The sequence below is a fragment of the Schistocerca serialis genome, chromosome 5 (genome assembly GCF_023864345.2).
Source record: "Schistocerca serialis cubense isolate TAMUIC-IGC-003099 chromosome 5, iqSchSeri2.2, whole genome shotgun sequence".
Lineage (NCBI taxonomy): Eukaryota > Metazoa > Arthropoda > Insecta > Orthoptera > Acrididae > Schistocerca > Schistocerca serialis.
The window spans coordinates 617,969,933-618,258,290 of record NC_064642.1 but is presented as its reverse complement, the minus strand read 5'-3'; the positions used below and the strand labels follow the sequence as shown (position 1 = coordinate 618,258,290).

Below are 288,358 nucleotides of genomic sequence, written 5' to 3'. Positions count from 1 at the left end.
AGAGACAACAATCAAGAAATGTGTTTGGTAGTGTTACATGAAATAAGATGCTGGAGATGTTGGGACGCATAATATGAAGTAAAGAGATATATTGGCGAACTACGATGTTTCCATTAAGCCACATACAAATTAATCCTATCTGGATATCAAGAATGAAAGTGTGCAAAAATTTTGAGACAGAATTTCAGCTTGTCAAAATTGCTGCTTAATGTAGCAGACATCTGTATGGGATCAACATTGGTATGAATTTTGGCAATGGCAGTTACAGGCGCTGGTCAAATGCTCTTTCTGATCCCACCGCTTTCTCCGTGACGGAATTTGTGTACCCTATCTGTCTGCGCCTGGGGAAAATCTCATGTTATAGGGTGCCAACGTTGACTACATGTTTTCGTAGCTTGTGTATGAGGAAGGATGCGGACGCGAGCTCGATATTTTACCTGGATGTGACAAACCACCTGAAAACCACATCCAGGCTGACCGGTTCGCCAGGCCTCATCATTAACCTGCGAGGTGGATTCGAACCAAGGCACTCTCGCCTCTCTTAACTGCTTGAAGCAACACGTTAAACTGCTCGGCTGTCCGGTCGGATCAAATATTAAAATGAGTATGAAATAGGGAGATAAATTCTTGGAATCGACCATCGTTGGTGAAGAGTGGAAGAAACAATAAAAGCTGTATATCTGATTTATAGAACTGTAGGTAAGTAAAGACCATGGTAGCTGAGATCATATTCGATGAAAACATACTATGTTTCATAATTTGTCATATAAAAATAGACTATATGTAAAATACGCAAAGTAATGTAATAGCTCTTTGTTGTCACTGTTTTGAGTCCCGAGTTCGTATCAGCTGTAGTACTTTAGCTGTATAACAACTGCTGGGTAATTTCAACTGACGCTTGATATCCAGTTTCTTCATTACAGTCATAGTTGAAAGAAGAAATTTTATACGTTGTTAGGGTTCCTTGACTCACCCGGCAAAAACGGCACCTTTATAGAATCGCTCTGTTATCTGTCTGTCTATCTGTCCAACTGTTAAAACTATTTTTCTCATGAACTGGTTGACGTATCATGTACCAACTACGGGAATTTTAAGGTCTCGTTCTCTTGGAAGTGTGAAAATTTTCACAGTAATAGTGAAAGAAAAAATCTGAAAATTGTATACTAGTAATTACAGCACACGAAATTTTCTTTTTTTTTTGCCGTTTCTTACCTAACAGTTCATCTCCTAAGACCCTTATTTCTCTGGAGGTTCTTTGCATATCAAGTTCAAATTTGTGTCACATATTGGAGTCAGTGATCCCCTACCACAGTAAAAAAATTTAAGTCTCTAAGTCAATGGAATCAAAAGATTCGGTCATCTATATTACGTATTTGACACTCGCAAACTCACACATCAAAATCTACTGGATACTTCCTGAAATTTGGTCAGAAGCAAGGTTTCATAGTGCAACTAAAGAAAAAAATCTTAAACTTGCTACACTGTTCAAAATGGCTCTGAGCACTACCGGACTTAACATCTTAGGTCATCAGTCCCCTAGAACTTAGAACTACTTAAACCTAACTAACCTAAGGACATCACAGACATCCATGCCCGAGGCAGGATTCGAACCTGCGACCGTAGCGGTCACACGGTTCCAAACTGAAGCGCCTAAAACCGCACTGCCACATGGCCGGCGGTGCCAAGGGATTACCACGTAGCTTTCCAAATTCATTTGAACTGTGTGCATTCGATAATTATTTGTTTTGCCTGTTTAGTGACTGGAATAAAATTAATGCACATTTATACTGACCTTTGATTTCATTTCGCAGCACGATACAACCCGTTTCTCATCATATGCACGTGAGGCATCGTACCAGTATATCACATGTAATTGGACCTGCCCTTTTTAAATTCAGACGTTTATTAGTTTACGTTGCGCTACTTAGTTGAACCATTTCATGTGTTCTTAAGCGACCTGTTCTGTGTGCTGAATAGGTCACTGACCCACGTCTCGTCAGCATGTTGGTGTGGCCGGGCACAAATACCAATCTTGAATTAATCTTTCATCTCAGAGAGGCTCGTATAAATAGCGTTCTCATGTAGTTGTTCTACATAGACTATCTCCATCTCCCTCTACAATTTTCACCCTTGTGGCTCTCCTTAGTACCAGAGTAGTGTCATAGTACATGTTCATCGTCGCATCCCTTGTTTTCGTAGTGTTTTCCACATAATCTTCTACCACCGATTCTATAGAGAACCACCTCGTTCGTTTCGTAATGAATCACTCTGCTTTTCAGCATCTTACTGTTACTTCAAGCCTGAAATATTTCACTTCCTTATTTACTGTTTTCTTACGGTCAATGATTTACTTTTACACGGTGCTGTACTGCAGCTGTATACTCCGAGAAATTCATTCGCATTGCTCCTAATGTTCTATCACGAGGTCCCCAATTCTTATACACTGATAGCTACTTACACTTCAACTTCTCCCAATGACTATCAATTTTCTGTTTCTGGACTAGCTACGTAAAAGAGTAGCTACGGATAAGGCTCTCAGCTCTGCATGTTCACAAATCCCGCTAAAACGAAAAACAAATCGCTAGTGGAAGCAGAATTCTCATCTCTGCCTGTACATCTACAAGGCTGTTCTGCAGTTCACATTTAATCGTCAGACAGAACTTTGACACTTTCTCTAGCGTTTCAGTGTTTAAATGTTCAAATGTGTGTGAAATCTTATGGGATTTAACTGCTAAGGTCATCAGTCCCTAAGCTTACACACTACTTAACCTAAATTATCCTAAGGACAAACACACACACACCCATGCCCGAGGGAGGACTCGAACCTCCGCCGGGATCAGCCGCTCAGTCCATAACTGCAGCGCTTAGACCGCTCGGCTAATCTACATCTACATCTACATTGATACTCCGCAAGCCACCCAACGGTGTGTGACGGAGGGCACTTTACGTGCCACTGTCATTACCTCCCTTTCCTGTTCCAGTCGCGTATGGTTCGCGGGAAGAACGACTGTCTGAAAGCCTCCGTGCGCGCTCTAATCTCTCTAATTTTACATTCGTGATCTCCTCGGGAGGTATAAGTAGGGGGAAGCAATATATTCGATACCTCATCCAGAAACGCACCCTCTCGAAACCTGGCGAGCAAGCTACACCGCGATGCAGAGCGCCTCTCTTGCAGAGTCTGCCACTTGAGTTTATTAAACATCTCCGTAACGCTATCACGGTTACCAAATAACCCGGTGACAAAACGCGCCGCTCTTCTTTGGATCTTCTCTATCTCCTCCGTCAACCCGACCTGGTACGGATCCCACACTGATGAGCAATACTCAAGTATAGGTCGAACGAGTGTTTTGTAAGCCACCTCCTTTGTTGATGGACTACATTTTCTAAGCACTCTCCCAATGAATCTCAACCTGGTACCCGCCTTACCAACAATTAATTTTATATGATCATTCCACTTCAAATCGTTCCGTACGCACACTCCCAGATATTTTACAGAAGTAACTGCTACCAGTGTTTGTCCCGCTATCATATAATCATACAATAAAGGATCCTTCTTTCTATGTATTCGCAATACATTACATTTGCCTATGTTAAGGGTCAGTTGCCACTCCCTGCACCAAGTGCCTATCCGCTGCAGATCTTCCTGCATTTCGCTACAATTTTCTAATGCAGCAACTTCTCTGTATACTACAGCATCATCCGCGAAAAGCCGCATGGAACTTCCGACACTATCTACTAGGTCATTTATATATATTGTGAAAAGCAATGGTCCCATAACACTCCCCTGTGGCACGCCAGAGGTTACTTTAACGTCTGTAGACGTCTCTCCATTGATAACAACATGCTGTGTTCTGTTTGCTAAAAACTCTTCAATCCAGCCACACAGCTGGTCTGATATTCCGTAGGCTCTTACTTTGTTTATCAGGCGACAGTGCGGAACTGTATCGAACGCCTTCCGGAATTCAAGAAAAGTAGCATCTACTTGGGAGCCTGTATCTAATATTTTCTGGGTCTCATGAACAAATAAGGCCAGTTGGGTCTCAGACGATCGCTGTTTCCGGAATCCATGTTGATTCCTACACAGTAGATTCTGGGTTTCCAGAAATGACATGATACGCGAGCAAAAAACATGTTCTAAAATTCTACAAGAGATCGACGTAAGAGATATAGGTCTATAGTTTTGTGCATCTGCTCGACGACCCTTCTTGAAGACTGGGACTATCTGTGCTCTTTTCCAATCATTTGGAACCCTCCGTTCCTCTAGAGACTTGCGATACACGGCTGTTAGAAGGGGGGCAAGTTCTTTCGCGTACTCTGTGTAGAATCGAATTGGTATCCCGTCAGGTCCAGTGGACTTTCCTCTATTGAGTGATTCCAGTTGCTTTTCTATTCCTTGGACACTAATCCCACGCGGCGCGTTCCAGTGTCCAACAGCGCTTACAAAAAATGAACACTTAAACCTTTTTGTACGATCTCTGATTTTTGTTTATTTATTATGATGAATATATCTCTCTAAATAGGTTGGAGACAGAAAATATTTTTACATTTAGTGGAGAAAGCTCGTGATTGAAAATTCGTGAAAACATTTCGCTGCAACGAAAAATGCTTTTTTTTAAAAAAAAAAAAAAAAGATTGCCACGCCAACTCGTTTATCACATACGTGCCACTCTCTCCCCCTTTTCACGGAAATACAAACGTAGCAGGTCGTCTTTGGACTTTTTCAATGTGCTCAATCAATCATATCTGAATCGGATTCCACAATGCACAGCAGAATTCCAGAATAGAACGAACAACCTTATTGTAGGCACAGCCTTTAGCAGATGTGTTGCATATTCCACGTGCTCTGTCAATAAAACTCAGTCTCTGGTTTGCGTTCCCCGTAACATTATCTATGTGACTGTTCCAATTTCATTTGTACGTAAGTGCTAGACATTTAGTTGATGTGACTGTATTTATATTTATGTGATTCGGTACTCTTGTTGATGACCTCACACCTTTCATTATTTAGGGCCATTTAGCATTTTTCGCGTCACACAGGTATCTTGTCGAAATAGTGTTGTAATTGATTTTTATCTTATGACTACTTCACTAACGGTATCAGCTCCATCTCCAAACAATCTAAGAACGCCGCTGAGACGTCTCATAAATCGTTCGTATATGAGCTTAGTTCGGAAAGTAAGTTCCATGTCGAGTTTCCCCCACAGCACTGCTACGATCGCAGTTCTGCACATGCGCATTAGTATCTCTGGTTCGTGCAGAAAGAAATGACGCCATTTACAGCTCGCTCTGTGTTGGGTTTCGTGTACCGTTCGTAGTGATTGTTTGTAATGGCATCACTTATCGAAAATCCCACCACGTGTGAACTGAGATATGTGACTCGTTTTCTGATTGCTAAGGACGTTAAATCAATGACAGTCAGCAACAAATCTGCAAAGTGTATGGAGAAAATGCAATGAGTGAGTGGTTCAGTGGTGAGAAGATGGGTCTGACTATTCCAGGAAGGGCGTGATCAAGTGTATGACGAAGAACAAAACGGACGTCCATCTGGTGTTTCTGATGAACTGGTTGATTCCGTCGAAGAAATTATTCAGCAAAACCGTCGGTTTACGATTGGTGCTATTGCTCTTCTACTTCCATAAATTTCACGAAGAGTAATTTACGAGACTGTTACTGAAAAACTGGGTTTTCATAATCTTTGCACGCGTTGGATGCCTAAACTCCGTAGGGCAACATTCTGTGACGAAGGAATACATGAACTTGTGTCACGGTATGAGAAAGGCCTGGATAATTAAGGGGGTTACGTTGAAAAGTAGTATAAATGTTATAGATTTTTGCAAAATAAGTCGCGGTCTTTATCTGTATTCTATTCCTTTCTTATTATCAAACAGACCTTACTTTCCGAACTACTCTCGTAGATTAGTTACAGCTGAGGGCCTCTGAACTTCCTTGGGGAAAGTCAGATATCATTCTGTGTTACTTGACTGTTTTCCGTAGATTAATACGTACTGAGGCCTTTCTGGCGGTAAATTACGAATCTCATCCTATAATTGAAGCCATACTCCATAGGCACGGAATTTGGTGTCGATTAGAGCTGGAAAGAAGGCCCTGTTGTTCAGCAGCACAAGAGGTTCTAACTGCTACATATATATGAAATGTCCCTTTTGAAACAATACGCCAGCGCAATCTAAATTTCAGCGCGCGCTACCGTCGCGGCGCGGAAAATGACCTAGTGCAGAGGTAACGGTGTTATGGCAGGGACTGAATTAATTGCAGGGGACGAATGTTAAACACTGCGAGACGGCGCTGCCGAGCGACATGAATATTCACCGCCCGGACAGGGGTGCGACTCGAGCCGCTCCGTTCGTTAGCGCAGCGCCCCGGCACGGCAGCGACTACAATACTCGTAGTGTGCCAGCCGCCGGCGCTCCCACGCGCCAGTCTCCGCACGGTCGACGTCATCAGCGGTTCTGACCCAGCCGGGGTCTCTTATTTGGTTTTAAACTCTTGTTTCTGCTGGTTTGGCGTACCCGTGTTTCCCTATCTGCGCTAATCTTCTTAGCTCTACGCGACTACTGAGTCCAAACATCCTCTATAATCCATTTTGCATACTCTGCTCTTTGTTTTTATCCATACTGTTTCTCCCCTGTACTGCTCCAAAACTCACAGTGCATATATTTTGTTTAAACTAAAATGTTAAAGTAAGTGAAAAGTTTACAGGGAAGATCTAAACTATCGGGAATTCTTCATTCAAAATCTGAGATGTCCTAGCGAAGGGAACGCACTACCTTTCTAAATATCCTAGATAATGATGCAACTGTATAAGTTGCCAAGCCTGGCAGATTTTTGCCAAATAAATTTATGGAAACGAGAGAATATGGAACTTACGAAAGACAAATTCTATCTTCGGGAACATCTTTTAATTGAAGCCACTCATATGGTGGAGATTGTGGAGTTTTACATTATATTAAGGAAAGTGGGAAGAAAACTCTACTCGAAATAGTGGAAAAAGAAACATGTTACAAAGAGCACACACTTTGTCATGTCCATTGATCGTGACCAGGCGAAATATCTCACGAAATAAGGGTCAAACGAAAAAACTTCAAAGAACGAAACTCGTCTAGCGTGAAGGGGGAAACCAGATGGAGCTATGGTTGGCCCGCTAGATGGCGCTGCCATAGGTCAAACGGATGTCAACTGCATTTTTTTAAAATAGGAACTCCTATTTTTATTATGTATTCGTGTAGTCCGTGAAGAAATATAAATGTTTTAGTTGGTCCACTTTTATCGCTTTGTGATAGGTGGCGTTGTAATAGTCACAAACGTATATGTACGTGGTATCACGTACCATTCCGCCAGTGCGGACGGTATTTACTTCGTGATACATTACCTGTGTTAAAATGGACCGTTTACCAATTGTGGAATGGGCCGATATCGCGTTGATTTATGGCTATTGTGATCCAAATGCCCGACGGGCGTGTGCAATGAATCCTGCTCGGTATCCTGGACGACATCATCCAAGTGTCCGGACCGTTAGCCCGATAGTTACGTTATTTAAGGAATCAGGAAGTGTTCAGCCATATGTGAAACGTCAGCCATGACCTCCAACAAATAATGATGCCCAAGTAGGTGTTTTAGCTGCTGTCGCGGCTAATCCACACATCAGTAGCAGACAAATTGCGCGAGAATCGGGAATCTCAAAAACGTCGGTGTTGAGACTGCTACTTCAACATCGATTGCACCCGCACCATATTTCTGTGCACCAGGAATTGCATGGCGACGACTTTGAACGCCGTGTACACTTCTGCCACTGGGCACAGGAGAAATTACGGGACGATGACAGATGTTTTGCACGCGCTCTATTTAGCGACGAAGCGTCATTCACCAACAGCAGTAACGTAAACCGGCATAAATGCACTATTGGACAACGAAAAATCCACGATGGCTGCGACAAGTGGAACATCGGCGCCCTTGGCTGGTTAATGTATGGTGCGGCATTACGGGAGGAAGGATAATGGGCCCCCATTTTATCGATAGCAATCTAAATGGTGTAATGAGTGCTGATTTCCTACGTAATGTTCTACCGATGTTACCACATCATGTTTCACTGCATGACAGAATGGCGACGTACTTCCAACATGATGGATGTCCGGCACATTGCTCGCGTGCGGTTGAAGCGGTATTGAATAGCATATTTCATGACAGGTGGATTGGTCGTCCAGGCACTATACCATGGCCCAGACGTTCACCGGATCTGACGTCCCCAGATTTCTTTCTGTGGGGAAAGTTGAAGGATATTTGCTACCGTGATCCACCGACAATGCCTGACAACATGCGTCAGCGCATTGTCAATGCATGTGCGAATATCACGGAAGGCGAACTACTCGCTGTTGAGAGGAATGTCGTTACACGTATTGCCAAATGCATAGAGTTTGACGGACATCATTTTGAGCATTTATTGCATTAATATGGTATTTATAGGTAATCACGCCGTAACAGCATGCGTTCTCAGAAATGATAAGTTCTCAAAGGTGCATGTATCACACTGGAAAAACCGAATAAAATGTTCAAACGTATGTAGGTTCTGTATTGTGGAACATCAGCGACCTTGGCGGGTTAATGTATGGTGCGGCATTATTTCTCTCCTGCGCCAATCTCTCTATCATACAGTAGCACTTGCAACCTCCGTCCACAATTATCTTCTGGATGTATTCCAATGTCTGTCTTCCACTACAGTTTTTACCATCCACGCCTCTTTCTGGTACTATGGAAGTCATTCCCCGATGTATTAACAGACGTCCTAACATCATGCCTCTTTCTATTGTTGATATTTTCAATGTTTTTCTTCCCACACCGATTCTACAGAGAATCTCATCATTCCTTACCTTCTGAGTTGACCCAATTTTCAACATTCTTCGGTAACACCATACAATGACTCTCTTCTGTTCCTGTTTTCCCACAGTCCATGTTCCACTACCACACAATGTATTCTCCAAACTTACATTCTCCGAATTTCTTTCTCTAATTAATGCTTATATTTGATGATAAAGGACGCCTCTTGTCCACGAATATCATTTTTGCCAGTGTTAGTCTGCTGTTCATGTCGTCCCCGCTCCTCCCGCCATGGGTTATTTCGCTGCCTTACTTTCATCTACGTAATCACCAATCCTGGGGTTAAGTTTCTCGCTGTTGTCACTTCCGATACTTTATTCTTTTCCACTAAATTCATATTGTATACTCAATAGTAAGATCATTAACGAATCGTATCACTGATATCCTTTCACCTTGATCTTTAATTCCACTATTGAACCTTTGTTTTAATCTAGTCACTGCCTCTTCCATTTACAGACAGAGCAGAAGGGGCGAAAGACCACATCCCTGTCTTGTAAGCTTTTTAAGCCGTGCACTTCATTCTTGGTCTTCCGCTCTTATTATTCCCTCGTTATTTTAGAACATTGTGAATAATACCAGTGTTTTCCTATCGAAGCGTTCAGTTTCAGTAAAATCTATGTTTTCTTGCATCTCAATGTTTGTCATGTATGTTTTGAACTGTGTACTTATGTCGCAGTGACACACTAAGACAACGATAGCCATGGGAAAGCGAAATGCATACATACAGATGAGTTAGATCATTTACCCGAAGTATAAAACAGCAGTGCATTTGCAGAGCAATCATTTATTCACAAGCGTTTCATGTAAAAAGGTTCCCCATTAGACTATGGCCGCACGACGGGCATTAACAGACATTGACGTGGAATGGTAGTTCGAACTAGATCCATGGAACATCTCGTTTTGGAAATCATCGGTGTATTCAATATTTCGACATTCATAGTGTTAAGAGTGTGCAAAGAACATAAAATTTCAAGTATTACCTCTCCCCATTAGACTATGGCCGCACGACGGGCATTAACAGACATTGACGTGGAATGGTAGTTCGAACTAGATCCATGGAACATCTCGTTTTGGAAATCATCGGTGTATTCAATATTTCGACATTCATAGTGTTAAGAGTGTGCAAAGAACATAAAATTTCAAGTATTACCTCTCACCTCCGACAATGCGGTAACTGACGGCCTTCACTTAACGGCCAAGATCAGCAGCCTTTTAGTGGAGTTGTCAGTGCTAATAGACAAGCAAGAAATAACTACAGAGGTCAATGTGAGAAGTAAGACGAACGTATCCGATAGAACAATGTGGATTAATTCGGTGCTAAGGTGTTGTGGCAGCAGACGACCAAGGCAAGTGCCTTTGCTGACAGCAGGACATCGCTTGCAGCGCTTATCCTGGGCTCGTGACCATTTCGATTGAACCCCAGACGACTGTAGAAGCGTGGCCTGGTCAGATGAGTCCCGATTTCAGTTCGTAAAAGCTGAAGGTAGGGTTCGAGTGCCGGCCGAAGTGGCCGTGCGGTTAAAGGCGCTGCAGTCTGGCACCGCAAGACCGCTACGGTCGCAGGTTCGAATCCTGCCTCGGGCATGGATGTTTGTGTTGTCCTTAGGTTAGTTAGGTTTAACTAGTTCTAAGTTCTAGGGGACTAATGACCTCAGCAGTTGAGTCCCATAGTGCTCAGAGCCATTTGAACCATTTAGGGTTCGAGTGTGGCGCAGACCCAGCGATGCCATGGACCCTAATTGTCAACAACATACTGTGAAAGCTGGTAGCACCTCCAAAATGGTGTGGGCTATGTTTACACGGAATGGCCTGGGTCCTCCGGTCCAACTGAACCGATCATTAACTACGAAGGGTTATGTTCGGCTATTAGGAGACCATCTGCAGCCATTCGGGATTTCATGTTCCCAAACAATCATGGATGTTTTACGGATGACAATGAGCCATATCGCTGGACCGCAATTGTTCGCAACTGGTTTGAATAAAATTCCCAAAAGATGCAAATTATTACATTTAAATTCGACACAGTGGGTTTCTGAATGTAGCACTTACCACAAAGAAGATGTGCCAGGATAAATAAACACTGTGGATTTCAGTAAATAATGTTCGCCCTCACTATTGTTGTTGTTGTTTTAAGTCCGAAGACTCCGTCTTACTTGGTCAAGTTGTCATAATTGTTTAAAATTAACCTTAATGTTTTAACGTGTAATTGCCTTCCTCATTTGTAATTAAGGCCTTCACCCATTAATTGTTTGTAACATTGCTTGTGGCCTTCAGCCGACAAATAGTTTTCAATTCTGTCTTAATAAGGCCTTCAGCCGTCACTATAGCCTGTTACAGTTCGTTTAGACTGTTTAAAGAAGGTTTTAGTTCTTTTCATGTGTAAATGCCTACCTTATTTGTAATTCAGATCTTTAGCCGTTGAGTATTTCTGAAATTGCGTGTGGCATTCAGCAGGAAAATAATTTTGAACTCTTTCTTAGTAAGGCCTTTAGCCGTCAGTGCAGTAAATTCCTTTAAAATAATTGTTGAAAATAATTTCCTCAAATAAAGTGTATGTGTTTACTGTAACCAACGGTAGCTGATTACGGCCCCGTCCACAATCGTTGCCTTATCCTGCCTCTCCTTGACTACCAGGTGACAACAAGGTGGGAACATTATTACTCGACTAACGAGAACGAAGGGTTCACATTAATAAAAAGAGGCTATGACAGGAATGCAACCTTTCGGCCCCACTGTTTGGTCTATACATTGAAGAGGCAATGACGGAAACCTAATAAAGATTCAAGTGTAGCATTAAAATTCAGTTCAGTGATAAGATTCGCTGGTGATATTGCTATCCTCAGTGAAATTTGAAAAGGATTACAGGTTACGTTAATTGGAATGGACATTGCAATGAGTGAAGAGTACTGACAACACGTCGAAGGTATGCGAAAGTAACGAGAAATAACAGAAATGACGACAGCGAGAAGTTTAGTATCATACTTGGTCGTTAGGAAGTAGACGAACTTAACGAATTCTGTTACCTTGGTGTCAAAATAACCAACGATGAACGAACCAAGGCGGGCATAAAAATTGGACTACCACAGTCAAAGAGAGAATTCCTGCCCAAAACAAATCTACTAATATCAAACATGACCCTCAACTCAAGGAAGAAATTTCTGAGAAGGTGCATTTTGAGTGTAGCATTATAAGACAGTCTATCATGGATTGCGCAAGAACGTACAAGAAGAGACCCATAGCCTTTGACGTGTTCTGTTACACAAGAATGTTGAAAATTAGATAAAGGTAAGGAAACAGAGGGCTCTCAGCAAAAACCACGCAGAAAGGAACATACGGGAAGCACTGACAAGAGAAAGGGACAGGATGTCAGAAAATGTCTTATCACGTCAGGGAATGCCTTCCTTGCATTAGAGGGTATGGTAGAGGGTACAGACTGTAGAGGGAGACAGAGAATGTAATACGTCCAACAAATAACTGAGGGCGTAGGAGGAAACGCCACTCTAAGAAGAAGAGCGTGGCACAGGTGTGGAATTTATGGAGGGTCGCATCAAATCAGTCAGAGAAAATTCAATAGAATGCATATGGAACTAAATTTCTCCACTTTTTCCTTTTTTTTTTTTTTTGTTGAGTCGTCAGCAGTCTTATGACTTGTTGGATGATGCCAGCCACGAATTCCTCTCCAGTGCCAACCTCTTCATCACAGAATAGCTCTTGCAACCCACGTCCTCAATTACTTTCTGGTCTACAGTTTTTACCCTCTACTGCTTCCTGGAGGTCATTCCCTGATGTCATAACACAAGTCCTATCGTTCTGTCTTTTATCTTTATGAGTGTTTTTCCAGGTATTCCTTTCCTCTCCGAGTCTGCGCTGAATCTCCTCATTCTTTCCCTTACCAGCGCATCTAATTTTCGACATTCTTCTGTAGCACGTTATCTCAAATGCGTCGAATTTCTTCTGTTCCCGTTTTCCCACGATCGGTGTTTCACCACGACACAATGCTGTGCTCCAAACGTTAATTCTCAGAAATTCCTTCCTCAAATTAAGACTGACACTTGATATTAGCAGACTTCTCTTGGCCAGGAATACCATTTTTGACATTGCTAGTCTGCTGTCGATGTCCTCCTTGCTCCGTCTTCATTGGTTATTTTACTGCCTAGGTAGCAGAATTCCTTAACTTTATCTACTTCGTGACCATCAATCCTGATGTTAAGTTTCTCGCTGTTCTCATTTCAGCTGATTCTCACTACTTTTGCCTTTCTTCGATTTACTCTCAGTCCACATTCTGTACTCATTCCGTTTAGCAGATCATGTAATTCTTCTTCACTTTCACTCACAACAATGTCATCAGCAAATCGTATCGTTGATATTCTTTCACTTTGAATTTCAGTTCCGCTGCTGACCCTTTGCTTTATTTCCATCATTGCTTCTTCGATGTAGAGATTAAACAGTAGGGGAAAGACTGTATCTTTGTCTTACACCCTTATTAAACCTAGCACTTCGTTCTTCGTCGTTCACTCTTATTTTTACCTGTTGGCTCGTACATATAGCATACTATCCGCGTCTGCGTATAGCTTACCCCTATTCGGACATCTTGCACCATTTTAGATAGCCGAACGCTTTTTCCAGGTCAACAAATGATATGAACGTGTCTTGATTTTTCTTTAGTCCTACTTCCATTATCAACCGCAACGTCACAATTGCCTCTCTGGTGCCTTTACCTTTCCTAAAGCCAAAATGATCATCATCTAACACTTCCTCAATTTTGTTTTCCATTCCTTGGTATATTATTCTTGTCCGCAACTTGGATGCATGAGCTGTTAAGTTGATTGTGCGCTAATCCTCGCATTTGTCAGCTCTTGCAGTCCCCAGAATTGTGTGGATGACATTTCCTCGGAAGTCAGACTGTATGTCACCTGACTCACATATTGTACACTCTAACGTGAACAGTCGTTTTGTTGCCACTTCCCCCCAATGATTTTAGAAATTCTGATGGAATGTTATCTATCCCCTCCATCCCTTCTGCCTTATTTACTGAATCGGTACAAAAATTAAGTTTCACCGCAATTTCTGTTTCACAATGTAGGAGCTATCATTCCTCGGTATTACTCTACCACTCTGCGTTAGGAGAGCTGTGTACTGCATTGGAATACGATAGTCAATTTTTACTTCTGAATAAAACGGTTATTCAATGTTGAAGAAGATCAATTGTTTCTCCTTTGCTTAATCTTCGCTACTTCAGAATTTTTTATCAAGGTATTTTTTTTCGGTTGCCTTCCCTCGAACATTGTCAGAGTCGAACAAAATTTCTAAAACATCAACTTATCGACCATCAGCTGTCTTTACCGTTCATTTGTCACTTTTATTCATTTTAGCTTATTATATCATCACAAGAGGTAAACTGTGTGATCAAAGATACACGGAAAATCATTAGTTGACTTTAATATGAGTAGTCTCCGTCTTTCGGCTTTTTAAATTTGGAACCCTTTTCAGTGAGGTCTCTGAATGTCTGTGGGGGAATAGCAGCTCAGTTGTCGTCAAGAGCCAAAACTAGAGGTTTTAAACCCCGGGATGTGGAGCGAATTGTGTTAGTTTCAAGTCGGGAGCTTTGGCAGGGATATTATTCTTCATTACCATTGAGACACAAATGCTACTTTGTGGCAAGATGCAGTGTCATGCTACAGTCGTAGTCTCTTGTATGCAGTACACAGTGCTGTAAAGGTGTTCATATCCTTCCGTATTTGCGTTTCCATAATCACAATACGGGGACCACACCGTAATCACGAATAACACTACCATACCACCACTCGGTAATTCACTAATGGCACAACGCTTTATCCAGACAGTTTCAAAACCCAAATCGTTCCTTCAAATTGTCACTGGGTGTAGCGTAATTAATCACACCAAATCACTTGTTTCCAGTCATCCACTATCCAGTAACGTCGCTCTTTGCGGCATCTCAAGATTGACTACAGAGATTTGTGGCTATGAGCAGCCGCTCGGCCATTGCCACCCATTTTCTTGAAATCTCTGCGTGAAGTCATTGTGCTATGGAACTGAAGAGTTCGCGAGTTGTTTAATACTCTCTCTCTCTCCCTCTCTCTCTCTCTCTCTCTCTCTCTCTCTCTCTCTCTCTCTCTCTCTGATTTTTTTTTTTACGTAATCCATAATGGTACTCGTCCGTCACTAAATGAGGTGTGTCTTGTCTGGGTTTATGTGGTTCCTTCTCATTTCTGCTTTAGAATAACATCCCCAACAGTGGCAGCGTCAGAAGGGTTGAAACGTCCGTGATATGTTTGTTACTCAAGCGACATCCATTGGCTGTACCACTTCGAAGTCACTTAACTATGCCTCCCCACCTACTCTGCTGTTACCGGTTCTCTACTGAGAATATGATACTCAACACCTCGTTTTAAATTGGCGGGTACGCCTGTCGTGTCATCTAGTAGTCTGTTACACACTAAGCAAGGATATTCGGATATTTTTGATTAGACAGTGTGTCTGCGGAAAAAGTTGTTTGCAGCTAGCGCTTGGAACTGGCCGAAGTTTGCCAATAGTGGAAGATAAATAAATAAAGCCGTTGTCACTACGTCATTCCCTACGGAATATTGATAGAGAGCATGTTAGTTTACAAATATCTCACAGATGAGTTGGTAGTAGTGTACCTGTTTCCCATGATTTCGATGAGAATTATTTAAGACAGCTAACGAGTAACATGTATAGACATTCTAATACACTCTGCTGCATTTACAGTGTTCGACAGCATGAAATACCGATTTGAAAATAATGCTTACTAAATGATAATGAACAACGGCTTACAGCTTAACTCTGCCTTGATGATTAGTCACCATCCACTTCAATCAAAGTCGAAAACTGCATTTCGGGAACTGTTTAACACTGTCTGGCTTACATGCTACGCCTTCATGCTTTTGCTAGTAGGATTAAATTTCGGTTTCCGAGCTTTGCGCGAATAGTGGCTGTAAACAAGCTGTTTCGTTCAAAAAAAAAAAAAAAAAAGTTCAAAAGTGTGTGAAATCTTATGGGACTTAACTGCTAAGGTCATCAGTCGCCACGCTTACACACTACTTAACCTAAATTATCCTAAGGACAAACACACACACACATGCCCGAGGGAGGACTCGAACCGGGACCAGCCACACAGTCCATGACTGCAGCGCCCTAGACCACTCGGATAATCCCCCGCGGCAGCTGTTTCGTAAGCGCCGTTTACTGCCGTGATCAGCAGTGTTGAAATATTTTTAATTAGGGACGTATACGATTTCCCTATGGAGTAGGGGAAGGAAGTCGTACAAGAATAGGAATTCAAAAAAATGGTTCAAATGGCTCTGAGCACTATGGGACTCAACTGCTGAGGTCATTAGTCCCCTAGAACTTAGAACTAGTTAAACCTAACTAACCTAAGGACATCACAAACATCCATGCCCGACGCAGGATTCGAACCTGCGACCGTAGCGGTCTTGCGGTTCCAGACTGCAGCGCCTTTAACCGCACGGCCACTTCGGCCGGCTAGGAATTTAAAAGTCTTACCTAATTAATGCATTACAAGCTCTTTTATTACAGCTACCACATAGATCAAGCACAGTTGGAGGAATATGCGAAGTGGTTAGGGATGAAATATTATGATTCGTCTTCACATTGGAGACTTGTAATTTTTGGGGCCCTTTTTAAGGAATAATGACCCGTCCCTATTCCTGAAAAACAAAACAAGCTAATGTGTCGACATTAGCCACTCATTGTGTACTCAAATCCTTGCATTGGAAAGTCAGCAAATTAGCCAGGTATGCAAAATACAGAATTGCGGTCAATCAGTTTGATAATTGTAATTTGTAACTGATCATCTAAACAAATGAAACTTTCTTTTCATCAGTTAAAAGGAAGAAATGAATAACTTCATGTTCAGTCGAATACTTAATCTTCTGTGTATACAGGGTGCGACATTTATTTTTACCACCCTAAAAAACTTTTATCCAGATCAATGCAGAAAATGTATCAAGTAAATGATGATTAGGTACCAAAGGTACATTAACCAGTGCTATTGCCTTTCTTGTACCTTTGTTCGTTAGGAAGATATGAACAGTAATACACAGCTTTTCAAATAAAATCTTTCATCCACTTCTTCTACTTAAGACCAATGTACCTTTCATGTAAATATAACTGTATTAAAAACGTGTCAGAAGAATCACTTTGCCTCTCCTGTACTATCAGACAGGTAACGTAACTCGTCCATTTGCTGGAGTTGACAGGAAACCAATGGGAACAAAACGCTCACCGGTAATCGCTCAAAAGTATTAACTTTAAAGTGTCTAAGTGCAACGTAGTCAATCGAAGAGAAGGTGGAGATACTTGTCATCTATGAGTACTGCACTACCATTCTCGAAAATAGAAAAACAATGCAGTCACTGTTCTGCTGACTTATGTTCTACATAGAAGAGCAGTATTTGCACTAACATATATGCACCTCTAGGCTGCAAACTACCGTAGGGTGTGTGTGGTGGTACCACATTATTGTTCCCTTCCGTGTTCTAGTATCGACACGCACCAGGAGTCATTGTTATTCTCATGTAAGAAGACCAAGTAATAATTATACCTTCGAGACAGGAGATCGCTGACATATTAAGAGAAGGTTAACTTCTTCTGGGTGGGCACCAAAGCCACGATAAATTTAATAAATACTTTTTCCACCAAGCGGCAATTACAATACTATTTAATTTACCACTACTAGTTACTTTTGTGCATTGTCATTTTCAAGTCATTATATTGTGGAAACCATGGTTCCAAGGAAGATAAGTTTGTTAACATCGGATACGAATTTTAAAAATATAGGAAATTTGTGGTAAGGTTCTATGGAACCAAACTGCTAAGGTCATCGGTCCCTAGGCTTACACACTACTTAACCTAACTTAAACTAACTTACGCTATGAACAACACACACACACACACACACACACACACACACACACACACACACATGCCCGAGGGAGGACTCGATCCTTCGATGGGAGGAGCTGTACGAACCGTGAACGAATTTAAATGTTGGGAAGACTTTTTTGAACGTATTTGGAGAGTTACATTGTACAGAAGTGATATGGGGACGATACATTGATCAGACAAGAATAGATTGGAACGTTTTGAAATGTGGCTCTACAGAAGAATGCTGAAAATCAGATAGGACAACTGATGAGCAGGTAAAAATCGAAATGGAAACAGAAGAAATTTATGGCACTACTTAGCTGAAACAACGGATCGGTTGGCACGACACATCTGGAGACATTAAGAAATCGCCAGTTTGGGAATATATTCGGATACGGGAGCAGGAGATTTAAAAATTTTAATAGGGGATCAGGAATGACTACAACAAGCAGGTTCAGTCGAAGGTAGGGTGCTGTATTCGCACGGAGATGAAGAGGCTTGCTCACGATAGACTGCCGTGTAGAGCTGCATAGAACCAATCTTCGTACTACAGACCACGACAACAATAACAACATCATCCACTGCAACTACTGCTAATACTACCACCAAAAAATGAGATGTCCATAAATCAACCAAAAAGTGGTATAAAAGAATGATGTCTTTTGATTTCTCATTACTTACTCGTCCCCATCCCGCCTCCCCCCCCCCCCCCCCCTCCCAAATCCACGGTAGGTGACCATCACATTTGCCAGTGATGGTCATCCAGGAAAGAGCAGAACTGCATTTCATCGCTGAACACAATGGGATGCCATTCATCAGCAATTCATATTACCTGTTAACGGCACCAACCCATACGCAGCCTTTGGAATTGTGGTGTTAACGGTAGCCTGAGTTTGGTATGGTAATTCTATAGGTCGGCTGCTGCTAGTTCCAACCAGAGGTATGGGATAACGTATAACGCAGCGAGTCCAAAATTTGTTCTCGCATGGAAGGCACAGCTATGTTTTGTGCACATTAAGACGATTCTCGCGAGCGGCGGTCAGACGTGGTCAACCACAAGCCTGACGACCAGTATGCCTGCCGTCACATTTCCAAGCAGGCCAACAATGAGCCATAGTCGCCTTTCAGTGCCCCACAAATCTGGATATTGCACGATTCGACTAAGAAGCCACATAGGGACACACAATACGATTGTCCATAGCCTAATTTTTGAAAACGTGTTTTCTTGTATATGGGTAATTCAACTGACTTATTCTTACTAAGGCATTATTTTTGTCATGAATGAAAGCGTATATCTTGGCACAGAATGGTTACTTCTTGGGTTTGGTGAGATGGGTGCCGTAGTTATTTTTATTTGACTGTAGTGGAGGGGGAATGGGGCAATTAAATGAGCTCCTTCAGATTTTTTAAAGAATGTGAGGTAGAGATAGGAAGATAGAGGAACAGAGGCTGTAAACTGGCACCTTTCAGGCTGAATTACGTAGGCCTAAGAATGATAAGGCCTTATTAAGAGGGAGCAGGGCGTAGGGGCATATAACGAGCTTTGTAAGTAATCTGACATGTTTTTGGTCAATGATAAAAGGTATGTTTGACCTGTTGGTTCACTTGTAAACTGATGAGACTCAAGCACATGTAGGTGCAGACAGTACACAACAAACTTTCAGCAGACAACTGTAAAGAGAGAAATCAGAGAAGTCAGTAAAGAAGAAGTGAGTAATTCTCATGCTAGAGGTTTTGGACAATTTTTACAGGATGAACTGGGATCACAATACCAGGTCAGTAGTTTTTTTAAACCTAGTGTTTATCTTGAGCGGATGAATGATTATTTAGAATTACTTTGCAAAGACTTCATGAAGGAAGTCGTCATAGCTATAGTGGGTGGGCCAGGTTATAGCACCGACAGAAATTCTGGATACCATGTAGAGCCTTACATCGAGACATACCAATGTAGAGTTTGTATCTGTTGTGAGAGGGCATGACCACCTTCATTCTCTCTCTTCTGTCAGGAGAAGTAGTTTGTAGGAGCCACGCGGGATAACCGTTCCATCTTAGACGTCTCGTCACGGTTCTCGCGGCTCCCCCCGTCAGAGTTTCGAGTCCTCCCTCGGACATGGGTGTGTGTGTTGTTCTTAGGGTAAGTTAGTTTCAGTTAGATTAAGTAGTGCGTAAGCCTACGGACCGATGACCTCAGCAGCTTGGTCCCATAGTGCTTACCACAAATTTCCATTTTAGTTTGTAGTTGGAATGGTTGGCTATGTAGGATCACAGGATCATATATGGACATGACTCTTGTTGATTCTGTCGGTAGATGGGTTATACTGGCCTTCACCACAGCACGAAAGGGAAGGGTAAACAGGCTGGGCAAGTAGCAAGGAATTTAGGTGGGAGAGGCTCTCTCGTAAGCGGGAAAATACCAGTGACTACAGGGCCCGGAATAGCTATTTTTAGGCTAGGGAGAAGAGAAAAACAATAAGTTTTAAAACTAGTTAAGTTTGAAACAGTCCTTCAGTTTGAGAAAGGAACCAAACAATTGCGGCATACTGAAGCAACACGAACAGCTGTTGGTTAAAATTTTTCAGCTGTTATCTAAATTTTATTTCCATACAATTTTGTCTTAGTAAGTGTGATGTCCAGCTATCTTTGTTGCGTCAAAGTATTCAAGATCTAAGAAGTAAAATTAATAAACTACTCATGTGCATTGATGAATTACAGTAAAAAAAAAATCCAGTCTATATAATCGGCCTCCCAGTGCAACTTGTGATGACCGGTTTAGAAGTCTGAAGTTTTACGGAATCAAGGTTAGCATCTCACTTTAGTAACGCAGAAATGGAGGAAGGAGCAGCTGCTACATTCATCAGGAATTGTCGTTAATTTAAGAGCATAAACATGCATAAATTTTGCCTACAGCTGCATATGGAAGCATGTGCGACAGAAGTAATATTTCATAATAAATCCTTCGTAACAACAAATGTATACTGTTCGCCTGTAGGTAACGTCAGTCTATTCCTAAATTACGTTTAAGGTCTACTGGCGCAAGGAACAGCAAGAAACGGTGGAATAGTGGGTGCTGGTGATTCTAGCGCAGCTTTTCTTGACAACTGTAATATCCGTTCCACCCGTCACAGAGAATTGCAGCCACAGTTATTTACATTACCGCCTATAGTGTGCAATTGTACGAAGCTACACTGACATGCAGCGACGTTTTCTGTGAGCTTCATTTTCTTTGTCAGGGAGTGTAACTCACTAGTGGAACGTCTCTTGTTTAAACTATCTGGATAATGATAACGTCTCTTGTTTGCCCTGTTTCCTTAACTACTGTGTTCCTGGGAATTGTATATTACGAATGACACACCTGAGCCTTAGTGTGGTTCTCGCACCTCAGAGTGGAGATGCCTCGCCTCTCCATACGGAACTTGCAGGAGGTGCAAAAAATCGTTCCCGTCTAAGAGTCGCCCCCGCAGAGAAGGTAGGCGGTGTGTGCCACGGCGCCAGGGCGTGTTTGAACTGCTTCCGGCAATGCGACTGCGACTGGCGAGACTCTGCGCTGGCGGTGTTGAATTAGTCGATTAACTGCGTCGCCGCGCCTGTCGGCTCGCAACACGCGCAGCGCGACGCAGCTAATCTCTCTCCCCCTACGGGCGTTTCCTTTGCTCGGCGTGGAAAGCCTTATTTGCTCTCCGGATAAGCAAATAGGCCACGTAATTACCTCCTACAAGATTTTGGTTGGAGAAGCCGGATTCTAAATTACTAGGAAGACCACACTGTGAAATATTATTTACAACAGTGGAAAGCTTACGCGTGTAATTTTAGTACTCTGAACGCTAGTCTACGCTGATTCCGTTGTTAAATATATTGGAGAGAGTGGATGCATGGAAAGCTGGAAAGAATACAGTGGAGCCATTTACGCGGGGGACGAACTGTCTTATGACGTGATGAAAGGTGGGTTGGAAGTCGATTTTAGAGACGTAGAGGATCGAGTATGACAGAGATTGACAGACCGTGACATAACGTGCTATCAAATAATGCACAAGGATTAGATGGCATTTCTAAAATAGCTGGAGGAAATGCCAACCAAATTTCTGTCAAGCTGGTGTACAGAGATCGGAAACATGTCACCCGACTTTCGGAAAACTGTCATCTGTGCAAGTGGAAAGACAACAACGGGTACTATCGCATAATCAAGTTAGCAGCTCATGCAGTCAAGTTATTGAGATGATTAACACACAGAAGAATGGAAAAGAAAACCGATGGTCCCTACTGATTTCGTCTTAGAATAGCAAATGTGCCATAGAGACATTTCTGACATTGCGTTTGGTAATCTAAACGAGACATATGAAAAAGCGAGACACCTCTGTAGCATTTGTCGACCTAGAAAAGCGTCGAACAATCTAAAATGGTGTAAGATGATCGAAAATCTCACAAACCTGTTTTAGGCTGTGGGTCCAGACGGGTAATATAATACTTATAAGAATCAGAAAGGAATAATAAAAACTAAAGAAAATGAACAAAGTGTACCTATTTTTTAGGAAAAGCTGGGTTGCATTCATTCTCTCCTATTAACAATTTGTACATCGAAAAAGCGATCTATACTAATAATAAAACTAAAAAACCGTTGTATCTATCTGTTTGTCTCAACATGCTACTGTCGAAATGTAAAACACGAATTTTCAAGGGGTTTTCATAGTTAACTCGAGCATAGCTTTGGACTCTATTTCGTAAAAATCTTATCACAAAAAATTATCTCGGTTTAAAGTTTTATCTAAAACAGTCTTGTCTCTCTATTTGTCTGAACACGCTAATTTCCAAAATTACTAGACGAATTTTTGTGAGGTTTCCACAGGTAACCTGAGCGTTGGTTGGGCAACAAATAGACTTTACTCCATCCAAATGACAACACAAAAAACAGATGTCATAATTCAAAGTGTTATTTCAAATCGATGTGCCCAGATCAGTAGTTCAGATCATCACGACGTACTATACCAAAGAGCCAACTGATGGCACATTAGTTTTTCTAGTATACCTCAGAAGCAACAGATAACGTTGTCAGTTTTTTAATTTGGTGACAGATTATTTTCTTAAGTTTACATCAACGACAGACTCAAGTGCTGCAGGCTGATCTTCCAGAATAAAAATTGAATTTGATTGGTATTTCGTTTTGTGTATTGAAAATTAAGTCATTTCTTTGCTTTTTCGATAGGCATTACTCGTATACGGTTCTAGGAAAAACGAATTTTTTTAAAGTTTTCTGCGGCGACCCACTCATTACACTTCGATTTTGCTTTGTTTATGAACAAAAACGCCAAGAAAAAGATCTAGCCCTTCTGTATACACCAGACGACAGAGGGCTCTACGGTCTGAAGAATCCGATGAAGGTCGTGAAACGAGACTTGCTGCAACTAGAGAACATCAAGCTTTAATTCGCTCTTTGGGAACGCCTTTCGGAAGTGACGCGTGTTGTAAGTCTGATCAAGAGCGTCATGTATTATCTCGCTCCTCAGACCGCTTCATTCAGATACTTGAAGTTATCCCTCTCCAACGTAACCTCATAGAAGCGGAAATGTTGATGGGAAGTGGTGCACGTGAACTAGATTTAAACCCCAAATTCTGCTTATTTCCCTTTAAACCTCTACAGTTCGTGGTGAGCTCATGTTATGCGCCGATCAAAAATAAGGCACAAGTGCAGGCACTGAATGTGCTGGTGTGGACTTAGGTGTCAGTTGCTTTTCACGTGGCCATCTCTAAATGACTCTCCCAAGTTAGTGAAACAAACAAGCTCTTTGTTCCTGTCCTCAGTCACATTACAGGGCGTCAAATTAAACACCCTACAGCCGTCCAGTTTCCAAACTAATTTTATTTGGTTACCAGTTTCGGTGATTTAATAAACTATCTTGAGGCCCCTGACCGATGTGTATGAATGCTCCACCTCGGTTGTGGAGTAATAAATCACCGAAACTGGTAGCCAAATAAAATAAGTCTGGAAACTGGACTGCTGTAAGGTGTTCAATTTGACATGCTGTATCGAACAGCTGAGTCCCACAACCTCGACTACAAAGTATTGGGTGCAGCTATAAATAAATACCAGAGCATTGCTAGTTTTCTCAGCTAGTGCCTGAAATTAAATTCAGCTCATGAGTGTTTTAAAATGGTGGGTGAAATAAAGTGAGTGATAAGATTTCCTGCTATTCTCTGTGCGGGTAGCGCAGGGTTACAGGATAGACCGAATGGATGCAAAAATCTACTGAGCCAAGAACATAATATGAGAGTAAACTTAAGAGACACGCAAGAAATGAGGAAGAAAAATGCAATTAGAGGGAATCTTAATATCAAAATTGGGGACTGCTAAGTAGAGGAAGAGAAGCAGTTTTGCTACGTTGGAAGCAGAGTAACGTATGGCGAATAACGCATCGAGGACACAAAAAGCGGACTAGCGCCAGCAGAGAACACATTTACAGCCAGACGAAGTCAAGTAGTAGTCTAATGGTTTAAAACATTGGCCCTTATTTCATAAATAAGTAACTGAGAATTTCCGTCTTGACGCTGTGGTACTATAGAGGTATAACGAATATTAGGTGGTGCGATAAGGTCCTCTGCAGAACATGCCAAGAAAGGAAAATCTGTAAATCTCTGATAAGAAGAGACAGGATAATAGGACATATTTTAGACATTAGGCAATTTCTTGCCTGGTGCTAGCAGGTGCCTTAGAGGGTAAAAACTGTAGAAAAAAACAGAGATTGGCATTTATCCAATAAATGATTGAGAACATTTAGTACTACTCTGAAATGAAGGGGTTGGCACAGGAAAGTCGGGGCGAGCCGCATCAAACAAGTCAGAGTCTGGCAACTCAAAATTATGTACTGTGAGTAGATTAAGTGTACGTTGAGACGTAAATACAGCCATTAAGCGACAAAACGTCTCCGAAATATGGTTAAGAAGGCATTACTCTTCCCATCAACAAAGTTGATGCTGGAGGGATGTGGGGATGAAGGGGAAAACTTCCTCAGTTTGAAGTGGAAAAGAAATAATCGAAAAGAAAAAAAAAACACGAATCAATATTTTTCCATATTGAATTAGACTAATAACAAAAACATTCTGAAATATACGATGGATTGTAGGACATTTATTTAATTACGTAACATTTTAGCAACTGGCAGCAGTTTTTCTATGGCAAACAAACAGAAAACACGTAAAAACCACATGTTACTTACAGAGCAGGGTGACTGACGTATTAGTCGCCTCTTCTTATTATAGTTACGAATATAACTTATGTATTTCATAAGTACTAACGACATGTTGTGAAACATATCAAGAAAACTTTGTTCGCCAAATACCGACTATATCACACAAAATACGAAAATGGTAAGCTTATGGGCGAAACCACTTATGATGAGCGTAAACAGATACATGTTATTATGAAGTAAAATATAAAACTATTTGACTGTCATGCTGTAAGAACAGCATCATCATCATAATAGGCTTCGGGGCACAACGTTGAAATAACGTAAGTACAGATACGCCACAGATTTGTCACAAGAGAGTGCTTAGTATACGATGGAGTAAAGCACGTTTCAGTAAGAGGTCGTGATGCATATTGGGGACTCTCTTCACGTCATCAACTACATAGAGGAAGCTACACCAGCTAACAGGAGAACGAAGAACCTATGTTATTCAAACCTTTGCTCAGACGGAATGTCATAAATGACGAACTATCGTATATAATAGCTCTTAAATGAATCATATTTATTTACTTAAACTGAGGGGGAAGGGGGAGAAAGGTAAGGAAACGAAGGGATTATTAATATCAACTGCATCAATCATGACTTTATGCGGAATCAGCAGCGACGAGGAAAAATGTGTGTCACACCGGGATTCGAATTTGGGATCTCCTGCTTACTAGATAGTTGCCTTAGTCACTACGCCACCCGGACACAATGTTTATCCCAATTGCCCAGACTATCACGATACGCCTCTTGACCAACTCAAATTCCCATATAGCGCCACCTACCCTCAGTCCCTGGCCATGTCCTCCATGCTCACTGTTCAGATTGCTACACGAGGCCAGACCTAATGGTTGTGATGGGTTGATTGCTCATCGTGAATCCGCACTAAATGTGGTGCATTCATTGCCTGAAAGAACAGACAACACACATTCATATAATTAATTCGCGTTGATGTGCAATGGATTCACCACATTCAATGCCGATGGACAATTACGTCCGACATCCTGCGGGGAATCTCTAAGTGGCTAGCATGGAGGACATGGAGAGGGACTGTAGGCAGATGGAGCTAGGTGGGAATGCGGGTCAACTGAGAGGCATGCTGTTGTAGTCCGTGCAGTTGCGTTAAACACTGTCTGTGTGGTGCAGTGGTAAGCAGGAGATCCCGGGTTCGAACCTCGCTTCGGCTCATATTTTCACTTGTCGCCGCTGATCACGCATGAAGTCATGAAGCAGCTGATATCGGTAATCCCTTCCTTTCCTTTCTCACCCCTCCTCCTTCAGATTATATATTATGGTTCAAATGGCTCTGAGCACTATGGGACTCAACTGCTGAGGTCATTAGTCCCCTAGAACTTAGAACTAGTTAAACCTAACTAACCTAAGGACATCACAAAGATCCATGCCCGAGGTAGGATTCGAACCTGCGACCGTAGCGGTCTTGCGGTTCCAGACTGCAGCGCCTTTAACCGCACGGCCACTTCGACCGGCTATATATTATGTTTCACAGCTCCGAATTCCGCGTGGTCTCTCTTCTTTCGGACACGCCCGGAACAACAAACACCACTCATTCATACAGGTATATTTATATTTCTTCAGTGAGAGTAAATAAAGCAAAAGAAGCGGTATTTAATAACAGAAAATGATTGTGTAAACAATCCCTTTGGATTAATGTTTCCTGTGGTTTTCTTAAATCGGGAGAAAACATGAACGATTTCCTTCTCCATTCTGCCCCCTCGGAGCTTATGCTCCATCAGTAATGAACCGGTAGTCGATGTGATTTTGCATGCCTACAGCATTTAAATGTGTGTGGTAGGTGCATTGTGATGGAGTACTGTCTAATCTAAGCTCAGGGTAACTAAGGTATCCTGGCACGTTATAGAACTCTTCCTGATGATGTTCACAGAGGTACATTGGGTGACGAGTGGCGCTGCGTGTGGACAGCATCACAGTTGATGCGGGAGGGATGTGGGGATGAAGGGGAAAACTTCCTCAATGAAAAGAAAAAAACACGAATCAATATTTTTTCGTATTCACTTAGACTGATAACAAAAACATTATAAAATACACAATGGATTTAGGATATTAACGTTTTTAGTTATTGCTGTGGCAGTAATTTCTACAAATACTGCCAACAGGTTTAACAAATCAGACAATGTGGATCATTAACTGAAAGGTCGACCTTAGTCGTTTTTCGTGGTTAGTGGTGTCCTGTCTGCTAAGTCGATATCACAAAACGACCATATTGCAGTCCGGAAAGTTTCTTATGAGCGAATGGTCAATTAATATCACCTTGTATGTTGCGTATAGTACTTAGTTTCTGTTTCCTTCATGGTTCTAAATTCTATTCTTTAGAGAAGAGTACCAACCTGCATGATCCACGGCTTTCCATTTAAATAACACTTTTATGAATAAAGTGAAGGAATTCTGCCACAAATCCTTGATGACCACGCAATGCCTATCGCTAGTTCTTTGTCTAACACTTCCCTGAATGTCAGCCTGTTAAAACAAATGGAGAGAAGGGGAGAGAGCGAGGGGGGAGACAGAGAGAGACTTGACGAATACGCTTACCACACAGCTACTACTTTTTTTTGTTTTTGTTTTTGTAAGGCAGGCGGCTAATATCTGATCAATAATCTACTACAAAAAGCTAAACCTATTTTATTGTAAAGACGTCAGTTGTTATCTGCTGTTTAGTCTCTTGAATTAAAAGCAATTATTTCCCTAGGCAGTTTACCTAACGTGTATTATTAGTCACGTTACTACTGCAAAGCTTACTACCTCAACACGCATTTTAATTACTGCGACTGACGTTTTATGCAGGTTCCTTGCTGCAATAAATAATCTAAATAAGCAGCGGAAACGCAGACTGCCCTTACGTAAGAAACCATGGGGACATTAACATAATTAGGATATTTCCTTTGAAGTGGGCTGCTAGCCATAGTGCTGGACTGAAGTTAAAAAATGGCTCTGAGCACTATGGGACTCAACATCTATGGTCATCAGTCCCCTAGAACATAGAACTACTTAAACCTAACTAACCTAAGGACATCACAACTCTAGGTAAAAAAGGAGGAATAATTGCTGAGAGGAATAAGTGCCAGGACTGGAATTAAACCGTGGACGTATGTCATGCCTCGTACTAGATCAGAATAAAAGCGTAAAAGAAAAATAAACCTTCAAAATGGAGCCATAAAAATGGTTGTGAGACCATTTTCCTATTGGGATTGGGGATCTGCATGCGTTTCTTACGAGGGCTAGTGTAACTGCCGTTAACGATTAAGCCGCCAACTACAACACCATTCAGACTAAAAGAAGAAGTTAGAACCAAAATAGGTGTATAAGCGTAGTAGAATACCCCACGTCAAGCATCTAAACCGAACAACGGCGCTAAATTAACAATGCTGATTCCTGCGCTAAATGGAGATATGTGTCGTACACTTAACAGTTTTGACAAACTGCCAGTCTTAAACTTAATGCACAGCACGAAACTTTACAGCACACATTTTTGCATTCATATTACGCGCGAAATTGTATTCACCCCGTATCTGTCCCGAGAAAATCATAACTGTATTTATATTTGTGGAAAGTCTACATTATTACTTTCAGTTATTACATCTTAACAATTTGACACTGAATATGGCTCTCTAATATTTGCTCAGCGATTACAGTTTTGTCTGCTGTGGATTTGCACTGAGTCGAACAGATCAGTGCAGCTTAAGCATCGAGTAGTGTGGTATCCTCAAGCGAGTTGCTTCGGAGCTATCACCTCCTGGTAGCGCTATCTGATACTTGAATTTGAACTGCTTTGTCAGGGTATATGTTCGAGGATGGTAGTAAAACGTTGTTGCAGCCGTCCATTCGTTTCCTCGGGGTTCTGTACAGGGACGCATAAGCTGTAACCATCTACACAACGGACACGAGTGTGAGATGTAGTTACTGTATTAAACGAGTTTATCTTCCTTGTGCGCAGTATATGCGAATTTCATAAACGGAGGTATATGAGCCCATTCCGTTCCCCGTAGCTCTAATGCATTTGGTGTAATCTCTCTCTCTCTCTCTCTCTCTCTCTCTCTCTCTCGCTCTCCCTCTCTCTCTCTCTCCACTTCTTGCTTTCTTTTCCACCTACATTTCCTCGTTTCCTCCTTCTAGAGGTAAGCTTTTTGTGACCCATCAGTTTAATCTCTCCCTCAAGCGAATTGCCATCAATCTTTCACAAAAAGGATAAGATATACATAGACACAAATTTCTGTAATATTATCGTACTATAGTTGACAACTAGTAACATAAATTTCGTCAGATTTTGCAGCTCCTCAGAAGCTACTCAACGCGTCTGCTGGAAAAGGATAATTTTTTTATATGGAGATAAACTGCTAGTCTTTTGTATGTTTGTACCAGAGGCCGCCACACGAACATCTGCTCATTTTAAAACGATGATCTGTCATTGGCGTATTTCTGTCGAGAAAAAGCCACTCTCTGGCGCGCAGACATGAAAAAAAAATTGTAGATCTGCAGGCTTTCCTAGTAGCTGTGGGGACTGGGTGTTTGTATTGTCATCATTTCATCATCATTTATGACTGTGGCTGGATTTGTCTGTGGAAAAAAAAACTGGACTATGTACAAATTGTGACTTTGTACGGATGTTGATGGCCGTGCAGTTCATCGCCCCACAATCCAAACATCATCATCATCATATTCCTAGTAGCTGTGATAGATCATAAAATCTGAGTAGTTAGGCTGCGTCATATTCCTCTTCAAACTGCTCACTGTTCGACGTTTCGAACTGTGATCTTCTTCAGCAATGTTCAGCCACCTAGGCACATTAGTGGAGTCCTGAAGTGTTCAGCCACCTAGGCACATTAGTGGAGTCCTGAAGTAGATCGCAGCACAGAGACAGAGGCACTGCCGGAAAATATATCGCAAACCAAACAATAACTGATGTAGAGTAAATAAATTTCTGGAATACATTTGTCTAGGTAACATATTTAAGTGATTAATATTGCAAGATCTCAAGATAACGTAAGTGCGAGATAAGCGATTGCAAATGAGAAATGCTGGTACATTAATAACCCGTGTAACCTACAGAATGTTGAGCGCAAGAATGGAAAAATGCATGCACTGTCTTGTACCGGTGCTGAATGTCATTTTCTGGGATGTAGTTCCATGTCTGTTAATCGGACCCTTAATGCTCTTTGCAGATGACGCTGGAGGTGTCCTCCAATGATGTCCCTTATTTGATAGATTGGAGGGACATCTGGTGATCAAGCAGGCCAAGGCAACATGTCGATTACAACAAAGGAGTGTGGGCGAGCGTTATCCTGTTGGAACACAGCCCATGGAATGAAGTTATTGAATGGCAATACTACAGCACGAAGCATCACATATGCATACAAATATGCAGTCAGGGTGTGTCTGATAATCACGAGAGTGTCCTGCTGCCACACGAAATCGCACCCCAGACCGTAACTCCAATGTGTCTATCACGCCGACAGATTGGTTGCAGATCCTGCCTGAACGGCCGTCACTGGCACAGACGCAAACCATATTCCATCAAAAAACATTATAGACCTCAAACGTGCCCTCCAGTGAGCCCTCACTAAACATAAATGGGTTAGTGGAAGGCACGCTATAGGGCGCTGCCTCTGAAGTAGCCGATTTGTAACGGTTCGTTGTGTCACGGTGGCATCAACTGCTACTCAGATTTCTGTTGCAGATGCATGACGACGCGCCATAGCCATACGCCGAACAGAATGGTCTTCCCTCTCGGTAGTGCCACGCGGTCGTTCGAAGACAGATATCTTCGCGAGTGTACTTTCTCGTGACCATCGCAGTCAGCAGTCATGTACAGCGGCTACATTCCTGCCAAGTCTTTCTGCAATATCGCAGAAGGAACACCCAGCTTCTCCTAGTCCTAGCACACGACCTTGCTCAAACTCAGTGATGTATTGATAACGGCGTCTTTGATGCCTTGAAGGCAATCGTGACCAACATCAACCCACACATCGGATCTCTAAGATAACTAACGCTCACGACCGTTACGGCATGTATTTAAAGCAAACCTGATTTGGATCCTCATAGTGGCGCTACTAGCGCCAATCGTACGCTATTGGAATGAAACTGGAAACTTTTGCTGGTGTTTCGATATTTCTTTCGTCAGTGCATGATGCAGCCTAATGAATCTGAAGATATTATCGTCAGTGAAAAAACTGATATGAGGCTTAGAGCACACTCCAATATTCCCCAAACTTGTTTCCGTATCCCACGGGGTGCTTTCCCTGCCATTTAGCCGCGTCACTACAGACAAAAGCGGCAGTGTGATGCATGCGAAAGTCATTAGAATCAAATATGCGTATCAGGTCTCGAAAAATAAAAATGGTCGCTGGAATTGGACACGACACATCCAGCCTGTTACAACTCAATGTGTCAAACGCACGATTGAAATTCCCAACCTCGGTGAAATAAAAATTGGAAATCTGAGATTGGCAGTTCGTCTCTTGGGCTCTGATCCCAACGACACAGACTGTAAATTGTAAAAACGGTTTACGATCCGAAGCATTGTTTCTACAAGTGTTTCGTATACAGCATACAAAAACTTAATCAGGTAATCTCTCCGACGCATAATTACACACAAGAAAAGGAAATAAAGTAGAAAGGTATTGTTTATGGAATCAGTTAATTTGATTGAATAATAAAACATTAGAACTCGTGACAGTAATTTGTAAGTTGACTACATGCTTATTAACAGGGCTAACTTACAACTTAGAATTTGTGATCCCACAGCAACTCATCACAGGGAATGTTTACGAATGTATTTTCAGAGATCCAAAATTTTTCTCCAACTTGTAACACTTTCCTTTTAGTTCTCAAAGAAGTATCAGCGACTGGAATACATACACAAGTGTTCAAACGCTATAAACCGTTTTTGGCATGTTCAATGGTATGAAATAACTCATTCAACATGCCAAAGAGCAATGCTTGGTGGGTTCAGATATACCATAGTAAGAGCCACACCACATTGTGGCGTGGGATTAGCCGAGTTTTGAATCTGTTCTCGGTAAGTGCTTTTCCAGTACGATTTCTTTATTGGCATTACATATTTGACCTACTGAACCAACATAAGGAGTAATGAAAGTCATCTAGAGAGCTTACAATTATTTGTGCTTGTCCTTCCTATCCACAATGGTCAGCGAGTTGAAAACCCCAACATACATGAGGCTGCAAGAGCACTGTAGAAAGTTGGAAGTACGACGGAGAACAAAGACAGCAGTACGAAGAACAGCCTACATATTGTGACATAGTGTGGTGTCACCGCCAGACACCACACTTGCTAGGTGGTAGCCTTCAAATCGGCCGCGGTCCGCTAGTATACGTCGGATCCGCGTGTCGCCACTATCAGTGATTGCAGACCGAGCGCCGCCACACGGCAGGTCTAGAGAGACTTCCTAGCACTCGCCCCAGTTGTACAGCCGACTTTGCTAGCGATGGTTCACTGACAAATTACGCTCTCATTTGCCGAGACGATAGTTAGCATAGCCTTCAGCTACGTCATTTGCTACGACCTAGCAAGGCGCCATTATCAATTGCTATTTATTTTGTGATGCATGTACTGTCAGACCGATGTTCACCAATTATGGATTAAAGTTAAGTATTCCAGCAGCTACGTACTTTATTTGCTAGTCTCAATTACTTTACCTGTTCCACACCTCACGCCAGCCTGCGTGAGCTTAAACCCCTGCCTTCGGCTTCCTCTCATAGTGGCTTGGCTGTCTTGCCAAGTCACAACACATAGTTGTAGAGCCCCATGTTGAATTGTTGGAAGCAAGTTGTTACTGTAGTTTTCAGGCTGTGTCATGTACAGATGGTTCAAATGGCTCTGAGCACTATGGGACTTAACATCTGAGGTCATCAGTCCCCTACACTAAGAACTACTTACACCTAACTACCCTAAGGACATCGCAAACATCCATGACCGAGGCAGGATTCGAACCTGCGACCGTTGCAGCAGCGCGGTTCCGGACTGAAACGCCTAGAACCGCTCCGCCACAACGGCCGGCTGATGTACAGGTGGCCCGCTGGTTATTGTTTCAAGGCGTTCAAGAAGACTGATGGGCAGAATTCTAATGATGCTTTAGCACTTGCGTAGAGTTGCCGATTGTGCACCAAAGTGGAAGTCGCAAGGAACAGATACACCTGGCACGATATCCAACCATCAAAATAGAAAACGTCTGAGCGAAAATAACACTTCTACCGGTATCTTCTTCTCTATACCCACAAGGGTCTGACTTTCAAAGCCCACATGGGCTAGTGCACCACAGAAATTATGCTTAAGATGCCACTGTCATTAAAGATCAGTAGATGACGCCACCTGACACAGGGGGACAGTGTTGTGAGGCCAAATTTTCCATTCGAAGCCAACGTCGGGCAATCAGAAATATATCCCAGAGGCCATTTACTATCAAAGAAAAGGAAATGTAATGTGCGAGCGAGCATTAACTGAAGATACACTAGATAGCAGACGTGCAGTACGAATATGAGTGGACGTGGAATGACTAATATGTGGACCAATAAATTTACTGGAAATAGCGCTCTTTCACTATTGCCAAATGTTAAAGATCGTAGTCATTGGTTCTCACAAGAGCTATCGTTCGCTTCCTCTCTGGCATGTAGAAAGTCCTGCGTATCTCTACAAGCAGCAAAGTGGACAACAACTGTGTGATTGGTGACACTGGCATACCGAAACATGTCATCTTCATCGCAAAAGCCCAGACCCACATTTTGAACCGTATAGATCTGAAGTCTAAGACAAATCCACGTAGGAAATGTGGCTATCCAAAGGGGCATATGAACCCTTGCGATATTTTGCAGATATTCACTGGAAAAAAGAACTGAAGCCCTACACCACTGCAAGGAGTGCACCGTGACGGTGTGTAGACAACGATGTGTGAAAGCCGCACAAAATTTGCCTGCTTGCCACAGCAGAAAAGCTACATAGCTAGCACGGAGAGCGATGACGAGACTGTCGTACAAATGGGACCATGGGAGCCGAAGCAAGATGAACTCCTTTCTGACCGCCTCAGACCCCTCCTCAAACCGGTCGTACAATACTTTCGGGGATTCTCTCGCTGAAGTTTAAGGTCTTGGACAACACAGCCGCACCTGGGGAGAACTGGCTATGAGGCGGAGCGCAGTGAGAAGAACTGTCGTCGGAGATTGCTGAATCTGTGCCACATCTACATCTACGTGATAACTCTGCTATTCACAACAAAGTGCCTGGTGGAGGGTTCAATGAACCTCCTTAAAGCTGTCTTTCTACCGTTCCACTCTCGAAAGAGCACTCGGGATAAACGAGCACTTGAATTTATCTGTGGGAGCCCTGATTTCTCTTATTTCATCGTGATGATCATTTCTCCCTATGTAGGTGGGTGCCAAAAGAATGTTTCCACAATCTGAGGAGAAACCTGGTGACTGAAATTTCATTAGAAGATCCCGTCTCAACGAAAACGGCTTTGTTTTAATGATTGCCAATGCAATTCAAGTATCATGTCTGTGACACTATCTCCCCTATTTCGCGATAATACAAAACTAGCACTCTTCTTTGTACTTTTTCGATGTCATCCGTCAGTCCCACCTGATGCGGATCCCACACCGCTCAACAATACTCCAGAATAGGTCGGACAAGCGTGTTGTAAGCAGCCTCTTTAATAGACCTGTTGCACCTTGTAAGTGTTCTGCCAATGAATCGCAGTGTTTGGTTTGCTCTACCCACAATATTATCTATGTGATGGTTCCAATTTAGATTATTTGCAATTGTAATCCCTAAGTATTTAGTTGAATTTACAGCCTTCAGATTTGTGTGACTTATCGCATATTCGAAATTTAGCTGATTTCTTTCAGTACTCATGTAAATAACTTCACACTTTTCCTTATTCAGGGTCAATTGCCACTTTTCGCACAATACAGATATCTTATCATTTTTCAAGTCGTTTTGATGATGTGATGACTTTACAAGACGGTATATGACAGCATAATCTGCAAGCAATGTAAGACGGCTGCTCAGATTGTCACCTATGTCGTTAATATATATCAGGAAAAATAGAGATCCTATAACACTTCCTTGGGGAACGCCGGATATTACTTCTGCTTTACTTGTTGACTTTCCGTCTATTACTATGAATTGCGACCTTTACGACAGGAAATCACGAATCCAATTGCACAACTGAGATGATAGTCAGTAGGCACGCAGTTCGGTTAGAAGACGCTTGTGAGGGACGGAGTCGAAAGCCTTCTAGAAATATAAAAACACGGATCAATTTGAAATCCCCTGTCGATAGCACTTATGAATATAAAGAGCTAGTTGTGTTTCACAAGAACGATATTTTTTTTCTGAAACCGTGCTGACTATGTGTCAATAAATAGTTTTCTTCGAGGTACTTCATAATGTTCGAATACAGTATATGTTCCAAAACCCTACTGCAAATCGACGTTAGTGATATAGGCCCGTAATTCAGCGAATTACACCTACTTCCCTTTTTGGGTATTGGTGTGACTTGAGCAATTTTCCAGTCTTTAGATACAAATCCTTCTGTGAACGAGTGGTTGTATACAATTGCTAAATGTGGAGATATTTTATCAGCATACTCTGAGAGGAACCTGACTGGTATACAGACTGGACCGGAGGCCTTGCCATTATTATGTGATTTTAGCTGTTTCGTTACTTCGAGGATATCTACTTCTATGTTTCTCATCTCGGCAATTCTCTTGATTGGAATTCAGGAATATTTAATCCGTCTTCTTTGGTGAAGGAGTTTCGGAAAACCGTGTTTAATAACTCTGCTTTAGTGGCACTGTCATAAGTGACTTCACCGTTGTTATCGCGCAGTGAAGGTATTGATTGCATCTTGCCACTGGTGTACTTTATGTTTGTCCAGAATCTCTTTGGGTTTTCTGCCAGATTTAGAGACAGAATTTCATTGTGGAAATTATTAAAAGCATCTCGCATTGAAGTACACGACATATTCTGTAAGACTTTGCCAATTTTGGGGATTTTGCGTTCTTTTAAATTTGGCATGCTTTTCGTTGCTTCTGAAACAACGATCTGACCAGTTTTGTGTACCATGGGGGATCAGTACCATCACTTATTACTTTATGTGGTATATATCTCTCAATTGCTGTCGATGCTATCTCTTTGAAAACATTCCACAACTTTTCTACACTTACATAATCAGATCGGAAGGAGTGAAGACTGTCTCTTAAAAAGATGTTAAGAGCATTTCTATTAACATTTATAAATAGATATGCTTTGCGTTTCCTTTTGCTGGTTGTAAGTGTTATGGTATTCAGCCTAGCAGCAACTGCCTTGTGGTCGCTAATCCTAGTTTTCTACTCCCTATTTGTACAGCATTATTTGTTGCCAACAGGCCAAGTATACTTTCGCAGCCATTTATGCTTCGAGTTGGCTCATGAGCTGATTGTTGAAAATAATTTTCTGAGAAAGCATTCAGTACAATTTCGGATAACGTTTTATGCCTGCCGCCCGCTTTAAACGAATAATTTTTCTACTATATCGAGGGTAGATTGAAATCACCACCGACTATAATTGTATGAGCGGGGTGCTTAATTGATATGAGACTCAAGTTTTCTTTGGACAGTTCAGCAACTATATCATCCAAGTCGGGGGGTCGGTAAGACGATCCAACTAATAATTTAGTCCGATTGTCGGGTATAACCTTTACTCATTCTATTTCACACGAACAATCTACTTCAATTTCACTGCAAGGTAAACTACCTCTGACAGCAATAAGTACTCCACCACGAACTGTATTTAATCTATCCTTTCTGAACACCGTTAGATTTCAGCTGAACTTATTTTCGGCTTTAGCCAGCTCTCTGTACCTACAGCTAAACTACTGGCCATTAAAATTGCTACACCACGAAGAAGACGTGTTACAGACGTGAAATTTAACCGACAGGAACAAGATGCTGTGATATGCAAATGATTAGCTTTTCAGAGCATTCACACAAGGTTGGCTTCGGTGGCGCCACCTACAACGTAATGACATGAGGAAAGTTTCCAACCGATTTCTCAAACACAAAGAGCAGTTGCCCGGCGTTGCCTGGTGAAACGTTGTTGTGATGCATCGCGTAAGGAGGAGAAATGCGCACCATCACTTCTCCGACTATGCCTGCCGGTGTGGGCGAGCAGTTTAGGCGCTTCAGTCTGGAACCGCACGACCACTACGGTCGCAGGTTGGAATCCTGCCTCGGGCATGGATGTGTGTGATGTCATTAGGTTAGTTAGGTTTAAGTAGTTCTAAGTTCTAGGGGACTGATGACCTCAGATGTTAAGCCCATTGTGCTCAGAGCCATTTCAACCATTTCAACTTCTCCGACTTTGATAAAGGTCGGATTGTAGCTTATCGCGATTGCGGTTTATCGTATCACGACAGTACTGCTAGCGTTGGTCGAGATCCAATGACTGTTAGCAGAATATGGAATCGGTGGGTTCAGGAGGGTAATACGGAACGCCGTGCTGGATCCCAACGGCCTCGTACCACTAGCAGTCGAGATGACAGGCATCTTATCCGCATGGCTGTAACGTATCGTGCAGCCACGTCTCGATCCCTGAGTCAACAGATGGAGACGTTTGCAATGCAACAACCATCTGCACGAACAGTTCGACGACGTTTGCAGCAGCACGGACTATCAGCTCGGAGACCATGGCTGCGCTTACCCTTGACGCTGCATCACAGACAGGAGCGCCTGCAATGGTGTACTCAACGACGAACCTGGGTGCACGAATGGCAAAACGTCATTTTTTCGGTTGAATCCAGGTTCTGTTTACAGCATCATGATGCTCGCATCCGTGTTTGGCGACATCGCGGTGAACGCACATTGGAAGCGTGTATTCGTCATCGACATACTGGCGTATCACCCGGCGTGATGGTGTGAGTTGCCATTGGTTACACGTCTCGGTCACCTCTTGTTCACATTGACGGCACTTTGAACAGTGGACGTTACACGTCAGATGTGTTACGACCCGTGGCTCTATCCCTCATTTGATCCCTGCGAAACCCTACATTTCAGCAGGATAATGCACGACCGCATGTTGCAGGTCCTGTACGTGCCTTTCTGGATACAGAAAATGTTCGAATGCTGCCCTGGCCAGCACATTGACCAGATCTCTTACCAATTGAAAACGTCTGGTCAGTGGTGGCCGAGCAACTGGCTCGTCACAATACGCCAGTCACTACTCTTGATGAACTGTGGTATTGTGTTGAAGGTGCATGGGCAGCTGTAGCTGTACACGTCACCCATGCTCTGTTTGACTCAATGCCTAGGCGTACCAAAGCCGTTATTACGGACAGAGGTGGTTGTTCTGGGTACTGATTTCTTCGGATCTATGCATCCAAATTGCGTGAAAATGCAATCACATGTCAGTTCAAGCATAATATATTTGTCCAATGAATACCCGTTTATCATCTACATTTCTTCTCGGTGTAGCAATTTTAATGTCCAGTAGAGTATTCGAGTTTGAGTGCTTTCTATTAGGTCTTGGAGCTCTGGTTCTTTCCCAACACAGCAACTACAATTTACAACTACAATTCCAATCGTTCTACAACTACCTTACTGTATTTTACCTGTCAACTTTCAGATGGACGTCCCTTCTGTGGTTCTCTGAGACCCTCTAACCGAAGAATACCGCCCATTCCCTCTCACACAGCCCCCGCTATCCGCCAGATGTACATATCGTAAGATGGTCTCGCAGTTTCGTGCGACAGGAACACAACACGCACTGACACCACGGGCTGGAGACTAGGTACGTGTGAACTGGGTAGTGCCGGAGGCAGAAATGGTTTCGTAGTACTTGACGACTATCGAGTGCTAGGGGTATGGACACATAAACGTTGCAGTTGCGAGATTAGTAGATAAGAGTTGCAGTCTTATTATGATACCAGAAACAGATAAAACATATCATAGACCGTTTAGTTACATTAACATTTATATCATAAATCTGCATTATAGTATACAGCACACACAAATTAACTTAAGTGGTATGAGTGGTTTACTAACAGGTAAACTTAACGTAGCTGGATAGTATTCACAGTTTTTTGAGCACTTTTTCCAGCTGATAACACCTGAAGTCATATTTCCTTCCAACGATGTCATCGTATATTTTTATGCTTAATCCAAGTCAACAAATATAAATTTAGGGATCATTGACTCCGAATTCCTTTCCTTTCCTTGTTTACTGTAGAACTGGATCAATTACGCGTCGAAGATACCAATGAAATATGGTGCATGCATTACGAAGTGCACTTCCTTTGAACAATACCGGATGCTCCAACAGACAATAATATAACATGAAATATTCCACACAGACTGCAGAAGCGTCGGTGACACTGTGTTCCTGGTGTTGGTATATATTTTTGCATATACGAGTTGTAAAATGCATGCTGTGCTACAGCCGCTGCATAATTAGAACACTGACACACGTATCTGTAAGAATCTTGTGCATGTTTAATTTGCACTCATCGTATGTTTCATTAATTGCACCAGTTTTTAATGTTTGTTCGCTCGTGTAAGAACTGTCTTAATAATGTTTATGACTCTGTAAATGTTGTGCAACGGCTTCAATTTTTGTGTCATATTACCTGATTGCAAAAAGAGATGTTAATAAAAGAGTCAACGCTATACAATGTTTATAGCTGAACACAGACTCCATGATCTTTATACACCTGAATAGATGGTTTTCAGAGAATCTGCATCAACGTCTACATTATTACTGTGTAATTTACTAGTAAGGACCTGTCAAACAGTTCATCGAACCACCTTTAAGCTAATTTTCTACTGTTCCACTCTCGAACAGCGTGAGAGAAAAACGAACACTTACCAACATCCAGTAACGTGTTGTTTTACAGCTAATATGGCAGCGAGCCCTGATGTTGCTGCTTGTGTGGTGATATTTTATGGGAAAAAGGTTAAATTAGAAGAAATCCACAATTATTTGTTAACAGCTGTTAGATATTACTTCTGTTAATATGTAAATCTCACACCAATAGCAGAACTCTGGTTAACCAGCTTCGACACACTGTCAAAAATGTATTGCTCCAAAAAAGAATTGGTACACCAGGTTAGACTTCAATTGAATCGCTGATTGCAGAATCAACACTTCTCCACTTTTTGGTTAAATCGAGTTAAGAGCTGATTTCCATGTTAGGACGCTCCCTCTATCGGATGAATGCCGAATCAACATTTGTCCATCATTCTTAATGGGACAAACAAGATCCCGACGTTATGAGTGAGAGAAGAAAGAACACTTGTCCAGGACTAGTGCTATTTCTGCAGCCAACGTTGGCTAGCCTGTTGCGTAATATCATCTCTGTGTTCGCACGGTTTTTCTTTGTGAAGCACAGCAATGTTGAACAGGGGAGATATGGATGTACTTGATGGTGGTGAAAGTAGATAGAGGAAAAAAAGGTGTAAAAATGTTGAGTATCAGCGTGAAATCATAAAAAGTCGTGAATTAAAGGTTTAGGGTACAAAAACTACAGTGGAAAGTTTGTTTCAAAGAAAAGCATTAGTGTGGACTGCAAGTAAGTAATGTTCTAATACGGGAGGTTATACGTCAGTAAAATAGTAAACTAATGATTTATTGCGTGACTGAAATATCTGTGTAATTTTGCAGATGTCGTATAAACAGCTTTGGAAGAATTCATGAAGAGAAAAGAAATTAAGTATTTTCACTTTTCTACAACATGATATCAAAGGACGTACCAGATTCTTAACTCCAAGGGCTGATTACTGTAGGTAATATTTACAGAAGACGAAGAAGAGTACCAGAATGAGGCCACTGGAAACCAAGATACAACAATTTTCATTATTTTATTAATTCCAGCACTGGATGGTCAGAGGTAAGCAACAAAGCTTTCTTAAGTATCCATGGTGTCACAAACCGAAGGGTAAAGAGGATAAGCAATCTGCTTGCTTGTGGAAAGTCGCCTAGTGAAATCAAATCGGTGGTGCAGAAATAAGTTTGATAATTGATCACATAAATTCCTATGCCCAAAAAATTACTCACTATGGCACAAGAGAACAGCGTTATTTAAATAGCCAACTTAACGTCAAAATCATGCATGAGCAGTTCAGATTACGACATCCTCAAGCAAGTAATATTAAGTACGAATTTTATTTAAAAATATTCAAAGAACGTTTTTCACGTACATTTTGTCGACCACAAATTGACAGATGTGGTACTTGTGAAGCGCTTCAAAATAAATTACGAAACAAAATACTGAATGAAAAGGCTAAGAGGGTTGCCGCTGCAGAAACGATGGTTCATAAACGCAGGGCTGTTAAGTTTTTTGCTCGTATTCGTGAAGTACAAGTATTGTGTTAAAAAGACGAGGATGATGCAGGTATTAACATAGATTTTAAGCAAAATCTGTCCCTTTCTACCATACCAGTTCAGGAAGTTTTCTACCTTCGGCAACTCAATGTTAACGTATTCAACATCCACAACCAGAAGACAGGATATGCAACATTCTACATTTATCACGAAGGAGTAGCAAAGAAGTGTCGCGATGAAGTCTGCACGTTTCTGCTGGATTACATATGAAACGAGTTGCCACCAAACATAAAATACCTGCATATGTTTTCAGATGGCTGCCCAGATCAGAATAAGAATAATACTATGGTCAGGTTCATCATGGCAGTTGCAGCATCTCAGCGTTTACTCAGAATTTATCATTTTTCCCGGTCAGAGGCCATTCATTCTTACCCTCTGACAGGGACTTAGCAGTGATTAAGAGGAAAATTCAAGCTGTCGATAGGATTTATAGCATCATGCAGTTTGTAGAACTTATTGTTGCTGCAAGTACCTTTAACAAATACCAGCTTAAAGTTGTTTCAACAGAGTTTGTACTGGCTTTCAAACAATGGTGGCATAAATTTTACAAACGTATTGCGTTGTCTTTGGAAACAATGAACAACAAAGCGCTCACAATGAATGAGAAACAATCCTTCACCGTTTCAGACTTAATGGAATTTGAATACAACAGTGAGTGTAGTTGGAAAGTCACTGCAACACCATACATTGGAAGCCAGGTGACGCACATATTTCGTTTACTTCTTGATTTAAAAACAACAGTAACTCTACCGACGGCTGCAGCATACGAAAAATGTGTATCACTAAGTGAGAAGAAAGTAGCTGACCTCAAGAAATTGGAGCTGTATATCCCTGAAGAGCACCTATCCTTTTACAGAGCTCTCTACAACTGGCCTTCAGTAGACAGCAGAGGGCCTGACAGTGAAGAATAGACATGGGTACAAGCAGTATTTCACTAAGCTTGCTATTTACCTGATTGTAATTTGTAGTTAAAAGTAGTTCTTCAGAATCTGTTATTTGGTAATGACAAATAATTTAGCTGATCTTCAGAAACTGTTATGTAGCCTAATAATAACAATTTTTGTATTGGACATAATAAATTTACAAATAAACTGCTGAATGACACAGACTTACATTTCTGGCAACCAATTGATTTCAGAAACAGCACATTTCCACGAACTTTGCGTATTTAAATCATTACATCATTGAAAATAGTGTCTGGACAGCACCAGAAACTGTGCAATTCAAAGTAAAATAGTAACTGTGGTACTACGGTAACGAGTAGCTGTAGACCGTATTCCCCTAGCACCACAGCATCAAAGTGCACGGCCCGAATGGTGCCGTCAGAGGATCTTCTGGAAGTTGGACTGGGGCGCCGTGGACTTGAGCAATGAAAGCAGATTCTTCCTACAATCAAGTGGTGGTAGTTTGTGTGTACGATGTAAAACTGATGAGCACTGTCTCGTAGAGTGTACTCTTCTAAGACACGCTAGCTCCATCCCAGGCCTTAAGGTCTGGAGTGGGGTAAGCTACAAATCACGTTAACCTTTGGTGTTTATGGAGAGAACGTTAAGCAGCACTTGGTAAGTGCAGAATGTTGTTAGACCCGTTCTTTCGCCTTTGCAGCAATAGAAAAGTGATGAGTTGTTCCAACAGGTTAATGCTCGCCGACACACTACTAGTATAACTCAACGTCCGGATTTGTCTCCAATAGAGCAAGTGAGGGATATGCTGGGACGAGAAGTGACTCGTGCGACATGTCAACCAAAAACTCTTACGGAACTACGTGAACTAGTCGAGCAGAAGTGGCATACGATATCCCAGAACAGTGTTCGCTATTTGTACAATGGCCCGGATGCCAGAGTCAGCACCTACATAGCCACCGTGGAGGGTACACCATATACTAATAGAGTTGTTTGAGAGTAAGTCGATACCTGGTACCTTAGGACCGCTTTTACTACTGATCTGTGAATGTAATCATTGCATGTACTCCATATTCACTGTTGAGTGAATTGTAAACCCCTAAAATGGCGTACTATTTTTTCCGCGGTAGTGTACATATTTCTTTTATTTATTTATTTAACTTATTTATTTTACCTGTCAGACTGGCGTCTTTTTTATACCTTAGATATTCGATAACGGCATCCATCCGTTTGTCACTGAGTCAGTGTCGCTTCTCTCGGATGCCTCTATCTCTGTCGCTCGCCATAATTGTCAGACCGAGTTTTGACAGCAACAAAGTAACAAAATGTGCACCTTCTACGTGATCGTCAGAAGGGCGTGATACTCTTCTGGACAATTAATTTTCTTTAAGGCACTTTTATAATCATACAGCTGCGCCAAAGGGGCAATGAAATCAGGGGCAAATTTATTCGTTTACTTATGAAGAAGTTTACTTCGCAGAATGTGAGCTGACCTCTGAGACCTCCAACGTTATGGTCACCTTACATCGCACGTGTTAGTGTGTTGTAAAATGACACCTTCAAGTTGAAGACTATCTAAAATCCTCTCAAATCTGAAAAAGAAGTAGAATACACACCGAACAAAAGGTTTTTTTTGCTATGTACCATGCTAAATTGCAGTTATCATCAAAGGCTGACAGCGTGACAATACATAAATGATAATTATTCTTCAGTTCATATCACTTGGTCTGAAAGCATTCGTTATGACAGGAAGGAGAGAATTACACACAGGAATAACGGAGATCTATCCTGCTGTGCGACAGGAGATGTCAATGCTACGCCAAAGTCAGGCAATGAGGAGTCACCAAATATTCGGAAGATAAAAAAAAAAGTGATGCCTATATGTCAGAGAGTACGAACAGGCTACATCAATCAGCAAAAACAAGTAATCACAATAATTCAGTTGTTGCATCGTAGTTTGTTAGGACAGTCATGGGTCGTAGCAGCCAGTGGGTGAATGAAAATCGTTGACTGTGATGAGAGTGGACATGGAGACGTATAGTCTAACCACAGGATGCCCGCCGTGTTGCCATACGGTTGCAACGTACCGTTTAGATTCGTCCTCCCTGTCAGCTCACAATGGAGCCATGAAGAGTGTGTGGACACATTTTCGTATTTGGCATAGCAAGCTACTTTTTACACTGCTTTACCACCACACGGTCAAAGGTGTCATTTACTCTGCGTTTTTGCTTCAGTGTAGATGTTTAAATTCTTTTCCAATGGCGTTTACCAACACTATAACTTCCTTGGCAACAATAGTCAGTAAAAAGTAAAATGAAATGATCGTGTGACATTGTCGACCGGGAGGGTCCGTCAGGGAAATTCGGCCGCCGGATACAAGTCTTATTTCGGGTGTCGCCACACTGGCCGACTTGCGCGTCGTTCATGATGAGATTATGATGGCAACACAACAGCCAGTCCATGGGAGGGAAAAACCTCCAACACCGCTGCGACTCGAACCCGGACCCGCTGTAAGTACGTTACCACTCAGCTAAGCAGGCGAACAGTAGACAGTAAATGTCTGATGATGACCTTGTAAGCAGGAAAGCTCAACACAATAAATTAATATGTAGAACAAAGCAAACTAGTGCTTTTCATTGATTAATCACTAATTTTATGGGAGAGAAACTTTGCATCACAAGTCTCCATTGATGAAGAGTATAAATGAAACAAAATGAAGCTTGCAATATCAAGTCGCTGATTTAACCAGCAGTTTGAAAGCACGGGAATTAGTAGTGCGCGAATGGGAATTTGAAATGCAAACGATGCAACTGCATTTTTGCTTATTACAAACAAAATGATTGTCAACAAAAGAATCACATATTGCCTATTGCCACGGCCATTAGAATAGGAAAACAAGAAGTAAACCGAGTAGCAGTGCGTATCGCTTCAAAAATGTAAGAAGCCTCAAAGTTTTCACCGAAATTAGCATTACGGTAAACATTTTTTATTCTTTGGTCAGCGCAGGCATTGATAGTCCTGTGTTCGAATTACTAGATTCTGTGCGCAAGCCTTCTTCAACCGAACCAGTGGGTATGAGCATGACGAACGCATTAGAAGCTACACGGAGAATCTCGATAAAACTGATTTAACACCTAAGACGCATGCAAGAGATCCAGGCCAAAGTAGTTCGTACTCTGATAATTAAAAAGAAGGCCCTCTAACATACTTCCTCATCTTGGCTCATCGAAAAGGAAACCCAGTATTCCAGGATTATTTATCAAGTCGTAGACAATTTTCATCTGCACTAAAATAAAGTAGGAAAACCATAATCTCTAGTAAAAGCTGACAGATAATTGTATGAAATGGCGAACGAACGTTGGCCAAAGGATATAAGATATTGGACTGTACAACTCTGATGATCATGAAACGAGGTGCTATCTGTGTCACTGATAGCTGATGAGATAATTAAAAACCATAACCGTATAAAAAAACACAAAAGGTTTGCAGTACAATTAAATAAATAATACTTCACAGAACGGGACTGTAAACTCTTGTAAGGGACTCCTGAAAACTACGAAGACTGAGTGCCATGGCAAAGTCTTTGAATTTATGTTTTATAATCACAGGATTGACACTGAAATTTTACAGTTCTCCTGGAAATTAAAAGTATATAAAACCTTTACTACAGTGAACACATTTGCGTGCTGTAGTTAAAGAAATACTATCCAACTTTTTTCCCAAGCATTCATTGACTTAATGTGGCTGTTATTTTAAATGACATGAAGTTAATAACCTTAACTATGTTGAACAATTATACATACGGCTATGAAAGGACTAGAGATCCCAGACCTTTGAACAAATGGCTGCACCACGGTCACGATCTGGCATCACGTATCATTCTAACTGCCCTTCTCTGAGCTAAAAATATTCTTTTTAGAGTGAAAACTTCCTAAATATATAATCCTTCAGAGACTGTGCAGATTATTGCTTCAGTGAAGGTGGCAAAATTTAATTGCAGCTTAATATCTTACAAGGGAAATTTCCTAGAGAATTTTACATCTACACATAGTCGTACGTATTTAGGCGTTAGACTTCACGGACTACTTAAGAACTTCGTGAGAGTATAATTTTGCACTACAAGAGTTCCGAAAAGAAGAAGTATGAGTGACTATGGGTTAGCGGCCAGTCGACGACGAAGTAACTGAATAACGGAAACCTAAGGATGGCTAAGTCCTTGTGAAAGGAATTATACCGCCATTAGCATTAAGTGATTTATCCAAACCACCAAAACCTCACATTTGGAGTACGAATATATGAAAATGGTATCTGTTCTTTCGGACATGTATCATGTGACCGTGCAGATATCTATAATGAAATGATAATTAAATCAAGATCCTAAGCTGCCGACAAGCGTTGATGTACATCAACGGGGTCAGTTGAAAATGTGTGTCCCGACCGGTAAACGAACCCGGGATCTCCTGCTCACATGGCAGACGCTCTAGCCATCTGAGCCACCGAGCGCACAGAGATGAGTGCGAGTGCGGGGATTTACTCCTGCCACGCTCCCCGTGAGACTCAGCGCACGCGACCAACCTGTCTGGCCCGTTTGTGTGTCCTGTCGGCAAAACATTTGTAGAAGTGACGCAGTCCGCAGTTCGTGGTCGTGCGGTAGCGTTCTCGCTTCCCACGCCCGGGTTCCCGGGTTCGATTACCGGCGGGGTCAGGGATTTTCTCTGCCTCGTTATGACTGGGTGTTGTGTGCTGTCCTTAGGTTAGTTAGGATTAAGTAGTTCTAAGTTCTAGGGAACTGATGACCATAGATGTTAAGTCCCATAGTGCTCAGAGCCATTTGAACCATTTTTTAGAAGTGAGGCAGTCTTATGACTACGTACTGTAGTACTAACATTTCAAGTTTGACAAGGCCAATATCTGGCATGTTTTACACTACTGCCCGTTAAAATTGCTACACCAAGAAGAAATCCAGATGATAAACGGGTATTCATTGGACAGATATGTTGTACTAGAACTGACATGTGATTACATTTTCACGCAATTTGGGTGCATATTGCCTGAGAAACCAGTTCATTGAGGCAAACAGAGCTTGGATGGCGTATACAGGTACAGCTTCCCATGCAGCTTCAACACGATACCACAGTTCATCAATAGTAGTGCCTGGCGTATTGTGACGAGCCAGTGGCTAGGCCACCATTGACCAGAAGTTTTCAGTTGGTGAGATATCTGGAGAATGTGCTGGCCAGGGCAGCATTCGAACATTTTCTGTATCCAGAAATTTCCGTAGAGGACCTGCAACATGCGGTCGTGCATTATCCTGCAGATATGTAGGATTTCGCAGGGATCGAACAAAGGGTAGAGCCACAGGTCCTAACACATCTGAAATGTAACATCCACTGTTCAAAGTGCCGCCAATGTGAACAAGAGGTGATCGAGTCATGTAACCAATGGCACGCCATACCATCAAGCCGGGTGATACGCCAGTATGTCGATGACGAATACACGCTACCAATGTGCGTTCACTGCGATGTCGCCAAACACGGATGGTACCATCATGATGCTGTAAACAGAACCTGGATTCATCCGAAAACATGACGTTTTGCCATTCGTGCTCCCAGGTTCGTCGTTGAGTACACCATCGCAGGCGCTCGTGTGTGTGATGCAGCGTAAATGGTAACCGCAGCCATGATCTCCGAGCTGATAGTCCCTGCTGCTGCAAATGTTGTCGAACTGTTCGTGCAGATGGTTGTTGTCTTGCAAACGTCTCCATCTGTTGACTCAGGGGTCGAGACGTGGCTGCACGATACGTTACAGCCATGCGGATAAGATGCCTGTCATCTCGACTGCTAGTGGTACGAGGCCGTTGGGATCCAGCACGGGGTTCCGTATTGCCCTCCTGAACCCACCGATTCCATATTCTGCTAACAGGAATCGGATCTCGACCAACGCGAGCAGCAATGTCGCGATCCGATAAACGGCAATCGTGATAGCCTATAATCCGACCTTTATCAGAGTCGGAAACGTGATGGTACGCATTGCTCCTCCTTACACGAGGCATCACAACAACGTGTCACCAGAAAACGCCGGTCAACTGCTATTTGTGGACGAGAAATCGGTTGGAAACTATCCTCATGTCAGAACATTGTACGTGTCGCCACTGGCGCCAACCATGTGTGAATGCTCTGTAAAGCAACTCATTTGCTTATCACAGCATCTTCTTCCTGTCGGATAAATTTCGCGTCTGTATCACGCCACCTTCATGATGTAGTAATTTTAATGGCCAGTAGTGTAATTTTAATTGTATACTTTGACATTTACGAAGAAGGATAATTATTATAGCCGAAACCTATGTTAACTTTCTTTGGTTATACAACTGGAGGCTAAAAGTTAACATAATTAAGTTTCCTTTATTTTTCTATACAAATTCCGATTTTACTGCGGGTTTCATGCCACCTTCTTTGTGTACAGAATCGCGAGGCATTAAGTGAGCTCATTCATGTCGTAATACCACTTAATACTTCCATAGTGCTTCCATTAACTGCAAGAAATTCTCGATTTAGTTTTGCTTGATGCGTTTCTGTTCATACTGATATTACTTCTTGAATTTATACCATCTTCTTTGTGTAGTGAATCACTTGGCGGTAGGTCAGCTTGGTACTGTTGTAATTCCAGTAAACGTTTACATACAGCTTTTATTAATTGCTTATAAACTCGCGGAATTGTTTTGTTTGTACTCCGATTTTACTCTGTGAATTTATCCCACCCTCAACGTGCAGTGAGTCATGTAGCAGTTTGGGCTATATTTTCAGTCTAGTGTAGGTTTCGATGTTCTTAGATGTGTGTAACATATTTTGTTTTGAAAGTTTCCGTAGTATGTAGGAGGTCATTTCTCGAGGGTGTTCCACCGAATTAGGAAGGGCAGCTCACTATCATGTTTTAATTTTCCTGACCAAAATTGTAGCTCGCGTTCTCTGGCTGGGCAGTAAAGTGTTCTCTGTACTGCAAATTTACTGGTAATAGCATGATTTACTTTTTATGATGGGTGTAACTTCATTGAATTAACGTTCATGGCTTAGTTTACCACAAGTTCAACACATGGTGCCCACATTATCCATGTAGTGAATGTCATTAATACATTCAGTGCTCTTTTATTCACAAACCAGTAGCCATTACACATACCTGATAAGGTTTGACTGATCCATAGAGATTATGAAAAGAAAGTATTTATGTATAAGATAGATGAGTTCATGGTTGTTCGACATCTCCTCGCCGGCCGGAGTGGCCGAGGGGTTCTAGGCGCTACAGTCTGGAACCGCGCGACTGCTACGGTCGCAGGTTCGAATCCTGCCTCGGGTATGGATGTGTGTGATGTCCTTAGTTAGTTCGGTTTAAGTAGTTCTAAGTTCTAGGGGACTGATGACCTCAGCAGTTGAGTCCCATAGTGCTCAGAGTCATTTGACATATCCTCCTAACCCAATAGACGGATTTCTGCTAAACATGGTACACATATCCTTTTCTGTCAGAAAACAATCGCTGTGGGGTAAGAACCACCTACTATTATATTTCAGCAGATAGGACGATATAAACCAAGAGTTGCGTGAAAATCTATCACATCATGCACGACGTTTAAATTTATTGCTTCTGTACTACTATATGCACAATAAATTTCGCAGAGGATATCCACGTATTCCACTAAATGCACCTAAAAAGCTGTATCATGATACCACACATTGTTCGGGAGATATGACGTCATACACACTGACGACTACGAACAAATGCAGCATTGTGCATCACATTTAAGTTTGTAACATCTTTGCTGCTAACTCCTTTCACAATACACTTTGGAGACAGTACCCTCATATACCGCTGAATGTACCTACAAAATTGTATCACTGTGCGACACATAGATCAGGAGATAAGACACCATAAACACTGAGATGCGCGAAATAGTATAGAAGTAGTAGTAGTAGTAGTAGTAGTAGTAGCTTTATTCATCCGTAGACCGCTTTTTACAAAGATATAGGACATGTCAAAGTATCTACATGTTAGAACCAATTTAAAATAAGCTCATCCGTATACACATACTTTTACAGATTTCTGGTTAAGAGACAATCAATAGATTTTCTGCTGGTATACAATACTTCTTTTACAAATATCTTATTAAATAATGTAATGCTACACTGTTCACTCGTATCTCTATCGGTCATTGCACACAATATACACACATTTTTTCATAACACGTCACTCACTGCACGCGCGCGCACACACACACACACACACACACACACACACACACACACACTGGTGATCTCACGGCCATTTTCCGTACCGCAACTTCCCATTTACTATCCGGAAAAACTGAGTCAGCATCCCTCTATAATGAGTGAGATGTTGAGCTCACAAAGAGGAAGAGGTGTTAGTATTGTGCTGTGCATAGCTTGGGGGTACGTTTTTCTAGACAAGGAAGTAAGGAAAGAAACCTATTGTGTAGGTGTTATGCGGAATGTTGGTAATTCATAATGATTATTATTACTTATTTGTATAATTTTTTTCTAAATCCCTACTCCGTTTTATCTAAGTAATACTTCACTGTATAAAATGTGTTGCACAACAGGTACTTTATAGCTGCCTTTTTAAATAAGTGTCTTTTTACAATTTCTTTAACCTCTTTTGGTAATTTATTGTACAGTTTTATTCCTTGGTAGCAAATGCTGTTTTGAGTTTTATGTTTATTTTCTCTTGGTAAATGTAAGTTGAGTGTAGCTCTTGTTCCATGGTCATGAACAGAGCTGTTTATGCAGTAATTTCCAACGTTATTTTTGATGCATACAGCTGACTGGTAAATGTATTCACACGGAACAGTTAAAACCCCCAGTGTTTTGAACAGATCTTTACAATGAGCTCGACTACTATTTTTCGTTATTATTCTTAATGCTCTTTTCTGGAGTTTGAAAATTGTGTTCATATTTTGGGCATGTGTTTCCCAAAAAAGAATGCCAAAGCTAGGCATTGTGTGTACATATAAACAATATGTAACTAAAAGGCACTGCATGTTACACGCTGATGATAGGATTCTAAGGGCATAACATGCTGATGATATTCTGTTTCCAAGTACCTTTGTGTGTTCACACCAACTGAGAATCAATATTCATTACCAGATATTTTGCATTTGTTACACAGTCTATAGAGGTGCCATCTACATTTGATTTAACGTTGTCATTTTTCAAACTGAAATTCATGGCATTAGTCTTATTCATGTTCAATGTCACTTTATTGCTTATTAAACTTCCAAGAGAGTTGGAGTTACTGCTGGATCATGCATTTATTACTTCGCTACTGCCGACTTTATCTGCGACCTATTTTCACACACAGTATCGACATATGCAGCTGAATTTGGGAATATAAATGTAGCATTTGCAAGACACAGTTCAAGAAATAGGACGTCATTAACACATGCGTGAGAAAATATCGCATCGGGCATGAACTTTTTATTTTCTTTTATTACGAAGACCATACTACAATAATGTCAACTTCAGGAGATTATTGACACATGACAACGTTTTTGACAGGTTGCAACTGCGAAGTGCAAACGGCAGTTGGGGAAAACAGTAGCCGTCTATCGAATTAAGAGCAGACGTTGCCGTAGAGACGTTCACAAAATCTAGTTGTAGACACGCAATGCAGCTGCGCCTAGCGTACAAGCACTGCCTATAATCACATTACATTGAGCCTGCTGCAGGAGCTTCGTTTGTAATAAACAACTGACAAAATTAATATCCAGGCAATGCCGGGTTTGTCAGCTAGATGAATTATCGAATGTGTCACGTACTAGTTCTATTTGTCAGGACGACTCACAGATTTAAACTGAGCTTCTTCCATAGTGATCCTTGCTTTGCACAGTTACGAATATCTTCCTGATACAGTCCGGTGCCTTTGAGATCCTTGAAGTATTCATCGGAGACTTCAGGTCTTATGCTTAGTACATTAAACATCTGCTTCGTTAGTCGGGTTGTATCCATCCTGAAGAGAGACGTTCGGAGAACTTTAATCGTTATTTTCTTATTGACTCCGTCAATCGTTCATTACCCCCATAATACTCTTCTCTACCTACGAGTATGTACTATCTGTCTCTTAACTTAGCACTCGCGTACAAGCGCCTTGGACTCTAATGTGAAAATTATTTTCCATTTTACTGAGAGGTCGAATATAGAACAGACAATATGGGGCAATACATACGGCGACATGCAGGAGTGAGAACCACGACATTTCCAAATAAAACTCACATGATACTAGTTATTCGGAAGTGATTAGCGCTTAATCAGATTACTGTCCGTAATCTAGAGCAGATGCTGATTCACTGCTCTTGGTAAAGCTCGGAGCAGCGATGAGCCGGGAATGATTGGTCGCATCCGATAGAGCAAATATCAGTTTTGTCTCATCAAAAATGAAGTCCGTAACGCGAAAATATAACATATTTCTCCTGCGGCGCCGCTTTTTAACGCCGATGTGAAAAACGAGCAGCTGACGAAGTTAAATAAATAAATGGAATTGGAGAGGCGATGGACCAGACTCTGGAACGGCCGTCTAAATTGCGTTCGCAGCTCATTAACTCGGCACGGCGACACCAAATGGTGATGTGCGCCAATTCACGGTCCCCATCAGCGGCCGTTACTCGTCCTGCCTATCTCCGCTGCAAATCTTCTCTTTTTTTTTTTACTTTTAACAGAGAGATCCCTCGCTGTTTGTTGCTGAAGGGATTACATTAACATACGCAGAATCGAAAATTCGAACATGTTCCAATACTTGACTAAATATTTTCTCTCCCTCTCTGAATACAAACAAGAGCTAATCTTTATTTGTCTCGAATGTGTCTCTTCTAAAACAAAGCAACACAAACCGTAGTTTTATGAACAAAGCATATTATACATCACGATTATTAGTTGTAATAACTCGTTTTGCCCAAATATTGTCATCTTCAGATGTAAAAAAAACATGAAATGAGGGTTGTTACAACCGGCAGTAGTTACTGCGCATCCTTGCAGGTGACGCGGTTGATAGCAAAAAGGTACTGTTAATTTTACATCTGACGATGGCCTAATTCTTTTAATTACAGTTATCAAACGTTGTCCAGACTTTATTTTCGTGAAAACTGTGAAACGTGATCACAGTTACCTCTTGACAGAACAACGGCTTTCTGTAGAAAAACTAATTACTTCGTTGCCTCATATCAACGGTAATATTGCGTATCAACTTCTAAACCTAGATTTATGAGGACTCTGTCAATATTAAAACTGCTAACATCACTTTTAAGAAAAAAAACCGTATATTAGTTTCTATGTGATAGGATTAGTCAGTTTAAAGACAATTTTAAATTTTAATTTTAAAAAGTAAAGTCATTATCTTCAACTTCCACATCTGTGCGTGCGTCACATTTAGATTCATGTGTCTCTAGTCCGCCTGCTTAGCTGACTGGTAACCTGTTTGCCTACCATGCAGCTGGCCTGGGTTTGATTCCAGGCCGGGTTGGAGATTTTCCTCGCTCGTGAACGGCTTGTTGAGCTCTCCTTCCAATCATCTCATCATCAACGATACACTTGTCTCCGAGTGTGGAGTCACCTGAAATAAGGCTTCGACCCGGAGGTCGAACTCCCCATTAAGGGGCCTCCCGGACATCAATGCCACACTATCAATTCATTTCATTTCGTGCGTCTCGGAAAAAAATATATGCGCGGAGCATACAACAACTACCATCGCTATACCTTAGCAGTAGATCTCACTGAGAATCCGAGAAAATTCTGGTCCAAAATCACTAAGTGGTCCTAAGCCTCGCATCCAGTCACTTTTTGAAGTCTAGTGTGGCAGTTGAAGATAGCAATACGAAAGTCGAAATTTTAAATTTCGCGTCTAAGAAATCCTCCACCCAGGAGAATTGCACAAACATACCGTCATATGACCATCGAGGAGACTCTTGTATGGACGACATAGTAATAAGCATCCCTAGCGTAGAGAAAGAGTTGACAAGAAATAAGTCACGGGTCCCGATGCAATTACAGTTCGTTTTTACAAACAGAACTTTACGGCACTGGTACCTTACTTTGATTGCATTTTTCACTAATCCTTCGCCCAGCACCAAGTCGCTCGCGATTAGAAAGGACAGGAGGAGGGGAAGAGCAAGAGGCAGATACCATATTTCTAGATTTCCGAAAAGCATTCGATACGGTGACCTACTGCACAATGCTAAAGAAGGTACCAGCAAATGGAATAGGCTCTGAAATACGTGAGTGGCTCGAAGACTTCAGAATAGTAGGCTGTACTCGACGGCGGGTTTTCATCAGAGAGAACGGTATCGGCAGCAGTGCCCCATGGATGTGTGATAGAACCGCTATTATTTTCTATATACAGAAATGATTTAGCGCACAGGGTAGGCAGTAATAAGCGGTTTTATCTGATGATTCTGAGGTTTACGAGAAGTTGTCAGACTGACTGCAGATTGACACAAGATTAACTAGACAAAATTTCTAGTTGGTGTAATGAATGGCAACTAGCTCTAAGTAGAATAATGTAAGTTAATGCGTATGAGTATGACTAAAGAACTCATATTTTTCCGATCAGCACTGATAGTCTCATGCTTGACATAGTCACGTCGGTTAAATATCTGGGCATAACGTTGCAAAGCGATATGAAATGGAACGAGCATGACAGGACTGTGGAAGGGAAGTCGGTTGGTCGATTTAGGTGTATTGGGAGAATTCTGGAAAAGTATGATTCATCTACAAAATAAACCGCATCGTTTAGGACGCTAGTGCAACCCGTTCTAGAGTACTCATCGAGAGGTTGCGATCTGTATCAGTTCGGATTAAGGGAATACATGGAATATTTCAGAGGCAGGCTGCTAGGTTTATTACCTCAAGGTTCGAACACCACGTTCCGAATGGGAATCCCTAAAGGGAAGCCGACATGTTTTCCGAGAAACACTGTTGAAAAAATGCAGAAAACTGACATTTGAAGCAGACTGCAGAACTATTATACGGCCGACATCATACATTTTGCATAAGGCCGACGAAGATAAAATACGAAAAATTAGGGCTCATACAAAGGCATGTAGATAGTCGTTTCTCCCGCGCTCTGTTTACGGGTGGACCGGGAAGGGATACTACTAGGAGTGGTAGAGTGTACCCTCCACCACGTGCCGCACGGTGGCTTTCCAAGTATGTATGTAGATGTAGATTACTGGAATTGCTTTAACTACCAGTGCACTCGAAAAATAGTTAAAATTAATGGAATCCTCTAGGTTACGGAGAAAAATCGCTCTTAACTTTAGAGTAATGTCGAATGTGCAAAATCACTGGAGGTACCTACGACGTAAAATTATTGTTATGTTTGATAGAAAAGGTGAATCACAGCAATATACAATTGAACTGTAAAGGTATCATTCTCATTTACAGTCAAAGACTATAGAAAATATTGATCTAGTTTTTAAGTTGTGTTTTATTATGATCACTAAGGGCTTAGATCGTGCGATAATGAACAGCTCAGTAGGCAGTACCGTTGAAGAGGAATGGTCATGTCTAAACAGGGCTCTGACACAAATTGGGGAGAGAAACATAGGTACAAAGAAGGCAACTGTGAAAAATAGTGGGTATGAGCAGAAATACTTCAGATGGAGGAAGTAGAAAAATTTTCGGCGAAATTCAGGAATTCATATACACAAGTTACTTAGAAATTAAATAGATAGGAAGTTCAGGGCAGCTAAGGCGAAATGGCTGTAGGAAAAATCTGAAGAAATCGAAAAAGAAATGATTGTCAGAAGGACTGACTCAGCACACAGGAAAGTCAAAACAACATTCGATGAAAAAGAATGTAATGGGAATTAAAATATTAAATGCAGAGGACAGGGTAGATAAGTGGAAAGAGTACACTGAGGGCATCTGTGAGGGGGAGCACTTATTTAGTGACGTGATACAAGAAGAAACAAGAGTTGACAGGGAAGAGATACGGGATCCAGTATTAGGATTTGAAAGAGATTGGGCAGATTAAGTTCAAACGAGGCATAAGGAATACATAACTTGCCATTGGAATTTCTAAAATCATAGCAGGATGTGGCAGCAAACCGATTATCCACGTTGGTGTGTCAAATGTGTGAGACTTGCGATATATCATCGACTCAAGGTACCTCCGCCACACAACGTCATGTGACTTGCGGAGTATGGATGTAGATGATGTTAATCCGTATGTGAAGAGCATGTGTGGCATCTTTGTCTATTGTGTACAGTTACACAGCTTACAGAAACTATTTTCAGTTATTCTCCATTTTTGCGACTTTTAAGATGCGGTTTAATCTCGTGTACACTCTCTCAATACACAGTATTATACTTTTTATCCTTTATTTACAGAATCTTCTATACGTGTTTCATTTAATAAAGTTTGATTTATTTCAGCGTTCTCCAGAAGGTTCTCGAAAATCTGTAGCTAATTTGTTTACATATAATTGTAAATGAGGTGATGCAGAATAATTTATTCTGAATTTTAATTTCATAACGTCCTTGTTCCACAGTACCTGTACGTTCGTTTTTTTATCGTGTGCTTGCAATTTGTAACCATAACTTACAGCGTGCTTAATGAAAATAGGAGCCGGCCGGAGTGGCCGTGCGGTTCTAGGCGCTACAGTCCGGAGCCGAGCGACCGCTACGGTTGCAGGTTCGAATCCTGCCTCGGGCATGGATGTGTGTGATTTCCTTAGGTTAGTTAGGTTTAATTTGTTCTAAGTTCTAGGCGACTGATGAACGCAGAAGTTAAGTCGCATAGTGCTCAGAGCCATTTGAACCAACCAATGAAAATAGGAATGGTTCTTTGCATGTTCACATAGTACCGAAACAGAGAATATTTTCACTGACAGAGTGTAGTATAACGACGTAAGTTTTGTATAAATGATTTTCTTTTGACATATGACCATGTGCAGACTTCGTCACCTACGTCAGTTACAAAACACTTCAAAATTATTTAAATTCTTTTTAAAGTTGTCTCTGAACTGTTCTAGAACGAAACTGTAAATAAAATATCATAATTTGAGTGGTATGCGCAAAATTACGTCACTCAGTCCAATAGGTTTGCGCCAAATTTTTTCAATTTAGATGTCGTTTGTTTCTTCTCAGACATTATATTAATGCAAGTTATCTGTTTTAATAAATATTAAAACCACACTGAATAAACTTTTAAGACTCAAACTAGCGATAAACGTTGTCAAAATTAATAATCTTGTCAAATAAATCAGTAATGCTTCTTCCTTAATACAATTCTTCATAAATAAATTCTCGGAACACGTATTTAAGCTTTTGTAGTATACACTAGTTTATTATCTTCCTATATACTACATATAGACGTGCACCTGAGCTTTGGCAAGATAGGACTGAACATTTGCAACATGATTAAACTTTCTATGACGTCATTGTTGTAGAAACATTGCAAATTCTTATTTTTTTCGGTTTTTAGAAGCACGACGCAACAACTCGGTTTCAGGAACTTCTGTTGCTCTTTGGCTGTCGACCCGCGACGTATAGTGGCCAGCAATTTTCTCTCTGGTCCCGGCAGTGAAGATGCTGTCTCCGTTCGTTGCGCCGCTCTCTCCGTACATGAAACATAAAAATAAATACAAAACTTTAGATAATTCACAACCATTACAAATATTACGAAATACATAAACAACACACTAAATTAAACGTATATTCACCTGCAAACTGGGCTGACACTGGTGGATGGGTGAGGCTTCAATTTCGCGTCCCACTACAAGAGCACGGTGTTTATTTGCATATTTAGGTGTTTGGCTCTAGCATTTATCGCCGAAACCATAAAAAATATATTTGAAAGCAATATATAATTTGCAGCCACCTCGTATAACACTCTGGTCAGTAATTCATGATGTATTGTCTCGCCACAGTCATATGGCATTACAATAATTATTCTCGTGTACTCTCTTTAGTAATAAATTCTTTTGTTTACTTTGTAACTTGTAACGGTTTATATTAACTGCATTTTCGACAAGTGTATCGACCTAAGATACGTCTCTGCGTACGTCATTTTTCTCTTGTCCTCTTATCAATTATTACCAAAACTCTTCTCACTATTATGCTTATACTTTTGTAGCTAACAATTTCACCTCTTTTGCAAGACTAAACCTTCCCCGTACTCAATTGTTATTGAATTCTTTATTCTTGCAAAATATTATTCTGGTAAAATCGAACACTTTCGTAGTGAACCTCTACATTTTAATGAACGCGATGTAAACTTTACTGACAGCCTTGTTGCGTTATGACTTATTTGTTAACACCATCCACTAGTTTCACACATTCTGTCTCTTTGATCTTCATCTCTTCTTATGGTGCTGTCCCTACGTATGCACTGGACTCTTAGAGTCTTGTTTTAGTAAGACTTACAAGTGTTGGCCTTAATGAGATACGTCACGTTTTGTTGAACATAATATAAATTATTAGTTTTTAAAAACTATATTTCTCAATATTAGCACAGATTTCACTACTTTAGGAGACTACATTGTGATGAGAGGATATAAAATAACTGCTTTTATACAAATAAAGATGGATATTAAGCTTAGTGTTCAGAAGACCAACGGCATTAGGCACTAACCTTTCCCACGCTTATTGTCATCACTTAAGCTCATCCGTGTTGATCCTGCTCTAACGGGCATATTTCGGCCTCATCGATGATCAAGCCACAGACTCCCCAAAAAATATGCATTTCGTAGGAATGTATTGGATATTTTTTCTTCCTCTCTTTCATTTTTTCCATGATTTTACCCTTACTGTCATGTAAACTGTTTGTTTCATTAGTAATATTATTTTGAATGTAATTATATTTCACCCTTGTGTATTTTGGAAATTTGGGCCTTTCAGGAAGCGTATTATTTATGTAAAAAAATTAAATGCGGAAGTGTCAGTTGATGAGGGAGTAATTTACGATCGGATTCAAAGGTTATCAGATCACCTGACTCGAGTTTGCAGTTATTTTAAGGAAAATTAGTTAGTTTATGGAAACAAGGGCAGTTTTAGTAGTGACTAAAGCAGGAGAAAATTTGAAGAGATCAGCTAAATATATTGGGATGAAAAACGCTGCAATTTACAAGAAGAAGCGAATGGAACTCAGAACCCTCTAGAAAACGTTTGCTTCACTGTTATTGCAATAATTCATTAATATTTAGAGAAGATTTTATGGCAAAGATCGGCGCATCAAAGGAAAGCCCATGTAAGAAAGACCAAAGCAAAAGAATTGCAAGTGAAAAAGATTTGTTTCAAGATCGACGCTGAAGATTGCAGGAGCAAAAAGAAAGTAATGATACATCAAACAGCCTAGAACCAAAAGCAATCACAGCAATAAAGCACAAATACATCGTAATTTCTTAATTTATTATAGCAGCAAACCGAAACATTCCATTTTAGAAAGTTACTTATTAAAAGTTACTTATTGCATGGACTGTATTACGAGTGAACACTGCCACAATAGTGTCGTGTGTCGAACTATGACCTGTTTTAAAAATAAGTCTCAGCAGTGTAAGTACCAGAACTGGTTACATTCTTAGTTGTAATAAATGAGCTGTCTGTCATTTAAATGCACTATTATGCAATTATTCACTGTTAAACGTGACTTTGTACCCGAAAAGCTTACTAACCCAACATATTCCACTCCCGCATCCAGTTTGCAGACAATTTTTTTGAATAACTCTTCAAGTTCAGGTAATTAATTTTCTAACTAACGAGACAGTAATCCTCAATTTTCTATGATTCAGCGATCTTCAACAAGCAGTAGCATCACCACGACACGATATAATTTCCTTCACTGCAGCTCATCTCTAGGTGAATCATATCTGCAATTGATTAACTATCTTTTAGCTACGATTTTCGCTGTTATATCGTGTGAAAAGCAGAGTTTTGAAAATCTACAAAAGTGAACAAGGAACGGGAAACTATTAAAATTTCCTTGACCTTAGATTTCCTACAGACGTACTGTTGTCACTCACAGCGCCAAACATATGTCTGTTACATAACGTAACTCCTTTAGGTTATACCCACTCATACACGATCGATATTTATATTAGAGAACAATTATTTTAGTTAACATTTTGCTATTACGACCGATCCGAATATCTTACGCAACACGGAACAGTTAATACACGTCAGTAGAGCGTTTCTGTTCTCTAGTCCAGTGTTTTTCCACCTTTTTGAATACGCGTCCTCTATCCAAGTAAAATATTCTTCTGACCCCCAGAGCCATAATGAAAGTACGTCAGCGATTTCAATGGCATCGTATTTAATTTTCTTTCTATTGATACTATACTGATCCAGAAATCAAGTGTAATGTGAAAAGATGTTGCAGTGCTTTTCGGGCAAAGATATAATTATATTCTTTGCCGCTTTACCAGCCATGCTGCAACTGCTTTCTCCTGCGGCCCTGACCCCCTGAGCAAGGCTTTGCGACACCCCAGGGGGTCGCGACTCACGGGTTGATAAATACTGCTCCAGTCGTTTGTGTAACAATTGCATCGAACATAATGGTGATTCTTGTACACATACCCATTTATAACAGCAGTAATCAATAATAAAATAGACGTTCACGTGTATTTACACAAGGTATATATTTGTATTTCTTGTTTTGTAAGAATGAGTGCAAACGTGTGAGTGTGTTTGCCTGTAGCACAGGAAAGCTGGCCACAGGACGATTTCAGAGATTTTAGTGAGATTGGAAGCATTCTGTGATAAGACGTGTTTGTCAGAGGAGCGTGGTACTTAAATTTTGTCAGAATGATGTTGTTGCGACCGCGTTGTGTTGTAAGGTATTAAATACTTGTAACAGCATACTGAAGGCTTGCTGTCGGAGCATGGTAGACAGTGTGGAATGGGAGTACATGGTTTGCCCGTACTTCTCAGCTACAGTGACGGGTCTTATGGTTTCCGTCAACGAATAAATACTTAATTAATATTTTACAAAACAGTCCTAACAATTCCAGTTGCCTTAGTAGCATTGATAGCTGAGTTTAGTCGGAAAAGTCGCACAGAAGAAAGTTAGGACCGTTTCACTGCTTGTATACTGCCGTATCTACTCATCTTTTCTTCTGTTGTTGTCACGGTCTTCCCTTTGCCTCTTGACATACAACAGAGAATTTCCTTGGTTCATTTCCAAACCACTGTAGGCTAGTTACATTTGGTTCTCTAAATGCCACCTATGACGCTTCAGATGTGGGGACGGCCAGCGAATGTCCAAAACTGATTATATTGTTTGACTGTGTCTTATTTAAAAGCTGGTGCGTGATGTGCGATGTACTTTTATCCATGGACAGGATTTTTTTTTATAATTTATTAGCTTATTTTCCTACCTTTCATGGTATTTTTCAACAAACCACTGTTCGTTTTTACAAAGATCCTGAATGTTTTTCACATGAAAAGTTCATGTCTCTCGACCAAGTTAGATACAGGAATACATATCGACCTTCCTCTCATACACAGCATTTACTGTTTTAAAGAATCTGTTTTATTTACGAACAGCACTCCTGGTCATTTATACTGTCTTTTGTCAAAAAAATTATAATTTAAAAAAATTGATATCCAGCAAGCATTGGGTTCAAATGACGTAACTTTCCAGTTGTCATCCCTTGGAAATATATATATATATATATATATATATATATTACTACTTCCAATCTGATATTTTGATTACCTGATTATTTGAGTCTCATCGAAACTGTTTTGAAAGCATACTTCAAAATTTGTTCTACAAAAACCTTGCGTCATTGTAGTAGGTCATTTGAACTAGAGGCGAATAAAACACTGTCATCGGCAGAAGCGAACGTCGTTTCCTAAATACACTCATGGAAATTGAAATAAGAACACCGTGAATTCATTGTCCCAGGAAGGGGAAACTTTATTGACACATTCCTGGGGTCAGATACATCACATGATCACACTGACAGAACCACAGGCACATAGACATAGGCAACAGAGCATGCACAATGTCGGCACTAGTACAGTGTATATCCACCTTTCGTAGCAATGCAGGCTGCTATTCTCCCATGGAGACGATCGTAGAGATGCTGGATGTAGTCCTGTGGAACGGCTTGCCATGCCATTTCCACCTGGCGACAACATCGATGTACTGTGGAGACCTCACGCCCCACGTGTTGAGCAATTCGGCGGTACGTCCACCCGGCCTCCCGCATGTCCACTATACGCCCTCGCTCAAAGTCCGTCAACTGCACGTACGGTTCACGTCCACGCTGTCGCGGCATGCTACCAGTGTTGAAGACTGCGATGGAGCTCCGTATGCCACGGCAAACTGGCTGACACTGACGGCGGCGGTGCACAAATGCTGCGCAGCTAGCGCCATTCGACGGCCAACACCGCGGTTCCTGGTGTGTCCGCTGTGCCGTGCGTGTAATCATTGCTTGTACAGCCCTCTCGCAGTGTCCGGAGCAAGTATGGTGGGTCTGACACACCGGTGTCAATGTGTTCTTTTTTCCATTTCCAGGAGTGTACATATTCCTCCTTCGGCTTCTTAGAGTAAGAATCTTGAAACTTTATCTAAGTAAGTTGGGAATGGTTTTAGGGGCACGAAATATTATTCCTGGCTCGTCTCAGTTCTGACCTTCTCAGAATCATAATGGAGAGTTCATGGTAGCTACTAACACTGATGCATATATTCATCAGTATTATGGCTTAGATGGAATCACAGCGTTAATTCTCAAGGCTGTCATTTGAAGTAAATTATTAACTTTCTGGAAATCTGTACATCGCTGAAAACATAGTGATGTATGTTGATAAAAGACAAACCCTGTGAATGGTCACTCAGACCCAGTTGTGGTAATCTCATCTAACGGCTTGTAAGGGCAAAAGAAATGAATTTAAATACTGTAGTTCATATGATTATTGATCGATTTTAAACTGCCATCAGAATCCACCCATTTACAAGTAAAGTAATATATTAAAAGTTTAATACAGTCGGACCAGCATTACAGTGTGTCGAGTATAGGCACATTGGACTTACAATTAACGTCGTCGGCTGGCGGCAGCGGCGCCAATAGGAGACGTGGAAGCTCTGTCAGGAGCGTGAAGTGAGAAGGCAGTATGCTGTCAGCTGGAAAATAACACGGTTTCGAAAAGCAAATGTAATGTGGGCCTGATTAGTCGAGACGGTTAAGGGACGTGTGTTATGGTTGTTCTTGGCCCTGCATACGATACCAGGACTATGTAGTTGAGCAGCATTAGTATCAGAGTCGTCACTATCGTCTGTTATTGACTGAAGCGGAATGGTTTGAGCACGGTGGAATACACCGGCACAGCTTAACTTCCAGGAGAGGAGTTTTTTCCTTAGTGAGCCGCGGCAATACAAGCAACGTTAAATATAGCACTGAGCTTTCTCTGAAACTTTAAGTGCTTGACTTACATAAATATTGAGTGCCGTCTTCCGCAATTCATGTGTTCAGTAACTACATTTGAAATTTCATGATGGATTCTACCGTTCGGTCAAACAAACTATTGATACAGTGCTCTCAGGTGACGCCTCCACGTTGACATAGGTAGTTATTCGTGTAACCAGTTAGACAAGCTGTGGTCAAACTTTCTTTCCGAAGAGCCAGTACTGACCAGTTTGGAGGCTGCACATGAGAGCCACAAATCTAGTGATTCTATTGTTAACTAGTAACGTATGTAGATCGGTATGTTACGAGCCCCCAATTGATCAGATACAGTAAGGTCGGGGTGAACTGGCCGACGACCCGTAAGTACTGATCCTTCAAAGTCGGCAACATTCGGACACTCTGAGTCAATGGTTCTCTGTTTCAGACTGCTGCCACCTGCAACCACCCCCGTGTTGTCATACTGTAATTGCGTCACGTGTTATTGTTGTTGTTGCCTGTGTCAACAGATGATTATTGATTAATAGCAGGAATTGCACTTCTATTCAATGCCTTAAGCAATATGAGACACAATTACAAATGAATACTAACTTTTGGAATGTAAATTTTCTTCCACTCATTGGGTTTAATGCAACAGCCTTAATTTAATTTCATATTCCTTGGTACGAAGAAGTACCGCTTGTGTACATGAGCGACGCTCTAATGCGCATTCAAGAATCCATGTAACTTCCTTGTCAAAATTTGCACCACAGCAGCTGATCCGTAGGAGTCTCGCACGCACGTGAGTTGTCAGTAATAGAAGACAAACAAAAAACGTATCCCTCCCTCCGCCCCCCCCCCCCTCCCAATTACACTTTCTAATCCCGCAGTGGCCGGGCTACTTACCCCTATGTCCCGAAGGTAAGCGACCAACTTCACATACCCCCTAGAGGAATTAAAGAACGACATTTAAATTTACGCACACTTTCAAACATTATGGTCTCTGTAAATATTTCTGTAATATTATTGTCGCTGCAAGTATTTCTATTTGTTACAGAGTAGGAAAGCTACACTCTAAAATGGACCTTAGGTACAGAAGAGACTGGAACAACACGTACGTCCACATGCTAACACCTTTTTATTGATCTTTTTCACTGACGCATATGTACATTACCATGAGGGGTGAGGTACACGTACACACGTGGTTTCCGTTTTCAATTACGGAGTGGAATAGAGTGTGTCCCGACATGTCAGGCCAATAGATGTTCAATGTGGTGGCCATCATTTGCTGCACACACACACTTGCAATCTCTGGCGTAATCAATGTCGTACACGCCGCAGTACATCTGGTGTAACGTCGCCGCAAGCTGCCACAATGCGTTGTTTCATATCCTCTGGGGTTGTAGGCACATCACGGAACACATTCCCCTTTAACGTACCCCACAGAAAGAACTCCAGAGGTGTAAGATCAGGAGAACAGGCTGGCCAATTTATGCGTCCTCCACGTCCTATGAAACGCCCGTCGAACATCCTGTCAAGGTTCAGCCTAGTGTTAATTGCGGAATGTGCTGGTGCACCATCATGCTGATACCACATACGTCGACGCGTTTCCAGTGGGACATTTTCGACCAACTTTGGCAGATCATTCTGTAGAAACGCGATGTATGTTGCAGCTGTTTGGGCCCCTGTAATGAAGTGAGGACCAGTGTGGTGGTCGCCAATGACTCCGCACCATACATTTACAGTCCACGGTCGCTGTCGCTCTACTTGTCTGAGCCAGCGAGAATTGTCCACGGACCAGTAATGCATGTTCCGTAGATTCATTGCCCCCGTGGTTGGTGAAACCCGCTTCATCGGTAAACAGGTAGAACTGCAACGCATTCACTGTTAATCCACATTGACAGAATTGCACTCGATGATTAAAGTCATCACCATGTAATTGCTGATGTAGCGACACATGAAACGGGTGAAAGCGGTGACGATGCAGTATGCGCATACACTACTTTGACTCAGTCCACCGGCTCTCGCAATGTCTCGTGTACTCAAGTGTGGGTTCATGGCAACAGCAGCTAACACACCAACTGCACCCGCTTCTCCTGTGACGGGCCTGTTACGGACCCGTTTGCGTGCTACGACGATACCTGTTGCATACAGTTGGCGGTAGATGTTTTGCAATGTGCGGACCGTTGGATGCTCTCTGTCCGGGTACCGTTCTGCATACACCCTACAGGCTTCAGCTGTATTTCGTCGACACTCGCCGTAGATGAGTATCATCTCCGCCTTTTCAGAGTTCGAATACACCATGGTCACAGTTCCTACAACACTACACTATCACAGACGCCTGGTAACACGGTGTACTACAGTTGGTCTCCGTGCGGAGACGAATGCAGAATAACAATAGAAGGAAGCGCTACATGCGGACACTGCGACAGCTAGACCAAACCACAACAGTGAACTACAGCCACACTCGTAAACACGGTTGTCATTGTAAACATGTCCCTGCAGATGCTGCTCGCCGACCGTGGCCCGTATTTGTTACAACACGCAACTGAACGTCAAGCGTCAACTTTAGGTTACAATATCTCCGGATGTAATTAACATTTTACAATGCAACAAACGGCACTGATTACGTATTTGTTTATATGTTCAGATGTGATAACAAAACTAACGTGGTTCCATTTAAAAAAAACATAGGTTTGTGTTAAAAAACATACTTCCGTGCATTTTTGTATGGTTTGTATTAAACAGTTACACTAGCCCCTCTCCTCACGTTCGGTCTGTGGAATCGATTCGTCAGTATTTGATGCGGTTTACGAAATATATCCAGCGGTAACGTTAGGTGACTCACCCTATATATATATATATATATATATATATATATATATATATATATATATATATATAGTCGGGTAGGAGCTCTGACCCCAGAGAATCCGCCTGGCGGATTATCGACGATGGCTGGTGTGCTGGCCATGCTGGATGTTGTTTTTAGGTGGTTTTCCACATCCCACTACCTCAATACCGGGCTGGTCCCCACATCCTGCCTCAGTTTCACCACTCGCATACATCTGAACACATCCACACTATTCCATAGATTACACTCAATGCAGAAAACTGGAGTAAACGACTTCCCTCCTGGGGGGGGGGGGTATGGGGTGGCGACAAGATGGGCATGTGGCCACCCTTAAAATTGACCTTCCCCAATCCGACCGTAACCCTGCCGACCGCCGACCCTGCGTAACCGCTGGACAAAGGCACAAGCAAAAGAAGAAAAACCGAGCGAGGTGGCGCAGAGGTTAGACACTGGACTCGCATTCGGGAGGACGACGGTTCAATCCCGCGTCCGGCCATCCTGATTTAGGTTTTCCGTGATTTCCCTAAATCACTCCAGGCAAATGCCGGGATGGTTCCTCTGAAAGGGCACGGCCGACTTCCTTCCCCATCCTTCCCTAATCCGATGAGACCGATGACCACGCTGTCTGGTCTCCTTCCACCAACCAACCAACCAACCAACAACCAACCACCCAAAAGGAGAAAAAAATTGAAGCGAATTTATGTTGTTCACAAATTGCAACATCTTATAGCTTTCACACAAATTAAGGTCATATAACCATAATCTTTTGAGAAAGGTAGCTGCAGTCCCAAGATTTTGTTGATCATGATTTTCGCGTTCCTGTGGCGGCACTTACAAAGCAAATTTCATCCCCTAACAAAAATTTATTTCTATCTAACCGAGAGGTTATATAACAGTTTTCACAAATACAGCTTTAAAATTTTTTAATGTAAGGAAATATTTTCTTAAAATTGTCATCACCTATTGCTCTTCCTTGGGGGATGATTTCCCAGAACACTGAAACACGTATTTTTTCATTCTAATCGAGAAGTCAAACATCAATTGCGATAGTCATAAAACTCCTTTAGTATTTATTTATTAATTATTTATTTCCAAAAGTTTTAGCACGCTTTTCTACACCCTCCAGCAGTTGAATTTCCAAAAATATTGAACCACGTATCTTTTATTTTTTGACTGAGAAACCAATACCAGATTTTTTAGTTCTAGCTTCAAAATTTCGTTAATAGCGACATACTTTCAGAAAGCCTTTCATCCCGTATTTCATCCCCTTAGGAGTGTGAAACGTCCCCTTAGAACAATTATACATGACGGTGCTTAAACTGACACACAATATTTTTAGCGCAACGCAATCTGACTTTCAATAATCCCTACAAAAGAATGGCCCTGACTAACATTAACCTATGCCTTTCACAAATCACTTACCTCACCAAAAATCTTCGTCACTCGAACTACTGCAATTCAGCGAGCGCCACTACTGCCAGCTAAATAAAAGATTCAAACTACTGAAGGCACTAACTACTAATAGGCATAGTTAGCAAATGAAAGATTTTAATAGAGAACAAACAACGTATTTACCTTAATAATGTTGAAAAATCGTAATATACATAGCAGTTTATGACATCCAGTAATATAAATTTCAAAATTCCGCCATTTCTCTCCCCACATCCACCACTGCTGGCGGCTCACCTCCAACTGCGCAACGCTACGCGCTGTTCACATCCAGCTGCCCAACACTACAATGGCAGACAAAAATGCAAACTAGCCACAGACTGCACACAGCACAGCCAGTGATTTTTCATACAGAGCGTTACGTGGCGTTACCAATAAGAAAACCTAAACAGCCTACTTACAAGTGGAATTTCGGACAATAGCTTCTTAAACGCTGCCTACAGTATAAGATCCACAGCCGCTTCAAACTTTAGGTTTCTATCCTTAGCGGTTTGGGCTGGGAGATGATGAGTCAGTCAGTCAGTCAGTCAGTCATCAATCAGTCAGTGAGCAGAGAGTCTTTTATGTACAGAGAACATTACCCAACTCCAGACGTGTCTGGCTGAGGCTTCTCCCTGTTACAGCTGAGAAATCAGGGCATGTGGACAGTACACGTCTGACGTCGTGACGAAAATCTGATGTTTACTCCATACCGATGTTGATGATTTTGGTGAAAAACGTCGACATAACGGAGAAGAGCATGATACATCCGCAGTCATTCATATCCTTTATATATCTTTCACGTGTAGGATAATGTAATAGTACTTAGAGGTAGTTCGCGCTATTTTGCTGGTGAAGGCGCAATTATGATAGCACATATTTAGTACATTTTTACAAATGTCCTTCAAATAAATTTCGAGTGGAGACTGACAACTTTAAAGTATCACGTAATTACTGACTAGTTCAAACTCCATTTCCTGCCTGTTACGTAAACTGAGAACTGCGGTGTAGGCGGTGAAAATTACCTTGACGTGTGGCTGTTGGCCGGTGACTCTTCTGACAGTGACGAGGTATCATTAGCAAATTACAGCAGGCGTCCATCTCCGCTAGCGAGGACGAGCACCGCCGTGGCCGCTGGTGAAAGATGGCTGCTGGGTGTCCACAGGGCAGCGCTGGCCCTCCATTACGGTGAGTGGTCGCTACTGCGCTTCCTGGGACTGGAATCGCTCTGCTGGGGCCGTTTGACAAATAATGTGAGTAAACATGTATTGTGGCGAAGTTGTCAGGAAGAGGTATTTGCTTTAGGTTACGTTATTGTAGAAGAAATGGGCTGCTTTAATACCCAAAGGGAATAATAAAAAAGCGGAAATGCTGTGCAAATGTCGATTTAAAAGAGAAAACTGATTTAGGTACACGGCAGCGCAGACAGGTCATTTCAGTACTGACAGGGTTATCCAGTTGTTAACCTCAGGTAGTTAGCCTGAAGTAGCGAGAAGAGGACCAGGAAGACATGAGGCTTCAAGGGTTGGGTGGGTACGTAATGTTATTTCAGTTACTACAAAATCGTATGAAATGTACAGTGAAATTAGCAGTAAGAGCCTACTTATCAATATGACATTGTACCTACAGTGGCCTGAATGCATACACTCGTGCAGTTAGGAAGGGTGTCACGAAGCTGCCATAACCTCTCCTGAGGCAAGTTGGTGCACAACGGTTATATCTGGCCCTTGATATCCTGCAGACAGGGGAGACTGGGACAGAGTGGGCGTCAGAGCTGGTCCCACTCAGTTTTTGTTGGGGATAGATCTGGTGAACCTGCAGGCCACAGGAATTCCACTGCATCACATACACAGTTCATAGAGACCTGTGCAAAGTATGGACGAGTATTGTCCTTTTTAAAACTGGCCCCATGATACTGTCACATGATAGATGTCACATGGGGATGTAGGGTGTACGTGACACCATGGTGTCGTCAAAGTTTGCTCATCATTACCAGCAATGTCCTGAAGCCACAACCGATGTCTGTCCACCCAAGGACGTGATGAGTAACACTGCTCTACCCGTCCAAATCATTGCAAGAATGGAAACTTGAACAGTGAATTTACTCTGAATTTTTTTTTTTAAAAGAATTTACTTTCTTTACTGGCGATTCGTCAAGAAAATTGACACATTTAATCACATTAGGTGAGCGTGGAAGTAGTTGCCAGGAAATAAGTGATGCAAAATTACTTTTACCAAATGTGAATTTATTCCTAAAAGCTTTTTCAAAATAGATTTAAAATTATAAGCAGAAAAGCACACTCTAAATATCAAGTCACACTTTAACAAATGTGAATCTTACTCCTAAAAGCCTTTTCAAAACAGATTTAAAATTATAAGCAGAAAAGCACCCTCTAAATATCAAGTTAACAGTTTTGTTTAGATGGAAAGAGAAATATTAACACTAGGAGCCTTCGGGCTTAGAAGCTTGCCTGCTCCCTTTCAACACGGCCGTAGTCATAACCACTCACAACTAAAAATGGCTCTGAGCACTATGGGACTTAACTGCTGTGGTCATCAGTCCCCTAGAACTTAGAACTACTTAAACCTAACTAACCTAAGGACATCACACACATCCATGCCCGAGGCAGGAGTCGAACCTGCGACCGTAGCGGTCACGCGGTTCCAGACTGAAGCGCCTTTAACCGCACGGCCACACCGGCCGGCCCACTCACAACAACCTCTGAAAGAATACACTGGTGCAAAACTGCAACACACCACATTACTTTAAACAAAAAAATTTTAACAACTCACACAAACATGTAAACTATGCACCCCGTAAGAGGAATGGAAATGGTACAACCCTAAAATTATTTGCCACCGAAAGTGTAGATTTTTTATTTTTTTGAAGGACTCTTACGGTGAAAGGGTGGCAAGCTTATAACCTGAAATGACTATTTAAATAAAACCCATAAAATGCAGGCTTACATAAAATGCACAACATGCTCTACATTACACATATACCACCTCGCAAGATGTTAAGCAAGATAGAAACATATTTCAAGAATTCGGCCTTTAAGCAATAAATTCGTCAACACGGAATCCGACAAACATGACAGAGGCAGCTATTAATGTATGTAAGATTGACAGGGGAGGGGGGTGGGGTTACTAAACAATCCGAACCGCAGATTGCTCTTAACCTCCCCAGTTCCACAAGGGAAGAACGGACCACCCAATTCACAATAGCCGGCCGGAGTGGCCGTGCGGTTCTGGGCGCTGCAGTCTGGAGCCGAGCGACCGCTACGGTCGCAGGTTCGAATCCTGCCTCGGGCATGGATGTGTGCGATGTCCTTAGGTTAGTTAGGTTTAATTAGTTCTAAGTTATGGGTGACTGATGACCTCAGAAGTTAAGTCGCATAGTGCTCAGAACCATTTGAACCAATTCACAATAACCACCTTCCCGCGTGCGGGCAAACGGAGAAGAATCGTGGGACGACCCCAAAACAAAGCGGCTGGTGACCTCACCAAGAAAACAAGTAGAATTTAACAAGTAAATGAAACAACATATCTCCAATCACTTAAGACCTGGCGCAGCACCCCCAACGCTCGCCCGAACCGTCCGCTGCCAGCCGCTTCATCAGACGCAGGAAGGCGCGCCGATCTCCCGTCGCACGGCGCCGCAGCTCGCCCCGGCCAGCCCGATGTCGTGGTTCCGCTCCTGTGGCTCTCTTGTCAGCCGTGAAGCCACTACCCCTTTCCGTACGGCGCTGCCCACTGGACTCAAGTGGGGACCTCACATGCGCCGACGCTCAAGGCGGACAAGTCACCTCGTGTCTCAGTGCGCGGCCAACCAACCGACTAATCGAACCGCCAATGACCGTTGCCCTAGCAACTCGAGCAGACTGACGGCCTAACGCGCAGACTCAGATGCAGAAACTCAGCGCGACCGCTACGGTCGCTGGTTCGAATCCTGCCTCGGGCATGGATGTGTGTGATGTCCTTAGGTTAGTTATGTTTAGGTAGTTCTAAGTTCTAGGGGACTGACGACCACAGCAGTTGAGTCCCATAGTGCTCAGAGCCATTTGAACCAGAAACTCAGCCCCGACAGGGCGACCACTAGCTCAGGTCTGTTACTGGCGGAGTGGCAAGACTCTCATTTTCTGGCTTTAAGGTACGATGCAAACGACAGACATTCTAGCACTCCAACGACAAACAGACACTAACTGCCACACAAATGCAAACGAGAGACAGACCAGCAACTGGGGACGCGAGACTGACCTAGCCTCACTTCGACTGACCCCCTCAACGTACGGCTGACCGACAGACAGACAGACACTGACTGCCCGACACTGAGCCGGCTGACCAACTGACTAGACTCAGACTAACAGACTGATCGACTGCGGAGCTCATAGCGCCCCGTAAATGCACGTGACCAGGCAACTTTTCCCCTTTACCACCACAGGGAGACACGAAGCTGCGATTGCCACAGCGGCGCCACCGCCACAAACGGAGGGCGACTGTTTGACACTACGCGCTGCGGCGCGCTTTTCAAAACAGCAATTTTTACTACGGCTCAAACCTGTCACAAGGTTCTGTTACATTGACCTAACGATGATCATCCATGGGAGTAAACATAATGTGATGCCACCTCTTCAAATACAGCCGTTTACGTTATGGTGTTAGTGATAACTGAAGCATGAGGCGATTCCTTTTATCGATGCACTATGGTGCGAGGAGTCCTTTACTTGTTCTCGGAAGGCAAGCGCACGTGTGAAGATGTTATGAAGCATTTGGTACGATGCTCCCTTATGGAACTGAGAGAAGCTCCACAGGAAGTTTGATGCCGAGTGGAGTCCATGCAGTATAAGGTGCTTGATGTTGAGTGACCAGTTTTCGTCCAAAGCACTGGGTGAGCCCATTTGTATATTCAGAAGGGGAGGCCGACAATGTTTGCCCCTTCTTGGCTAGTCTGCGATGAAGAATCGAAGCTCACGCCCTTCAATCTTTCTCAAACAGATTTACGGAAACTGTTCGGTAGAAACAAAAATAGTTTTCCATTTCCTTGTAGGTTTGTATGTCAAGTTTATTATGATGTGCCCATAATTTCGTTTACAGTCATAGTTATTGTGATTTTTATACGGAAGTAAGACACTGCGCGAAATTCTAAACAGTTTCTTACGAAAAATAGGGGTAGCTGTGAGTTCGCGTTTGGTGCATATTACATAATATGTTGCTGTGTACGAGATGTAGCTAAGATATTGAATTTTTCTTTAGACTCAAGTGGGGGTCTCTAACTGTAACCAACCTCAAGAAAATTGGTCTGACGTACACATTCGTTGGCGATCGCGCCCCACCAGTGGTAAAGCCCGAGTGAAATATCCACAATATTTATGATACTACGTTAACTGTTTCAGATATCGAATGATAGTTTTGCAAATGAAAACATACAAGAAGTAGAGTTTGTGGCAGTATGGCTAGTATGGAAAAATTCGTTATCTACCATGTTATTTTACAAACCACAGACTTTCTAGACAACAGAATGTAATTTTCAAAAGGCCTTCGGTTACTGGTGAAACGAGCAATGATATGGATTTTGGAACAACGTAAGTGAAGACATTAAACGTTTATTTTGTACACTAGAAGTACATTTTCATAAGATACTCACCTTAGTCTTCCTCAGTTTCTGACTCAATAAACAACATTTACATAAAATGTGAGTGTAGGTTTCAGTATAGAACGGCCCTTTCCCTCCAGCACTCGGCATTTCCCCTACAGCGCCAGCCCTTAACTCCCACCATTACCGCTCTCTCCACACGTACCCTGCCATCTGCGTAAATACTGGACACAGTACTCTCTGCCGGCTCTAAATGTCGCCTTCGCGTTCTAATGCATTCCAACATCGGGCCTTTGTAGCATCCAAATGGCCCAAGAATCTGTATACTGCGCGATTGGATCAGACAACCAGAGGAGACCGACAGTGAGACCCCCTGTAAATCTCTTACAAATACTGGAAACACTGTCTCACACGAGTACACTGCGTTTCTGCTTCCTTCACAGTAATCGCTCAATATCGCATGTTGTTCACGCTATTTATATTCCCTTCAGTCCCACAGATAGTAAAGGAAAGTATTTTCGTAATTCGTTTTATTGTTGTTACACGTACCTACATTCTGAATTACAATGCTTTAAAGTTTACTTTTTTTTTAAACATTTAAGATACGGCATGTGTGTACTTCCGGTTTTAACCAGGAGAAGAAAAAATGTTTTATGACGTACTAAGACATGTGTTCATGGAACTTTAAAAATGCAGTTGTTTTTAAGTCCATACATATACATTTTTTGCTCCTTGTATACACTTCTTCCGTATGGGGTACACCCTCGATAGCTACATTTAGAGGCATCCTTCGTCATTTTGCCGAGTCAGAGCTTCAAAGCCTCATAGATACCACTGCAAGGGAGTGTGAAGCAAATATAAAGAAGAAAACGAAACTACTCAATCTACAGCAAAGTTTGATGCATGTATTGGTAAAATCCAGGGGTGTAACCGTGAACTTACAGGACCAGCCAACAGCATAGATACACTCTGGAATCCATGCTGCCCCCAAAGAATGCCCCTCCTGTGCCAACCCCTTCATCGTAGAGTTGTACTTGTACCCTGCGTCCTTGGTTATTTGCCACATGTATTCCACTCTCTGCTTCCCTTACGTCTTAGTCCTTACAGTTCCCATTAGTGCCACGCAAATTATTCCTTGGTGGGTTAACACATGTCTATAGTCCTATCCCTCCTTGGCAGAGTTTTCAATACGTTCCTTGCTTCGCTGATTCTATGGAGAACCTCCTCATTTCTCATCCTTCGATAGCACCAAATCTAAAATGCTTCATGACCCGCGGATTTTTTTTTTCAAGAATATATTCTTAAGAATTTATTTTATTTACTAGCGGATTCATCAAGAACATTAACACATTTACTCACTCTATATGAGCGTGGAAGTAGTTGCCAGGGAGTAACTGATGAAATCATAATCAAATTGCTTTTAACAAATGGGAATTTTATTCCTACAAGCGTTGTTTAAAAAAAAAAAAAAAAAAACAGATTTAAAATTTATAATCAGAAAGCAACCTCTAAATATCAAGTTACAATTTATTAAGATGCAGAAAGAAAAATTGTTTTGACTGTATGGGCTTTCCGGGTTAGAGCCTTGCCGCTCCCTTTTGACCAGGCCGTAGTTACGATCGCTCACAACAACCTCTGAAAGACTACACTGGTGCAAATATGCAATAAACCAGATTACTTTAAACTAAAAGTTTTAACAGTTCACACAAGCACACAAACTATGCACCCACAGGAGGGATGGAAATGGTACAAAACACTAGAATTAAGATATTAACTTGCCACCGAAGGTGCAACTTGATTTTAACTTCTAAGAAAAGTCTTACGGTGAAAGGGTGGCAACTTTACATACTAAAATGACCATTCAAATAAAAGCTCATGAAATGCAATCTTATATAAAATTATACAAGTTTGGCCGAACAAGTTAACATGCTCTACAGTACACGGATACCGCCTCTCAAGATGATAGGCAAGATCAAAACATATTTCAGGAATTAGGCCCTTACACTCCAAGCAATAAAATCGTCAATACGCCGAATCCGACAAACATGACAGAGGGAGCTCCAGACGAGAGACATACTGGCACTCCGACCGACAATCTGACCGCCGGCCGAAGTGGCCGTGCGGTTAAAGGCGCTGCAGTCTGGAACCGCAAGACCGCTACGGTCGCAGGTTCGAATCCTGCCTCGAGCATGGATGTTTGTGATGTCCTTAGGTTAGTTAGGTTTAACTAGTTCTAAGTTCTAGGGGACTTATGACCTCAGCAGTTGAGTCCCATAGTGCTCAGAGCCATTTGAGCCATTTTTGACAATCTGACCGATTTCCAACCGTCAGATCAAACTGCACAAACAACAGAGACTATCGGCCGATGTCGAGTAAACCAAGATACTTACGCCTTCTAACTCGGCCTCACCAATATCAAGGCATAACACGACAAGTTTAAAAGAATACAGAAAACACAGATCACAACTGTCAAATTACTACGGAAGAAGGCTGCGGGTTCTAGACAACAACACACACACCTCTTGTTATCACACGCGTGAACGGCTGAGAAAACAACAATCCACAAATAACGAATAAATCGTAACAGTCGAGATTTAAAAAGCAGCAACTATTAATCATGCTTCGGAGGAAAGGGGAAAGTCGCTCTCGCAGCTAGCGCCTCCAAATGCAACAGCGCGTGACCGCCGCCAAAAGCCCCGGCCTGGCTTTGCGCTGTGGAGACTACGTCGCTGCTCAGTTCCAACAAACCAACAGGGTCCAACCACATCCCGACTCGGAGAATGGTGTTCATCCTGAGGATCCAAGAAGTCGTCGACTAAGACGACCGGCCGAGCAAACGACCAACGGCAGCCCGCTTTCGCCGACAACGGTGCCGGCGAATACTAACACCATACGGACCCGACTGTTGCTGGCTGCCAACTCTTCCCGACTGATACTGGTGTCAGTGCTCAACAATCCACATGTCGCCATCCGACGACCATCCGACCGACCGACCTACGGCCTTCCGTCTGCGTCGACCACTGTCCCGGCGCGTACTTGCACCGTGCGGACCTGCCTGCTGCTGACTGCCAACTCGTCCAACCGCGGAGTAATGACGAACCCGACTCAGTCAGTCGGCTCTAAGTCACAGTCGCTGTTGGGTTGTAGACTAACATTTGAGTGTTTGCCTTCCGACTGACTCTGTCGACTCACTGCACCGACTCCCAGGCTGACTCCGACTGACTCACGGCGAGGTCATAGCGCCCCATAAATGCACGTGAACAGGCAACCTTTCCCCTTTCCCACCAGAGGAGGACACCAAAGCTGCGATTGCCACAGCGGCGCCACCGCCAGAAACGGAGGGCGACTGCTTCACACTATGCGCGCTCTTCAAAACAGCAATTTTTACCACGGCTCATTTCAGTTCCCTTCTGCCGGTTTTTCCACTGCCCATGATTTACTACCAAACAATCCTGCACCTTTCTCAGAACTTTCTTCCTCAAATTAAAGCGTAGGTTTGATGCCAATATACGTCTCTTGACTAGCAAAGTCCTCCTTGCCTCTGCTAGTCCGTTTACTACGTCTTCCTTGCTCCGTCCGTCATGGAGTATTTTGCATCCCAGGTAGCAGAATTCCTTACCTTCCTCTGCTTTGTGACCATCAATTTTGAAATACTCACTGTCACCATTTCTTCTACCTCTCACTTCTTTCGTCTTTTACTGCTTTACTCTCAATCCATATCCTGTACTCATTAGACTGCTCATTACATTCAACAGATGCTGTAAATCGTCTTCACTTTCACTGAGGATAGGAATGATTTTATCGACTATAATCATTGCTATCCTATACCGTGAATGTTAGTCCCACTCTTGAACCTTATCACGTATGTACCCATCGATGGTGCGTATATGTAAGAAGCTACGTGACATCCATGTCTCCTGGGTGCTTCACCTTTCTTTTTTCTTTTGTAAGGCACTTAAGTACTTAAAATATCGTAATGGTGTTGCCACTCGCATAAATTGTAAACAATGAATTATACATTACATCCATAAACGACAAACAATTGTGAAGTGCATGGCAGACGGCACATCACATTGTGCCGCTTACTAGGTTTTCTTCCAGTTCCATTCATGTACGGAGCACCAGCCTCTGTGATTACCATAATCAGTGTAGTCATATACTCACTATCCCTAAGGGAGCATTACTTAGAGGGATGGAGTATTTTTCTAGAGTAATCGATTAAGCAGGTCCTTGAAACTTGGTATGCAGGGTTCCTTGGGAGAGTTTACGTCTATCGTCAAGAGTCCGACAGTTCAGTTTCTTCGGCTGGAAACCTGTGACCATTCCTGCTGTCCGCCCCCATATAGTTTCAATACCCCGTGTTAGTCCTATTTGCACAGGACTCTCACTCATGACCAGTTTTCTAGAATGAATTGCGCGAGTGGTTTGTAAGCAATCTCCTTTGCGGATTGATTGCATTTCACAAGTATTCCACCAATAAATCGAAGGCTACGATCCGGTTTTATCCAAGACTGAGCCTATGCGATCATCCCACTTCATACGCCAACAACGTGTTACACCCAGGCATCCATGTGAGTTGGCCGATTCCAACTTTTACTCAGTGATATTATAGTGATAACGTACTACGCTTTTTCGTTTTGTAAAGTGCACAATCTTACATTTCTGAACATTTAAAGCAAACTGCCAATCTTTCTACCACTTTAACATTTCAGGATCTGTCTGAATATTTTCTCATTTCCTTTCACTTTGTTTCTTCTTATAGACGACTGCATCACCTGCGAAAAGTCAGAGGTTAATGTTAATACTGTCTGACGAAGTCATTAATATAAAACATGAATAGCAAGGTACCCAAGACACTTCCCTGGGGAACACACTAAGTTAGCTCTACATCTGTCGACGATTCCCCATCCAAGATAACTTTTTCGCTACCAAGAAATCATAAAGCCACAAATTTCGCTTGATACGCCATATGACCGTATTTTTATTAAAAACATTAGGTGTGGTCCAGAGTCTATTTCTTTTCAGAAATCGACAAATAATGCTTCTACATGACTGCTGAGCAGTGCTTTTCAATGCGTCAAAGGTAAAACGTGTTACACATGATCGATGGTTTTGAAATTGTGCTCGTTGACTTGGAGATCATTCTGTTCGAGATATATCATATCTGAACTCAGAATATGGTCTAAGATTCTACCACAAACGGATGTCAAGAATACTGGATGTTAATTCGGTGTATCACTTCTGCTACCGTTCTTGTAGGCTTTCGTTCTGTGCTTTCTTCCAACCATTGGGCACATTCAATGTGCTGTATGATAGCACCTTTCATAAAATTCTGTTCAGTGGACAGACACAATCCAAAGTCAAAATACAATAATGAGTACAGGTGATACCGAAAGGGGGGCTGAAGGCGCGCATCATGTAGTCTAAGCCTTTCACAAGATTACAAGAAGTCTCTTATTGGTAGCGTTGTCAGTTATCTGTCTCGAGCTCTGCATAGGTGCATCAATCTTTCGACAGCGAGGACATGTTGTACATACTGCAACGCTCTCGAAGTCGGTTTGTCACGAAAATACTACAGATGGTTCAATAACTAAGCCGGGATAGGAATCTTACCATTGTCAACACTGGAGTGACTGTGAGTGGGTGTAAGCAATTGATGTGTACGCGAGTGTATGCATATTTGTACAATGAACCATTTGTCATACACGAGTGTACGTGTATGTATGCCTGAGGTAATTGCTTATGCACTATGTGTATATTTGGTTCCTTTGTGGGGTTGAAGGTACCGGACTACAAAGGCCATCGGTCCCTTATTCCACGAACATGAAACACCCACAAGGAAGAAAATAAATAAAATAAAAAAAAACAAGCAACGGAGACGACAAGGGACGACACAGAACAAGAAAGACATAGACAAAGACATGAAAGAGGAATTAAAAGTACACAGTGTGTTACAGTGGTTGGCCGACCATTGAAACAAAAAAAGGAATAGCCAACCACCAAGAGAGACACTTAAAACCCCAACCTAAAAACGGACGCCAAAGGCCGGAAGAGACAAACCCTCAGATTAAGCCATAAAAGCCCCCTGCACTAATAAAACTCAAACATAAGCCTGCCATTGCAGCGTCATCCGTTAAAAGTGCAGGGAGCGAATCAGGCATCGCAAACGTCTGTTTGAGCGCAGTTAAAAGCGTTCAGTCCAACAAAACGTTGACTACTGTCAACGCTGATCCACAGCGACATAGAGGCCGATCTTCACGGCGCAATAAATGACAGTGCGTCAGCCAGGTATGGCTAATGCGTAGCCATCAGAGAACAACTAAGTCCTTGCAAGAGGCTCGCATGGAGGAGCGCCACACACTTGTAGTCTCCTTGATGACCCGAAGATTGTTCGGGGAAGGCAGGATGCGCCATTCATCATCCCAAGTACCAAGGACTTTTTGCCGCAATACCGACTGGAGATCACATTGCGGAAGGCCAATCTCCAGGGCCAGTGCACTGACAGCCTGTTTGGCCAGCGTGTCAACACGTCCATTACCCTGGATGCTGACATGACCCGGGGTCAATAGAAAGACCAAGGAGCGGGCGCAAGGGGCAAGACTATGAAGGGACTCTTGGATAGCCATCATCAGACGAGAACGAGGAAAACACACAAGGTACTTCCCGCTGACCTAGAATAATGATATTTGGCAAGAAGCACGGTTTTCACAGTGCAAGAAAAGAAAAACACACGAAAACTGTTAATCTGTAATTATATCACACGAAGAAAGTTTTTGTCACGTGGTTTTCGCCTGCCTATCTGTCCCCTTTTTCTCGGGAACGGCTAGACGTAAGAAGTTCATATTTATGTAACATACAAAAGTCTATGGTTCCCTGCTGATGTAAAAAATTTGCGCTTCTACTCCAATGCAATGAAATGATACGGCCATTTACTCACCTATTTTGATTTGTGGACAATAGTGAGATCGATGACAGGCTGTCATGGTAGAGAAAAGTAAGGGGTGGAAAATCTGAAAGTTTCATAAAAACTAATTCACCACGTTACAAGCAAATTACGGTCAGGACGAAGGCAGACACAGAACAGGGAATAAGCGGAATGTAGCAAGTGCGTCACGCCTGAACACATTACCACACCGAGAGATACAGGACGAGTTCAGCAGAAAAAAAGGCATGGGATAGAAAACAAACGGAAACGTGACACGAATGTTCATTAGCTCATAAGAGGTATCGAAAGAAACTGTACCTATTTCATGAGAACCAGTATCAGAGAACCCACACAGCAGCTAACAGCCTGTTAAGTGAATATAGCGGAATAAGAAGGGCACATGCAGTCATTATGAACCGAGCATCGCGTCATCTACATCTACATGGATACTCTGCAAACCACCTTCTCTCTGTCATTCCATTCTCGTACGGCGCGCGGTAAAAACGAACACATATCTCTCTCCGTGCGAGTTATGATTTTCCTTATTTTATTATGATGATCGCTTCTCCCTTCGTTGGTCGGCGTCAAAAAAATATTTTCGTATTCGCAGGAGAAACTTGGTGATCGACATTTCGTGAGAAGACCCCGCCGGAACGGAAACAGCCGTTGTTTTAATGATGGCCATCTCAAATCCTGTATCATTTCAGTGACACTCTGTCCCCTATTTCGCCATAACAAAAAATGTGCCATTCTTTGAACTTTATCCTCGTACCCTGTCAGTCCCATCTGGTAAGGACCCCACACCACGCACCAGTATTCTAAAGGAGGACGGACAATAGTAGTGTAGTAGTGGCTCTGTTACAATTTCTAAGTGTCCTTCCAATAAAACGCAGTCCTTGGTTAGCCTTCCCCACAACATTTTCTATGTGCTCCTTCCAATTTAAGTTGTTAGTAATTGTAATTCCTAGGTATTTAGTTGAATTTACGGCCTTTAGGTTTTACTGATTTATCGTGTAACCGAAGTTTAGTGGATTCCTTTTAGCAGTCATGTGAATGACCTCACACTTTTTCGTTGTTTTGGTTCAACTGATAATTTTTGCACCATAAAAAAAGCATTCCTAAATCGTTTTGCAACTTGGTTTCATCTTTTCATGACTTTACTAGTCGATAAACGCAGCATCATCTGCAAACAACCTAAGAGGGCTGCTGAGATTGTCTCCTAAATCGTTTGTATAGACAAGGAACAGAGAAGGGCCTATAACACTATCTTGTGGAACTGTGACCTCTTTGACAGGAAGTCATGAATCCAGTCTCATAACTGAGACGATATTCTATAACCACTAAATTTCGCTACAAGCCGCTTGTGTGGCATAGTGTCAAAAGCCTTCTGGATATCTATAAATAGGGAATCAATCTGAAATCCCATGTCAATAGCACTGAACACTTGGTGTGAGTGAAGAGCTATTTGTGTTTCACAAGAACAATGTCTTTAAATCCATGTTGACTATGTGTCAGTATTTGCTGCATATCGACGTTAATGATATGGACTTGTAATTTAGTGGATTACTCCTACTACCTCTCTGGAATATTGGTATGAACAGTGCAACTTTCCAGTCTTTGGGTGCGGATCTTTCGTCGAGCGAACGGTTGCATATGATTGTTACGTAGGGAGAAATTGTATCAGCATACTCTGAAAGGAACCTAACTGGTTTACGGTATGGACCGGAAAACTTGCTTTTCTTAAGTGATTCAACTTCCTTCACTACTCCGAAGATATCTACTTCTACGTTACTCATGTTGGCTGTTCTGGATTCGAACTTTGGAATTTATTTCGTCCTCTTTGGCGAACGAATTTTGGAAGACTGTGTTTAGTAACTCTGCTGTGGAAGCACTGTCGTCCATAGCATCTCAATTTCTATCGCGCAGAGAAGGCATTGATTGCGTCTTGCCGCTAGCTTACTTCGCGTAGGACGAGATTCTCATTGGATTTTCTGCTACTTTTCGAGACATAGTTTCGTTATGGAAACTATTACAAGCATCTCGCATTGAAGTCCTCGCTAAATTTCGAGCTTCTGTAAAAGACTGCCAGCCTTGGAGATTCTGCGTCCCTTCAAATTCTGCATGTCTTTTTCGTTGTTTCTGCAACACAGTTCTGATACGTTTTGTGCACCACAGAGGATCAGCTCCATCGTTGGTTAATTTATTTGGTATAAATCTCTCAACTGCTGCCAATACTATGTCTTTGTATTCAAGCCACATCTGGTCTTCAGTTACATTGTTAATCGGAAAGAATGGAGACTGTCTCTCAGAGTGGTGTCATGCGAATTTCTATCTACTTTCTTGAACAGGTACATTTTTCGTTTATTTTTAGAGGACTTGAGGTTACTATATGCAGTCTCTCTCCGAAAACTCTGCTCACTAATCCCTGTATCAGCTCTGATGCTTGTTACTAGGCTCAGGATTATTTGTTGCTAAGAGGCCTAGTGTGTATTCTCAACAGTTTACTCTTCACGCGGGCTCATGAACTAACTGCTCGAACTAATTTTCAGAGAATGCCTTTAGCTCAATTTCTGATGATGTTTCATGCGTAACTTCGGAAATAAATATGTATTTTCATCAACATATCGAGACTAAATTAACTTCACCACCAACTATATTGTATCAGTCAGGTACTTGTTTGAAGTTAAATTCAAGTTTTCTTAGAACCTTTCAGCAATTGTATCATGTGAATCGGGAAGACTGTAAAATGATACAGTTATTATTTTATGCGAAGAATGACTTCTGTTCGTACTAACTCTTCTTCAGTTTCGCCACAAGATAAACTACTTCTACCAGCAACAAACGCGCCACCTCCTACTGTGTTTAGCTATACTTTCGGAACGCCGTTAGGTTCTTTGCAAAAATTTCGGCTGAGCTTATCTCCGACTTCAGCCAGCTTTCAGTGCCTACAGTGATTTGCGCGTAAGTGTTTTGTATTAGCGCTTGGATCTCTGGTACTTTCCCAACACAGCTACGATAGTTTACAACTGTTAAACCGATGATTCGTGTATCTACGTTCTTCCTGTGTTCGGAAGGATTGAAGCCCTTTCTTGTGTTTTCCCGACACCCTCTATCCTAAAAATCCGTCCAGTCCACGGTACACAGCCCCCGTTACCCGTGTAGCCGCCTCCTGCGTACTATGGACTCCTGACCCATTCAGCGGAACCCGAAACCCAACGACGCTATGGCGCAAATCGAGGAACCTGCAGCCTCCTCGGTCGCAGAACCGTCTGAGTATCTGGTTCAGACTCTCTTCTCTGATCTGTACCAGGGGTCCGTAATCGGTCATGTCGACTATCCTGTATATGGTGAGCTCTGATTTCATTTCGCAAGCAAGACTGGCAGCCTTTACCACTTCTGTTAGCCACTCGAATCCAGACAGAATCTCTTCCGATCCAAAGCGACACACGTAATTGGTACCAACATAGCCACCACCTGCAGTTGGCTGCACCCTCTGCTCTTCATAGCATCCAGAGGTACCCTTCCACGTCTGGAATGACTCCACCCGATATGCACATGGAGTGCATATTGGCTTTCTTCGCCTTCTTGGCAGACATGTCTCTAAGGGGCTCCATAACGCCCCTAACATTTAAACTCCCAACAACCAACAATACCACCCTCTGTGATTGCCCAGATACTGCCTGCTGAGAGGTTTCCAATGAAACAGGTGACTGCATCCAGCTGAACGACAGTGTCAGCTGCAGACAGCACTTGGAACCTGTTTGTCATACTAGCCGGGGAGGCCTTAATGGCCCCCTGGGAAGTCTTTGGTCGCCTGCAACGCATTCGGTGGGCTGACCACCGGTGACGACCGATAGGTGGGTTCAGATGTGTTGGACGTCCGTTTGATCACCATGGCTGGCCCACAACAGTGATGCCCATCCACCGCAGCTTCAAATTGTGTAACCAAAGCCATCACAGCCTGGAGCTGAGAGCACAGTGTCACCATCTTGGCTTGCATCAGCGCACAATAATCACAGTCCCCAATCTTACTAATGACCGTGGAAAACTGCACTGCTCAGAGAAATGGACTATCGACAGGAGTTGCAGAAATCTACTGTAAAGCCTGATGAAAACGCAACAACTGTGTCTAATGTTTTAGAGTAATACACAGAGATTCAAAAACCGGTTTACTTTTCGACACAACCGAAAACGTGAGAGCTGTGTCTATTAAATAATAAGTCAACACGAAGAAACTCAACAAACTAAACCTTCTAAGAACACAAAAGATATAATACAATTCGCTCCTGCTTCAGAGCGAATTGTCGTAGCTTCACGTTTGCTCCCTTGAAATACTCGAGCGCCCCAGTTCCCAATGAGTTGATCCTTGGCATTAACGGCGTTCACATTAATAGCATCCGATTCCACCATTACGATACTGTAGCGAATCCCAGAACAGTCTAAGAACAAGCTGAAGATATACCTGAGGTGATTGTCTTCGCCTGATGAAGTTCATACTAAACGTTTCCTACCACTGCTGAGGGAGAAGCTGACTGTCTTCCAACAACACCAAGTCGCGTAGTGCTGACAGCCCGGACTTTAGCGTGGAAGCCGGCAGCAGGGTCTCGTGGCGTCCACGTTCCAGTCCAACACACAGGCGTCTCCAGTTGCAGAAACCTACCTGGCCAGTAGGAAGGAGATCGACTGATCGAACGACTTCAGACAACACCACATAGCAAATGGGTCATCAAGGGTCAACACAGAATTGCTCCAGCAGCTAGTAAGAGACCATTCGTGCAGGACCACAGCCGTGCCAGGAGCGAGCCGCAGCACGACGCCGCCCACACTGCGCCTGGGACTGCAGACGAGACTCGACAGCTGTCAGTGCGAATCCAGCAGGCAGCTGAATAAGGGACTGGCTGCAAGGTCGGTGTTGAACAAGACGACTGTAAACATGCCTAGTAAATAACCGAAATTTGACGACTATTTACTAGCGTCAGAGACGCCTCACGGGTTTCCGACTGCCTTACTGACTCTATGCAGAGGAGTCTGCACCCAGCCCTCTATAAATTGTTGTACTTCTGGACTCCGGCCCCGTCATCAGAGGACGTGGCATTAGAGGTGTTCGATTCCACAGTCTGGATTTCAAACCAAGTGGTCTGCCTCTGCAGTGTCCACACTTCGCAACAGTAATCGCAACACGGTGAGCACAAAAATCATTTTTTCTTTCTATTTGATATGGCAGAATTTAAGCATATTGGTGGACGTGCTCTGTCAAAAGTATCTTTTGTAAAACAAACGGAGCCAGTTGATTTATCAGACTTCAAATGAAATGGTAAAGGAACGTATTTGGTAACAGTGAGATGCGCTGTTTGTAATTTAACGGGTCATAGTGAACCACGCATTAAGATTGTACCGGTAACTCGTTCTACTTGTAGACGTTGTGATCATGCAGCATAGAAGTGGACTGAGTGTCGCTGGGCGATGATCAGACAAAAGAAGCAATAGAGTCTCGTTTCCTACGGTGTAAGTCGAATTCTCCTGTCCGGTGTACGTTGGCGCAGATATTTTTGGTATGCGTATAAGATGGTGGTAAATGGCACAGATATGCTGGCACAATGTCAGTTACTACTAGAGACAGCACAGCCTCTTTAAAGGATCAAATGTCACAACAGTTAGAGAAAGATGTTCAACAGACGTCACACCATCAGGAATTGGTAGCACAGAATCTTTGGGGGTCATGTAAGGTTCACAGCCGTGTTTGAGTGAATTTAATTCGTCAGTAACAATGACCGAAATTTCAGTAGATTCTTCAATAGCTACCTCTTCACATTCTTTTCCGGCAAAACAGCAGAGTACGTCACGGTATTCATTAATGATGTATTCGCTACAGCCAGAATCTGTAATTGGTCACATGAAATTACTATGCCGATGGACCATTTACGCCTTACGAATGAAGCAAAGACATACGTTATGTGCCGGCCGGTGTAGCCGAGCGGTTCTTGGTGCTTCATTCAGTAGTTCTAAGTTCCGGGGGACTGATGAACTCAGATGTTAAGTCCCATAGTGCTCAGAGCCATTTGAACCATACGTGATGCGTCGTAGGACATTGAGCAAGGCAAATACATTTGAGCAGTTAACAGAAGGTTTGCGTCGAAGACAACGTAAGGTAAATAGTGCAAGGTTTTTAGGAACAATTTGAGCAGGTTGACACAGAAGGAAAATGAGACTGTGCAGACTTTTTCAGACAGAGTTCAAAATAAATCGGCAGACGTGTAAGCTGAATCTAGACACTAATCGCTTCGTACTCAGGGAGTCAGAAAATACATTATTCCACGTGTTTTTAAAGGAATTCCTGCGGAGTTTCCACGAAGAGTCTGAACGCAAAATACAGAGGATTTGGCTGCAGCACTGCGTATTGTCATGCATCTACGGAGACAGATACTGCCTCGCGGATATGCTTTGATAAGCGACTTTTTGCTTCTGAAAATAATTGTTGTCGTTGCGGGAAAATAGGGCACTTCAGGGCGCATTATAATCAACCACAATGATATAGATGTGGGTGTTTTGATCACAAGGCAAATGACTGTGGGAACTACAAGCAAAGTAAAGGAAATAATCAACGCAAAACGTTAAACATAAACGGAGGGTTCCGACCGTCGAAAAATATTCTCAGTATATCAGAGTACTGCATAAACTAAGGCAGAGAGGACTGTTGTTCGATGGGATATGTAAACGGTGAAGAACGTCAAATTCTAATTGATAGTGATGCACATGTATCTATTATTAGTGTAGACCTCGTGGGTAGGAGAAGAAGTAGGCCCTCCAAGATATAATTTATATGGTGGAAAAAAATGACTTAGTATTATTAGCAACAACACTACTCGTTCTTTAGGTTTGGAACTATAGAGTTTCGTGAGCTTACTGAAGTGTTGCGAACTGCGGGATAGTAGGTATCTGCTATTATTCGACTTGATTTCCTGGATAGGCACAATAGAACTTGGCCTGAACTAGTTTCCAGTGGGTCCGACAGCTATAAACGTTTCAGTGTCGCAAGGAACAATGGTTGCTAATGTGTCATCAACTGAACTGTGCACACGTGCACTAAAGATGATTATGCATGACAAGCACCTGCTGGCAGAGGGAAGTTGGTTTGGGTATCTGTAGATGCCAGCAAATAATTCAGGACTTAGTTTGGAAGTGCTACTCTGAAGATTGGCACAGGAGAGGAATTTGTCGCGGACTGCATAAAACCAGTCAGAAGATCGATGACTCTATACATAATGTTAATAAAAAAACCAGAACAATGAAGCATTAGATGAAATGCATTGTTTCATTCGAAGAAGCGTTGCGTGAGTGAGCATCGTTAATGGGTAACCGATATTACGGTAAGCTTGCTTAACTTTGGAACATTTGAAGTGAATATCCGAAAAATACTACTTAAGGGGCTCCGGAAAGGCTCAAAACCATGAAAAGTTCAATTTTCACTTTTTTGCGTTTTATGAATCTGCAGACTATTACCTTTTAATAGATATATAATTTATTCAATTCCGAAGACTACAACTATTTTTAAATTTTTTTTTGAAATGTGTTCTACATGGGCGTGACCCACTGTGGCGCTGTTAAACTGCTGTCAAATGGTGTTATTATTAACGTCCGTGTTCATCAGGTACATTTTATTGATGTGAGATAAAGTATGTGTTGTGGCTAACCTGCGATGGTTCAATATATATCGCTGGTGTGATTGACGATTGTTTCATGTTTATTTACTCTGTCGTTATCTCGAAAATATTCGTAATTAATTCTGTTTCTTGAGTCTCTGTTTTGTTGAAGTATAATAATGAGTAAAAGTAAAGTTATTAGAAATCCTCTGAAGGCTTTTAAGAAAAGGAGAAATGTTGGAAAGCCAAAGGTATGTGTTATTACTGTAAACAATAAAGATGATAACCAAGTGAGTGAACCTAACCTCTCAAGTACACCTGCCCATAGCAGTCAAAGTGGGAAAGAAAATACTTCACAGAAGAAGCTTGGTTCAATGAGTGAAAACTATGAATGTTTTATGGGCGAATCGGATGTGAATGAAATATTTGATATGTCGGTTCTCAAAGGAATTTTTTCAAACTGTGTAAGATGTATTCATTGTAGTGAAGTTGGTCTGGAACTCTCCATAATAAAGCACGTAGGACTTGCTAGTGAAATACAACTGAAATGTGATAAGTGTTCATACATGACCACCTTTTGGAACAGTGTTGCAGTAACTGCAACTGAAGAAAATGGTAGCAAAATCTACGAACACAACAACGAGCGATGCTTGCTTTAGACAAGGAACGCCTTCGGGCTGCAGACAGGGCTGTAAAGAGTCTAGAAATACAAGCAAGAGTAAACAGGAGGAGGAACAAGAGGAAGCTGGAGGAGGAGTTTGCAGAGGATGAAGATAATCCATCCTATGGACCTGGAATGCACTAAAAAGTTAATCCAATCTTTGTCGCTCGATTCCCAAAACTTTTATTTTCTCATACTAATTACATGTTTTCTAAGGATCTTCCAAACATATTTGTTTCAAACTTTCAGTAAATGTTACCCAGTACCTTCTGCATAATTTAACAAAGCCTTTTTCCAAAAAACTGTATATTTTTGAATATATAAATAAAAAATTGCAAAAAATGTTGTGAATTTTCATTACAATTGAAAAAAATCATCTTTGATAACTGAACTAAAATTTTGTAAAATCCCTGTGTTAAGTTGTAGCCCATATTCCAATAAATAACCTGTAAAAAGTTCAACTTCCTACCTCAAATACTTTGTGAGGAAAGATATAATTTATAAGCGTTATTTTAACATTGCAAGTATAGGGCGTTCGGGAGCCCCTTAAGCGAGTTTAGAGATATTCGAAGACGAAGTTATCGAAGTGTCACGCTGTGGTCACAGCATCAAACAAATGCTCAGTGCATCTGTACTACATGACAAGGTTCTTCACCTTAAAGACAGTGAACGAGAAGCCATGGACGCTTTGTTGTTGGCGTAGTCCAGCTTATTGAAATCAGATGTTCCACTATCAGCAACACCTATCTCACAAGACCGCATACCAAAATGGGATAATCCTCCAGTTTATAGGAAAGCATACAGGACGGTGAAACACCTACAACCACTAGTAAACAGATTTATTTATCAGCAATTATGTGAGGGTATTATCGAGCGTAGCGATGGCCCTTGTATCCAAGAAATCAGTTGAAGGTTGCCGAAAATATCGAACTTTCTGTGACTATCGTTACTTGAACGCATAAACCACATTGGATGCATATCCAGTATTGAATGTAACGGATATATCAGATAACCTAGGAAAGTGGAAACACTTCTCAGCGACTGACCTTAGAAGTGGTTATCACCAATTAGAAGTGTTTCCTCAAGACAGACCTAAAACTGCTTTCACAACAAATTCAAGTTATTACAAATGTCGAAGAACGTCGTTTGGATTGGAAAATGTTGCAGCTACCTTCGTAAGACTATAAGATGGTCTACTTTGTGGATTAAAATCGAAAATCTGTATGGCATATCTTGAGATGTAGTCACCTATTCGATAACTATAGGATGTCAGGTTAAACGGCAGGATGAAGTGTTTAGTAGACTGATTGCAGTACACCTTACGGTAAGCGTGAGAAATGACATTTTTCTCCGACACAACTAATTTACCTTCGGCATCTTATCAGGCAAGACGGAGTGTGAACGAATTCTCGACTTGCTTCCGCCGTACATTATTTTGCGATACCGCAAACTATTAAACATTTGCAATCACTCCTTGGACTGCAATTATTACCGCAAGTTCGTGAAAGGGATCGCTTAAAATGCATGTTCATTACCTAAACGGCGACGAAAAGGTTAAGTTTTCTGTAGATATCACAATTCCAAGAAGTGTTTGAGAAACTCAAGGAGACCATAATGTCAAATCTTGTGTTAATATTTCCTACTTTGAAGAGGAGTTTATATTTGCCTGTGATGCATTCAGCAATGCTTTTGGCTGTGTCTTAAGTCAGAATGTTGATGGGAAAGAACATCCGGTGGCAAATGTCCCCAGGCAATTAAATAAAATGGGAACTAACCACTCAACAACTGAAAAAGAAGTGTTAGCAGTTATGTACGGAATATCTTACTTTCGTTTCTAATTGTACGGTGGTAAATTCAAAGTAATTACAGACCACACATCTTTAAAATGTTTATTAGAGTTGAAAGATCCAGCAAGGCGATTAGCAAGATGGGCAATAAAATTAAGTGTGTTCGATTATGAGGTGATTCCTAAACCTGGAATAAAAAACGCAATTACTGATATTTTAAGCTAAAGTATAGCAGCTTTGCTAGTAGTAGGTGGAAGGTAGACAGATTGGATAAAGGCACAAGCAGCTGGCAGTGAAAGTCAGCTGTTTCTCTCGCAGCCTCAGTTTAAAACGCAACAAGATTTGCTATATGGATCTACAAAGAGTGGACCTCGCATTGTAGTTCCTGCAGCGCTGAGAGAAGAAGAATTACGTCAAGTGCACAGAGGAATAAAGTTGACAGATTTTGGTGCAAAGCGTGTCACTGTGATGTAGAACAATATTTCAGGAACAACAACTAGCACATTTGAGTCATCAAAAAATTCAGTTACAACAACTAACTGAAGCTGACAAACCATTCTCCTTATTGGGGTTAGACATCCTACGGCCTATTAACAGAACACAACCAGGTAATAAATATTTTCTTACTATGTTAGATCATTTTTCATGATATTCAGTTATGGTAGTCATTCCAGATCAGAAGGAGAGAGCTGTAACATAGGTAAGGGTTAAACAACTGATTATTAAAATTTGGTGTGCATCTAAGTAGTTATGTACCAACCCGTTTCACGTTTAAATGAATGGACAGACAGAACGATTCCACCATACGTTATCCATAAAGTTAATCCATTACGTAAATTTACAGCGTACAGTTTGGGATATAAATTTAAGTATTGTCGTCTGCGCATATAATTCAAAAGGTCAAACCGGAAGTGGCCTCTGGCCGTACGAGGAAGTGTATGACCCGGAAATGCCGTCACCTTTAGCTGTAGCGCAACTTAAACTGGGTCAACAGGTGAACCAGTGAAGAATTTTGCAAGGAAGTTGAAAGAAATTTGGCAAAGGTATAGCATGCCAACAGAAAAACTAAGAACGTATTGGGCAACGGGTGAGCAAACTGCCCACTACGGGATAGAACAGTGAGAGCTAATCCGTATACCCTAAATGCCAAAACGAAAAAAAAAACTTGAGAAAATTCGATGGACCTTGCCAAGTTATCGAATTGACTTCGCCAATCAACGTCAGATTACAGTTGCCAACTAGAAGTTCTACAGTACATATAAGTAGAGTCAAATCGTTTAAAGGTGAGACAGATGCATTGCCACGAATTCCTTCAACCTTAAGGAAAATGCATACGTACAAGGGAAGCTGGTTCATCACAGAAACATACCTTATCCACTTACATCTTGAAGTATGTACCCTAACTTCTTCTGAGATACAAAGCACACATCGTATTTGTTTACCTACGTTGGTCTTAATTTTCTTTAACTGTGATATTCTGAATTTATTTACTTGTATAAAGCAAGGGGAGGGATTGATAGTGCTTACTTTCTCTCAGGTAGTGCCAAGATGCTGACCAGAAAACCTTTCCTGAGCTTAACGCTACTATACCATTATACAGAAGATGTGATGCGGAATAAAACCGTTGTACAATGGAATTTTATTTGGAAGGCAATCAGATGTTCTACTCACGAGTCACAGATGGGCAGTCGTATTTACATTTAACATTTGTGAAACAAGTAAGGAATGATGTACAAATACTGCAAGACATGTTTATAGGTTTACAAAAGGAATCTGAAAAGGGATAATTATTAAAAGATATGCAGAAAGAGAATTAAAACGGTTGTATGAAAATCTGAGGATTCAGTTCCAACAGATAACAGAAACTTTACCACAGAAAAATGGTTCAAATGGCTCTGAGCACTATGGGACTCAACTGCTGAGGTCATTAGTCCCCTAGAACTTAGAACTAGTTAAACCTAACTAACCTAAGGACATCACAAACATCCATGCCCGAGGCAGGATTCGAACCTGCGACCGTAGCGGTCTTGCGGTTCCTGACTGCAGTGCCTTTAACCGCACGGCCACTTCGGCCGGCAAACTTTACCACAAACATTAATACGTTAAATTGTGGTTGGTTAGATGCGAAACTGTTAAAAACTCAATTCTGAACAGCGAATTATATGGATATCAAGACTTTAAACACACAATTATAAATATGCAAGTGATAGCAGAAGATACAGAAGCAAAAGTAGATTGGCACAAAACAAGCATAGGGAACATGAAGCAAAGAATTCTCAATGTTGCTAAAACAGTACGAAATTTAACAATAGAATCAGAAAAACATGCGCTTCACAGAGGAACAGTCTTAAATAGTAAACTAGAAAGAATACCAGCTCACATCATTATTAGTATTATTGGTTTCTAGTCTGAGAAATGATGTCGTCAAGTCTGTACCAGATTTCAAAAATTGTAGAAGAGAAAATATTATTTGTCCAACAAGGGTGATACCGACGAACAACAGATCATGTGAAACACAGTTGTTTTCGGGAAAAATGGAAGCAGGAGAGAGTGCGACAAATGTCTAAGTGCCTGAGACAGACTTTCAGAAAATGGGAGATCACTGGCTTTACTCCATATTAGCACCACTAACTGTAATTACTACTTACTATAGAAACCTTAAACCAAGTGGGATAATGAAACTAGAATTACAAGGTAATGGATTGTCAGTTAATGGAATGAGGTGTGAGATAGCAGGGAGACAGTTTCACCTTCCATCTACCATCACGGGCACAACAATAATTAAAGTGTTCCGAAAGATGTTGTATTGGCCGGAAGAACCATCACATATCTAATCGAAACCAAACTTTTACTAACGATACATTGTATTTAGCTTCGATACAACAATTGATGAATTAATAACTTCAGAGAAAGGACAAATTTCAGCCAATGAAATATTGAAACATGTGAAACAATATCACCAGAAATGTAGATAAACACTCATTTACAGTTTATCAACGAGAAGCGTAGTCTCGGTTCTAGGAGTTATTGGTGCCATTTACTTTTGTATAAAGCGGAAAAGAATTTCGAAGTAGGGCTGTTTCTACGTTTAAACGCAGACAGATCCTATGAGCGTGTCTCGATATATCTTCAGTCTTACTTGCGTTATCAAGTGCAATGTCAGTCGCCTTTACCTTTCATAAGCTGATTGTCATCTAAAAGTGTCTTAATTTTCTTTATCATTTTTCTGGATAGTATTCTTTTCAGAATCGCCAAAGAAATTGGTATAGGCATGAGCATACAAACGCAGAGATGCAGAGATATATAAACAACCAGAATACGTCGCTGCACACAGTAACACCTATGTAAGACAACATAAGTCTGGCGCAGTTGTTAAATAGGTTACTGCTGCTACACTGGCAGGTCATCAAGATTTAAGTAAATCTGAACGTGGTGTTATATTCGGCGCACGGACGACGAGTCACAGCATCTCTGAGGTAGCGATGAAGTAGGGATTTTCCCGTACGACCATTTCACGAGTGTACCGTGCCTATCAGGATTCCGGGAAAACATCAAATCTCCCACATCGTTGCGGCCCGGAAATGATCCTGCAAGAACGGGACCAACAACGATTGAAATTCCTGCAGGTTTCAATGAAGGACCATCAACAAGGTTCAGCGTGCGAACCATGCAACGAAACATCATCGATATGGGTTTTCGGAGCCGAAGGCTCGCTCATGTACCCTTGATGACTGTATGACACAAAGCTGTACACTTAACCTGGGCCTGTCATCACCGACATTGGACTTCTGATAACTCAAAACATGTTGCCCGGTATGAACACTCTCGTTTCAAATTGTATCAAGCGGATGGATTTATACGGATATGGAAGCAACTTCATGAATGCAGGGACCCTGCAAGTTAGCAGGGGACTGTTCAAACTGGTGGAGGCTCTTTTATGGTGTGAGGCCTGTGCAATTGGAGTGATACAGGATCCCTCATATGTCTAGATAGACTGTGACAGGTTATACGTACGTAAGCTTCCTGTCTGTTCACCTGCATCCATTCACGTTCATTGTGAATTCCTACGGACTTGGGAATTTCCAGCAGGAAAATGCGACGACCTACACGTCCAGAATTGCTGCAGAGTGGCTCCATGAACACTCTTCTGAGTTTAGACACTTCTGCGGCACATCAAATTCCCCAGACATGTTGTTGAGAATATCTACGATGCCTTGCAACGTTCTATTCAGAAGATATTTCCATCCTCTAGTACTCCTGCGAATTTATGGAGAGTGGCTCCAGGAACACTCTTCTGTGTTTAAACACTTCCGCTGGCATCCAAACTGCCCAAACATGAATATTATTGAGCATACCTGGGACGTCTTGCGACGTGGTGTTCAGAAAATATCTCGAGCTCTCGTACTCTTACGGATTTATGGACAGCCCTGCAGGATTCATCGTGTCAATTCCCTCCAGCACTACTTCAGACACTTAAGGGCACAACTTCCTCAGTGGCATTGTAGCGAGAAGGAAGTACTTCTCTGGGCGGTATCACTAACCTAGTGTGTTGTTGCTTCGGTAAGTCCCTCGTAGCACAGTGGTAGCGCTCAGTCGCCAGGCCCCATGTAGGTGGTGATCCTGCTGAAGTGGTGTGTTTAGGGATGCCGCTTGTTAATTGTCAACAACGTTTGAACTATACTTGTTTTAATACAGAAAGTGCTTTGTCACACACGTCACAGAATCAGTATTTACGATATCGAAGTTCTGGACTACGCCGTAATATTCCACCCTTTACACACATAAACACAGTTTTCTGACTTTACATAATGGTAGACACTGCCCACGACACGTGGCGTTCTTATAACTAATAACTTCACTTTATATCTTGTTTAACATCTGAAATATGCACTCGCGACCGTTCTATTAGAGCCGCCCCGGTTACTCGACCGTGCGTTTTGCGTGGCTCCTCGCGACTAACTCGCCCTGTCTTCCCGAAGGACAAGAGAGACCCCCCCCCCCCATTTCTCCCTCAGCCAATAAGGACACTTCTCTCGTTTCCTATATATATATATATATATGGGCGTTCAGATCGCTGTTGCTAGGTGGATCTGACGTCACGTTTGCGGACATTGTGACGGAAGTTAGTCTCGGAACACCGTCTCAGATTGTAAGATCGTACTCCCGAATAGTCGGATCTTGTTCCTACTGAGGTTGCACAACAGTGCCTCCTATTATTTCATCACTACTACTCCTTGCTGACGCTTAATTGTTAATTGTACATGTAGCCTGGCTGCTACTGAGCATTCTTGATCGCATAAAGATGCATAATACTTGGCTTAAATACGTGAAGGGAATGCACATATGCATTACAAGGGGTGAAAATGCTGAGGTCATCGGTCCCTAGACTTACACACTACTTACACTAACTTTAACTAACTTATGCTGAGAACAACACATACGCACACGCACACACACACACACACACACACACACACACACACACACACACACACACACACACGAGGGAGAACTCGAATTTCCGGCGAGAGTGGCCGTGCAATTCGTGACGTGACGCCTCTATCAGCACTCCGCGCGGCCACATCTTATAGACTCTACACATCAACATCAATAGTCGTTTGGTTGACAGCTCCCCCAATGATTTTCAGGAACTCCGATGAATGTTATCTACTTTATGTGATCACAACTCCTTGAGAAATCTTTCAAATCTGACTCAACTGTAGTATCACCTATCTGTTCCATGTCGACTCCAGCTTCTCTTCCATCACTCATCAGAAAGTCCTCTTCTCTCAAAGCCCTTCAATGTACTGCTTCAACCTATATGCATTCATCCCTGCATTTCACACTCTTAACGTCGCCATCCTTGTTTTATTTCTACAGGAGGTTCTTTTGACTTTGTATATGCTGAATGAGTCCTCCCGACGAGTATTTCTTTTTCGAATTTCAACATTCCTGTCGCCATTTTGCCTTGGTTTCCTCGAGTCTCCTATTTATTTTATTCCTGAAGGATTTATATTGTTATGTTCCTGTGTTTCTCTGGACATTTGTGTAATTCCTTCTTTCGGTGATCAATTGAAGTGTTTCTTCTGTTACCCATAATTTCTTTGCAGCTACATGTTTTGCACGTATGTTTGTCAGCATAACATCTGTGACTGACCTTTTTAGAGATGTCCGCTCCTGTTCACCTGAAGTGTCTTCCGTGGTTTTACTTAACGCTGTATCAACATCCTTAGCGAACTATCTCGTCATTCCTCAGTACTTCACTATCACTCTTCTCTCCACACTGATTTTGCCGGACGATTCTCTTAAACTTCAGTCTATTCCTCATCAGTACTGACTTTCCGTCTTAGTATATATCTGCTTTTGGGTGCGACTTACAATCCTCTATCTCATCTTGGAATCTCGTTCTGACCGTGACAAAACCAGATAAGTCTTTCCGCGTCTTCACGTCTTTTCCAAATATACGTGACCCTCGTCATTTGAAATGTCTTATGAAACTCAATTAGTCTTTCTCGTCTCTCATTCCTACTGCCAAGAGAATATTTGCCCGTAACTCATTCCTCTGTTTGTTCCCCTTCAATCACGTTCCAGTCCGCTCTAACTGTTACATTTCCGTCTTCACTTACACACTGAATTACCCGTTAAAATTCGTCACATATTTTTCTGCTCGCAACTTAGATATTCATATCAGAACTAATGTTGTCGGTATTGGTTTTGTGTCGAATCTGATTAAAAGAAACCTATCACTGAAATCTTGACACTACGTCATTCCTCTGACCTTCCTCTCTATTCACATGGAATTCTATTCACGCAGCACTACTTTTGTTCATGTATTGATATTGCCCTTTACTCGTCCAATTATAAATCCTTATTATCTTTCTATTTCACATCAGTGACCATCACTATATATAGATTGAGCCTCCGATTTCCATTTTCAGATTTTCTAACTTTCCTTCAACAATCAAACTCACGATGTTCCCAGCTCAAACACGTTAAGCTTTATCCCATTGTTGGTTATTCCGTATTTTTCTTACAGTCGCCTTCCTCTCTGTTGTTCCCTCCAGGTGTCCTAATGGGGGACGAGTGCGGAATCTTATGCCAATGGGGACTTTTCCAATAAGCCACTTGTGCTGTGGATACACACTGGTGTCTTTAACCCTCGCAATACCAACGAAGTAGGATGGGGTGGGTACGTTGTGCCCAGCTTTTGAAAATATTTCAATCTAGTGAGATAATTTAAATTTACAAATTTTGAAAAATTATTGATTGTTTTATGAGTTGTTCTATATAAATATTTTAAATTTTTCAGTTAAACGTAACCCCGAAATTTCAGTTTTATTAGACGTCACTTTCCCCAGTGAATGTCATTTAGGTTAGGACGTCACTTAAGTATCAATATCTCTTTAATGAGTATGTTTTTAACAAAGGTCAGAAACAGCTAACTATTTTTGTTTCTTTTCCTTCTTTCTATGTCGAGCATAAAGTAACCATCCTCCTGCTGCCCCCTATGGTAGCGTGCGTTGCAGAAATTGCGTCGGTACTGCTTTGGTTAATGCAGTGGTTTCCTCTGCCTTCTGCGTCCTCATGCCGTCGATCATTGGTTAATTCTTCGGCCTATTAACGTCAGCTTTCCACCTCAAGGGCAAGACAGATCCGTGAACATCTTTCCGCTCCTCCTCGCTCTTTGACAAGGCCGTTGGCAGAACGAGGGTTCTTACGCTAGATGTATTCAGCCGCCGTTGCTAATAACATTTATTCAAAATCTGAACAGTGTCTGGGTTCGAAACCGTACGCTCGAGATTACTAGTCAATGACGCTGAACCTGCACCCCTAGAATAACCATAAAATTTATGAATTAAACACAAAAGTAATTATGGGAGCGCATACGAATGAATAATATACAACAGAGAAACATTCTAACATACAGCTAGAAATTCCTGTACAGAATAGGAGTGTGGCACAAGGAATTATTTCAATTTATGTGTAATGACTTTATCTCTCTTTTTCCCGTTTCTGCTGGAAGCCTACTGGAAATAATACACCGTCCATGTTGCAAGCCGGCGTTGTGGCCGAGCGGTTCTAGGCGCTTCAGTCTGGAACGGCAGGACCGCTACGATCGCAGGTTCGAATCCTGCCTCGGGCATGGACGTGTGTGATGTCCTTAGGTTAGTTAGGTTTAAGTAGTTCTAAGCTGTAGGGGACTGATGACCTCAGATGTTAAGTCCCATGGTGCTCAGAGCTATTTGAACCATTTGAACCATGTTGCAAACCGAGCTGTAAAAGCTTAAGGACATTTTAACCAAGAATAAATTATTAATGCTTCTATCGTTCACTGAATGCGTGTTACAGTTTCTTATGAATCAGTTAATGTCCCGAACAACAAAGATCATGATCTAGTATACGAGGAGGGTTCAAAAAGTAAGGTGATTTCCCAAATTGCGTGGGTAACATACATTCGGCTATCGATCTTTTTTTGTTATGTTGGTACACACGTCCCGAACATATGTTAGCAGTTTCAAGTGTACAGAATACTTCGTTTGTTTTTGGCTAATAGAAAGGTTAGATGTGTTTTTGTGTTCTCAGTGAATTTCGATTATTATAAAAAAAATGGAACAAAGAATTTGTATCAAATTTTGTGTAAAAAATGGAATAAAGAGCTCTAAACCACTTGAAATATTGACAGTGGCATACGGTGTCTCTCCTCTAATAATAAAAAATAAAATTAAAAATAAACGTTTGTGAATGATACAAGCTCTTCCAAGCTGGCCGAGAAGATGTCAACGATGAACCTCGCTCTGGACGTCCCAGCACATCAACAACAAATAATAACGTCGAAGCTGTGAAAAGAATTGTTTTAGAAAAACGACTAAATACGTAAGAGAAGTCGCTGGGAATGTTGGCATATCGGTCGGCTCGTGTCATGCACTTTTTTCGGATGTTATAGGCGTCAGCAAAGTTTGTTCCAAAACTTCTCAGTTTTGTCCAGAACAACCGTCGCATGAGCATTGCTCAGGAGCTCCTGAATTATGTCAATGATGATCCTGATTTGCTCAAAAGGGTCATTACAGGTGAAGAAAAATGGGTTTATGGTTATGACATCGAAACCAAAGCCTAGTCGTCCCAATTGAAGCAAGCAAGCGTCTGCTATATCAATTACAATCAAGACTTTAATAAAAATGGTAAAGGTAATGTTAATCAGAATACTGTGAGGAGTTGTGGTCTAAATAACAATATATTTATTCATTGTTGTTGATAATTCTTCCGGGCTATATGGCCGTGGTCCATGGAATACTTCTATTCCTAACGTTTCGTCCTATACTACGTTGGACATCCTCAGAGGTATGGCCATACCTCTTAGGATGTCCAACGTAGTATTGGACGAAACGTTACGAATAGAAATATTTCATAGACCACGGCCATATAACCCGGAAGAATTATCAACAACAGTACCATCCGGTCGTGAAAGCCTTCATTTTATTTATTCATTCTTAACAAGACAGAAAAATGTCTAAATAAACAGCAAACAATCATTTTTTCATAGGACAAACGCTTTCAATGATATGCGGTCTATGGTGAACAAAGTGATCCGATGGGGATCAACACACGACATTAACCAGAACTAATCGCTTTGCCGGCCGCGGTGGTCTCGCGGTTCTAGGCGCGCGGTCCGGAACCGTGCGACTGCTACCGTCGCAGGTTCGAATCCTGCCTCGGGCATGGATGTGAGTGATGTCCTTAGGTTAGCTAGGTTTAAGTAGTTCTAAGTTCTAGGGGACTGATGACCACAGAAGTTAAGTCCCATAGTGCTCAGAGCCATTTGTTAAGTCCCATAGTGCTCAGAGCCATTTGAACCTTTTTTTTTTTTTTTTTTTTTTTCGCTTTACCTGACTTCATACATGTGAATCCGTGGTATGGCCGAAAAACTACTACCAAGTATTATACCCTACTATTCCATAAAGAAAAGTATGGTGCAAAAGAAATGCTGAGAAGCATATTTGGAGCTCTACGCCATAGTAGCGAATACCTTACCCTCCTGCAGGTCAGGGAGGCACACCACTATGCGCTCGGCGACTGGAGTCATGGTCGGCAGCAATCTGTTGTTAATGGCGCGTGCCCAAAGAATGCAAGTACGCGGTCTCGCGTTCGACTAATTCGGAATGCAGGTACTTCCCTACGAACCTCTGAAACCCCGGCGGATTCCAGTGTGCAGGTCGACATGTCTACTGGTCAGCTAAACCAGTTTGATTGGACTCCACGACAATGCATGATGGAATATGTCAAATATTTAGACTGCCGACTCACAACAAATACACAACTGGCCATTAAAATAGCTACACCAAGAAGAAATGCAGATGTTAAACGGGTATTGATTGGACATATATATTATGCTATAACTGACATATGATTACATTTTAACGCAATTTGGGTGCATGGATCCTGAGAAATCAGTATCCAGAACAACGACCTCTAGCCGTAATAACGGCCTTGATACGCCTGGGCATTGAGTCAAACAGAGCTTGGATGGCACGTACAGGTACAGCTGCCCTTGCAGCTTCAACACGATGCCACGGTTCATCAAGAGTAGTGACTGGCATATTGTGACGAGCCAGTTGCTCGACCACCATTGACCAGACGTTTTCAATTGGTGAGAGATCTGGAGAATGTGCTGCCCAGGGTAGCAGTCGATCATTTTCTGTACCGAGAAAGGCCCGTTCAGGACCTGCAACATGCGGTCGTACATTATCCTGGTGAAATGTAGGGTTTCGCATGGATCGAATGAAGCGTAGAGCCACGGGTCGTAACACATCTGAAATGTAACGTCCACTGTTCAAAGTCCCGTCAATGCGAACAAGAGGTGACCGAGACGTGTAACCAATGGCAACCCATACCATCACGCCGAGTGATACGCCAGTACGGCGATGACGAATACACGCTTCCAATGTGCGTTCACCGCGATGCCGCCACACACGGGTGCGACCATAATCATGCTGTTAACAGAATCTGGATTCCTCCGAAAAAAAATGACGTGTTCCAAACACTGCTAACAGTCATTGGGTCTCATTGGCGAGCAGCAATGTCGCGATACCATAAACCGGAATCGCGATAGGCTACAATCCGACCATTATCAAAGTCGGAAAAGTGATGGTACGCATTTCTCCTTCTTACACGGGGAATCACATCAACGTTTCACCAGGGAACGCCGGTCAACTGCTGTTTGTGTATGAGAAGTCGGTTGGAAACTTTACTCATGTCAGCACGTTATAGGTGTCGCCACCAGCGCCAACCTTATGTGAATGCTCTGAAAAGCTAATCATTTGCATATCACAGCATCTTCATCCTGTCGGTTAAGTTTCGCGTCTGTAGCACGTCATTTTCGAGGTGTATCAATTTTAATGGCCAGTAGTGTGAGTTCACCCACGCATCATTCTTCGTGTGACTGATGCTAGAAGCTGGATCTCTGACGGTTCAGATGGTGACCGGCACTGGCTCTAAGGGGCATACAAGCAATGGACACAAGTCTCACCATTTAGATAAACACCTGCAGTTCTGTACTAGCAAAGTGCCAGTACAAGAGTCACCTCTTCCCTTTCTATCAGCTTTCCTCGCCAGCTCGGTAGCACAGCACATTTACATGCTTAGTCTACACCCACTCTAGCCCAAGCCAATCATTAGCTGGAGCATGGCATTTGAAGCTGGGAGACCGCCACTTCCTCTGCATACTCACTTTTGACCAACCAGCGACTTTAATATTAATTGGGAGAAAAGGAAAAAAAGATTCAGCTTCGTGGCCTCCCACATCTTAACGCCGTGTCTTTCCTAAAGGTATGACCTGGATGGAACCGCAGCCCCCTATAAAAAATCTCCCCTCTTTCATCCATTTCGAACTTTCCAAAGAACTGCTATAAATGCGCTAGCTTCGTGGCTTCACAAATGTTTTATAGGGTAGTCTGGACGCCTGGACGCCTGGGCGCCACTGACCTGTCCCCAGGAAATTATCAGAAACACACAGTCGTCTCATCGGCTTCCTGCCTGACAAGAGCCCATCCTCCAGTTTATTGCCGGTCATGAATGCTGTGTCCATAGCAGCAGGGACTCCCCGGCGCTAGGCAGCCTACCTGGACGTGGCCGGCCACCGACCGGCACCATCCAACGTCTCTGCACAGTGAGACTGAGGAACTGTGCAGTCTGTAAACGTTTTCACCCAGGCTCCGCAGAAAAAACGCCCTTCTCGGCCCTCAGCCGCGATACACTTTTACTGTACTTGTACGAGGGCAGTTAAATAAGTAATGCAACACAATTTTTTTCTCGGCCAATTTTGGTTCAAAAAACCGGAAATTTCTTGTGGAATATTTTCAAACATTCGCGCTTCGTCTCGTATAGTTTCATTGACTTCCGACAGGTGGCAGCGCTGTACGGAGCTGTTAAAATGGCGTCTGTAATGGATGTGCGTTGCAAACAACGGGCAGTGATCGAGTTTCTTTTGGCGGAAAACCAGGGCATCTCAGATATTCATAGGCGCTTGCAGAATGTCTACGGTGATCTGGCAGTGGACAAAAGCACGGTGAGTCGTTGGGCAAAGCGTGTGTCATCATCGCCGCAAGGTCAAGCAAGACTGTCTGATCTCCCGCGTGCGGGCCGGCCGTGCACAGCTGTGACTCCTGCAATGGCGGAGCGTGCGAACACACTCGTTCGAGATGATCGACGGATCACCATCAAACAACTCAGTGCTCAACTTGACACCTCTGTTGGTAGTGCTGTCACAATTGTTCACCAGTTGGGATATTCAAAGGTTTTTTCCCGCTGGGTCCCTCGTTGTCTAACCGAACACCATAAAGAGCAAAGGAGAACCATCTGTGCAGAATTGCTTGCTCATCATGTGGCTGAGGGTGACAATTTCTTGTCAAAGATTGTTACAGGCGATGAAACATGGGTTCATCACTTCGAACCTGAAACAAAACGGCAATCAATGGAGTGGCGCCACACCCACTCCCCTACCAAGAAAAAGTTTAAAGACATACCCTCAGCCGGTAAAGTCATGGTTACAGTCTTCTGGGACGCTGAAGGGGTTATTCTGTTCGATGTCCTTCCCCATGGTCAAACGATCAACTCTGAAGTGTATTGTGCTACTCTTCAGAAATTGAAGAAACGACTTCAGCGTGTTCGTAGGCACAAAAATCTGAAAGAACTTCTCCTTCTTCATGACAACGCAAGACCTCACACAAGTCTTCGCACCCGAGAGGAGCTCACAAAACTTCAGTGGACTGTTCTTCCTCATGCACCCTACAGCCCCGATCTCGCACCGTCGGATTTCCGTATGTTTGGCCCAATGAAGGACGCAATCCGTGGGAGGCACTACGCGGATGATGAAGAAGTTATTGATGCAGTACGACGTTGGCTCCGACATCGACCAGTGGAATGGTACCGTGCAGGCATACAGGCCCTCATTTCAAGGTGGTGTAAGGCCGTAGCATTGAATGGAGATTACGTTGAAAAATAGTGTTGTGTAGCTAAAAGATTGGGGAATAACCTGGTGTATTTCAATGCTGAATAAAACAACCCCTGTTCCAGAAAAAAATGTGTTGCATTACTTATTGAACTGCCCTCGTATAAATCGGCAGTCTCTTCCTTTGAATGCAGGTAAAGCTTACTGCTATTGCCGGCCGAAGTGGCCGTGCGGTTAAAGGCGCTGCAGTCTGGAACCGCAAGACCGCTACGGTCGCAGGTTCGAATCCTGCCTCGGGCATGGGTGTTTGTGATGTCCTTAGGTTAGTTAGGTTTAACTAGTTCTAAGTTCTAGGGGACTAATGACCTCAGTAATTGAGTCCCATAGTGCTCAGAGCCATTTGAACCATTTTTTTTACTGCTATTGCTTAAAATATTCAGAAGAATTATTGTAAAGTTCTTCGTATTTATTAAAGAAGTCACATTCCAGACACTAATATCATGAATTCTGGAGTACTTTTATAACTTTTAAGGCCTTTATTAAGTTACATGACAGTAGAGAGCCTTGATTTTACTGGCCCACTGCCAGTATCGTGAAAGTCCAGTGCGTGATATCCAAAGGATTAAGTGAGAATTTCAGGGAATTAAATAGAGCACCCAAAAGGAAGAAATGGCTGTAGCGAAAAACTGTTTACGGAACTTTCAGCACATCCATTCTCCTGTTCCCATCAAAATCTCGTGTAGCAGTATTGACAACAAGAGGGATTAGGTCGCTCACAAAGATGCTTACACAGTTTTAACTCCGTCAATAAGAGAATGTTTTAGAGCGAATTTTCGACTATATTGCTTCTACGTTCTCGTTCACCTGTGTTTGACGTGCGTCATGGAACTCAAACTGACTTATGCAGGTGGTAAGCGGAGACAACCTCATCAGCCCTGATGTAATGATACGACGCGATGACTGAACTACAGCCTTAGAACGGCTTTTTAGTGGCTCTGCGTTTTTACTTGTCGTTCGCAGGAATACAGCTGTATCGAACGCCTGTAGCCGTATTTATCTTCTAGGCTCTCAGTTGAATACAACAATCCGGAATCTGGATGAGTTTGTGTGAAGACAATCTGAATGTTGAGATCAGTCTCCGCCCTCGTGAAATACACCACATGGTACTCCTCACGCCCAAAAGCAATTACTACACATCGCGTCGAGGCTCCGAGTTTGTACTGCCCAGTGGGCATTCTACAGCATTAGCACGCAGTCCCGCTGATGGAAAGTTTAGTCTAACAAAGTGATATTTCAAGCAAAACAACATTCTAGTACGGTACGCGACGAAAAGAGTAGTTTCTGATGTACGACTGTGATTCACACCTCATTCGACCGTTAAACTAACTCAAATACCTGCAAAGGGGGAGGGGGGATAGAGACAGTAAACATGGCAAGAAAATATAAGGTGTGCCCAAATGAAAAGTAGACCACATTAACACTCTAAGCGCCAAGCCCGTAAAATTTACGGGCCTGGGATCGCGCGAAAATCACCAAGCCCGTAAAATTTACGGGCCGCTACATTTAATTTCATTCAAAACACTGCAACGTTATTTCTACGGGTTTGGCCAGCGCTATACGTTTTTCAGATGTTTATTAACAAAATGCGTCCATAGATGTCACGGCAGCGCTGTAATTCATGTTAAAACTTATCTTTGCGTTCTCAGTCTGTATATCATTCAGTTGTTTGTCATCATGTTTCGGCGCGGTTTATCAGACGCAGAAATTGCGGATTTGATCAATCATAGCGACACTCTGGATAATGTAGAGAGTGATTCAGACGATTCTGAATGCAATGGTGTGTTTGAAGGTACGTATTTCCGAATTTTCCACGTAATTGTGCAGTACGCACATATCTGTTGAACATGTGTAAACGATGTATGTAGTTACACATAATGTGATATTCTTTTTAGAAGACGAGATTGATGACAGTTTGTCTTCAGATGAAGACGAGAATGATGTTGAAGGTGTTGCTTCAAATCCAGCAGCTGTGCCGTATCCGAAAGACAGTGAGTGGACTGCAGTTGACACCTACCGACCTCTGCCTGTCAACACGACACCCAGGCAGATACTAGTGGATATTGATGAGTCGAGTTCTGTACTGGATTGCAGTAAAGTGTTCCTTACTGACAGTGACGTAAATGAACTCAAGAGACAGACAAATTTGTATGCATCACAGACAATACAGAAGAAAAGAAGAGGAAATAATCTGAAGCCCCATTCAGTTTTGAGTTCGTGGAAGCCAGTGACTATAAGTGAGATGAGGCGTTTCTTGGGTATTATTTTCCACATGTGTGTTTCGAAAAAGCCCAAAATTGCGGACCATTGGAGCACTAATCCTGTTCTTAGTTGTAACTTTTGTCCCCATGTCATGAGCCGTTTGCGTTTCACTCAGATACTGTCATGCTTGCATCTTGTTGACAATTCAAATCAGAAAAAACCAGGCGAAGATGGATTTCATCCACTTTACAAAGTTTTGCCATATTATAATAATTTGAAGGAGCGATGTATCCAGGCATATCGTCCCTCAGAAAAAGTGACAATTGATGAAGGAATTTGCCCATTTCGAGGTCGTGTGAGTTTCCGTGTTTACATGCAAAATAAGCCTCATAAGTATGGACTGAAAGTATATGCTGTTGCTGAAGCCAGTAGTGGCTATGTTGTAAATTTTGAAGTTTATGCTGGTAAGCATATTGTTGACAATTCTTCGTCTGCGGTTATTTTGCGATTGTTGTCTGACAGCAGCTTGCTGAACAAAGGCCACACTGTGTATTTAGATCGATTTTATTCCAGTCCAGAGCTATTTCAGCAACTGGCAGAGAAAGGCACTGGAGCTGTTGGTACTGTGAACAAATCCAGGAAAGGATTGCCTAAAGATTTAGTATCTGCTAAGCTGAAAAAGGGCGAAATGTCTTTTCGGCGTAAAGATAATGTATTGGCAATGAAGTGGAAAGATAAGAGAGATGTGTATACATTGTCTACAAGGCATCAAGCAACATTTGGTACGCATACTAAGAGAAATGGGTCTGTAGTATTGAAACCACTTCAGGTACTTGATTACAACCTCAATAAAATTGGAGTGGATATTGGAGACCAACGCCTGCAGTACAATCCGTTCCAGCACAGAACTGTGAAATGGTGGCGAAAATTATATTTCCATTTGCTGCTTATGGGAGTATCAAATGCATTTTGGCTGTACAATGCAGTGCACAGGAAGAAAATTACAATAACAGACTTTATAACAGTGCTTGCAGTTCAGCTTGTTGAAGACGACACACTTGAATTCATTCCAAGAAATGAAGGAACTGTAGGTCGGCTAACAAAGAGACATTTTTTGCAGCACATACCTGCAACTACTAAGAAGTATGCTGCTCGTGTGTGTCACGTGTGCAGTTCCAGGAGCAAGAAACAGAGTGGCAAGGCTTCTCGCAAAGAGACACGATACGAATGTGAACAGTGTGGCGTTGCACTCTGCCTGGAACCTTGCTTTAAAATTTTCCACACTAAAAAACAATATGATTCTGTGTGAAATTTATATGTAATACTGTATACTATCAGAAACATGTAATGTAGTGCCACAATTTTGGTTAAAAATAAATCACAATTGTATTCCCTTATTCGTATGACTTTTTCTAAATTCTTAAAACATCTAAGTGATTTCTATAACTGTACCTTAAAGCTGTGCATTGTAAAGTAGTTTCTTTCACTCAGAATTAAAGTAGAAATGTGCAGCTTCAAGATGGTACCAAATTTGCCACAATCCAAACAGTAGATTTGATGCAGTAATTTTTTTAATATTGGTAAAATTGCCCGGTTTCTAGGGACGGGTGCATAAAATAGGCCTGGTACAGAGAGTGTTAATATTTAAAGAGATTTTAATAAGTGGTTCAAATGGCTCTGAGCACTATGGGACGTAACAGCTAAGGTCATCAGTTCCCTAGAACTCAGAACTACTTAAACCTAACTAATCTAAGGACACCACACACATCCATGCCCGAGGCAGGATTCGAACCTGCGACCGTAGCAGTCGCGCGGTTCCGGACTGAGCACCTAGAACCTCGAGACCACCGCGCCAGCTAGATTTTCATAAAAACACTATAATTACAGTTCAAAAAAATGGCTCTGAGCACTATGGGACTTAACATCGACGGTCATCAGTCCCCTAGAACGTACAACTACTTAAACCTAACTAACTTAAGGACAGCACACAACACCCAGCCATCACGAGGCAGAGAAAATCCCCGACCCCGCCGGGAATCGAACCCGGGAACCCGGACGTGGGAAGCGAGAACGCTACCGCACGACCACGAGATGCGGGCAATTACAGTTCATGTCGAAAAATTCAACTATACATGTTTGTGAAACGTCTCCTAGGTGACTGTCTACAGCTATTAAATATTTCGAAAAAACTATATTTGCGCCAGCAGCTGTACAACCGTAATTTATTCTCTGCAGATTTCAGTTATGATAATCATCCACACAGGAGAAAATTTTAAAGTACAACAGAGACACGAATATGTAAAGGCAACAAAGAGCATGGACGGAATTGAAAAGGTTTTTAATAACAGTAGTACTTAGGCAGTATACATCCAAGAGCGAAAAATACATATTCGTCAAATCCAACAGAATCAAATGCAGCACATTTCATGACTGTCATAAGACTCAAAAAATGGCTCAAATGGCTCTGAGCACAATGGGACTTAACTTCTGAGGTCATCAGTCCCCTAGAACGTAGAACTACTTAAACCTAACTAACCTAAGGACATCACACACATCCATACCCGAGGCAGGATTTGAACCTGCTACCATATCGATCGCGCGGTTCCAGACTGTAGCGCCTAGAACCGCTCGGCCACTACGGCCGGCATAAGATTCTATCTGATCATGTTCCATATAAAAGTGGTGAACATTAGCACAAATACAATAAAGTGCACTTGGTGACAACTTCACATTTAATAACCGACACGTTACCATTTACGAAGGTACAGATATTACGTGATCGTCAAAGAGATCCGTTGAAATAAACACAAAGTGTAAATAAGTAGAAGGATACAAATGCTCTTTGGTCTAGTCGTAGGTTACAGTAAGAAAAATATGGCAATGATATGGTGTCTATTGTCTGAAAAACAACATAGTGGCATCAGCTTATATAATATAGTGTATCGACCGGATAATAAATAGGAGATATTTATCTGAACTAAACGCCATGAAAGGAGTCAATGTAGAGGACCGTAATGGAGTAGGACTTTCAAAACATTACATTGTCTGATAAACTGTAGATATGTAGATCGACAGAAGCAACAATAGTATGAAAAACCTTGCGAAGAGGCTTAGAGAACTTTTATTTGCAATACGCAGTTTATCCCATTCAACTTTCAAATTACACTGAAATGAGTAGGATATGGTACTCGTGTAATATTTGGCTCGTTTGAGAATCAATACCCGACGATAAAAGACCTACAAATTATAAAAGACCTACAAATTTATCTCAGCTCAGCACTTGCTTCCACGATGGACACTGAAGGCAATCTATTAATTCGTTTCAACAACAAAAAAACTTATTGTAATCGCAAAGAATATAGATTTTACACATTTTAATATAATGTGAAATTAACAACCTTCAGTGATAAGTAAATATCAATAACCAGATGACATGAAAGTGATACTTAGACCTCAGGCGACGAATTACATGAAACGTAAACTTCCAGTCTGAGCAGGATTAATATCTTATTTTAAATAGATGTTCACCATGCTATTTTCAACGCTTTCGTATTTATTGCTACTGTCCATGTACATACACCAATCAGCTCATCTGCAATTTATTACATAATGATGTTTTGGAAGTTATACTCCATTACGATCCTCCAGACTGACTCCTCTATGTTTATTTCAGATAAATACCTCCTATTTAATTTTTTTACTACTATTATAGACATACTACTTTTTTTGTAACCTTCGGCCATGATCCACTCAGCCATCTTCCGAAAGGTTCAAATGATTCAAATGGCTCTGAGCACTATGGGACTCAACTGCTGAGGTCATAAGTCCCCTCGAACTTAGAACTACTTAAACCTAACTAACCTAAGGACATCACAAACATCCATGCCCGGGGAAGGATTCGAACCTGCGACCGCAGCGGTCGCGCGGTTCCAGACTGTAGCGCCCAGAACCGCTCGGCCACCCCGGCCGGCCTTCCGAAAGGTGACATTCTAGAAATTCTAGTAGCTAAACGTATTTCAGTAAATAAAAGACATATTGTCATATACACATAAACCCACAACTCACTTTTGAAGCATATAATGAAACATCGACATGGTTTGCAAATATATGAATTAAAAATGTCTTCACCAGATATAGAAACGCTAGTGACAACTTGTACATTTCAAGAAGGACCTTGCGTAAAGTCAACAATAACTTAAAAAGTTTTTTCTTTACGATCTATGAGGCAATATCAAACCGTTCTGTTCATATTTAAAATCAATAAACGTCTACAAACATTCCATCTAATACTTCGTTGATCATTGTGGTATTCAAACCGAAACCAGCAATCTAGATCAGAAATATTGTTCTGCTTGAGGACAGAGGCAAACAGTGATTGATTGCAGCACACACTCGCTAGTGGGAGATATTCAAATAGCAGGCCTGCTGTGGAAGAACAATGAAGCACGCTCAAAGCGAATAAGGCGTGTCTGACCGTCACGCAATTAATATTAGATACCACAATGGATACGCTGCGGAATATTAGCCACTCAAATTCATCGAGAATTTCTTCCCCATCGAATAGTCGCTCGTGGTTGGAAAAGAGCACAGTTCACTCCCGTGTATAAAAAAGTAAATGAACGTATACACAGAATCGCAGACCGCTTTAACTATCGCCTGTCAACTGTAGGATTATATAGAGTATTGTAAGCTTGGATATTATGACGTTTGTGGAGGGTATCGTCTGAGCCACAGCTTTGCTTAGTCAGACAGGATATCTTACAAATAGATAATACAAAGTAGATTCCTTCTTCGCAGTCTTCCTTCAGGCATTGGGCACTGCACCACATTGTCTACATAGTACGAAGATACATCCGTACGCAATGCCTTCATTAATGTGGGGCAGGACTGACGACTTGAATGTTCAGACCCGTAGTACTTTCGGAAGAATATTGTACGTACAATCCCCAAGTGGGTAATAATCTATAATACGGGAACTAGAGCTAACTGTCTCGAAAGTTCAGGAATCCAAGTTGCTGACACGAATAACGCTCAGGAAACATGAAAAAGAAACGGGTAACTGTTGGATGAGTATGAGCTTGGGATAGAAGAGGAATTATGGACATTTCCTGCGAGTGGGCATTGATTTAAATCAATGGGGAAGGCAGATTAGCTGACCACTGCACTCTCCGCACACAGCAGCAATCGCAATTGCACGGACCAATCTTGCATGGCTGCCGTCAAATACAAATTTCCAAATTATCCACACTCTACGAAAGTAGTGTCCCCTGCTCGTTGTTGTCATTACTCGAGTCATTTCACTGAAGTCATCAATTGGTCATCATTAGGTTAGCTGTACATAAGAGGTGCCTGTTCTTTGAGATATGTCCTAAAGGACCAAGACAGAAAGGAATCAATGACTTAACTGCCCGTGAGCATTGATTTAAATCAATGGGGGAGGTTGAAGGCTAGTGCTGGACTGGGATTCAAACCCAGAACTCATGCTTGCCAGGCATTCACAGTATGTGGATAAGTTGCAAATTTGGGTCTGATGGATCGCGTACTAGGGTAGCTCATGCAGCTGTGAAGACAACTGTGTCTGGATGACGCAGTGGTCACCGCATCTGCCTGGTAAGAAAGAGACCCAGGTTCGAATCCTGGTCGGCACAAATTTTCAACTTTTCCCATTGATTTAAATCAATGGCCACTCGCCCCCAATATCTGTAATTCCTTAGTGTCTCAATTCGTCGTGGCTGCTGGATCAAAATGGCGTCTGTTCTTTTAGACATGTCTGACAGTGTAGCGAGGCATCACGCACGACAAAACGAGACTAATTATGATAGGATATAATGCCCACAGGAAGCGTTCAACAACGGAGAGCTGTACTAGTTGTTCGAAGGTTTCATAATCGTAGGTATAAACTGCACGGAAAGGGCAGCTAATATAAGAATGTTCATGAACCAAGAGTATATAAAGAGAAAGGAGAACATAGAGAAAACTGTTCCGATTGAAAGGGGGAATGAAAGGATGCTGTCGTTCCACGCATTATTCAGTCTTTATGCCGAAAATGCAATGAATGAAATAAAAGGAACGTTCGGGAAAGGAATGAATTTCAGGACGAAAAATTTTCAGTCATGAGCTCCGCTGGCGACATTACTATCCCGAGTTAAAGTGAGAATGAATTGCTGGACCTATTACTGAGTGGAATGAACATGCTAATGAGCGCAGCATACGGATGCAGAATAAACCGAAGAATGGACAAAGTAATCAGCACTAGCAGAAATTAGATTATCAATAAAATTACAGGTACCTACTGTTGAAGTGAAGGAATTATGCTACCATGCGAGGTAGATAAAGCAAGAGCGACGATGGGAATAAAAGAAACAGACCAGCAAAGCCAAAGAGTGAATTCCTAGCCTCACTAAGCCTAGTATAATCAAATACATAGCTTAATCAGAGGCTCGTATTTTCTAAGAGTGTTCGTCAGGGAAAGACCATTTTATAGAAGTCAACCGCAAATTGCGGGAAAACCGGGAAATAAGGAAATCGAAGCGTTTGAGGTATTGTAGTGCAGTAGGACGCTGATAATTCAGCATATGAATTAAGATATGAAATGAGGGAGTCTTCCACGAATCAGGAAGGATAGGATAGTATACAAAACCAATGACTATAACGGAAACATTGACTGTATATGTGGTTAGATACCAGGTAATACCTTCCTTGGAACTACAGAAAACATGAAGGGGAAAGATATCGGAATACTCCCAAGTAATAATCAGGGACTTTAAATGTAAGTCTTGCTCTGAGATTAAGATACTGGCTCCAGAGAGAACTTTGTGTTGGGTAACATCAGACCAATGCGTACACGTACGTCTAGCAGCTAAAATAATTAAATAAGAAAAAAATGAGTTATCTGTAGGAGGAGGTTGAAAACAATGAATTGTGGCGAAAGGAGGTACAGTTGTGTCAGAACTTTTGTCAGTGTACACAAACGGTTTGTCACGCAGAGTCAGCAGCACTATGAGAAACGATGTTGGGTGTCCATAAGAAAGTGTAGTCGTTGGACAATCGTTACGTAATTGTAGGAAGACGGACATAATTTGTTCAAATCTTCAAATGTGTGTGAATTCCGAAGGGGCAAAACTGCTGGGGTCATCGGTCCCTAGACTTACACACTACTTAAACTATCGTATGCAAAGAACAACACACACACACACATCCATGCCCGAGGGAGGACACGAACTTCTGGCGGGAAGGGGCGTGCAATCCGTGACATAATTTGTACTTTGTGTAATGAATCCCATCAAAAGCTTAAACTCTACCACCTGCATTACCTAGGTAGAGCCTACGCAATCACATCACAACGTATCATGTCAGGTAGTTACAGTATTTGACTAGTTCATTGATATTGCAACCATAAGATACCATGTTATTACAATTTGCGAAGTGGACAATTTTACTTTGTGATGATTTAAAGCAAGTTGCCTTACGTACACCAGTTTGAAAACTTGAAGATATCTAATTAGGCAGTGGTTTTCTACTCCTGACGACGATGGCGGAGATAGCCATTGAAGCGGCTTTTAAACCGGGAAGATTTTATTCAAGATTTCATCAGATTATTTTTGAGCTTTTTTACATAAATATGTGCATCATCTCCAAAAATATTGCTGTTAATATTGTATGGCAGGACTTTATTATTCCATATGAGCGATAAGAGCCTAAATAAACTTATCTTTTGTCTGTGTCTTTATATTCACGGTACAAAGCAGCATCCTCCGTACCAAGAAATCCTCGTTCGAGTCACAAAATTTATTTGATAGACCATACGATTTTACTTTTAACTGAAGGAGATCCCTGATATGTACATTTAGAGAAACTTTGTTGCAGGGAGACTATTTGGCAACTGCATGTTTCACGTATCATGACAATGAGATGAGATGAGAGAGATTACGGAACATTTAGATGCCTGGACACTGTGAGAATGTGAATGTAAAACCGTTGGCAATCACGAGTATTGGTATGAAGTACTCTCCGGCACACACAGTACAGCGCCTAAAGGACCAGAATATATCATAATTTGGCATTTTTCTGCATTACCCGGTTACAAATAATTTACTTTCAATCTATCGTGTATGAGCTACAAGGCGTAGTTACCTTTCACTACCTTACATAGACACCCACACCCACACACACACACACACACACACACACACACACACACACACACACACACACACACAAAGTGCTCTTTCCCACATACACCAACAGTTATAACAAGAATCTTCACTCCCTGAAAATTTAATATCTTAATGTACACCGCTCCTTTCTTAAAATTATTTTACTTAATGTTATTTCTAACTCATTCAAATAATTCTGTGTTATATATGTTTACAGCACACGATGAATGCCGTAAGGCAGTCATATAAACCTTTATATTTCGTTATATATTTTTAATTTGTAAAGAATGTAGTTGTACAGGTTAAAAATTAAGACGGGAATACGTAGGTTGCCAAAAAATTGCTGATTCGTTTGGACTTCGCCTCTGTACGCTCGCATTCGATACGTAACTAGATCATTACGTTACAGAGATTAGGTTAAATGCCCATGATGAAAGCTAAAAATTGCAATCGTTGCCGTAATAGTATAATGTAAAGTGCTTGAAATGTAATAACTTAGAAACTATATATTATGTATTGATCGGGATGTTATTATTGTACCTCTCTGCTATTGATCTCTGCTTTTAAAACTATTATTAAGGTTAATATAAAGTGGTTGTGATGTTGCTTTACTTCCTTTTGTAATCCTGAGTTGAAGTGAACGTACAGTGTCTGTAAAGCTACTCTGAAAATTGCATATTTCTGAACTGTGTATCAGGCATCTGTATGTTTAGTTTGTTACATCATTCATACTTCAAGTCGGGAATTGCGTTTAACCTTGGCATTTATTTCTCCTGAAAATTAAACTATCTAAACTGAAGCGCCAAAGAAACTATAAGGCATGTGCATTCTAATACAGAGATACGTAAACAGGCAGAATATGGCGCTGCGGTCGGCAACGCCTATTTGAGACAACAAGTGGCTAGCGCAGTTGTTAGATCAGTTATTGCTGCTACAATGGCAGGTTATAAAGATTCAAGTGAGGTTGAGCGTGGTGTTATAGTCGACGCACGAGCGATAGGACACACCATCTCCGACGTAGGGATGAAGTGGGGATTTTCTCGAACGACCATTTCACGAGTGTACGTGAATATCAGGAATCCGGTAAAACATCACATCTCCAACATCGGTGCGCCCGGAAAAAGATCCTGCAAGAACAGGACCAACGACGAGTGAAGAGAATCGTTCAAGATGACAGAAGTGTAGCCCTTTCGCAAATTGCTGCAGATTTCAATTCTGGGCCAACAACAAATGTCAGCCTGCGAACCATTCAACGAAACATTATCGATATGGGCTTCCGGAGTCAAAGGCCCCCTCGTGTACCCTTGATGACTACAACATAAAACTTTACGCATCGCCTGGAACCGCCGACACCAACGTTGGATGGTTGAGTACTGGAAACATGTACCCTAGTAGGATGAGTCTCGTTTCAAATCGTATCTGGCACATGGACGTGTACGGGTATGGAGACAACATCATGAATCCATGGCCCCCCCATGTCAGCAGGGGACTTTTCAAGCTGGTGGAGGCTCTGTAACGGTATGGGGTGTGTGGGGTTGGAGTGATACGGGACTCCTAACAGTCTAGATACGACTCTGTCATCTGCATCCATTTATGTCCACTGTGCATTCTGACGGCTTGGGCAAGTCCAGCAGGACACTGCGACACCCCACACGTCCACAATTACTGAAGATTGGCTCCAGGAACACTCATCTGATTTCAAACACTTGCACTGGCAAACAAACTGCCCAAACATAAACATTATTGAGCTAATCTAGGACGTCTTGCGACGTGGTGTTAAGAAGATGCCTCCAGCTCTCGTACTCTTACGGATTTATGGACAGCCCTGCAGGATTCATGGTGTCAGTTCCCTGCAGCACTAGTTGAGACATTAGTCGAGTCCACGCCACGTCCTATTGTGGCACTTCTGCGTGCTGGCGGATACCCTACACGATGTTAGGCAGGTGTACCAATTTCTTTGGCTCTTCAGTTTACATGAAGTGAAGCGCACAGTTCAGTGATCAGACGTTACGTAACTACTGCTGAGACGAGAGACGAAGAGATGGGAAAAAGATCACTTTAGTTCAGAATTATTTGCTAACTTCCACACGTGTAAAAGAAAATTTTCCCGAAACCGGGATCCGGAGTGTAGGCTCTAAGTTCCTAGACCAGTCTCCAACAGTTCATCCGAGAGATAGGACAGTTATACTTCTCAACGAGGATGAAAAAAAACTCGTAACCATTCGTTGTAAGTTTTAGCTGAGCTTGACTTGTTATTTCCGTTGAAATACAATTATTATTCCCTTGCATGTAATTTCACTTAACTAATTCCCTAGTTCACAGACTGGACAAACTTCCAGTGTATACAAAAATTTCCGAACAGTTCTCGAAATCAAATCTCAGATACGCCTTACTCGTACAGAAAATAACAATAAAAGAGATTTTTTCCTCCTCTCACCAAATGTCAAAGAGTAAAGAACTGACGCAGGGTAGAGAGCCCCACACACAATGCGCTCTGACGGGCAGCTCACAATAAAGATCATCCCTAGTACATGCTGTACACGAAATTTCTTTAACTATATACTGTAGAACCCATGCCACGGTAACGCAGATAATGAGTGATAAATCTGAGATTTCCTCCTTTAAACGAAACATATAGTACTTGACACTTCTTGCCGTTCTTTCTTTGATACCCTAATTTTCTAGTAATCTGTAGCTCAATTGCCTCTGTAGCCCTTTGCCCCAACACTAACTATCTGCTGTGTTGCTCCTACGAACATAATTTGCCTGGATCTACGCCAGCACCACTTACTTTAAGTCAAGTAATACGATGATTTCGAAATTGTTTCCCGTCCTCTCATACTAGTGTTACTTGAGATGTTGCAAAAAAAAAAAAAAAAAAAAAAAACAATTTAAGTTAATTAACACACTCTAGGCGTCTTGTGCAGCGCTTACGCGAGTCAGAGAACAGCTTCTCCGAATGCGCCGACGCGTTACGTGGCGCTGAATGCCTCTGTAATTGCAGGGACGCCCTACAAGTGAGGTACCAGCGAGGGTACCCTCGAAGCGGCGGCGCTTTGCCGACTGCCGCTTGCTTGCGGAAGCGACGTAATCAGCGCGCGGGTATTGCTACTGGTGGTAACGAATTGCTGTGCGTCACACAGTGGCATATGACAGCCGCACAGCTGGCACACAGTGTATGCGTAACGTCGCCCTTTGCCCTTCTCTATAACGCGTCCGTGCCTATCACACATTAGGGACGCTAGTCACCTTGCGTCTGGGCACAAATTATACAGAAATCTTTGATACCTAAAACAGTTTCAGATCACTCTCTCTGCAACATTACTTCACACTATGATTCGAAAAGAATCAGGAAGTACAGGGTGGTTCAAATGGTTCAATCGGCTCTGAGCACTTTGGGACTTAACATCTATGGTCATCAGTCCCCTAGAACCTAACTAACCTAAGGACATCACACAACACCCAGTCATCATGAGGCAGAGAAAATTCCTGATCCCGCCGGGAGTCGAACCCGGGAACCCGGGCACGGGAAGCGAGAACGCTACCGCACGACCACGAGCTGCGGACTGTAAAGGGTGCCAAGGCGAAATAGCTGCAAAACATATGCGAAGAAATCGAAAACGAAATGACCGTCGGAAGGACGTACTCAGCTCATAGAAAAAAATCAAGTTTGGCAGCATTAGGAGTCCAATAGGAATTCCGTTGCTAAACGGAGAGAAGAGGATGGATAGGACTCTATGACGTGCTATAAGAAGAAATTCGGATAGGTATAGATGAACCATGAACCTTGCCGTTGGAGGGTAGGCTTGCGTGCCTCAGCGATACAGATGCCCGTACCGTAGGTGCAACCACAACGGTGGGGTATCTGTCGAGTGGCCAGACAAACGTGTGATTCCTGAAAAGGGGCAACAGCCTTTTCAGTAGTTGCAGGGGCAACAGTCTGGATGATTGACTGACCTGGCCTTGCAACATAAACCAAAACGGCCTTGCCGTGCTGGTACTGCGAACGGCTGAAAGCAAGGGGAAACTACGGCCCTAATTTTTCCCGAGGGCATGCAGCTTTACTGTATGGATAAATAATGATGGCGGCCTCTTGGGTAAAATATTCCGGAGGTAAAATAGACCCCCATTCGGATCTCCGGGCGGGGACTACTCAAGAGGACGTCGTTATCAGGAAAAGGAAAACTGGCGTTTTACGGATCGGAGCGTGGAATGTCAGATCCCTTAACCGGGCAGGTAGATTAGAAAATTTAAAAAGGGAAATGGATAGGTTAAATTTAGATATAGTGGGAATTAGTGAAGTTCGATGGCAGGAGGAACAAGACTTTTGGTTAGGTGAATACAGGGTTATAAACACAAAATCAAATAGGGGTAATGCTGGAGTAGGTTTAATAATGAATAAGAAAATAGGTGTGCGGGTAAGCTACTACAAACAGCATAGTGAACGCATTACTGTGGCCAAGATAGACACGAAGCCCACGCCTACTACAGTAGTACAAGTTTATATGCCAACTAGCTCTGCAGATGATGAAGATATTGAAGAAATGTATGACGAGATAAAAGAAATTATTCAGGTAGTGAAGGGAGACGAAAATTTAATAGTCATGGGTGACCGGAATTCGAGAGTAGGAAAAGGGAGAGAAGGAAACATAGTAGGTGAATATGGATTGGGGGAGAGAAATGAAAGAGGAAGCCGTCTGGTAGAATTTTGCACAGAGCATAACTTAATCATAGCTAACACTTGGTTCAAGAATCATGAAAGAAGGTTGTATACATGGAAGAACCCTGGAGATACTATACGGTGTCAGATAGATTGTATAATGGTAAGACAAAGATTTAGGAACCAGGTTTTAAATTGTAAGACATTCCCAGGGGCAGATGTGGACTCTGACCACAATCTATTGGTTATGAACTGTAGATTAAAACTTAAGAAACTGCAAAAAGGTGGGAATTTAAGGAGATGGGTCCTGGATAAACTGAAAGAACCAGAGGTTGTGCAGAGTTTCAAGGAGAGCATAAGGGAACAATTGACAGGAATGGGGGAAAGAAGTACAGTAGAGGAAGAATGGGTAGCTCTGAGGGATGGAGTATTGAAGGCAGCAGAGGATCAAGTAGGTAAAAAGACGAGGGCTATTAGAGCTACTTGGGTAACAGAAGAAATATTGAACTTAAGTGACGAAAGGAGAAAATATAAAAATGCAGCAAATGAAGCAGGCAAAAAGGAATAAAGACGTTTCAAATATGAGATCGACAGGAAGTTCAGAATGGCTAAGCAGGGATGGCTAGAGGACAAATATAAGGATGTAGAGGCTTATCTTACTAGGTGTAACTGCCTACAGGAAAATTAAAGAGTTCTTTGGAGAAAAGAGAACCACTTGCATTAATATCAAGAGCTCAGATGGAAACCCAGTTCTAAGCAACGAAGGGAAAGCAGAAAGGTGGAGGGAGTATATAGAGGGTCTATACAAGGGCGATGTACTTGAGGACAATATTATGGAAATGGAAGAGGACGTAGATGAAGATGAAATGGGAGATATGATACTGCGTGAAGAGTTAGACAGAGCACTGAAGGACCTGAGTCGAAACAAGGCCCCGGGAGTAGACAACATTCCATTAAAACTACTGATGGCCTTGGGAGAGCCAGTCCTGACAAAACTCTACCATCTGGTCAGCAAGATGTATGACACAGGCGAAATACCCTCAGCCTTCAAGAAGAATAAAATAATTCCAATGCCAAAGAAAGCAGATGTTGACAGATGTGAAAATTACTGAACTATCAGTTTAATACGTCACAGCTGCAAAATACTAACGCGAATTCTTTACAGACGAATGGAAAAACTGATAGAAGCCGACCTCAGGGAAGATCAGTTTGGATTCCGTAGACATATTGGAACACGTGAGGCAATACTGACCTTACGACTTATCTTAGAAGAAAGATTAAGGAAAAGAAAACCTACGTTTCTAGCATTTGTAGACTTAGAGAAAGCTTTTGACAATGTTAACTGGAAGTCTCTCTTCCAAATTCAAAGGTGGCAGGGGTAAAATACAGGGAGCGAAAGGCTATTTACAATTTGTATAGAAACCAGATGGCAGTTATAAGAGTGGAGGGGCATGAAAGGGAAGCATTGGTTGGGAAGGGAGTGAGACAGGGTTGTAGCCTCTCCCCAACGTTATTCAAGCTGTATATTGAGCAAGCAGTAAAGGAAACAAAAGAAAAATTCGGAGTAGGTATTAAAATCCACGGAGAAGAAATAAAAACTTTGAGATTCGCCGATGACATAGTAATTCAGCAAAGGTCTTGGAAGAGCAGTTGAACGGAATGGACAGTGTCTTGAAAGGAGGATATAAGATGAACATCAAAAAAAGCAAAACAAAGATAATGGAATATAGTCGAATTAAGTCGGGTGATGCTGAGGGAATTAGATTAGGAAATGAGGCACTTAAAGTAGTAAAGGAGTTTTGCTATTTGGGGATCAAAATAATTGATGATGGTCGAAGTAGAGAGGACATAAAATGTAGACTGGCAATGGCACGGAAAGTGTTTCTGAAGAAGAGAAATTTGTTAACATCGAGTACAGATTTAAGTGTCAGGAAGTCGTTTCTGAAAGTATTTGTATGGAGTGTAGCCATGTATGGAAGTGAAACATGGACGATAAATAGTTTGGACAAGAAGAGAACAGAAGCTTTCGAAATGTGGTGCTACAGAAGAATGCTGAAGATTAGATGGGTAGATCACATAACTAATGATGAAGTATTGAATAGAATTGGGGAGAAGAGGAGTATGTGGCACAAATTGACAAAAAGAAGGGACCGGTTAGTAGGACATGTTCTGAGGCATCAAGGAATCACAAATTTAGCATTGGAGGGCAGCGTGGAGGGTAAAAATCGTAGAGGGAGACCAAGAGATGAATACACTAAGCAGATTCAGAAGGATGTGGGTTGCAGTAACTACTGGGGGATGAAGAAGCTTGCCCAGGATAGGGTAGCATGGAGAGCTGCATCAAACCAGTCTCAGGACTGAAGACCACAACAACAACAACAACAGCAACAACAACATGGATGATGTAGGGGGATCCAATATCAGGGTCATAATTTAATAGAGCTCTGGAAGAATTGAGATCAAATAAGGCGGAAAGGATAGATAATATTCTATCGGCATTTCTAAAATCGCTGGGACAAGCGAAAGACTATTCAAGTTGGTGTATAGAATCTACGAGGCGGACAATGGACTATCAGTCTTTGAGAAAAATATCATCCACACTGTTTCGAAGGTAAAAATGGTGGGTAAATGCGAGAAGTGTCGTGCAATCAGTTTAACATCTTACGCAATCGAACTCCTGATGACGATAATACATAGAGAAAGGTAACGGCAAATCTGTCTTTGCGCTTGATAATGGAAGCAATACTCACGAAAAATCAAGACACGCTCACTAGATTCATCGACCTAGGAAAAGAGTTCGACAAAGTCAAATGGTACATGATGTTCGAAATTCTGAGAAAAATTGTAGTAAGCTATTAGCAGAGATAGGTAATATACAATATGTACAAGAACCAAGAGGTATAACGCACGACATTACGGAGCGCCTGGTCCCCGGCACGAATCCGCCGACCGGACTTGTGTCGAAGTCCGGTGATCCGGCCAGTCTGTTGATGGTTTTTAGGCGGTTTTCCATCTGCCTCGAATGCGAGCTGGTTCCCCTTGTTCCGCCTCAGCTACACTATGTCGGCGATTACTGCGCAAACAAGTTCTCCACGTACGCGTATACCACTATTCCTCTACCAGGCAAACATAGAAGTTACACTCGTCTGGTGTGAGACGTTCACTGGTTGGGGGGGGGGGGGGGGGTCCACCGGGGGCCGAACCGCACAATAACCCTGGGTTCGGTGTGGGGCGGCGGAGGGGTTAAGAGGACTGCGGTAGTCGTCGTGGGGTTGTGGACCACTGCGGCTGCGGCGGGGTCGGAACCTCTCCGTCGTTTCTGCGTCCCCGGTTCACGTACAACTTACAGGAGCCCCAATTAGAAACGGTTTAATACAGGGATGGAGACTTTCACCCCACATGTTCAATATATACATCGATGAATCAGTGACGGAAATAAAAGATCCGTTCATCAGTGGAATTAGAATTCAGGGTGAAAAAATATCGGTGATAAGATTCGTCGATTACATTACTAGTCTGAGTGAAAGTGAAGACGACTTACAATTCTCTTGAATAGCAAGCATAGTCTAATGAGAACAGAATACGGATTGAGCGTAAGTCGGAGAAAGACGGAAGTCATCAGAGAGAATAAAAATGAGACAAATAATCTCTAACGGACGGAAGCAAGGAAGACATAAGAATAATAGTAGCAAGGTAAGATGAGCGTTCCTGACCAAGAAAAGTCTACTAATATCAAACAAAGGCCTTAATTTGAGGAAAAAATGTCTAAGAATGTGCGTTTGTAGCACAGCATTATTTGGTAGTGAGTAGTACACGGTGCAGAAACCGGAACAGAACGTACTCAAAGGGTCTGAGATGTGCTTCCGCAGAAGAACCTTGAAAGTTAGGTGGACTGATACAATAAGAAAGGAGGCGGTTCTCTGCAGAATCGGCGAAGCAAGGAACATATGCGTAACACTAATAATAAGAAGAAAGATGGTCGTAGGACACATGGTGAGATGTCAGGGAGTAACCTCCACGATACTAGAGGGAGCTGTACAGGGAAGAGATGTTGAAATACAAACAACAAATAACTGAGGATATAGCGCGCGGGAGCTACTCTGAGACTGAGAGTTAAACACAGGAGAGGAATTCTTGACGGGCGCATCGGACCGGAGGGAAGACTGATGACTCAAAAGTAAAAGAACTCTGAAAGTATCTTTCTTGTAACCCTTCCTGATATTGCTCCGTTTCTTTTTATTATAGCTTGTACCCCACTCAAGCCTATGGGACAGCTCGCTAAATTCGTGTTACATCGCTTCTCATCTCGATAAAGGCCTCAGTTCGGCAACGAAAATAGTCTACCAGTATTTATGTACATTCTGTATCCAGCTGAAGCCGGTGATAACAACGCGTAGAGTTGCCAAATTTGGGGAATGTTGATTGTTACGTTTCACCTGCTGTTACAAGTGATCAAAGAGTTTTTCGAGGGATGAACATCTGATGATTTAGCGGGGCAGACGCATTTTGATAGGGCGCCAGTGTGTTCATCACACACCTCATTTTTACGGTTCTTCCCACACTGCCGATCATATTGTGTTCCTCTCCTATTCCCATTATTCACCTATTTTATTGTGACTATGTACTCCTCTTATTTTTTCTGTTTTATTTGTACATCTTGTATATAGTCCGAGGTATTTATTCCTACTACTGGTATGAATGTCAGTTCTATATTGTAAACTGTTTCTGCATCACCTTCCATATATAGTGTCTAGTCATGCTGCTATATCCAGTTTATGTAATATACGGGAAATGACAGAAAGCCGAAAATTCTGAAAGCTCATGAAATTAGTGATTAGCAACGTCTTCACCATACGTCATACAGAAACTGATCTGAAATAGGAAGTATCAGTCAAGCCGTGCTATGTCATCCAGGATTAAGTGCCGAAAAGTTCGCAAATAACTTGTTTAATGGGAACATGATGATCGAGTGCTACTACTGGAAGAACGGTCAGTCTAAAATATTCAGGATGTTGTGATACAATAATACGATAAAGCCTTGAAGAAGGGGATAATAACTACGGTGCATCCAGCATCAACAAGTAATATGAAGTATTTATGAGTGGTTAAACTAGAAAAACTTTCGGATAAAAGAGATGTGACTGTGTGCAAAGTGATGTGGAATATATGAAACACGAGGGACTGAAATAGCTTCACATATGAAAGGGGAAGCCTGAAATCGCATGTTCTAACTTGGAGTGGCTGAACTATTTAACGGGATATTTATGGGAAAATAACAGTAATAGAACGGAACAGTGTAAAAAGTAGTATTGACTGTTGATGTTTGTGGTAAATTCTCTAATGTTACAACTGACAATGATGATGTAATCAATATATTTGGCAGAGCAGTTTTTCGAACGTACAAAATAGGAATTTAGTGGCTCAAGTCCAAATAGTGAGATATTTAGAGAAATTCAAGGTGAAATAGTGTGAATGTGAAGTACTGTAAGTTTAGAGCGCTTATCCTACTCGTTTGTAACAGATGCAAATGTAGAACAGGAATAAAAATTCAAATCAGTATAGAAAGGCACGGAAAACAGGCATCATTAAAGGGACTGAAATTTTTGGCTGCCAGGAAGACTGAGAAGAAGAATACCAAGCATATAAAAGTTTTAACTGTGACTAATCCTAAGATGAAATTGTTTAGATGAGAAGAGGAGAGAACCGAAATCTTTGACAACAGATTGGCATTATAGGTGACACACTGGAAAACATTTCTTATTAACAGAGAATATTACAAAGAGTGATCGATACAATGAAAACAAGTTAACAACTGCTGGCAGGATAAAACAGTTTACTGAAGATAAAATTTTGTAATTTGCAAGACCTCATCGCGTTGAATCGTCAAGTTTGTTCTTACACTATCGACGTTTTCGACCCCTCTGCTACGATGTCCTTCATGACAGAATCAGGAATACCAGAATTTCCCAAACAATATTTCAACGTAGGTGTCGAAATATGGATTTGATAAAAAGAGATCTGAAAATCAACATGATGCGGTCTAATGGCCTACAAGATTTTCTTCTCAGTTACCCCGTTTGCGAAAGCCGGAATACTTATAGAAGACAGTTTACGCCAGACCATTAGCTACTCAAATGATGACCATTTTCAGTGATACATACAGGTGAGAGACGAGAATCTAGGTATGGAAAGCAATTGGGCTGGAGTATTCAAGTAACGCTAAACATATTCATTCACTACTAACAATTCTACATACAATAAAGGTTGTTATTTTGAGCACAGAACGAAGCAATCTCAGCTGATACTTTACACTCGGCAATGATTGAAGCTGGAGGAAGGAATTCGAATGTGTGCCACATCCAGGTCTTGAACCTGGGCCTCCCACTTACTAGGCACCAATACTAACCATTACACCATCATAGCAATATATGACTCGTAAGCAAGAGACCTGTGTTAACTTCCCAGCTGTGGCACAAATTTTAATTCAAATCCTCAGCTTATTTAATTATAAAAGATGGAGTTGAGACTCATACTTCTAAATGGAAATGTCATTCCGCCAGGTCAATGATATTTTATGGTCAAAAAATTTAAGACAACAACGGCCACTGGGCCGGCCGGTGTGGCCGAGCGGTTATGGGCGCTTCAGTCTGCAACCGCGCGGTCGCTGCGGTCGCCGTTTACAATCCTGCCACGGGCATGGATGTGTGTGATGCCCTTAGGTTAGTTAGGTTTAAGTAGTTCTAAGTTCTAGGGGACTGATGACCTCAGATATTAAGTCTCATGGAGCCAATGGCCACTGGCCTCTTGTTATTTTCCCACAAGAAAATTCCAGCTGTAAAAGTACAATGTAAACAAGAACTGACATCATTTACACATTCATTGAGTTATAAAAGAAAGGGTTTGGAACAGAGGCTCTTAAAATCTTATACACAAAGAAAAAGAAGTGTAGGTACTTATGGAACTGGAACCACAGATGATGGCCATAGATGCTTCATGGAAGGATAGCTCATTAAACTAAACAATCTGAAGATGGCAAAAGGCAGACAAGAAAAAGGTCGTCACCTATTACTGAATTATGTGATCAACGCATTGAAAAAATTTCTCAGAGCAGTCTCCTACTGGAACATTTCAGTCTAAATATGAACTGAACAAGAAATCTAGACAAACTGCTTTACAGAAATTTGTTTATAATCGCAGTGCCTGACCAATGGCGCCTGACGGGTGCAACATAATCAGCAACAGCAGCCTGGAAATAATCCGCTTCTCCACACAGGTCGTTTCGCAGCTTAACTTATTGCACACAGACAACGTCTCAGAACTCCACCGCAAAAGTAACTGTTATAAATACGCACTTCGTCTCACAGAAAATCGATCATGCTTGTATCAGAAGGTGCATCGATGTGACAGTTTACTGCACGTTAACTTGTTAACAAACTCCCCACAACTGTCTGCGGAGTGATAAACCCATAATAGAAAATGCGGCCATCTTGGCCTGCTCACACTAAGTCAAACTGTGTTAGAACGTGTGCCTACAGTTCAATATTCACGGTATACATATTTATCCGAACTCATTGAAAGGACGAATGCACCCATCATGGATCTCCAGCACGCAGCGGTACTTGCTCCCGCGTACAACCACCTTCCAGGCCAGCAAGAACACGCCGCATCCTCTAGTCTAACTAGTGACCACTTCACGCCGGTTCCAGACTGTTAGCCTTGCTGTCTGTCCGTATCCGTCAACGTCAAAATGGGCGTGCTAGCGTTGGCGTGGCCACGGCTGCTCTCACAGTTCCTTGCCCGACTCCACCAAGAGCCAACAGCACCACTCGCACCCGCAACACCTTGTTTTTCTCCTTTGTGGTCTCTTCATCACTCTGGACCATGTGGGCGAGAGGTGGGCTTCAGCGGTACAGTTACAGTATTCCTTCCTCATCCAAATGAATTTCTTAAAAAGGATATATACATATAAATGAAATTCGACTGAGAAGCCAACATTAGGGCTTCTAATAATTTCCGGGTATGCAGCCGGATCCCGTCGACATTCGGCCACGATATTTCGGCCCAGAGACGTCCGGCCATCATCAGGTGAGTACACAACTACTGAAGAGCCCAGGTGCAGTCGCGGTATTTATGCCGAATCTCGCGCATGCGAAATGTACTGGCATCCTACAGCGCATGCGTCAGGTGTTGACATGCGCAGCATAGCCGAGTTGTACGTGCTGCCCTCGGTGGTGAAAATAAAGGTTCATCTAGTCATTGAGTATCGAATGACACTGTCGATTCCGCTGTGACTGTATAATTTTAATAACAGGATTCCAATTTTTATCCAGCTGAAAGCCGTTGTCACGATTTATAAGATTATTGGCAAGATGTATTTCCACTGATTCCTTGATTACGGAATCCCAAAATCCGGAAACCGGGGCAAAAATTTTTGTTCCATTGTATTCCATTGAATGCCCCAATGAAATACAGTGCTCTGCTACTGCCGATTTTGACGGTTGCCGCAGACGGGTGTATCTTTCATGTTCTATACATCGTTCATGGACAGTTCTTGTCGTCTGGCCAATATATGCAGAGCCACATTCACAGGGAATTTTGTAGAAGCCTGCTTTCTTCAGTTGTAAATCGTCTTTAACGGATCCAACCAGGGCCCGCTTCTTTGCTGGTGGACGGAAGATAACCTTAATTTTATTTTTCTTCAGTAATCGGCCTATTTTCGAAGACACATTCCCGGCGTATGGAAGGAACGCAGTTGATTTAAAGTCGTCATCTGCGTCCTCAGTGCGTTGCTTCTTGTTATGATAGTTGCGCATGGCCTTCCTTATTTGGCGAGAAGTGTAGCCATTCTCTTTGAAAACCTTCTCCAAGTGTTCTAATTCTGCGTGGAGGTTTTCATCATCCGATATTATATGCGCTCGATGTATTAAGGTACTGAGAACACCGGCTGTTTGTGCTGGGTGATGGCAGCTTGACGCCTGGAGATACAGATCTGTGAGAGTCGGTTTCCTGTACACAGAATGTCGTAATGACCCATCAATTTTACGGCGTACTAGCACGTCTCTTCAGTAGTTGTGTACTCACCTGATGATGCCCGGACGTCTCTGGGCCGAAATATCGTGGCAGAATGTCGACGAGATCCGGCTGCATACCCGGAAATTATTAGAAGAAGAAATACGCCGGGAAAATTTCTGAAGTCACAACATTAGGGCTGTTTCTCTATTTTAAATTAAAAATCAAAGACTCTTGGATATCTGAAATTAATTCATGTACTTTTACACAGAAGTACGTCGGCTGATAAGAAGTAACTGGAAGTAAATGAAACGTGGTGCTGAGGAAGGATTTTATGAATTATACACACAGAGGTAGGGTACTTGATGAAGAGGAAAAAGAATAGATGACGAAAAATGACTGGAAACTGTACTAGAAGTAAGAAGAAATTGCTGTCAACAGCTACGCTATCCGTGACTTGTTCACTTAGGCCTACCGCTGGAAGGAGCAAGAAGAGAAATACTGGAGGGGACAAACAATTACTGAAGCTACCAAAGGTGTTACTAACGTTATTAGGTGGATACGGATAGTAGTGAAAATGTTATCAAAGGGCGCTGCTGACCACTACAACTGTAGCACATTAAGGTGGCATGTGATAAACCTCAAAATCGAATCTTCATTATTGGATATGCAAATGAGTAGTAGTTCAGCTCAATCATACAAAGTACGTATGATAACGACATTTAATCTGCGCAACTAAAGTCACCCGTCTTGCTGTTTTCTGATTGTGTGTGAAGACTAGTCTCAGGAATTCCTTCAGGGATCACAGAGAGACTTATTTACAAGAAAGGGTCGTGCTCTTAATCTATACTTATGGTACAGGTGAGTGTCTAATGTATGTATTGTCACCTGTTCCATATTTAATTGTTATTCGGAGTGATATCTCGTGGCAGTGACGGGAGCTAGGAGCTGGTCGGCTTCGGAGAAGGCGGTACTTGGCGGTAAAAACAGTAAACAGGTGCCTAATCTCCACAGAGCTGCAAAAGTTGCTGCAGTCTACACACTGTGGTGACAAAAGCTATGGTATGTTTCCTAACATCGTGTCGGACCTCCTCCTTACCAGCATAGTGCAACAATTCGACGTGGCAGGGAGTCACAAGCCACTGCAGAAATGTTGAGCAATGCTTTCCCTACAGCGGTCCATAATTTCGAAGGTGCTGTTGGTGCAACTGACCCCTCTGTAATATCCCATTAATGTTCAAGTGGTGCATGTCGGGCCGTCTGTGTGGCCAAATCACTCGCTCGATTTGTGCACAATGTTTTCCTAGCCAATCACGAAGGAATGTGGAGTGGGGACATGGTGGATTATCATCCATAAAAACTTCATCATTGTTTGGCAACATGAACTTCATCAACGGTTGGAAATGGTGTGTAGTAGCCGAACGTAACCATTTCCCATCAATGATTGGTTCACAGCACACTACTTGATAGTGGAGCCACTACCAGCTTGCACAATGCCCTGTTGACAACTTGGGTGCATGGGTTCATTGAGTCTGAGCCCTACTCGGAAGCTACCATCAGGTCTTACCCACATTAACCCACGCGAGGTGCTACGTGCGGTGTCGTGCTGTTAGCAAGGGAACTCGCCTCAGTTGGCTGTTGCCACAGCCCATTAACGCCAAATTTCACCGCACTGCCCTAAAGGATACGTTCGGCCCACGTTCTACGTTGATTTCTGCGGTTATTTCGTTGCTTGTCTGTTAGCACTGACAACTCTACGGAAACGCCGCTGCTCTCGGTCGTTCACTGAAGGCCGTCGGCCACTTCGTTTTCTGTGGTGAGAAGTAATGCCTGAAATTTGGTATTCTTGACACACTCTTCACACTGTGGACCTCGGAATATTGAATTCCCTAACGATTTCTGAAATGGAATGTCCTGTCTCTCTTGCTCGAACTACCACTCCGAGTGTAAAGTCTTAGTTCTCGTCGTGCGTTCATAATCACGTCGAAACCTTTTCACGTGGATCACTTGAGTACAAATGCTCTTTTACACGTTGTGTACACCATACTGATGCCATGTGTATATGCGCATTCGATATCCTATGACGTTTGTGACTTCAGTGTACATATTTATATCTAAGTCTATAGCTTCTAGTTTTCTCCGTCATTATGTGAAGCCTAATCTCACGAATTGCAGTAGGGATTCTGACATGGTTTACACTAAAAGATAGACTAATGGAAGGAAAAGGTTAGCGTAAATATTTTATAAATACTATGCCAAACAAGTCGGCTAGCTGTAGATACTTGTTGATACCCATGCAAAATCGGGGCCGGTCGGTAGTTTTATTGTGTAGTTATAATTAAACTTTCGATATCTGAGCCTATGTAGACGGAACACTATTCACCGTACGGGTATCCAACTTGACAGCAAATGATCTTGAGACTGCGCGCTGCAGGATTTGCCTCGTCAGTAGTGTTAGTGTAATGACTTGCCGTTAGGCTTCGTACTGGTACTGCGACGTAGCGTTGAAGGACAAGAACCTGCGTGCATTGCAGTTGCTGACAGTAAACATGGGTCTGGTCAGGATGAGCAGGGCTTTGCTCCTGAGACTGTTTTATCAAAACCACGGCAATTGTGCTGCTGCGAGTATCGAAGCATTAAAGGGGTACGGAGAGGTCCTCTTTCCGCACCTAGCCTGAAGCACGTGATTTTGAACTTCGAACTGTCTGGTGAAATGGGAATTGCTCCTACGAGAGGCCAACTGTGCTACAAATTGTTGGAGTTACTGCTGCCCTGGCTACGAAAGCTGGACGCAATGTGCGATCTTCAAGCAGCAGTCATCCTGTGTCACGAAAGTTGAACATTTCATGGTCCGCCGTTGGAAAAGTGCTGCGATTAATTGTGAACTGGTATACGAATTAATGCAGCTTCTGCCAAGTGACGCAGACATTAGAGTATATTTTGTTCTTACGATCTTTTTCTCCTTCAAGAGTTGATATTAACGACATGTGGCCTTGGAGCATTCTGTGGAGTGATGAAGCCCATTTCACGCTCACTACGGCAGTTCACACACAATTGTCGCACTTGGCGATTGTCACTATCAATGAACGCTTATGATGTTGCCCCACATGATGAACGTGTCACAGGGTCGAGAGCCTTCGCAGCGCATTTTTCTTTAAGGAACTCTGAGTCACGGACATGCAGCGTGAACGTTACACTTTACTGTGATCTACTTCGCCAACATATAATGTCAGCTCTACGGGAGAGAGGTACTTCGGACTCTACAGTTTTGATGAACGATGAAGCCATCATGCATTGCCCGTGAGGTCACTCAGTCACTCCGTAACACATTGGGAGAAAACTGAATCATTGGCTGATCGCTCCAAGCTGTGTGGCCATCAAGATCATCAGACCTGGATGTGGGGTTACCTGTAAGACAAGTTTTATCAACACAACATTAACACACGCTGAAGATAGGGAGCGAGGAGACCAAAATCGCGAGTGAGATCTTTGGGGCAGCAAGAGAGCAATCTCTAGTGCGGATGCAGGCTGTTTTGAATGCAGATGGTCGTCACATCGAGCATGGTCTGTAACCTGGTACGTAAGCATGATAGGTAAATTAGAGACATTACCATTTTATGTGGTTCTTTAAAAGATTTATTAGTTATTTCTCTTTCTCCCGTCCATACGCATATTTCCATCAAGTTTCACTGTCCAAGAATCACTTGTTTTCTCAAGCAGCGAAAGTTTAATTATAGACACTCTGTAAACACCGGGAGTTTCTCCTAAGAATGGGCAGGCGAATTCTGTCTGGTGTTTCGACACATACTTAGTTTATACAATGTTTTGCTGTAGTTAGCCCATACAAATAATGCTCATCACATATTTCATGCGACGCCAGAATCGACGTTTCCACCCGTTACAAATAAAAAAAATTTAAACTGCAAATTTACATGCCTATAGATGGAGTGGCCCCAGGTTGGTTTAATGCGATATCCGCTTTATCGATATGTATTAAGAGGGTCAGTAAAGTGTTTTACAGTCTCTGTTAATACATATCGATAAACTGGATATCCTATTAGAATAACTTGGACTCTCTTAATCGAATGGGCACGTAAAATTACGCTTTAAAAATGATTTAATTTGTAATTGGAAACACAGCAGTGCTTTACGTTGACGCTGGACGTCGCATGGATAATGTGATGCACAGTATTTGTTTGAGCGAAAGCCAGCTACAGTTTGCAAAAGCTAAATTGCAAACATCTGCCGAAACAACAGAGAAAATTTGTCTGACGACTCTTAGGAGAGACACCCTGTATCCGACAGGATTACGTAATTGGTTTCTCAGTCATAAATCTCATTTGAATGTTATTTGTTTGTGATAAGATTGTGTTGAGCCTCGTGTAAGAAGCAGAAATGTCTACCACCATTTGACGACAATAGGCTCGTCGTCTACCGAGGTTACGGTTTATCATTCCGAGGTATAGCTGTTCGCACTCCCCAAGTTTCTACTCCTTCTATTCGAATATGGAGTCGATGGCTTCCGAAAGACCATGCTCAACGCCGTACTGGGTGTCCTTAGCCCTATGTGACTAGTGCCTCTTCGCTCGAACATGGAGTATCCCACAGCCACGTCACCTGTTAGCAGCAAGGCACGTACCCACACGGACAGCAAGTTAACGTATGGAGTGTGATAGTAATTTTTTGCAGCTTTCTTCGAGGCAGCCGCATGTAGAGTGTTGTTCAGCCAACATCATCTATGAACATAAAGAGTGGCAACACACCGTCTTTCAGTCGAGTAGTGATTCTCCGTACAGGGTCTCAATGGACATACCGTATGCTTCTGTGAATGCTCCGATTAAGACGAATGTCATCGACATACAAACCCATCTTCTGGGCAGGGATGACACTCGGTACGTACCACGATCATCTCTTGTTCACGTTCCCGGTAATTTCAACTGCAGCCGTTATATTTCTGTGTTCAGGCTGCCGCCTGTTGCCCACTCTTTAAGCTTTTCGTAATGGTAGCATTCAACAATATAACGCAAGACCTCATGTCGTCCTTGCACTCCTGACTTACCTGGATACAAGAGGGTGTTCGACTGTTGCAATGGTCAGACCGTTCTCCAGATACCTGGATTGCCGAGAGCCTGGAACGCCACCATCACCACGATTAGCAAACTCTGGCATAAAGTTGATGTAGCGTGGAATGAAGTACAATCGTCGGTCATCCAAACTCACTTCGACATGATGCTTTCTTGGACTAGATTTATTCATGTAGAACTGTAGAACTGTGTGCTAACTTTCACTCTCGGTTTACCCACTGCATCACTTACAAATTTAATCGAGCATTCTTCCTTCCACACTGAATCCATAAATACTACGAGGAGCGTTGAGTAGGTAATGCAACACTTTTTTTCCTAGAAGCAGGTTGATTTCATTCAGGATTCCAACTGTCTTATTCCCCCACTCTTTTGGCTACAAAATAATGTTTTTCAACACAATCTCCGTCCAGTGCGACGGCGTTACCCCGACTTACTGGGAGGGTGGTACCACTCTACTCGTCGACGCCAGAGACAACGTCTTGATGCATCAATAACATCCCCATCACCCACGCAGCACTTCCCGCGGAGCGCATCGTTCGCTGGGTCAAACAGAACTAAACCGGAAGGCGCGAGACTCAGGTTGTAGTGTGGATAAGCAAAAACGGTCGAATAAGGTTTTGTGAGCTCCTCTCCGGTCCGTGGAATTGTGTGAGGCCTTGTCTGTCAAGGAAAAGTAGAAGTTCGGTTGAACATTTGTGGCAAAAACAGGCTGAAGTCGTTTCTTCAATTTCGTGAGGCTAACACAGTATAGCTAACACAGTATACCTAAGAGTTGATCGTTGCATCATGCGGAAGGACAACAAACGGAAAAAGCCCTTCACAGTCCCCGAAACCCTTTGCCATTACCTTACAGGCTGTGTGCGGCTATGAACTGTTTCATCGAAAAAGAGATGGTGTGGCGCCACTCCATGGATTGCTGCTTTGTTTCCGATGCGAAATGATAAGCCCATGTTTCATCACCTGTGAAGATGTTGGAAAAATATTTGTCACAATCAACCTCGTGACACGTAAGTAGTTCCGCACAGATGGTCCTTCATTGCTCTGTTAGGCTGCGAGGAACCCAGTGGGCAGACGCCTTTGAGTACCTCAAGTGGTGGACAAGTGTGTCGGCACTACCAACAGAGACGACCAGTTGAGCAGCAAGGTGTTTGATTCTCATTTGTCGATCACCTTAAATGAGAGTGTCCGTACGTTCCAAGACTGCAGGAGTCACTGTGTTCGGTCGTCCGGCACGCGGGAGATCGGACAGGCTTGCGCGCTTTTGTGGCGACGATGGTGTCATCTACATCTACATCTACGTGATTACTCTGTTTTTCACAATAAAGTGCCTGGCAGAGGGTTCAATGGACCACCTTCATGCTGTCTCTCTACCGTTCCACTCTCGAACGGCACGCGGGAAAACCGAGCACATATTTTTATTTATTTATTTATTTTTTTTTTTTTTGCGAGCCCTGATTTCCCCTTATTTTACCGTGATGATCAATTCCCCCTATGTAGGTGGGTGTCAACATAATGTTTTCGCAATCGGAAGAGAAAGTTGGTGGTTGAAATTTCATGAGAAGATCCCGTCGAAACGAAAAACGCCTTTGTTTTGATGATTGCCACTCGAATTCACGTATCATGTCTGTGACACTAACTCCCCTATATCGCGATAGTACAAAACGAGCTGCCCTTCTTTGATCTTTATCGATGACATCCGCCAGTCCCATCTGATGCGCATCCCCACACGGCTCAGCTATACTCCAGAATAGGGCGGACATGCGTGGTGTAAGCCGTCTCTTTAGTAGAACTGTTTCATCTTCTAAGTGTTCTTCCAATGGATCGCAGTCTTTGGTTTGCTCTACCCATAGCATTATCTATGTGATCGTTCAAATTTAGGTTATTTTTGATGGTAATTCCTACTTAGTTGAATTTACAGCCTTAATATTTGTGTGACTTGCCGCGTAATCGAAATTTACCGTACTTCTTTTAGTACTCACGTGAATATCTTCACACTTTTCATTATTCGGGGTCAATTGCCACTTTTCGCACCATACAGATATCTTATCTAAATCATTTTGCAATGCGTTTTGGTCGTCTGTTGACTTTACACGACGGTAAATGACAGCATCATCTGCAAACAATCTAAGACGGCTACTCAGGTTGCCTCCTACGTCGTTAATATACAGGGTGATCAAAAAGTCAGTATAAATTTGAAAACTTAATAAATCACGGAATAATGTAGATAGAGAGGTACAAATTGACACACATGCTTGGAATGACATGGGGCTTTATTAGAACCAAATGAAAACAAAGTTTACAAAATGTCCGGCAGATGGCGCGTGAAAGATCTCTTGCGCGAGTCGTTTGGTGATGATCTTGTGCTCAGCCGCCACTTTCGTCATGCTTGGTCTCGCAGGTCACCAGACCTCAGTCTGTGCGATTATTGGCTTTGGGGTTACCTGAAGTCGCTAGAGTATCGTTATCGACCGACGTCTCTAGGGATGCTGAAAGACAACATCCGACGCTAATGCCTCACCATAACTCCGGACATGCTTTACAGTGCTGTTCACAACATTATTCCTCGACTACAGCTATTGTTGAGGAATGATGGTGGACATATTGAGCATTTCCTATAAAGAGCATCATCTTTGCTTTGTCTTACTTTGTTATGCTAATTATTGCTATTCTGATCAGATGAAGCGCCATCTATCGGACATTTTTTGAACTTTGTTTTTATTTGGTTCTAATAAAACCCCATGTCATTCGAAGCATGTGTGTCAATTTGTAACTCTCTATCTACATTATTCCGTGATTCATTCAGTTTTCAAATTTATACTGACTTCATGATCACTCGGTGGATCAGGAACAATAGAGCGCATATTACTTCTGTTTTACTCGATGACTTTCCGTTTATTATTACGAACTGTCACCTTTCTGACAAGAAATCATGAATCCAGTAGCACAACTGAGGCGATATTCCATAAGCACCCACATTGGTTATAAGACGCTTGTGAGGAACAGTGTCGATAGCCTTCTGGAAATCTGAAAAAATGGAATTAATTTGGAATTCCATGTCGATAGCACTCATTCTTACATGAGTATAAAGTGCTAGGTGTTTCACAAGAACGATGTTTTTTGAATCCGCGCTGACTATGTGTCAATAAATTGTTTTCTTCGAAGTATTTCATAATGGTTGAACACAGTATATGTCTCAACACCCTACTGCAAATTGACGTTAGTTATACGGGCATGTTATTCAGCGGATTACTCCTCTTTCCCTTTTTGGGTATTGGTGTGACTTTAGCAATTTTTGTCTTTAGGTACAGATCTTTCTGTGAGCGAGATATGTTATATAGCTGCTAAATACGGAGCCATTGTATCAGCATACTCTGAAAGGAACCTGACTGGTATACAATCTGGACCGGATGCCTTTCCTTTATTAAGTTATGTATGCTGGTTTGCTTTACCAAGCATATCCACTTCTATGTTTCTCATCTGGTCATTTGTTCTTGATTCAAATTCGGGAATATTTACTTCGTATTCTTTGGAGTTTCGGAAAATCGTGTTCAATAACTCTGCTTTAGTGGCACTGTCATCAGTGACTTCACCGTTGTTATATCGCAGTGAAGGTATTGACTGCGTCTTCCCATTGGTATACTTTATGTATGACCAGAATCTCTTTGGGTGCTCTGCCGGATTCCGAGACAGTTTCGTTGTGGAAATTATTAAAAGCATCTCGCATTTGAACTTCTGCAAAACATTGCCAATCTGAGGGATTTTACGTTCTTTTTAATTTCGCATGCTGTACCGTTACTTCTGCAACAGCGATCTGATCCCCCATGTGTACTATGGGGGACCGGTACCATCACTTATTAATTTATGTGGTATGTATCTGTCAATTGCCGTCGATACTATCTCTTTGAAATAATTCCAGATCTTTTCTACGCTTACGCGATCAGATCGGAAGAAGTGGAGACTGTCTCTTAAAACGGCGTTAAGAGCATTCTTATCAGCTTCTTTAAATAGGCGTACTTTGCGTTTCTTTTTGATGGTTATAGGTGTTACGGTATTCAGCCTGGTAGCAATTGCATTGTGGTCACTAATCCCGCTTTTCGTCATGATACTCCCTAATTGTCCAGGATTATTTGTAGCTAATAGGTAAACTATGCTTTCGCAACCATTCACGCTTCGAGTGGGCTCATGAACTAATTGTTCAAAATAATTTTCTGAGAAAGCATTCAGTACAATTTCGGATGACATTTTATTCCTATCTCCGGCTTTAAACGTATAATTTTTTCAGCATATATAGGGTATATTGAAGTCGCCACCGACTATAATTGTATGAGTGGTGTACCTATTTGAAATGAGACTCAAGTTTTGTTTGAAGTGTTCAGCAACTATATCTTCTGAGTCAGGGGGTAAAACGATCCAATTAATAGTTTAGTCCGATTGTCAACTATAGGCTCTACCAATACTATTTCGCAGGAACCATCTACTTCTACTTCAAGGTAAACTACTTCTAACTTATAACCGCTACCCATACTATTTCGCAGCAACTATCTACTTCTACTTCAAGGAAAACTACTTCTGACAGCAATAACTAGTCCACCACTAACTTTATTTAATCTATCCTTTCCGAACCCTTTTAGATCGTCTGAAGAAATTTCGGCTGAACTTGCATCCGGCTTAAGGCAGCTTTCCGTAACTATAATTATTTGAGCTTCAGTGCTTTCTATGATAAGTGCACCACCCAAGGACTCACCATGCTTTTGTTCACTGCTACGTGGTGTAGACATTTCACACTGGACAGAGTTCAAACAAACTTGGTATAGATTCTACTTACTGTCTGGAATGAATGGCTTTGGCTGTAAGAATCATAGCGCATGACGGGAAATTACGGAGACTGTCTCCATCGAGTGTTTGAGAACGAGAGCAATAGGGACTTGCAACAAACATTACACTTAACTTCAAACCTTTACGAACTTGTCGCTGTCAAAACCTAAAAAATTATGAAAGGAAAAAAAATTTATTGGTTACTACATTTTCGCTGTCCATGCAGTAAACCTGCCACACCGGGCATGATGGTTTAACTTAGTACTTTATACAAGAAAAAGGACAGATTAAATGAAGAGGCGTATCTTTTGTACCTTTAACCCACAAAAAAATTTTCGATTATATTTTAATTTCCAAACTGATGCATTTTTTGATTTTGTTAATGCCGGGATGAATAGCTACAAGAAGTGTGTTGCAAACAGACACGGGAAGAAACTAGATAATCTCAAGAGCATTTTACTGTAAAAAAGCCTGTTAGTAGTTTTCAAAGCTGTGAACATAAATTTTTCAACAGAGTTCTGAAGAAGACTGAAAGAGATTTTACACATGAAGAAAGTGCCTTTTTGGGAAACGGGCTTAAATACAATGTAACACCCAACCTGTCAGAGAAAAATGTTGTAGAATCTATGACTGTAGATCTTATAGTAGGCCTTGACAGCGTGAAAATGGACGCTTCTGTGTAAACGAGGGTAGCTCATGAAGTATGTAGTATTTTTGAGAAACATGGAGTTAAAAGGTCTTGTCAATATGATTGTGATACAAAATTGACTAAAATATTAATGCCAAGCTAAAAGAAAACAGTGCCCTGATGACGAAGTATGATAAATCGAATATTGTAATCGTTGCTACTCAGAATGAGTGTGTGTCTAAAACATTACAATTTATTAAGAGGACAATGTTTCGGAGCTAGATGGGGATCCGACCCCCAGGATACAAAAAGAAGTTAGGCGTGCCATCAATAGCGTTAGGTACTTGCTTAAACCGTTTCATAAAAAACAGCTTATTAACATAAATCCACAGGCCCCAAAATTGCGTTTGCAGTTTAAAGTACATAGAAGTCACCATCCGATATGTCTGATTGTGACCAGTATGAAAAGTGCACGTCATGATTTATCAAGGTTCCTTCATGATAAAATAAAAATTTCTTTGTTTTTTGAAATGATTATTCTGTCGTCAGTAGTCAAAATGTAGCCATTAAAATAAAGATCTGCAATGTGATCAAGATACTAAACTGTTTTCATTAGATGTTAGGAGCCTATATGCTGACGTACCTGTTCAAACAACCACTGACATCGTGAAAAAAAAACGTTCTTTTAAAAAAGATATTTCTAATGAGCAAATCGTAACCTAATTCGTTTGACAAGAATAGTAGTAAAATATATTTTTTTTATTTTCAGTGGCAATGACCAACCCACCGACAGGCATCTTAATCGATATTTTCATCAATTCACTGGAAGAAAAATTCTTCAACAATTTTTTAGCTGCTGCTCTGGGTATTTTGTCGTATGGTCATTACGTAGAAGACATCATGATCAAAAACAATGGTTCTCGGGAAGGAATTCAGCGTTTAATACTCTTCATGAAAAAAACCAGCTTCACTTGTGTATTAGAAAAAAACGGTAGACAGCTTAATTACTTGGACGTCAGTAATGCTTTTGACAACGACAGATCTTCTTTTGGTATTTTCTGAGAAGCCACTCATACAGATCAAATGGTGTCCGCTAGTTCAGTGCATCCTCATTCCCCTAAAAAAAGCATTTTCCATTTAGCCATTCATCGTGTAGTTTCCGCAACTTCGTCACCTGACAAGCTCAATGAAGAGATGAATATAATAAAAACTATTGAAGTTAATACCCGCTATTATCCCTCGATATTTGACATGTTCTTCAAAGTTAAAACTGACGCTGAAGTGATCCCTTTAGGCATCAGTGCTGTTTCTGGAAGAAACGAGCACGAAAATGTTTCCTCGATTCCATTTCTAGACCCTATTTCTCATAAATTTCTTCACCTTCTTATTAAAAACTACGGCTGCAAATCTACCTTTTCTACTAAGAATAATTTGCAAAATATTCTTGTTTACAATCTGAAGACCACAACTGTACCCATACACAATTCAGGATTGTATAAAACCACTTGTGATAGTATCCCTTTTATTATGAAGAACAAACTGGGGTATCTTTCAGTGTCAGGTACAAAGAATGTTTATTGGGTAAAACAGGCACTAATGCTCATAATTCCACTTCTGCTGCTCATCTGTTAATTTCCGGCCATAAACCGAAAAGCATTGAAGAAATTTCCATTTTACACAGTGAAAGAAGTTTTATAGGTTCTGAGAGCTGGAGATTTTCAAGATATTTTAAGAACAATAGCCGCATCATCAATGAACAGTTGTAGTTAAGCAACAAATATTTTTTCAATGGTTTTAATCCACTACTTGTGGAATTTTGATTCCTCTGTTTTTGCTATAGTTTTCTACCTCTAGTTGCGAAACATCATTTTCTTCGTATCTCATAGATGTGTACTGCTATAGTTACTTTGATGTAGACATTATTTGTATTGTACAGCTGTCTGTATAAAGTTTCTATATTATCATGTTCTTTATGTGAATGTAATTTCTGTAAATCCTAATAGGTGGCTCTTAGTTTTCACTTCATCTCCTTGACTACTGCGTATTTTAAAAAATACGTTAAGATCTCTTCGTTAGAAGTTCGTTTATATAATTAACTGTCGTTTTTTTTAAATTATTTTTATTATAATGTTTGAAATGGACATATGTCACTGTCCGCGCCCGACAATCGGCGCTGCGTGTATTGTTTCCGTCGCAATAAAATATGCCAGTGGGCCGATTAGTCCGATGTTGTGCCAAAGGTTGGAACGTGGTTTCTTTTATTTTTTACTTGAGCATAGCTGCTCTAAACTCTGACCACAACTTTCTCGTAATGTAATATTAAGTAAGTAACTTTTGTACCTCATGACAATTGACCTCTTGATTAATTTTTTTGTCATACTTAATTTCATTCTGATGAAGACATCCTTGTAGATGTCGAAACCTACAGTTATTTGCAACCATTTGGCTGTGTAATTTCTATGTTTGAAGATTTTTGCTTCTTTACTAACTAAACTCTGTCCGAACAGGCCTTGGAAGGCCAAATGGTACCGACCGGCCGCCGAGTCATTCTCAGCCCACGGGCGACACCGGATGCGGATATGGTGGGGCATATGGTCAGCACACCGCTCTCCCGGCCGTATGTCAGTTTACGAGACCGGAGCCGCTACTTCTCAATCAAGTAGCTCCTCAGTTTGCCTCACAAGGGCTTACTGCACCTCGCTTGCCAACAGCGTTTGGCAGACCGAATGGTCACCCGTCCGTGTTAGCCCAGCCCGACAGTACTTAAGGGGGGTAGGACGTCAAACGGGCCGACTTGGAGCAATAGAGGCACAACAGGACATTTTAATTTCCAGTGTCTATACCTTTACAAATAACTTCGTAAATCTTTGTCATCGTGACCAGGAAGGATTCTGGATTCACACCCATTGCAGTGGAAGTTCGAAAACATAACAAAATAAATTTTTTTACGTGCCAAATTTCATCATTTTTTCTCTTACTAATGGCTGCATTTGTTGCTATAGGTACACATTTCTTCATAAGTAAGCGAGATTCTTCGATGAATTTTGCACAGCATACAAACCATACTTAAAGGTGTATGAAACTCTAGAACTTTCCAAATCCATTAAAAACTGTGGTAAAAATTGAGGTAATTAACTATAAAATTTGTGAATTTTCTGAACATGAAATTTAAAATATAACAGATCATTCGTTTTTTCATAAATTAAATAAATTCTAGAGTTTCATGCACCTGTGTGTATGGTATGTATGCTGTACAAAATTCATCGAAGAATGTCTCTAGCTTATGAAGAAAAGTGTACCTATAGCAACAAATGCAGCCATTAGTAAGTGATAAAAAGATGAAGTTTTGCACGTAAAAAAAATTATTTTGTTGTGTTTTCGAACTTCCACTGCTATGGGTGTGAATCCTGAATCCTTCCTGTTGCTGCTGACAAAGTTTTATGAATTTATTTGTAAAAGTATAGACACTGGAAATTAAAATGTCCTGAGATGCCTCTACTGCTCCAAGTCGGCCCGTTTGACGTCCTACCCCCCCGTAACTTCGGTAATCTGACGGGAACCGGTGTTACAACTGCGGCAAGGCCGTTGGCGTTTTGCTTCTTTACTTCTAACTGTATTTGCGGCAGACATTTCAGACAGTATTCACACACATCACCGAATGTACTTGGGAAATTATATCATTACAAGACACGCAGTTCTTAGGATATGACATTATAAAAACTAATTTGTGCGAAAAACTGCCTCATCATCAGGACGTTTTAATTTATTACTTCTTTGTTACTAACTCTATTAATAACATGTTTCGTAAACAGTATCCTCATATTCCGCTGAATTTACCTACGAATCTTATTATCATTGTACAACATAGTTCAGGAGATATGACGTCATTAACTTTGAACGGCGTGAAAATGATACTGATATATATATGTGTGTGTGTGTGTGTGTGTGCGTGTGTGTGTGTTAAATATATGTGAAAAGTGTGTATGCCTTGGTTGTGTAAAGAAAGTCCTCCCAGACCGATGGATCGATTGCAACCAAACTTGGTATACATACTGCTTACTAGCTGGAAAGAAACACTGTGGGGTTAACAACCAACAGCCTCCTATAGGCTATAGGGGTGGCGCTGATAACATGGAGCGAGGAGGAGGGAGGGCGACATGGTCAGAGAGGGGGAGGGGGAGGCCATGGAAACAAATCTGAGAGGAGACAATGGACAGAGAGAGAGAGGGAGAGAGAGCGAGAGAGAGAGAGAGAGAGGGGGGGGGCACAGGTAAATGTGTAGAGAAAGGGGAGGAGATGGACAGAAAAAGGGGAGAGAAGGAGGTGGACTGAGAGGAGGAGGACGGAGTAGATCGTTAGAGGGGGCAAGAGGACAGATTAATACGAATAAATGCACACGCAGGCTACGCTGGGCACTCTACTCGAACGAACAATAAATAAAACTACGTCCTTTTGCTACCCCTCTCGGTGTTGATTCTTTCATCGCCAGCAGTCTATGTTTGCAGGTGTTGCTGGAGTGTGGGGTGAATGTTAGCCCTCGTTATGCATTTCCACGTGCACTAGGGAATGCTGTAGAAGGGGTCGCCGATGAACGTGACCTTTGAGCACCAGTCCAGTTGCCTGTATCAGCAAGATAACCTCCGCTATGTACTCACGGTACAGATAACAGAGATTTACACTTGGTAGCTGAAGCATTTAAAAACGGTACTGGCGTTGGCACCATACATCTCTGTTTGTGTGCACACTACGTTGTATACAAGCATCTACCTAAAAATATACTGTCTGCAAATATACGCAACAGTGTTTCTGCGGAGGCCGACAGAGTTCGTATCTTACAGTTTTCTTTGTTTTTCTGCCTTGGCAAAATAAATACAATTCAATATTTTCTATGGGTATGGATAACTTCCACAAAATACAAATACTGCTGAATGAGTCGTATCTTGTACATCAGAAACAGGAAATGTTAAGCGTATTTTATTTCTTTGCAGTGCCGTCCATGGTCTCATTAGTGTAGCTCACATATCACTAGTAACCAAACACTGTTGAATCCAGAAACGAATAACAGTGAAATATACAGGTGGTCGTAACTCACTGTGCCACATAATACAATTCCAAAATTTAAAAAAAAATTCGACTGTGAAGGGTTGCTCCTATGTCAGCAGCTCGCACAATCGGAAGGAATGCATAATCCAGACAGGTTAACAAACACCACCCTTCAACGCAAAGTTAGGTTTTCTAAATTGCACATTTAAGCTTTTTCTACAGAAATGAAAACTGGGGGTACAATTAGTGTTAACAGATTGGTTTCTCTGTTATAAACCTCATACACTGTTATATATTTGATTTTAAAGGATGGCAACAGCACCGTGGTCTCTGCTGCAATGAGCATGTCAATGTTTGTCTGTACCGTCTTGCAGCCTGCTGTCAGCTGCTCACACAATGGACAGGTATGCATAGTCAATTAAAGCAGACAAAGATCACTCTCATTTTCCTTAATGTCACATGTAAATTTTTGCTATAGAAATGAAAACTAGAGGTGCAGTTTAGTGATAAGGTGGCTCTAGTATGCTAACTAGAATTATTAGTGGCACATAGATCACAGAAACTTCAAGTTTCTATTTGACATCCAGCACGGGAACCGCATTCACAAATAACCAGTAACGTCACGTCTGATGAACCTACGTCATCTCTACAGATGTTCCAAGTGATGATGTTTGATTTGTGGGGCGCTCAACTGCGTGGTCATCAGCGTCCGTACAAGGTACCTATTTTTACACAGTCCACTTTTTACACAATCCAATTGAGCCACTGTCACGGATGATGATAATGATTAAATGATGAGGGCAAGCTGGCAGGTGTGGCCGTGCGGTTCTAGGCGCTTCAGTCTGGAACCACGTGATTGCTACGGTCGCAGGTTCGAATCCTGCCTCGTGCATGGATGTGTGTGATGTCCTTAGGTTAGGTAGGTTTAATTAGTTCTAAGTTCTATGCGACTGGTGACCTCAGAAGTTAAGTCGCATAGTGCTCAGAGCCATTTTGAACGAGTGAGTGTTTCACAGATTGTAGTGTAATCGCAGATATTACTGCTCCGATAAAACGCTGTTGCGTACCTCTGATATCGTTCTTGATTCGTGGTACACATACTCTTTCACTGCACTCCGAAGAAAGTTGTCCAACGGCGTTACATTAGGAGACACGGCGGGTCAGCTCACAGGATGTCCCCGTGCTCTTATATGGAAACATTGGTTCCACAACTTCCCTGGAAAAATAAGTATAGTTTTTGGGGCATCCATCATTCTGGAACCACACTGATAGGTGCGTTTGCAATCCCAAGTCCCGATGAGAAAGGGAGAGCATCTTGCAGAAAATAGGGGCCCACAGTACGGGTGGCAGTGATGCAGCAGCAAACGTTGACACCGCACTAATGTTGTGAGTAGTCGAGCGAAGTGAGTGGCGATTTTCCACGGATTCATATGACCTTTATCTGTGTTCGAAGCTTCATACGTAAACAATCTAGTGTCCGAAAAAACTTTCCCTGATTACATAAATTGATAATTCATGCTAGAAGTAAGATACAAATATGAAACTTGTGTCGAATTGTTTACAACTATCAAAGTTTTTTTCTGTTTTAGGTTCGCAGTACGTAAGTAGTGGATGAGGTGCAGTGCCCAAGAAGCCATGTTAACCAATCAGGAGAAGGCACAATGTGTCCTGTCTTACCATGAGACACGATCACCAACCACAGTGCAGGGACACTTCCAGACAACATTTGGAAGGAATCCACCTGATGTCAAGCTCATTAAAGCCTGGTATGAGAAGTTCAAGAACGCTGGATCGGTTGCTGGCCTTCCGTGGTCTGGTCGACCAAGAACCTCAGCAGACAGGGTGGAAGCTGTAAGGCAGTCTTTTCTGCGAAGTCTGAAGAAATCGGTGCGCAGGGCCTCACGTGAATTACAGATTCCAAAAAACTCTCTCCATGGCATTTTACACGAACGTTTATTGTTTCTGGCATACAAAGTGCTAATCATTCATCCCTTGTTGCCCAATGACAGTACACGTCGATATGACTTCGCGGTCGAAATGCTATCACGTATTGAGGACGATGATGGTTATTTCAGACGAATTGCCTTTTCCGACGAAGCGACCTTTTTTGTCAGTGGAGTAGTGAATCGCCATAATGTGCGCATTTGGGGTTCACAACCCCATAGCGAGGTCATGGAGTGTACCAGAGGCCGTCCAAAGGTGAATGTTTGGTGCGCGCTATTGCACAATCGAATTATCGGGCCATTCTTCTTCGCTGAGGCTACCATCACATCTGCATTGTATCTGGACATATTGAAACTGTATGCTATTACTCAGCTGCTTCAGTATCACGCAGGTGTCTTGTTTCAGCAAGAAAGTGCACCGCCTAATTGGGGTTTGGACGTCCGTGCCTATCTCGATATGACCTCTCCTGGGCGATGGATTGGTCGTGATGGGCCAACGAAATGTGGGACTTAACTTCTAAGGTCATCAGTCCCCTAGAACTTAGAACTACTTAAACCTAACTAACCTAAGGACATCACACATATCCATGCCCGAGGCAGGATTCGAATCTGCGATCGTAGCGGTCGCGCGGTTCCATACTGTAGCGCCTTTAATCGCTTGGCCACCCTGGCCAACGGTTTGGCCTCCACGCTCTCCTGACATAACCCCATTAGACTTCTTTTTATGGGGTTATGTCAAGGACGAGGTCTACCGAACACGTGTACCAGATCTTGAATCCCTGCGGCAACGGATAACCACAGTCGTTGAATCGATCCAGTGATGTTGGCTAATGTGTGGACGGAAATTGAATATCGCCTAGATGTGCTACGTGCTACCAAGGGTGCTCATGTGGAAGTTTACTGATGTGTGTGAAAAAACTTTGATAGTTTGTAAACAATTAGTCATCAGTTTCATATTTGTATCTTACTTCTAGCCTGAGTTATCAATTTATGTAATCAGGGAAAGACTTTTCGGACACCCTGTATAATCTAGATAGTCATGATGACCTTACAAACGATAGAATTCAATGCGGGATACAGAGTCATTCTCGTACAGTTTTTAATGGAGTGAGATATGATATGGATGGAACGTACGCCTTTACAAAATTCTGCACGTACTATTACTGCTTATTCCAGAACCACATGGAACCTCGCGTACACTCATCTCAGGATTGTACTTACAGCAGCCAGAACTGTAATTTCGTTGTCACTTATAGCTGAGTTTTTACACTGACGCTTTCTGTGTGCCCAGCAGCCTGTTGCTACGTGTCTTGCGCAGATATTCGAAAAGGCACGGTCGTCCATCTGGATAGCCTTAATCGTACACTGCTACTCCTATGATGGCATTTCTGTGTCATTAGCCATAAATTAACGCAATATCTAGATTCTCTTCATTACTAAAGACCGGCATAACTACGAGATGACTGCATATATCACAAGCGACATCATAACTGAGAGTACACTGTCTGAAAGCACGTGAAATACTCACAGTGTCTGACAACGACAGCACTGCAGCAGCCCCGAGCGGAAGACACTAGTAGACTCAAGAGTGTAGGTACAACTTGCGTACTGATAGTGGTCCGTTCATAGCAGGCTGCATGGCAGTGCAAGCAACCCACCCTTGTCCTGCGCTTTTACGGCAGAAACTGCGTCACCGTCGCGATCGTTTAAAGGATGATATTTCAGAATGTATGAGTTTAGAACAGTGAAACCAAGTCTGCCTTCATCACCTTTACCTCTATTTTTCATTTATGTAGAAAGAAACATAGATGTGCCATATAAAAAATAAACTAACTTTGTGTTGAAAGTGGTGTTTCACATTTTGATTCCTCTCGGAAGTATATGAAGTGGCAGAGTTACGTGGTTCACACTCTATATAACAATAACGTGCTGGACATCAATGGTGATTGCGTATTTATTACCTTAAAAGTCTATCAAAGTTATTTCAAATTCTGAATGTGAATTAACAGAATAAAGATGGGACTAAACGGTGGGGAAAACTAATAATAGAATGATTAGATTTCTAATTTAGTACTAATTCTAAACTTCACTACATTTATTGGAAATCGCTTGAATGAAAGCAACGGAACTTGCTGTTTCACCGAAACGTCGCGAAACGCGGTCTGCTTTTTGTAGATTAATGCTGTCTGAGTATGCTGACATTGCTTCACTTTAAGATATTATCAACGAAGTACATTATTTATAATATTAAAATCATTATATTCTTCTTGGTAAATTAAATTTAGTATTAGTTTAGGCACTCATAACAATTATATTTCTAGGTTTTTTCAATTTAGTGATTAGTTCTAATAGTTTCATTATTTATTTGTCTTTCTGTGGCAGTTGACCTTTTCTGTCGTTATTTAAAAAGTCCTCAGAAATCATGGATTTCTTACTTCTCTGAAAGTTTTCCCCTCTCCTTACTTTTGAATTGTGTCTCGTCTAAACCACTTCCTTTCCCTCTAGGGTTTTTTACTTTTACCTCTTCGGAAAACGAATAACGACTTCTGCTTTTTTCTTATAGAGCAGGACGTTGCTACTTCAAAGGAGCAGATTTTCTTCTGTGAGAGGCAACTTCTCTATTTACTTCTTCTTGAAACTGTATCCATTACTAAGTCGATTCTAAAAGTAGCTCCCGGAGATTGAGTGGAAACTCTCAGCGTCTTCTGTAACTCGTCATTGATATAGGAGCATCGTGTTCTTTTATTATTAGCAGTAATTATTTCTGTCAGGATCGATAACACAACGATTTACCGCGCTTCTGTCACAGCGTAATATTCTTTCGTTCGAAACATCTTTCAGGAGGTGGACGTGGGCTGTTTTTTTATTACCCGTAGTTAGATTCTCACTGCTTGAAGATTACAACGCCAAACTAGGCTGCATCACTACTTACTTCTGTGCCTACAGTCCACAAATCTATTCCTGAGTTTTAGGCCTGTGGCCTAGAGAAGTTTCTGTACCTCAAACACATGAATTTCTGATTCGATGTTCTACTCTTGATTGGTACGCGGAAACAACGATTGTATGGACTCGATTTATGTAATTATACCTCGAAGTTAACGTGGGGAAAATATATGAGCACGTTTCAGCCAATTTTCTATGATTACGTGACAGTCTCACAACCAATTTAATATTTTGTGGAATGTACTGTAAAATTGTATACATATTTGTTCTTTGTTTGAAAATATTATGAAAGATTAGATTGCTGCTCACCGTATGGAGAATTTACGGAGTCACTGCAAAACATGTGAGCCTTACAAATAGGCCTTTTTCTAAAGTAGACGAAATACCCACATTCGCGGAAACAGAACTCATACATACACACGTATGACCACTGTCTTTTTCCACCATGACTGAATTCATAATATTGTCATTGTTCCACACAGGATTTTCCAGTGTTCGATTTTTTCTTTATTTCTTCCTTGAATTTACGTGTGTGGCCACGTACAGAAAATGTTGTTTGAGTTGCAGCAATATTTATCAGCCAAGTTACCTTCCATTAGGACTTTCAGATGATAGAGCATAGCAACCAGCTGTCTTCTTCTTTCGGTTCTTTTTTAGGCAAATCTGGATTTCAGCCAGTGTCTAGCCATTATCAACACACTGTTTCATGGCATCAATGCTTGTGATAGTACGTCAATCCCATGTTGCTCGGGATCCTGTCACAGTTCGTTCAAAACTGTGACGAACTGTGACAGAAGCCAGAACAACATGGGACTGACGTACTATCACAAGCATTGATACCATGAAATGGCGCACTGATGATGACTAGGCACTAGCCGAAACCTAGATTTGCCTAATAAATCCTGAAAGAAAAGGACGACTGATTGCTGCGCTCCATCACTTGAAAATTGTTTTTCGATGTAAGTATCTGCAACCTCTGTCTATATTTGGATGCCTTGTCCTGGGTGGAAACATGTCACCTGTTGTGCTGAACGAAATAACACTCGTAGGCACAGTGATGTATTCTTAGATTTGCTTCTGGAGGAGTCCGAGTTGATACTACGACACATACAAAATACACGATTAATCTATTATAGCATGAACAAGTTGAACTAGTTGGTAACAATCCATGACCGTAGGAATTTCTTGTGTATTTATTACTGTTGTAACGTAGAAAACTATTACGAGTGGTCACCTTGCACTGAAAACGTAGCCTGCCGTGGTGCCGGCAGGAGAGGAGACGTTGTTTCCCACTCTCGCACAGCTGACGATGACTACTGAGCCGCGCGAGCGATGTACTAGGCCGATTTTGTGTGCAATGCGTTACACATGCTCTCTATGATTCTGAGGAAGTACTATTAAATATTGATCGAACTTTTTCATACACTTTATACCAAATTTTATGGATAACACAATCATACCGTTGAAATTTCAAATCAATAACTTCACGACTTTCGGAGATGTAAATTTTTGTGTAAAACGCATAATAACTGTGCTGGCATTGTGATAGAGTTAGATATTGTAATGTATTCATCTATAGTCTCAAATGAATCTACAACCACGAGGACAGTTACATATAATCTAATTTTCTGGAATTTTCTTTAGCTTAATTGCCACAGATTCCTGACGTAATTGACATTACATTGGAAACGTACTATTTAATTGTCTTTTGATTGCGAGAGTATTTTGGAGAGACTGAGCGAGTGAATGGGGGAAATACGTACAGTGAGACAGCGATATTTTATTATAACTATGTAAATATATGCGTGAAAATGTTGGGAAATTTGTGACGTATGTCTGTGTCAGACAGATTTTGTAAAGAGCAGCCAGAAGGGGCGATGAGTACTAAATTTATTAGTAATTTATTTTGTGGAAAGGAATTACATTTTGTTTCACTCCATTTTTTAAGTTTAGGGATTATGAAATTTTCAGTGTGAATTACATGCGGTAATCTGATTGGGTGACATTAGAAAAACCGCCAGTATAGAAGCGCTGGAGATGATCTGATTGGCTGCTTAAAATACTAGCCAATAGTAATTCAGCATCTCTCACGTGTTTGGACATGGCTTGGTGCCTCACATCTGAGAGTCAGATAGTCGCTCTGGATCTGACTTTTGGTTAACACCTATGTTAAATCGCGGTAGTCAGATTAGTACCAAAATGAAAAAATCCACGCGTTGATTGGTTCTCGTATGCTTGATGAAAAACGGCTACAGTGTTGAGTATTTTGAGTAAGTTTGAACTTTGTGACTGATTTATCATAGGAGATTTCGTGCGTGAACATTTCAAGCCCTAAATAGACTCTGCTTGGCGTGTTTCGTGCAAATTACGAGACATTATGGCAAGCACTTCCGTACAACATGACTACGGAAAAACTGACTGTGGTAACTCGCAACTGGTCGTGGGGCAATGACAGTTTAGGACGTTTAAAATACTGGGTCAGAATAAATACCATCTGGCTGCTGGGAAGTTGGTACAGAAACAGTGAGTAATAGAGCGTAATTAGTGTCGGGATGTTAAATACGGACTTGATAGCCATTTTCGGTGTTTCAAAGACGATAATCCTGCTTATAGGAAATTTTAGACATTTTTCAAACGAGTCATGCAAGAACCTCGAACGCTCATGGACTGGAGTAATGTGGCCTTCGCGTGGTAGGATTTTAGCTGACTGTTCGTATGTACCATCGCAGAGCGAAGGAGCAGAAAACCTGATTGTCTTTATGGGTAGTGAGAGAGAGAGAGAGAGAGAGAAGGGGGGGGGGGAGAGAGACAGAGACAGACAGACAGACAGACAGACAGAGAGAGAGAGAGAGAGAGAGAGAGAGAGAGAGAGAGCAACACGCCCCTGTCTTTAAGCTGGCCGTAGATTGTGTTCCAAATGGTTCAAATGGTCTGAGCACTATGGGACTTAACATCAGAGGTCATCGGTCCCCTAGAACTTAGAACTACTTAAACGTAACTAACCTACGGACATCACACACATCCATGCCAGAGGCAGGATTTGAACCTGCGACCGTAGCTGATGCGCGGTTGCAGACTAAAGCGCCTAGAACCGCTCGACCACAACGGCCGCCTGGTTGTGTTCCAAAAATGAACAGCATAGAGACAGAAGTGATGACACTTTCTGCAGGATCTGACCATCATTTTGCAGGACAATGCTGAAGCACGTACAGTGCAACCAGTTACTGATTTGTTTGACTGATGGGGCTGATAAGTGCTATACCACATACCGCACTCCCCTGACTTAAGCGCTAGTAAGTTTAACGCGATTTCTAAACCGAAGGGAACAAATCACGGTATCCGCTTCAGAACTGCTACAAATTCGACGGGCAATAGACCGCGCCGCTCGAACTGTCAACACAACTGGCGCTGCTAAGACCCCCTCATCGCTGGCAACGCGTTATAAAAAATACTGGTTATTATTTTGAAGGTCAGCAAAACTTTGAACTACGTATCTATTTTGTACGAGCTGTTAATAAATAGTTACCACTATTAAAGTTCCAACCCTCGCATTTGGAAGATACATGTATAAAATTCTTCCTTGCAAGAATCAAAGTAATGATTGTTTGGCTTTTGGAGGTGGGGCCGTTATGGAAAACGGATAGGAGACTCACTTGTACCTGACAGGAGAGTAGACGATGATGTTTATAAAATACCTAAGTGTGGAATTGATGTAAGAATGAATGCGAAAAGAAGTTACCACATTGTTTCGTCGAAAAGTAGGTGCTGAATGATATCTATTTTTGTATAGACCCTCACCACAGCGAAAGAAAACATAGTGGAAGATAGGAAATGGTTACCCCTTCATACTATTGTCAAACAAGACAAGAACGCCCAAAATAGCATTTTTCGTGTGAAGTTTCTGAAAAAGTGTACTTAGTTAAAAGAGACACGCACTCCATACCACCTATACATAGTGTAGATTACTAAAATTATTTTTTTTAAACGAACGCTCACCGTAGTACATTTCAGGAATAGCTTACATTTATAATGAAGGACACACACAAAAGTGCCTTTTACATAAATATGGTTTCAGTTAATCAATTTAGCAGGTTTTTTCCATTAGGAAAAATTATTTTTGCAGTGAAAATGGGAAAGTAAGGTCTTACGGGATTTAGAAAAAAATGTTTGAATATTAACAATGTAGATGTAGATCTAGTACACTACATGATGACTGTGCAGGTCAGATATAAGTGCATGGCAGGGTATTCATCAAACCACTTCTAAGCTACTTATCTACCGTTGTACTCTCAAACAGTGAAGAGGAAAAACGAGCACTTAAATATTTGCGTGCGGGGTCTGATTTCTCTTATTTTACTATGATGATATTTTCTCCCCATGTAGGTGGGCGCCAAGAAAATATGTTCCTAATTTGAGGAGATAGTTGGTCTTTGAAATTTCATGAGAAGATCGTACCTCAGCGAAAAACGCCTTTGTTTTAATGACTGCCACCCATATTTGTGTATCATATCCGTGGTACTCCCTCCCGTGTTTTGCTATAATACAAAACAAATTGCCATTCTTTGAACTTTTTCGATGTCCTCTGTCAATCGTATCTTCGCAATGCGGACCTACACCGCACAACAATAGTCCAGAAAAGGGCGAACTAGCGTCATGCAAGCATTATCTTTACTAAACCTATTAAGTTTTCAATGTGTTCCGCCAATAAATTATAGTCTTCGGTTGGCTTACCCCACAACATTATCTATGCGCAAGATACAATTTAAGTTATTCGTAATTTTAATGCCAGAGTATTTAGATGAGGTTTTATTTGAGTGATTTGTCGTGTAACTGCAATTTAGTGGTTTCTTTTTAGTGCTCATTTTATGACTTCATACTTTTCACGATATAGGGCCATGTGCCACTTTTTGCACCATGGAGATATCTTGTCTGTATAATTTTGCAATTCTTTTAGTTCATATGATGACTTTACTTGACGGTAAATGACAGCATCATACACATACGATCTAAGAGCACTGTTCAGATTGTGTCCAAAATTTTTTATGTAGATCAGTAACAACAGTGGTCCTAACACACGCCAGATATTACTTCTGGTTTACTCGATGGCTTTCCGTCGATTATTACGAACTGTGACGTTTCTGACAGGAAATCAGGAATCCAATCACAGAAATGAGACGACACACTGTAGGCACACAAATTAAAGATGCTTGTGGGGGACGTCCTTAAGAGCCTTCTGGAAATCAAAAAATATGCAGTTAATTTGACGTCCTCCTGTCGATAGCACTTACTACTTCGTGAGAGTAAAGAACAAGTTGTGTTTCACAAGAACGACATTTTCTCAATCAGTGTTGGCTATTCGTCAATAAATGGTTTTCTTTGACGTGATTCATAATGTTCAAAGCACAGTATTTACTCCAAAATTGTAATGCAAATCGACTTTAACGATACGGGTCTGTAATTCAGCCGGTTACTCCTATTTCCTATCTTGGATATTGGTGTGACTTGTACAAATTTTCGATCTTTGGATACGGATCTTTCTACGAGCGTGCGTACAGTAGGGAACTGAAATAAATACGAAATCAAACGAACAAATATGATGTGTTATTCAGCGACAATAATTACACTGAAGTCGGTTGATTAGTACGAACTGTTACCCTTCTCTCAGGATTTTACGAATTCAGTCACAGAACTGACAAGCGTAATGCTGGGCATCACAAAAGGCGGGGCGTGGTTATTAATAGGATGTGTGATCACCGCGGATGGCAAAACTTGCACTGCGCATGCTCTCGTGTAAGCTATGAGGTTGGTAAGGAGTTCTTGTAGTAGGGTGCCCATTCCTCTCAAACGAACGCACATATTCTCCATGAGGTTAAGGTCGGTAGAACGGATAAGCCCGTTCATTCCACGACTATTCTCTCGTTCCAAGAGTTCCTCCTTGTCCGCTGTTCGATGCGATCGCACATTGCCAGCCATAAAAATGAAGTCAGGACCGAATGCACCCCTGAAAAGACATACATGTCGCAGTAGTTGTTAGTTAACGAGCATTGCGCTCTCATTTAAATATATGGCCGAAAGAGTCAGCCTTCAGGAATTGTGAAACGAATCCTGCCGTCCAGGACCGGATGCCACAACGGGCGCAGTTTCACCACGAGATGGGGAAATTCGCAGGCGTCTATTGTCTATTGAGGCCTAAGCGCTGTTGTTTTCAAGTGGGGCAGACGAGATCCTACACGACAGAGAAACCCATAAAGGGAAACATTTGTGGAAACAATTTAATTCTGTAGTGATTCAGGGAATTAAGCACAGTTGTTTTAATCTACCATCCTTCATAAATTTTCATGGTGATCCGAATAAAACTCGAATATTAATCATATCTATAATAGTTTAGGATTTCTATTAAAGTGAAATTCACAGGTTTTTTAGTAAAGACCTGAATGCTAAAATCCGAACGCTTTAGTCGATCTTAACGATCGACATTTTGTATAGAAGCGCATCATTACAATGGCAAATGGTGTAAATATCAACTCTGTAACTCTCTTTGTTTAAATGATATAGTAAATTTGAGTTATCAGTATTTTCAGTTATTAACAGATCATAATTTCCTCCACACAAAACACATTGAACGATGGCAGCATGACACCTTATTGAGTCATTAGGTAACAGAATATATTTGCAAAGTTCATAATATTTACTTTTTTTCTTTATTTATTTATCAGAAACAACATTGGTGCAAGGCTACTAGGCGTGGCATTCAAAGCTAAGAAGAAAATTATATTGGTTTTATGCAAAAGAATGTAACGTTTATTGTGTGATGGAAATTACAGTTACTTTATTTAGAACGTGAAAATGGTCAACCTCTGGTTATTTAAATATGTTAAAATGTAAAATACTGTACAATAACATGTAGCCAATCAGAGGACGGCTTCAGGAAAGGGAACTGACCCTGTCAGTTGAGCGACATTCGGCGCACGGGAAACGCGGACGGGGACGGGCAGAGGGACGGCGCTGGTGTAGACACCAAAGAGTACAGTTCTGCTAGACACACCAAAGGGTACACTTCGGATTGAGACGCGAAAGTATACATTCGGTCTTTAGGCAGCTAGGAAGTGAAACTACTTAGAAAATTTCGGGATGTGTGGTATCGCGGGACTTAGTCTCTGAGCGATGAGCAGCCTCGCGCCTGTTACGATCTCTAACTTTTCGCATAGTTAACGAGGTGGAATATTCGACTGGTAATTCGCAATGAAATTGTGAATAATCGAAGTGTGTCAAATGTATATGCACTCGAGTGAAACAATAACTCTAAATACGGCCACTTTCGCTTTTAGTATGCTTTCGGAATAAACATTGTTCTAACCAATTCGCAACTGCGTGGCATACATCATTTATGGAGCGTTAATTTAGTTCCCTATATTATTATTACTGTTATTATATGTTATATTAACTTTTTATTTAGCAATCTTGCCATCAGCCAGTCAATTTAACCGAAAGGGTCACAAGTGTATAATCTAGGGCGTGTAATGCGGCACGTGTGGTTCAACCCCTAGACGAGTTTGAGTCAAGACATTTCGACAAAGTGGAACCGCATGTAAGCCCGAACATCAATGGGATGTTAGCTCGCGTAGTACAGAGTCACAACAGCTTTGATCCTAGAACGTGCAGTATTAAAAGATTTGGAGGTCAGTACACCGATGCAACAGTATGCCAGCGCATTACGTGCTCCAGCCTCTGGCCATATGAGGGTACGTCCAGAATCACTAGTCAGAATGAATCTGCTCTTTTATGCTATGAGAACGCGACATCAATCCTCGATGGTCCGGGCCCGGTGCTTTGGGACCATCATTAACGATATCGTCGATATACGGGTGTCGAAGGAACAGAACGTACGTGTCGAGCAAAAAGAACATCGCCATGAGGTCACCGTGCCACTGTGGAGCGTGCCATGTAGTCCTGCAATGTGTGGTTTCCGTCGCACACTCTGTCTGGCGAGGGTTCCTTCCTCATTCTTACATAGTGTAGAGGTCATATGTTGCTGCAGTTTACAGTGGCGCAACAGTGCCTGCAGTATGGAATGGTCCCCATGCATGTGGAACAATGCTGCGAGCATCACCAAGACCCTGGGCTGTGTGAATTCATACAAATGTTGTCCGAAGCCCACTATGTAATGAAGAATACCACCACAGCCCACAGGAACCGCTTGCTGGTGACACACACTGTCTTCTCCCGTTCCTCCAACTATCTTTTGTTGCGCGGCCAACTCTGGCGCAACAGTCAAGATGACGTCACGCCATGTGACGCCCAATTTAGCGTCCACCACGGTACAGAGACCTCTGCCAACGTGCTTCCTAACTTCTTTCATTTCCACCAGTTACTTAATACGTTATGTTATTTTATCTGTCTCGTCCTTAACTTTTATAGAGTAGTGTATTATAACAGCTAGTGCACTCCTGCTATCGCAGCATTATAGACGGTGCGGGGTGAGAGAAGTAGATTTCCTCTTACAGTAAGAGGCATTTTGGTTCACGTCAGTAAATTAATACTTACTATTTGTATAACTGACTTAATTAATCCTGCAGTCTTAGTGGCAGTTAGTTTGACTTGAGGGAAAAGTCTTAGAGTACGCACCGTATTAAATAGTTTTTCACTTCTTCTGTTTGGAATTTGACTACCTCAGCCTCTGCCATTTAAAATTGCTCTCTATTATACTTTGCCCTCACTGTTGGACGATTATTTATGAGGCTAACTCACGCACATACCGACCGAACCCGTGACAAAAAACACCGCTGTTCTTTGTATACTTTCCATCTGCTCTGTTAATCATACCTAGTAAGGGTTCCCCACTAAGGAATCCGTCCAAGGAGGTATTTGTCAGGTGTCAATTACGCCTGTGAAATATACTTCCCTTACGTTATTGTGATGACTCGCCGTGTGATAACTGCCATTCTTACAACTGGCATTGTACTGTCGTTCCAGTTTTAAGGCTCCTGCCCCGTAGTACTAGATTTTTCTTGGTGACAGCTCTTCCACTGATGGGTCGCCATTGTGTTACCAACCAGTTTTAGCAAATCACAATGTAATTGTTTGTAGAGCCTCAACTAACACTCCCTTCACCGAACGCCGACCTCTGTAGGCCTTCCTGCACTGCATTAAAACCTGTTTTGTACATGCAACAACATCACGCGTGCACAGAGTCAAGGAGCTTCTGAAGTCACAAACCAACAAATGTCAGCTGTAAAAGTCCTGTAAGATTTATTTAGGGCACTCTCTAGGCTGCTTTCAAATGGTTCAAATGGCTCTGAGCACTATGGGACTTAACTTCTGATGTCATCAGTCCCCTAGAACTTAGAACTAATTAAACCTAACTAACCTAAGCACATCACACACATCCATGCCCGAGGCAGGATTCGAACCTGCGACCGTAGTGGTTGCGTGGTTCCAGATTGTAGCGCCTAGAACCGCTCGGCCACCCCGGCCGGCATGCTGCTTTCACATCGTACGCTTGTGTGTCTGCTTTCTGCATGTTGGGGGAGCCCTTAGCTCAGTCACAAATACATTCCGATATTACTTAACTATTTATTTTGCTCACTGTATGAGAGTGGTGGAACGGTAAGACGTACGTCTTCGAAGACGACGTTGATATCTACCGCTCGCTCTGTCTCACAAGCAATCGTAGAGCGCTGGGTGTGATAAGTTATGGGATTTTTCATATCCTTCATTTGTGTCACCATATGTATCGTAGTTGCTTTACAATTAATTTTAAATGCGTCTTTGCCACTTCATGAAAACGCGTGCTTTGTCAGCAAACGCGTTTCGTTTTATTGAAATAATACTTCAGTGGTGGTATTTCATACCTGGTTTTTGGCTCACATCATCAAATGTCAGAAAGGGACAAATAAAAGTAGTAGTACTTTAACACGAAGAAATACATATTTCTGCAAAGCAGTGTAGGGTTAGACCAGAATCAACTATGCTAAACGAAGGAATAACCCGAAAAACACCCAAGTAGATGGCTTTTCCGGACGTGAGAAGAAACTAGGCGTGAAATATCACCAGTGGTGATGTTTTATTTCAATAAAGAGGAGCGCGTTTCGTGATAAAAGCACATTTTCCTGCTCGAAAGACAGAGGTAAAATACCTGCTGTAAGTGTTTTTTGTTTACAAATGGCCTTAAAATAAGAGCACAGAAAGTGTTTTATAATTTAGCGGCAGACCGACTATCATGAGGCAAACTTCCAATCTCGCGCATGTATTCTGAAATATCAACTGCTAATAATAGGTTTGCAGTTATTTTTGCCCTTAAAATAATTATTTAGAACTGGAATGACATGGGAATTTTCCTTGGAGCCTCAAACATTTCGTTACTCCAGCTACTACAAAAACTACACCTAGGAGGAAATATATTTGGAGCAACTAATCCATGTAAAGGATGTCCCATTAAGAATGTATTGAGTGCTTAATAAGATGCAAATTTATAAATGAAATTAAGTAATTTACATATATTTCTGCATTTATGTAGAGTGTTAAGGATGTAAGTGACGATACTTTTGTTGGTGACAATATACTGAACTACATTACATCCCTGTTTGCTTCATTTGCAGAATAATAATCACGGCATTTGGGAGTTATATGTTTCTTATGTTTGTTTATAGATCGCAGTACATGTTGCAAAAGCTCGACATTAATGTTTATTTACCCTTGGGCATCATGTCAGACGTTGAAATGCGGATGCGTGGATGCAAATCGGTTAGTCTATACAGATTCAACGGTGCAGTTATGACTGTCCAGGAAACATCAGATAGTAAATTAAGTACCGTGTTTGCGAGAAGACAGTTACACAGAGAGGCAAAACAACTAACACATGGAAGAGGGTGCATGTTAAAGTACCAATGAGCACAATGTCTTCTCTTATACCCCCCTAAAACCTGTATATGATGTATACACACGTCAAAAAATGTTTTGCATCACTCCGGTTCCCACAACTCCTGAAGACAGACGTTGACCGGATATTGTATTACAGACACAGTCCCTTTAACTGTTCAGAGATGTAACTAAACCCACGCAAAGATATAAACAGCCATCCATTTAGCGGCGCCTATTAGACGGAGGGGGTCCGACAGCCAATCAGTTCCAGTCATTCCACCAGGAAGGAGGAACACGGCTCGTGTTGTTTGTAGTTCAATCATGTCTAGACGGTCAATACCGCGGTTTGATCGCGTCCACATTGTTACTTTGTCGCCGGCCGGGGTGGCCGAGTGGTTCTAGGTGCTACAATCGGGAACCGCGTGACCGCTACTTTCGCAGGTTCGAATCCTGCCTCGGGCATGGATGTGTGTGATGTCCTTAGGTTAGTTAGGTTTAAGCAGTTTAAAGTTCTAGGCGACTGATGACCTCAGAAGTTAAGTCGCATAGTGCTCAGAACGATTTGAGCCACACTGTCCAGCGAGTGCAGTAAGGTGGAGGTACCCTTCGGTTTTGGGGTGGCACATGTGGGACCGACGTTTGGCGGTGGTTGTCATGGAAGGCGCCATAATGGCTGTATGATGCGTGAAAGCCATCCTTCGACCAATAGGACAACCATTTCGTTAGCATATTGGCGAGGCATTCGTCTTCATGGACGACAATTCGCGCCCCCATCGTGCACGTCTTGTGAATAACTTCCTTCAGTATAACCACATCGCTTGACTAGACTGGTCAGCATGTTCTCCAGAAATAAACCCTTTCGAACATGCGTGGGATGGATTGAAAAGGGCGGTTTATGGACGACATGACACACCAATCACCCCGAATCGCTGTTGAGGAGAGGAACATCTGGACCAACAGTGCCTTGATGGACTTGTGGATAGTATGCCACGTCGAATACAGGCACGCATGAATGAAAGAGGACGTGTTGCAGTGTATTACACGTACCAGTGTGTACAGCAATCTAGAGCACCACCTCCGAAGGTCCCGCTGTATGGTGGTACAAAATGCAATGAGTGGTTTGCATGACGAATAAAAAGAGCGGAAATGATGTTTATGCTGAACTCTATTCCAATTTTCTGAACAGGTTCCTGAACTCTTTGAAACCAGGTCATGCAAAACTTTTTTTGATGTGTGTATTTGCAGCCCTCTGCTACTATCTGGCTCCGTAAGTATGTCGATGCGTGAGAAACAGCGTGCAGTAATCGAGATTCTAATTCGAGGAATTCGTCCATACATGTGCAATGCCAGCCCGTACACGAGCAATGCCACGTCCGAACAGTCGGACGTCGTAAGTTCACTGTCATCGACCATCCTCCATACTGTCCCGATTTTGTCCAACCCTATTTTCCGAACCATAAGGAACACCTTCGGGGACTTTCATACTGACGAAGTGGTGCAAGTAGAGATGGGATTGCGTCTCCGTCAAGAAGTCAGACGTTCTACAATGACTCGAACAACAAACCGGTCTCTCGTTGAGAGAAATGTGTTCGCACGCAGGGTGACTATGATCTAAAATAAAAGATGTAGACAAGAAAAATAAAGATGTTGAATGTTAATTAAGGTTGTTTTTTAGTTAAAAAGCTTTAAGAGATGTAACAAATTCGGAGGTATTTCCTTTCAGCACGTCCTAGTAGTAAAGAGGAGTGACGTCAAATGTTAGTAAGAGCCCGCTAGCCATTAGTATATGGATCGTTTTTTGCGAAGAAATGCTATAAGTATTGGCTTCCCTGACGTCAGTTAGAAACGGCGAACAGCTGACTTCGTTCACTGCTTGGTGTCAATATATTACGGAGGTTGTTTACGGTTTTCAAGTTAATATGCTGGAAAGTGTAATATTTTCTTCAGTTAATTTCTGTGTTTCCTGTCAAAGATTCAGGGAATTGCTAAAACCAGAGTTCCGTCATATTAATGACCACCATATGAGCAACAATGACGGTTTGAGGTGTCATAACTACAACGGCTGGGGAAGGAGATGACATTCTGCTGGGTGCCAGGACACATGAGTATTGCGGGGAACGAAAGGGCAGATGTAGTATCGACGGAGACGCTTCGTGAATCTCAGTTATTTCAGTGTGCCAGCCCCCTTTATGCTATCTCGTCGATGTTGAGCTACAGAGTCAACCGTCAATGAGTAGACGAGTGATTGAAAATGACACAATATTCTGCGTCTCGTAAAGAATACTATGCGGCCGTGGACTACCGCCGGCCGGAGTGGCCGAGCGGTTCTAGGCGCTACAGTCTGGAACCGAGCGACCGCTATGGTCACAGGTTCGAATCCTGCCTCGGGCATGGATGTGTGTGATGTCCTTAGGTCAGTTAGGTTTATTTAGTTCTATGTTCTAGGCGACTGATGACATCAGTACTTACGTCGCACAGTGCTCAGAGCCATTTGAACCGTGGATTACCTTTTGTCAGCCACGAAGGCGGGATAAGGTCTTCGTAAATTGTCTTCTCTTAGGACACAGTCGTCTGACGCATGGATTCTTACTCCAGCGCGACGACCTTCCAATGTGTTGGTACAAATGGTTCAAATGGCTCTGAGCACTATGGGACTCAACTGCTGTGGTCACCAGTCCCCTAGAACTTAGAACTAATTAAACCTAACTAACCTAAGGACATCACACACATCCATCCCCGAGGCAGGATTCGAACCTGTGACCGTAGCAGCAGCGCGGCTCCGGACTGGAGCGCCTAGAACCGCACGACCACCGCGGCCGGCTTCCAATGTGTGGTGTTTGTCGCGTACAGATCACTGTGCACCACTTTTTATTGGAGTGTGTTCTATTTTCGCACCAGAGGGCTGCTGCAGATTTGTCGGCAGATCTACCCTTTATTTTAAGTGACGTTCATACTTATGTGTTGGGAGCCTTAAGGTTTATTGATTTGGTCAACTTGTTAAGAAAAATTTTAGGGAGATGTTCTTAATGTGTTGTCAGGGTGATTGGCCCATGTGTCGTAAATGGTCTGCCGGTCACATATCCCCATGCCTTTCTTTTAGCTCCTCAGTCGGTTTTCTTGTGTTTTCTTTCCAGGTGTAATACGTGTCATTATTTCTCCTTTGTTTTACGGCACATGATATAGAGTGAAGCAGGAATCAGTGAGTGAATGAATGAGTAAGAATGCCAACGTTTCTTGCCAATTTAATCCATATTCGTTTCTTCTGATATGTGTAAGGCCGCTAATAACCTCGCCTTTCATAGCCCACACACCCCAAAAACAACTCAGCCCCTTCCTACATTTTTACAGTGTTAAACGCTGTGTATAGTGTCATCAAAGTGAATGTAGCATTCGCATGTAGCTCGCCTGTAGTCACTAATCAACAGAAACTTTATGCCTGTCCCTCTAACACAGTGCTGGTGCTAAAGCGAGAAAACAGCTTCGACTGGACCTTGTATCATACATTTCATGAAACTGTTTAAATTACGTTTAATCGGTACATCGGTTCCGTGCTTGTAATGATAGGCATCCCAGACAGACGCCTGTCGCAGCATGACCGCAATGTGCGACTAGGACAACACCTAGACTGCGGTCGGTCCATAAATTCCCTTGAACTTTGCTTGCTCAGCAGCCATGGGGCCAGCTGCATAAATTATGTTATCGAGGTTGTTAATCGATCTAAATTTGTAATCGTCAACCCACATCAAATATTGTAGGTGTGGGACACTGCAGAGAACTGAGGAGGAACAACAAGCGTTTACCAGTCTAATAACAGTGTTTGATATTTAAGCCTGGCACCTATGACTCCATAACGCACGTAGTGAAGACCAGAGGCACAATCAAAGATTCTTGTTACGCCGTGTCGAATGTATTTTCCGAATATTCACCAGAGAATCATCAGCGAGACAAGCCTACTGTATCAGTAAACTGTTTCATTCATGGAGACAGGAAACACTAACTAATGGGCTGTTTTAGTATCTTTGATGACTGCTGTTGAGTGAATAGTGTGAAAGATAGAAGATATATCTGCTGAACAATAACGTATTCTAAATTATTTGAAACTACACTCGTAATTGAGTGGTGAGCAGCAAACATTCTGCAATTGGGATGAGACTGTGGAGGACCTGTGGCACAAACGCCAGTGTACAATAAACCCATGTGCTAAATATGATACGTTGGTGCCATCGAAGATTGTAAGGATAGGAGGAACTGTCAACGGCTTGATAACAATACATGGAGATTCTCACAACAACAGAATTGCATATCATATTCACATGATCCCTTACAGCAGCTGGGAAACGAAAGCCCAGCATAGTCGAAATAAGAGGAAGGATTAGCAAGAGTATGGCTACCTACACTTTGCCGACTTTTTTTACATATGTAGCGACAGTTGAGCATGTCAGTACTTACCTACGTAGTCAAAAGACAAGCATCCTTGTATGTGACGTAATAAATGTACGTCGCAAGCCACGACCCTTTATCAGTGACATCACTAAGCTGGCAAATGGTGAGAAATTTGAAAATGAAAGAGAATGGTGAAATTTAAAAAAAAAATTACTGATTGTGGGAAACTTTAGGTTCAAAGATGGTGGATGGAGGAAAATTCAAAAATGAAACAGAATGGATGGCAAGAAATTTAAAAATCACCGGCTGGGAAAGATGGTAAAAATGCAAACTGATGGTGGCAGGGAGAATTTTACACCCTGTGACAGCATACCATCTATATCTTGCGAAAGCCCGCCATTATCAAAAGTATACAGTTATACTACAGTATTTCTACAATCTTCTTCAGGCATTTGGTTAAGAAGATTTTTCGATTATGTATAAAAATTCACACACACACACACACACACACACACACACACACACACACACACACACACACACACGATATTTAAGTTTCTTCACCTGAATTAGCGCCATGATCGAGAGTATTTCACTACTTATGCAAAACTACGTAAGAGCGTGCACAGACACATACGCAAATGCGCGCATGTGTGGGCACACATATACACACAAACCAAATATATTCATTTTTTGTATCTATAGTATTCTGTATTGTCAAAAAACTGTAAAGATATTAAATGTGTGACGTTAGTTACCCCGTATTAACGTATTAACTTCGACCTGCAGTTCAGAGCGGTGTCAGCATTTGCTATCACACAACAGAAGCTAAACGACTATTTGACGGAATACCATACGGAACATTCGTATAGGCAATATACGAGGATTGCTATGTTTTGGATGTCACCCAAACACTATAGCGACTTCATGGCAGATGTCAGCAAGCCTCGCATAAGTGAGCATTATCAATAGTAAATACCGACTGCAATGTATTGCAACGTAAATTTAATACCCAGCATTGGGTAACTGTAACGTAAAATACTGTAGAGATATCAGTCAATTTTCACTGTAATAATAATAATAATAATAATTGATGCTTTATTTTCGTCAAAATGTTTGTTTCACAACACGTACCTTTTAGGTGAATGGGAGATGGACAATTAATCTGACAACTCGATTTCATACTGTAATGCGCATAACGAAACTGATTTTGATACGTGATGTTACAGGTCGAAAGATTTAATTGAGCCTGTTAGAGCTGTGTGAAATACTGCATAAATATAGCAGTAATCGTTTCGGAAGCAAGTAATAGTCAAGTGCATTCAAATGATGCATTCTTCTCAAAATGTCTTAACTAAAAAAGTATTTCACATATATATTTTATTTAAAGCACTCGAACAATAAATATGTTGCATTAGATTTTTCAGCAGCGTCCTCATTTTCATTAGCGCTGTGCAATCTATAGGGTCCTAACTACAGCGTTTTGAGATTCTCAGGGATAATTTGTATCAGAATGTTGAAGACATCGTGGCACATTATGAGAAGACCAGTGTTTCACAATCGTTGTTCTAACACTAATGGAATGGAAGAGTTCAATTCTTTAGAAGAAATTTCCGTAATATGCATTTATTTCGTTCACTTAAATTAACAATTGATGTTCTCAATGTATGTCTGTCAAAAATAAGCGATATTATTATAATTTTATTCGTTTTTATCACAGAAGACAATAACATCATTGACTGGCACTCACATCACATGTTCTCACGCTGTTCGTAGTTTTTGTCTGTAAGATTAGGAAGGACTTTTCAAGAACAGTCTAGAACAAAAATTAATTAAGTAACTGATTAATTAAACTGAAGCTTCAATTAGCAAAACCCTTAATACAGAGGCGAGCCAGACTTAATGACGAAAGTAACTTTCACATCAAAGGCCGCTGCCAAGTAACACGGCTGCGACGGAACTTGCACCACACAGAAAGAATTGCTACAATATAGTACAAAGGGTGAGCTGAAAGAAATACGCATTGACACGAAGAGAACTGATACTTTTATTCAAAGACAGTAATGATACTGAAATCAACGCCAATCACAAATTTGCCGTGGACATAGTGCTTAGTATCGTCCGTGATCACCACGTATCAAAATGCACGCTCGGCAACTTGCTCCAATGCTGGGCGCTAGGTTAGTAAGTAGTTCTTCTGTTACAGCGTTACATTCCTCCACCAGTACGGAGGTAACTATTGGATGGTAGATCGAACAGGTCCTCTATCTGCTCTATTCGATGCGGTCTTGCATTGTCATCAATAAAAGTGAAGTCAGAGCCGAATGCAACCATGAAAATACGCTCATGGGGAATGCTTACAGTGTGGTAACAACGTTTCTGGGTGAGTGCAATGTGTTAAGAGATTTGGAGGTCATTACACCATGCAATATTATACTGACCGGCACAATAACACATGTATGACAACGCTGGACGTAACCCCTTTTGGCGAGGAGTGACAACACGTAATGCAGCCAAGAACATTGTAGAATATGATCCTTTTCGGGGGGAGGGGGGTGGGGGTGTCCAGGTGTTATGGTGTAGGGAGCCTTAATGTTGCGTTGTCATACTGTCATACTGACCTCCAAATCTTTGAATCTCCATTGTTTTTGAACAGTAATTAATATTTGTGATTCACTTGATTTTGCATCGTATCTACTCATTCGAAAGAACTTCGAACGGTGAAATATTTAAACTTGTTTACACTTAAGAATTCTATTTTGACCCATCCAGACAAAAGCCCGTTTCATTGGTGTGGAAGTGCCCCAGTCATTGATAAAATCTGCCGTGTGAGACTCGGACTGCTTATCAACCTGAATGTGGTTGTAGGCGTTTTCTCACATTCCACTGGGTGAATACCGGGCTTGTACCAAGTTCCGCCCCAGTTTCCCGTCAATAACATCTACAACATTCCACCTACAAATAAAGAGAGTGTAGGATTATTGAAAGATGAATTGAATGACGAACTTACCGCTGATTTTTTTGGTCTCTCAGCTAAAATTTATCTGGACGTATAATGAGGAGAGCAACATATGTGAAACATGTTGTTGTTGTTGTTGTTGTGGTCTTCAGTTCTGAGACTGGTTTGATGCAGCTCTCCACGCTACTCTATCCTGTGCAAGCTTCTTCATCTTCCAGTACGTACTGCAGCCTACATCCCTCTGAATCTACTTAGTGTATTCATCTCGTGGTCTCCCTCTACGATTTTTACCCTCCACGCTGCCCTCCAATACTAAATTGGTGATCCCTTGAAGCCTGAGAACATGTCCTACCAACTGACCCCTTCTTCTAGTCAAGTTGCGCCACAAACTCCACTTCTCCCCAATCCTATTCAGTACCTCCTCATTAGTTATGTGATCTACCCATCTAATCTTCAGCATTCTTCTATAGCACCACATTTGGAAAGCTTCTATTCTCTTCTTGTCCAAACTATTTATCGTCCATGTTTCACTTCCATACATGGCTACACTCCAAACAAATACTTTCAGAAACGACTTCCTGACACTCAAATCTATACTCAATGTTAACAAATTTCTCTTCTTCAGAAACGCTTTCCTTGCCATTGCCAGTCTACATTTTATATCCCCTCTACTTCGACCATCATCAGTTATTTTGCTCCCCAAATAGCAAAACTCCTTTACTACGTTAAGTGTCTCATTTTCTAACCTAATTCCCTCAGCATTACCCGACTTAATTCGACTAGATTCGATTATCCTCGTTTTGCTTTTGTTGATGTTCATCTTACATCCTCCTTTCAAGACACTGTCCATTCCATTCAACTGCTCTTCCAAGTCCCTTGCTGTCTCTGACAGAATTACATATTTCTCTTGAAAGTTGTTGACGATTACAGGCAATGCTCATTGTTGGGAAATCTGTATGTTATGTTATTGGATAATGCGGCATCACATATTCGATTCTTACAAACTGAAACCACACAATCATCATTTATTTTAACACGCATCCTAGATGGCTCAGCCATTCAATAACACAGGCACTGAGGAGAACAGCATCAAATGCTTGACATCTACCAGTATCTGCCCCACTTTATTGTCTACATTTTCACTTACCAGAAAGTCAATACTTCACAATCTTCAAGCATGTGATATATTACCGGATCAATTGAAATAGACGTGTCCTTTCCAGAGACAAGGCAGGCCAAGCTAAGCAAATCACCAGAATGCATAGTCAGTGAGCTCAGACTTCCCAATGCCTGCAGAACAAGACTTGTCGGAACAAACAAAATGCTCAGGCAACGAGATCAGTCTTGCAAATGCCAGCCTAAAGGAATGGACGTGTGTGTCACATCATGACAAGTTGAGTCAAACGCACTGGAGAGAGTTGTGAGCAATCTAACGAAATGAAATAGCTTACAGGAACAATAAGCATTAATTCGTCAATCATCATTTCATTAACATACATCTATTGTATGATCGTTTATTAAGATAAATAATGAAGCGTTAATAAAACGTAACAATTCATACGGAAAACTTCTGAACATAGAACCAGTTTACACAGAAGTCAGATAGTTTGGATTCTTTTGAGTAAGACGCAAAATTAATATTTTCTCTATTGAACATGGCAGGCCGTGTGTACTGCAATAGCATGGCGGCAGCCAGATGCATCTCGCATCTGTGTCACAATGCATGATCTGAGCTGTACCTGTCTTGTTAGACTTCACTTGCAAAAAAGCCATCATGCGTGATACGTTTCTCCTTGTGCAGTCTTAAGTCGGTATCGGCACTTGAACACGAGTTCACAGTAATCTCGCAAACGGATTGTTTAAGACGAATGTTTACTGGAAATGTGTGTTGCTTTATACTTTCATTTGTATCAGTTTTTCGCTATTAATTATGACGCAAGCTATGTACACATAAAGTATAATCAACTTTAACAAACGAGGGTATTTGCTTAAAACAGTGTAGTAAGCAAACTACCCCCTCAGACACTGACATTAAGATGACTTACCTCAGCTAAGGCTAATCAATCTTGTGATTATGTCTGAAAATCCGTGTCATATCGTATCGAAATGTCACCGGATGGGCATTTTGGCGATGCACCTGATCCATTATTCAAACTAAATCTTCTGCATTTATCTACGATACATATATCATTAGAAGCAAACTACACAAACTACACATAAACATAACAGAGACAGTAATGGTAATTTTCAGAAACGGAGGCAAAACACCCAAGAATGCGGAAATCAGCATCAGAGGACAAAAAATTAAAATCTCATCAGACTTTAAATACCTAGGAGTGACACTGCAACCAACAGCCAAACGCTTCACAAAACATACAACAGAACGTGCAGCCCATGCAATACAGGACATCAAAAACATCCTCTTACTCAGTCTACAAACAGCCATGAAATTATTCAACACAAAAATCTTGCCAATCATGGCCTATGGGATGGAGGTTATATAAGACCACGTGACAGAAAAAAATCTAGAAACACTAGAAAAGGAAAAATCGACCTATCTAAAAAGAGCACTAGGTCTCTCAAAGACAACAAGATCTAGACTAGTGTACCTGCTAGCGAGAGAGACATTCCTAATTGAAGACATCAGACTTCGATATATGATGCCACACACCAGGGCTTCCAGAAAGCAACTGAAGATCATGGAGGACAAACGAGAAAATATTTGGCCGGAATTCTATGGCACCGAAGCAATGACCAACCGCTCATGGACAGCATCAAACTTCGAACAGCGACATGTCGTAACTATCTATTGAAGGCTTTCATCATCTAATCTGCAAAAACAAAACTTATCACGACCCAACCACAACGTGTGCATGTGAACTGTGTAACGAAGCCTGTGAACGATATCACACAGAACTGTGCAGTAAAAGAGTGAAATCGATAAATGAATATGCAAAAATATAAAATGTAAATGTAAAATGTTAAGCAAAGTAACTGTATATGGCTACTTGGCAGCAATTTCATTAAATAAATATCATTAGAAGCAAAACACAGTGATTACCTGTCTTCGAGTGAATAAAAACCCAGGCTTAATGACTAAAACATACCGCTCACTGAAACGCTACATGAGAACCAACAGCGGTACAAAGACGTGTGAGGCTCTAAATACATAAAAATGACATAATACCCAAATTCTTGCTCGTTTCGAGAAAAAATACAAAGACCGTGTAAGTTCCTGTTGACAACTGGTTTCCCCAGATATACGAAATAAATGCTAGGACAGTACAAATTCTAGGAAAATCCGCAGCGCCAAGCTCACAATGCCTTTATTGCATTGGCTTTTGAACAGTGAATATTTGTTTCTGATGATAATTTGCAGCTGCTGGTGAAGACTGTTTAATCAAAATTCAAACATACGCAGGTTGTTTTAGGCGCTTCAGAAATTTCACCAACAGTTGATCTCATATTCTCTTTCTTTGCAATCGTATAATACCATTAAACGTTCACAAATATTTTGGATTTTGTGACACGATGCAATAAATTATGCTTCAAAACTTCACTATCCCCAAGTAAGTGACATACGAGAAAGCTGAAAGGCGTTTTGTATTATGTATGTTATGAGATCTGTTATTAGAGATCGAACGATTGCTTTTATGCAATCAGTAAGCAAATTAAGCTTCAAGTGTAAAAACAGAACACTATTCAAATGTTTTTATGTAAATGTGCAGTACTAAGTTGCTGGATTATTAATACTGACTACTTTGAAAATAAGTTTGTCAAATTCCATCATCGAGAGACTAGGAAGCAATTTTCATTATATTAGTGGCACGCCACAAATATTAGATTCTGTGGACACGAGAGAGAGAGAGAGAGAGAGAGAGAGAGAGAGAGATATGAGGGGAGGGGGAGGGAGGAAGATAGAGAATCGTTGGTACTGGTATACTCATCGGTTGTTGAACTTCAGGTCAGACCTAATTTCGATGTAAGAAGTTTCTAAGCGTATGTGATATTAAACTGTAGACCAAAGAAGGCAACAAATATTGTTTGTAGAGTAAGTGGATAAATATTAGCCTGTAACTACTGCGAAAATGTATACTCTACAATACAATAATGGTGGAAACTGAATCGGATTTTTAAGCAGCTAAGTCAAGTACCATATATTAATGATTAATTCTGCTTCGAATTAGCAAAATTTGCCCGTTCTTTATGTAGAAAAAAAAAAGCTGCCGATGTCAACATGTAAACGGCCTTGTTTCTAAACGGTGGAACTTCTAATGAATAGATATAGATTATCAGCTTAGAATGTCAGGAGCAGAAGCAGAATGTACTATGGCTCACTAGATTATCGAATGTTTAAGTTTGTATATGCATATCGTGACGGTACGTATTTCCATAGACAACAAGTAAGATATTTCTCTATCATTTTGCTTTGTACCTATAGATGTAAGTTTCATGAAGTAGTAGTTAAATTTCTGAACAGGTCTTCATTGCCTGTTAACGTAATTCAGTAATTCATAGTGCAATTTCGTAAGGCGTCAGGGTACATAACATGAAATTCCCACGTGTGGTGCTGAAAATATTACAGTAAGACTAGCTAGTTACAGTATTACTTACGTATTACAGTAAGTAATTGTACAAGAATCTGGTCTCTAAATCAGTATTTTAATTCAGTTTACAAAATTTTTAGCTCATTGTCTTCAATAGTTATTAACCAGTGTGTACCAGAACATTTGGGAAAATCAGGTTAAAGTTAAAACGTTTTTCTCTGTCTCATCTGCATAACAATCATACATCCGAGGTCCATATTCATCTTGTTTCTGAAGTATTTCTGCCCCTCTTAATTGTTTCGGAATTATTCTCCTTAATCATGCTTCTTTTGTGGCTTCCAAAACTGATTTCTCTGCTTCAAAGCATCTCCTACAGTAAATGATAATAAAGCTGTTTGCATATTTAGTCCATTAGGCACTCGCATCAATTCCCTACCTTTATACCTTGACATTGTACCATCACTGAAACGTAAAAGAGCATTCAGCACAAATATAATCAAAGTATTTCGTCCTGCCCACAGCTTCTGCCATCTACTCCCACACAAAGTTGCAAAGAATCCCGTCTCGATTTGAGTTATACCGTGTAAACACTTCTCTAACAATCTTGTGTCACTAAGATGTATATGTTTCATAAATTACATTATAGCAAACGGCAAAGAGCGCTTATGATTATAGGTCTAACCTTGAATAACCGCCGGCTGTAGCCAATCCCTGACTCAGTGTCAGGAGGATAGAGAGCATGATGAAGTTGACATCTGTGGGTGTTTTGTGAACGAAGGTAGTCCATGCTGCCTTTCTCAAGGGATACAATTTGATAAAATTTAAAATGTTTCCACTATTACTAAAAGCGACGTAGAATACACATAAAATTTCCTGAAGTTTTTCGTAAGAGCCCATACAGAATTGCTGCGGCTACTTCCATTACTTCACTGTAAACACAAATGCTAGTGGAACAACAATGACGAAGCTCTCTGTATAAACAAACAGGAAGCAACAACGATGTGTTCACAAGTTAGCCAACACAGAGACTATAAATTGATGAAAAACAATTAAGTGAGATAATAATAGCGTAATTCAGTTTAACATAAAGTTGTCTGCCAGATACGGGGTCGCCATTATGTGTGAAGCCACCTGCACGTTTCTTTACTTTTGGGGATTCTTTCGGTCAAGCTTCCTCAAAGTAAACTTTTTCTTGTTTAGGAAAGTACCGAAAAGTTTTTTAAGAAAAAAATATGATAAGCAATTTTTTGAGGCCATTGACGTGCTAGTCGCCTTAAGGAAATACTATGGCTTGGAGATGAGTATAATCCTAAGAAAATGACTCCCACTGTCACATATAAATCTTATACACAGTTCAAAATTAGTTGAATCGTGTCTATAGATTTAACAGAGAGACTCCAAAATTTTCGAAGACAGCGAGTTGTCTTGCAATTATATGTTTATGCAGGCACATACGTCAGAAATACAGTGTTAACCCTCTGTGCCGATAATCGCTGAAATGTAAAACTCCTCTTACCATTTCGATAACACTACTTAAATCTTTGTGGTATTTATGCAGAGAAAGTATCTTTGTTCTCCTTTAATGTGTTTCATCGTTTCTGTAACCAATAGATTGATGGTTTTAACACACTATATTGCAACATCGATAGTACGTCATGCATATCCTAACAAACCTAACAAATAATTTAACAATTTACCGTTCACCCTTGAAGACCCAGTAGTTGACTCCCTCAGTAGCTGAACCCTCATTATCCGACACCAATGACATGTTGACATCGTCAGCAGCTGACACTAACAGTAGCTGACACTCCCCCAATACCGACATTCCATAGTAAGAGATAGTAAACGTCATTAAGTTTCCAGAACGACTCTGATGCACACAGTTTCTGGAACATATTCAGTTCAAAGACTGGAGTTCGAACTGTGCGACAGCATGATTTACCACTATCAGTAGTACACCACAAATGGTTCTGTAGTGCAAAATAAATTTATTACCCCGTCACGGAGTCGCTAAAATGTTTGGGTGACATAGAAACCATAGTTCCCCTCACTTACACATCGATTTTGAGGAGAGATTAGTTCAAGCAAATCATGCAAATTCAGTATTAACCATTTCCTCTCATTGGAAGCAGTCAGATGTAGCAAGAGTGAACCAGAAGTATCAAACTACTTGAAATGTTTGCAGCACAGTTTCACAGTCTTTGAAATGCCTAGAATAGTCATTCCAACTGCTTTTGGCTTCTCAAAGACTACATTAAATCTATTCAATTCAATACAAAATAAATTTCCAATAAAAAGGCCGATTTTGGATTTGCAATCAATACCACTACCCATTATCTACCTTCCCCGGATGTCGTTAGTTTCATGTCTTTCACCCTCCGTACAAGTATATTTTTCCTCAATATTACTACTCGTAAGTGTGAAAAAAAGTATTTTTGGCTAATGATTATAAGCTTTGCATACTAAATGAAAACGTGAACACGGTTATGTGGAGGTCATCGCTATATGTTGAGCCACACTTGATTTAGCAACTTTTATCACCAGAAGACGATAAATGTTTTACACTTCAATGTAATATCTTAGCTGATGACTGATTGTACGTATTGTGCGTGTATGAGGATGTAAAATGGGATTCGTACTTCAGGAAAAAGGTAAAGGTTATTTTTATGAATGTGTGGAAGTATGAAAGTAATAAATATGATTTACAGCTAATTTTTTGTGCGAAACGTAGAAGAAAAGACGTATAATATATCAATTTTAGCAATTTTACACGAAAGTTCCCTTAATTTGATCGGAGGATGGCCATTAAGCTGACGAACCATAATGCTGGTAATTCTGAAACAGTTGTAGTAACCTGTGTTAAGTGAAATAAATCTCCCTTGTTTTCCTTCTCTCTTTCTTTGTGACTTAATGGGTACAGCATGACACGCCCATACGTCATCACATTGTAAATGGAGTTAACAAAAAAAAGTAAGTAGCCATACAACTGACATCTGCACGAGAATTGTTCAGTGGATTCGAAACCAAAACTTGGTATTCCTGCTTGTCAAGAAATTATGAGGTGCTTGGCCGCACGTTATTTAGTGTATACAGCACTGTCGTCTGAGAAAATAGTCGTTGACAGTGACAGCTAAGAAACAACAGATGATGAAGTGAAATCTGAAACACTACCTGCCACCTTCTGTAGTCATATCACCAAAGAACGTAAATAGTGAAATAAAAGGTTTGTCCTTATTACCACGAAATTAACGAAATTCTATCATATTAATTATTCTAATGGTGTTCAATCAGTCATCTGAATGGAATGGAAACAATTATACAGAAGAAATGAATTAGATCTGATGTAGTTGCCGCCGCTGTACCATTAGCACAGCGTAGCACTGTTGTGTCACTTTTCCATTGCGTTTAGTGAACCCATTCACGAGGTGCATGCATGAGACCAATTCATGATTCGTAAATGCACTCCGTACATAAAACGAAGAACAGCCAGTTTTAAATGGAGATTTCGTTCAAGGCTTGGCCGTTGACTTAACCAATCTACTTCATAAAAATATATAAAATCTCCATGGTCTTTTTTCAGTTCCACGGAAAATTTGCCACTAACAGTGAAATAATGTCTGTGACATCAGACATTTTCCTATTCGCACCACCAATTTTTCGTGTGCTGCGTGCCTCTAAACTTAGCACAAAGTGCTTCTTGATGTACAAAACATCGAAACCCTTCTGTCGACCATTGTAACTTTTTCTCTTTCATTGTCAACAATATCTTTAACGTTTTTCTATGTGGTACTGTTATGTCGTTTCATAGCGAATTTTGTGATGATAGATCGCTACACTGCCTCTTTTTTGTGCAGTCATTGGACCTGTGAACGTCCTTCGTACCATGAAGATTTAGCGAAATCTTAACTGCGCTGATACCATGATATTGCCGAACTGAAGAGAAATGACGCACAGCAATACGGAATAAAATGTGTCGCTATCCCGGATACGTCCGAGAAGGACCAAGAAAAGCCGAGACAGGCCCAATCTTGGTCCGCTTGCGTTCCACACATTTGGCATGCGCTAAATCCGGCGCTGCTCCAAAGGGTTTAATTAGCTTGCGGAATGCCCCCCCTTCCAGTTCCAACCAAAGTAAGAAAACTGAAAGATCAAATTTACAAGCATCAATCCCACATGAGTTACGAGAGGCTCTGTAAAATTGGAAATTGTGGATTATTCGCCACATAAAATATGGGATTAACGCGTTTCTGTCGTCTAGAGTAAACTACTGTTTAAGTAAGGAAGGTCAATTGAGGACTCTTGATGTTAGTAGTAAAACACGAAGCAGGGTTCTGGAAACATTACATAATATCTAGAGCTTTTGGTATCCATCACAGCACCTCTCTCAAATATGTATACATGTACGGTCCTGTGAGTTGTATCTACTAAAAAAGGGCTATGCATTCGGCCTAGATAATATACACTCCTGGAAATGGAAAAAAGAACACATTGACACCGGTGTGTCAGACCCACCATACTTGCTCCGGACACTCGAGAGGGCTGTACAAGCAATGATCACACGCACGGCACAGGGGACACACCTGGAACCGCGGTGTTGGCCGTCGAATGGCGCTAGCTGCGCAGCATTTGTGCACCGCCGCCGTCAGTGTCAGCCAGTTTGCCGTGGCATACGGAACTCCATCGCAGTCTTTAACACTGGTAGCATGCCGCGACAGCGTGGACGTGAGCCGTATGTGCAGTTGACGGACTTTGAGCGAGGGCGTATAGTGGGCATCCGGGAGGCCGGGTGGACGTACCGCCGAATTGCTCAACACGTGGGGCGTGAGGTCTCCACAGTACATCGATGATGTCGCCAGTGGTCGGCGGAAGGTGCACGTGGCCGTCGACCTGGGACCGGACCGCAGCGACGCACGGGTGCACGCCAAGACTGTAGGATCCTACGCAGTGCCGTTGGGGACCGCACCGCCACTTCCCAGCAAATTAGGGACACTGTTGCTCCTGGGGTATCGGCGAGGACCATTCGCAACCGTCTCCATGAAGCTGGGCTACGGTCCCGCACACCGTTAGGCCGTCTTCCGCTCACGCCCCAACATCGTGCAGCCCGCCTCCAGTGGTGTCGCGACAGGCGTGAATGGAGGAACGAATGGAGACGTGTCGTCTTCAGCAATGAGAGTCGCTTCTGCCTTGGTGCCAATGATGGTCGTATGCGTGTTTGGCGCCGTGCAGGTGAGCGCCACAATCAGGACTGCATACGACCGAGGCACACAGGGCCAACACCCGACATCATGGTGTGGGGAGCGATCTCCTACACTGGCCGTACACCACTGGTGATCGTCGAGGGGACACTGAATAGTGCACGGTACATCCAAACCGTCATCGAACCCATCGTTCTACCATTCCTAGACCGGCAAGGGAACTTGCTGTTCCAACAGGACAATGCACGTCCGCATGTATCCCGTGCCACCCAAAGTGCTCTAGAAGGTGTAAGTCAACTACCCTGGCCAGCAAGATCTCCGGATCTGTCCCCCATTCAGCATGTTTGGGACTGGACGAAGCGTCGTCTCACGCGGTCTGCACGTCCAGCACGAACGCTGGTCCAACTGAGGCGCCAGGTGGAAATGGCATGGCAAGCCGTTCCACAGGACTACATCCAGCATCTCTACGATCGTCTCCATGGGAGAATGGCAGCCTGCATTGCTGCGAAAGGTGGATATACACTGTACTAGTGCCGACATTGTGCATGCTCTGTTGCCTGTGTCTATGTGCCTGTGGTTCTGTCAGTGTGATCATGTGATGTATCTGACCCCAGGAATGTGTCAATAAAGTTTCCCCTTCCTGGGACAATGAATTCACGGTGTTCTTATTTGAATTTCCAGGAGTGTAGTTAACATTTTCCGTATGCCCACCCATGTGATGTTCTATGTTCCATTACAAAGTTCTTTCAAGGGTTATGTAGTAATCCTTGAATTTTAGTCTATGAAGATTTGTTTGGCTGGACCAACTTCTTCATTCTCATTTTTTTACGCATACCTATAAATACAGTTTTCTGCTATCACGTCAAGAAAACTCCAATTTTAATGGTATTTGACAAAGTTACGCAAATTCCTGAGCAAAACATTCCAGTTTAAGTCTGCTTGATTAGGGCTATGGTGTTTCTTACCATATTTCTCGTTGCAGACTGGGTAATAATTCGGGTTCACGGTAGCAGAGTAGCGGAACTATGTAAAATTCCATCAAATATTACGATTTGTTCAGATAATATATTAATTGTTTAGCGGGTTGTTTTTATAACTGTTAAAATTTATCTGGATACATTTTGCTCAGATTGCATAATTGAAATACAAATACTGTGCATTTCTAGAGTGTTCTGAAGATAAAAATAATATACTGGCAAAAATTTGCATTTACAAACGCTTACAGTTTTAGTAAATTTGGGATGGATAAGAAATTGGGAGGCGAGTGTTCGCAAACGTCAAGGTCTCGGGCAGCAGTTAGGAATACAGAATGGGACAGAGGAGTAGATAGGATGCTTAGTAAAGAATGTGGCTTAAGTTTAAACGACGGAAAGACCAAGTTTAACAGCAGCGAATCACTATACTCCTTTATATTCAACATCGAAATTGAGGGGATATAAGTAGTAAGCAAAGCATTGGAAAAGCCGAAGAAAAAACTTTCGTGAGAATATACCTTCTATTGGTTTCATTTATTCATGTAGAACTCAGGAAGAAGTTTTTGGTAATATACTTTTAGAGGAAGTGAAACATACTTCTTGTGGAAGTGAAACTAAGCCCGTAGGAAATTCGTAAAAAAAGAAATTTGAACAATTAGAGATTTGGTGCTTTCAAAGATTGTTAAAAATGATTTGTATGTATGAAAAATCAAATGACAATGTACGACAATAACACGTGAGGATAGTTGTCTATGGGTGACGGTTAATAGAAGAAGTGACAAGTTAGTGACACCTTGGCTTAAATATCAAGGAATACTTAACCAGGCACTGGAAGGTGGAGTACAGGGGAAAAACTGGAGAACCAGATCAAAAGTATAAAGAAAAGTAAAAGAGATTAGTCATGGAGGTAGTAATGAAAAGATTAGAATAAGGCGGGAAATTAAGGATGTCGTCGAACAAGCAGAAAACTTAAGTATTTTTGACGTTTTTGATTTCTCTCTACTTTCGCGGGCATTTCACCAAGTGGAAATATCCAGTAGTGACAGATGTCAGATAACAGCAGATGGCTGCACTAACGACGCCTCTAAAGATGCTACACACCTCTCTCACTGGCCTTTCCAGGCAAGATGTGAGTTGTAAACACAATCATCCTTCTAAAGTTGTAGAAAATTCGTCACTAGATATACAAACAACCCAAGGGACGACGCGCTTTGAAAAGTTGCCGTTTATTTACGAGCGCCTTTTCATATATCATAGGTCTGTGACATGTACGGTGTTAGTTTCTGTTGGCAGCAGAAGGTCGTTCAACATCTGTCAGGTGTGGAAATGTAGGGCTCTCTTACTCCGGCTCTTAAGAATCTGCCCAGAGATTTAATGGCAGCACACTTCGAGTGCAAGTTCAGTCAGTTCCAGCATGCTGTCTGAACCACAAAAGATTCAGCACTTGTCCTGTCTTCTTCCAGTTGGGAAACATTCTGGTAACAAAGCACTAATTGAGACATTTGTCTTTTGTGAAAGATGTAAGCTTTTGACAAGTGCACATCGATGTGAATGGTGTGATCCGTATTGCTTTATACGAATTATCTTCATAATACTTCTAGGTTCTGACACAGTCATCATTTCTTCTTGTTATTATTCACGCGTAAACGTCGCGTGCTAAATGAACGTCCTGCCACATGTTTGCTTCGTGTTAATCGGAGGCCGGCCGTTGTGGCCGAGCGGTTCTACGCACTACAGTCTGGAACCGCGCGACCGCTACGGTCGCAGTTTCGAATCCTGCCTCGGGCAAGGATGTGTGTCATGTACTTAGGTTAGTTAGGTGTTAGTAGTTCTCAGTTCTAGGGCACTGATGACCTCAGAAGTTATGTCCCATAGTGCTCAGAGCCATTTGAACCATATTTGAACAAAATTTCTCTTCACAGTCTTTGTCAGATCCTTATTGAGCGGTGACAAGTGATTGCCCCAAACGTACATTTCTGGACATAGCCGGTATTAAAACGTGTAGTTTGTCACACTTTGAGTGTATGTAACGTTGAGTTTAAAGTTACCACTAGATATTCAATGATAAATGATGTGATTCAGTGACTTTCCCTGGTTGTTATGCGATAGGAACACTTTGACACTTCCTTATTAACAATCAAAAATTAGATATCGTTTTCTACAAATCAATATTTTTGTTTGGTGGAGGGCGATGAGTGTATACTCGTATTTGGGCAGTGACAGTCTCATTATTTCTGGATGAACACTTGTAGTTGGTTCAAGGAGGAGTGTCAGCTTTCAGTTTTTATTGTATTCCAGAGAATAATAACTATAAGAGTTTCCTGTCTTCGTGCAAAACAGTACTCAGGGATATTAAAGTTCTAATGCAATAACAATTTATGATTTACGGACTTATTAACATTCATTATAACTTTTGTAGGTTTTGTGAGACAACCATCACTAAAGAATTATGTGCATTTATTTATATGCCTTAGAGAAGGACAAGCAGTACGAAAACAGTCGATAAACTATTCTACATAGAGGTGCCCTGTACTAGAATTTGTTATAGAATATTGATAACTGAAATATTTTGGAAATAAACCCAAAACATGAAAATCATTAATAAGTGCGTAAACATGTGTAATAAGTGTACCAGCTAAAAAAGACTAGTAGGAAAGTAGGGAACCAGCTGCCTCAACCTTTATTCCACCTTCCTCAGCCAAAAATGTCTCTTTTTCCTCCTATTGGAACTTTCTCCTGTCTGTCTCTCTCTCTCTCTCTCTCTCTCTCTCTCTCTCTCTCTCTCTCTCTCTCTCTCCCTCTCTCTCTCTCACTGTTTTCATCCCTCTTTCGCTCTCGTTCTCTGCTACTTTCACTGTCTTCCTGTCCAGTTTTCATTGTCTTTGTCCCATTTTTTTTCTCTTCCAATGCCACGGTGTCCTATTCGCTTACAGTCTTTTGTCTCTCGCTTCAACCGTAATAGTCTCGTGTTCACGCTTCATTGGAGATGGTTTGCTAACAATCTCGACCGCTAGACTGTGTATCTTTAATATGTGGGTGAAGGGTATGTGGTTAGTTGGGCAATTTTTCTTCGCCGCTCTGAGTGGGTCCATGGCCCCCAAGCTTACGTATAGCCTCCCCGTAAGTCTCTCTTTCTCACTGTCTGCTCTACCTTTTGACCCACTGTTGCTTTCTCCGTCCATCTCTTTTACTGCCACTCTCTCTCAACGACCACTACTATCCCCTCTCTCTTTAGCTCCCACTGTTATTGAATTCATCCATCGTTCTTTCTGTTTCACAGTCACTTTCTCTCTGCTATCATGGCTGTCTCTTCTCTCTTTCTCTCCAACTGGCAATGCCTCTCTTCCACAGTCAGTATCTCTCTGCTACTCTGTTTTAACGGAAAAAGCAGGAATACGTCAGCATACCAAAATTTTAGGTAAGGGAAGAGTAATGACGATCAAGACAGCTGATACCACGTTCTTCTGTTAATGCACTGTGCACCGACATGAGAATTTTTTCAGTTGTTCCCTTCATTTCTCTGTTCCAGCAGGACGTGCTGCTTATACAGGGTGAGTCACTAACTATTGCCACCTAGATTAACTCCGAAAGTATAATAGCAGCTGCAACGTTTATCGGACAAACGTTACTTGGGACAACGAGGGCCATAATATGACATTGGGTTTTTGTTGCTAGGTGGGGTCGCTTCAGAGTTATGAAGCTTAACTTTGATTTTTGAAATGGGATGCTTTAGTTTGGTACTTATTTTCTGATGGCGGCTATCAAGACGAATCCAATGATGTGTAACAATAAGGTCTTTGTAGGCCAACGAAGGTCTGAAAGGTGGCATGAACATCCATTTACAGAAGGAGTTCAAATTGATGACCGTTGGTATCAATGCAGTGCTGCGATCTTCTTATCATGGACTGAGTGGTATTCCTTATCACTTCGGCACTTATCGAAGCTCATGCTCTACCAACTCTCTCTCGTATATTGTGCAAATTGTAAATTTTCGCCTAATACGGCGCATCCATCTAATGTGCCATTGGCGTGTAAACACCATTCGACGGTTTCGCCATACAACACGAATATGATCGGTAGCATAAGTATCGTCCAATAAAGCGAATGTAAATGATGTATTCCTTCGAAGAACAAGTCGACATGCTTCTCATTTACGGAGAATGTCAACGAAATTCAGTGAGAGCTAGAGACTTATACGCTGAAAGACGTACTCAACCTACACGTCGTACATTTAAATATGTGTATGTCAAACTGAGAACAATTGTATCTTTAACGCATCGGAAACATATTCGGCAAAGGAAAGTTACGAACAAGGAAACGGAAACTGGTAGTCTTGCCACCGTGGTTCGAAATCCTAGTTTTAGTTCGCGTCAGATCGCAAGGGAATCGGGCATAAGCCAGCGTACTGTTGTTCGAGTTCTGCATCGCCATAAATATCATCCTTACCACATCAGTCTCCACTAATAATTAGCTGGTACGGATTGTATGCGTTGCACTGAATTCTGCCAATGGGCACAAATTCAGATTCAAAGGGATGACACATTTATTATTTTGATTTTATTTACTAACGAGGCTACATTCACGAACCATGGAAATGTTAATTTGCATACCATGCATTATTGGGCTACTGAAAATCCATGTTGGTTGCGGCAACCGTGGTCGGCGAATGTATGGTATGGGATTCTGGAGGACAGAATTATAGGCCCCAATTTCTTCGAAGAAAATCTTAATCGTAGGAAGTAGCAAGAAATATTAGGTCTGCTATTGGAAGTAATACTTTTAGGGACAAGGAACAAAATGTGGTATCAATACGATGGTTGCGCGGCACATTTTTCGTTGATGGCTAGAAATGTGTTGTAGAGACAATTACCAAATCATTGCAGTGGACGCAGAGGAGATGTGTCGTGGCAGGCTCGTTCGCAAGACTTGACACCTATGCATTTAATCTTGTGGGAATTCGTACAAGACCTTGTTTATAAATACCTTTCAACCACACCTGAATATATGCGAGAGAGAATTGTCAGAGCATGTGTTCGATCAGTGCCGATGAGATAAGGAATACCACTCAATCCACATAAGAAGATTGCAGCATTGCATTCATACCAATGCTCATCACTTTGAACACCTTCTATAAATAGACTTTCATGCCACCTTTTTGACCTTCGCTGACCTTCAAAGACTTTACTGTTACACATCATTGGATTCGTCTCGATAGCCGCTATCAGAAAATAAGTACAAAGCTGAAAAGTCCCATTTAAAAAAAAGAAACAAAGTTGATCTTCATATCTCTGAGACGACCCCACCTAGCAACAAAAACCCCAACGTCATATTATGGTCTCCGTTGTCCCATGCAACATTTGTCCCACAAATTTTTCGGCTATCATACTTTTAGTAAAGTTCTCACAGTTTATTTACATACTAAGACTCATTTACTTACTTCCACAGATATAAACACCATGTAAGTGCTCTTCATGTAAGATAAACATAAAAATGCACGAATTTTTGGGCTACACTTACAACACACACAAAAATTCTGTGTCTAATTCACAAGCACAATGAATAGTATATGGTGCTTAGGCCGCCAGGTGGCACCATCGAATAATTTTCAGCTTTAGACAATCTGTATAGGCTTGAAGTGTCAGCGCGTCATAAAGTTTTATTGAAGAAAAATGGCGACTAAAAATATGTCTTTGTGACCTCGGACTCCTTTACATATCTTCACTACGTCAGTTAAAAATTGCATTTACGCCTCACACCGGATATTAAGTGCATAACTACGGTTGCTTTGAACCTCTGAATCTCTGCAATTGGGAAATAATAAGGAAAAAAGCTTCCAGGTTCCCCGAGAACATGACACGAATAGAAATGATGGCATGACCATCCCCACAGTTGGTATTTTTGTTACACAGACATCATGGTCTTTGGACTGTATCTTGATAATCGGATAAAGATCTTCGAAAACGGTAGAATGATGTTTCTACAAAAAGTTTGGACACTGTATGATTAAAATTTAATTCACTTTCCATGGTTAGTTATGTACATAATTCCGGTCCACACTGCAAAAACGGCTAAAATTAGTTTTTGGCGAATTTGGCATAGGTACGGTAATTCTGAATGCCATTTTAAGAACGTATGGTAAAAATTTCGAATATTTGCCATGAATAGAAATTATAGAAATTACCATTCGCACAAGTGATACTTTTGGTTCCAAAACAATCGTGGCGTTTTGGGGGTTTTCTCAGATACTATTTACGAGCAAACTGCGCTTTTAAAAGGTGTGTAAGACCCCACCTAGACCTCACCTAACGCATAAGAACCAACCGATTCGCTTAATTTGCCTGGGCCGGAGGGAGTACGCAATGCTTAAAACGTGAAGCTGTACTAGAGGAAAGGTACGATATGACCGCTCTTGCGACAGCCAAAAAATGGTCGCTAGGCCAAGACCTACCCGAAACACTTGACCCCGCATCTCTCTGATCCACAGAAGCGGAGGTGTGATCTTTCCATCCACCCCTTCCTCTCCCCCTTTGAAAAATAAAATTTTCGCTCACGGCTGTTTGGGACATACCGATACAATTAACTGTCGTATACGGACTGATAATATATTGTATTATTTGTTTATTAATTCAGAAATCCCTTTTGAAGGGTACGATAAATCAACTTTGTTTTTTCTCCATTGTATTTAATTTTCGTTGATCTCATACTTCCTTCATCCTCTGAGAGTGTCGTTCCTTCTGTTCTTGGGTCCACTGTTCTCGTTCTGCAGAGCTCTTTCTTTCCCGAAATCCTGTTTCTTATGTTGCCTCTCTAGAAAGCACTGTGTTATCTGTTATGTTCATTATAATTTCTGTGTTTTCATATTTTTGTTACTTTCGATGAATCTTGTTGGTTTGGGTTTGTAGCTATTCAGTATATTGAAGATACGCGGCTCTAGGCGCTACAGTCTGGAACCGCGCGACCGCTACGGTCGTAGGTTCGAATCTTGCCTCGGGCATGGATGTGTGTGATGTCCTTAGGTTAGTTAGGTTTAAGTAGTTGTAAGTTCTAAGGGACTGATGACCTCAGAAGTTAAGTCCCATAGTGCTCAGAGCCATTTGAACCATTTTGAAGATCAGCTTGGCGAGTCTGTTATTTCCATTCGGTATATGTGGCCAAAAACTAGCCTTTTCCTTCCTCATTTCGTCAGTTAACTTTCCCATTTTCAAGTAGATCTCTCTGTTTGATCTTAAATGGTACTGAACACTAGTCTTCCTTCTAGGTCCCAGAATTTTTCTTGGAATTTTTCTTTCACCTTTTTCCATTTTTTCAAGATCGCCAAATCTTGTTAGTTTAAGTGTTTCTGCAACATACAGTGTTCCAGTCCTGACCATCGTTTCATAGTGTCTTAGTTTTGGTTTCCAGGACAAAGTGTTTTGCTTTGTACTCTTTTGTTATTTGGAATGCTCTATCCCATTTATGTACTCAATTTTCTGTAGCTATCTCTCTTTTTCTTGCTTATTACCTATTCTCCTTGGATTTAAAACAGTTCGTTTTAAATACTTTACGATTTGGAGGGGAATCATTAATATCTGTCATGAAATGTGTTTTTTCGAATGATTTTCTCGGTCCTATTATGTCTTCTTGTTTCTGTAGTTAAATGACTTGTCCTTTGGCCCTGTCTAGTGAACCAGCAATTAATGCCGTGTCATTTGCTAAAGCTAGACAATCTATGGTGTTTTATTTGGCTTTCTTCTTAGTTGAACACCCTTGGTATTGATGGTTTTTCCCATTCTCTCACTACATTCCCTAATATTCAGTTGTAAAGTGAAGGTGATAAACCATCTCCCTCTCTCATTCCTGATTCTATTTCAGAAGGATTCAACATTAAATTCTGCTTTTGATGTTGCGTTTGTTAAACTTCCTTTGACTATTTCTGTTCTTTCTCTGTCGAGTCCAGTTTCCATTAAATAATTGATCAGTGCATTTCTATCAACTGAGTCATGGTGGTGGTGGTTAGTGTTTAACGTCCCGTCGACAACGAGGTCATTAGAGACGGAGCGCAAGCTCGGGTTAGGGAAGGATTGGGAAGGAAATCGGCCGTGCCCTTTCAAAGGAACCATCCCGGCATTTGCCTGAAACGATTTAGGGAAATCACGGAAAACCTAAACCAGGATGGCTGGAGACGGGATTGAACCGTCGTCCTCCCGAATGCGAGTCCAGTGTGCTAACCACTGCGCCACCTCGCTCGGTCAACTGAGTCATAATTTTTTTTAAATCTACAAAAGTTATCATGTATTTGGGGTTTCTTACTTTCATCATTTCTATTGTGATCTTTATACTTAGTATTTCCTCTGCACAAAACCTTACCTTCCTAAATCCTGCGTGATACTCTCCTAGTCGAGACTCTGGTAACCTTTCAGTTCTCTTTAACAGAAACATAGACAAGAAGGACATCCCTCTATAATTCTTAGGATGAGTTTTATGTCTTTTTTATGTATTTGATAAATAATGCAGATGTCCATTGGTATGGTAAGCTGTTTGTTATCCAAATTTCTGTTAGACACAGAATATTGGTGTCAGTAGAGTGTTCAGGAACTGTCTCGTCTTCTTCTGAAGCTCTATTATTTTTAAGTTGTTTTACGATTTCTATGATTTCCACTATTGCAGGAGCTTTGAGTCTTTCTCTTTAACAGAAACATAGACAAGAAGGACATCCCTCTATAATTCTTAGGATAAGTTTTATGTCTTTTTTATGTATTTGATAAATAATGCAGATGTCCATTGATATGGTAAGCTGTTTGTTATCCAAATTTCTGTTAGACACAGATTATTGGTGTCAGTAGAGTGTTTCCATAATTCAGAAATTGTCTCGTCTTCTTCTGAAGCTCTATTATTTTTAAGTTGTTTTACGATTTCTTTGATTTCTCTATTGCAGGAGATTTGAGTCTGGCTGTATTTCGATTACGCTATGAAAGCTAAATTCTTCCTTTAATATATGGCAGTTGTGTAAATGTTTAAAGTAGATCGTAGGTATTCTGCAGTTCTCTGTGTAATTAGATGCAGTCTTTTATTTTTTTTATCTACAAGCTATAAACTTGATGGCGTACAACTTTTTAAAATTATTTTTAAATGTCTTTTAACAGTTCCTTTTGTTGTTTTACTTATAGTGTGTATCAGTCGACATTATTTGATCTTTATCTGTAGTACTCTGATCTTCGTGATACCTCTTGAAGCATGTTTCCTTGCTTCTATAAAATTTATCCTCTCTTGTCATTTTCTATTTGCGTTTCAGTCTCTAATATTGTTGTCTCTTTCTAATTAACTCATCACAATCATCATTTAACCAAGTACGTTTCCATTTCTTTTTAAAAGGGGCAGTTTCTTCTGCAGACTCAATAACGTATTTTTGAAGTCGTTCCCAATATTTAGGTATTGCTCCAGCTGCACTTTGTACTCCTTTTCTCTAAATAACTTCTGAATGTCGATCTTTGTGGGTTGGTATTGGTCCCTTTTTTCTAAATATTAGTCTGACCTTTAATATAATGTTAGATAGGTAGTGGTCTGGATCTAAACCGGCGCTCTTGGAAATTTTTACGTTGAGTACCTCCACTGCAGGATGTCTAATTACAGTAACTTGATCGAGTTGTTTTTCACCACAAATCGTGTTTGTTGATACCCATACAGTTTGTTTTCCAGAAAGTTTTTGGAAGAATGTACAGTTTAGTACTATGTTACGCTGCTCTTCCTCTGTTTGCATTGGTTCCTTTGTGTGCAAGAAATTTTCCTGCTATTCATCTGTGACGACGTTCTTTTCGAATTTGCGCATTAAAGTCTCCAAGTGGTAGTACTGCGTTTTCGATGGAATGTGGTCTAGGGTGTTTGATACAGTATGCCAAAAATTTTGTGTTTGCTCTTTCTCTGTTCCGTTTGTCTCATTTGTTGGTGCATGTATAATGAAACTAGTGCAAACTTTGTTTCATGGTGTAAATGATAGTGCGGGAAGTCTTTCAGTAATTGATTTAAATTGCATTATTGAGTTCAACATGTTTTTGTTTAGAATGTAGCTTGTTCCATATTGGGGTTGGTTTCTCACAAACTTTTCCTCTGGTTTACTCTTAACTATCTTTAACCTCTCAGCATCGAAAGGATGTTCGTCAGTAAATCTTGTTTCTGGCAGTGGTGATGTGATTCCTTTTTACCTTGGGCCCAGTAAAATATCTTACAAAGTGCATCTCCATTGTTGATTGCTTGCTGAGTTAGGGGAACAAGTCCCCTAAAGATACTACTCAGGTTTGGTCCCCTAAAGACACTACTCAGGTTTGGTGCGTCTGTGAAACATGTGTCCAGTCGCTTCTCAGGTGGACAGACGCTGACTGCTTTGCTGCTTGTTCCAAGTCCGACGCACTGTGAAGAGTTTTTTCTTCTTCCGCTAGTTGATCTGAGTCAAGATCGGTACTTTCAGCCTTCACTACCGTTAAAGTCTTCTCTGTAAACGTAGCACTGGCCCTCATATGATGGGATCACCCAGGAAAAGTGAGCCTTGGTTTCTTTACGAGGTTCTTACTCCTCCCCTCCCCCTTCTCATGATTTTATGGTAGTAACCGTCTAATATAAAACCACAAAGTTTTCTTTTTTTGCGTCTCACAAACGCGCTGCAGACATCGAGCGACACCTGACGGCTGTTCTCCCCCCGCGGCACGGAGATATCACGTCGCGGTATTATATCTCCATCTGGTCGACGACCATTTGCGCCAAGGAGGACTAAGTCTTGCCGTGTCGTGAGATTATAATGAGTATTCATTGAAAGAAAATGATCAATTTATGAACGACTGAATGTCAGTGTTGTTATCAGTTATATTCTGGCCACGATCCTGTCTACATGTATGTTTTACACACTGACCGATAAAAACGAAAAGAAGTACGTGAGTTAAATGTTGGCCATGATCAAATTACAGCTTACCGTGTTTGATGACTGCAGAGGTTTCTTTTTCTTTCCAAAAAACGTTTCACCGAAAGAGCTTAATTTCGCCTTCGGTATTCTCGGACGTCCATATGCAACAAACCCGTAATTTAGTTGGACATATTTCGTCTGTGTTATTGGCCGCTCCCTTTACCACATTCACGAATGCGTAGAAAGCGGATTGGCTGCGGTCACCAGGCAAATTTACCTTTGTGTTCGTGGAAACCATGATCCGCGTGTGCATTTGTACTTAACTAACTGAACAGGCTTTAATGAAATATTCACATTTCAATGAGGAGGATTACTATTTTCTATTATATTGCGCAGAATTCTACACCGTTTCGTAACAAGGTTGGTGTTCAATAGACATATATTCGTCTGATTCATAACAGAATTCTTATGCAGGCAGTACCAGACATGCCACTTGTTATACTTTCGGATTATAGTTTACTTTAAAGTTTTGTTTCTGTGGCATCAGTTTATGTCATATGAAAGTCCTTATCACAGGTTTGTAACGCACGCCTGTCCGGTGGCGCTAGTCTCGGAGTTGGCCAGTTGGAATGTAGTTATCATTTTCGTTTTGTCAGAAATGGGAGGAGACGTGTTGTGATCTCCAGACTTTGCGTCAGAGTTCTCGATTCGGTTCCGAACCCCTCTGTAGTGTGTAACTGAGTGTGAGAATGTGACACTGTCGGTGCTGATCGGTCGGTTGGATGGGAATGGATGGGATGGCAATACGCTAGTTTCTCGCAACACTTGCTGGTCTCTCCTTTCTGTCATCGCTCCATCTGTGGCATCACATCATCTACACATTCATTACAGCCTCGTAGAATAGCCGGCCGATGTGGCCGAGCGGTTCTAGGCACTTCAGTCTGGAACCGCGTGACCGCTACGGTCGCAGGTTCGAATCCTGCCTCGGGCATGGATGTGTGTGATGTCTTTAGGTTAGTTAGGTTTAAGTAGTTCTAAGTTCTAGGGGACTGATGACCTCAGATGTTAAGTCCCATAGTGTTCAGAGCCATTTGAACCATTTGAACATCGTAGAATCAACAGGTAAATTGAAGATATCACATTCACACACCTCAAAGATGAAAATGCTTTCGAAATGTGCGGCAGCACCCATCCCTGACTTATCTTACAACACTGCTATAAGGGAGCCTCCGTTCACGACATGCTATTTTAACTTCGGTAAACAGATTGCACTGAGATATAAATTTGTAAATATTTCAGTGCCAACTTGGATCTTACAACCTGGTGCAGGTTCGAGCAACAATTCAGGCAAACAACAGCACAATCATAGATAATAAATACTTAGACTTTTCTTTAGCTGAATCGCACAGTGTGAAAAAAATTAGGAATGGCCTGACAGATCGTGGTTTACAGATACTAACAATGATAGGAATGAATACCACTGTTGGGGGCTAAAAATTTAGAGTTTTCACTCAGTTGATTGGATGCTGTAATATCGTGATTTGCACTTGTTTTTTGTGCCTCAGAAAAGTAAGGTTACAAGTCGATTTCAATGCCGCAATGTAAGGATTATCTCAAAGGGCAATATTGCTAAGATGTCTAAGAAACAGACAATTTGAAGTACAAATACAATACTTTTCTTCGAACCTTTGCCACATTTTTGGTCGCTGTTTCCTATTTACAAAAATGAAGATAGTTATGTGCTATTATGTTCTATTTACAAGGGCACGTTGAAAAGTGAAGCGTCCTATTTTTTGTGTGAAATCCCTCATAGCTCTTTAAATGAAGCAGACGTTATTAACATACTACTTCCACTCTTCGTGTCTACGTATTTACTTCCCCATATAGTAGACCTAGCAACGAACACATTTCTCCCAAGGAGAGATCAGTTTATTGATACCTTCACAATAGAATGTTTGTTTTTGTTGACAGAGCTACATCACTACCTCAGCTTGCACATCTTCATCACTATAGAAGTGAAGTCCTAAAACGTGTTTTGTAAGTTGTGAAAGGAGACGAAAATCTGTTGGGACAAAGTCAGGACTGTATGGACGATGATCGATGACAGTGAGTTCAGGGCGTCGGTTTATAGCAGATGTAGCAGTGCTCCTGTGTGGCTTTCATGCCACGCTCAAGGAGTGTGTGCTCCACGAACTCCTCTAATTAGAAACTAGACTACAGCACGCTTTTCATCACGCACCGATGTAGTCACGTTGCACAAAGCTGACTTGCGCGCTACAATTCGGAACAATCTAGGGGCAAAGGGTCGCAAATACGCATACATAAAGAATGTAAATGTAGAATGTCAATAGTGTTTGTTTTACTTAAAAAGCTTCAACAAGTTGCACATATAAAAATTCGGAGGCTTTGTGGCATTACTTTCCAGAACGCCCTCTCATATGCAACTGAATTGAGTAATTAAAGGCGGTAGAATGCCATTAGGAGAAAACTGGAGCTGAATCATAGTATGATGGGCAGTCCGAGCACGGTAACCTAATTTCACCACATGCAATACTTCAAAGTGCTACGAAATGTCATCAGTCAGGCTAATAGAATGCATTACTAGCTGTGGAAAAGAAAGAAAAAAATGTGATAGAAGTGTTACGGCAAAATGTCGGTAGTCATTGTACTACACCTCCACCGCGTGAGAATGAAACATTAAATTACGCAACAGTTCCGGGGAAAATACTTCATAAGCACATTTTGTCAATAGTTGACGAGAAAATCAAAATTTAATTGGTGGCAGCAAATATGTAGAAGTTTGGTCAGAAGATGTAACGAGACAATTACATCCATGCAGCTACATTAAACAAATAAATATGAAACTATATCAGTTATTGCACAATTAAAGAACAGACTCATTGATATGTGGAATTTAAAGTAGTATTATGGAGAGCAGTGCCTCATTTATAAGTTCTGTATTCAGTCACCTACGTACTGTGTCTCTTAGGAATTGTCAGTTTGCTGACAGGTTCAAATAATCGTAAGTGAATCCACCTTTTAAAAGGATGAAACATATAATTTAGACACGTAGTGCCAAATTTCGATGCCATCACAGTTTTCAAACGTACTTGAGACATCAAGATGTGGGGACGTAGTGGCTCATCCCAGTGCAGTTACTTCGCTGTCAGCCTCACAGCTGTCTCCAGGCAAGATCCACAAAACTGGCATTTTCCACTATTGAGTGTGAGGCACAATCAGAGGCAAAGAGTAGTTTGAAAGCATTCCTTGGTGTCGATCGTGCATTGCTTCTACGTTAGTGGGGACATTATGGGATTATGAGAAAAGTTTAATAATAGCTCGCATTATTGCTGGAAAGTAGCAAGCAGAATCTTGTCCTCCAGTGTCAACGAGCAGGGAAGAGGTATGAATCCGACAGGGGTCACGAAAACTGGGTACACCACAGGGTTCTTTCTCAGCTGACACAACCATTTCTATCAACATTAGAAAATTTTCTCTTTGCAAATGGCACAAGTGTTACCGTGAAATATATAGAACGTGATATGGATTTTGTAGCCAAAAGGGTAGTCAGTACCATCGGAGCACGGTTTTCGGAGAACAGATTAACACTTCAGTTCAACTGCGCTGCATACATTTTCTGAAACACAACTGTTGTAGAAGCAACACTTTATCACCACAATATGGTCAGACAGTGCAATCGACGGTTTCAAGCTCTTAGGACTGAGGATAAATGGAAAGTTTGATTGGAATTATAGCGTACAACATCTTTTCCACAAACTGGCTGCTGCTGTCTTCACTACAAGAATGGTTTTCACTGTCTTTGGCACTTAAACGCGATGGCTTGTTTACTTTGCTAACTTCCACTTTATTATCCCCCTCTGATTGTGGTGTACTGTTGGTCAACTCTGTGCAACCACCAACAACGTTCTCGGCCTAGAAAAGGCCGGACGAACTGATGTGCGGTGTCAATTCGCGAACTTCATGAGGGTCGTCACTCTGGCGTCTCGAGATTGGAACTTTACCATTGTTGTACATATATTCAATCATGGATTGAATGTTGACAGTGCTGACAAATTAAAAAGAAACTGCACCATTTGTTAACACTGGACGGATGAACGATATGATCTTGGATAACTCTGCCTTACGTATTGTAGGAAACAGTGTACACTATTCACTTCATTTTCAATAGACTTTCAGGAAAACTGAAAAACGTAAGTGACAAATCCCAAGGGCCCAAATCCAAGTTCCAAATAGAATAGGAGGAGTATGCGACGAAAATTTTGGAGTTCCTCGCAGCTGTTGAGCATGTTTCTCCATCAAACTTAGTTTATTGATACATATTCTTACAAGTTTTTGTTTCACTATCTATTGAATACTTCTGTTTATAACTTTTTTAATCAGCATTGTAACTTATAGTACTTACTTGTTCCATGACTAAGTAGCTTCGATTCACATGGTCCAGGAAATCTATGTAAAATAATACATACAGTTTAATCCCATAGGGATATTATGAAAACAGTTGTTGTCTGAAAGAGGTACATAAAACGAGAGCAGCAGAAATTTGTGTTAAATACGATGTTTAGATACAAACTAAGGGTAAGTATTCAGGCGTTCCCAGACAGAAATTATGAGGGATGTTAGCTAGTGTCGCACGAGTACTAAGCCGTTATCAATACAAACACAAACGAAGAAATGAAAAAAGCAGTTGAGGTAATGGAAATAAGTCGCTATTCACTTCGAACAACATCTTACTGTGTTGCACTGTAATAGTCACAGTTCAGATCGTCAGATCAAATACGATATTTTCATGTTATTCTTCTTTTCTTCATCTCATTCTTCTTCGGCCTATCTTAATCCAATGCTCGATACATACATCCTCTACAATTCTAAGTGTTAAATTACTTTTCGGTTTCAACAAACTAAAAACGATTCGGGTTTTAAGCTTCAATGTTTTGTCATTGTAAGTTCATTTGCAACCGTCACACCCATAAGACTGTATTTTACAGGTATAAAGAGCACGATTGCCTGACGGTACAGTACAAGTAAACGCATACGGTCCCTTTAAGGTAGGATTCTAACATGTTAACTACAAATTAAGAAGTAAAGATGTCCTTATGACACGCTGGGGTCAAAAGATTGGTTCACGTACAGTGATACTGTAGGCATTTGTCACTTGTAATCTCCCCCTCTTCTGCCTAATACCTGCTATTGTCCACAATAAGCAAAGTCTTATAGAAAAAAAAAATTGAGAGGAGCGAAGATTGCAATAAACTTTCTAGTAAACAGCTTTTCGTGTACAGTTGGCTCCAGTTCTCCTTGTCTAGGAGTTTGGTTCTTGAATCTGAAATTCTTACATTTTAAGTCCTCATGGTCGAATCGATCGAAATAAATTTTACGATTGTTGTTGTAGAATTTTTGTTGTTACGTTAATATATTTGGTCACGTTATAGAGTGTCATACTACCTTTTCAATTTTCACATTAACAAAGCCGAAGTTACAGTGTTAACCCAAAATACAAAAATACGGCCAATCACACCATCAGAGACATATTTACTACTACTACTTCACTCTGCGGTAATAACCATATTCCAAAGGGTCTACAGTTTTTCTTCACAAACGAATTTCTATTAATTTCGATTATAATTTCATAAATTAATCCAGAAATAAACATAGTAAACAGTATTAGATTGCGTAGTTAATAATAGAAATTTAAAGTGTGCTAAATAATTCCTAATTTCAAATGTTTCTAAAAAAATTAATTTTAACTGTACATTCAGAGCTACATCGATTGTAGCATAAAAAAATAAAGTCATGCCTTTTCATAAATTTTAGCTTGAAATATAACATACTGTGTACAAAATTGCATGAAAGTTTTCAGAAAAGCAGCTGATAGTACTGACCTGCCCAAAATTCAAGAAATAATACTGGTATCGACAAACTACAATTGAGGAAACATAATGCTACACGAATATGTCCCGTTACACACTGTAATGCTTTCGACATGTTCTTAACATCTGAACCTTACCAAATTTGCTCTGTATCTTATTTTATTCCTAAGAAGAGTCTAAAAATGAACACCTCATGATTTTAGTTTCTTCGGTGGTGTAATAGCTAACGTATTTTATATTAGAATTTCTTAAATTTTCCATGGATGGAAAACAAGTCTCTTTGGGATCCAGTTCTCAGTTTGTTAACATGTCATTTGTTCTAAGTTCAACGGAACATACTTTTAAAAGATGAAGTCCGATGTGAATGTTGAATTTTCATGAAAAAAGTGGGGCCTCCAGGAAACTCCACTCAGTTCTCAAATTAGACCACTCACTTAAGAGGACGGCGATGTCTGCCCCAAAAATATCACCCACGAAAATAGCATCGTCAACAAGGGTAGACATCCAGTAGTAAACGGAGGTTTGGAGGTGTGATGGAGCAGCGCCATTAACACCAGGAAATATACATTCTACCTTCCCCGTCCTTAGTAAATTACAGTAATGTTTATAAGATAGACTCATTACGAAATTTACTGTTTTTTATTGATATTTTAAAATACTTGACGAAGGTACGTAAAGTTCACTCCTGCTCCCAAACATTGTTTCTCATAATTTCTGGTAATAAAACCAAAAGTAACTCGCTTTGGCAACAGAATTATCACGTTGAGAAAAACGTTAGTTTTTAAAGGACTTCACATTTTGCAAAAGACTTTGCACATGTGTTGTAGCCATTGTCGTTTAGTTGTGTTCGCATTGCTCAATATCAAGGTTATTGCTGTCGACACTGTAAAGAAACTGGAAGAGTTGAGATAAACAAGTAACATATTTGTTTGAAACAATAAAATTAAGATGCAATCATGCTTGTGGTTCTCTGAACATAAATGTCATAGATCTCTGTGCACTATTGTTCTCTCTATCTCTCTCTCTCTCTCTCTCTCTCTCTCTCTCTCTCTCTCTCTCTCTCTCTCTCTCACACACACACACACACACACACACACACACACACACACACACACACACGCACACGCACGTACACACAGATATACACACACGTCTCAAATTTGAATTATACAACGTCTATAAAATATTCTAGAATAACAAGTGAAAATTGGCCCAGTGCGAGTAGGACCAGCGCATTTAGTGATCCGTAAAAACTTAAATTACGTAAATAAACAGTTAACCCATCGCGAGAATGGAGAATCTAGACAATTTTTGCCCATTGTCGATAATTATACTGGCAAAATATCGGTCGCAGGGATTCTGAGCTTTGGAAAATGTTTTGATTTGAAGTCTGAAGTCGATTAGCAAATGACAAAGGAAATATTTATCCGTGTGGTATAATTACAAATTAACAGGTTCATGTTAATTTCGTTTGGTTTACTGTGAGACCTGGTTTCTTGCCAACAGGACGCACCTTCAGGTTTGCAAGTATCAAAATACGTGACATAAATGGGCGTATCTTTTGATAGCATTGATTTAGAAGCTGACGATTATTATATCGCCAAGGGGTCTTTGTCATGTCACATAAATTTCAAGTTGATGCGTCAACCCATTCGTGAGCAAAAGGGGGCCTAATAGACGGACGCACAGACAGACTTTAGATAACAAACGCCAAACAATATTTTTTTTTCGTATGATATGATTAGAAACAGACAATTTCCAATTTTTTCCTTACTTTCACTATGAGACCTCGCTTCTTTCCCAATTTCATTATTCTAGGCCAACATGTTTTGATCACTGAATTTGCGAGAGTCAAAATATGTGAGGTAAATGGCTACAGTATGTCCTTTGTATAAACTGACTTAAAAGCTAACGCTCATTACACCGCCAAGGAACCAAAGATCTTAGTATGTGATGTAACTTCCTACTTAATATTTCTACTCTTTCCTGAGATAACCGGGTTTTAATAGACGGACGGACGGACGGAGAGTCAGCCTGATAAATAAAAAATGTTTACTGTGAAACCTTCCTTTATGTTAATTTTCATACTTCTAGGCGCAGGGGAAGTATACTATAAGCTTTGATTAGTGAGTCTGCGACTTTCAAAGTACGTGATATAATTTGCTGTATCTTTGGAATGAATTGACTTAGAAACTTCAGTTTTGTACACCGACAGGGGACTCTAGATCTTAGTATGGAACATAAATTTCAACTTGATACGTCAACACATTCCTGAGAAAGAGAGTTTTGCACAGTCGGAATAACAGACAGACAGACTGACGGACAACAAAATGATCTTGTTACGGTTCCGTTTTTATCAATTAGGGTACGGAACCATAGTAAGATTCTGCATGAACAGAAGAGTGAAACATTAGATATTCACATTTTGTGGTTGGTTATGCTTCCGACCCTTTCTAATACAGTGTTACTACAAATAATTCATTATTACTCTGTATATTAAAACGTATTACATGTACAAATAAGATTGACGCATGACTGGAACCATAAATCTATGGTGTTTTCATTGTGCCCATCATTTGCTGTTGCGACTGCAGTGCTTGACAAAATGGCGTCAATGCAAGAAAACAGTTTTGTACTTTTTACTATCGAGGCGCCTACCTGTCCAGCGTGCTTTCAGAAGGATTTATGGAAAATAACCGCCATGTAAACAGAGCATAATGCATTGGTATAGACAGATGTTTTGTCTGCAAATCTGTCGACCATATGTGCCGGATGCAACCGTGGAAATGGTAAGAAAAACTTTCGTACTCGGTCCAAAACATTCAACGGTCCGCGCAAGATATTAATTTCTTTGTGTTGGCGGTTATGTATCAAACCATACAGTTGCCACTCGTGCATCGATTAAAATCTGAAGACTACAGCCGGCGCCTCCTATTTTGTATCAGAAAGTAGGAAGCAACTGTCGAGAACCGTCCTGTCTCCGTACTGATATTCAGCCTTTATCTCCAAAAGATTAGTCATCGCAGTATGAAAAGTGGGGCACTGAACATCCTCATGAAATTTTGGCGCATGAACAAGATTTCACGAATGTAAAGTTTTGCTGTGTAATGTCACAGAATTACTGTTGTGTTTACTTCCACAACTGATTCCTGATTGTGAGAATTTCATATCCCGCAAGATGTGGCGTCCCCTCATTGGAGCCCCAATATTCGACGCTACCTAAACGACGAACAGCGGCATCGCTGTAAAGGGTGTAGTGACGAAGGTGTGGCTCTGTTCCTTAACCCTTTCACCCGTCACCCCTTCCTCTCGCCCCTCCTACTTCCCCCCTTCAGGTCACCTGACCTAACGATTCTTGACTTTTTCCTTTCGCAGTACACCTTAGGACCTTGTTTACATACCCATACTGGAAGGGGTCAGGGAAACCTTCAGTGCTGTTTTGAGGACAACTGAAAGGGTGTTGATACATAAGGTATGAAAGCACTGCCACTTTAAAATATGTCTTTTGACGACAGCGGCACTCTTAGAACATTTGCAGGCTGCAAACTGCCAACTTGGTGAGTTTACAGAGCTATTCATACATCCGTCATAATTGTGGAAGTAATACAGCGGCCTGAAAACAGATCAACAGTAGCCCAGTATTTTAGGAAGAATTTCGATCGCGACACAAATGTGTAAAAGCGTACTACACTCGACCCACTGTTACTTAGAGTAACGTTCAAATACAGCTTTAACCGAGCGATGTGGCGCAGTGGTTAGACACTGCACTCGCATTCGGGAGGACGGCGGTTCAATCCCGCGTCCGGTCATCCTGATTTAGGTTTTCCGTGATTTCGCTAAATAGCTCCAGGCAAATGCCAGGATGGTTCCTTTCAAAGGGCACGGCCGACTTCCTTCCACGTCCTTCCCTAATCCGATGAGACCGATGACCTCGCTGGCTGGTCTCCTTCCCCAAAACAACCATCCAACCAACCAACAAATACAGCTTAAAGCTAGTAACCGCTCTTCCTTGAATGTATTATCTATAACCAACTGGAGAATCACGCTGTACAGGAGTAAGTACCTCACACCTGGGGTCCCCACGTCCCAGGAGGTATCCATGTGTTAATGAAGTGTGACCAATTGGACAGATATCTATGAACAACACAGTCTCTTCTTCGAAAGTAGATGTTGTTGGCCCCTGGTGTACTCACAGTTTGATCTATTCCTCAGTTCATCCAACGGCTCAAAAGCTTTTGAGTTTTCAGGAAACGCCACATCGTGTCGCGGTCGAGTCCCCGAAAGCCTTCTTTTGTGCTATATAAACTATTCTGTCCCACCAAATTTCCATCTAACTGGGTGCGTTCAGGATTCTGCTATCTTCTCAGTTGCTAAAAGTTGGTAGGTGGTTTTCTGGATGTTTTAGACAATTTTGTCATCTACGTAAAAGCTTTTTATGAGTAGAAATTGATCACAAAATTTTCTGAATTGCTAGAATGCTTCATATTCCGCTTCACACTTCTTCAAAGCTCAACGTTTCGATCCGCCTGCTGAGATCCTCTTAAGAAATCCACTGGTGTTCCTTGATGGCTGAACATTATAGAAAGACAGTGTCGCGTTAGTTTACAAATGCTATGTCTCCGGTGTTTTTTTCGTAGAAGTACAGATACTGGGTAAAAATGTCCCGTCTCTTATTGGTGGACCGTAGTCATTGGATAAATACAGAAAGCAGACACTGGCAGGGAGGGGAAATCATAAATATTATTGTTGTTGTACCACTTTGGTTGTTTCCTGGTACCTGTTTATGTCCCTCTCTCGCCGTGGCTGGGTCTTTACTTCCATGATAGCGGGCAGCGACGAAATAGTAAGCCCTTATCCGCCATTTGCATTGAAGTTTTTACTCATTCTTCAATATTTAGACTGCTTCACGGACTTTCCTTCCATAAATAGTACTTTCGTTCTTAGCATGCGTACGTTATTAAAATCGATAATCTGGTCGCTTCTTCTTGGTGCACCGTTCCCAAAGATTTTACCGACTGTCTTAAACGTTTACGACGTTTGCGCTCTTTAACGCGTCGTTCCAAAAAAGTGGCTCTGAGCACTATGGGACTTATTACGGTCGTTCCAGTTTCACTGATATACAGATTGTGTGATGAAGCTGCAGACTTTCAGGGATCATGCAAAATGGTAAATGTATCAATCTGAGATAAGGGACTCTAGCTCGGAAACAAATGAGTCGAAAGTTATAAGCAGGAATCGCTCTGATATTTCTGGCGGTGCAGCTCTTCCTTTCCATATTCAGAGGTAGCACAGACAGAATACAGAAAAATTTTTCTAGGAAAGACGGGCTTTAAAATGCATACCCTAAAAGCAAAATATACCAGTACTTGCTCATTAGAAGAGAGGTGTTTCACGTTAGCAAAGATGAACGAGCGATGATGGCTCTTACGGTTTGCAACTTCGAGCCCATTTTTAGATGATATTTTTTTCTTGTTTTGGTCCATACTAGCACCTTCCAAAATATGGGCAGCAAAGATGTTGCCGTAGAAGAGGTCCTCTGTCACAGATACTACGATTTTCGCATATAACTTCCGAATCGGTAGTTGCTGGGCCAGGGTCCTTCATTTTAAATTCAAATAGTTGCCCTTTTCTACCATCTCTGAAAGTTTGTAACATCATCACCAAATCACCTATTAGACTCGTACTTCGCCACAACCACACGTCGCTTCATATACACTCCTGGAAATTGAAATAAGAACACCGTGAATTCATTGTCCCAGGAAGGGGAAACTTTATTGACACATTCCTGGGGTCAGATACATCACATGATCACACTGACAGAACCACAGGCACATAGACACAGGCAACAGAGCATGCACAATGTCGGCACTAGTACAGTGTATATCCACCTTTCGCAGCAATGCAGGCTGCTATTCTCCCATGGAGACGATCGTAGAGATGCTGGATGTAGTCCTGTGGAACGGCTTGCCATGCCATTTCCACCTGGCGCCTCAATTGGACCAGCGTTCGTGCTGGACGTGCAGACCGCGTGAGACGACGCTTCATCCAGTCCCAAACATGCTCAATGGGGGACAGATCCGGAGATCTTGCTGGCCAGGGTAGTTGACTTACACCTTCTAGAGCACGTTGGGTGGCACGGGATACATGCGGACGTGCATTGTCCTGTTGGAACAGCAATTTCCCTTGCCGGTCTAGGAATGGTAGAACGATAGGTTCGATGACGGTTTGGATGTACCGTGCACTATTCAGTGTCCCCTCGACGATCACCAGTGGTGTACGGCCAGTGTAGGAGATCGCTCCCCACACCATGATGCCGGGTGTTGGCCCTGTGTGCCCCGGTCGTATGCAGTCCTGATTGTGGCGCTCACCCGCACGTCGCCAAACACGCATACGACCATCATTGGCACCAAGGCAGAAGCGACTCTCATCGCTGAAGACGACACGTCTCCATTCGTCCCTCCATTCACGCCTGTCGCGACACCACTGGAGGCGGGCTGCACGATGTTGGGGCGTGAGCGGAAGGCGGCCTAACGGTGTGCGGGACCGTAGCCCAGCTTCATGGAGACGGTTGCGAATGGTTCTCGCCGATACCCCAGGAGCAACAGTGTCCCTAATTTGCTGGGAAGTGGCGGTGCGGTCCCCTACGGCACTGCGTAGGATCCTACGGTCTTGGCGTGCATCCGTGCGTCGCTGCGGTCCGGTCCCAGGTCGACGGGCACGTGCACCTTCCGCCGACCACTGGCGACAAGATCGATGTACTGTGGAGACCTCACGCCCCACGTGTTGAGCAATTCGGCGGTACGTCCACCCGGCCTCCCGCATGCCCACTATACGCCCTCGCTCAAAGTCCGTCAACTGCACATACGGTTCACGTCCACGCTGTCGCGGCATGTTAAAGACTGCGATGGAGCTCCGTATGGCACGGCAAACTGGCTGACACTGACGGCGGCGGTGCACAAATGCTGCGCAGCTAGCGCCATTCGACGGCCAACACCGCGGTTCCTGGTGTGTCCGCTGTGCCGTGCGTGTGATCATTGCTTGTACAGCCCTCTCGCAGTGTCCGGAGCAAGTATGGTGGGTCTGACACACCGGTGTCAATGTGTTCTTTTTTCCATTTCCAGGAGTGTATTACCGCAATGTCGTGGCGGACAGGCAATTCCTTTAAGGAAGAGAGAAATCTTTTATCTCGTGTTCACTGAAAAATGTATTCCTTAAACAATTATGGATAGTTCAGTGGGATAAGATATTTTTTGCTTCTTTCACGTCTCATTTAATCCACTGCTTTCTGGACTGGATATCATTCAGTGTCGGTGACAAAGTTAATTGAGAGGTGGAAAATCATTACACAGCTGTCACACCGTCTAAGATCCGCCTGTATCCACAAATTGAAAATCACTGGTTCACTTCTCTCCTTGAAAAGATTCGAGATGTTCTAAAATATGAAGTGATATTGCAAATACTGCACCCTGATTGTCATCTTTAAACTCAAATTTTAATGATATTAATTCCGATACATATTTACAATATCCAGGTTGGATACGTATTCCACTCGTGAGGTAAGACTTTTATGGTTAGAATTATCAAATGGGCAGCAACCAGTAATTTTATGGTTTACGGTCGCTGCACGACTTAGGAACCACATGGAGCCCACCATTCATTTTATGTTTAGGTCGAAAAGATGATTATTCGCTCAGATCTCAAAATCCGCCGAGACAAAACGTATATTACCGTGGTTTAATAAGTCTAGTAAACAAGGAAGAAAAAATATTTGTTTTATAAAGAACCCACCTTACTTCTCGACATTGTCTTCTTTGAGCGATATACAATTAGTCCAGAGAACGATAACGGATAAATTGGTTCTTTTGAACTCCGCAGAATATTGGTTATCTGCAACTATCTCTTCTTCATCTGATAAAATTTCTTCCTCGCAAATAAGGGTTTCAAGTTAAGGAGCCGGAAGAAGTCACTTGGTGCTATGTCTGGTGAACAGGGTCGATGAGGAACCAATTCGAAGCACAGGTTTTCACCATTGTTACCGCTGCTGTGAAGGATGGTGCCATATCCTGGTGAAAGATCACTTTCTCTGCGAGCCAACCTTGGTCTTTTATCAGCGAACGCAAGCTTCAAACGATTCAAGTGCTGTATAATAGGCTACCGTTGTCATTCTGCCTCTTTCTTAGTAATTTATGAGGATTATTCATTGGTAATCCCGAAAAACAGTTGTCATCAGCTTACCGGCTGACAAAAGGGTCTTGATCTCCTTTGATGCACTTTCAACGACTTTGCCCTCGCTTTGACTGGAGCTTTGGCTCTGGTGTGGATGACGGATCCACGTTTCATGAACAGTCACAAATCGGCGAAAACCATCTTGCGGATTGCGATTGAACATCGACAGACGCGCTGAAATGTTGTGCCACCAACCTCGCACACGGCTTCTTCGTAGTTAATTCACCATGCAGGGTATCACGCACTCGCTCAGTAGAGATGCCTACAGTCGCAGCAGTCACACCAATTTTGTTCATGATTTCCTGTGTGGTATCCTCAAAAGAACGGCAGGAGTGTGCTTCGTCTTCGGTGCTTGGCCAACCACGTTTAAACTCATTAATCAAAAAGCTAATGGTCTTCAGTGACGAACTTCATACCATTAGAGATTAGTGGTTTTTTTAACGTCCCGTCGACAACGAGGTCATTAGAGACGGAGCGCAAGCTCGGGCGAGGGAAGGATGGGGAAGGAAATCGGCCGTGCCCTTTCAAAGGAACCATCCCGGCATTTGCCTGAAGCGATTTAGGGAAATCACGGGACACCTAAATCAGGATGGCCGGAGACGGGATTGAACCGTCGTCCTCCCGAATGCGAGTGCAGTTTCATACCATTCCCTTTTGATTTTTGCGGCAGTCAAACCTTTCGAATGAATGTGTTTAATAGCAGGAAAAAATTTGATTTTTCTCCATTTTAAATCGCAGTACCCATATTAACCAGTTCTGACAGTTTTTGACAATAACCTGTAGGATGTACGTTGTTGAAATTCTGTAGCCAATCAAGCTTTCCAACCATCAAGCCGGCCGTGGTGGCCGAGCGGTTCTAGGCGCTTCAGTCTGTAACCGCGCGACAGGTACGGTCGCAGATTCGAATCCTGCCTCTGGCATGGATGTGTGTGATGTCCTTGGGTTAGTTAGTTTTAAGTAGTTCTAAGTTCTAGGGGACTGATGACCTCAGATGTGAAGTCCCATAGGGCTCAGAGCCATTTGAACCTACCACCCATCAAGGCGCAACAAAAATATCCATTCCTTCCTTAAAATTTACGAGACTTTGCAAACCACTCTTGGTTTCAAGAATACTTTTACAGATCTACGGTCACGTTCCTTAACCCAAAGAAGATAAGATGTTCATAAAAACACATGTCCGGAATCTTTTATTTTTCTAGTTATTAATGTCAGTCGACGTTCAGCGGTTTACCATATAAATCCTAACAAATTCACTTACCACTGCACCCATTCGAACCATTGTATCCTAAATGGCGAGACTTATTTACATTACTCATTCGTCTATCTTCAACGTGTCCACTGTGTACTTGATTTACTGATGGTGAGTTAACTGAAAGTGCTCCGTCCAAATATGGCAGGATACATAGTTCGTAAGCAGACAGACATGATTTTTTATGTAGGGCCATAAGAATAGCTATGGACACGAGGCTGCACAGCTATATTAGACAGCATTTCCAGATCTAAGGAAGTAAAGCCATCGATCCATGGCTGGCTCGCTTTGATGCCTTGTCCTTTGGCATTTGTCAGAATCGAGTGGCGTCCTATTTTTCCCTGAGTTACTGCCATAACAAGTTGCTGACTTGCCTCCGTCACTGACAGCAGCAGCGCTTATCGATACTATACTCATGTACCACGTTTGGTGTGACCGCTATATTTCCGTGTGCGGTGTGTGTGTGGTAGTTGGTCGATTGGGACAGAGCAGAGAGGAAGTCACAGTGGGGCGTGGTCAGGCCAGGGCCGCTGGCGGCGTGCACGCGTAGGCGGATTTGTGAGGCGCTAGCTGTGAGTGCTACAAAGTTCGCCACCCTCCGTACCTGGGCACTGAAGTTGAGTGATCAGTTAACCTGTTATGAAACCTCAACTGCTGTGACATCTCTTCGTACTTTGCCGGTTGTTGCGTTTTGGGCCGTTCCCGCAAACAGCAATGTATGGTGTGTTGGAGTCAGCGAAGTCCTGCATCCATCTTCCTGTATGGTGTTTAACTATTCAAATGGTTGATACTTACTGATGGAGTGCACCAGCGGTATATTCTGCCTTGTGGCCGTTAACGTTCCATTTACCTGCCCTGGTCGTTAGTGTAGTTTCCTGGCAGTGTGTTTTTCCTCACCACGTTGATGCTGTCCAGTACGCTGTGTAGTTCGACATCCTTTGGCGTTGTTCATATTTTTGAGTGGTCACTGTGTCTTGACTATTTAGACGCCGATTTTGAAGATGTAGTCCTGCTGGTATCTTCGTTCTCGCTGATTTTTCGGTTGTCATGCTGTTGGTCGGGCGGAAGGGAATTGATTAAGTTGTTGGTCGGTCCTTCAGCCGTCCATGGGTCTGATTGACATTCGATTATGTAGTATTAGGCTTGGCTGCCTGTCTCACCTAAACTTATGTTAGAGCCACCTCCTCAGGCCGACCCTTGGAGCACTTCTGAGCACCACCGTTCTGTTGTTTCAGATTCTGATTTTCTCTAAGTATCAAGTACTGTGCGAGGCCTTCAGCAGTCTATTAATTTAGTCTGTTTTAATGTTAAGATAAGGCCTTCAGTCGTCTTAAATTAAAACTTTGAAGATTCTTGCTTAAACTAATATATTTTTTAGAAAAGGGATTTGGCCCATTGGAAATCCTTATTATTATCCAGGCCTTAACCCTTGATTTGTTCTATGTTCAGGATGTGGCCTTCAGCCGAACTCAATGTGAAATATTTTACGATAATTCCTTCAGCTATCTTAAATTAAAATTTGAAAAGTCACTTGTTTAAAAATTTAAAATTTTCTTCTCTGTCTGAAACTCTTGTTATCCAGGCCTTGCCGGCCGTGGTGGTCATGCGGTTCTAGGCGCTGCAGTCCGGAACCGCGGGACTGCTACGGTCGCAGGTTCGAATCCTGCCTTGGGCATGGATGTGTGTGATGTCCTTAGGTTAGTTAGGTTTAAGTAGTTCTAAGTTCTAGGGGACTGATGACCTAAGATGTTAAGTCCCATAGTGCTCAGAGCAATATTTTTTATTTTTTATCCAGGCCTTAAACCCTCAGTTCTTCTATCTACAGTGTGTGGCCTTCAGCCGAGTTTTTATGTAAAATTTTGTAACTAAGGCCTTCAGCTGTGTGTATTCCGTAAGGCAATTTTAATAACTTGTGTTCGGGCCTTCAGACGTATTGTTTTTGAATGCTTTCAAGGGCATGAGTGATTAAGAATTTTAGCAAAATAAAGTTTGTATGTTTTGTGCAACTGAAAGTAACTGATTTTGGCCCCTTTACACAACTAAAATCTGATTGGCTTTGTGCTTCGAAACCAGATTTCAGCCATCCAACCTTTGGTGTTGTGTCTTACCGTATTGCGGAGACAGGATCTGTAGTACCACAGACTATTGACCAAGGATGAGCACGTGTTTCTCGTATGCCTCACCTACATGAGCACGTTCCATGGGCTGTCGATGAGGAGCCAGGTATCAGTGCTGGACAAGTGGGCCTGGCACAGGGTACGTATTCTAATTCTGCATGAAGGACATGAATCAGTATCACCTTCAATGTGTGCAGGGCCTTACGCCTGTCCATCACATACCAGAAGAGAACTTTTGCTGATGGTTTGTTGCACAAACTTCAAATGCGTCGTTTGTTTACGCACTAGGCCATGTTTGTAACAGATTGACTAATAAATTACCTCAAGTAACTCATGTGGGTTGATCGCAGTCTTCGTGCCAACAGTATAGTCTAGACACGAGCGTTAGTTTAGTGTTTGGGTTGGAAATATAGGTGACTGGTAGGGCCATACGTTCTTCTAGCAGTCTTACAGGTGCTGTCCACTGGGCCTTTACTCAGAACTGCCTTCAAGACATACTAGAAGCTGTACTCCTGCAAATTAGGAGAAACTTTTGTTTTGTGCAAAAGAGAGCTGCAGCATATTTCATGTTCAGATTACGAGATGCACTGACTGGCGTCTACCACGGCAGATGAACAGTTATGGGAGAACCAGTTCCACAGCCTGCACGTTCCCCCGACCTCAGTCCTTTGGATTACCTCTGGGTACCTTAAACAAATGGTCTATGCAGCAGACCATCTCGATGCAGAAACTCTTCATTATTGTGTCATGGATTCGTGCGAAACCTTTCAAATCCGTCATGGAATAGTTCAGAGGGTGCGACAGTCCATAATTCGACGAGCGCCTGCGTGTTTAGAAGAAAGGCGAAACATTTAGGGAATTTAATATTCGTTCATGTGTCGATGAGCTCCATCACGTAAACTGTAAACTTTCTTACTGATTCGAAAACGATAGATTTTTGGACATACGTTTCAAATGAACTTTTTTCTTTTTTTCGGATAAAGAATCTGTCCCCCAAGTTAGTGTAATTACTTTTTAAATGTCCTTTCTGTTCACGGTAAGTGGGCGAGTAATTATACCGTATAAAAGCATCTACACAACGGAAAGAAATTTTATTCATGTCACACAACTGAGGAGCTGACACCTAATTGATAGTGATGTTCCCTACCCTGGTTTTAGAGGATTTTGCATGACGACAGATTCTATAAGTTCCGCTAGAAAACTTAATGACCTCATGACGAAATGTTACTAAGATTTTGAGACTCGAAGGGCTTGCAGATAAGTATATACTGCAGTAACCAGCAACAAACAGCACTAAAAAAATGGTTCCGATGGCTCTGAGCGCTATGGGACTTAACTGCTGAGATCATCAGTCCCCTAGAACTTAGAACTACTTAAACCTAAATAACCTAAGGATATCACACACATCCATGCCGGGGCAGGATTCGAACCTACGAACGTAACGGTCATGCGGTTCCAGACTGTAGCGCCTAGAACCGCTCTGCCACTCAGGCCGGCAATAGCACTAAACAAAGATTTTCTAAATGTAGAGCAGACACTTTATGTCCACTTCCTCATCCAACCTACACTCTTTCATCTCTATGTTCAGTTATTCCACTGTTTTCAAAGTTCTCATCATACCTGCTTTAACGTCTCTGCGACTGGCAGCTAAATAAGCCTCTCGTCAAATGTAACGCCCAAAAACACCGCCAAACTGTTAAAAGCTAGAGAAGTGGTTCTCAGATGCCGGTCAGGCGTATTCGAAACATAGCCGGAACAATGAAAATTTACTTACACATTTGGTACATGAGCAAACTTAAACCAATGGCCGGCCGCGGTGGAAGAGCGATTCTAGACTCTTCAGCCCGGAACCTCGCGACTGCTACGTTCGCAGATTCGAATCCTGCCACGGGCATGGTTGTGTGTGATGTCCTTAGGTTAGTTACGTTTACGTAGTGTGGGGCGGCGATTAAGTTTGTAAAAAAATAATCTATTAATGTTTAAATGTTTGCATGTTGAATCAGTTTCTGGCTTTTAGAATGTTGTTAATGCTGTCTTTCGCCGTTCTCAACACTGGCCCTCTATTTACTTTTTAGCACCCAGAAAGTGATTTAACAAAACGTGGAGCTTGTAATTAGAGATCCTAGTGCCCACTTTATCTGAGAATACCATTATAGCTGCAGCTTATAGCTCTGAGGAATTAGGAGATTGTCCGGGATTTCTAATCAAAAACGGTTCTCCAAAATAGTTGAGTATATTCTGAAATTCACTGATAAAAAACACAAGTATCCCTACAACCTAACTAACAGAGCAGTTCAGAGTCTAATGCGCTGATGCAACTATAAATGTCCGAATTAAATGTTACAAAGAATGCTCGCCATAATTTGATGAAAATATTTCATCAAACGCCACGCTAAATAATTGGTAGAATGTCTGTCCCGCGACGGCACGTGAAAATACGACAATACGCAAACTGAAGCTAGATAATGAAAATCGTTCCAGAATTAACACTTCACTTGGAATGTTTTCATGGTTCCGCGTATCTCTAGTAACTTAATACGGCACCCGAGGCTGTTTGTAGCAGTGATACCGATGCGACGCGACTACCGACACAGATGGCGTGTCATTCAGCGTCTGGAGAGAACTGGGGCCTTCCTTCCTCGCGCAGCGTTCTTATATATATAGCCGCGCTGCGGACGGATAAGGGAACTCCTGATCAAATCGGCTCTCTCGACTAACCGCTGGGCTAGTAACGCACCACTTCAAATTACATAATAATTTATAGCATCTTTTGCTGATGGCCGATGAAGCTCTTAATTTAAACGTGCATTCAGCACGCAGGTAAGTATTGATAATAAAATTTTGACGTGGCTAAGTTAAATATTTTGGGCGAGAGAATTAATTAAATTACACTGCACGCAGTAGATGAGCTCTGAACTGGCCCTTTTGAGATCCGCTATCGCTATAATTTTATAGGTATTCAAAAGAAACTTTTCACATCTTCATAGTCATAGCGGACCTCCAACCTATTTAAATCTAAACATCCTAGCCTTATTTACTAGCCTACTTAATCTATCTTGCTTCCTTCAGTTTTGAGACGAAAACCAGAAAATCATGAATTTCCACTAAAATCTTAATTTGTGAAATCCAAGGTAGTGTCTCTATTAAATCATTATGAAAGATGAATCTAAATATAAATTTTGAAGTCTCTAGCTCTTTTCTGTTGCGCCAACGATCTTTTCAGAAAAACGTCCAAATTTCGAAAATGGCTGAAGTTATCGAACTGATATTTAACACACATTAATTTAGTATTATTCCTGACATGCTAGAAACGTTTTAGGTCATTTGCTTGATTTTTAAGGTATTGCGCAACATTTATGACGTCAGAGCTAGTTACAGCAGACTGGCTGGCACACAATGGAAACTGATGTGAATTTACTACAGCGTGAGTAGGCTGCTTCCCTACATCACCCTCTACTTAAATTTTTTTTGTTTATGAATGTTAATGAATGAAAAAAAAATTAATTACAAAAAGGGAAGCAAGAGTACAGTTCAACTCCCTATGAAATTTCAAAATTGAAATATAACCTGTAGAAACATTAAAGAAAACTGATTACCTACATTAATTATTTAAATTGTAGGCATGTTCACTGCCTTTTAACCAATGTCATTACTCAAAATTTTAAGCAAAGTCAATGAAATATTTTGGCATACATATTGCCTTAGACAAACAAACACATACAAATTGAAAAATTATGAAAATCTTAGATCCATTAAGTACATTTTTACATACACAAATTCAAAGAAAATAACATGATACATAAACAGATGATTATCTCTTAGCAGTCTTCTCTAAACCTGAAAGAAAATTTCACAAATAATTTTTACACACGTGGTTGTAGCTGCTTTGGCTGGCGTCCTACACTTCCATTTACAAGGGTAGAGAAGGGGAAGTTGCTATGGTGTGCGTCCTTCACGTTCTCTCTCAATTACATGGAGGAAAGGGGAGGCGTCACTGTGAGTTGTGTCCAAGTCACTCCACGCTTTCACGCAGCTACCAGGCTGCCATTATCTGGTTTGTTCTGTAGAACAAACAAAAAGAGTGCCTCAGACTCTGTTCACTTAATATCTATGGGTGGGTCACAATGAAATGGGGATATATACACTTTATCCTTCAATATTTTGCTGGAACAAAGTTAACACAGCTTTTTCAGTATTACTCTCGCAGTTACTTACTTTGCCATAAAATCGTTAAACAAATGGCTCAAAAAGCCTTTAGTCATGTATTGGAGAAAATTTATGCTCCTAAGGCATACAATCATAAATCATATTTAATCTGAATTTATTATTTCTTGGCCGGAACACTGAACCAATGCTCGGTACATTCCTGACAAATCTGCATTTTATTTACTTAACTGACTCATCTTTGATTACCTTATTCTTAGAGATAGCATGAGTACGATTAGTGGTTGTTTTCTCAGCTTCTTAGTACATGTGAGTAACTTTTGGTAATAGTACAGTTCTGAGTGTTCAAATCACACTACGTTTAGTTGACTACAAAATCCACTTATTGGTCCTCTGCTGTTGTGTTAATTCCACATCTGCAATTAAGTACTTACTTACTTTGAAGTGTATTTATGCTGAGCTAAAATAATGTTTCACGTCTGTCAGTATGTTATTTATTTATTTTGCTAGTGTATGTACTTATTTAACACTCACTCTATTAATATTTAAAGCATACGATAGCACATTTATTTCATATTCATAGTGTATTGCACCTGATTAGTTTGCTCACGTGGCAATCCATTTCCACTCGATCGGACGCTGAAACCTCAGGTAGTCTCTCTCAGACCTACCACTAAAGTGCATCAAGTAATTATGGACGAGCGTAATGCTAAATTCGTTAAACCTATAGGACACCATGAGCTGCTCTGTCTCATCTAACATAAGGGTACCTATGATCGCATTCACGCCTCCAACTCATAACCTCAATACGTGTAGGTGTATCCTGTCACACACTACACTAAAATAATGGCCAGCTCCAACCTTATAAATACTTCAGGGACGTGTCCTTCACGTCTCAACCACAAACACTGCTCAATTCTATTACACTGCCTTTCCTTGCTACACCAGGTGAGTTTAATCTTACAACTTATCTGCATATTTTTCATAACACTAAGCAATCTCTTTCTTACTATTTATTAGTTAGCTCTAATGCATACAATAGGTTTCACTACCACTTCAGATCCTGCTTGTACATGAATTCATATATCTTTTTAAATTACTGTTGGTGGACCATTTCCAATAAAACAACACTTTATACTTACTATATTACCAGGGTTCTATACATACTTGTTACTCAAATACATTTGTATCTTAATTACGTCATACTTTTCTATTGTTTGTCACTATTAGGTTTGTCACATTAGGTATTTTTCTTCACTAATCGGTGGATAGAATGGTTACATAACTCATGGCTTGATAGCCATGACAGAAAATTTTCATGTCTGGAAAGAAGAGGTCATAATTTTTTAGGACAAGAAAGAGGAAGAACGAGTGAGATCTGAAATGGGAAAGGAGATCTCACACAGCTGGGACTGCACAGCTGCCACACTGTGTAGAGGTTACAGAACAACCTCCTCCCTACAGCATTCATTCATAATCTTTGACCACGCCACGTCGATCTGAAAATACTTTATGATGCCTTTTTAGAACCTGTCTCAGTTCTTCCTTTTGATTGTCTGAAATCTTATAGATTTCCTGCAATTTAGCTTTTATTTTGTCTAAAATAATTGCTTCTTCTTCTTTTTCTGTGTTCAGCTTACTGTTACTAAGATTAACACCTTCGTCCCAATACCTCCTATTTTTCAGAACTTGTATAGGCAGCTCCCAAGTTTCATGATCAGTTACTACATGTTTATCACTAAAAGGTACTATAATTACTCCGGTTATTGGCAAGACCATTTTTAACTGGCTTCTTTCAAAGTCAACAACACTCTGATATTTTGACAAGAAATCTATGGCAATTAAAACCTCAATACTGAGATTGTTTACAATTAAACATGGATGATCAATTAAATTACCATTAATGTTAAAGGGCAGCAAAGCTTCTTGCTTTACCGTTTTTGACACCTTGCCAGTAGCACCAATTATTCTTAGTCCTGATACCCTCATTACTGTAAGCTTGTCTTTACCAGGTAATGCATCAAAGAAGGACTGAGATATTGCACTCACCTCACTTCCACTGTCTAAGAGACAACGTACATTGATACCCAACATATTCACTATTATTATAGGGTGGCTTATTCTAGGTTGTACAGGTGGTTCCTCAAATTCATCTAGTAGTTCCTTTTGGATTTGTCTCCAACTAAGGTGATCGACATCTGTCTTCATTACATTTAGGTCACAGTGTGTAGGGGTTTCCTGAATTACATTTTCAGCTGCCTTTTCCAGTCGGTCTATTAATTTTAAATCGAAACACCGCACGACTTCATTACATTTAGTTTGCTGAACATGACCCAAATTACTGTAGTCTGAGCGATTCTGCGCCTCCAGACCGGGCATAATATTAGTTACAGCTAAACCACTTTCACCATTATCGTCGGTTTCCTTCTCAAGTGACAACTGGTCACAGCTACTGGGTTCATCGACCCCCAACAGCCTACCTTCTACATTCTCACTTATCTCCTGTCCTAAATCTATTAGTACATTATCAACATCCTGCACAGGCACTTTAGATAAGAGCACATCATCCTCATCGTAAATATAAGCATGAATTTCTTCTGCTTCTTCACCTGTCAATTCAGTATTTTGTAGCTCCTCCCTACCGTTACACTGCTGCGCCTTCTCTTTCTCTTCCCACTTAGAAAGCGTCTCTAACACGGTATCTATCAAATACAGTGAGTGATCTAATATTTCTACTGTGTTCTTAGGTGCTACCGACTCTTCATCCACATGTTCGGTTTGAGTATTCTGATTTGTCTTACCAATTCCCTTAACTACTGGCATAGGAAAAGTAACCGCCTGGTGAGCGCCAGTGTCCTCATAGACGGGAACTAGTTTTCCTGCCTCGGCCTACTACTGTTTCCTTTATTTTCATTATAGTTGACTGGCACAGCATTGCTTCCCGCGCTGTTGTTTACCTGCATATTTCTGTTTGTAACCAAATTATTATCCCTTGGACGCCATTGTTGGTTCTGATAATTATTTCCCCAATTCCTACCTCTCTTAGGATGGCGAACACCTACTGTTCTGATGTTTACATTGCCATTTTGCTCGTTCCTAACATTACTATTATTGTTATTGGCATTTCGGTTATTGCGTGCTTGCTCCTCATTGGCAGCAAGACGTTCTACACGTTCCAAATACTCAATGAAACGATACAGATTGTCTCTAGGGGCAGATATAATTCTAGTTTGCCAGTACCATGGCAGTTTGGCTTCAAGACCCACTATTATCATTTCAGGTTTCAGCTTTTCGTCCAAATGTGATAAACGTGAAATCCATGACCTAGCAAACTCTTTAATTGATTCCTTGCCTGCATTGAAGCATTTTCCAGTCCAAAATTCTCTCAACACTTCATTTTGCTTATTACTAGACCAATATTCATTAATGAAAGCTGTTTTAAACTCCGCTACTGTTTTACACTTCAACATAACATCAGCTGACCAACGCATGGCGTCACCTGCTAAATGGCTTCTAACAAATGAGATTTTCTCTCGCTCAGACCAAGTTGGTGGAATCACATCTTCAAAATCGTTCCAGAAATCTAGCGGGTGGATATTTTAATCTGGATCGAACCGCAAGAACTGCCGACACCCGGTAAAAGCGGCGTTTGCAGCTACAACTTGTTGTATACTACCATTACCAGAAGTTACTGAAGCTACTTTACTTTCAATGTTAGCAATGTTAGTACTGATATTTTCTACTTTCATTTCAACATTATCTACTCTTTGCACAATATGAGTAGTATCAGTTTTGATTGCATCTACGTCTGCTTGACATATGTTTACTTTAATATTAACATCTTTAAATCTATCTGAGCACAGTTCAGATTCCGCCTCGATCTTTTCTGTTAACTTGTGCTCCAGCTTCGCATCTTCCATTTGGAAGTCTTTGCGAACCTCAGCAGCTCCGGATTTAACTCTTTTATACATTTCAGAAAACTGTAGAGCAACCTTTTTCTTAATATCCTCATGATTGTAATCAATTTTACAATTCAAACTGTCTAGATCCTCTTTCAACTTATTGCAACCAGCCTTGAAGGTGTCGTCCATTACCTCCAATCGTTTATTAAAATTAGTTTGACTGGCCACAATCCTGTTATTTACCTCTATTATATTAGATTTTAATTCAGCATTACTGCTTTTGACCTCAGTTATTCCAGACTTTAATTCAGCATTATTGGATTCTAATTTATTGTCCATTGCCTCAAACCGCATATTAAAATTTGTTTGACTGGCAGCTATTGCTTGTAATATAACATTTAAATCAATAGCCCCAGCATCTTTGGGTTGCTCACTAGCTGGCTTGTTATCACACTCAGGTGACGAAAAACTAGCTCCAACACCAGAATCATCAAAACTAAATGAAACTTCTGATTGATTAGTCATATCTAACTTCTCCTTCCTAAACTCTACCATCTCTGATGACTGTTTCATTTTTAATTCATCAGAGAAACTATCATCCAATAAATTTACAATTTCTACTTTCCGCTTTACTACAGGGGTCTCTATTATTGAATCATTGCCCCTTCGCACACTATTGTCAGGAGACAATACTTCATTTTTCACTTTAACATTACTACTTTCATGCATGTTTATACTTGAAACGTTGTCTGGATTTACAGTTCCCTCAACAGTCATAGGTTCTGATATAAGTTTAACCTCAGTTTCTTTTGGCGGTTCCATCGCCGACAGTCTTTTAGTGCAGGTTAGTAAAATTTTTAACAGTTTTTCACTTAACTTAGTTCTTTCTGCACGACGTATGGCGTTGCCGGCGCGGCGTACCAGGATTCCTGATGCGACGTGGCACGTTGAACTGCAGACGGCTCTCCGGTGGCTGTTGTGTGTTTGCGTGGCCCGCAATTGCAGGCTCTGCGCCGGCTGCTCCAGCGGACGACTGCGGTGCGGCGAGACTGGCTTCTCGCGATGCCGGCAGCACCTCTAGACTCAGTGCCAGCTCCGTCAATCCAGATGTGTTGTTAATCCAATTGTGTCGTCCACATTCACACGTAACACATTCACTGTTCTATACTCAGTTGCGTGTCGCATTTCACTCGTGAATCCGAATAGTTAAAAATCACTTTCACTTAGTTGATTTCCCGGCCGATGCACCATATGTGGGGCGGCGATTAAGTTTGTAAAAAAAATAATCTATTGCTGTTTAAATGTTTGCACGTTGAATCAGTTTCTGGCTTTTAGAATGTTGTTAATGCTGTTTTTCGCCGTTCTCAACACTGGCTCTCTATTTACTTTTTAGCACCCAGAAAGTGATTTAACAAAACGTGGAGCCAGTAATTAGAGATCCTAGTGCCCACTTTATCTGAGAATACCATTATAGCTGCAGCTTATAGCTCTGAGGAATTAGGAGATTGTCCGGGATTTCTAATCAAAAACGGTTCTCCAAAATAGTTGAGTATATTCTGAAATTCACTGATAAAAAACACAAGTATCCCTACAACCTAACTAACAGAGCAGTTCAGAGTCTAATGCGCTGATGCAACTATAAATGTCCGAATTAAATGTTACAAAGAATGCTCGCCATAATTTGATGAAAATATTTCATCAAACGCCACGCTAAATAATTGGTAGAATGTCTGTCCCGCGACGGCACGTGAAAATACGACAATACGCAAACTGAAGCTAGATAATGAAAATCGTCCCAGAATTAACACTTCACTTGGAATGTTTTCATGGTTCCGCGTATCTCTAGTAACTTAATACGGCACCCGAGGCTGTTTGTAGCAGTGATACCGATGCGACGCGACTCCCGACACAGATGGCGTGTCATTCAGCGTCTGGAGAGAACTGGGGCCTTGCTTCCTCGCGCAGCGTTCTTATATATAAAGCCGCGGTGCGGACGGATAAGGGAACGCCTGATCAAATCGGCTCTCCCGACTAACCGCTGGGCTAGTAACGCACCACTTCAGTTACATAATAATTTATAGCTTCTTTTGCTGATGGCCGATGAAGCTCTTAATTTAAACGTGCATTCAGCACGCAGGTAAGTATTGACAATAAAATTTTGACGTGGCTAAGTTAAATATTTTGGGCGAGAGAATTAATTAAATTACACTGCACGCAGTAGATGAGCTCTGAACTGGCCATTTTGAGATCCGCTATCGCTATAATTTTATAGGTATTCAAAAGAAACTTTTCACATCTTCATAGTCATAGCGGACTTCCCACCTATTTAAATCTAAACATCCTAGCCTTATTTACTAGCCTACTTAATCTATCTTGCTTCCTTCAGTTTTGAGACGAAAACCAGAAAATCATGAATTTCCACTAAAATCTTAATTTGTGAAATCCAAGGTACTGTTTTTATTAAATCATTATGAAAGATGAATCTAAATATAAATTTTGAAGTCTCTAGCTCTTTTCTGTTGCGCCAATGATTTTTTCAGAAAAACGTCCAAATTTCGAAAATGGCTGAAGTTATCGAACTGATATTTAACACACATTAATTTAGTATTATTCCTGACATGCTAGAAAAGTTTTAGGTCATTTGCTTGATTTTTAAGGTATTGCGCAACATTTATGACGTCAGAGCTAGTTACAGCAGACTGGCTGGCACACAATGGAAACTGATGTGAATTTACTACAGCGTGAGTAGGCTGCTTCCCTACAGTAGCTCTAATTTCTAGGGGACTGATGACCTCAGATGCTAAGTCGCATAGTGCTCAGAGCCATTTGAGCCATTTTTTTAAAACCAATGTTCGTTGGTCATTCCTCCAGCCTGAAAATCCTGGAGGTGACGTGATATGGCTGCAAATCCAGAGGAGAAATACTAGATTACGAAACTTATGTACAAGGAAAGAACCTTAAAAGTACTCTATAACTTGGACGAAGCATTGTTAAATCCAACAACGACAAGACTAACACTGTAACTACTTCTACTGGGCAACCTATGTTTCTGAGAACTCGGTGTCTGAAGTATCACTCATGTAGGGAGGATCATAGTTACACTGGATGGTGTTCAAGGACAATCTCGTCCTGTAGCTGATGTTAGACAGAGGGGCCCCTTCTGTACGTCACCGAGAATGGTGTGTAAGGCTTTCTTTAAGGTGTATGCATCTTATGCCGCTGGTTCGTCTTTATTCTTGTTCCGAGTAGTTGAACGAAGCTGACAAAGGTAGAAATGTTGCCACAAGAAGAAATAAATTGTTAGCTGTGTTTACGTTTGGTATAAAGTTATACACTGAAGCTCCAAGGAAACTAGTATATGCATGCGTATTCAAATACAAAGATACATAAACTGGCAGAATAGGGCGCTGCGATCGGCAACGCCTACACAAGACAAGTAGTGCCTGATGCAGCTGTTAGATCGGTTACTGGTGCTACTGTTTACCAAGATTTAAGTGAGTTTGAACGTGATGTTATAGTCGGCGCACGAGCAACGGACAGCGATGAACTGAGGATTTTCCAGTACGACCATTTCACAAGTGTACCATGCATATCGGGAATCCGGTAAAACATCAAATCTCCGACATCGCTGCGGCCGGAAAAAGATCCTGCAAGTCAAGGACCAACGACGACTGAAGAGAATCGTTGAACGTCACAGAAGTACAGCCGTTCCGCAAATTGCTGCAGATTTCAGTGCTGGGCCGTTAACAAGTGTCAGCGTGCGGACCATTCAACGAAACACCATCGATATGGGCTTTAGGAGCTCGCCTGGGACGGTCAACTCCAACACTGGTCTTTTGACGACTGGAATCACGTTGCCTGGTTGGACGAGTCTCGTTTCAATTTGTATCGAGCGGATGGACGTGTACGGGTATGGAGACGACCTTGTCAGCAGGGGACTGTTCAAACTTGTGGAGGCTCTGTGATGGTGTGGGGAATGTGCAGTTGGAGTGATATGACAGCCCTGATATGTCTAGAAACGACTCTGACAGGTGACATGTACGTAAGCATCTTGTCTGATCACCTGCATCCATTCATGTCAATTGTGCCTTCCATTGGACTAGGGCAATTTTAGCAGGACAATGCGACACCCCACACGTCCAGAATTGCTACACACTGGCTCTAGGAACACTCTTCTGATTTTAAATACTTCCGTTGGCCACCAAACCCCCAAGACATGAAAATTATTGAGCATATCTGGGATGACTTACGTCGAGCTGTTCGGAAGGAATCTCCACCCTCTCATACCATTACGTAAACTGAGAAACTGAGATAATGATTCTGAGAGTTTGTCCTGCATGCATGCAGTACCGAACACACATGAACGGTTGCCGTATTATACCCATGAAAATCCAAAAACTTTTATCTCTTAACTTAATTTTATACAATTACGTTTATATCTGATAGAATACTCAGTGCCGGCCACAGTGGCCGAGCGGTGCTAGCCGCTTCATTCCGGAACTGCGCGACTGCTACGGTCGCAGGTTCGAATCCTGCCTCGGGCATGGATGTGTGTGTTGTCCTTACGTTAGTTAGGTTTAAGTAGTTTTAAGCCTACGGGACTGATGACCTCAGATGTTAAATTCCATAGTGCTCAGAGCCATTTGAACCATTTTTTGAATACTCAGTACTGAATACTACGGAAGTTATAGGTGCAGTTTGTTCACCACCGCCTAGATTTGCAGTACAGTTTTATTTTTGTTGTCAACAACACATCCGTTTCGATTACATATGTCTTTCCTGATTTGTACTGTAACCAACGCAACACATTAATCGAAACTTATCATTTGCACAGCTATATGGGCCAAATTCAATATAGATGGTCTTATTAAAGCAGTACTATTTATCAATGGACTGATTAGATACACTAGCTCCAGGAACTTGTTACATTAATATATATATATATATATTCATTTGGATCAACCACTTCGGATCACAGTTGCATTTGAAAGTAGTAACCACTAAATTTTATTTGATGCATTATTCTGATATGTTGACACCATATTAATAATTATAACCGCAAAAGCACATGTCATGCAGACCTGTGCTAGGATCGTTCGGTGCAATTCATTACCAGGGACTGAGAGTCGCTTCGTGTCGTTCTCATACTAAACTACGTGATCAAAAGTGTCCGGACACCCCTAGAAACATACATTTTTGATATTAGGCGCATTGTGCTGCCACCTACTGCCAGGTACTCCCTATCAGCGACCTCAGTAGTCATTAGACATCGTGAGAGAGCAGATTGGGGCGCTCCGAGGAACTCACGGACTTTGATCGTGGTGAGCTGATTGGGTGTCACTTGTGTCATACGTAATGTACGCGAGACTTCCACACTCCTAAAAATCATTAGGTACATCGTTTCGGATGTGATAGTGAAGTGGAAACGTGGAGGGACACGTGCAGCACAAAAGCGTACAGGCCGACCTCGTCTGTTGACTGACAGAGACCGCCGACAATTGAAGAGGGTCGTAATGTGTAATAGGCAGTCATCTATCCAGACCATAACACAGGAATTACAGATTGCATCAGGATCCACTGCAAGTACTATGACAGTAAGGTGGGAGGTGAGAAAAACTTGGAATTCATGGGCGAGCGGCTGCTTATAAGCCAGACATCACGCCGGGAAATGCCAAACGAAGCCTCGCTTGGTGTAAGGAGCGTCAACATTGGACGCTTGAACAGTGGAAAAATGTTGTGTGGAGTGACGAGTCGCCGCGCAGGATTAGCCGAGCGGTCTAGGGCGCTGCAGTCATGGACTGTGCGGCTGGTCCCGGCGGAGGTTCGAGTCCTCCCTCGGGCATGGGTGTGTGTGTTTGTCCTTACGATAATTTAGGTTAAGTAGTGTGTACGCTTAGGGACTGGTGACCTTAGCAGTTAAGTCCCATAAGATTTCAAACACATTCGAACATTTTGAGTGACGAGTCACGGTAAGTCAATGTGGCAATCCGATGGCAGGGTGTGGATATGGCGAATGCCCGGTGAACGTTATCTGCTAGCGTGTGTAGTGCCAACAGTAAAATTCGGAGGTAGTGGTGTTATGGTGTGGTCCTGTTTTTCATGAAGGGGTCTTGCACCTCTTGTTGCTTTGTGTGGCACTATCACAGCTCAGGCCTACATTGATGTTTGAAGCACCTTCTTGCTTATCACTGTTAAAGGGCAATTCGGCGATGGCGACCGCATCTTTTAAAACGATCGAGCACCTGTTCATGATACACGACCTGTATTGGAGTGGTTACACGACCATTTCATCCCTGTAAAGGACTGGCCTGCACAGAGTACTGACATGAATCCTATGCAATACCTTTGGGATGTTATGGAACGCCCACTTCGTGCCATGCCTCAACGACCGACATCAATACATTTCCTAAGTGCAGCACTCCGTGAAGAATGGGCTGCCATTCCCCAAGAAATCATCCAGCACCTGATTAATGTATGCCTGCGAGAGTGGAAGCTGTCATCAAGGCTAAGGGTGGGCCAACATCGTACTGAATTCCAGCATTACCGATAGAGGGGACCACGAACTTTCGGCCAGGTATCCGGATACTTTTGGTCACATAGTGTACGTATGAGAAATCCGCTGGTGACAACATGTGACGAGTGTGCTTGAGTCCTGGCTGCAGCAACAATTCTGACTGACCATCATTACGGATAGTCTTGACCAAAGTCTTCAGAATCTTTCCAGCATAAATTGATCTAACTTCAGGTGGAGCAGCGAAGTGTCAATATGGGGTATAATGATGCCTCTTGCCCGAAATATCACCCTGGAAAGACACGCCATGTTCATGTATATACTATTGGCAAGATTTCGTTCTGAAATAGAGATGCGACTTTGCTTTGTCTCTAAGGACTTCTCTTGGTGTAAGTGATTACGACCATTGCATATGAAATGTTATGTGGATAATGAACACAAAGTAGACTTCCCCAGAATGACAGTGAGACTTGAGATTTCAAAGTAAAGGTCTAATCACAAATGATATTATTAAATATTTTTATTTTATGTTATTTTATGGCGATGTTATGGACTTAAGCTGAGGAACTAGTACATTGTAAGGTGATCATAACATTTTTGCGTATATCTCTCGTACTTCTTATCCAAATTGTGTACGAAATTTCCTTCCAACTCGTGGGTTTGACGCCTGCACAGCCAGGTAGAAGGTCACCACAGCGTACATTAACGAACTCTTATAGATGCTTGTACGTATGGCAGGTAGGTAGGTAGGTAGTTAGTGTTTAACGTCCCGTCGACAACGCGGTCATTAGAGACAGAGCGCAAGCTCGGGTTAGGGAAGGATTGGGAAGGAAATCGGCCGTGCCCTTTCAAAGGAACCATCCCGGCATTTGCCTGAAACGATTTAGGGAAATCACGGAAAACCTAAATCAGGATGGTTGGAGACGGGATTGAACCGTCGTCCTCCCGAATGCGAGTCCAGTGTGCTAACCACTGCGCCACCTCCCTCGGTGTACGTATGGCAGTATTGATCTGAAACGTTTCTTAACCGACTTCATCGCACCTTACTTCAAACGTATGTCAGTGGGTGTTCGTAATTGCATCTAAAATCATCTATTTGCGACGATCCTACCACTGATCTTCCTGTATTCGTGTCCATAACATTAACTACCCAAAGTAATAAAAGCCGTGAAGTGACTTTTTTTTAGTGAATCAGTTTAATGACGACGGTTTCATAGCCAGAAGAGCCAAAGAAACAAGTACACCGCCTAATATCATGCAGGGCCCCCGAGCGCACGCAGAAGTGCTGCAAAACGACGTGGCAGGGACTCGACTAATGTATTAGTGCTGGAGGGAACTGGCACCATGAATCCTGCAGGGCTGTACATAAATCCGTAAGAGTACGAGAGGGTGGAGATCTCTTCTGAACAGCTAGGCACCAGATATGCTGATGCATGTTAATGTCTACGGAGTTTCGTTGCCGGCGGAAGTGTTTAAACTCTGAAAAAGAGTTCTTGCAGCCACTGTGTAGCAATTCTGGACATGTGGGGTGCTGCATTGTCCTTCTGGATTTGCCCAAGACCGTCGTAATACACAATGGACATGACAGGCTTCAGATGAACATACAGGATGCTCTGACAGGTGGTTTGTTTCGAACCTGGAACCTACGGTAGTTTGATTGGGTATCAAAGACGCTACCCCTAGACCACGAGGCAACAATCGTTATGTTTCTAATGCGATAACAATACAGTTACTTTTGTGACCTGTACAGTGACTGCCTCTTGTAAGGAAACGCTCCTGACCATAGAAGAACACTGAAGTGGCAATAATTAGAAGAGTGCCAGATAAGGATCCAATGATACCCAAATCCTACTGTCTTTTGAACGTTCTCGGCAAGATATTTGAAAAACTATTACGCAAAAGGTTACAAGGCCACAAACTGCTACTGGGTATGAGCCCTCAGCAGTACGGGTTCAGAAGAGGCAAGGCAACTGACAACGCAGTTAATAAGGCTTTCTCGCTAGCGACAGATACCCATTCTACGTACGCTCTGGTGATGATTATTGATAATGCTGTCGATTTCGACAACCTATGGTGGCCCTTTTTCTTTGGTTCTCGAAGGGACCAGTGTGTGGTCCAGAGTTTTGGGATGTAGCACTGGAGCCCACACTAAATACGTTACATGACAGCGGCATTTACAGATGACGTGCTGTTCGCATTATGTGGTGACTGCAGAAGAATTATAGAAGTCACATGTAATGCGGCCCTCCGTGAAGTAGAGGGCTGGTGTTGAAGTATTAGCAACTTAGAAAACAACGTATCTCCTGCTGAAAGGGAACCTAATGAGAAACCCTAAATTAAAATTAACTGATGTAACGATTAGGATAATCGCAGTATCGAGATATTTATTGGTATTTCTGAATTGACGTCATAGCTTTGCATTTCATGTTGAGGAAGCAGGCAGAATAGGTGGAAAGGTGATGAATAGAATTACAACGATTGCAAATAGTGCCATTCGGCTTCCCTTGAAGACAATCAGAGTATGCCACCAGTCTATGTTATTATCAGTCGTAGGATACAGTGCGAGTGTTTCGGCTCTTACACTGCAGTCAGCGAAGCCAGATTAACGGACGCCTACTGCATTACCCCGAACGATCCTTTGTTCGTAATTCTAGGAATATAAAGGAAAATGGGGGCCTTTTACTGATTAAAGAAAGCCAATCAAATGGAAGAACGAAGGGCGATTGGAACTGAGGCCAGATAGAAAGAGGCAATAAAAGATCGCTAATACAGCTGTGGCAGAATGAATGGGACACTTCAGGCACAGGCAGCAACACCGAATTTCTCCTTAACATCTGGGAGGGAATAAAAATGATATTTCTTAGCCCATCGAGGGGGCTGATACATTACCTGACTGGCCATAGCCCTTATGTCTCGTATCCAGAAAAAATTAAATGACAGATGAATGACAGCTTCGCCTGCAGATGGAAAAAGATAACTGAGGTCGGCGGTCACCACATGGAATACCGTCCCTAAAATCGCGTACATTTCGTCGATGCAAGTGATCATGAAAGGGTGGACTTCAAGAAGTGACAGTGACGGGTAGATTATTTGCATAGTGTAAACGCTGCTGACGTGCTGCCCGACGCCCAAAGAATCCAGCAGACTACGGTTGTTGACCGGAAGAGTATGAAGGCGGATCCAGTAGCGGAGATAGTCACGTGCAAGTTAAATACAGCAAAATAAACAAACAGAGAACCAGTTCTATAATGTTTGCAGTAGATTAGTAGTTGGGTAATTGGTTAAGGGTTTAAGGTAGTTTTGCATTAGCAGAAGTAGTTGTAGTTTTATGTATATAATCAAGTATCAGAAATAGATAATTTTTTACTATCCAAGGAAATAGGCCGTAATTATGAAGAATAAATAAATAAATAAATAAATAAACAACTGAAATAAGGAAATGTAAATTGAACTGAGTCTTAGAAAAAATAGAAATGCATTCTAAGATAATTTTTCATAAAGTAATTGGTATAAGGCAAGATAATCTGGAGTAAGTATTTACGCGGAACAGAAATTAATGTCTTCTAAAATAATATCTTCCAGGAACTACTATTATTATAAAGCACAAAAGATTTGCAAGGGGACGTTGCTGTCACTGCGCCACTCACGGCAACGAACACGCCGGAACTTTCTCACTCTAGTTCTCACACATCCAGCACTCTTCTCAGTGTGTTCACACCTCGTGGAATGAAATTAAAGTTGACGGTGGTAATTTAAAAAGCAATTACAGAGTGACAAGTCCATGATGGAGAGCTCCAGTAAATTTTGGGTGTACACAGAAAGCTGATGGGAAACCGCGAATTCACTAAAATTAATTACTCTCCGTGTACTTAGATTATAGCTGCCTTACTAACAGTTGCCCATATACAAAATCATCTTTCGCAAACATAACAGCAGTCTCTTTAACAATCCAGGCTATTTGCCGAAATAAATGAACTGGTAGGAACAAATAGAGCCAGACCAACATATGTTATCTGATATGCTAGCATACTCGCATACTGCTAGAAAATATGGAGAAGATGGTAAAGAATAGTTTGAAATACTCAGTGAATCACTCATTTCTTAAATCCTTCATTAATGTGTGGAGTAATCATCAGCTGTGGGTGTAAAAAACTTATTTATAGTGAAAGATAGTCCAGCCATTTATATAAATACGGTAATTTAGTCTTAGATTTGCCAGTGGTAGAGAGGATAATGCTGCTGAGAGTCTGCGGAATACTGCTATCATTAAAGGAAAAGTAAAGTCTTGCGATTAATGGAGCCGGAAGGGCACTTGACGTTCGCCAGTAACAGCTTCGTCGACGGCTTCGTGTTCGAAAATCTTGTAAAGAGGGAAAATACGTTACTTGGACAATATTGTCCAGTAATCAGTATACCATACCGTTAACAATGTATACTGGATTCTCGTCTGTGAAGCTGAAATACTGAAATCACTGTATACAGCGGTGGCAGAGAATACAAGTAAAATATTGATATGTCTTAAGGCTCCCGTAAGGAAACCGATCTGCGAAAAACGTTCTACCCGCAAGCATACCCCAAAATGTTGCATGATACAGACTTTTAGGTACATCTTCCACAATTAAGGGGTGCTACACCACCGGTAGTCGACTTGGTCCCTACCGCCCACAAATGGGTGTTACATCTTTCATGGCGGCCAGTAGGTGGTACGGGCTTTAAAGCCCTTTTACCAATTATTTGACAGCAGAATATCGCTGCTCGCAAACATACATTTTCACGTAAGGCACTTGGTAAATAATAATTATTATTATTATGTGCTTTAAATTACTGTCACTCTTCTTTATAAATTGTATGAAATAAAGTTTCTACCCTACTTTATAAATCACCCGTACGTGGAAGATACAAAAATGAGCGGTAAGTAGAAAGGTGGACTACCATTGTTCTAGACGATATGCAGTCTTCAGTAAGTCGTCCTAGCCACTGTTTTATTACACCATGGATATTTAATGATGTTACAGAGAACTTACACATTAATCTTTTATGTATACAGCATTGGAGGTCTCAGAGCTAGTCATCAAGTTTCTGCAAATCTCTCGGATTTTGAAAGAGCTCTCGTGAAAAATAATGTAATTCCAGAATTTTCTTGCTGTAATACTGAGACTTTTGAAAAATTTTCCTGTAATTATTGCTACGGAAACGTGCGGAACCGCTTCTCCTTAAACTATGAATTACTTTCGCCTTACTCATACAGGCATTCAAGTCTGAGAAACGCTTTTTACGGACATCTTACATTGTCAGTCTAAAATGTCCTCACTCCGAGATAGCGGGGTGTGCGCTCGTACTCATGTGCAATTACATAGATAGCCAACAGCACAAATGCTGTTCTGACAAAGGTGATTATCCGTGTGTAGATGCAAACTGATGTATGTTGCAGAGTGCATAATGTTTGTTACTGGACGCCACCACTAATAAAACGTTCGTGTTAACTGGCCACTAACTGCATGCCACCGATACCTGGGAGAGAATGTGTAAGATGCCATGGATGCCAAGGGCCCGCCGACTGCAGACTGAGATTTTTTAAAATGTTGAAATAAAGTTATGTTCTGATTCGTACTTGGTCTCATAATGATCTGTCTCGCGCCAATCAAGATGCCGAAGTTAATGTTGTACGTAACAATTGACTCTGAAAACTAGTTTCAGATTCTAAAAGGTATTAGGGGAAAATGCAGTGGTGTTGATTTTTAATTTCTGCTGGAAGTGATTTGTATTATTGCATTTGAAGTTTCAATCTGTTGAACTGAAGGGATGTCTGACAACTTGATTGGAAAATTGTCTTAATTTGACTTAGTCTGGATAAAGCATTGAAACCATGACAAAGCATGACTGTTTTTCTATTTTTTGGTATCGTAATAGACACGTTTACCTTCGCCGATTTCTAAGTAGTCAGGCAGAGATAGCAAATATTTCAGACCCCCATATTCGTGTGGTATCTCCGTGCACAGTTAACTAGTTCTCGCAGTTCAAATTATCCACAGAACTCAACCCTCTGAGAGTAGTAAGCACCTAAAGGCTTTAAAAGGTCTGCCTGACTGGGGAGCCTGCCAGGATACGACGCTATATTTCATTCAGGGAGTTGGAGAGAAGCTGCAGTCTGACCAACAAAGTATGGTGATGCCGATCGACATTGTGCGGTCACTCCACATTGTGGTAGGCATCCACAACTGGTGGCAGGTTTCTACCACAACTCAAAGTTTGTCACAACAATTCTGGAACAACCAGTGCCTTGTAAATTATAGGACAGAGCATTTTATTCTTTTAAATTTTGTATCCGGTCGGAGAGATCGGAAAACCGAGTTTTGCTAACAAAATATATGTTCACTAAGTTTCTGCAGTTAAGAAACTTAGAAAATTCGGATTTTCATCAGTTTTTCAACAGAATTTCTGTTTTTTTTGGACTTCTAACGCTTTCGCACGTATTTTAATTTAAAAGAGGACAAAATTCTCTACAAATCTGATTACTACAAATTTTTTCAACACCCAATTCAAGGATTCTACAGTTCACAAAAAAATCAGGTTTCCCAATTTTGTGCAAATTGGAAAAATACCTAGTTTTTGAGCACACTTCAGTTTATAGAGTAGAAATATATTAGATATTATGTTACACATTGGAATTGATCATATCACTTTGTGATATTCAGTTGTAGCTGTAGCTGAGCAATTCTAGGTGCTTCAATCCGGAACTGCACTGCTGATACGGTCACAGGTTAGAATCCTGCCTCAGGCTTGGATGTGTGTCATGCTCTTAGTTTAGTTAGGTTTAAGTGGTTCTAAGTCTAGGGGACTGATGACCTCAGATGTTACATCCCATAGTGCTTAGAGCCATTTGAACCATTTTGAAATCAGTTGTATCGTACTATATTGAATTGGGGACCTAGAAACAATGGAGAGGCTTCATTCCCGTCGTAGCCTGCAGTGGTACACAGCCCCAGAACAGGCCACTGCAGTCCACTCACCCCACCGCCACCCCACACCGAAACCAGCAGGATTAATGTGCGTTTCGGCCCTCAGTGCAGTGGACCCCTCCCCCCCCCCCCCCCAATGTTTTTGTGGTAGAGTAATTATGCTGTAAATCGCCGATATAGCGCAACTGAGGTGGAATAGGGGGAACCAGCCCGCATTCTCTGAGGCAGATGGAAAACTGCCTTAAAAACCATCCACAGACTGTTCAGCACACCAGACATCTACACTAATCCGCTGGGCAGCTTCCACCCGGAAAGCAGTACATTAGACCACACGGCTAACCAGGCAGGTGATAGTCAGTTACTACGTTTCCAGTCGGCTCAGTCTTGACAGCCATCACTATGATTACTCAACCACTGGTCGAAATAAATCCCTGAGGCATCTGAGCCCTGACTCATGTATGGTTATCAAGCTACATCATTTACTCGTAATGTTATTCATTACCAGCAAAAGTTAGTACACCTTGCAAAGACGACCTCGATTTTGATACGATGGCTGCATATCCTAGGGGATAGTAGAAGTACAGAAAACAGTTCCAACGTCGTCCGTCAACAGATAGCGTACAGACATAATTATGAGTGCGCCATCTGTGTTTGCATTTTAATAGGGATTAGTGTGGCCCAACGTGCACAGTAAGGAGGGGGCTATGCCGTGCTTCCTACAGCCAACAGAGTTGGTTTTAATGGGGTCCAACTGAGGCCATCTGAGTGGCGGGAAGGTCCTGCCGAAGAATAGCCACCCAAGTTGGGCGCACTATGTTAGTTGTGCAACGATGCTAGCATCAGTGGGCACGTGAATGTTCTACAACCCGTAAACGAGGTTCTGGTCATCCAAGCAGCACAGACGCCCGCCAGGATCGTCGTGATGTATGGGCAGCAGTGGCAGATCGTTCAGCCACAGCACATAGAAGAGTGCTTGTGAGCCCAGACACATCAACACGAATTGTTGCGAGCCGGTTATTACCAATGGGGCTACGAGCATACACGCCTCTAGACTGGTTTCCACTCACACCACAGCATCGACGTGTATGGATCAACTGGTGGCGTCAGAGTAACACTTGAAAGATGGAATGGCGTGCTGTGGTCTTCAGTGATGTACATCCTGTATGCACGCAAGTGATGGTCGTTTGCGTGTTTGACGTGCCGAGGTCCTACGGTCCTGCGGTGCGATAAGCTACAACACTCGTTAACCTTCAGTGTATCTGGGCCGAACACTAACCAGCGCTCGGTACATGTACAACGTTTGTAGATCTGTTATTTTACGGTTCTGGCAACAATAAGTTGTTTATGTTCCAACAGGATAATGCTCCTCCACACACTCCCCGTGAAACTCAACGTGTTGTGCAACACGTGAAGCAACTTCTCTGCATGATCTCCAATCGAGGCTGTGTGCGATTTGACGGGATGAGAAGTGACTCGCATGACATATTAGCCTACAATTCTTACAGAACAATGTGAACAAGTCGGGCAGGCGATTCATAGCGTTTCACACGACAGCTTTCACCATGTGTACGATCGGCTGGATGCCAGAGTCAAATGGTTCAAATGGCTCTGAGCACTATGGGACGTAACATCTGAGGTCATCAGTCCCCTAGAACTTAGAACTACTTAAACCTAACTAACCTAAGGACATCACACACATCCATGCCCGAGGCAGGATTCGAACCTGCGACCGTAGCGGTCTCGCGGTTTCAGACTGCTGGATGCCAGAGCCAGTGGGGGCATTAGCACCTGTAGAGGCTACATTACATAGTAACATGGATGTTAACAGCATGATTCGATACCTAGTATCTTCGCACCGCTTGTGCTATTGGTTTGTAAATGTGATCATTTCATGTAATCCATACGTACTGCTGCAAGAAAAAATCTTGACTGAATTGGAAACCTCTGAAAGGGTATATTACTTTTTTTCGGGTAGCGTACACGTATCAACACGTAAATTAAATTACCAGCGACAGAAAACTAAGCTGTTACAATATAAACCAAAATAGGCTGCTAATTATACATGAATAAAGAACCACGCAGTACAAATGAAACAGAGGTAGCTTAATTATAATTAAAAATGTATTAAATACACTGGCACTTATTACTATCACTTCTGGTTCCGTAATACTTCTGCCAGTATACTTTAACCTTTGCTGCACTTGAGATGAATATGTGAGTCACTTCTGACGTTTTGAAGGGTCGAGTTACTCTGTGTCACCAAAAATGCTTTGATTAGTAGAATCGAGCTAAGCAGATCGAGTGGATCCCAGATCGACATGTTCATCCACCAGCGAGTCAGCCTCTTCCAGTTCATTGAGTTCGACGTCTATTTCTGCAGGAGCACGCTCCGCCACACCTCTACATAGATGAGCACGAAAGAACGCGAGGAACTGCCTCAGGTGCTGGATGATGGCTCTTTACAGCACGCCTCAGACTGTGGTTACTGAGCCCAGACTGATTTCTCAGGAGCTTTCCAGTATCCCATCCAACTTGTCAACTGGTGGTAACACTGTAAAGAACAATACAACGCAGCATCTCTAGTGGGTGGCATTCTTGGAAGATTCAGTTGCTTTTCGTGTCAGACTTGGCGAATAGCTGATACTGCAAATTGTCAGTCCGTCTGAGAACTGATGACGCCTCCAGGATACAACGCGATAGCTATCTGTTCTCCAATTGTTACTATCTCACCACATTTCTGGAAAAGGCGAGCCATGACAGTTCTAACATCAGGACGAGGTCCTGCTGAAACTTGCAGTAACTGGTCGTCCATAGGAGAATATGCTGAATGGAAATATACTGAATGGAAGCCACTGCAATAGTGTAAGAATTTTGCTGTTGTTTGCTAATGAGCTGTGAGCACACTATGAAAACAATCACCAAAGGAAATCGCGCTCCATGGAACAAGAAATAAATGCAATCTTGTCCGCTACATAATTCCTACCTTCCTTTTTCATACAACACATTATTAACGTCATTCGTCTATAATACACGTACGGGATCTGTCTGCAGTTAGTCAGTCTTATGCTGCGCGTCGCGCTATATAACCGGAGTGTGTTAGAAAGTACTAGACGTTTTTTCATCGATGCTATATATGCTGGCAATGACGCGAAATGAGACGTTTAAATTCAATGCACAAAACAACGTACAAAATATTTCTGTGCTATAAACAGAAATAAAGTGCTCAAAAACTTGGTGATTTTCCATTTTGCACAAAGCTTGAAAAAGTCGGTTTTTGGTGAACTGTAACGCCCTCGTTATTACCTGCAGAAAGAAGTTATAGTAGTCAAATGTATATAAAATTTTGTACTCTTTAAAAAAGACGAAATATCTGCCAAAGTGCTACGAGCAAAGGGAACTGATCTTTTTAAAAACTAAAAAAGATACGGAAATTTTCAAAATCTTTTATCTACAGAAAGTCTAGTGAAAATAAATTCTGCTGGGAAAACACGGTATTCCAATGTTTGCAGCAATATGGAAGAGTTAAAAAACCAAAATCTTCTACACTATCTTTTGTAAAGTATAGGCTTTTTTCCGACAAAGTCTAGTGAAAGTAAATTCTGCTGGGAAAACACGGTATTCCAATGTTTGCAGCAATATGGAAGAGTTAAAACACCAAAATATTCTACACTATCTTTTGTAAAGTATAGGCTTTTTTCCGACAGCTCGACTGGACCAAAAGGCCAATTGGTCGACAAATCACATCCTCCCAAGAATAATAAGCGCGTGAAGGACAGAAGAGCTCCACCACAATTTTTTACAAGTTATCCATGTAAAGTGATATCGCTTGGCTTGGCAGGATCTGGCTTTCCTGTATAACAAAAGTTAGCAAAGAAATGATAGCCGAAAATATGAACAGTGCGTTTGTAAATAGAAGGATCTGTTAATCTGAGTAGATTAAGCAACGATCTCAGTGTTGGGCAATACTGGTAGCTATTGTGTTAGCGAGTCATGTTATGACATGCTAACGCTGGATGTACAACACGAGCTGTATCAGCGTACTCTGCTGGATAAAACGTACGGGCGACAGAAGTGTTGCAAGGCGTGTACTGCGAAGTAACGCAGCTCGATGAACTATTCATTGAAGAACTACTGCAGGACAGTACGGAAGGTGAGTAAAAGACATAAGTAATGACACTTTTATTCACTTTTCACCGTGATTCGTGATGGTCCCCGAGTGACAACAAAGCGTGGGACATGGTTGCTAACAAGATGCGTAATAATCGTCGCTGACAATAGTGCATGCTCTGCGACATGCTCACATGCAGGGCACACGACTGGTTAGGAGTTCTTGTGATACAGTTTCCATTCCACCACCAACGCGTTTGGCAACTTCTGTACGGTCGTTGGTCCATGTGGACGTGCTGCATTACGTATCCCCAACGCATCTCAGGGGTGCTCGACGGAATATAAGTCGGGGGGAACAGGCAGTCAGGCCGGCCCATTCGCCGAGCTGCCTCTCGCTCCAAGAGCTCCTCTACCGGTGTGACTTCCCATCGCCTCCTTACCTCTTCCTGTTTCTCCATCTCTCCACCTTCTCCTCGTCCACCTCCCCCCCCTCTCTCTCTCTCTCTCTCTCTCTCTCTCTCTCTCTCTTCTTCTCTTCCCCCTCCCCGCCTAACTCGTCCTCCCCTGTTTCTCTGTCTCTCTTCTCTCTAGCCACCTCCTCTCCCCTCATTTTCTGTCCATCACCTCCTCCACAGTCTCTCTTTCTAACCCTCTCTGTCCACCTCTTCCTCTAGCCTCCAACAAGAGTTAGGTGATTCTTACCTCCACAGTACCCTTTTGCTATCAATAAATGATGTGTGTACAAAGTCTCGTTGAAATCTATCCAGTGGTTTAAGAAGAGATAATTACATACACGCATTTTTATTATATTGGCGTAATGGTGGAGACAGTGAGGTATTTCATGGCATATTGCCCAAAGCGAAATGAAACAAAATAATTTCTAAACATTTCTGTTTAATACTTCAAAGTACACAACTGGGCATTAAAATTGCTACACCAAGAAGAAATGCAGACGATAAACGGGTATTCATTGGACAATTATATTATACTAGAACTGAAATGTGATTACATTTTCACCCAATATGGGTGCATAGATCCTGAGAAATCAGTACCCATCACAACCACCTCTGGCCGTAATAACGGCCTTGATACGCCTGGGCATTGAGTCAAACATAGCTTGGATGGTGTGTACAGGTACAACTGCCCATGCAGCTTGAACACGATACCACAGTTCATCAAGAGTAGTGACTGGCGTATTGTGACGAGCCAGTTGCTCGGCTACCATTAACCAGACGTTTTCAGTTGGTGAGAGATCTGGAGAATGTCCTGGCCAGGGCAGCAGTCGAATGTTTTCTGTATCCAGAAAGGCCCGTACAGGACCTGCAACATGCGGTCGTGCATTATCCTACTGACATGTAGGGTTTCGCAGGGATCGAATGAAGGGTAGAGCCACGGGTCGTAACACATCTGAAATGTAACGTCCACTTTTCAAAGTGCCGTCAATGCGAACAAGAGGTGACCCAGACGTATAACAAATAGCACCCCATACCATCACGCCGACTGATACGCCAGTATGGTGATGACGAATAAACGCTTCCAATGTGCGTTCACCGCGATGTCGCCAAACACGGATGCGACCATCATGATGCTGTAAACAGAACCTGGATTCATTCGAAAAAATGATGTTTCGCCATTCGTGCATCCAGGTTCGTCGTTGAGTACACCATCGCAGGCGCTCCTGTCTGTGATGCAGCGTCAAGGTTAACCGCAGCCATGGTCTCCGAGCTGATATTCCATACTGCTGCAAAAGTCGTCAAACTGTTCGTGCAGATGGTTGATGTCTTGCAAACATCCCAGCTGTTGACTCAGGGATCGAGACGTAGCTGCACGATTCGTTACAGCCATGCGGTTAAGATGCCTGTCATCTCGACTGCTAGTGATACGAGGCCATTGGGATCCAGCACGGCTTTCCGTATTACCCTCCTGAACCCACCGATTCTATATTCTGCTAACAGTCATTGGATATCGACCAACTCGAGCAGCAATGTCGCGATACGATAAACCGCGATCGCGATAGGCTACAATCCGACCTTTATCGAAGTCGGAACATGATGGTACGCATTTCTCCTCCTTACACGAGGCATCACAACAACATTTCACCAGGCAACGCCGGTCAGCTGTGTATGAGAAATCGGTAGGAAACTTTCCTCATGTTAGCACGTTGTAGGTGTCGCCACCGGCGCCAACGTTGTGTGAATGCTCTGAAAAGCTAATCATTTGCATATCTCAGCATCTTCTTCCTGTCGGTTAAATTTCGCGTCTGTAGCACGTCATCTTCGTGTTATAGCAATTACAATGGCCAGTAGTGTAGCAGCTCATCCAAGCACATTTTATGTATTTTATAGGCCATATTTAGTCTTTCACATTCTCCACCGTTAATCGTAATGAATTTAAAAACATATTATAGAGTTCTTTTACTTTATACCAGTGGTACGTAAATGGACAACACATGTGGGAGAAAGGAAATTTCAAGCTAACGTATATAACTGATTACGAAAACCTGAACAGCAGTAATTTCTTGATGAGAATTTAGATTTTGCCAGTTCTTTGTTACCTGCAGCTCTTGTGAAACAATGTTACGTACATCAAAGAGAATACTTTCAAAGAACTAATTTTCGAGCCTAACTCTCTGACGTACCCTTCTTTTTTACTGGCTACTTAATAAATTCAAGAGAGGGCTGTAGTCATGCCGTTGAGGCTGTAGTCATGCCGTTGAGGCTGACGCGAAAGTAATTTGCAAAGGCTTGCCCTGCGTGTTTTTTATGAGAAATTTCCTACATTGAAGTAGAGGAGCAAGAGAACAAATATAATTAAGGGAGCGTGTGTATGCATCACCTGGAGGGGTAACGGTAACAATTAGAAATAAAATCGTGGAGCAACCCCTAGTCGTATGTAACTTTCATTTACTACACGTTTCACTCATGAGACGCGAGCATCTTCAGCCAACGGCCACACGTTAGGTACATGTTGCTGGAACAGGTATTTCTGACGTAAGGGCTGTATAAAGCCAGATACAATTAACGTGTGGCTTATGGATACCAAATGGCTGAAGTTGCTCTCGTCTGAAGAGCCAAACATGTAGTAAAGGAGCCGGCCGGTGTGGCCGAGCGGTTCTAGGCGCTACAGTCTGGAACCGCGTGACCACTACGGTCGCAGGCTCGAATCCTGCCTCGGGCATGGATGTGTGTGATGTCCTTAGGTTAGTTAGGTTTAAGTAGTTCTAAGTTCTAGGGGACTGATGACCTCAGATGTTAAGTCCCATAGTGCTCAGAGCCATTTGAACCATTTTTTTTTTTTTTTTTTGTAGTAAAGGAAAGTTCTTTGCGATCGGGGGCTGACCCAGAATTTTATTTATAATTAAAGGACTTGAAAATGATCTCTTGATTTTCTATTTTTTAATTTTTTATTTTTATTTATCATCATAAACCTGACTGGTCTGATGCAGCCTACCACAAATTTCTCTCTTGTGCTGACAACTTCACCTTTAATCTCACAAGCGAATATTCCCAAATGTAAATAAATGATCTTAATGAAACTTGTTGGGTAAGCTGACGAGTCAAAACAACGCTATATGTGTTTTTTTTTAACTTCAACAAAGTGAACTCATTACCATATTCACTATGTTGAGCTGTGCCATAGGCCCTTTTAATAGCGTTTGGCATTCCTGTGGAGTGGCCCAGTTCGCCTGCTTGATTGCTGAAGCCTAGTATTATTACCAAACCTCAGGGCACAGGCCAAAACCCTGTAAGTTTTCTTGAAAATTTACACACCAGTTCATCATCTAGTTTAGTGACTGACACCAAGAAGCCCTTTGTCAGATGCATCTTCAACACTAAGTGGAGTGTAGGTGTTGCAGTCGAGGTTGCAAATGGATAGCCACGATGGGCACAACCACCACTGAACAAGTAAACTCAAAGCAGCTGGATTAATACCATGTGATAAGTGATCACCAGGATTATCTTCTCATTTGTCATGTTTGCAGTTGGCAACTGAAATCAGTTCCTGGATTTCAGAGACTCTGTTGGCCACAATAGTTTTCCAATGACCAGCACTTCACTGTAGCCAACAGAGAACTATTGTGGAGTCCGTCCACAAATGAATGTCGGCACTACCTATGATGTCTAAGGCATTGAGAATGAGTCGAACAAGAAGCAGAGATCCACATAACTCCAGTTGTGGAAGTCACTGTTATTTTACAGGGGCAACCCGAGATTTGGCTGCATCCAATGAGACCAACACACTGTTATTGGGAATAACACATCTGACATATACACACGCACTATATGCCAAATATGAAGCATCACAAAAAATCATGAATTTCTCATTTAATATACCGGGGCAGGGAATGGTCCTCCTGTTAAAAAAAAAAATTACCATTTGGGAAAGGCAGTTGCACATAAACAGCATTCCATTCATCAGTGAGATTGGATCGAAGAATTTCAACCCAATCAAGGCTTAGTTGCCACAAGCGCTGCAAGAACAGTTTACATCTCATGACTGCTGGACCAAGAAGTCCAAGTGGTTCATAGATTGATGCTATTGTAGACAGGACATGGTGCTTGGTAACCTTTGAGAGTTGATGACTCTTCAGCTGCACATGGAACTGGAATGCCTCAGAGCCAGGGTGTCATAATATCCCTAACGTTTTAATGGCTGTTCACCAGTAAGATGACAAGGCAAAGACGTTTCTCGAACAGGAATTTTTTCCATGACCTTGTGACTACTGGAACACCATTTCCTCAGTGAACCCCCCCCCCCCCCCCATTCCAGAAGCAAGTGGCTGAGTAAGCTGTGTTTTAAGTTCCTGAGCTTTAGCTTCCGTAGCTGATCCACCTGAGAAATCGGCCACATAAAAACTAGACATCAGCTCTTGTGATGCCATTGGAAACCTTGTGTACACAGTCTATATTCTTGCATCGGTTCAGACGGGGATTCCCACCACAAAATTCTCTGAATGTTCCTATCATCAGGATGGAGAGACACTTGGCGATACACTTTTGCTATCTCAGCTGACAGAGCCACAGTGAAGGAGCGAAATTTTATAATAATGAAAAATAAATCTGGCTGGACAGTGGGACCAACTGTCACGATATCATTGAGAGATACTCCATTAGAAGTGGCAGCAGAGCCTTCAAATACTACCGGCAACTTAGTAGTGGAACTTCATTCTTTGAAGACAGCGTGATGTGGAAGGTATCACTTTGGACCAATAATACCTTGAGAATCAGAGACCTCCCTGTGTCCCAGTTCGACATATTCATGCATGGCTTGAGCATATTCCTTCTGCAGAATCGTTTGCCTTTTAAATCTCCTCTCAAGATGTGCCAGTCTCCAAGAGACTTGTTGTCGTGAGTCACCTAAGGGTTTACAGTCAGGTTTCACTGACAATCGAACCACAAATCTCCGTTCTTCATCTCGTGCCTTGTGGCGCTGAAAGTGAATCTCACATATTTTATCCTGATACTCATCGTTTTCGTACACAGTTCCTCTAAAACCCAAAACCCTTGCAGGTTGGCATCTAAATTGTCACCTCTAACAAAGCACGAGGTCCTGTAGAACGAGGCATGTGGCATGCAGCTGAAGGCATCTTACCAGACAAAATCCAGCCCAATTTTGTTTCAATCAGTGAAGGCTGAATTGGTTTCACCGGGCTTTCCTACTAATGACATCAAAGGAAACCTCAGCACCAAGAATTAAATCCGCTGTGGCATGCTTGTTGAATTCTGGGTCAGCGAATGGAAGATTACATGGGACACTCCAGGACCTTGTGTCTATCTTGCTCACTGGTAGGTCACTGGTGACATGGTCTACGGTAGCATAAGTGGTTCTAACATGAAAGTCGTTGAATCTAGACGACAGTTCAACAATACAGGTGTAAGAAACTGAGGCTGCAAAGGCATTGATTATTCCTTTCACGGGAAACGAATGTTCGTTTCAGTTTTAATTCCACTGCCATGCCCTTAGATATGAAGGACAGCTGACTCGCACTATCTAGCAAAACTCTGCAAACCTGATGTCTACCCATGCTGTCCTTAATGTTGACAACAGCTATTGCCAACAAAACTTTCCCGTTCGTAGCTTGATGGGCCAAGGAATTGTTTCCAGATTCACTATTCTGCTCATTCCCAGGATCAGCAGGCTTGTGGAGCCGTATGTTGTGCCTTCTCATACAGATCTTACAAGGAGAAATCTTGCATTTAGTCGAGAAATGACCAGATCGGTTGCACAAACAACACAGCTTATTATTTCACATATGCCCGCCACTCATCAATATCTAGTGATTGAAACCGCTTGAAATTAGTGATAGCATGAGGTTCAAGACAGAAATTACATGACTCCTCAGTATCAGCATTAGCCAGATGAGCACTCCTCACATGTCTCGTTTGATTTGAGATATTGGCATTTCCTTGCGGGTCCCTTGAGGTGTTATTCCTCAACCTGATCAACTCAGGGGCCTGACATTTGGTTTCGACATCTTTACCTTCCAGTCATGACGATTTATGGGTCGCATACCAGACAGAATCTCTACCGAAAGAATAACTTCATGAACTGGAACATCAAGTTTGACAGATTCTAAGGCCTTCAAGTAGCTACATACGTGATTAATTAGTTGCCTATTATAGCTCTCTGCGCCATGTCCGACCATAGATAAAGCCAACAAAACCTTAGCATGTGTGGGTGCAATAATTTTTGTGTTATTATACATCTGCGTAATAAGTCCCCAGGGTATCGATAGGCTTCCTTCTGTGGCAGGTGTATGTTTCAATAGGTCTTTAGCTTCACCTCACAAAGATGAATTACGGTAATGAAGTTGTTGAACATCAGCAATTGAATTGTTAACCATAATGAGACTCAAAAATGTATCCCTGTATGATGACCACTTAACGGATTCGCCTTCAAATTTGGCAAGTTAATAGCGGATAGTTTAAAAGAACTAACACTGTCCGACGGATTCGAGCCCAAAGGCTGCGAAAGCTGTGTGTACCTCTGCAATAAACCCTTGACAGTGGATTCAACGAAGTCCCACGAATCCTCGAATTCTACCCTATCCTTACTATGATCTGGTGATTCATCTTCGGTTTCCAGCCATGTTTGAGACATATCAAAATCAATCTGAATTCGAGTCAGTCGACTTAATTTTGATTCCAGCATTTCGATGCTGGCACTGTCCGCAGACTCCATAAAGATCGCTAAGCCCACGAGAGCGGCCTGCTTCACTAATTCCGTTTTCTCTGAGGCCTCCATTTTAGGACTGCGAAGATGATAGAAGGAAGGCAAAAGTTGCTCTTAATAGGTTGCAGCAGCAGTACGAGGCAGTACGGACTGGAACAGCAGCGGCGTCACGGGCAGTGGCAGCTGGTGTGTCAGGCGCTGCAGTCTCCGACGGTGCAAGGTTTCGGCTGGAGCAGCAGGTGACGTCGCCAAAGATGCTGGCACCGATACGTTTCTGTGCTTCTCGCGTTTGAGTTAGAGACGCAGTAAACGTACACAAATATCTCCCCGATCACCGTTGTTAATGCTGTTATTGTCGAAGTCCCGAACAGGCCTTGGGATACTCGATAGCGGTCACCAACGAAACCGATAACGTGCGCAGCTCACAAATACCGGAAAATAAATCAGCGCTAACGTAAATTCCGCGTGTTCACTGAATCCGGCCAGGAAGACCAAAATATGTATACAAGGGATCGTCCTCCCGTGGTGATACATTGTTGACAGTATATAGTGCGAGAGGACTCACTGTCCTCCCCTCATCTCCCTTCACAATAACTGGACAGAACGAATTGTATACTACTGGCCATTAAAATTGCTACACCACGAAGATGACGTGCTACAGAGGCGAAATTTAACCGACAGGAAGAAGATGTTGTGATATGCAAATAATTACCTTTTCAGAGCATTCACGTAAGGTTGGCGCCGGTGGCGACACCTACAACGTGCTGACATGAGTAAAGTTGCCAGTCGATTTGTCATACACAAACAGCAGTTGACCGGCGTTGCCTGGTCAAACGTTGTTGTGATGCCTCGTGTATGGAGGAGAAATAAGTACCATCACGTTTCCTACTTTGATAAAGGCTGGATTGTAGCCTATCGCGATTTCGGTTTATCGTATCGCGAAATTGCTGCTCGCGTTGGTCGAGATCCAAGACTGTTAGCAGAATATGGAATCTGTGTGTTCGGGAGGTTAATACGGAACGCCGTGCTGGATCCCAATGGCCTCGTATTACTAGCAGTCGAGATGACAGACATCTTATCCGCATGGCTGTATCGGATCGTAGAGCCACGTCTCTATCCCTCAGTCAACAGCTGGGGACGTTTGCAAGACAACAACCATTTGCACGAACAGTTCGACGACGTAGCAGCAGCTTGGACTATCAACTCGGAGACCATGGCTACGGTTACCCTTGACGCTGCATCACAGACAGGAGCGCCTGCGATGGTGTACTCAACGACGAACGTGGGAGCACGAATGGCAAAACATCATTGTTTCGGATGGATCCAGGATCTGTTTACAGCATCACGATGGTCACATCCGTGTTTGGCGACATCGCTGTGAACGCACATTGGAAGCGTGTATTCGTCATCGGCATACTGGCGTATCATCTGGCCTGATGGTATGGTGTGCTATTGGTTAGACGTCTCGGTCACCTCTCGTTCGCATTGACGGCACTTTGAACAGTGGACGATACTTTTCAGATGTGTTACGACCCGTGGCTCTACCCTTCATTCGATCCCGGCGAAACCCTACATTTCAGCAGGATAATGCACGACCGCATGTTGCCGCTCCTGTACGGGCCTTTCTGGATACAGAAAACGTTCGACTGCTGCCCTGGCCAGCACTTTCTCCAGATCTCTCACCAACTGAAAACGTCCGGTCAATGGTGGCCGAGCAATTGGCTCATCGCAATACGCGAGTCACTACTCTTGATGAACTGTGGCGTCGTGTTGAAGCTGCACGGGCAGCTGTACCTGCACACGCCATCCAAGCTCTTTTTGACTCAATGCCCAGGCGTATCAAGGCCGTTATTACGGCCAGAGGTGGTTGTTCTGGATACTGATTTCTCAGGATCTATGCACCCAAATTGCGTGAAAGTGTAATCACATAACAGTTCTAGTACAATATATTTGTCAAATGAATTCCCGTTTATCGACTGTATTTCTTTTTGGTGTAGCAATTTTAATGGCCAGTAGTGTATAAGTGTTTATTCTAATAAACTGTACAACGTGCACAGGCAGCAGGCCAACTGTGGCTCCTGGCTTAGCTTAGAGTCCGCTACGGGGTCTCGAAACTACCTGCCCAGCCGTTAAAACGACGGCTAATCTTACCTGCGTGCACAAAAGACTTGGGAGATCCACTTCCGCACGTAGGTCGCAATGTCTCCCGACAGGGAGCAAACTATACTGGACAGTCTGACCTGCCCAGTTTGGAAGCTGCCACTAGATGGCACTTGGAGTGAGTTGCCGGGTCCAAATATATATACATATTCACTTATGAAATTTGGTATTAATAACCCATCCACATTCAAAATCAATAGCAATGTGTATAGCTGCACCTCTAGGACAAAGTCTGATCTTCTCTCTTATGGATTAAATCTGACTAGGGCACATAAGGGGGTGAACTACGTTGCAATGAAAAATTTTGGTCACTTAGCAAATAACATCAGTTGTCTGACACATAGCAAACGATAATCTAAAAACAAATTAAAAGAATTTCTGAAAGACAATTCCTTCTACCTCAGAAGATAAGTTTGAAGATATAAATTGGTACGCTTACAAACAAAAATTTTTGTAATCTGACATATTCTACATCATTACGAAGTGTCGTATTCATGATCTACGGAACAAGCATTAATGTAAACGGAAATAAATATACTTCATCGACCGGAATGATCATAGCATGTGATTTTTGGGGAGTGCCCATTACTGGATTGCAGGTAATATTCTGTTTTTATTTCCTCTCAAAGGATTTTAACATTTCGCACACCGTCTATGTCCGGTGAAAATTTTCTATGGCCGTCGTTAGTCTAATATGTGACCTACATCTAATAGGCTTCACCTCAAACATGTACAGTACGACGGAACAGCTGTCAGTAAAGAAATTAAAGGGAATGGATTTTAGAAGTACCTGCATTTGGAGAAAATGAATGTAACTGACATGTAGAAGTCAGAGTAGTATCTACACTTAAGTTAAGAGTCGGACAATGTGTTTCTATTTACATTTTACATCCGATGATTCTCCATATGAGAAAGCCAGATGATATTTACAAAGAAATTGCCAAACCTATGGTCCACGATCGTTAACGTAACTCACTTAGCACGCTGCTTCAAAGGTGTCCATTTTTAAAGGTGGTTGAAGGAAAGAGGCTTATGATATTCCAAAAGGACCTTTGAGGTTTATCATGGTTCTGTTTGCAGAGGAAGAAAGGGTCACAGAAAATCTCAGTGAAGCCTAGTGTGAACCGAACGAGAAGCTATATAACAGCAGCAGCCTCTTCGTAACATTATGAAGATCACGTTCCGAATCTTCTCACAGTGCTTACGACTGCAAAGTTTGAGATATGTTATTGTAATGAGACGTACCGAAAACCTCACTTCTTGATAAAAGCTGCGAATTGATTTGGGTCAAGATAATTCAGGTGAAATAGATACCCACCATATGCATTACGATGAATTGGAGAGAAAACGTTTCAATGTATACCAGCAATATGTTTGTAACTGTCGCACTATTTGGGTAACAAACGATTTTTGAGGAAAGTTATGGCACTAACACTGCAATAGAAGTAGTTGATTGCTTGAGAGAAAGAAGTTGAGATTCCACTAGTTTTACGTACTTGATGCTATTTTGTCAAAAACTGACATTCTGCGTCCGTGGTTGTGTACAAAGTATAGGTTGCCCCTTACAGAAGAAGACATCAGCCACCAGCCACTTTTTACAATGCCATTTATTTATTTATACAGCGCTATTTCCAGTTTTGAATCGGGTAGTTCGTCTTCAAACGGCTAGTTCACGTTAGGATACATTTTACATCAGCTTTCACTCTTTGTTTTTTCCTTAGTAATGAAATTTCCTTAGGGTGGTGGTGTCCTATAACCAAAAGAAGATGCGACAAATGACTTTTTAACTGTAATTCTGTCTCACAACGAGTGTAGTTGATGGAAACAAATTAGTCTAGTGAAGACATTTGGTTACTTACGATGAAAACCCCGCGCTATTACGCTCCTGTGCTGACTGCTTGTGATGCTGCTGCAGCGTAGACTGTATGCTGCAGATATTTCCCTAATACCTCCGAGAGTGAAAGTCTTTGGAATTTTATGGTTTGCGATATCGTTATTTTTGAGTACATAATTCCATGTGGTGAAACTACTTCGTGTGTGAGTGGTGATTTACATCATGTGTATACTTATATTAAAAGAATGTGAAGAATGATCACAAGCAATCAACACTGGAACGTAATGGGGCGGATTTTTCAAGGTAACTAACCAAAAAGTCTGGACTTGGATAATTTGGCTACATAGCTTAAAATCGTTGCGAGGCACAATTACAGTTAAAAAGCCGTTGTCTCACATCTTCTTTTGGTTGTAGGACATCGCCACCACAAGGAAATTTCATCGTCTGGGAAAACAAAGTGTGAACAGTAATGTAAAATATATCTTAATCTGAAGTAGCCGTCTGAAGATGAACCTTTCAGTTCGAAACCGTTAGCGGTTCTATACGATACATAAATAAATAGCATCGAAAAAAAGTGGCTTCTTGTTGTCTTCGATGTAAGAATCAATCTATATTTACATACGTGGCTAGAAATAAACCCGTTTCAAAGCATATATACCAATGTTGACAGCCTTTCCTGTGTATCTTATACCGTAAAGTGATTGGGGAGGAGCCGACCACTGTGGCCGAGTAGTTATAGGTGCTTCAGTCCGGAACCGCACTGCTGCTACGGTCGCAGGTTCGAATCCTGCCTCGGGCATGGATGTGTGTGATGTCCTTACGTCAGTTAGGTTTAAGTAGTTCTAAGTTCTAGGGGACTGATGACCTCACCAGTTAAGTCCCATAGTGCTCAGAGCCATTTGAACCATTTTTTTGACGAGGAGATAGAATGCCAAATTCTATACATCCATCGCTACTTCTGTCCTTTGCGGAGGGAAACTCATTCTAGAAACATATCACCTTACAGTGTGTGTGTGTGGGTGTGTGTGTGTGTGTGTGTGTGTGTGTGTGTGTGTGTGTGTGGGTGGGTGGGTGGGTGGGTGGATGGGTGAGAGGGGGGGGGGGAGAGCGGAGAAGAGACAAGACAGAGAATGATCATCAATGCACAGCAAGCATTTGTTGTGTACATCCGTAGAAATATGTAATAAAAAAATTGCTTTTCTAATACAGGTTTCCAAAGTTGTAACAAAAATAATCAGTGAAATGAGTACTGCAGTCGGTAATTAGAATGAAACTGATACAACGCTAATTACGGTGTGAACGTGCGGCACCAAAGCAATACGTCGCTTTGTCTAGTGTCAGCTTGCATCATTTACGTAGGAGGCTGCGTGTTGTACGTCAACCACTGTTTTTTGTCAACGTCGTCATATCTGATGGTAATCGAAATGAAGTATAGCACTCTCTCTCTCTCTCTCTCTCTCTCTTTCTATCGGTATGTAGTGCATTGTTACGTATGTAATATTCTTTGGAATGCCTACCTTTTTCGACTTCCGCTACAGAGCAGGTGTGTGTTTCATATTCCTGCCATAAATGGATTGCAAAATCTGTTTCCGCCATAATATTATAAAAACATGTTACTATGATTCATACTTCGTACACTGAAAATGTAATTAAGCCATAAGATGTATTGGAAAGGAGTAGAAACATAACTGAAGTACTAACTACGTAACATTTCTAAGTGCTCGTCCTGGGAAACTAAGCACAATTAATCAAGAATTTAATAGTTTATCTTAATAATTAGATGTTACATGTAATTATAGTTTTCTATATAAGACTAGCAATTGAAGAATAACACGTAGCTGTTGGCTTTATTAGAACCTCTTCGGCTCGATTATAACAAGCACAATTTTTTTTGTTCTTGTTTGGTCACAGTCTTCCGACTTGTTTGATGCGGCCACCACGAATTTCTCTCCTTCATCTCAGAGTAACACTTGCGACCTACGTCAATTACTTGCTGGATGTATTCTAATCTCTGTCTTTCTCTACAGTTTTTGCCCTCTGGTACCATAGAAGAATGATGATGGCGTCCTCTTGGGTAAAATATTCCAGAGATAAAATAGTCCCCCATTCGGATCTCCGGGCGGAGACTAATCAAGAGGATGTCGTTATCAGGAGAAGGAAAACTGGCGTTCTACGGATCGGAGCGTGGAATGTCAGATCCCTTAATCGGGCAGGTAGGTTAGAACATTTAAAAAGGGAATGGATAGGTTGAAGTTAGATATAGTGGGAATTAGTGAAGTTCGGTGGCAGGAGGAACAAGAATTTTGGTCAGGTGATTACAGGGTTATAAATACAAAATCAAATAGGGGTAATGCAGGAGTAGGTTTAATAATGAATAAAAAAATAGGAGTGCGGGTTAGCTACTACAAACAGCATAGTGAATGCATTATTGTGGTCAAGATAGACACAAAGCCCATGCCGACTACAGTAGTACAAGTTTATATGCCAACTAGCTCTGCAGATGATGAAGAAATAGATGAAATGTATGACGAGATAAAAGAAATTATTCAGGTAGTGAAGGGAGATGAAAATTTAGTAGTCATGGGTGACTGGAATTCGTCAGTAGGAAAAGGGAGAGAAGGAAACATAGTAGATGAATATGGATTGGGGGGAAGAAATGAAAGAGGAAGCCGTCTGGTAGAATTTTGCACAGAGCATAACTTAATCATAGCTAACACTTGGTTCAAGAATCATAAAAGAAGGTTGTATACATGGAAGAATCCTGGAGATACTAAAAGGTATCAGATACATTATATAATGGTAAGACAGAGATTTAGGAACCAGGTTTTAAATTGTAGGACATTTCCAGGGGTAGATGTGGATTCTGACCACAATCTATTGGTTATTACCTGTAGATTAAAACTGAAGAAACTGCAAAAAGGTGGGAATTTAAGGAGATGGGACCTGGATAAACTGAAAGAACCAGAGGTTGTACAGAGTTTCAGGGAGAGCATAAGGGAACAATTGACAGGAATGGGGGAAAGAAATACAGTAGAAGAAGAATGGGTAGATTTGAGGGATGAAGTAGCGAAGGCAGCAGAGGATCAAGTAGGTAAAAAGACGAGGGCTAGTAGAAATCCTTGGGTAACAGAAGAAATATTGAATTTAACTGATGAAAGGAGAAAATATAAAAATGCAGTAAATGAAGCAGGCAAAAAGGAATACAAACGTCTCAAAAATGAGATCGACAGGAAGTGCAAAATGGCTAAGCAGGGATGGCTAGAGGAAAAATGTAAGGATGTAGAGGCCTATCTCACTAGCGGTAAGATAGATACTGCCTACAGGAAAATTAAAGAGACATTTGGAGAAAAGAGAGCCACTTGTATGAATATCAAGAGCTGAGATGGAAACCCAGTTCTAAGCAAAGACGGGAAAGCAGAAGGGTGGAAGGAGTATATAGAGGGTCTATACAAGGGCGATGTACTTGAAAACAATGTTATGGAAATGGAAGAGGATGTAGATGAAGATGAAATGGGAGATACGATACTGCGTGAAGAGTTTGACAGAGCACTGAAAGACCTGAGTCGAAACAAGGCCCCCGGAGTAGACAACATTCCATTGGAACTACTGGCGGCCTTGGGAGAGCCAGTCCTGACAAAACTCTACCATCTGGTGAGCAAGATGTATGAAACAGGCGAAATACCCTCAGACTTCAAGAAGTATATAATAATTCCAATCCCAGAGAAAGCAGGTGCTGACAGATGTGAAAATTACCGAACTATCAGTTTAATAAGTCACAGCTGCAAAATACTAACGCGAATTCTTTACAGAAGAATGGAATAACTAGTAGAAGCCAACCTCGGGGAAGATCAGTTTGGATTCCGTAGAAACACTGGAACACGTGAGTCAGTACTGACCCTACGACTGATCTTAGAAGAAAGATTAAGGAAAGGCAAACCTACGTTTCTAGCATTTGTAGACTTAGAGAAAGCTTATGACAATGTTGACTGGAATACTCTCTTTCAAATTCTGAAGGTGGCAGGGGTAAAATACAGGGAGCGAAAGGCTATTTACAATTTGTACAGAAACCAGATGGCAGTCATAAGAGTCGAGGGGCATGAAAGGGAAGCAGTGGTTGGGAAGGGAGTAAGACAGGGTTGTAGCCTCTCCCAGATGTTATTCAATCTGTATATTGAGCAAGCAGTAAAGGAAACAAAAGAAAAATTCGGAGTAGGTATTAAAATTCATGAAGAAGAAATAAAATCTTTGAGGTTCGCCGATGACATTGTAATTCTGTCAGAGACAGCAAAGGACTTGGAAGAGCAGTTGAATGGAATGGACAGTGTCTTGAAAGGAGGATATAAGATGAGCATCAACAAAAGCAAAACAAGGATAATGGAATGTAGTCTAATTAAGTCGGGTGATGCTGAGGGAATTAGATTAGGAAATGAGACACTTAAAGTAGTAAAGGAGTTTTGCTATTTGGGGAGCAAAATAACTGATGATGGTCGAAGTAGAGAGGATATAAAATGTAGACTGGCAATGGCAAGGAAAGCGTTTCTGAAAAAGAGAAATTTGTTAACGTCGAGTATAGATTTAAGTGTCAGGAAGTCATTTCTGAAAGTATTTGTATGGAGTGTAGCCATGTATGGAAGTGAAACATGGACGTAAAATAGTTTGGACAAGAAGAGAATAGAAGCTTTCGAAATGTGGTGCTACAGAGGAATGCTGAAGATTAGATGGGTAGAATACATAACTAATGAGGAAGTATTGAATAGGATTGGGGGGAAGAGAAGTTTGTGGCACAACTTGACCAGAAGAGGGGATCGGTTGGTAGGACATGTTCTGAGGCATCAAGGGATCACCAATTTAGTATTCGAGGGCAGCGTGGAGGGTAAAAATCGTAGAGGGAGACCAAGAGATGAATACACTAAGCAGATTCAGAAGGATGTAGGTTGCAGTAGGTACTGGGAGATGAAAAAGCTTGCACAGGATAGAGTAGCATGGAGAGCTGCATCAAACCAGTCTCAGGACTGAAGACCACAACAACAACAACAACAACAACCATAGAAGTCATTCCCTCATGTCTAAACAGATGTCCTATCATCCTGTCACTTCTCCTTATCGTTGTTTTCCACACATTCCTTTCCTCTCCGATTCTGCGTAGAACCTCCTCATTCCTTACTTTATGAGTCCACTTAATCTTCAACATTCGTCTGTAGCACCACATCTTAAATGCTTCGATTCTCTTATGTTGCGGTATTCCCACAATGCATGTTTCACTACCATACGTTTCTGTACTCCAGACGTACGTTCTCAGAAATTTCTTCCACAAATTAAGGCCGATATTTGATATTAGTAGACTTCTCTTAGGCAGGAATGCCCTTTTTGCAACTGCTAGTCTACTTTTGATGTCCTCCTTGCTCGTCCGTCATTGGGTATTAGGCTGAATAGGTAGCAGAAATCCTTTACATCATCTACTCTGAGGCCATCAATCCTGAATTAAGTTTCTCGCTGTTCTCATTTCTACTACTTCTCATTACCTTGGTCTTTCTTCGATTTACTCTGAATCTATATTCTGTACTCATTAGATTGCTTATTCCGTTCAGCAGATCATGTAATTCTTCTTCATTTTCACTCTGGATAGCAATGACGTTATTTAATCGTATCATTGATACACATTCACCTTGAATTTTAATTCCACTCATGAACCTTTCTTTTATTTCCATCGTTGCTTCCTAGATATACAGATTGAACAGTAGGGGCGAAAGGCTACAGCCTTGTCTTACACCCTTTTTAATACGAGCACTTCGTTCTTCGTCGCCCAATCTCATAATCCCGTCTTCGCTGTTTTACTTATTGTATACGATCCGTCTCTCCCTATAGCTTACCTCCGCTTTTGCAGAATTTCGAACATCATGTCCCATTTTACACTGTCGAAAGCATTTTCCAGGTCGACAAATCCTATGAACGTGTTTTGATATTTCTTTAGTCTGGCTTCCATTATTAACTGCAACGTCAGAATTGCCTCCCTCGTGCCTTTACTTTCCCTAAGGGTAAACTGATCGTCATCTAGCGCATTCTCAATTTTCTTTTCCATTCTTCTGTATATTATTCTTGTAAGACACTTAGATTCATGAGCTGTTAAGCTGATTGTGCGATAATTCTCGCACTTGTCAGCTCTTGCTGTTTTCGGCATTGTGTGCATTTCTTTTCCAAAAGTTAAATAGTAAGTCACCTGACTCATACACTGGACTCACCAGCGTAAATAGTCGTTTCGTTGTCACTTACCCCAGTGATTTTAGAAATTCTGATGGATTGTTATCTATCCCTTTTGCCTTATTTGACCTTAAGTCCTCAGAAGCTCTTTTAAATTCTGATTCTAATACTGGACGCCCTAGCTCTTCTAAATCGATTCCTGTTTGTTTTTCTGTCACATCAGACAAATCTTCCCCCTCATAGAGGCTTTCAGTGTATTCTTTCCGCCTAACCCCTCTCTCCTGCCGGCCTCAGTGACCAAGCGGTTCTAGGCGATTCAGTCCGGAACCACGAGCTGCTACGGTGGCAGGCTCGAATCCTGCCTCGGGCATAGATCTGTGTTGTCCTTAGGTTAGTAAGGTTTAAGTAGTTCTAAGTCTAGGGGACTGGTGACCTCAGATGTTAAGTGCCATAGAGCCATTTGAAGCCCTCTCCCCTCCGCATTTCTAGTTGAACTCTTTGATGTTACCACGCTTGCCTTTAATGTCACCGAAGGTTGTTTTGACTTTATATACGTATGCAATTTTTGTCTTGTGATAAAGCTAACTTTACATTATCATTATTCCTTAAAGTTTTCCAAATTCTAATCTCTTCCATCACCGCATTTTCCTCCTTTTCCGTTATAAAGGTTAACATCATCGTGTACAATCAGCATATCAACATTTGCACGGATATACTGAACAGTCACAGCGACAATTAATCTGAGAGAGACACAAAGAATATCCATACTTTTCGTTCTACAGTGTATTTTGGAAAAAATAGCGGTTAACCATGTACCTTCTTTTTCAACGGATTTCACTTATTTTCAGTGTACTTGCCTAGCGGACTTAATCTTGCGTATCCAGCCTGGAATATGCTTTCAGTGGGTCGCAGAGCCGTGTTTGCGCCACTTTTCGCATCTCCACGTCTCAGCACAATCGATGACCTCGCAAAGCAGCCTTGTGCGCCCAAACAAGTGAAATCTGGATGGAGCTCTGGGCTGTGAGGCGGCTTTCCAGCGGTTCTAAGCCCAGTTGCTTGATACATTCAACTATATGATGAGACATGGATACGCAGGCGTTGTTGTGCAATAAAACACTTTCTTTGACAATATAAGTCTCTTTCAAAAAATGGCTCTGAGCACTATGGGACTTAACATCTATGGTCATCAGTCCCCTAGAACGTAGAACTACTTAAACCTAACTAACCAAAGGACATCACACAACTCCCAGTAAGTCTCTTTCGCTGCGATTCTCTGGCTTTAGATTGTTCTCCATCAATTCACTGGAATGCTCGTTGTTGATGGTTGTTCCTTTTGTCGTATATTCTCTGCTCAGAGGCCCATTTGCGCCCCTTTGCCGCCTATGCCACAGTCTTGAATTTTTTGTGTTTGGTGATACGACGTATTTGCTCTGCATATTCTGTTATTCTGAGTCTGGCTCATAATGATGAATGCTTGTTTCATCATCGGTGAATATCAGTCAAATATTTGTCGGCTTCCCTGTAGAAACGATCAAAAATGTTAGCAGATGTCAATAGTGATACTTTCAGTAAGCTGTCTTGGTACCCACAGCAGAGAACCTTATGTAGGTCCGACACATTTTGAATGGCTTTATGGGCAGAAACATGAGGAGATCTCAGCTATCCGCTAAAACCAACTCTGGAACTTTCTGAATCTTTAGGACCATATGACGTATATGGGCGTCCTGTTCGTTCTTCATGTGTCACACGCTCCCGCTTGCTTTCAAACATCACGATCAACGAATTAACATGTGACGTGGCTCTGTCTCTGTACGCTGCTGAAAACGTATGACGTATTTTAGTTTCTTTCAGTCATTCCGTATAAATACATGTAATTACTGCTCGTTCTCCCACCTTGGTGCCGGCCGCTAGTAGCCGAACGGTTCTAGGCGCTTCAGTCAGGAACCGCTCGACGGCTACTGTCGCAGGTTAGAATCCTGCCTTGGGCAAGGGTGTGTGTGATGTCCTTAGGTTAGTTAGTTTTAAGTAGTTCTAAGTTCTAGGGGACTGATGACCTCAGCTGTTAAGCCCCATAGTGCTCAAAGCCATTTCAACCAACCCTCCTTGGTGCAAAATACTGTTGCGTACTAGCCGCGAGAAGGTACCTGACAGCTGCAGTGGGTTGGCGCAGCTATTTCATGAGTCTGCCTCCTAAGTCTCTATGGCAACGAATCAGCGCTGTCACCGCTCTGTGGTCCAATGTTATTTTCGTCTCCAGTCGTTTGCGCTTCGCGCTTGTAGACCGGGCACAGCTGTCAGGGAACATCTTCCGACGACTTTGCTGTGGTGGATGAGACATGTTTTCACTCTCACTGATAGAATGCAGCTGAAGCGGTTGCTGTCGGATGGAGCGCACATAGCTGCAGTGACACCATGAGCATGCGTAAATTACTGCGTGAGAAATTAAAGATGCCTTATGACGAAAGTGTATATAATTTTGTTACTCCATGTCTATATACGACGGATATCTAGAACGTCAGAGACGTTTTGAAATGAACTAACAATGTCGAAATGCCAAATTTTATTATGTACGTGGTAAAGGCACACTCCTAAGTGTGGCCACCGTCCGTGTAATTCATCAGCGGCGACGCTAATTAGCCCAATCTATCACGCTGATAATCAATCAACGAAATTAGGAGGCCTTAACTTGCTCGCGGCGCGGCCACGCTTTTAGGGACTGGCTTCCGCTGCCGCAGCCGTGTGGTAATAGCGATTAAGGGGAGCCGTGCCGCACGGGCCCGCTAATGGACAAAGCCGGCCCCGGCCGTACGAGGGAAACGCGGGAACACCTGCAGGCTGACAAACTGCTCTGGCTCTCTAACGACATGTCACCACTCCCTGGAGCAAAGTAAACTCGTCTGCGTGCCTATTGATATTCTTACTTTCTCATAGAAACAAGTAGCCTACTTCTCAGTATGTCGGTTAGGTTGTGGTCGCGGTGTAATACGTGTACTGCTTGGACAAGCCAAAAACCGTACCGGAAAATATTGGATGCGCCTTAAGGCAGACAACCCACTTACACCGTCTGGATCTGGGGTACATGAAATAAGTTGGGTAACCTGTTGCAACACAATTATTAAATGCTCGTTTTTTCGAAAGCTCGTAATTATCTCCCATTGCAACGCAGTAGTCTGAATTTTGGCTCAAAGAAGCGGCCAGCATTAGCTTATTCAGCGACATAACGCCACTCTGCTCAGCGGTGTCGGAATGGTTGCCTTTCACACTGGGGCCTAGTATTCAGTGACTGGTAGTCTCGGTACAGATACATTTTTAAGGTGCCCAGTGAAGGTGTGTGGGTGGCACCGAAAGTGTTGTCGTCGAACTTGGAGGTCTAAGAAGGACCCCGACATCCTTTTGTCGTTTTATTCAAGCACTTGTCAACATCGCGAGCACCTCAAATGTGTGCCCCGGCCGGGACCCGAACCCGGGATCTCCTGCTTACATTGCAGACGCTCTATCCGACTGAGCCACCGAGGACACAGAGGATAGTGCGAGTGCTGGGACTTATCTCTGGCACTTTCAACTTAATGCCCAAATACTACATTTGTAGTGCCACTGCCCACTATACTCGTTAATGAAGAAGATCGTTGGCCGCTAAGCTTTATTTATATGATGACGGTATCTCTTCTTTCGGACATGTCCGAAAGAACAGATACCATTGGTGATCTTGCATCTCCCGAACAATTAAATTACATTGAAATCCAGACCATTAGCTGCATACAGGCGTTGATAAATATCAACGAAGACAGTTGAAAATGTGTGCCGCACCGGGAGTCGAATCCGGGATCTCCTGCTTACATGCCAGAGATAAGTCCCTGCAGTCGCATTATCCTCTGTGTCCTCGGTGGCTCAGTCGGACAGAGCATCTGACATGTCTAAAAGAACAGATACCATCTTCATAAGTTAGAGAAGGAGATTGTAGCCACCTACGAGCCAGATTTTGCTTCGAAAAAGTGATTTTTTTATTTCATTTTTTTTTTTTTTTTTTTTTGCGTAATGTGCGAGCTAGCTTTATTTCACCAGCCTCGTATATTTTACCAGTGTGTACTGTAACAAGTACGTATAATAGCGATATTCTTATCTACTGTATGAAGTACGAAAAATTTGAAACTGGCAGTACCCAAATTGTTCCCATTTTGCTGTCAAAGTTGACTGAAAATTTATTGATATTAATAAATTTTATACCTGACTACAGTAATTTGGCAATAGTAATTGAAAACTGTTTCACGTCCCTTCGTACACACACTTGTAAACATACTCCGACTACTGCGTCGGCAAGATACTCATACCGAAATCTCAAAATATTTCGTTAAAATTTTTTAAATTAAGATCACGTTGTCTTTGGCGGCGAGTTGAACACACACAAAATTTTCTGGTTTTCAGTCGGATTAGTTCGTCGACAACGTGCCGCATTTCGATCATTGTCAGTTCCACCATCATCTTGCGCAGTTTCGACTCGTAACCAGAACATAATGAAAGTGACATTGATAAATACGCCACGCCATTTCGAGGAACTAACCCACTGTAAATTCGATAACCATGTATTAAATCTTTTCACGTTTCCTTTGATTTATACCTAGTGCTAGGGTATGTTATGAATCATTTTCAAGCAAATACAAATGTCGTTCACTTGGTCTTGTTCAAATACAAGCACAACCGCTGACTTTGGAAGGACAGGTAAACATACGATAAAACTAGGAACACAGTTGCCAACAACAGTGCACCATAGTTGAAGCAAATAGATGTTTACTAGCATTCGCAGTTGTTGAGGAAGGATGAAATAAAGAAGTAAAATGTTCATGAAAATGTTGATTCTTAATTTGGTGGTTGTGCACCTCGGTTGAATGAGTAGCGACTAGTGACCGGCCAAGTGGAAAATTTAGTAATGTGTGCACTTCACGCAAATCCATTAATTACTACCTCTGTTGTCGATCCAGACATAAGAAGGAACGAATATGGTGTGAAGCTGTGTATTTACGACAAAATTTCTTATTTGACGTTTATCGCTTATCCATACAAATAAAAATTAATTGCTGCATCTATGAAAGATCATCACTTGAAGCCGGCTTGACTGATTTTCTTGAGATTTTTGTTGTTGTTGTTATTGTTGTGTTCGTTATTGATAGGACAACCTTTACGCGATTTTTTTTTTCGAAAGTCTAATGTAAAAGTCGGAGATTAACATTAAGCATGTACGAAATGGCTCGACAGATGTAGCTGAATTTTTCACAGTTGTGTTCGTAATTGCCAGGAAAAGCATTGTATGTAAGAAAAATTAGGAAAATCCATCGGAAAACTCGGAAATAGAAATCAGTTGTGAAAGATTATCACCTAAGAACGACTTGACAGATCTGGTGCAATATTTCGTCTTCTTCTTCTTCTTTTTCTTCTTCTTCTTCTTTTTATGTTCGTAATTGTGGATAGTAATAGAACTTTTAGTATGAAGAAGAAAATAAAAAAAAGTACATTCAATTTCAGTGTTCCGTTTTCCAATATTTTAACAACAAAAAAAAACTGGTTGACAGTTATATACACGAAAAATGTAGGCACTCTCTGATAGTAACTATCTTTCGACCATAATAACAAGTTCAACTTCTGTAATCCTGTGTTCCTCAGTCGCGTGTAATATTACGGTATATTGATAATTTTTACTTATGGACCGTCTGACAGCAACTGAACAAAATACAATTTTAGTGCCATACGTGTTTCGCCTTTATTTTCTGCAAGGCATCATCAGTGGCAGGTTGCGCGGACAATTTCTTACATGTTACGCTCCTGTTGCATTTTTGGTGTTGTTCTTCTTCTTATGAATGCCAATTTGCGGTTTTTTCCCACAATTGAGACCAAAACATTGCATTCAAACAAGCGTTCAGTTCATAGTGCTGTGGAATGTGGGAAAACAACCGCAAATTGGCATTCATAAGAAGAAGAACAACACCAGAAATGCACAGGAGCGTAACATGTAAGAAATTGTCCGCGCAACCTGCCAGTGATGATGCCTTGCAGAAAATAAAGGCGAAACGCATATGGCACTAAAATGGTGTTTTATTCAGTTGCTGTCAGACGGTCCATAAGCAAAAATTGTCAATATACCGTAAAATAACACGTAGTAGCAATTTTGCGTGGTAGCGATGTCCGTTTTTTTCTTAACAGATCTGGTCGCGCGTTTTCAAGAGGACGACAGTGCAGCAATGACTGAAGTAAGATTGTCGTTTGAGCAACACAAGGCCGTTTTAAACCAAATCGAATTAAGACAATTGTCACAAAGATAATTGTCACATAGTTTTTTGCACTGACCACACAGGTAATGTATCTCAAATTACATAGGCTGGGTTGGGAGGAGACCAGACGGTGAGGTCATCGGTCTCATCGGACTAGGGAAGGACGGGGAAGGAAGTCGGTCGTGCCCTTTCAAAGGAGCCATCCCGTCTTATATTAAGTCTTCACGACGATGCTACTCGGCTGACAACCCGTGAAGACCTTATGTATGAAATTCGCCCAGAAAGCCTGCACTCGCATAAAACCATCCCGTCATTTGCCTGGTGCGATTTAGGGAAATCACGGAAAACCTAAATCAGGATGGCCGGACGCGGAAGTGAACCGTCGTCCTCCAGAATGCGAGTCCAATTTGCTAACCACTGCGCCACGTCGTTCGGTCAAATTTCATGACATATGTTAAGTCAGACAATAATTCTCAAGCAAGCTAATTAATAAATATTCTGTTTTTGTCTCTTGAATATAAATATCTCTTCATTTTATCATGTAGCATTCGACATCTATCTACATACGTACGACGCAAGCCATCGTACGGTGCGTGGCGGAGCGTACCCTTCACCACAACTAGTCGTTTCCTTTGCTGTTGCATTCGCAGATACAGCGAGAGAAGAACGACTGTCTATGTGCCTCCGTATTAGCATTAATTTCTCGTATCTTATCTTCGTCGTCCCTAAGCGAATGATGTTGGCGGCAATAGGATCGTTCGGCAGTCAACTTCGATTGCCGGATAAATAAACTTCCACAGTAGTGTTCTTCGAAATGAACGTCGTCTTCCATCCAGGGACTCCCACTTGAGTTCAAATGGTTCAAATGGCTCCAAGCACTATGGAACTTAACATTTGAGGTTATCAGTCCCCTAGACGTAGAACTAAATAAACCTAACTAACCTAAGGACATCACACGCATCCATGCCCGAGTCAGGATTCGAACCAGCGACCGTAGCAGCAGGGCGCTTCCGAACTTAAGCGCCTAGAACGGCTCGGCCACAGCGGCCGTCCCACTTGAATTCCCGGAGCATGTACGTAACACTTGCATGCTGATCGAACCTATCGGTAACAAATCCAGCACCTCGTCTCTTAGATGCTCCGTTGTCCTCTTTCAGTCCGATCTGGTGCGGATCTCAGACACTCGAGCAGTACTCAAGAACAGGTCGCCCTAGCGTCTTATACGCGGTCCCTTTTATAGATGAACCACACTTTCCTAAAATTCTCCCAATAAAACTAAGTCGACCATTCATCTCCCCTACCACAATCGTCACATGCTAGTTCAATTTCATATCCCTTCGCAGCATTACGCACATATACTGAAACGCTTTGACTGTGTCAAGTAGGGCACAACTAATGCTGTGCCCGAACGTTAAGGGTTAGTTTTTCCTACTCATCTGCAGTAGCTTACATTTTTCTGCATTAAAAGCCAGCTACCATCCTCACACCAATTAGAAAATTTATCTAGGTCATCTCGCATCAACCTACAGTTCTTCGTCATCTTCCTGTACGTCACAGTATCATCAGCAAACAACTGCAGATTGCAGCCCACCCTGTCTGCCAGATCATTTAGGTACACAGAAAATAGCAACAGTCCTATTACACTTCCCTGGGGCAGTGCTGATGTTATTTCTGTCTCCGATGAACACTCGCCGATGAGGAAAACATACTGGGTTGTATTACTTAAGAAATCTTCGAGACACTCGCGTATTTTGGAGCCTACTCCATATGCATGTACCTTCGTTAATACTTTGCAGTGGGTTATCGGGCAAGTGATTTTCGCAAATCTAAAAGTACGGTATCTTCCTGTTGCCCTTCACCTATAGTTCACAGTATATCATGCGAGAAGAGAGCAAGCAGGTTTTCGTATGTGAAAGACTTTCTAAAGCAGTATTGATTCGTGGACATAAGATTTTCGGTCTCTAAGTAATTTACTATAATCGAACTCAGTGCATGCTCTAGAATTCTGCAGCAAACCGATGTTAAGGATATAGGTCTGAAATTTTGCGGGTCCTTTCTTAACCCTTCTTTTACACAGGAGTCACCTGCACTTTTATCCAGTCGCTTGGAACTTTGTGTTAAAACATTCCTCCACACAGTCTTTGGCCCCATCCTACTGCGAACCTTGTGTGGTCTGCCAGTGCAATAACTTTTACAGCTGGAGGAGGACGTGCTGACAGTGTTCGAAGATGATTCGTCCACCAGCACTCGGCAGGTGGCACAGGCGCTGCACACGTGTGAAAGTATTGCGTGGCGTATTGTCCATGAACAAAGGTTCCATCTATAACATCTTCAGAAAGTCCAGGTCTTACTGGAGAACGATTACCCACGGCGCGTGCAGTTCGTGCTGCGATATTTACAATAGACACTCCAGCCACAATTACCGACCACAGTGCTATTCATGGATGAATGCAGGTTTATTAGAGATGGCATATTAAAGTTGCACAATATGCATCTTTGGGTGGATGAAAATCCTCTTGGCAGGAAATTCAAAATCATAGACATAATGCTGGTTTCAGTATCTGGACTGGGATCATTGACGGTGGGCCATATCTACTGCAAAACAGACTAACAGGAGAGATCTGCTTCACATTTTCTAGAGATCTTTTACTGAACCCACTGAATGTAGTGCCACTAAATGTTCGGATGGACATATGGCCGTAAAATGATTGAACTCAAGCGCACATAGATAACGATGTGCAAAATCACTTCAAAGTCACATATCCCGATCGAGGGATTGGTAGAGGTGGTCCAGTTCCATGGCCAGCACTATTGTCAGATCTGACACCTCTAGACAATTATCTGGGGAGAGAGTGAGTTCGACGAGTCGGCCAGAAGTTTGAACGTAGATAGAGAATCTGAAACGGGAAATGCTAAGGCTAAATCTAGATATAGTGGGGGTCATGAAGTGAAACTGAAAGAAGACAAAGACTTCTGTTCAGACGAGTGCAGGGTAATATTAACGGAAGAAAAAAATGATACAAAGAGAATATGATTCATTACGGGGTAGGAAAGTATGTCTACATCTACATCTACATCTACATTGATACTCCGCAAGCCACCCAACGGTGTGTGGCGGAGGGCACTTTACGTGCCACTGTCATTACCTCCCTTTCCTGTTCCAGTCGCGTATGGTTCGCGGGAAGAACGACTGTCTGAAAGCCTCCGTGCGCGCTCTAATCTCTCTAATTTTACATTCGTGATCTCCTCGGGAGGTATAAGTAGGGGGAACCAATATATTCGATACCTCATCCAGAAACGCACCCTCTCGAAACCTGGACAGCAAGCTACACCGCGATGCAGAGCGCCTCTCTTGCAGAGTCTGCCACTTGAGTTTATTAAACATCTCCGTAACGCTATCACGGTTACCAAATAACCCGGTGACGAAACGCGCCGCTCTTCTTTGGATCTTTTCTATCTCCTCCGTCAACCCGAATTGGTACGGATCCCACACTGATGAGCAATACTCAAGTATAGGTCGAACGAGTGTTTTGTAAGCCACCTCCTTTGTTGATGGACTACATTTTCTAAGCACTCTCCCAATGAATCTCAACCTGGTACCCGCCTTACCAACAATTAATTTTATATCATCATTCCACTTCAAATCGTTCCGTACGCATACTCCCAGATATTTTACAGAAGTAACTGCTACCAGTGTTTGTTCCGCTATCATATAATCATACAATAAAGGATCCTTCTTTCTATGTATTCGCAATACATTACATTTGTCTATGTTAAGGGTCAGTTGCCACTCCCTGCACCAAGTGCCTATCCGCTGCAGATCTTCCTGTATTTCGCTACAATTTTCTACTGCAGCAACTTCTCTGTATACTACAGCATCATCCGCGAAAAGCCGCATGGAACTTCCGACACTATCTACTAAGTCATTTATATATATTGTGAAAAGCAATGGTCCCATAACACTCCCCTGTGGCACGCCAGAGGTTACTTTAACGTCTGTAGACGTCTCTCCATTGATAACAACATGCTGTGTTCTGTTTGCTAAAAACTCTGAGTGTGACTTACTGGTTCAGTTCAGTTACAGGGTTATCATGGTCAGAATCGACAGCAAACAAACGCTGAAACGATGTTTCAGGTGTACAGGCAGACGTCGCAAGCCAAAGATGAAACCAGAGAGAAAGTATAAGAGGATATTGAACCGGTAGCACGTCATGTACAGGGAGATGTAAATGTAATAGTCATGGAAGATTGGGATGCTGTTGTAGGGGAAGGACAAGAGGGGAGAGTTACGGGAGAATATGGGATTGATACTAGGAATGAGAGATGAGGAATGCTACTTGAGTTCTATATTAAATTACAGCTAGTAATAGCAAATACTCTGTTCAAGAATCACAAGAGGAGGAGGTGTACTTGGAAAAGACCGGAAGATACGAGAATATTTCAGTTAGATTTAGTTATGGTCAGACAGAAGTTCCAGAGTCAGATGCTGGGTTGTAGGCCGTAGGCAGTAGCAAATGTAGAGTAAGATCACATTTCAGTAGTGAAGTGTAAGAGAGTATTCAGAAAGAACTAGTGTTCAGGGTAGTGGGATATGGAAATACTAAGGAACGAGGAGATGCGCTTGAAGTTCTGAGGCTATAAATACTGCTACAAGGAACAGCGCAGTAGGCAGTCCGCTTGATCAGGCAAGCACACAGTAGTTGGGAAGAAAAATACTGGTACAGGGAAATCAACTGTGGAGAAACCATGAGTAACAGAAGAAATATTTCAGTTGATTGTTAAAAGTAGAAAGTACAGAAATCTTCAGAGAAATTCAGTACTACCGAAATACAAGTCATTTAGGACTGAAATAAGTAGGAAGTGCAGGGATGTTAGGGCGAAAGGGCTGCATGAAAAACATAAATAAATCTTAAAAAAATGATTGTCGGAAGGACTAACTCAGCACATATAAAAGTTGAAACAGCCCTCTGTGCAATTAAAAGCAAGGACGGTAACATTAAGAGTGCAATGTGAATTCCACTGTTAGATGGAGAGGAGAGAGCGGAAAGATGAAAAGAGTACAGTGAAGGCTTCAATGAGGAGAAGACTTGTCAGGTCATGTGAAGGAAGGAGTAACTGGAGTGTATATAGAAGAGAAAGGGGATTCAGTGTCAGAATCAGAATTAAATAGAGGTTTGGAAGACTTACGATTGAATACCATGGAAGGGATAGATAACATTCCATTAGAATTTCTAAGATCATTCGGGGAAGCTGCAACCTAACGGCTATTCACATTGCTTGTGTAGAATGTATGAGAATGGCGATATACCATAAGACATTTTGGAAAAGATCATCACTACGATTCCGGAGATTGCAGAGCCGACAAGATCGAAAACTATTCCACAACCACATTAACATCTCATGCTTCTAAGTTTCTGACAGGAATAATACACACAAGGATTCGAAAGAAATTTGAGGATGTGCTAGATGACGATCAGTTTGCCTCTAGGAAATGTAAAGTCACCAGAGAGGGGATTCGGACGTTGAAGTTGATAATGGAAGCAAGACTAAAGAAAAACCACGACTCGTTCATAGCATTTGTCGACCTCAAAAAGCGTTCGACAGTGTAAAACGGTGCATGATGTTGCAAGTTCAGAAAAAAATAGGGATAAGCTGTAGAGAAAGACGGATAATAAACACTAATTAATGAAAAGTATCCGGACACCACCAAAAACATACGTTTTTCATATTAGGTACATTGTGCTGCTATCTACTGCTCGGTACTCCATATAGGCGACCTCATTAATCATCAGACATCGTGAGAGACCAGAATGGGGCGTTCCGCGGATCTCACGGACTCCGAAGGAGGTCATGTGATTGGCTGACACTTGTGCCATATGTCTGTACGCGACATTTCCACACTCTTAAACATTCCTAGGTACACTGTTTCTGGTGTGATAATGAAGTGGAAACGTGAAGGGACACGTACAGCACAAAAGCATGCAGGACGACCTCGTTTGTTGACTGACAGAGACCGCCGACTTTTGAAGAGGGTCGTAATGTGTAGTAGGCAGACATCTATCCAGACCACCAGACAGGAATTCCAAACTACATCAGGATGCACTGCAAGTACTACGAGAGTTATGCGGGAGGTGAGAAAACTTAGATCTCATGGTCGTGCTGCTGCTCATAACCCACACGTCACGCCGGTAAATTCCAAACGACGCCTAGCTTTGTGTAAGGAGCGTAAACATTGGACGAATGAACACTGGAAAAACGTTGCGTGTTGTGACGAAACACGGAACAAAATGTGACGATCCGATGGCAGGGTGTGGGTATGGCGTATGCCAGGTGAACGTCATCTGCTAGCAGGAGTAGTGCCAACAGTAAAATTCGGAGGTCGTGGTTTTATGGTGTGGTCGTGTGTTTCATGGGGGGAGCTTGCAAACCTTGTTGTTTGGCGTCGCACTATCACAGCACAGGCTTATATCGATGTTTTCAGCACCTTGTGGCTCCCACTGTTGAAGAGCAATTCGGGGAAGGCGATTTCATCTTTCAACACGATAGAGCGCATGTTCAAATGCACGACCTGTGGCGGAGTGGTTACACGACAATAAAATCCCTTTAATGGACTGGCCTGCACAGAGTCCTGACCTGAATCCTGTAGAATACCTTTGGGATGTTTCGTAATGCCGACTTCGTGCCAGGCCTCACCGACCGACATCGATACCTCTTCTCAGTGCAGCAATCCGTGAAGAATGGGTGCCATTCCAGCACCTGACTGAACGTATGCCTGCGAGAGTGGAAGCTGTCGTCGAGGCTACGGGTGGGCCCCCAACATGTTGAATTCAGCATTACCGATGGAGGGCGCCAAAACTTGTAAGTCATTTTCATCCAGGTCTCCGGATACGTTTGATCACATAGTGTGTAACATTTACAAGAACAAAGGGGAACAATAAAAATAGAAGATCAAGAACGAAGTAATTAATTGAAGAAGGGTGTAAACCTCACTGTTTAATCTATACATCGAAGAAGCAATAACGCAAATAAAACGAAGGTTCAAGAGTGGAAATAAAATTCAAGGTGACAAGATATGAAAGATAAGATTCGCTGATAACATTGCGATCCGCAGTGAAATTAAAGAAGAATTACAGGATGTGCTGCATGGTACGAACAGTCTAATGAGTCCAGAATACTGATGGAGAGTAAATTGAAGAAAGATGAAAGTAACGTGAAGTAGCAGAAATGATAATGGCATGAAACTTGAACATCAGTATTGGTGATCAGGAAGTAGATGAAGTTGAGGAATTCTGTTACCTAAGCAGCTAAACAGACCGTGACGGATGGAGCAAAGAGGACATGAAAAACAGACTAACACAAACAAACAGAGCATTCCGGGCAAGATAAGGCTACTAGTAAGTAACATTGTGAAATGTTGATTTTTGAATAACAAATAACGTATGCCCCAATCATTTAGTTAAGGCTAAAATACATTAAGAATTAATTTTCTGTGTGTAAATAAGTCTGTAAAGTAAACAGAGAAGGCCACGATTTAATGTAAGGAAAGTATTATTTTGCTGTTCCGATAAAGAATGTTCCAGAGAAATATTTATGCATCGAAACTGTAAAGCAAGTTGGAAGCAGTCGCCATAATTTGTTTTTGGATTATACAAAATCAGCTCTCTCTCTCTCTCTCTCTCTCTCTCTCTCTCTCTCTCTCTCTCGTTTGTTTTTAATAGCTGTTTCATAAAATTTAAGAGTTGCTCAAGTATCTATAATTTTTGGTTAAATAATTGGGCTAAATTAATTACAATAGCTGTGTTTGAATTTAAAACCTACTTTCCTATTCCATTTGTACCAAACTCAATTTATTATGTTTTATTTTAGAACTTTTTCAGGCTCCAGCGAAGCAGATTTGCCGACGAATTGTTTGGTGGCCACACCCGAACGGGCCGCGGTGGTCTCGCGGTTCTAGGCGCGCAGTCCGGAGCCGCGCGACTGCTACGGTCGCAGGTTCGAATCCTGCCTCGGGCATGGATGTGTGTGATGTCCTTAGGTTAGTTAGGTTTAAGTAGTTCTAAGTTCTAGGGGACTGATGACCACAGCTGTTAAGTCCCGTAGTGCTCAGAGCCGGGCTTTTACTTTATCAAACCCTCATTTCAGTGTCCCTGAGATCTCCTTTACCGATATTTTCTATTAGTATCATGGCGATGTAATTACGCAAACTTCTTAATTTTGAGATCGGTCATTGGCCTCTAAACAATACCGTCGCTCAACGTTCTCGTCAGTCTAATAGAAATCTAATGCTGGTTGGAGGAATTTAATTTCCTCATCAACAAGTAAAAAATTTTCTATGCACCATTTTAGCATTTCGGAAGCATTGCCACCAGCAAAAGCGATCAATATAATGTTACATTATTTTTTAAATACCACTAATATTATAATAGGCCTTAACTAGAAGTAGAAATTTCTAAGAATGTATTTTGGACTATAGCATTGTATGATAGTGAAATAAGGTCTGTGGAAAAACCGAAAAAGAAGGAATCGAAGTATTTGAGATGTCGTGCTACTGAAGAATTTTGAAAATTAAGTGGACTGATAAGGTTAGGAATGAGGAAGTTCCCCCGAGAGTCAGCGAGGAAAGGAGTATATGGATATCGCTGACAAGAAGAAGAGGTCGGTTATTAGGACATCTGGTAAGACAGTAGGGAATAACTTACATGGTACTATACGGAGCTGTAGATGGTAAAAAAATGTAGAGGAAGACATAAATCGGAATACATCCAGCAATTAATTGAGGATGTAGGTTGGATGTGCTACTCTGAGATAAAAAGTTCGGCTGGCATTGGAGAGGAATTCGTGACGGGCCGATCAAACCAGTCAGAACACTGATCACACAAAAAAAGAGAGAGAGATTGTGAAGGGTACGGTGTATGGAACACCTATAACGTCACAGCGAAAGAGACTATTCGAGCCCACGGAGTGAATGAAATACTACAAGACGTGTTGACTCACGTGTTTGAGGCTCAGAACTGCCGATGTAAATTCTCCTTTGACGCAGGCGGTACGCAGTTCGAAGCTCGTTTGTTATGTAGATGGTGTGATGTACTAACCAAGTGCGTTTATTGATGTAAGGTGGCATGCACACCCATTTCGACCGCCCGCATCCAGATAAGGTTTCCTATTTGGAAACCGATCAGTTTACCTCCACGCACTGCATACCAAGAGTTTTCGGTGGTTTTCGGGGCACTATGTATATGGATCCGAAGCTGCTCCAAATTTCTTGAAGCAAGACATTATAGTATGTAGGATCCTAAACAATCACTTTACTTCATGTGTTTGCGCTATTAGCTGATTTCGCCGCTCTGAGCATTTTCAAGCTGCCTTGTAGTGAAATAAATGACAAAAGTTACAGCAGCTTCAAGAATACAAAAATAAAGTCGGAAGTACGCATATAAAGTTTTTATTTATAACTGTCACGATCTATTGAAGGTAAGATATGTGACTACAATTTTTCAGCATCACGTAGGGGTGTGAAAAGTCTTTGTGTGTAATTAGAATTCATTTTTCTCTTCTTTAAGTTGCTGTAAGTTTTATCGCCGGCCGCTGTGGCCGAGCGGTTCTAGGCGCTTCAGCGCGAAACCGCGCTGCTGCTACGGTTGCAGGTTCGAATCCTGCCTAGCGGATGGATGTGTGTCATGTCTTTAGGTTAAAGTAGTTCTAAGTCTAGGGGACTGATGACCTCAGAAGTTGAGTCCCATAGTGCTTAGAGCCATTTGAACTATTTGTAACTATTATCGTTTCGCTGCCAGGTAGCTTGGAAAGATCAAGAGGAAGAAATTAGATAACAACACAAACAAATGAAATAAAGTGTTTATTTTAAAAATAGCAACACCCTATGCCAACAATATTTTCGTTCAACAAATGTAATGAAAGCATTTAGTACGATTACTTGTAGTTGTGATTATGGGTTATGCTGAAGTCATTCACTCGCTCCCACAACGCCGGCCGTTGTGACAGAGCGGTTTTAGTCGCTTCAGTATGGAACTACGTTGTTGCTGCGGTAGCAGGTTCGAAACCTGCCTCGGACATGTATGTGCGTGATGTTCCTAGGTTAGTTAGGTTTACGTAGTTCTAAGTCTAGGGACTGATGACGTCAGATGTTAAGTCCCGTAGTGCTCAGAGCCATTTGAACCATTTTGAGCTCCCCCAATCGGCGGCACCACACTGGCACAGCAGGCAGCGTACAAACAGCTACAGGACGCAAACAAGCCCACCTGCGTCACGGCACATCACACGAAGTCCACTAGAAGGGGCACATACGTCACAGCATGTGACATTGAAGGTCTTACGTGTGCCAGCAGCCGTCTCTGCCTGGGAGCGAGTAACTAATTCAGACGTCTTTAATGATTCTCGGCAGCTCATTTAAATGCATGCAAACTCTAGATAGCACACGACGGGGTTAAGACCTTTATTGGATGCATTATCAATTACATAGTGATTTCCTGTGAGTCCTGCACGGAGCCGAGCGTTCACCAATGTGGCGGACAAGCCGACTAGTGTGACGTCACAAGTTCATTACTTGGGCTCCGACATCATGTGATGTGATTCGATTTCTCCGGAGAGGCAGAGCGACAAGAAACCACTTTCGTATTCAGCCCACACGCCTACAACAAATGTGCTGGCTACATTCTTCTTGACGAGCTATGTTGCGAACTAGGACTTTGCTTAGCGTTTGACACTTGCTAAACTTGTCGTGACAGTACGACGGAGTAGGGCTTCACTGGGTTACTATTTTATAGTCCATACTTTGCGTAATCGCAGCCTGTAAAATTTCCACTGTGCGCCGAACTCTTAACCTGTAACGAAGCTGTACCTAACGGTATTATTCAAAAAGAGGGAACGGAAGCACTGTACCAATGTTCTTGTACGTGACATTGCCTGAGATGTGCAAAATGGTTCAAATGGCTCTGAGCACTATGGGACTTAACTTCTGAGGTCATCAGTCCCCTAGAACTTAGACCTACTTAAACCTAACTAACCTAAGGACATCACACATATCCACGCCCCAGGCAGGATTCGAACCTGCGACCGTAGCGGTCACGCGACTCCGGACTGTAGCGCCTAGAACCGCAAGGCCACTCCGGCCGGCCCTGCCTGAGATGTACGAAGGCTAAAAACAAATTGTAATTTGCCACGATTTTCATACCAACCAAAAACCGTCAGCTTCTCTTCACAGTACACAACACAGCTTCCACAAGAAAAAAGTACCATAGGCTTCGTTTCCTTTGGTATATTTGTGACAGGATATTCAATACCTGTTTCTTGAAACCTAACCAAGGATTATTATGTTCCCAAGACAATCGGCCAAAAATTTTGACACAAGGAAAGTATGCTTCGTGACTTGTTTAAGTTACTGGGAGGCCAAACCGTCGGAAGTTTCGCAGCACGGTTTAGAGACCATATCCATTGCGCGAATTCACGATTACCACGATTATCACTCGACAGAGAACATCATATCACGGATATATACGAGAGTATGCATATCATTTATTTGGAGGATAAGGTTATCACCCTTAATATTTTAGAAGAGACAGCGATTTTACGAGCCTTATAAAAATCTCCAGAGCTCGCTTTAAACACCCGGGCAGAACTGCGACCTAGGTGTATTTTAGTACATTTCGACTACCTAACCAGACAGCCTATTCTTATTTTTCGGCAACGTATTTTGCTGCATGTAAAATCTTTTACTGTTTATAAATTCTGTATTGATTTTAAAACTGTGTGGAATAATATCCGTTATAAATATTAATTAGTCTGCAACATGCGAGATTTGCCGTAATAGTTTTGTATCCACGCTTCGTCCGTGTTTTACATCACTTGCTGATTTGAATTGTAATTTATTTTATGTACCGCTCTTTCACGCTGCGCCGTACGCTGCACTAATCCACTTTCCCTAGCGCCATCTCGATGGGTTTTCGGATACTACGGCCAATGCAGTTTTCCTCACGGTGACTTACATAGATCTTGAACTCGTTTAGTGTTGCTTATTGGCTGTGCCTGCATCGTCTCCAGCTGATTGGTGCTTATATAAGTTTTTCATACTTTGCAATGCTTATATTACTCTCTCTGCACTAAATACCCGTTTTATTTTGTTTTAGGGACATACCCTTTTCATCAATTTGACAAAAGCTTCCAATGGGTTTCAATTTAGCAATAACATGAAGGAAAGCCTAAAATAATGTTTTAGACGCAACTTATGTAAGTGCCTAATGTACAGAACTATTCTACTCCGCATAACAATATTAAGCTAGTGTAAGAAAAAAACATAAAGAACTGAAATACTACCTTGCTGGTCCTTCTGTAAAAATGGAAATTAAAAAAAAACATAAATTTTCCGCTTAGGGACTCTATCTCACGGCCCTTGGGTTACTATGATTGTCATCTCTCCGCTGCGCCATCCGCTCCCTGCCAAATATCCTTACATAAATAGCTCGTGCCTCGCGCGACCCGCATCAAAAAGTTATTTTGTTTTTCCCAAGCGCCTGGTCTTCTGGAGCTCTCGCTTCTGTCACATTCATTTCCAGTGAAGCACTGCCTACTCCATAAATCGGTGTTGACGAGTAAGATAAGAATGTTAAATTTACTGTTTAGGTTCGCGCTGAACAATTCCACGTATGTTGCACTTTTTCCCTTTGGAGAGCTTGGAATTTCGTATAAGCTACTGAACACAAATCGACGGCAATATTCTCCTATTCTTTCTAGTAACAACACGTAATAAATGCTGGTTAATGCTTAAAGTATTCCCAGCGGTTGTTGCACATGTACAATGATTTGTTGACTTTCTTCCTTTCTCAAGCCAGTTCAGCGACGAAATATTTTTCCGACGTAGACTGCTGGACAGAATTACGTCCTACAGTATCAGTGCATCGCGGTTCCGACACCATATACGTTTCATTGCGGATGATAATGAAAATTTAGGGCGCTTGGCATTAAAGTTGAAGTCGTAAAAGACTCAGTATTTCGTTTCCTAAACATCCACAGGTGAAATGTTATAAAGTTAATGTAAAAGATTTTACTTACTGCACACGCCGTATCTTCTCACCGACCAAGATGCAAAAGCCAGCCAAAAGCTGACTGTCTCAGGTTTTCCTCTTGGGCTGCGGTCAGGTGCTTACCTGCAAATATAAAAATTAGTTACTACCAAACATTTGCTTCTAGAACTTAAGTTCATTTCACTAAGGCACATACAATTATAGCAACTAAATATTCTAGGTAGAAACAGAAGTAATCGGTTACTTGTTTAATTTAGAAGTTTAATCACTTATGATTAATATGCAAATCAAAGCCGTGATGTTAACCCTATTCCACATACGTTAAACTCTTCAGTCCAAACAAAAATTTAGCCCATAAGATTTTGAACGTTATCTTTTGAATCATCATCCGAATGATCCCACAGACTTTTTAACAACGAGATACTGCCTTTAGTCCTTGTAAAAGCAAGATTCGTGGCACTGACCATGCAGCCACAGAGCGTTAATGGCCAAAGATACTGTTCGACGCAAGGAGATTTGTATGAACTGCCACTGTGGCTGGACGCTCGATCCATTCTGCGAAATCGATGCATAAGCTTCACCATGGTGCCGTCTTTCCTAGGTAATCTAAGGAAGTGCCGGTTGGTGCTTTGTCCTTGTTGAAGCCCCTGTTAACTGAATCCTTCACCAAACTATCTGCTTATTTTCGTATCGAGTACTAGAATGATGAAGTTCACTATAGAATTTGAACACTGTCGTTCAGCATGTAGTGCCGTGCAACGACCGATTTATTGTCCTGTGGGGTAGTATGTACCTTCTCTGTTCCAGGCATCTCTCGTGAATTGCAAGTGTCGTCTGCCTGATGTACGAAAGGCCACATTCGCAAGGTATCTTGTAAAGCATACCCTCGTGATGCATCAAGTCATCTTTGCCGGAATTATTGCTGCAGCCTCCGGTGAAGGGTGGAACGTCAGTTTAACCTTCTGCTTGAGGAGGACCTGAACTGTTTTTATGACAGATCACTCACATATGTTAAGAAAACCATGAATTAAGATGTAGTTACTTTATTTTCCTTACACCTTAGATTTTATCTGTGAACAATTAACATGTTCCTATGCAACCAGTAGTGAGTAACGTTGGCTGTCCAAATTACTTAGCACTGTTATTCTGTCAGTTTTATGGGAAATGTACTAACGATATACGCTACACATACAAACCAGTGAGCGTGAACAGTTCTTTCAGACAGTGTCGATACGTATTCTTATTCTACAATATATCTATTTCATGATTTTCTCATCCATGGAACCACAATCATGCAGAACTTTTTGAAAGAAATTTCCGACATTTGACAGTAAATTACTGTCTCACACAATCGACATTTCGATTTTATAGCCATTCGCAAGTTCATGTTGAAACGTTACACGTCAGGTCGACAGGTCAGGTACAGTGTACTGTCACATTTCAACATGAAGTTGAGAACGGCTATAAAGCCTAAATCATCACTGTGTAGTGTAAATGCATGTTAATTTAGAATCACATTGCGGAAATTTCTTTAAAAAATATGCATTTCAGATCCTTTATCTGTTGCTGGCAACAGCATTAATAAATAGGTTGCAGCTTTATTCAAGCGTGTTCTGGTGTGTGTGCGTCGCCCTTGATAATCGGTTTGTTTACGGAGGACTTCGATAAAAAGATACTGCTAGCTGCTAGTTTTAAAGTTCGCAGTATTATCTTACTGGGCCTGTGATTTACAGCTTCCAATGGCGCAAAATTGTAATTTTTACGACAGCTGTAAATGACTTTAACACAAACAACAGTTTTGATCAGGCAACAAGAGCAAGCTCAAATATCAATCCACGCTGAAAAAATGATAAATAGATGTAGTGCATATCATGTTTTTTCAGAAAATGTTCAATGGCGCAAAATTGTAATTTTTACGACAGCTGTAAATCTAACACAAACAACAGTTGTGATCAGGCAACAAGAGCAAGCTCAAATATCAATCCACGCTGAAAAAATGATAAATAGATATTGTGCATATCATGTTTTTTTCAGAAAATCTTCAAAATCCCGTATTTTAGAGATATGTAGATTTTTATCCTTGTACTTTGGCTACCTAGGAGGATGAAGTACACAAATTGTTAAACCATGTAAATTACATCCAAATATTCAATTTAGAATGAAAGTCGAAAAGATGTTGGATGTGTTGCTTCGTCGCAATGATGATGCCACCTAGAGACACGCACTTTATCGCAATCCGACACATACAAAGGGCTTGCACTTCCCAGGCGATGGATACGCTTAGAAATTTGGTTCTTTGATGAAAACAGCAAAGGATACGATCTGACACTTGAAAGAAGTTTCGACGAAAATGGCTGTTTTACGCAACAGTTACGCAAGGTGCTACTGATGAGACACAGTGTACTTAAGTAACGAGAAAAGTGAAGATTTCAATCGAAACCTTTCCGCCATAGGTTACATCTTCACCTTGCATGACCGTAATGTAACCATACACCCTGCACCGAAGACGACAGCACTTTAAGGTTTCTTCAAGGAAGACATAATGCTGAGCTTGGCAGAAATTTACGAGTTCCTGTGTGTGTATGGCGTTTCGTATGTCGGTCAGGCGACTTGTTCAGCCCATGACCGACAAACGCAGAACCGATGGTACACCCTACTCTTACAGTGCACTGAAATGGTTGTGGCGGAGAACGGCATCGGCACTCCATGATGTAGATCAAGGATGAAGGAAGAAGTGGAAATGCGTTTGGCGAAGAGATGGAGTTCTCCGCCCGAAAAAAGCATATAATGCGGAGTTTTTCCTTTTGTCAACTCACAAGGACGTCACTTCAGTGCATCCCGTAATAATGCATTAATATCCCAGCATGGATCACGCGTTTTATTGCAGATTCAGTTCACAGAAATTTCTATGACACCGAACAACATCTCGGGTTGCTTTGTATCTGCGGCAGGATACTTAGTGTCATTGGTCACAGATTGCAGACGACGGACACGAATGAAGTGAATTTAGTTTATTGGCTCTCTCGATGGACAGCCAAAAGATATAAGGTCTATATCTCAGATAAATAAATTGTCTTTCTGCGACTCTACACTCCAAACGTAATCGATCAGTCAATGTCTCACGAGAAGACAAAAATGAAGGAAAATAAAAATGATTTACCTGTGTGGCTTCAATATAGATAACGGTAGTTTCACCCAAGGCAGAAGCGTCTTCGTCGGTGATGAAATTAAATGCAGTGTGGCGAGGGCATGCCGTCGGTTAGCCCGTCGCCTGGGGCAAGTCTTTTTAGTTGATGCCACCACACAACACCCAGTCTCCGAACGGAGAAATTCTCCGTCCCAACCGGCAACCGAACCCGGGCCCCTCGCACGGCATTCTGCCTCGCTGACCACTCAGCTATGAAGGTGGACAGTCCATGATTATTGTACTGTAATTGCGAATTTATTGAAGTCTTAGCATGGAGTATGGCTTTTCACGGTGTACGAATGCTGCAGAGATTTTGCTCAGCAACTATTGCCAGTGATTGGCATGCGACTCTATTGACAAACTCTTAGAGACTGTTTGGCATCCTAACAGGATACATTTATGTCAAGAGTAGTTGTGATCTGACAACGAAGTAGAGGAGACTCCTATTCAGTATCGATGTCAGATCAGGAAGATAGGTCATATCTGTGTTTAAATATTTTTATTCGTTTTTGGTTCCAACGGATACTGGACGTCAATTATTTCAATATATGGATGTTGGAATCACGTTCGTTGTTTTATTTCTACCTGGGAATATTGTCTAAGTTGAGAGCACGTGGAAGGTCCCCACAGTTACTAGAGGCAAGGTTTTAAAAACTCTAAGCCTCTGATCACTGACTAGGACATGCTTCAGAATTTTTAATTTAATTACCCAGTGTATTTCTCTGAAGTTTTCTTTCACTGTGGTCGTAGCCAATGCATAAGAGACCTGGGCCGTACTCTTGTTGTTGCAACACATGAACGAGATACAGAAATTGATTTTGCAAAAGACGGACGGTATCAACACAACGCCGGAGGTTTCCATTCGTCTCTCAAGTAACCACTCCACCCGCTAAGGTTTCCGGCCAACACCACCGACATTCCCCGCTTTTGACCAGAAACTAGACGCTTTGGGCCAGCTGAGGGAACAGTGCCACGACCTATCGATAGTTCATGGCACGTCCTCGACGCAAAGTTTCTGATGCATGTAACGGGTCAGATAAAGGGCGCACTTGTGCTGGAGAATGATGATGCCGATATTTGGTTTGTAGGGCGCTAAATTGCGCGGTTATCAGCGCCTATACAAATTTCCAACATTTGCTCAGTCCAAACTCGCCACATTCATGAATTTGTGCTGGAGAAGAGGAATTTGACAGCAGGGGGTGAGGCGAGCCGGAGGGAGCTGCATGGCGGTTGCGAACTAAGTGGTGCGGTGTTTGTCGGTGGCCTTCTGGCTTCCAGCGTTCCAGGGTCCGATAGAGGACCTCGTGGTCACAGAAGACGAGGGATGTGGAGAGTGTGACACTGGTTGCTACGTCTGGTTGCAACAGAGCAAAGTGGTCAGAAGGGTCTGCGATATGTGCAATAGAATTGCTGTTGGAATTACGTCCGTTTCGACAACGACAGTTCAGGTACACATGGCAACGTCACAAGCTGAAGATGAACTGACAGAGAAAGATTATGAGGATATTGAACGGGTAATACAGTAAACGGGTAATATAGTACGTAAATGGAGATGAAAATCTGAACGTCTTGGGGGACTCTGTGCAGCCATAGGAGAAGGAGCAGAAGGAAAGTATACAGGACAATATGGGCTTGGGACAAGGAATGAGGGGGGAGAAACACTAATTGAGCTGTATAATAAATTTCAGCTCGTAATAGCGAATGCCCTGTTCAAGAATCAAAAGAGGAGGAGCTATACTTGAAAAATGCCAGGTGATAAGGGAAGATTTCATTTAGATCACATCACGGTCAGACAGAGATTCCGAAATCAGATACTGGATTGTAAGGCGTATCCAGGAGCAGATATAGACTCAGATCACGATGTAGTAGTGATGTTGAGTAGGCTGAAGTTTAAGAAATTAGTCAAAAAGTGTCAATATGAAAAGAATTTTGATAGTGAAATACTAAGGAATGACGAGAAACGCTTGAAGTTCTTTAAGGCTATAGATGCAGAAATAAGGAATACCCAGTGGGCAGTATAGTTCAAGAGCAATGGACATGTCTAAAAAGATAAATCACGGAATTTGGAAAAAAACATAGGAAGAAAGAAGGTAACAGCGCAGAACCTTGGGTAACAGAAGAAATACTTCAGCTAATCGATGAAACAAGGAACTACAACAAAGGTAGAGAGATATTTAGGAATACAGAAAGAAAAGTCTCTGAGGAATATAAATAGGAAGTACAGGGAAGCCACGACGAAATGGCTGCATGGAAAATGTGAAGAAATCGAAAAAGAAATGAATGTCGCGAGGACTGACTCACCATATAGGAAATTCAAAACAACCTTCCGTGAAATTAAAAGTAAGGATGGTAACACTAAAAGCGCAACAGGAATTCAACTGTTAAGTGCAGAGGATAGAGCAGATACATGGAAAGAATACACTAAAGGCTCTATATGAGGGATAAGATTTGTCTGAGGTAATAGAAGAAGAGACAGGAGTTCATTTAGAGGTGAGGAGGATCCAGTACTAGAATCGGAATTTAAGAGAGCTTTCGGAGACTTAGTATCAAATATGGCACAATCAGCCGGCCGAAGTGGCCGTGCGGTTCTAGGCGCTCCAGTCTCGTACCGCGAGACCGCTACGGTCGCAGGTTCGAATCCTGCCTCGGGCATGGATGTGTGTGATGTTCTTAGGTTAGCTACGTTTAAGTAGTTCTAAGTTCTAGGGGATTGATGACCTCAGATGTTAACTCCCATAGTGCTCAGAGCCATTTGAACCACTTTTGAACGGATGAAGCAAGGAGGACATCAGAAGCAGATAGCATTGATAAAAAGGGCATTTCTGGCCAAGAGAAGTATACTAATAGCAAACATAGGCCTTAACTGGAGGAATAAATTTCTAAGAATGTTACGTCTGTGACACAGCATTGTGTGGTAGTGAAATGTGGACTGTGGGAAAACCGGAACAGAAGAGAACTGAAGCATTTGAGATGTAGTGCTGCAGGTGAATGTTGAAAATTAGGTGTACTGATAAGGTAAGGAATGAGGAATCTTTGCTCGAAATCGGAGAGGAAAGGAATATGTGGAAACACTGACAAGGAGAAGGGACAGGGTGATAGATCATCTGTTAACACATCATGGAAAGACTTCCTTGGTACTAGAGGGAACTGTAAAGGGCAAAAACTGTAGAGGAAGAAGGAGATTGCAATAGATCCAGCAGTTAGTTGAGGACATAAGTTCAAGTCCTACTCTGATATAGAAAGGTTGGCAGAGGATAAGAATTCGTGGCGGACCGCGTCAAAGCAGTAAGAAGAATGGTGACTCAACAAGAGGAATGACCTTTGTCCCTCTGCCACTCAGATCAAACTGTCTTCAACACATACTAAGTATCTGGTGAGGACATACTTGCTGTGGAATAATTCGAACTACGGTCCGTTTCCGTGCTGCATTTAAGTAGTAGTCTATGCTGGTTCATTCCACGTCTACTTCATGGTTCTGCAGTAACGGTTCCCGTCAGAGTAATAACATGCGCTAGTTGTACTGTCGGTATCCGATATTTGAGAAAGTTGTATAGAGTGCGTGTGGTCAGCCTCCCAGTACTGTAAGTATACAAGCATTGGTGGTACTTGTGTCCACTCTGAAATATTCTACGTATGACAGATTATAATGCTGGTGCATACCTCGTCGTTAACTGTGGGTCATGGTCAAGTTAATATTATTGATTATTTTCTGTGTAAAATATTAGCGCTGTGGGTATTGATTTTACAGTTATTTATAAATCTTAAATTGTGGAACACTGTGGAACAGAACGGGCCTACTTGCTTGGGGCAGCTCTGTTGTGTAACTTGCTTCCTTTTCGTGGCAAAGTTAAAGTGCAAACTAGACGGTACAAAAGCAATGCGTTCGTCCTGTGGTGTGCTTGTTCAGTTTTAAAAGCAGTGTAAACGACCCTACTTAAATTTTCTGACAGTTTCTCCTAATTTGTGAGCTCTCTTCTCCCGTGTTAATTTTTATCATTACTATAACGTGACCTCCTTCTAGAACTAATCGCGAGTCCTTTACTATTACGGGGGAAGGAGAACAATGTAATCTCTTAACACTAGCCGGCCGGAGTGGCCATGCGGTTCTAGGCGCTACAGTCCGGAACCGCGAGACCGCTACGGTCGCAGGTTCGAATCCTGCCTCGGGCATGGATGTGTGTGATGTCCTTAGGTTAGTTAGGTTTAAGTAGTTCGAAGTTCAAGGGGACTGATGACCTCAGAAATTGAGTCCCATAATGCTCAGAGCCATTTGCACCTCTTAACGCTAATTATTCACTGCGTTCTTACGTAACTCAGCTGAAGATTTTATTAGATCTATCTGTCCGAAGATGAACTCACATCCGCTTTTGCGGTCGAGGCATTGAGTCGGTATTTAGTTGTTGCGTGTATTTCTAGGAGAGTATTTTGAGTGTCATAGACATGCTCTGCTCCAGTGCTGAGTCTAAAGGTCACGACGGCTGGTCGGTTGGACACTCGGCGCCGGACGTGTTAGTATAATCCCGCCTTGTCGGCTAAGGTGGTTTGCATTAATTGTAATGTTGCTGCATTTATGATACTGTTCTTATTCTGTAACTGCTCTTGTTGGTAAAAGGTTATTTTATTTTTGTTACAGCTCTTGGAGCACTTGACCTTTCATATTTGGTGTTTCTCATTAGCAAAACTACTTAGCATTTCTGTAAAGTCTAAAACTGCTTAATAATCCTAATAAATTACCTTCAGTTTAGGAGTTAGTTTGCCTTTAGCACTTCCGAATAATTGTTTAATTGCTATATCACAGCTCAAACGTACCTTCAGTGCTCTTGTTCTGTATTAATCGAAATATAGTTATCACTACTGGAATGGTTTCAAATATTCTCTGATGATATCATTTGGCTCTTGTTATGTATGTTTAAATAAAATGTGTGTTTTGCAAATCATTATCTACAACTACGTGATTACTCTGCTATTCACAATAAAGTGCCTGACAGAGGTTTCAATGTATCGCCTTCATGCTCTCTCTCTCTACCGTTCCACTCTCGAAAGGCGCGCGGGAGAAACGAGAGCTTAAATTTTCCTGTGCGAGCCCTGATTTCTCTTATTTTATTGTGATGATCATTTCTCCCTGCGTAGGCGGGTGCCAACGCAATGTTTTCGCAATCGGGGGGGGGGGGGGGGGGGGGCGGGCTGGTGACTGAAAAATCATGACAAGATACCGTCGCAACGAAAGACAGCTTTGTTTTAATGATTGTCACTCCAATTCACGTATCATGTCTGTCGCACAATATCCACTATTTTGCGATAATACACAACGAGCTACCCTTCTTTGTACTTTTTCCACGTCCATCAGTCCCACCAGATGCGGATCCCACACCCCACAGCAATACTCCAGAATAGGGTGAACAAGCATGGTGTAAGCAGACCTGTTGCACCTTCTAATTGTTCTGCCAATGAATCGCAGTCTTTGGTTTGCTGTACCCCCAACATTATCTATGTCATCGTTCCAATTTATGTTATTTGTAATTTTAATCCGTAAGTACTTAGTTGAATCTACAGCCTTCAAATTTTTGTGACTTACCGCGTATTCGAAATTTAGCGGACTTCTTTTAGTATTCAAGTGAATACCTCACATTTTTCTTCATTCAGGGTCAATTGACACTTTTCGCACCGTACAGACGTCTTATATAAATCATTTTGCAATTTGTTTTGGTCATCTGATGTCTTTACAAGACGGCAAAGGACAGCATCATCTGCAAATAATCAATGAGGGCTAATCGGATTGTGTCCTATGTCGTCAATATAGATCAGGAACAATAGAGGGCCTGTAACATTTCCTTGAGGAGCGCCGGATATTACTTTGTTATACACGAAGACCTTCCATCTACTACTACGAAGTGTGACCTTTCTGACAAGAAATCACGAATCCAGTCGCACAACTGAGTCGATATTCCATAGGCACACAGTTTGGTTTGAAGACGCTTGTGAGGAACGGTGTCGATAGCCTTCTGGAAATATCAATTTGACATCCCCTGTTGACAGCACTCATTACTTTATGAGTATAAAGATCTAGTTGTATTTCAAAATAACGATATTTTATGAATCTCTGCTGACTGTGTGTCAGTAAATCATTTCCTCCGAGGTACTTCAACGTTATAATACAGTATACGTTCCAAAACCCTACTGCAAAATCGACGTTAATGATATCGGCCTGTAATTCAGCGCAACTCTGCCATTGCTTTAACAGTTTTAACGATTTAGGCTCAGTTGTGAGTTATCCACAACAGAGGTCCATCGTTCATGACCTAGCTGGTAGAATCACGAATTTGCAGATGAGGTTGTCCGTGTTGGAATTGGGTAAAGATTCAGATTAGAGGGAGTAGGAGAGATCGACTTTGTTGGATGATGTTAGGGGATCTCCTACGGCTGGAAGTCGGAGTGCTAGTGATGTATCTAACTTAATTGTTAAGTTGCAAAATCCCCTCCTAAGCGCACTTTAGAAAGTAGAATTTTTGTAAGTTGGTAGTTTCCAGTAACTGGCGACTTCCTTTGGTATTCGGCACAACTAGTGAGAGAAGTGAAGGTCCTTAAGACAGCATGTAAGACTGTTCTCTAAATTTTATAGCCGCTATGTCGTGGTCTTAACAAGGATGGTCAAATACCTCTTATCTCAACAAGGGAGCTGCAGTAATCAACAACCCACGACCCTTCGTGTGCGCATACACTGACCATGAGCCAGTGTGAGATTTGCTTGATTCGGGCAACAGTACTTCCCTTTACGTTACGACTGGTCCTGGTATACGTGGATTTATAGTTAGGTTGCTAGCTGCCACTCGTGTGTGCAAGCCGGCGAACGTTGAAAATTTTGCCTTCAGGTCTACATAGCGGTTGAATTTTAGACTAGGAAATTTCTCCTGGCCGCTACAGTTATGGGTAATCAAGGGGCCATGTACTAACTTACTACTGGGGTGTCATTTTGTGCAGAGTACTCGGTGGGTTTTAGATTGTGTGGGTAAGCAGTTTTATTTTAGTTTTAAGCCGCGGCGAAAGTTTTGTTTGTGTCTCCATGTTTGGTCGAAAGGTGTGAGTCCGGTGACGGTCCAGCGTGGGGAATGCGATGCTACACACTTGTCGGGTATGCGAGACGAACACTTGTTTCCCTGTGTGTTCACTTATTATTTCTCGTTCGATCTGCCATATACATTTTACAAAGAACAGATAAGATAAGATAAATCACAATAAACTTTGGGAAACAAATTATATCAGTTATTAAATTACAATGATGTCAGGGAAACTACATTATTACATTAATTGGAACAAAAGTCACATAAATTGAAGACAATTCACTAACAAGTTGGGAGTAACCGACAGGGCCGAGTATCGTATAAGGCTGACATGCAATCAGGCGGTCTCCTTAACAGCTGTGCCCTCCGACAATGCAGGTATAACGGAAGTTAGTCGAAAACATGCTACGGGAGGAAGCAATCACTCCGTCGTCTTCGTCTTACGCTTCGTCGATCTTTTATCGGAGAAAGGGCACTGTCGGGCATTGAACCGTCAGGTGGTCTTAGACTGTTGCAGTGCCTGTTCTCCATTACTGTTTCATGTGGCTCACCGGAGCGCGGTAAGACTAAACCATGCTTACTAACAAATTCCTCTGTCGGACGACACTGACGCAGCTACTCTCTTCACAACAGAATGGAACCTGTACGAAGTTAAAAGGGTGTCCTTTGGGTTGTTAACCGGAGCCACCATTCTGTCCCAGCATCAGGATTGCGTGTTGGACGACGTTAAATTCAAATTTGTGTATATCTCGATTGTGTCGTGACTTATAGCAAATGCTTTCCTGAACACCTAGACCATAGAACATATGAGGGAAGCCGGTCTCAATGTGAAACCTACTAATGTCATCCTGGCGTGTCGGGATATCTTATTCCTGGGTCCTCTAGTGTCTGCAGAGAGGGGAGAGAGGTCGGTCAAAATCGACCACTTCTGGACCAGAGCCAACCGTGCTTACCGACCACTAAAGGTGAAGGAGGAAGTAGTCCGCATTGTAGTTATGGAAAATTTATTTCGAAAATTCTTGCCAAGTTTCACCGCATTACTACCCCTCTTACCAGATGAGGAGAAAGAGGGAGAGTTTTAGGTGGGGAGAGAGTCAAAAAGCCGCGTTTGATGCCTTAAAAACGACTTTAAGCCAACGGCCTGGTTCTTGAGGTTTCAGATTTCGAGAGGTCTTTTGTTGTACAGTCCGACCCTTCGAGTTCTTACAGGAGCAGGACGAGAAGTGCCCACCGATAACGTAAGCATTGAGGTCCCAGTCTCCAGGCGAGGCGAGACCAAATGTTCGACTTAGGAGCTTGAGGAGTGAGCAGCTTTATTCGCAAAAGTTTAGATTTTGTCTGGAGCATAACCAAGTGCACAGCTAGCTGCTAGCCCGCCCCGGGAAGACAGCTGCATAGCGCATTGGGCTGTTAGAATATCAGCATTCCGCCTTGCGGTAAAATATATCAAAGAGCAGGAAAACGTAGTGACAGATGTTTTTTGTCTGATGTTAGGGGAGAAAGAGGACAAAGTTTCCTTTGCTGATGGAGCCTGGGAGATAGCGGAGATTTGCGCTGTGCCAGCGGAAGTGCCACCCACCCTATGCTGTGAACCGTTTGCTACTAGTGAGTTATGGGCACACACCCCTCTGACCCATGCCACCCACACCACACCATCGATGCTTACAGCTCGGCTGGTGCCATCAGAGGTTCAGAATGGCGTGGTGTGGTCTTCACTGATGAAAGTAGCTTTGCAAGTGATGTTCGTTCACACATACGACATAAGCGATGTCTCGAACAGTGGATTCGTCTGGGATACATTGGCCCCACCTCGCGTCGTATGGTCTGGGGTGCAATAATCTACAACACTTTCGCCTTTGGTGTTTCTGGACGGAACAATGTACAGCACTCGATTCAGGCAGAATGCTGTTTGATCAGTTCGTCTACCGTTTTTTGCCACAGGACGGTTATTTGCTGTTCTGACAGGGCAGCGCGCACCCGCACGCTACCCGTGGAATTATACTAATGGCCATTAAAATTGCTTCACCAATAAAAAACGCTGATGATAAACGGGTATTCATTGGACAAATATATTATACTAGAACTCACATGTGATTACATTTTCACGCAATTTGAGTGCATAGATACTGAGAAATCAGTACCCAGAACAACCACCTCTGGCCGTAATAACAGCCTTGATACGATTGGGTATTGAGTTAAACAGAGCTTGGATGGCGTCCACAGGTACAGCTGCCTATGCAGCTTCAACACGATTGTGCTCCCTGCCGCCGTTTGATAAGCAGCTGCAGCAGTAAGTCGTATACTCTTAGTTCACTTATTTGTTACGTAGTTTAATTCTTAATTTCTTTGCGTGTTTTTGGTATTTGCGTTGTTTAATTCATAAATTTCGGGCGTATTGTAGTATTTGAGAGTTGTAGCATCGCGTTTTAGTACCTGAATGGTGTAAAATCGCGTAGTCTCCTTCCGCCGCCGAGCAGTGTGTCAGCTGCGCGCAAGTAGCAGCATTACTGCATTTATTGACAATCTTGTATTTTAATAACCGTTTAAATTTTGTGTCGAATTGTTTGTGCTCTCTGTAGATTAGTTCAGACATTCTTTGCACAACAGTTTTTAGCATGGATAGGGACTGCAACTGCTGTGTTCGGGTGCAGGCTGAGTTGGCATCCCTTCACTCCCAGCTTCAGGCAGTGTTGGCTTCGGTCACACAGCTTGAGGCTGTTGCCAATGGGCATCACTGTGGGGGTCCAGATGGGGTTTGTTGGGGACGGCTAGCTCGTCCCATGCATCCCCCCATCGGACTACGACTGTGGCTGCCCGGGGTACTGCCCGCATTGAGGCTGATCCCTCACCTGTGGTAGAGTGGGAGGTCGAGTCGAGGTGTGGCAGGGGGCGAAAGACATTCCGGAGGGCTGAATGGAAGGCCTCTCCAGTTTGTCTGACGAACCGGTTTCAGGCTCTGTCTCAGGCTGATGCTGATCTTCGGTCGGACATAGCTGCTTGTCCTGTACCAAAGGTTCCCCCTCAGTCTGGAAGATCCGGGCGGTCGCAGAGCGTGGGCTTACTGGTAGTTGGGAGTTCCAATGTCAGGCGCGTAATGGGGCCCCTTAGGGATATGGCAGCAAGAGAGGGGAAGAAAACCAATGTGCACTCCGTGTGCATACCAGGGGGAGTCATTCCAGATGTGGAAAGGGTCCTTCCGGATGCCATGAAGGGTACAGGGTGCACCCATCTGCCGGTGGTCGCTCATGTCGGCACCAATGATGTGTGTCGCTATGGATCGGAGGAAATCCTCTCGGGCTTCCGGCGGCTATCTGATTTGGTGAAGACTGCCAGTCTCGCTAGCGGGATGAAAGCAGAGCTCACCATCTGCAGCGTCGTCGACAGGACTCACTGCGGACCTTTGGTACAGAGCCGAGTGGAGGGTCTGAATCAGAGGCTGAGACGGTTCTGCGACCGTGTGGGCTGCAGGTTCCTCGACTTGCGCCATAGGGTGGTGGGGTTTCGCGTTCCGCTAGATAGATCAGGAGTCCACTACATGCAGCAAGCAGCTACACGGGTAGCAGGGGTTGTGTGGCGTGGACTGGGCAGTTTTTTAGGTTACATGGCCTCGAACAAGTACAGAAAGGGCAGCAGCCTCAAAGGGTCCGGGGCAAAGTCAGGACATGCGGGGGCCAAGCAGCAATCGGTATTGTAATTGTAAACTGTCGAAGCTGCATTGGTAAAGTACCGGAACTTCAAGCGCTGATAGAAAGCACCGAAGCTGAAATCGTTATCGGTACAGAAAGCTGGCTGAAGCAAGAGATAAATTCTGCCGAAATTTTTACAAAGGCACAGACGGTGTTTAGAAAGGATAGATTGCATGCAACTGGTGGTGGAGTGTTTGTCGCTGTTAGTAGTAGTTTATCCTGTAGTGAAGTAGAAGTGGATAGTTCCTGTGAATTATTATGGGTGGAGGTTACACTCAACAACCGAGCTAGGTTAATAGTTGGCTCCTTTTACCGACCTCCCGACTCAGCAGCATTAGTGGCAGAACAACTGAGAGAAAATTTGGAATACATTTCACATAAATTTTCTCAGCATGTCATAGTCTTAGGTGGAGATTTCAATTTACCAGATACAGACTGGGACACTCAGATGTTTAGGACAGGTGGTAGGGACAGAGCATCGAGTGACATTATACTGAGTGCACTATCCGAAAATTACCTCGAGCAATTAAACAGAGAACCGACTCGTGGGGATAACATCTTGGACCTACTGATAACAAACAGACCCGAACTTTTCGACTCTGTAAGTGCAGAACAGGGAATCAGTGATCACAAGGCCGTTGCAGCATCCCTCAATATGGAAGTTAACAGGAATATAAAAAAGGGAGGAAGGTTTATCTGTTTAGCAAGAGTAATTGAAGGCAGATTTCAGACTACCTAACAGATCAAAACGAATTTCTGTTCCGACACTGCTAATGCTGAGTGTTTATGGAAAAAGTTCAAGGCAATCGTAAAATGCGTTTTAGACAGGTACGTGCCCAGTAAAAAAGTGAGGGACGGGAAAAACCCACCGTGGTTCAACAACAAAGTTAGGAAACTACTGCGAAAGCAAAGAGAGCTTCACTGCAAGTGTAAACGCAGCCAAAACCTCTCAGACAAACGGAAGCTAAACGATGCCAAAGTTAGCGTAAGGAGGGCTATGCGTGAAGCGTTCAGTGAATTCGAAAGTAAAATTCTATGTACCGACGTGACAGAAAATCCTAGGAAGATCTGGTCTTACGTAAATCAGTAAGTGGCTCGAAACAGCATATCCAGACACTCCGGGATGATGATGGCATTGAAATAGAGGATGACACGCGTAAAGCTGAAATACCAAACACCTTTTTCCAAAGCTGTTTCACAGAGGAAGACCGCACTGCAGTTCCTTCTCTAAATACTCGCACAAACGAAAAATTGGCTGACGTCGAAATAAGTGTCCAAGGAATAGAAAAGCAACTGGAATCACTCAACAGAGGAAAGTCCACTGGACCTGACGGGATACCAATTCGATTTTACACAGAGTACGCGAATGAACTTGCCCCCCCCCCCTTCTAACAGCCGTGTACCGCAAGTCTGTAGAGGAACGGAAGGTTCCAAATGATTGGAAAAGAGCACAGGTAGTCCCAGTCTTCAAGAAGGGTCGTCGAGCAGATGCGCAAAACTATAGACCTATATCTCTGACGTCGATCTGTTGTAGAATTTTAGAACATGTTATTTGCTCGAGTATCATGTCGTTTTTGGAAACCCAGAATCTACTATGTAGGAATCAACATGGATTCCGGAAACAGCGATTGTGTGAGGCCCAACTCGCTTTATTTGTTCATGAGACCCAGAAAACATTAGATACAGGTTCCCAGGTAGATGCCATTTTCCTTGACTTCCGGAAGGCGTACAATACAGTTCCGCACTGTCGCCTGATAAACAAAGTAAGAGCCTACGGAATACCAGACCAGCTGTGTGGCTGGATTGAAGAGTTTTTAACAAACAGAACACAGCATGTTGTTATCAATGGGGAGACGTCTACAGACGTTAAAGTAACCTCTGGCGTGCCACAGGGGAGTGTTATGGGACCATTGCTTTTCACAATATATATAAATGACCTAGTAGATAATGTCGGAAGTTCCATGCGGCTTTTCGCGGATGATGCTGTAGTATACAGAGAAGTTGCAGCATTAGAAAATTGTAGCGAAATGCAGGAAGATCTGCAGCGGATAGGCACTTGGTGCAGGGAGTGGCAACTGACCCTTAACATAGACAAATGTAATGTATTGCGAATACATAGAAAGAAGGATCCTTTATTGTATGATTATATGCTAGCGGAACAAACACTGGTAGCAGTTACTTCTGTAAAATACCTGGGAGTATGCGTGCGGAAAGATTTGAATTGGAACGATCATACAAAATTAATTGTTGGTAAGGCGGGTGCCAGGTTGAGATTCATTGGGAGAGTCCTTAGAAAATGTAGTCCATCAACAAAGGAGATGGCTTACAAAACACTCGTTCGACCTATACTTGAGTATTGCTCATCAGTGTGGGATCCGTACCAGATCGGGTTGACGGAGGAGATAGAGAAGATCCAAAGAAGAGCGGCGCGTTTCGTCACAGGGATATTTGGTAACCGTGATAGCGTTACGGAGATGTTTAGCAAACTCAAGTGGCAGACTAGCTAGAAAGGCGCTCTGCATCGCGGTGTAGCTTGCTCGCCAGGTTTCGAGAGGGTGCGTTTCTGGATGAGGTATCGAATATATTGCTTCCCCCTACTTATACCTCCCGAGGAGATCACGAATGTAAAATTAGAGAGTTTCGAGCGCGCACGGAGGCTTTCAGACAGTCGTTCTTCCCGCGAACCATACGCGACTGGAACAGAAAAGGGAGGTAATGACCGTGGCACGTAAAGTGCCCTCCGCCACACACCGTTGAGTGGCTTGCGGAGTATAAATGTAGATGTAGATGTAGACACCACAGTTCATCAAGAGTAGTGACTGGCGTGTTGTGACAAGCCAGTTGCATGGCCACCATTGACCAGGCGTATTCAGTTGGTGAGAGATCTGGAGAATGTGCTGGCCAGGGCAGCAGTCAAACATTTTCTGTATCCAGAAAGGCCCGTGCAGGACCTGCAACATGCGGCCGTGCATTATCTTGCTGAAATGTAGGGTTTCGCAGGGATCGAATGAGGGGTAGAGCCACGGGTCGTAACACATCTGAAATGTAACGTCCATTGTTCAAAATGCCATCAATGCGAACAAGAGGTGACCTAGACGCGTAACCAGTAGCACCCCATATCAACACGCCGGGTGATACGTCAGTATGGCGATGACGAACACCCGCTTCTAACGTACATTCACCGCGATGTCGTCCAACACGGATTTGACCATCATGATGCTGTAAACAGAACCTGGATTCATCCAAAAAAATGACGTTTTGCCATTCTTGCACCCAGGTTCGTCGTTGAGTACACCATCGCAGCGTCAAGGGTAACCGCAGCCATGCTCTCGGAGCTGACAGTTCATGCTGCTGCAAACGTCGTCGAACCGTTGGTGCAGATGGTTGTTGTCTTGCTAACTTCCCCGTCTGTTGACACAGGGATCGAGATTTGGCTGCACGATCCGTTACAGCCATGCGGATAATATGCCTGTCATCTTGACTTCTAGTGATACGAGGCCGTTGGGATCCAGCACGGCGTTCCGTATTACCCTCCCGAAACCACCGATTCCTTATTCTGCTAACAGTCATTGGATCTAGAGCAACGCGAGCAGCAGTGTCGCGATACGATATACCGCATTCACGATAGGCCACAATCCGACCTTTCTAAAACTCGGAAACGTGATGGTACGCATTTCTCCTTCTTACACGAGGCATCACAACAACGTTTGACCAGGCAACGCCGGTCAACTGCTGTTTGTGTATGAGAAATCGGTTGGGAACTTTCCTGATGTCAGCACGTTGTATGTATCGCCACCGGTGCCAACCTTGTGTGAATGCTCTGAAAAGCTAATCGTTTGGATATCACAGCATCTTCTTCCTGTCGGTTAAATTTCACGTCTGTAGCACGTCATCTTCGTGGTGTAGCAGATTTAAAGGCCAGTAGTGTACATGTGCTCTGCAAAAGCTAACTCGAATAGACAGATGGTTCGCATCCCTAATGTGACATGGTCAATGCTTGTATTACCGATGTTGCCTGGCAAAGTTGGAGGTTTTGACTTGTTCCGCTGATAAGGTCACACGCAGCTTCATTAACGACCTGGAATAGACGGTGCTACTGATGATCAAGACATGAATGTTAATAATGCCAGCTGCCAGGATCTTCGCATCTTCATGTAGAAATCATTCCACCTAGAGGACCTTGGGTCTGGCAAAGTAGCTGCTGAAATTCAACTTGAGTGTTGAATTTTGCTATTGATTCGCCATAGTGTCGTGTAATCTAAGATGACTGGCAAGTGGCGGCTGTTAGGATGTAAACACAGGCGAGCACTCGCTCGATGCACGGAACGCAAGTGACATGTCCGAACCACTACACTGCCAAGCAAGCAGTTGTGTTAGAATACCACTGTGTCGAAAGTAACTAACTTACTTAATATTCTCATCACTCTCCCGAAGTAACCTGTATATCAGCAAGATAAAAACAGCAAGTAGTTAACGGGCTTATGGGTAATTGTTCGTGAGTATCGTTTCTATTTTTATGTAATACAGCTGAAACGGGGGTTGTAAACATAATTTTGAGTGAATGAAAATTTCTACTTTTTTATCCTATTTTGACTAATTTCATTATAAATAGACTACAATAATCTTTGTTATCAGTGTATTTGTAGAAGTTCTTTTCGGGCTGGGGCATCAAGTAAGTCAGTTGAATCCTGTTATCGTCACCAAGCGAAAGCCAAGAATTCGGTTACGGCTAGACCTCGAAGGGAACGATCTATTGATACGTAATCAGCATGGTTTAGAAAACATAGTTCTTATGCAACGCAGCTAGCTCTTTATTCGCACGAAGTAATGGCCGCTATCGACAGGGAATCTCAAGTTGATTCCGTATTTCTAGATTTCCGGAAAGCTTTTGACACCGTTCCTCACAAGCGACTTATAATCAAGCTGCCGGCCTATGGGGTATTGTCTCAGTTGTGCGACTGGATTCGTTGTTTCCTGTCAGGAAGGTCGCAGTTCGTAGTAACAGACGACAAATCATCGAGTAAAACTTAAGTGATATCAGGTGTTCCCCAGGGAATCGTCCTGGGACCTCTACTGTTCCTGATCTATATAAACGACCTGAGAGACAATCTGAGCAGTCCTCTTAGGTTGTTCGCAGACGATGCTGTAATTTACCGTCTAATAAGGTCATACGAAGACCAGTATCAGTTGCAAAGCGATTAAGAAACGATTGCTAAATGGTGTGGCAGGTAGCAGTTGACGCTAAATAACGAAAAGTGTGAAGTGATCCACATGAGTTCCAAAAGAAATCCGTTGGAATTCGATTACTCGATGATTAGTACAATTCTCAAGGCTGTCAATTCAACTAAGTACCTGGGTGTTATGATTACGAACAACTTCATTTGGAAAGACCACATAGATAATATTGTGAGGAAGGCGAGCCAAAGGTTGTGTTCATTGGCAGGACACTTAGAAGATGCAACAAGTCCACTAAAGAGACAGCTTACACTACACTCGTTCGTCCTGTGTTAGAATATTGCTGCGCGGTGTGGGATCCTTAGCGGGTGAGATTGATGGAGGACATCGAAAGGGTGCAAAAAAAGGGCAGCTCGTTTTGTATTATCACGCAATAGGGGTGAGAGTGTGGCAGATATGATACGCGAGTTGGGATGGAAGTCATTAAAGCAAAGACGTTTTTCGTCGCAGCAAAATTTACGGAATTTCAGTCACCAACTTTCTCTTCGGAATGCGAAAATATTTTGTTGAGCCCAACCTACATAGGTAGGAATGATCATCAAAATAAAATAAGAGAAATCAGAGCTCGAACAGAAAGTTGTAGGTGTTCGTTTTTCACGCGCGTTGTTCGGGAGTGGAATGGTAGAGAGATAGTATGATTGTGGTTCGATGAACCCTCTGCCAAGCACTTAAATGTGAATTGCAGAGTAATTATGTAGATGTAGAAGTACTCGGACGACGGTCGCTTCTACCGACTAGTCATCGGTATCTACTTCAACTGACAAACGATCGATGGCCGGAGGTCAACAGCCACGCGGCTGGGGCCAGGCGGGGTGAGATAACTGGCGCTTGTGCACGGCAGGGCGAGCGCACCTAATCGGTTCCCGGGCGTGCGGTCGGCCGCCGGCGCGCTCAGCACGCATGCGCGGCGCTTAATCATCGCGATTAGTGCCGGCTGCTGTGGCCCTCGTTACTGGTAATCAGCACCTGCCAAGTGGCGCGTCCTGGCCGTGTTGTCCCACGGAAAACCCGCGCCATTATGGAGGCT

The 288,358-nt window shown here is 42.0% G+C and overlaps 1 protein-coding gene across 1 annotated transcript; it reads left to right on the top strand.

Annotated features, from left to right (window-relative positions):
* The first annotated feature begins 105,970 nt into the window (after positions 1 to 105,970).
* On the top strand, positions 105,971 to 107,623 carry LOC126482140 (piggyBac transposable element-derived protein 4-like). The gene has a single exon (XM_050106117.1). It carries the CDS (start codon positions 105,971 to 105,973, stop codon positions 107,621 to 107,623), a length of 1,653 nt encoding a protein of 550 aa, XP_049962074.1.
* The last annotated feature ends 180,735 nt before the right edge of the window (positions 107,624 to 288,358 follow it).

Bases quoted from the DNA above. Each gene is read 5' to 3' on its own strand.
- LOC126482140 (XM_050106117.1), top strand. From the start codon at position 105,971: ATGTATGTAGTTACACATAATGTGATATTCTTTTTAGAAGACGAGATT.